At 35.5% G+C, this 288,358-nt stretch overlaps 2 protein-coding genes across 3 annotated transcripts; both read right to left on the bottom strand.

The window, feature by feature from the left end:
* Positions 1-10,625: 10,625 nt before the first annotated feature.
* Positions 10,626-120,982, bottom strand: LOC148950894 (uncharacterized). Its single transcript, XM_089090502.1, has 6 exons — positions 120,965-120,982; positions 112,743-112,886; positions 71,943-72,485; positions 50,421-50,612; positions 38,084-38,374; positions 10,626-13,561 (listed from the first exon to the last, which is right to left on the bottom strand). The coding sequence occupies exons 2-6, from the start codon at positions 112,831-112,833 to the stop codon at positions 12,027-12,029; spliced, it is 2,652 nt and encodes an 883-aa protein (XP_088946628.1). The 5' UTR covers positions 112,834-112,886; positions 120,965-120,982; the 3' UTR covers positions 10,626-12,026.
* Positions 120,983-133,993: 13,011 nt separating this feature from the next.
* Positions 133,994-284,611, bottom strand: LOC148950893 (uncharacterized). Of its 2 annotated transcripts, none has more exons than XM_089090499.1 (12): positions 284,478-284,611; positions 259,650-259,891; positions 247,380-247,512; positions 234,930-235,055; positions 231,257-231,823; positions 229,459-230,001; positions 223,546-223,737; positions 210,913-211,203; positions 197,871-197,972; positions 196,909-197,331; positions 180,663-180,953; positions 133,994-136,409 (listed from the first exon to the last, which is right to left on the bottom strand). In XM_089090499.1, the coding sequence occupies exons 1-12, from the start codon at positions 284,518-284,520 to the stop codon at positions 135,328-135,330; spliced, it is 4,035 nt and encodes a 1,344-aa protein (XP_088946625.1). In that variant the 5' UTR covers positions 284,521-284,611; the 3' UTR covers positions 133,994-135,327. The 2 variants fall into 2 exon arrangements, with proteins under 2 accessions (XP_088946625.1, XP_088946626.1); XM_089090500.1 differs by lacking the exon at positions 133,994-136,409 and adding an exon at positions 164,381-166,751.
* Between the last annotated feature and the right edge of the window lie 3,747 nt (positions 284,612-288,358).

The following is a 288,358-nucleotide window of genomic DNA, read 5'->3' as shown; positions in this document are numbered from 1 at the left end:
AAATACCTGCTGAAGAGGAAAGACGTTAAATAAAGACAGACATTGCAGTATGACAAACATGCCTAGTCTCGGCCCATACTCCACTTGGGCAACACTATGACTTTCCAGGAACAAACATATGGTCAGTGGAACACTGCCCCCATCATAACGCCAACAGCTCACCCCATATCCTTTCGTATTGCAACCGAAGCTGAAACCACCCTACAGAGGAATTGGAAGAACATATCAAATGCCTTGCCATCACCACGATTACAAAGCAGGCAGTACAGTGGGTAGGATACTCTCATTCCGCGGGCGAGTAATCCGACATCTGATTTATATCGTGCAGATGAGACACAAAGTACATTATCATCCGACATCACTTCATCCAACAGAACAACCCTGCCCCGTACCATCATTAGCCCAAGCTCCATCAAAGATAGCGAACCAGCAGAGGAATCTGTGACTAGAACTAGATACGGAAGGCAAATTAAGCCACCAATCAAACTAAGCTTTTGACCTTACCAAACTTTCAAAAGAAGAGAAGTGGAAATATGAAATTCTTCTGGGCTTGGTATGTTTTGATGGGCGTCTTTGGGCTGAAAAACCTCTTACTAGCTGAGTTATCTACTATGGGTTGCCTCCCCGTAGTAGCATAATATTTGTAGGCATGAATATATAATGGGCCGGAGGTAATAGGATTGAGACTGTCTGTGAAGGATTTTGACTCTTGTTTATAGAAGAGCATCGCCAAGTGCTGAAAACCATGTTGTGACCAAGATGGGACCAGGATTGCACAAAGCCTCCATTCATGGAGGTCCCAGGGACTTCCTGCTGTCCGGCTCTAAGCCGGCTTAAGCACTTCGGTGTAGACTTGAGAAGATATGTGATCCCCGTCCTGCACTGGTATCCGGGATCATTGCTTTTCCTGAGGCGAAAATAATTTCTACGATTTAAAGAACATGAAAATTGGAACTTGGAATGTTACGACGTTAAAAGATAACTATTGTATCAACATTTTGACTGACAAATTCAGGCGATTTGAACTGGATTTATTATGAGTTACAGAATGTCATATCCCAGGGATAGGAAGTATGAGATTAGGTGATAGAATTTGTTCACTTATGCAGGTAGGATGGGGTACATAGACAGGGAGTAGGGCTCATGATGAATAAGGAAGCTGCTAAGTCTTGTTTAGGCTGGGAAGGTATTAATAATAGAATACTAATTGCTCAATTTATGACTAGAAAGTTCAGGGTATCAGTTATAGTAGTATACGCCACCGTAGAACCGACTGAGGGAGATACTAGTGACTCAGATGAATTTTACTTACAGTTACAGGAGCAAATAGACAAGGTCCCAGGTAGAAATATGATATTACTGGGAAAATTTTAACTCCCAGGTTGGTAGAAATAGGGATAGATGGTATTTCAGCCTAGGTAAATTTGGTGTAGGAAAAGAAAACAGTAATGGATACAGACTTTTGCAAATTTGTAGGTATAACAATCTAGTTATAACCAATACAGTGTTTGGTTATAAAATGGATCATAAGTTAACATGGTATTCACGTGATGGTAAGACAGCAAACCTTATTGATTATGTTATAGTAAACCGAAGACTGGCAGGATCAATACAAGATACTAGGGTATATAGGAATGCTGTTATTGATGTTAAAAGTAAAGATCACCATCTAGTAGTGTCTAGGGTTAATTTAAAGCTGAAATATCGGAAGGATAACTTCCTCCCGTGAAGTGATGATGTTGGAAGACTTCAGGATAAGAATTTGAGAGAAAACTTCCAGGAGAACCTTAATGCTAATATTGAGTGTCTAAAATTTGCTAATGTGAAAGATGGTTGAAATGTTTTTAGAAAAATAATTTGCAACTTTGGTGAGGTATCTAAGAGAAGAAACGTAGAGATGCAGTTGTAAATATTGGCGGAGAGGCTTTATATTTCTTTGAAAGGAGAAAGGACTTCTACAAGAATTATGTTAGTGATAGATTGTATGGAAATAGAAGGAATTTAAATAAAGTGGAGAAAACATTAAAATTTGAACTAAGGAGGTGTGAAGTTGAGGTCATGGAAAAATTGCCGAGGATCTGGAAGATGCAGCTAGATGGCATAATAGTAAAATATTGTACTGGCACGTTAACAAATTGAGAGGGAGTAGTCAATCCGGACTTGTCCCAGTTAAAGATAGGAATGGGGTCGCAACTAGCGATAAGAAAAAAACTAAAGAGAGATGGGCCGAACATTTTGAGAACTTGCTTAATCGAGATAGAGTTGCAGGAAAAAATATAGAGGAAAATGAAAAAGTTTGTGATACCTTGGATGTGAAGGAAGATTTGTTTTGTGAGGAGGAATTAGTAACAGTACTAAAAGGATTAAAGAATAATAAGGGTCCAGGTGCTGATAGGGTGGTAAATGAGTTTCTTAAATATGGTGGCTCTGAGGTTAGAAATAAGTTATTGAAGATTATGAATATGATTTTTGAAAAAGGGGAAGTACCTAACGACTTCAGGAAAACCTTAATTAAGCCACTTTATAAGAAAGGTGATAAGAGTGAGTGTGGTAATTATCGAGGCATTAGTCTGGTCTCTGTAGGTGGCAAATTACATAGTAATATGATAATTTAAAGACTAAGGGATGTCACAGATACCCTTTTATGAGAGCAACAGTATGGCCTTAGAAAAGGTAGAGCAAATGGCAACCTCATTTTCATTTTTAAACTTATAACTAGCTAGTATCTGAGTTGTTAAACGCTTTCAGCTTTCAATTTTATAGATTGAGCGCAAGCGTTTGGTCCTGCCGATAGGGGAGCTCTAGCAGAGGTTGTACCCTTGCGTGGTGTATCAGAAATTCGAGTCAAAGAGATAATCGATCTGTGCGAGAATAATACTGCTGTGGTTAAGGTAGGAAATGAGGTTAGCAGCTGGTTTGGTATTAAATCAGGAGTTAAGCAGGGTTGTGTTCTATCCCCCTTAATATGGATTATTTTGATGGACTTTGTCTTAAGGAGCACAGGAAAGGCAATGGGAGACCACGGAATCAAATGGGGAGGAAAAAGTCTCCTGGATTTGGATTATGCTGATGATTTAAGCATCCTAGATGAAAGTGTGAGCAAAATGAATGAAGTGTTAGAGGTTTTGCGAGTTCAGGGTGCTAGAATTGGTTTGAAAATTAATGTTAGGAAGACTAAGTCACTAAGGCTAGGAATAAGTGAAGATGAAAAGGTGACGTTGGGTAATGAAAAGATTGATCAGGTGATCAGGTATTATTAGTAAAGAAGGTGGGAGCAGTGAAGATGTTAAATATAGAATAACCAAGGCTGAGGGTGTTTTTTGACAGTTAAAAAAAGTCTGGAAGAATAGGAAGATAAGTCTGCAAACCAAATTAGAATATTAGAGGCTACAGTGATGACAGTGGTCAAATATGGCTCTGAATCAAAGGCGCTTCGAAAAGCGGATGAAGATTTACAAGACGTTTTCCAGAGAAATTGCTTAAGGATTGTTCTGGGTACCCGGCTGACTGACCGTATTTTAATCAATAGGCTATACAAGAAATGTGCTACAATACCACTCTCTAGGGCTATAATGAAAGAAAGGTTGAGGCGGTTAGGGCACGTTGTGCGGATGAAGGATGACATATTGCCGAAGATTGTTCTTTTCGGCCAACCATCTAGGGCTAAACGGAAAGCAGGTCGTCCCCGTATGGAGGGGGAGGACGTCATAAAGAAAGATTTAAAGGAAACGGGAACTTCGTGGGCGGGTGTAAAAAGAGAGGCTTTGAATAGATTGGGGTGGAGGAGGAGCGTGCGTAGCTGTGTTGGCCTCAGGCGGCTTGGTGCTGCGGTGAGTTGTTAGTAGTAGTAGTAGTATAGTGTATATATTGCCCGGTGAAAAGTGAGATAAGCGCCTTCTCCCGGATCATTGTGTTGGCAGCCCCATGTGCTTAGCCCTTTAGTGTTCTTGTCTATATTGTACACATCAAAAAGAAGCGAGCCTAGCGCCTTCTCTAGTGGACGTAACAGTGCCAACAGTTCATCCTCCACTGGTGGTAACTGACGTTAATGTTCTATTAAAGAAGAAGGAGGATGTAATATCATAAATGATTTCTTCTGTGCTTATGCTTCTAGCGCTTGTATATGCCTGTAGTTCCTTATGCTTTTTGTTCAAGATGCCTGGGTTTAAATAAACTAATAATCTGGTAGAATGCTACAAAATGCAAATTATGCTCTGATCTTGAGAAGGCATGGAGTTGTCAGCCCCACTCATGTTAATTTGACGACTCGGTTATTTATTGTAATTTCTGTTTGTTTATTTCTTAATGGTGTTTTGTGGTAGTTTTACGCTTGAAAGATTATTTGAATTATTTCTGCTCATTTTGGCTTAATGGAGCTCTTTAATTTTTTTTTGAAAAACTTTTTAAATCAATTTTTGTTCATTTTTTAATGACAAAGTATTTTTCATGGAAAAAATGTATACCTTTTCGGTTTTTTTTTTTTATAAGAATCCATAGTTTGGCTTGCTATTTGTATGTTGGAGAAACTTTTTCAATAATTTTGAATCTGGACACGAATAGTATTTTTAAATCTTATTTTATACTCTCTCAAGTTGACCTGAAAATAAAACTTAATATCATCCCCAAAACTTTTTATCTATGCTTGTTGACAAACTGGACATGCTCACAGTCTTTTGATTTATTTGAATTATAAGAAAAAGAAGTAGTAATAGTAGTAGCCCCTAAAGTTTCAATTTAATACCCCTAGTCGTTCTAAAGATACTGCCTGATTGGCAAGCTTACACACAGTGCCTTTTGATTTAGTTTTAAAGCAACATTTAGTTTTAAAGCATAATAAGTCAATTACATAATTGTGGGGGATTGACATACCCAATAACCCTTGACATTGCTGCTGGAAAATTTTTGACTGGATGTGTTTGGAAAATGAATGGGCTTGGGAGAAGGGTTGCTGGCCCTCCAATCTCTTTTTACTCTTAAAAAGGGCACTAGAACTTTAAATTTTGAATCAAATTAGCACCTTTCAAAGTTTCAATGATATTTCTAGCTATTATAGGGCGGAACTATCTATGATATTAGGAGACCTTTAGAAAACCTGCATGCATGCAGTTTTTTCGTTTAATTGAAACCCCCCTAAACGTTTCACCTTAATACCCTCAGCGTCGTTAGTTACAATAACTGTAGTGATAACATTAATTGTGTAAACACCGTGCCTTTTGGCTAGTTCAAAGTCCTCCACAACTTACCCATAAAAGTCCAATAATTTAAGCTGTTTTTGAGATATTACTTTGTCACCTTTTTGAAAATCTACAAGCTCCATATTATGTTTGGATTTAGTTCAACATCCATCTAAATATTCCTTGAAAGCTTCACTTTAATAACTTAGCTTGTGTAGTAGCAATAGTGGTAATAGCATTAGTCGCAGTTTGTGCATAGCACCTTTGGTTTCTTCAAGGTCCCCTTCGACACATGCTTAAAGTTTCCACTGAATACCATCAACCGTTACTGAAGAATTTCTAATAACTCCCCTTGACAACCTCTGTGGGCATATTATGTTTCGATTTAGTTCCATACAGTTTCAATATTTCCCAAATTAGTAGCCTTAATACCCATAGTTTTAGTAGCAGCAGCAGTAGTAGTAGCATTAGAATTAATACTAGCAGTCTTAGCTTTAGCGGCAGTAGTAGTTATAATAGTAGCAGCAGTAGTAGTATTAGTAAAAACAGAAGCATTACGATGCAAATATTCTCTTTTGGTTAGTTCAGCATTCCCCACAACAAGCGCTGTTAGTTTAAACTTCACACACCAAACTGTTCCTAAGATATAGTTATTATGCCCTATTGACAACCAGCATACAGACGGCATGTTATGATTCACTTCTACTTCCCTCCTCAAAATTCCTTGAAAATTTCACCTTCATGTAGTATTAACGCAACAACAATATTAACGTATTGCCTTTTGGTCAGTTGATCCTTCCCCTCATTAAGTCCTGGAAGTTTCAGCTAAATACAATTGGCGATTGCTATGACTTTGGTGATATGTCCTTGCAATGACCTGTATGTTCATATACTTCTTGAATTTTCATCTCAGTGCTCTTAGCCTTACGAGCAGTTACAATAGAAGTTGTAGTAGTAAATGCAGAAGTTAAAGTAGTATTAGTAGTAGCGTCGACACATTGCCCTTTGGTCAGATGATCTTCCCCTTTAAGAAAGTTCTAACTTAATTCTGATATCAATTCTTGAGATGGGCTCTTTTTAAAATGTACATGCACATGATGCTTTTGATTTTGTTCAAATTTCCCCTCAATATTGTAAATGGAGTAGTGTGGTAGCAGTAGTAGTTGTTTTGTAGTTAAAGTAGTAGTGGTAGCATTCACATATTGCCTTTTTGATCATCTCCCTTATCGTTTCTTGAAAGTTCTAAATTAATATACCCAGTCATTCCTGAGATACGTCCTTTTGAAAATCCGTATACACATGCTGTGTTTTGATTAGTTCAGTACTCACTCAACATTCTCTGAGAGGCTCACCTGAATGCCCTTTGTATTTTCGGAAATTAAAGTTCAGACATGGATACCATTCTTAATAACGTACACTATACGTAAGCAATGAGCGAATCGCCTAACTTACAGCCCTCGCCCTGAGGACTGTGGGGAGGTTGACATCCCCAAAAACATTATTACTGGACCTTTCAATAATGCTGAACACAATAGCTCTCTTAAAATTTTGATCGTATGTTTTTGGAAGAATGATATGTTAGGGAAGCGGGTAGGGCCCTCCATTTGCTTTTGACTCCTAAAAAGGACACTAGAACTTCCGACTTCGAATCAAACGAGCACCATCCGAAGTTTATACGACCATCCGTTCCATAAGAACTTTATATGCCTCGAGACATAACTTACAACCCCTGCTCCTGGGCTCTAGGGGGTTGTTTCCACCCAGAAGGCATTGTTATTTGCTCTTTGGACTATTATGAATAAAATGAGTATCTCACAATTTCAATCAAATGTGTTTAGGGAAAAGAGGGTATTAGGGGGGGGGGGGGCTCTTGCTGCCCTCCATTACTTTTGACCTTTAAAAGGGAACTTAAACTTTATATTTCCAACCAAATGAGCCTCCTCTAAAGTTCACACGACCACCCCTCCGTTAAAACTTTATACCCCCGGGACATAACTTACAACCCCTATCCCCAGACTCTGGGGAGTTGTGTCAACCCCGAAGGCCATCTTATTTGATCTTTGGACATTTTGTATAAATGGCCGTCTCAGTTTCTATCGGATGCATTTTTGGGGGAAAAGACCATCAGGAAGGGGGTGACTAGTTGCCCTATGATTGCTTTGACTCTTAAAAAGGGCACTCGAACTTCCAATTTTCAATACAATGAGCCCCCTAAGAAGTTTTTAAGACAAACTTTTCCATAAAAACCTTATGTACCCCGGGTCATAACTTGCAACCCTTGCCCTGAGAGTTGCGGGGGGGGGGGGGTGTCATCTTCAAAGACAGGATTACTGGACCTTTTAACTACAATGAACAAAATGTCTATCTCGAAATTTTGATTGGATGAATTTGGGGAAATGATGGGCGTAGGAGGCTGATTGCCCTCCTATAACTTTCAACTATTTAAAAGAGCACTAGAACTTGCAATTTTCACACGAATGAGCCCCTTTCGAAGTTTCAACGAAAACTCCTTCTATACGAAGTGCCCTGGTCTAAGAAGAAAAAAATTATACATTGTGCCCACATCGCTCTTTACTTAGGCAGCGCTATAGCGCTGCCTATGCTATAACATACTGAATCATCTCTGACGGGAACTGCCAAAATAAAAATCCATTGGTTTTTGGTCTTCATATTCACTATCTTTACAGTGGTGACGTGAAAACTTCACTCTTTTGTCGCAAAAACACCTAAAACGTTAACCATGCTTCTCTTCCTACAACGACTTAAATCCCCATTCGAAAGGAGTGAGGTATTGACAAAAAAATATTCCGCACGACCAGCCCAGCACGGGTATTTTGCTATTGTTGACACTTATCCTGTTGGCCATTGGAGAATATCCTAGTGGCAATTGGAGAACTTGAGTCTTCGGCATGAGAATCACAAAATACTCCAAAATAGAAATAACTTTACTTCAACTAAGTTAGACATCCTCTATCTGGCTTAATCAGGTTGCAAAATTGATGCTTACCACCAAATCTCTTGGGTTATCACATGATTTTTAAGACTGACTTCCCAGTGCCCATAAACAAAGAGACCAACCGTGGATCATTGTCACTAGTTAGTTTCCGATAGATTCCAAAAAAAAAAATCCAGAATAAAGATAGATTCCAGAAAAAAAGTATTTTGTGTCACGTACTCGATATCCATTCAAACCAAATATGTATTCAAAAAACAATAACAAATGCTTTTTGAAGTGTCAAATTCTTCAAAGTATTCAATTTTTTCCGTAGTAGCATAATATTTGTAGGCATCAAACTATTAAATGAGTCAGTGGCAATAGACTTCAGATTGCTTGTGCAGGATTTCGACTCTTTTGACAGAAGAGCATAGCCAAGTCTAGAAAACCATGTTGTGACCAAGATGAGCACAGGATGGCAAAAAAATACCTTCCATACTAGAGGTCCTAGGGACTTCTTGCTCTCCAGTTCTAGGCTGGCTTAAATCGCTTGTGTAGACTTGAAAAGATACGTTAGTCCCCGTCCTGCTGAGACCATTGCTTTTCCTGGCCCATAATAATTTCACTGATTTAAAGAATATGAAAATTACAACTTGATATGTTAAAATGTTAAAAAACAACTATCGTAACTAAATTTTGAATAATGAATTCAGACACTTCTAACTAGATTTATTAGGAGTTCCTGAAATTCATATCCCAGGGTTAAAAAACATGAAATTAGGTTATATACGATCATGGGCGCCCATATGGGGGGGGGCTCTTGCCCCCCCCCCCCTCCTGGCTGAATGATGCTGCCTTATTTTTATATTTTTGTTCTGAGATTTCTATTATATAGCATTAAAAGTAGCAATTAGACGAAGTTTGCCCCCCCCTGGAATTCAGCTTATGGGCGCCCATGTATACGATTAGTTAGGTTTTCGTTGGAAGCAAATTACTTAGTATGACGATACTTCTTCGACTTAGCTATAATTTATATATAGATTTTAAGAGAAAAATAGTGCGGTTTTAGGAAGGGGAGAGCGGAGAGGATTCGCGAACCAGGTTTTCACTCTTAAATTCATATTTGAGAAGTGCCTAAGTCATCAAACCCCTTCAGTCCTTAATTTTATAGACTAAGAGCAAGCGTTTGATTCAGCTGATAGAAGAGCTTTAGCAAAGATCCTGTTCTTGTATGTTATGCCAGATAAATATATAAAACTGATTAGTTAAATATTCGACAACAACATTGCTGCGGTTAAGGTAGGAAATGACGTTAGTAGCTGGTTTCGTATTAAATCAGGAGTTAAGCAGGGCGGCGTTCGATCTTCATTCATATGGATCATTTTGATCGACTTTATCCTGAGGAGCACAGCAAAGGTAATGGAGAACAGAGAATCAACTGGGGAAGTGAAACTCTTCTAGACTTAGATTATTCGGACGATTTTAGCATCCTAGATGAAAATATTTGTAAAATGAATAAATTTTTGGAGGTTTTGAGAGTCCAGGGTTCAGGAATAGGTTTCAAAACTGATATTAAAATGACACTAAGCCTGGGAATACTTGAAGGTGAATAAGTGTTGTTGGGTAGCAAGAAGATCGATCAAGTGTACAGTTTCATTTAATTAGGAAGCATCATTAGTAAGGACAGTGGGTTCAGTGAATATGCTAAAGTAGAATACCCTAGGTTACCAGGTTTTTTGTTCTTTTTTTCAAAGTTAAAATAAGTTATAAGTCTGAAGTGAAATTATTAAGATTAGAATACTGGAAGCTATAGTGGTCAAGTATGGTTCTAAAGCGTGGGCTCTCCGAAAAATAAAAGGGGATTTGCTAGATGTTTTTCAGAGAAATTGCCAAACGAGGTCGAGGCCGAAGGCCTCGACCGAGTCTGTTGATTTTGAATTGAAGTTATCAAGTTTGGTTAGGTTAGGTTTGCCTCTTTTTGAATTCTTGATCAGCATGCCTAAGACTCTAGGCAGGTATGCCTTTCCAAAAACTTACCTGACAAGTATGTGTCCAATAAGAGAGTCATGCATGCTCCTGCCATTTACCCGTGTCCCAGCCATTTAAACATTTGCCTTTCTAGGGTTTTAATCCCCCTTTCTAGGGTTTTAATGAGAATAAGGTTGAGATGGGTAAAACACGTCGTTCGGAAGAGGATTACAGGTTGCCAAAGATCGTCCTTTTTGGACAAACATCTAGGAAAAAACGAAAAGCAGGTCGTCCTGGAATGGGAGGATGTTGTAGGGAAAGATTTAAGGGAAATGTAAACTTTTTTGGAGGGTGTAAAGAGGGAGGCTTTGAATAGATTGGAATGGGGATGAGCGTGCGTAGCTGTGATGGCCTTAGGAGGCTTAGAGCGGAGCCAAATAGTTAAGAGCAAACCATGAGTAAATGGAATTCTTTGAATACCTGAAAGGGAAGACCTTCTTTTATTATGCCGTACATGTACATTTGTATCAATACTTTATATACACTGCGCATTAAACTAACCCATAACATTTTGCTCTTCGTTGGTACAGTTGTAATTTTATTGTAGCTATGTCGTAATATGGTTCATGTTCCCTCTGCCAATTTTCAGTATGTTATTCTTTTGCACTTTGCACTCCATTTGATTTTTCAGCGTAAAGCGATGATGTTGTTATCTTTCGATAAATGAGATTCAGCTAAACCATCATCTGAGTTACATTTAAAAACAAATTCTTTGAAAATGATAAACATTGACAATGACAAAAAAAAAAGAAAAAAAGGAAAAAAATTGTGTTGCTTGCGACGCAAACTGCAGCAATAAGCTCATAACAGAGTCACATATTTCCGAAGGATGTAAGTCTTTGAAGTTGGTCATGCCTTTTTTAGATTGGAAAATCCTGTAAATGATAGGAAAATCTGTGAAAATTGAAAAAAAATACTATTTTTTTAAGCAAATTTAGAACCTTTTCTAAGACAAAGTCACCGCAACTTCATAATTCTGGCTCAATAAATGGATAGTTCTGAAATTAATGAATTAAATTACGCAAATATGTTGTTCTTTCGGAGCAAGTGACATTTCTAATCTTGTCGCAAAATCACATGCTTCAGAGAGAACATAAACATCGTATAATGATTTATCTGTACCTATATGTTACAAAATATATAGGAACATATACCTATATAATATATAGGTATATGTACCTATATACTTCACCGATGTTGCAAAAATGCTGCAAATTCTAAATTTAAAGGAACGTAGCCAGAACAAACCAAAACATTTTTGTTGAAACTTAAGATGCCAACAGTGTCTGAACTCTCTGTATTTCTAAATTAAGTTTTAATATTAAAAACATGGTTCCATAGTTAAATTTCTGTAATAAATTTCTTCCCTAACCCAAAGTCGAGCACTAATTTGTTTTAAGTAAAGACACAAAAACAGAGGAAAAATGCAGCAGGACACCAAAAATACAGCTTACAAGGGCTTGCTGCCAAAACAATAACACCAAAAAAGCAGAAAAATGAAAAAAGATTTGAATAAAAATAATTGAATACTATAGAACATTCGACGACAAGCTTGATTTTATAGCAATATAATTGTTAATCTTTATTTTCTGTCAGTTTGTTGAATGTCAAAAAGGAGTTATAAATACTTGACAAAAATAAAAATAAACCAATTCCTAGTTACAACCCATTTGTGTTAAAACAAATTGGCTATGCATTATGAAAAAAAAAAAAAAAAATAGTCGACATGCTTGATTTTATCATGAGGAAAATATTCTTAATTGGTTCTTCATTAGCTTTAGGCTAATGAATTTCAATTTAACATCACAATTTTTTTTTCTAAACAAGAAGAACACACAAAAAAACTATTTTTTCGTTCACTTTTTTCAAATCAACACAAAAATCAATTCCTACTTAGAATACTCGTGAGAAGAGTTAAAATGGCCCTGAACATCCTCAGCAGACAGAAACTCCTCATCACATATATTACATATAAACAGTTTCAGACTTTTATCAACTTTTTTGTTTCCGTCAGCCTCAATAGAATTGCTTTGATTTTGAGATTTTTTGCGAGATTTGCCTTTTTTGTCACAGGTACGAGAGCTAATATGAATATCAACTTTTCTAATGCAGTCATAAGTCTTACCACACAGCTTACATCTAAATGGATTGTGACTGGGATGCACCCGCTGCACATGTTCGACTAAGTTTTTCTTATAGTTGAAGCTCTTGGTACAGAACTCGCAGCTGAAAGAGTTCGGATTTGTGTGTAAAGTCATATGTAGGTCACGATAAGCTGCTGTAGTGAATACTTCACTACATATTTTACAACTGTGCTTCTTCTCCCTGACTCTTTTAGCTCCTTGTTTTCTTGCATGGACCCTCTTATGTTTTCTGAAATAATTTACTGAGCTAAAACGCATGTCACATTGTTCACACTTATATGGTTTGGCACCAGTGTGAGTATTTAAATGCTCTTTCAGCAACATTTTAATTTTAAAGCTTTTGTAACATAATTCACATCTATAAGGCTTTTCCTTAGTATGAGATTTCATGTGTTTTTTTAAATTCCACGTCTGTGCAAAAGTTTTGTAGCAAATCTTGCACTTAAACGGTTTTTCTCCGGTATGGATCCTAATATGCTCAGTCAACCTGTGATTTTTATAGAACTTTCTTTGACAGAATCCACATTCATATGTTGCTCCAAAATGCTTTTTTACATGGTCGGAATATCCTGCCCTACTTTCATATTTTTTATTACAGATCTCACACTCAAACAATTTTTCTGGGATCTCCCCACTCTCTTTTCTAAGGTGCATTTTTAAATGATCATAAAGGCCATTTCTATTTCGAAATTGCAGTCCACATCGGTCACACAATAAACTCTTTCCTTCAGTATGTGTTTGAACATGACGATCAAAACTCCTTCCTTCATAACTTAAACCACATATGTGGCACAAGCGTCGTTTACCTATAGCGTGTCTGCGCCTATGTTTTACAAATGATCTACGATGAGTAAAAGTCTTTTTGCAGGTAGCACATTCAAAACAATCTTTTGTCTCATCGTTAGGGCATGAATGACAACCAACATGAGGCTTGTTCTTCAACTTTGAACAGTAGAACTGACATTGTTGAAACTCTATTCTATCATGAACTTTGATATGTTTTAGAAGTAAACGGCGAAGAGAAAATGATTCATTGCAAATTCTACAAATGTAAAGGGTTTCCAAAGACTTCATATTTAGTATTTTGTCAAACAATTTATTTTCGGGTGAGGATTCTAAATTGACCTCTACAGATTTAATTGGTCCTTTGTCACCACAAAACATTTTCCTAATATCCTGACAAATAAGACCCTTAGAAGTTTCTATTCCTAATGGTGTTTTGCTGTCAGATTCTTCAGAGGACATTACTTCATAATCTTCTCCGCTGTATTTTCCTGTTTCTAAAAAAAAGAAAAAAAACAAACAAAAAACTAATCAATGATCAACGCAAATTATAATGACACATCAAATATTAGAATAATTATTGAAGTCTCTTTAAAAAATGTGCACGTCTGATTTAGCGATTAAATGATTGGTGTAATTAATGGACTACATCAATTGAGTTTTGTTTAAGATTAAGGTTTAATGAACATTTTTTAAAGCAATTTTTCACCAAGAATTTGGGGCTTCGAATCTTTTTGTACAAGCATAGCTGGCAAGTTAATTAACTTTTAAGGGCATATTTTTGCGCCAAGTTCAATCATAAAAAGAAAAATCCGAAAGACCCCCTTTTTACCTAAATTCTAACACAGTTTTTACCTAAATGCCTGGATTTATCGCTTTACCTAAATGCTTTATCGTTGTGACTAGAACATCTAAAAAATGAATTCATAAGCTCTATCAAATCTTTCCAAAAATTCAAAAGTAAAATAATATCTTTTCAACTCATTGCGTAAACCATAAGAATTATTACTCCATTCACTCAATAGTTTTTCTTACAATGACACCAAAAATGGTTGAATTTTTCTTTAAGGAAAAGAAGAGAGTTAAAAAAAAAAGTTTGAACCAAAATAGGCAGAAGTAGTCATGCGAGCAGCATAATCTATATTTTAACAAGGAGAATAGATATCGCAAGGAGAACCTTCAACGTCTTACAATGCTTTGGAAAGCACAAAATAAATGCAGTTGTTTGTCTTGTACATTCATTCTTCCATTCAATCGATACGCGTATCACAGTTCCTGATAACGAAATATTAAGCAAGGAGAAACTCGGCTTAATAGTAACCAAAACTCTAAAAAAGGAAACTTTGGAAACTTAAGGTTGGATGAATGCAGGCTTGACTGCTCGTAGGCCTTTTCTGCCATAAAAGAATATGTTTCGTCGAAAACTTCCCTATTGCCTTGAATAAGCACAAATCGGAGACTTGTGCCAAGTGAGCAGCTTCTTAACAGCAAAACGAACGATACAGGTACAAGTATAATTTTCAAGGCTATCAGATACTTCATTGAAGTTTACTTCACGAGCAAAAATTAACATGAGCAGGGCTCAAAACCTCTATGCCTTCCCAAGGCCCGAACATAATTTGCAATTTACTGAAAAAAATATAAATGTTTTTACTTTTATAACTTTAATAAATCAAATAATATTAACATTTTTATTAATAAATATCAGTATATATATATAAAACTGACAATGCACATTCATTTGTATTTTTTACAGTAAAGTGCAAATTATGGTCTGGCCTTGGGAAAGCATAGGAGTTTTGAGCCCTACTCATGTTAATTTCTGCTCATTTTGAATTTGACTGGGTTATTTATTGTAATTTCTGCTCGCTATGGGTTTCATTTATTTACCGATGCTGATTTGTGGTAGTTTCACGCTTGGTAGATTATTTGTTTTTACTTTCGCTAATTTGTGGTTTAACAGAGTTCTTTACTTTTCTTTGAAAAGCTTATTTTGTGGAAAAAGTTTTTTAACTAATTTCTCTTCGTTTTATATGTACATAGTATTTTCAGGGAAAAAGAAAAAAAATACTTTAAATCTTTTTGTTTTTCAAGCCTTTATAATTTGGCCTGCTATTTGTATGCTGGAGAAAAATTTTCAGCAATTTTTAACAACATACACCCTATTAAAAATCTGGACACAAATAGTAGCGTTTAATTTAGTTTCATAAATCTTCTAGCTGTCCTGAAATGGAAAACCTGATGACATTCGCAAAAAAAAAAATCTGTTTACTTTCTTTGATAGCTTGGACACACTTATGCTATTTTGATTTGGTTAAATTTTAAGAGCAGAAGTAGCCCCAAAAGTTTGACTATAATACCCTCAGTCGTTCTTGGGATACTGCTGAGATGCTTTATTGGGAATTAGCATTAACACAGTACATTTTGATTTAGTCTTAAGACAACATTTAATTATTAAACATAATGGGCAAATGGGAGGGTGGGGATGAGAGGGGGATTAGTTGCCCTCCAATCACTTTCGACTATTAAAAGGGGCATCAGCCCTTTCTATTTTCGCTCGAATGAGCCCTTTTCGAAGTTCATAAGACAACCCCTTCGATACGAAGTGCCCTGGTCTAAAAAAAAAACTGTACCCACATCGATATTTACTATAAGAATTTCAAGCCTTCCAATCATTTTCGACTATTAAAAAGGGCACTAGGTCTTTCAATTTCAAATCGAATAAGCCCTTTTTGAGTTTCTACGACAACAATGTATATAAAAACCTTATATGCCCCCTGGGCATAACTTAAAACACTTGCCCTGAGGGCTCGAGAGCGTTATCATTCTCGAATACCTAATTTCCAAAACTTTCAACTACGTTGAACAAAATGGCTATCTCAAAATTTTGATTGGACGTGTTTGGGGAAAAGGGGGAATGAGAGGGGGTTAGTAGCCGTCCAATTACTTTGGACTATTAAAAAGGGCACTAGCCCTTTGAATTCTAATCAAATGAGCCTTTTCTGAAGTTTCTACAACACTTTCTATAGAGACCTTATATGCCCCCAGGGCGTAACTTTCAACCCTTGCCCTGAGGGCTTTGGGGGAGTGTTCTCCTCAAAACATAATTTCTATCTGGAAATCAACTACACTGAACAAAATGACTATCTCAAAATTTTGATTGGATATGTTTCGGGATATGGTGGGCGTGGAAAGGGTGTTATTTGCCTCCCATTCACTTTAGACTATTAAAAAGGGCGCAAGCCACTCCAATTTCCAATTGAATGAATCCTTTTCAAAGTTTCTATGACAACGTCTTCGATACGAAGTGCCCTGGTCTAAAGGAAAAAATAATAAACAATTCATTATGCCATCATCGTTCTATGCCCCCAGGGCATAACTTAAAACCCTTGCCCTGAGGGATATGGAGGAGTGTCCTCCTCAAAAACATATTTTCTATCTGGAAACCAACTACGGTGAACAAAATGGCTATCTCAAAATTTTGATTGGATGTGTTTGGGGAAATTGGGCTGTCATGGAAAGGGTGTTCTTTGCCTTCCAATCGCTTTCGACTATTAAAAAGGGCACAAGCCACTCCACTGTCGAATGAGCTCTTTTCGAAGTTTCTACGGCAACTCCTTCGATACGAAGTGCCCTGGTATAAGAAGAAAAAAAAATAATACATTGTGCCAACATCGTTCTTTACTTGCGCTGCCTATGATTCAGCATGAAAATCCGATTCTTTTGATGAATCTATTGGTATCAAAATGCCATTTTTTAAAGTTTCGGTTATTATTGAGACGAGTCGCTCTTACTATACAGTTTGTTACCACGACCTTTTTGATTGTTTCAAAAATGAAATATATTTGAAAAGACTTTAGTATGAAAAGACATCAAAAGTTCAGTTTTTTTTTTGTAAAAAGTGATTCTATTTTTTTTTATTAAAAAAGGCACTAGAACTTTTAATTTCCGTTCCTCTCTCGCAACGTTCTAGGACGACTGAGTCTATACGATCACCCCTGGAAAAAAAAAATGCAAATAAACACGCATCCGTGATCTTTCATCTGGCAAAAAAATACAAAATTCCTCATTTTTGCAGATAGGAGCTTGAAACCTCTACAGTAAGGTTCTCTGATACGCTGAATCTGATGGAGTGATTTTCATTATGATTCTATAGCTTATAGGGGGTGTTTTTCTCTTGTTTTTAAAATAATGCAAATTTTCTCAGGCTTGTAACTTTTGATAGATATGAGTACACTTGATGAAAAACTTGAATTGAAGTTATAAAGTATTTTGCAGTAGGTTGCATCAAGACATGGATAATTGTAGAAAGAGACAAGCCGAGACAGATAGTCCAAGTAATTGAGAGGCAAATGTTTAAATGGCTGGGGCACGGGTAAATGGCGGGAGAAAGTATGACTCTCTTATTGGACAAATACTTGTCAGGAATTTAAGTTATCAAGTATGTGGAAGTAGGTTGCATCGAGACATGGCTAATTGTAGAAAGAAACAAGCCAAGACAGATAGACCAAGTAATTGAAAGGCAAATGTTTAAATGGCTGGGGCATGGGTAAATGGCGGGAGTAAGTGTGACTCTCTTATTGGACACATACTTGTAATTTGCTTGAAAAAACAGGCAAACAATTGATGATTAAATTTTGTGAGATAAGACTAAACTTGATGAAACTTAAAAATTTGAAATCAGTAAAAAAATCCAATTTTTTGGTGCATCTATTGGTATCAAAATACCGTTTTTTTAGAGTTTCAGTTACTATTGAGACGAGTCGCTCTCTATACAGTTTGTTAAACTTCTTGAAACTTATTTGTTACTTGTTTGACTTGTTAATCATCATAAAAACCCGATTCATTTGATGTTATCTATTAGTATCAAAATTCTGTTTTTTTAGAGTTTCGGTAACTCTTGAGACGAGCCGCTGTTGCTATAAATTTCATTACCACGAACTGTTTGATTGCTTCAAAAATCAAATATCTTTGAAACCACTAAACATGAAATGAAAAGACATAAAAAATGCAGTTTTTTTGTAAACAATGATATTTCAGAAAATGTTTGTATTTGATTAAAAACGGCACTAAAAATATTAATTTCCGTTTAAATGAGCCCTCTTGCGACATTCTAGGACCACTGGGTCGATAAAATCGCCCCTGGTGAAAAAAAAATAAACACGGATCTGTGATCTTTCTTCTGGCAAAAAATCCATATTTTTGCAGATAGGAGCTTGAATTCTATAAACTTAGGTTATCTGATACGCTGAATCTGATGGTGTGATTTTCATTAAGATTCTATTACTTTAATGGGGTTCTTTCCTTTTTTTTTCCAAAAATATGGCAAATCTTATCAGGCTCATAACTTTTTATAGGTGAGACTAAACTTGATGAAACTTACATATTTAAATCAGCACAAAAATTCCATTTTTTAAATGTATCTATTGGTATCAATTCCCTTTTTAGAGTTTCGGTTACTATTTTGACAAGTTGCTCTTACAGCACGTTACCACGAACTGTTTGATTATAGATAGTTCCTTAATATAAAACAAATGAATGTTTTGTTAAAACCACCCAAAATTACTCCATTTTAAATAATAATGGATAATTATATACAAAAAACCGTATTGACAAACACCATTTATGATAAACTATATCGGTCCTTTACGTAATATCTATTGAAAGTTACATAGTCCCTATTTATAATGAAGTATATCGACCTAATATGTATGATTATATTATCTTGTCGAAATATAAGCGCGTATAAATATTGCAATCACTAGTTACTTCATATATGGTTCCTACCTGCGATTATGATGTGATTCATCAAGATTGGCCATAAAAAATTCAGTTTTTTGAGGAAAAATAGTTTTTATAAAAAAAAAAAAAAAAAAAAAAAAATACAAATGGCACTAGATCTAGTAATTTCCATTAAAATGAGCTAATGAATAACTCTACGATGTTCCAGTGCCAAGCTATCTGTGGGAAAGTAAAACAAGAGAAAAACAAATTCCGTTTAGGCAGAATGTTGTAGTGGCTGCCACTTTTCTTGATTTTCAAGCCAATATATTTCCCTAGCTTTTAAAGCCAAATGACAAAAAGTTTCTTATATAGGAGTTTTGGACAAGGCGGTTCTAAAGGTATACTTTTTGTTTTGATCTGACTATTTTTAGTAGTTATGGGTTATTATATTTCTTAACATTGAATGTGATCGTCTCTTACTAGGTTGCTAGCTACCGCTGCAACCGGATTACAAATCGTAAAAAGCCTATGGCTTTTTCTTAATGGGAATACTAAGAGACGACCTGGCTACAACCTACGATTATGACATCATAGATCAATCTTTAACACTGTTGGGGCTCTACCCCTTGTTTCTTTTCTTTTCAGATGAATGACCGATTTTCTTTTCTGTAATTATATTTGCCTATAAGATAATTTTAATTATAAGTTGAATTCTTTTTGCTAAGCTAGATTCTTTCATAATAAGTAGGTTTGAGAGAAAATTCATTTTTATTAAATATCAGTATTCACAAAAAAACATATCAAACAGACCTATCACGTGAAAATCTATACAGGTTTTGAACTTAAATTCTATATTGGTCTTCCGGGTCTAAGCCATTGAAAGATAAAATTACGAAAAAGGAGATAGCTAGAGATTTTAGCTATCTCCAAGTAGATAGCTAGAGATTTTAGTGGTGACCCGAGTTGGGTTCACCCTTGGCCTTAAAATTTGGCCATTTGACCGCTCGATCACGTTATCATACCGGGCAGGGTATATTGTAAATTGGGTATTAACAAACCCTATATTTACAGAACCGTTGTGGTAAAAGCGGGCATCCCATTACAAAATTTTGCGCCACCGGGGGCTTTCCCCTCCAGTAAGTGGTGTAGCACCATTTTTGCACACAAAGTGGTGACACCCGTACTTTACTACATCAATACTGGTGGCAGTCGTCGCTTACCAGTATAATATTGGTGGCAACAAAAAGGAGCTATTAGCGGCACTGGTAGCAAAAGAACGACTGTTTCCACAAAGACTGGTGAAAACTAGCCTACAATTTAGACTATAGGCTCTAAAAATCGACACAGAAAGACAGAGTTGAAAGATTGCGAATTTAAAATTTGATGAACCAGGCTCCTACCTAGGAACGACGCAGCGTATGAGAAAGGGTAAAGCTTTCATTACCGCCTTCCATCAAGGTTGGGCTGAGCATAAACGGAAATTAGAGAAAAAGAAAAAAAAAAAAAATCCAGAAGATTTTTTTGGGGGCTGGGCTGTGCCTAGCTATACAATAATTAAAAAGAATAACGTAAAATTAATCGAGTTTGAGTTTACAGTAGGGGAATCTCCATATTAGAAAGTATTACAGGGTTTAAAACAAATAAGAGACAGCGAAAGTCGGGTTGTTATTTAAGTGAATTGGTGGATTTGAATATAATCTTCATTGGCGAAGGTTATAAGATTATTGAAGACGGCAAATTAGGAAAATTTGTCAGTTTTGTGCGAGCATTGGATGAGGAAGTTGGGAGGCAACTGTCCTATTGCGTAATTGGCCTAAGAGGAGACTACTCTGAAAGTACGAGTATCCAGGGAGGATACGTGATTTGTTTTACAGGGTAGTTCCCCTGTTTGAGATTTAGCCCATCTAATTCACTAGTGGAATACTTGCGCGGTTTTTCAGTTTACTTTCTCGTTCAACCCCTGTTAATTCGTTTTTCGGAAATATATTTAACTCACGTAAAATTGCTTGCTGTGGAAGAAGTCGTTATTCTCTAATGAAGTCTAGATATTCCAGTTATTTGAAAAATTGTTGAATCTCATTACGCGGCGCTAATAATTCACAATAGTAATTGTATACCATAATTTTTGCGTGTGGCAATTGTCGAACTTGCCAAGATTGACTAATTAATTAAGAGATAATATAATCGGGAAGGAGTATACGCAGTAAAATGAGGGGGTACGAAATAAACAAGAAAAAAATAATGTGGGAAAAAAACAAGAAGAACTCACCCCTCAGAGGCTGAGCCAAATGAAGGGGAGTTGCGGGTTAGAGATAATACAGATATGGGAATTCGGAAAATGAATTAAGAAGATATAATGACAGAAGGAACCAAAGTAATCCGAATCGCAGGAGTAGCAGAAGCTCAAATTCCATCAGGGGCTCACGAAAAAGTAGTCATGTAGATATGAAACAATATTTATTAAATTACATGAAAGAGAAAGGAAGAAAGAATAGCCAGAGAGCAAAAAGAGGAGAATGATAGAAAAGAAAGAGAGCAAGAAAGAAAACAAAGAAAAATTAGTGAAACAAAGCACCTAGAGCATATAAAAAAAATAAAGGATGAGATACCTCAAATTGAAAAATATAGTCAAATCCAAACAATACTTCCTCAGGCTCGGATAGATAAAATTGAAAAAGATAGTCAAGCCCATGAAGTACTTCATCAGGCCCGTATGGAAAAATTAAGAAAAAATAGACAAGCCAATGGAATATATCATCAGGCTCGTAGGGAAACCCTTACTTAAGTTTGTGAAGCCCGTAAGGGAAGGTCAATGAGTGAGAGATTATCGGAGAATTATCAGACAGTGATTGCTGTAACGAGACAATACGCAACTTCGTTGACTACGGGGGGAGGTGGACTGACCCATAAAATAAATTGGGAGGCTGCGTCACCCTGTCGGAAAAATGAAATACTGGATAATCATGTTCGAAATGTTTATAATCCACAAAAATGGGATGCGGAAGTAAAAAGACCACTTAATACTGAAAATAAGACGCGTGAGAATGATTTTTCGGGAAAATTTCCAGAAAATGGAAAACTTGAGAACACTTTTAACGAGTGTGAGACGCCAAAAAATGTTACCCAAAACGAAGCGCTGATTGTACCAAAGAAAAAGGAGACGAAATTTATTGTACGCGCTTTTCCTCGCAAAGTTCGAGAAATTTTAGTACAATATGAAAAACCAAATGTCAGAGTTCAGTTCCCATTTGATGACCAAGTATTTGTTTCTACGGTAAAAGTAAAGAAGACTAAAAGAGAGAAAAAAGATGCAAAACGGAACTACAATAAAGAAATGCAGTCAAAGATAGGGGACGCTGTAATCCAATTCAGATTGAATGGTTATTTATTGTGCGCGATTGGAAAGTTTGAGAAAAGTAGAGGTGAAAAGAAAAGTGCAAAAAAGAGACACAATTTGGAGATTCAGCCTGCAGTGGTGAGAAATAAAAATTTGGATGTGCTGTGCCTAGACACAAATAAAATGGATAATAGGATGAAAAATAAAAAGTTGGATGGGCTGTGCCTAGCTAACATAAATAAAATGAATAACAGGGGGGGGGGGGAAATAAAAAGTTGGATGGGCTGTGCCTAGCTAACATAAATGGTGGGGCGACAAAGAGGTCCAAGACTCATGGGGAATAAAACAAGATGATTACAAAATAGAGTTGAACGACCTACAATGGGTTGGGGAAATGTTGGGAGATGTTGAATGTCGGGTTGGATTGGACAAAACTTGGGAAGGAATCCCTTGGGGAAAATTCCCTGCGGGAAGATGTGAAAGATAATCCTTTTCCTCAATACACAACTGGCGGACAAGTTGTGATCCATTTACCGAGATTTTGCCTCTCTGATCTGGAGTCCTTAGGCGATACTCGCTCTCAGTTACTTCATACTTCACCCAAACCTTTGTCCATTAGCCCTATTCATAGTTGTTATTCTTCATGGGAATCGACAATTATTTCCGGCAAACTGTATTCAGTGGGAGATGTATCCAAATTTCATCTTCAATTAGCATCAACAACAATTTTTATTTGATTATCCCAGGGAAGGGAACCCAGAAAAAAGGCGATTCATGGTTTGCTCAAAATTTTATTTCATTCCCTGTACCCTTATCGCTTTCACAGGCCTTTGCATTTTCAGCCTTATTTTATTTGAAATTATGCCAAGGGACAATTTACATTTTAATTGAGATGTGAGGTTGTTTCCACAGATGGAAATTAAAAGGCTAGTGCAGCCAATTTTTCATGATGGTTGGCATCATCGAATGTACCAGAAACCGATTCTGTGCTCCTCTCAAATGTAAATTCGTGAGAGCGAGAAAATTTATATTTTCGATTGTGCTGAGTAGGATCATGTCCTGCGAATCTTTGGAACTTCTACTTTCAAAACATAATGCGGATGCCACACGATAGACACCATGGTGGTTCTACGGTAGAGACGTGCGGATGACGACGGATCCTGAGCCAAGCGGTAGAAGTACAGGCACTGGTGGAAGTAAGAAGAGAAGATAGACAAGTTTGGTGATTTTGAAGTTAAGTGTTACATTTGTAAGGGTGGACCAGCGAAGCGCATGGGCGGTCATTTATCTTACGGGGGGAAATGTTGGGGTTCCACCCCTTGTTTCTTTTATTTTCAGATAAATGACCGATTTTCGTATCTGTAATTATATTTGCCTATAAGATAATTTTAATAATAAGTTGAACTCTTAATGCTAAGCTAGATTCTTTCGTAATAAGTAACCTTTGAACTTAAATTCTATTTCGGTCTTCCGGGTCTGAGCCATTGAAAGGTAAAATTACGAAAAAGTAGAATGGATTTTGGATGGTGATTGAGAGGATTGGCTAGGGCCAGGCGAAATCCAACCCTATGCAAAGTTTGCTGCACAGAATGAATATTATTTTTGGGTTAGTCTACATTGAGAACCCGTTTGGGGAAGTCTATTCTTTTTCAAGTGAATATATGTATGTGAATTTTTGGAAGATTCAATTCAATTCAATTTATTAAAATAAAAAAAAAGATAACATAACACCAATACTAATAAGGATCCTGGATGCGAACTTGCTGAGGACTATGACAACAAAAAATAGAAAATGAACAAGACAGAAAAAAAAGAAAAAACAGAAAAAAGAGAAAACACGAGTAAATTATAGCAAATTGATTAAAAATTTAGAGATTTATAATATCAAAGATTAGTAACATTGTTATACAGTGTGCGAAAACTTGTGGATAGCTCGATACTGGAGGGTATTATATTCCATTGAAGTATAGTTTTATAAATGGGGGATCGCTGGGCGGAGCTAGAGACACACTTGGGGACAATAAAGGAACGGTTGTACAAACGGAGACATAGGCCTTCAGAATTATTGCAATTAAAATAAGATAATAATTGGGGAGGAAGGTTTTTATGGTAAGCGGAGTATGCAAGGGATAAATTTAATTTTTTAATGATTTGTTCAAAAGGGATAATGCCAAAATCGGAGTACAAGTCCTGGGTGGGATATAGTCGGGGCAGCCGAAAAACTGCTTTGATGGGACGGTTTTGGGCAGATTTTAATTTATTGGTAACTGAAGGATAAGTGTTGCCCCAAACAGATCCGCAGTATGAGATATATGGGTAAATAAAAGAGTAATAAAGGGTGACAAGGATATCAGGGGGTAGAAAATTATTCACACGATTAATCATATTTACCTGTCGCAAGATTATGGCTCTGTTGTAGGAAACATGAGTTGCAAATGATAGGAAGAAGTCTATGTGGACACCAAGAAACTTGGCAACTTCGACCTGCGGGAGGAGATTGGTCGAATATTTTAGGCCAAGTGCTTGCTGAGCTTAATTTTTTTGTAAGGGGTTCGAAATAATACAACCTGACTTTTCTTGCTGTTAATGGGCATGCTTACAAGTTAATAGTCAGATTACAAGTAAGCTATTTTCTATAACTGTGTAGACTATTTTTTCCAGGAACCCAGACAGGGTAGGAAAAGAATTACGAGATACCGTCATTATTATATCGACAGGGGGGTTCGTTTACCTTCCAAGGAGATATCTAGAGATTTTAATGGTGACCCGAGTTGGGTGCACCCTTGGCCTTAGAATTTGGCCATTTGACCTTCCGATCCCATTATCATCCCGGGAAGGGTATATTGTAAATTGGGTATTGACAAACCCTATATTTACAGAACCGTTGTGGTAAGCACTGGCATCCGATTATAACATTTGGCACCACCGGGGGCTTTCCCCTCCAGTAAATAGTGTAGCACCATTTTTGCACGAATAAGTGGTGACACCCGTACTTTACCACGCGAACAAACATGATCAGCACAAATACCCAATGCTTTTGATGTATCTATTGGTATCACAATTAGATTTTTTAAAGTTTCGTTTACTATTGAGACGAGTCGCTCTTACTATACAGTTCTTTACCACGAACTTTTTGATTGTTTCAAAAGTCAAATCAGAGGCAACGCTATAGTGTTGCCTATAGTAAAGGTCATACGGCTCCAATATTTTATTGGAGCCAAGCTCTGGAGCAAAAAATTATTAATTTTTTTTCACCAGAGGCACTTCATATGGAAGGGATCGTCGTATAAACTTCTAATGGAGCTCATTCGATTGGAAAATCGAGAGTTATAGTGCCCTTTTTAGGGGTCAAAAGTGATTGGAAGGCGACTCACTCTCCTCCCACGCCCACCATTTCCCCAAATATATCCAATCAAAATTTTGAGATAGCCATTTTGTTCTACGTAGTTGATATCCAGATAGAAATTATGTTTTTGAGGAGAACACTCCCCCACAGTCCACAGGGCAGGGATTGTAAATTATGCCCTGGAGCATATAAGCTTTTTATAGAAAGCATTATCGTAGAAACTTCAAAATGGACTCATTCGATTGGAAATTCAAAGGGCTAGTGCCTTTTTTAATAGTCGAAATTGACTGGAAGGCAACTAACCCCCCTTTCACGCCTACCTTTTCCCCATACACATACAATCAAAATTTTGATACAGCCACTTTTTCAACGTAGTTGAAAATTCTGGAAATCGGGTCTTTGAGGATGACAACCCGCCCACAGGCCTCAGGGCAAGGGTTGTAAATTATACCCAGGGAGCGTATAAGGTTTTTATAGAAAGCGTTGTCGTAGAAACTTCAAAAAGTGCTCATTCGACTGGAAATTTAAATGGCTAGTGTCCTTTTTAATAGTCGAAAGGGATTGGAAGGCAACTAAAACCCCTTCCACGCCCACCATTTCCCCAAACACATCCAATCACAATTTAGAGATAGCCATTTTGTTCAACGCAGTTGAAAGTTCTGGAAATTAGGTCTTTGAGGATGACAACCCCCCAAACCCCTCAGGGCAAGGGTTGAGACTTCAGAGAGGGCTCATTTGATTGGATATTGAAAGTTCTAGTTCACTTTTTAAGCGTCAAAAGATATCAGAGGGTAGCCAGCCCCTCCACCCCAAGCCCTTTTTTCCAAATGCATGCGACAAACATTTTGAGATGGCTATTTTGTTAAAAATAGTTCAAAGATCATATGACAAAAACTCCAGTGTCAATACAACCCTCCAGGGCCCGGGGACAAGCGTCACAACTTATGCCCTGGGGTTATATATGGTTCTTATAGAAGGGATGCTCGTATTAACTTCAAAGATGGCCCATTTTATTGGAAAGTTCTAGTTCACTTTTTAAGAGTCAAAAGAGATTGGAGGGCACCTAACCCCCTTCCCCTCCACGCCTTTTTTTCTCAAACCCATCTGATACAAACTTTATGATAGCCATATTTTTTAAAATAATTCAAAGACCATAGAACGAAAACTTTGGGGTCGACACAGCCCCCCAGGACCCGAGGGAAGGCGTTGTAAGTTATGCCTTGGGGGAATATATAGTTCTTATAGAAGGGATGCTCGCAAAAACTTCAGAGAGGGCTCATTTGATTGGAAATTGGAAGTTCTAGTTCATTTTTAGAAAGTCAAAACAAAATGGAGGGCAACTACCCCCCCCCCCCCCCACGCCTCGTTTTAACCCAAATGCATCCGATAAAATTTTGAGATAGCCCTTAAGTTTAAAATTGTTTAAAAGTCAGATAACAAAAACTCAGGTGTCGAAACAACCCCCCAAGACCCGGGGACTGGTGTTGTAAGTTATGGCCTATGGCATATATGATTCTTATGTAAGGGACGCTCGTATAAACTTCAGAGAGGGCTCATTTGATTGAAAATTGAAATTTCGAGTTCACTTTTTATTAGTCAAAAGAGAGTAAAGTCCATACAGCTCCAATGTTTTATTATTTATTTTTTTCCCAGAGGCACTTCATATGGAAGGGTTTGTCGTATAAACTTCGAAGTGAAATTTCTGGAAATTAGGTCTTTGAGGACAACCCCCCCCCTCCACCCGACAGCCGTCAGATCAGTGGTTGTAAGTTATGTCCTGATGGCATATAAGGTTTTCAATAGAAAGTGTTGTCGTAAAAACTTCAAAAAGGATTCATTCGATTGGAAATTTAAATGGCTAGTGCCCTTTTAAATAGTCGAAAGCGATTGGAAGGCAAAGAACACCCATTCCACTCCCATCATTTCCCCAAACACATCCAATCAAAATTTTGAGATATTAATTTTGTTCAACATAGTTGAAAGTTCTGAAAATTGTATCTTTGAGCAGGACACTTCTCCCACAGTCTTCAGGGCAAGGGTTATAAGTTATGCCCTGGGGGCATATATGGTTCTTATGGAAAAAATGTTCGTAAAAGTTTCAGAGAGGACTCATTTGATTGGAGATTGAAAATTCTAGTTGGCTTTTTAAGCGTCAAAAGATACCGGAGGGTAAACATCCCCCCACACCCTTTTTACCCAGATGCCTCCAATACAATTTTTGAGATAGCTGTTTTGTTAAAAATAGTTCAAAGATTATATAATAAAAACTCCAGTGTCGACACAACCCCCCAGGGCCAACCCTGTACGTTGTGCCCTGGGGTATATATGGTTCTTATGGAAGCGATGATCGTATAAACTTCAAAGAGGGCTCATTTGATTGGAAATGGAAGTTCTAGGTCACTTTTTAAGAGTCAAAAGAGATCGGAGGGCACCTAGCCTCCCTCTTCCACACCGTTTTTTCCTCAAACCTATCCGATAAGAACTTTGAGATAACCATTAAAATACAAATTGTCATTAAAAATAGTTCAAAGACCATATAACAAAACACCGGGACGGACAGAGCCCCCCAGGGCCCGAGGGAATTGTTTGTAATTTATGCCCTGGGGGAATATATGGTTCTTATAGAAGGGATTCTCGTGAATCCCTTCTATAAGAGAGGGCTCATTTGATTGGACATTGATAGTTCTAGTTCGGTTTCAGACAGTCAAAAGAGATTGGAGGGCAATTAGCCCCCCCCCCGCCCTCTGCCTCACGCCCTTTTTTCCCTAAATGCACCCGATAAAAATTTTGAGACAGCCATTAAGTTAAAAATTGTTCAAAAATCAGATAACAAAAACTCAGGTGTCGACATAACCCCGAGGGCCCGGGGGTAGGCGTTGTAAGTTATGCCCTGGGGCATATATGGTCCTTATGAAAGAGATGCTTGTATAAACTTTAGAGAGGGCTCATTTGATTGGAAACTGAAATTTCGAGCTCACTTTTTAATAGTCAAAGGAGATCCGAGGGCAACTAGCCCCCCTTCCCACTCCTTCTTTTTCCAAACCCATCTGATAAAAATTTTGAGATAAAGTTTTTTTAAAAAGTAGTTCAAAGGTCAGATAAGAAAAACTCTGCTGTCAATACAACCCCCAGGACCTGGGGGAAGGTGTTCTAAGTTATGCCTTAAGGGCAGGTAGACCATGTTTCTTATGAAAGGAATGCTCCTATAAACTTCATGGAGGGCTCATTTGATTGAAAATTGAAAGTTTTAGTTCAGTTTTTTAGAGTCAAGAAATTTAAGGGCAACTAGCCAATCCCCTAACGCCCTTTTCTCCTCAAACCCATCCGCTACAAAGTTTGAGATAGCCAGTTTTTTGAAAATTGTTGAAAAATTAGATAACAAAAACTCCGGTGTCAACACAACTCCCTAGGACCAGGAGGTATGCGATGCAAGTGTTGTCCTGGGGGCGTATATGGTTCTTATGAAAGGGATGCTCGTATAGACTTCAGAGAGGGCTCATTTGATTGAAAATTGAAAGTTCTAGCTCACCTTTAAAGAGTCGGAAGATATCCGAGGGCAACTAGCCCACCCCCACACACCCTTTTCCCCCAAACCCATCCTATAAAAATTTTGAGATACCCATGTTTTTTAAAAAAATTCAAAGGTCAGATAACAAAAACTCCGGTATCGACAAACCCCCCCCCCCCAGGGGCCGGGGGGTAGGCATTGTAAGTTATGTCCTAGGACCGTATGTGGTTCTTATGAAGGGATCCTCTTATAAACTTCAGAGAGGGCTCATTTTAACGTAAATCATAGTTTTAGTTCATTTTCTCAGAGTAAAAAAAAGATCGGAGGTCAACAAGCCCCTCCTGCCCTCCATACCTTTGGGTTTATCGGATTGATAAATCCATCCGATGAAAATTTGAGGTGACCATTTTTTTGAAAATAGTTCAAACATCAGATAATAAAACCCCCAGAGCCTGGGCACAGGCGTTGTAATTTTTACTCTGGGGTATATATATTTCTTATAGAAAGAGATGTTCGTGCAGTATTCGTATAGGGTTCATTTGATTGAAAATATAAAGTGCTAGTTCACTTTTGAAGAGTCAAAAGAGACTGAAGGGCAATTAGCCCTTCACCCCCCCCCACACACACCCTCTTTTCCCAAACCCATCCGATAAAAATTTTGAGAAAGTTATTTTCTTAAAAATAATTCAAACATCAGATAATAAAAACACTGAGGTTGATACAAACCCATTTTTTCACTTTGATATTGTTACTTTGATACCAGTTTTGAAACTTTGATGAACAATTGATTTTTTTAAAAAGGTTTGATTTTGAAATAAGGAACTTTTAAAATCTTGAAACTTTTTGCAGAATCAAAACGAACAAAAATTATTTAAAAAAAACTTTCCGAAAAATAAGTTTTTCAAAGAAAAGTAAAGGCCGTTTTAAACTTAAGCTCAGCAGATACAAATACCTGTTGAAATTCAAACTCCAAACGACCAGAAATTACTATTAAAGAATAAATGATACCCAAAACGAACAGAAATTAAATAAACAATCATAGCAAAAAACATACAACAAGTAATAATATAAATGAAAAAAAAATCTTAAAGCTAGTAATGCTTAGATTGAATATGAAAATCAAGCTTAAAACGACCAGAAATTAAATAAATAATCAATGCAAACAAACGTACAATAGATATTAATGTAAACGAATGAATAAATCTTAAAACGAGTGAAGCTTAAATTGAATATGCAAATCAACCTTGAATCGAACAAAAATCACTACAAACAAGAGTTTGGGTATCGCCTCTCTCACTGTAAAAGTCTAAAACCTACTGCATTATTGGCGCTTTACTGAAAGCTATATGCGTCTTGAACAGTCTTGGAAAGTATAAACAACATCAAAATTAATATTTGATATATCGTATAATGATATTGATTATCGAAAGGTCCATCAGTTCAAGAATTTATTTCACTGTAATTTTATTTTTATTTTCAATACTGTAAGAACTGGAAAAGAAAATATTTGAAATATAATTCGTTTTCAGTTAAGTGCCAATGATGCAGTAGGCTTTTGGTTTATATTTACATTACGGAAGGAGGCAGTATCCAAACTCTTGTTTGTAGTGAAACTATATTCGTCTTGAACGACTTTATAAAGAACTAATAAATTAAACTGAATATGTGATGTATAATGATATCAATTGCTGAAAGTTCACCAGTTCAAAATTTATTATGATTTTAATGTTTATTTTCAATATTAAGTACAGAAAAAAAAATTTGCAATAAAATTGGTTTTCAGTAAAGCGGCAATGACGCAGTAGGTTTTAGACCTTTACAGTGAGAGAAGGAGGCGATACCCCAACTCTTATTTGTAGTGATTTTTGTCCAATTCAAGCTTGATTTGCATATTCAATTCAAGTTTCATTCATTTTTAAATTTACTAATTCATTTACATTAATATTACCAGGAACAGTTGAATACTAAACTTCAGAGTTTAAAATTTGATAATGTGGAAGATGGTTGGAATAATTTTAGAAATATAATTTGTTAAGTTGCTGAAGCTGTCTTAGGTAAAAAAGCTAGAACTGCAGCTAAGAATATTAGTGAAAAAGCTTTATGTTTAATAGAAAGGAGAAAGGACTTGTACAAAAATTATCTGAGCGATAGATCATATGAAAACGAAAGGAATGTAAAGAAAGTGGAGAAAGCATTAAAATATGAACTAAGGAGGTGTAAAGTCGAGGTCATGGATAAAAGTGTCGAGGATCTGGAAGATGCAGCTAGACGGCATAATAGTAAAATATTGTACTGACATGATAACAAATTGAGAGGGAATAGTCAATCCGGACTTGGTCCAGTTAAAGATAAAAATGAGGCCGCAATTAGCGATAAGGAAAAAACTAAAGAGAGACGGGCCGAACATTTTGAGAATTTGCTTAACCAAGATAGAGTTGCAGGAAAAGATATAGAGGAAAATGAAAAAGTTTGCGATACCTTGGATGTGAAGGAAGATTTGTTTTGTGAGGAGGAACTAGCAACAGTACTAAAAGGATTAAAAAATAATAAGGCTCCAGGTGCTAATAGGGAGGTAAATGAGTTCCTTAAATATGGTGGCTCTGAGGTTGGAAATAATTTGCAGAAGATTATGAATATGATTTTTGAAAAAGGGGAAATACCTAATGATTTTAGGAAAACCTTAATTAAGTCACTTTATAAGAAAGGGGATAAAAGTGAGCGTAGTAATTATCGAGGCATTAGTCTGGTCTCTGTAGGTAGTAAATTAATTAGTAATATGATACTTTTTAGACTGAGAGATGCCGTAGACAAAGTCTTAAGGGAAGAACAGTGCGGTTTTAGAAAAGGAAGAGGATGTGTCGAACAAATTTTCACTCTTAGGCGAATAATTAAGAAGTGCCTGAGTTTTCAAACACCTTTGGTCCTCAGTTTTATAGATTAGCATTCATTCTGCAAGCGTTGATTCTGTTGATAGAAGAGCTTTAGTAAAGGTTTTATCCTTGTATGGTATACCAGACAAATATATTAAAGTGATTAGTGCTATGTCCAAGAATAACACTGCTGCGGTTAAGGTAGGAAATGAGGTTAGCAGCTGGTTTTGTATTAAATAAGGAGTTAAGCAGGGTTGTCTTCTATCCCCCTTTACATGGATTATTTTGATGGACTTGTCTTAAGGAGCACAGGAAAGGCAATGTGAGATCACGGAATCAACGGGGAGGAAAAAGTCTCCTGGACTAAGATTATGCTGATGATTTAAGCATCCTAGATGAAAATATGAGCAAAATGAATGAAGTCTTAGAAGTTTTGCGAGTTCAGGGTGCTAGAATAGGGTTGTAAATTAATGTTAAGAAGACTAAGTCACTAAGGCTGGGAATAAGTGAAGATTAAAAGGTGAAGTTGGGTAATGAAAAGATTGATCAGGTGGACAGCTTCACTTACCTTGGTAGCATTATTAGTAAAGATAGCGGGACCGTCTAGGGCTAAACGGAAAGCAGTTCGTCCGTGTCTGGGATGGGAGAACGTCATAAAGAAAGATTTAAAGGAAATGGAAACTTCGTGGGCGGGTGTAAAAAGGGAAGCTTTGAATAGATTGGGACGGAGGAGGAGCGTGCGTAGCTGTGTTGATCTCAGGCGGCTTGGTGCTGCAATGAGTTGTTAGTAGTTAGTAGGAGTACATTAATATCTATTGTATGTTTGTTTGCATTAAATGTTTATTTAATTTCTGTTCGTTTTAAGTTTTATTTATACTTCAATAGCAAAATATTTTTTTTCGTTTTAAGATTGATTTTAATATTCAATCTAAGCATTACTCCCTTTAAGATAGATTTATTCATTTATATTATTACTTGTTGTATGTTTTTTGCTATGATTGTTTATTTAATTTCTGTTCGTTTTGGGTTTGATTTATTCTTTAATAGAAATTTCTGGCAGTTTTGACTTTGAATTTTAACAGATATTTGTATCTGCTGAGCTCAAGTTTAAAATTGCCTTTACTGTTTCTTTAAAAAACTTGTTTTTCGGAAAGTCTTTCTTAATTAATATCTTTGAAAAGACTGCAGTATGAAAAGACATCAAAAATGCAGTAAAAAATTAATTTTATGCTTAAATTTTTTGGTTTTTGATTAAAAGATTCACTAGAACTTCAAATTTCCGTTTGAATAAGCCCTCTAATGATATTTTAGGACCACTGGGCCGAAACGATGACCCCTGGAAAAAAAAGAATAAATACGCATCCGTGATCTTTCTTCTGGCAAAAAATATCGAATTCCACATTTTTGCGGATAGAAGCATGAAACATCTACAGTAAGGTTCTCTGATACGCTGGAACTGATGGTATGATTTTTATTAAGATTCTATGACTTTTAGGGGGCGTTTTCCCCTTTTTTCAAAAATAGGGCAAATTTTCCCTGGCTCGTAACTTTTGATGAGGATGAAACTTACATATTTAAAATCAGGATAAAAATCCTATTCTTTTGATTATCTATTGATATTAAAATTCCATTTTTTAGAGTTTTGGTTAGTATTGAAACGAGTCGCTCTTACTACACAGTTCGTTACCACGAACTCTTTGATTCAGCCATCTCTAGAGCCATGATGCCGATGAAACATAGATAGTCCCAATATATGGTTAATAATTACTACGGGCTATAATACATAACTTTTCCTATAATACATCATATGACATTTTAATCAAATTTACTAAAGCGAGCAGCTTAGCGTAGTGGAAGTGGCGTTGGGTGTGTGCCTCAGAGATGGATGGATTGAAGCGTCATCAAACCTCGCTGGGCCTAAGACTTGGTATTCTTGGGTTAGGTTTCGATTCACCGACTTTTGAAGCTGCTCTTGATAATACTATTCAAAGATTTATTATTGCAGCAAGTCCGGTTTCTTACAACGATTTCTACTAAGCTTCAAAATTTTTATTTTTCTAATAAAGGTTTTGAAATTGTTGCAATCAGATTTTCAGTAATATCAAGTATCAAAAACCTAACAAAAACTAAAATAAATTTTTAATTTTTAGGCATTTTCCCAGTTTAAATTACAAGATTAAAATTATTGCTCAGATACAATACATGTTTTTGCAGTTTATAACTTTATCGATTCTCAACTAAAACTAAATTTTTACGTTTTTCAATTTTTACGTAACGTCACTCATTACGTCATATATGGTTATTAGTACACAATCGATGTTAGATATCACGTCACGTCACTTATTACTTCATATATGGTTATGATAGATTAAAAAATCAAATATCTTTGAAAATATGAAGACATCTAAAAGTAGTTATTTTTTGTAAAAAGTGATTTTATTTTTAATTTTGTTTTTGACTAAAAAAAGTACTAGAACTTAATTTCCGTTTGAATAAGCCCTCTCGCGACCTTCTAGGAACACTAGGTCGATACAATCATCCCTGGGGAAAAGAAAAAACAAACAAATAAACAGGCATCCGTGATCTTTCTTCTGGCAAAAAATACCAAATTCCACATTTTTGCAGATAGGAGCATCAAACCTCTACAGTAAGGTTCTCTGATACGCTGAAACTGATGGTGTGATTTTCATTAAGATTCTATAAGTTTTAAGGGGAGTTTTCCCCTTTTTTTAAAAAATAGGGCAAATTTTCCAAGGCTCCTAACAATTGATGAGGATGAAACTTAAATATTTAAAATCAGCATAAAAATCCGATTCTTTTGATTATCTATTGATATTAAAATTACATTTTTTAGAGTTTTGGTTACTATAGACACGAGTCGCTGTTACTATACAGTTTGTTACCACGATCTGTTTGATTCAGACATCTCTAGAGCCATGATGCCGATGAAACATACATAGTCCCAATATATGATTAATAATTACTATGAGCTATAATACATCACTTTTCCTATAATACATCATACATTTAATCACACTCAATAAAGTGAGCAGCTTAGCACAGTGGTAGTGGCGTTGGGTGTGTGCTTCATAGATAGATAGATTGAAGCCACATCAAACCTCGCTGGGCCTAAGGCTTAGTGTTCTTGGGTTAGGTTTTGATACACCTACCTCTGATGCTGCTCTTGGTAATACTATTCAAAAATATTTGACTATTACAGCAAGTCAATTTTCTTACAACGATTTCTACAAAGCTTCAAAATTTTCGGTTTTCTATTTTAAGGTTTTGAAATTATTGTAATATGATTCTGAACTAAAACTAAAATAAAATTAATTTTTTCGATTTGTCTGTAATATCAATCCTTACACCATATATTGTTATTAGTAAACAATCAGTGTTAGATATTATGTTACGTCACGTGTTAATTAATATATGGTTGTGATTGCCTAAAAAATGAAATATCTTTGAAAATATGAAAAGACTTCTACAATGCAGTTTTTGTAAAAAGTGATTCTATTTTTATTTTGTTTTGTTTTGATTAAACAAGGCACCAGAACTTTTAATTTCCGTTCAAATGAGCCCTCTCACGACATTCTAGGACGACTGGGTCGATACGATCACCCCTGGGGAAAAATGAAAACCAAACAAATAAACACACATCGGTGATCTTTCTTCTGGCAAAAAATACCAAATTCCACATTTTTGCAGATAGAAGCATGAAACCTCTGCAATAAGGTTCTCTGATACCCTGAAACTGATGGTGTGATTTTCATTGATATTCTATAGCTTTTAGGGGATGTTTTTCCTTTTTTTCAAAAATAGGGCAAAATTTCCAAGGCTCGTAACTTTTGATGAGTAAGACTAATCTTGATGAAACTTAAATATTTAAAATCAGCATAAAAACCGATTCTTTTGATTATCTTTTGGTATTAAAATTCCGTTTTTTAGAGTTTTGGTTACTATTGAGACGAGTCGCTCTTACTATACAGTTTGTTACCACGAACTGTTAGATTCAGCCATCTCTAGAGCCATGATACTGATGAAACTTACATAATCCGAATATATGATTAATAATTACTATGGGCTATAATACATCACTTTCCCTATAATACATCATACAACATTTCAATCACATTTAATGATGTGAGTAGCTTAGCGTAGTGGACGTGGCGTTGGGTGTGTGCCCCAGATATAGATGGACTGAAGTCTTATCAAACCTCCCTGGGCCTAATGCTTAGTGTTCTTTGATTAGGTTTTGATCAACTGACCTCTGAAGCTGTTCTTGTTAATACTATTCAAAAATATTTGATTATTACAACAAGTCCGATTTCTTACAACGATTTGTACTAACCTTCTAACTTTTGGTTTTCTATTTTAAGGTTTTGAAATTGTTGTAATAATATTTTCAGTATTAAAAAGTATCAAAAACCAAACAAAAACTAAAATTAATTTAAAAATTTTCAGGTATTTTTCCAGTTTAAATTACAAGATTAAAATTATTGCTCATATACCATAAATGTTTTTGCAGCTTATAACTTTATCGATTCTGAACTAAAACTAAAATAAAATAAAAATTGATTTTTCAATTTTTACGTAACGTCACTCATAACTTCATATATGGTTTTTAGTGCACAATCGGTGTTATATCTTACGTCACTGTCAATTATTACTTCATATATGGTTATAATTGCTAAGAAATCAAATATCTTTGAAAATATGAAAAGACATCTAAAATGCAGTTTTCTCGTAAAAAGGGATTCTATTCTTAATTTTTTGTTTGTTTTTTTTTTATTATAAAAAAAAAGCACTAGAACTTTTAATTTTTGTTCGAATGAGCCCTCTTGCGAAATTCTTGGACCACTGGGTCGATACGATCATCCCTGGGGAAAAGATAAAAAAGACAAATAAACACGCATCCCTGATCTTTCTTCTGACAAAAAATACAAAATTCTGACAAAAAATACAAAATTCCACATTTTTGCAGATGGGAGCTTGAAACCTCTACAACAAGGTTCTCTAATACGCTGAATCTGATGGTGTGATTTCCATTAAGAACGACTTTTAGGGGGTGTTTTTCCCTTTTTTTGAAAATAATGCAAATTTTCTCAGGCTCGTAACTTTTGATGGATCAATCAGCTTAAAAGTCCGATTCTTTTGATGTCTCTATTGATATTAAAATTCCGTTTTTTAGAGTTTCGGTAACTATTGCGACGTTTGATACAAGATAAATACATTACAGTGATTAGTGCTATGCACGAGAATAACATTGCTGTGGTTAAGGTAGGAAATGAGGTTGGTGATTGGTTGTATCCCCATTTATACGGATCATCTTGATTGACTTCGTCCTAAGGATCATAACAAAGGTCACGGGAGAACACGGAATCCATTCAAGAAGTAAAACTCTGCTAGACTTAGATGTTTTTCAGAGAAACAGCCAACGGATTGTTTTGAGTACCAAACTGACTGACTATACCTGAAACAGTAAACTATACGAAAAATCTGGTCCAATTCCACTTTCAAGAGCTACAATCAGAGAAAGGTTGAGATGGCTGGGACACATTCTGCAGATTAAGAATGGCATCATTCTTGTCGACCAACTATCTAGGTCCAAAGAAAAAGCAAGTCGTCTCAGAATGAGGTGGGAAGATGTCGTAAGAAAAAATTTAAAGAGAATAGGAACTTCTTGGGAGGGCTTAAAGAGGGAGGCTTTGTATAGATTGGAATAGGAGTGTGCGTAGCTCTGTCAGCCTCAGGCGGTTTGGTGCTCCATTGAGTTCTTAGTAGCAGTAGCATATAAGGGAGGCTTTCTTATTTTTGTTAATTTATGTTTATTTTACGTTTGTGCTCATCATAATAATTTTCGTTCGTTTTATGTTTAGTTTCTTCATAAATAATAATTTAAGCCTTTGTTTTAGCTTTACATCTTATTACACTAGATTGGGCTTCTTTTTAAAGTTTTGAATTTTCTTTTTAAATCGTAATGAAATACTATTTTGTAAGAACAGAAACTGCCATTACAGGCACTCTTAGTATATGTAAAGCAGTTTAAGCAGTATTACTTCACTTATACTATTTTCAAAGACAACTCAATTCGATGTTTTTGATGCAAGCTATTTTCTATTAATAGAACTTTTTTTTCTCAACAGATGAAAAAAAGAGTTAAACTATGGTTTTGAGGTGTCCGAATCTACCTGCTCAAATATGTCAACCAAGATATTTAAAGCAACTTCATACCTTCATCACTGATATCATCCATATCAGAATCGAAAAAGTCAACGTAGCTGACATTTTTCTTCCTTTGTCTGAGATGCAGCTTTTTTTCAATAGTTTTTGTTGTTGATATTACAGCCAAAGATTCCTGTTTAGTATGTCCTTGAGTTCTTTGCAAAACGTTCACTGGCGGTTGGCTGTCCCAGTTTGGAGGATTCGAGACAGGACAAAGCATTTCAGAATCCAAAGCTAAGGATACCGGAGATAAGTTCACATTAAGTGTTTTGACAGATGTGCATATATCAGCTTGTAATTCTGAAATTGTAAAGCATGATAATTAATTAGAATATGATGTATCACTTCCTGGGACATTTTTTTTTTTTTTTAGCAACAGAAACAGCCTTTAAAACATTCAATCAGAGGCAGCGCTCCAGTGTTGTCTATAGTCAGTTGCCTGATTAAATTTATTGAAGCACTGAAATTATACTTCAACGCAATATATTTTTTCCTGGACCCACTTCATACGGAAGGGGTGGCAGTAGAGACTTTGGAGGGGGCTCATTCGACTGGAAATTAAAAGTTCCAGTATCCCTTTTAAGAGTCAAATGTGATCGCAAAGCAAACACCGCTATCTCTTGCCCTTTCTTTCTAAACGACACCCGTACCCACCATGTATATTCGACCAAGATTTTGAGCAAGCCATTTTGTTTAAAGTGGTCGGAAGATCCAACAAATATGCTTCCGGTGACAAAATTGCTACACAACGGGAGATTAGCGCTGTAATTAATGCAAAAATAATCTGTAGTTTGAATAATAACGTTGAGAAACTAATCGTAGGTCAAAAGTGACTGTAAGACAAGAGCCCCCCCATCTCTTTGTTCCTTGTCACCCCACCCTTCCATACTTCCAAAAGACGTCAGGTCAAAATTTTGAGATAGCCAGTTTGTTCAAAATAGTCGAAAAGTCCCGTAAAATGCCTCCAGGGATGAAGTTACCCACACTTTTTGTCTAGCGTAGAGGACCACAAATAATACAAATTGGCAATTTCGAAACTTATGTTTTCTAATAGAAAGGAAGGATTTGTACAATATTTCAGAACACCCAAGCGTATAACGTAGAAACTTTCAGAGAATATTGAGGCGGATGTTGGACTAAATCAGGACACCATGTGTATCCAGGTTACCATAAGGGCGTATCTGCGCCATTTTGGTAACTTTTGTGCATCTACAATATCTTGGGAGCAGCAAAGGGTATTAAACTGAAACTTTCAGGGAATGTCAAACTAAATCAAAAGAAACCATGCACATCTAGGTTGGCAATGTGACGCATCTGCAATATCTCAGCAACGGCTATTATTATTAAGCTGAATCTTTAGCAAAATGTTGACGGGGATAATCATCTAAATTCAAAGACACTATGTGCATCCCGTTTGTCATAAGAAAGTATCTGCAATGTCCCACAGACGGCCAAGGATACTAAATTAAATTTTTTGAGGAATGTTGGGTAGAATTAATTAAATCAAGAGACAGTGTGCATCCAGGTTGACAAATTATTTATCTGCAACATTCCAGGAACGATTAACAGTATTAAGTCAAGACCTCCAGGGAATGCTGAATTAAATCAAAAGGAAGTATCTGCATCCAAACTGTAAAACAGGCGATCAAACTGTACTTGGAAGTAAAATTTTTGAAATGGACAGAGAACAAAAAAATCAATGCATGCAGGATAAATAAAATTTGATCAATTGTTTAGATACAATGATATATGAAAAATTCCTCGAAGTAGCTTCGAATTTTCAATGCTTTAATGAAAAAAGACCAAGTTAAGATCGCAGTTTATGTCCTCTACAAAGCTAAACAACTGAATGAAAAAAACTGGTTTCAACACATTTAGAAAATTGTCGTTTATTTATTTTTTAGAGTTACTTTGAATTTAACTGTTCCAGTCTCCTCCCCCCATGCCTGAATATAGCCAAATGCTGTGTAGCAATTTATTGGATTTTTGGTTTACAATACTCTTTTCTTTTCTTACTGATTTCTCATTAACAGTCTATTCATCCTGCCAAGTTAAAAAGTCAACAAAAAATAAACTCACTGTTGTGTCTAGCCTAGTGCTATAGAGAGGAAGGAGACTGGGTTACAATTAATTTGAAAGCGACTCTGATCATTCAATCAGTAAATTTACGAATAAAATCACTGCACTAATTTTTCCATTGCAGTTTTAGGTTAACGGTCAGGCAATAAGCTATGGTCATTGAATCAGTAAATTTACGAATAAAATCATTGCACTAATTTTTCCATTGCAGTTTTAGGTTAACGGTTTTAAGTAGATAAGCTACTTAAAATGTATAAGCTAGCTCAAAGATCGTTTCAGGGAGTGGTGGGACTATTTTTGTTTTTGGTAGACGTGGTGAATATTTGCGGCAGTTGCTGTGTGTATCTACATGAAAACATTATCCAAGAAAAGTTCTCAGGGTTTTTCTGAATATGTAAGTTTGAAAATGACGCAATAGCCTCAAGGGTAGGAGGGAGGGGCTTACTCCTGTTTGTAGCAATTTTAGTTGGTTTTGAGTTTGACATAATAATTCATTTTGATTTTTACATGTTTCAGGATTTATTCAGTGAACTGTTTCAGCACTTGTTATCTATACATTTGATATGGTTAGTTATTTTAATTTCCGTTCGTTTTGGATTTCATTTAGTCATTTCTGGTCGTTTCAAGTTACAATTATAGCATAACTTTATTTCTCCATGTCCTAAGTTTTAATATGGCTCCTTAATTTTCTTTAAGTACAAATAACAGTTTAATCAAGGTTCAAGGTTTAATTTTAAAATATCTGTACAAAATAGACATAAATACAGGGTAAACGCCGGAGACACAAGGTCGAATGACAAAAACCCGGTACATTAATCGGAATAAACCTGTTTAACAACAAAATAATAAATAAGATTTATTCCATGACTCACCAATAGACGGACACCCACCCCACAAACCCACCGACACCGGGAAAATATAAACCGAAAATAACAATAAAAAAAAAAAAAAAAACCAACGGGCGAAAAAGGGTAACCGATAACCGGCATCTCACAGGGCAAAACACCCAACATAACAATAATATCAAATGTACCCAGATTTTCAATATATTATAAATTCTTAAAATTATTTTTAAGGATAGAATGAAGTTGTTTTTTTATATTTGGAAGAGATTTACTGCAATCAATAAATGGTAGATGAAGACACCATGAACCCGTGATTGAAAATAATGGTAAGAACCGTGATCTCTCTGTGCTTAATTTTAGGTGCTGAATATTCCATTTATGTCGGGTTTCATAAGAATGGGCATGTTGCACAGGGAAAAAATTATTCGAACAAAAGTATGTAGGTAGTTCCGACCGGTCATATTTTACCTTAAATAAAAAAGAATTGAGGGTGAATATCTGTGAAACAGGCAAAATATTAGTTAGAAGATATAGAGTTTCAGTTTTACTCTTATTAGGATACGAAGACGGTGATGGTAAATATTTCTTTAAAATTAGAAGAGCCCGGTTTTGAAGAATTTGTATCGGTTTCACATGACATCTGAATGCTGCCAAATATATCAGAGGACAATACGTAAGATGGGAATGAACCAACGCAAAATAAATTAGACGTAGGATTTCATATGAAAAAAAATGCTGAAACCTTCGCATCATACCAACCCCCTGAGCAACATTAACCAGTAATATATTACAATGTTCTTTATATGACAGATTTTCATCAATAATAATACCCAGATACCGGAACGACGTTACCCTTTGAATTTGAATATTTGTAGCATGATCAAATATAGTAGAAATTCCTTGAGCATTCTGCCCAATTCTACTATAAATGATAAATTTGGTTTTTGATGCATTAAGTGACAAACGATTAGCTTTTAGCCATACAAGAAGTGGTGAAAATACGATTTGCAGCTTCTCATTGAAATCTTCTTCCGAATATCCAGTAAGTGATGATCCAGCATCATCTGCAAAAAGAACATTCAGACCAAGGTTTTCTGTCGCTGATGGAAGGTCATTTATATATATTATAAAAAGCAGTGGTCCCAGGATTGAGCCTTGCGGGACACCAATATTTGACAACAGACATGGATCCGAAACTGTGTCGTTGATCATAGTCACTTGGGAGCGACGACTTAGGTAAGATGCGATAAAATCGTGCGCTGGTCCTCGTATCCCACCGTGGTTTAATTTATACAAAAATATTTCATGGCTTAACGAATCGAAGGCCTTCTCAAGGTCCAAAAATATACTTGCCGGGATCCATTTTTTGTCCAGACACTCGTGAATAAATTGTACCATAGTTAATATAGCATCCTGCATACTATGTTCTTTTCTAAATCCATATTGAGTTTTTGAAAAATAATCTTTTGAACAGAGAAAATTATACATTCGATTATAAAAACATCGCTCCATTACTTTAGAAAAACCCGAAAGAATAGAAATGGGTCTATAATTTGAGCAATTAGTCCAGTCACCACTTTTATATAGTGGTAACACTTTCGCTTTTTTAAAAGAATCCGGAAAAGTTCCAGATCTAAATGACAGATTTATTAAATGACACATAACTTTATTAATACTAGGAAAAATGGCTTTAACAATATTGGTCGACGACTCATCAATCCCCAGGGAATTTCCATTATTTAAAAGCTTAACAACCTTAGCAAGCTCTTCTTGTGTTACCGGAGTTAAAAACATAGAATTCTCAGAAGGACTTCCTAGGTACGTAGGATAATTACATTGCCCATGGGACATATTATGTTGGAGCTTATTAACTATTGACTGCCCGATTGACACGAAATGAAAATTTATGTAATTTGCCATTTCTAGTTCCCTTTCAATTGTATTACCATGGGTATCCCGTATGTTTGATGGTGAAGAAGACGTCCGCGATCGATTTAAACACGAGTTGATTAGTTCCCAAGTTTTATTTGGGGACTTACTTCATTAAAAGAATCGAAATAAAATTTAATTTTAGCATTACGTATTATTTTTGAAAGTAGGTTTTTATAATTTTTGAAGGTTCTTCTATTTTCTTCACTTTCGAAAGATATTAAAGTTTTATAGAGATTGTTTTTATGTTTTATTGACGTCAAAAGGGCTGGCGATATCCATGGTTGGATGGGTTGATTATATTTCCGTTTTCTTGTTTTTACTCTTGGGCACGACTCATCAAGTGCAGCATGAAATCCCTCTAAAAAATAATACATCGCAGAGTTTATTTCATCATCATCAAATACAGGATACCAATCAGTTAAATTCAGTTTATCCTTTAAAAATACTAGACTTTTTTTATTAATAATCAGGGTTGCTGTTTCTGGTGATTTTATCTTATGAATTTGGTATCTCACATCAGAAATTAAAAAAAAAAATGATCAGAGAAATCCGTCAGAACAACCTTTGAAGACGTGGCTGGTGTTGTTAAAACTATGTTGTCAATGAGAGTTGCACTAATCGATGCAACACGCGTTGGAATTGTGCACGAAGGAATTAGGGAATTCGATGACATTAATGTAATAAATTCTGTTGTGTGGGTATTTTCATTAAATTCTAGTAGATTTATATTAAAATCCCCCATAACCACAACATCCTTATCATCCAAAGATGCTAGTAAAGACTCCAGAAATTGCAAAAAAAGCGGTATTGGGGCCGACGGGGGCTTATACACAACACAAACTTGAATTTTTTTAGTCCCAAGCCGACATTCAACCGCCAGTATTTCACACACTTTTTCAACATTATATTTTTCCAGTTCTGGCAGTCGCTCAAACTGCACTCCATCATTCAAAAATAACCCAAGACCACCTTTTTCATGAACTAGACGATTCTTATCAACGAATTTATATCCCGGGATTTTCACATTATAATATGTCTTATCATTAATAAATGTTTCACAAATCCCCAAAATGTCAATTTGATTTGCTGGCAATAAATTTGTTAGTTCATCAATAGAACTCATGAGTCCTTGTACATTCACAAACCCCATTCGCAATGAATTATCTTCAAGTCTGTTTATTTCATCAGGAGAAACGTACGATGACGGTTTTATTTTAGAAAAAGTGTTTTCTCTTTGACCGAATACATTAAAAGTTTCAGAAAGTAAAGATAGGTTAAGGGGTTTTCCCTCCAAAGCCACCAGTCTATTGGTCCCCCCCGCACCCGCAAACCTTAAAGTCAACTAAGTAATATTCGAAAGATCCCACCCCGCGCCAGTAAGCCCGCGTGATAAGGAGCCCGTACCACTGCCGAGTCATGAAAACCTACTATGCTTATCATCCTTCGAGAAGACCCAAGTTGAGAAGGTATAAGTAGAACAGAAATAACTGGGGAAGAAATAATCAAAATAAACTTGAACCGAGCTAGCCTAAATAACACATCAACATAAAAAATCAACATATCTCAAACACAAAATCGAAACAATTATCAATCTAGAGTGGGATTGATCTAACATCATACACTAGTCGCCTTTAATATTTCTTATGCTTTTGCCCACTGCGAATCAGAATCCGATTTATACTCTAGCCAGAGTTTAGCCCCTTTTTGTTTCACTCGTGTGAGTTGAGCGGATCCATTCTCACGCATTTCCTTACCCTTAGTCAGTAACTCGTTTCTAATAAGAGTTTAATTTGGGTGGCAAGTCCGTGCAAATCCGGACCCCAGTTCCTTTCAGCTTTGATATTGAACTGAAGATTGATAGAATATCTTTTTCTGTCGACACTGTTACAAAAACTGAAGGGGTGTACGGCTTACGGCTAGACACATTTGATTTCTGAGGCACTCGGTAGCACTGTGATAATCGGATTTTATACGTGATTTCCATTTTTGATGTCAGTAACGTAGACACATTTGTGAGAACTGACTGTTGGTTTTTCTCTTTCGGTAATCCGAAGATGATTAAGTTGAGTTTTCGGTCTTTAACTTCGATTTCCAGCAGTTTCGTTTCGATTGTATCAAACTTTGACTTTTGCTCCTCAATCTGGCTTTCTAGACTAGCAATCTTCACATCACGAGACTTCAATTCATTTTTCAAAGTCTGAACCTCATCCGAAATCGAGGACAGTGTAACAGCAAACTCTTTTTGTTGGTTAATTATGAGATCCAGTTTCTTTCCCAGTGCCTTCATTGCATCATCAAAAGTTTTCTGGCTGACTGACGACATATTTCTTTAGCTATAAAATCCGCTCTCAGGTGGGATTTATGTTTTCATTTAGAATTTCATTAAATACAGACATACTGGCAAGTATCCAAGCAGTATCCAAATGACAGAGTCTAAGACCGGTATCTCTGGACATTTCGGTCACAAATATAGTGACTGTGATCAGCCGATATTATGCTGATTAATCTGCTGATGACGGCCACTGTATACATGAAATTTGAAATGTGAAATTATAGTTCATAGAATACGTGAACTATATTAATAAATATTCGCATTGAAATCCGTGGTTTCCGACGAGAAATTTGAAATTTTAAAAGACGTGGGTAATTTTTTTTGGATATATTTGAGGTTTTCTGGCATAACCAACAACACTTTAAGCTGCCTGGAGTGCTGGTTCTGCCTTCTAACCAGTGGGCAAAGGCAGGCAAGCTTAGCAGCCCCAAACCTGGTGTGTAAGAGGGGACTCATCAGGTGAGACCTTATATCAATTTTAACTTGTAAGTCTCCTATAATAATCATCTTTGGGTTAATGCCAATGCTGCTGCTTGATGTTTAGTATAGACTTCTTTACATTCCCTCAAATTGCAAAACCCCTGCTTTGCTGTATGTTTGCGATTTGCTGCTAGCTTGCAAATTTGCTATCCTGTCTTATACCACTGCTTACCCTGTACTGGTTTTTGTTTTTGTTTTTTACATCGGGTGAGAAATGAAAAGTAAACTCAACTAAGGTCGGACAGCTCACTCCAATTCTCTGGATCAGAATCTGTTCCAGAGCAACTAATCATACTCACAAATCACAATAAATGTTATCAAGCATAGAAATGCTAGCAGATTCACTACAAACTGGCAACCTTAAATCTTAAGTAAAAAAGGTTACTTGATGACCTCATATTGGCCATAGTCTCTACCCAGGTAGAAGAGGCAGTGATTAAAATGACAGATGAATATGCATTTATGCAACATGATGCCACTGTCTCCTTCAGAAAAGCTGGATGCAATCAATTGGATGCTGGCCTCAATCTAGATCTTAGTAATGTAGTGAATAAAACCCTTGAAAGTTATAAAAAAACACCCATTTTCTATTGAATCTTCATTGGCTACTCAGAGTCATACATGAAAGACCTTGAAAGCTCTTTCAGGCCTATCCAGTCTAACCTGGCAAGATTAAATGATCGTTATGAACAGCAGGCTTTAAGCAACCAAATTATTGTCTTTGGGGTCAAAGAAGATGCCAAAATTGAGAATACTGAAAGTCAATTCCAGTCACTATATGCTGTGAAATTTCCTGGCATACCAGTCTGAAATTACCCAGTCTGATCTTGCATCAACCACAAGGATTGGCAAAAAATCTGCCAAACCCAGACAAATAGTTGTAGAATTTTGCAATTTACGAGTTCGTCGACTGCTTCTCAGACAAAAGAAGAATTTGAAAGGATCTGGGATATTATTTTCTGAGACGCTTATAAAAACCACACCTACAGCTTCATTCACATGCCAAGTCAAGGCTTGGCTTGCGTAAAGTTTGGTCAAGTAAAGGTGATTTTGAGGACCCTTCTCCAGAAAATGAAAGGTCTGATGAAGTTTTGAAAAACCTTCCACTGTCTTCCTGTACTTATTATGAAGTTGATGAATATGTTACAAAGATTGCACCATAACTGTCTACAAAGGACTCCCTCAATGTGTTTCTCTGAACATTCAGGAATTGAAGTCTAAATGGGATAGTCTATCTGTTTAATTAGGGGATTCCCAGCAGTGTCCTTGCTATGTAATTGGACTGTCTGAGACATGGTTGAGTGATGTGGAGAAAACTTCTAATTTCTACCTATAGGGATACGAAGCAATACACGTACCTAGAAAGGTTACAAAATGTTCTGGTGTCAAAATGTTTAACTATTATTTTCTATCATTTCAGTCATCTGGAATACGTGAAAAGACCGTTTCGTTTTTCGCAATTTGTATATAGTCGTACCATTTACTCTGTTGTTATTGAATTATTAGATGTTGTTATAGAATTCAAGTTTGTTGGTTTGTTTTATAAAACCCCTTCTTACCCTTCAGATCTTTTTTCTTCATCCCTTGCCCATTTTCTCGTTCAGCTTGATATAGCTTCTGATAAAAAAAAAACATGCCTTTTGAGTGAATTTAATTTTAACTTGCTACAGCTTGGAGGAAATAAAGGAATAGATTTGTCTTTTGACTCTAACATCTAATCGTCTACTTCCTTCTACATTATTCCCAACTCAGTGAGATAAAACGAGAAACAATCTCTCTGCCACTGTCGCATATTTTCAACTTAATCAAAAGATACTATGTACATGCACATTGTTAAAATCTTCTGGTTGTGTTCCAGAAGCTTATAAAATAGTGAGAGTAGTGCCTCTCCACAAGAAGGATGACCCAATTCAGATGTGAAATTATAGGCCTACTTCTCTACTGACTGTGTTCTCAAAAATTCTTGAAAAGTTGATGTATGACAGACTTGTAAGTTTTTTTTCAGGCAGTTATGTGTGAGGATGTTAGCCTCGTATTGACAGAATCTTAGTTCAGATCTAGAGCTGGATTCTCTACGGAGTACGCACTAATTGATGCAACTAAATTCATAAGACGGAATCTTGAATTTGGACTAAAGGTAATCAGTTTCTTCTTTTTACTTCTCCAAAACTTTCGACATGGTCAATCATCCGTTGCTTTTGCAGAAATTAGAAAGTTATGGAATAAACCCTCCAGTGGTTGAATCCTATTTTTTAAATTGTTTTCAGAGATCGATGGCATTAAATCGCACAGTCTGCCTATAAACAGTGGAGTTCCCAAGGGTTCGATTCTGGGTCAGCTATTGTTTCTTATCTTCATCAACGGCCTCGTAGAAACTGGTATGTCGGAGAAAGAGCGATTCACGGTCTTTGCCAATGACAGAAACATTTTTATTTGTGCTGAAAATGAGGTAAGCGTAACATCATTAGCAGAGCGTTATCCATAAAGTTAGCTCGTGGTGACTCGCAAACAAAATGGTTGTTAATGCGTCTAAAAGTAGTACATAAATGTTTATCGCGGGTGATCGCTCCCTGGTTGATTTTCCTTGTTTTGATAATTTCTGTTTTAATAATGTCCTTATTCCACAGCCTCAGGTAATTAAAATTTTTGGTGTGCTATTGGATACTAATCTTTCTTATAAGCATCATCTCTCCTATATCCAGGGTATTCTTTTTAGCCAGGTTGGTGTCCTCCACAGTGTTCAATCCTTTCTTTCAACTGGGGTAATGGTCTCACTGTATTATACGTTTTTAAATTCACGACTTTCTTATTGTTGTTCCGTTTGGGGTGTGGCATGTTCTTCTCTACTAACTCCTATAAGACGCCTTCAGAATACAGCTGTGAAAGCTGTGTTTGGCCTTCCAAACCCCTCTTTTGATTTGTATAACGATACTGGTATTAAAAAATTTTGATTCCCTGGTAAAAAAATAAATGTCTCCTCCTAGCTTATAAATTTTTACATTGTTCCCTTCCTACAAGCCTGTGTAATTTTTTCAAAAAAGCTCCTTCTTTGAAAGTTTCACTTTCCATTCGTATGTCCCATCTATCCATTGAACTTCCACCGTTTCGAATTGATTTTTCCCAGCGTTCCCTAGTTTATCTAGCTACTAAGTTATGGAATTTTATTCCCTCTAACATTTCATGTGAGAAGTCTTTTCCCATGTTATTTAAATCTGCTTGTAGGTTTTTTAAACTGAAATAAAATTTCCCCATTTTGATCTTTGCCCGTATTTTTTTTGTCAGTAAGTTTTTGCCACTTTTTTATTATGTATTGATGTATAGATCTATTTTATACTAGGTGTTTTTTTCGTATTTGTAATGTTGCTGTGTTGATTAAGCCCCCTATATGCTCAGTTTTTGGGGCTGCAATTCCCACTAGATTTGTTTTTCTTTTTGGTTTAACTCTTTCGTTTTTTTTTGTATATTGTTACATTATAGTTAGATTTTATAGTATTAAATAAACAAATAAAATAAATAAATAAATAAAACCAAAATAATCAGAAATCTTTTTTTTATTTTACTGTCAAATAAAAGGATTTTCCACACTGAACTGCTATTTGTACGCCATGGAAAGGCAGTTTGGTCTTCGAAAATACATACTTATTATCTCACTCTTTAATGCGTTGAAAAAATGGTCTTATTTTTACATATTTGCAACGAAGCACAGGAAATTTTCCTCAATTGATGAACGTTGGACTAACACTTCCAAACATATCCACTTAGTACATAACACAAAAAGTTCCATTTCTGGTTTCATTTGCAACTTTATGAAGAGCTGTAAAGACGAATTTATGCGAAGCCCGTAGATGTAAGCCATAGCTTTCAAATAAGCTCTTAGATAGCTCCTTATGACGTTTTAATGCACTATAAGTTCTGGAGATTTTGGAATGTATTGATAATACAAAAAACCCCTCGAGCACCGTCACTTTTTTGAGTTGTCAAAAATCAACAAAAAAGTTTCTATATCCTCTGTTTACGGCTTCTCTCTATTCTAAATCGAATGCAAAACCCTTTCCACCTTTTGCAGATTACAGAAAACTTTTCTAAAGATGAATCTGAACCATATCTTAGTCTAAATTTTTATTCAGCTGAGACCTGCCAAGGCCTCCGTTTCGCCAAGAGCCAAACTGTTCTTCCCGTGTCACCAAAACTAGCAACATAATGGTTCCAGTTCTGGGAAGATTGTGATTAACCGCAGTTGGGTATAACAAACAAAAAGAAATTCCCTGAAAGCCGTTGCCCTACACCAAAAGATGATTGTCTATAGCTATTCTGAGATGGCAAAGCCCTACCCACCAGGTCAAAATTGTCTCTCTAAACCTTAATGAGACCCGTTTGTTATATTAGATGCCATTAAAAGACTTGTATTAGATGAAACTGAAAACCATCTTAGCTTCATCACTGAAAATGCATTTAACCGTTTAAACTCGATCAATCACAAAAACAGTCTAAAAAGTAGGATTAATCTTGAAGTGTCAGTAGTCCCATAGGAACCTGCATCCAAAGAAGGGTTGTCCTCATTTAATTCAAAACCTTGCGCTTATGCGGATGGTAACCTGAATCTTAGTCGTACGATGCAACCGATTAGTAAAATGTATTATCAATATTACACTTATAATTAGAATAAGGCCTATCTTACCGCCAACACTTGGTCTAGTCATTACAGATTTCTCAGAAAAAGCATCCGGCTGTTGCAGTGCATTATCAAGTTCAGTTTTGAAACCTGTCATGCGATCTATGACTGAAGAGTGGGGTCCGTATGTCAAAATAGAATCTGTAACATTTTGGCACGAAGCATCTTCGTTTGGTATTGGAAATTTCTTTCCTAGGTCTAAAAGAATATCGTTTGTACATATAAATGAAGAATATTATTACGATGCATACAATAATCATAGGATAAGATTTCTTAAAATTACTAGTTTTTTTCCTAAAAAATAAACTGTTAATTGAAACTACCATATTGGTAAAATGAAAGGAAATAAAAACAAAGAAAGAGAAAGATTTCAATGCTCTAGCGGAGCATAACTCTCTTTTATATACAAGAAGTAAATTTCTACAATAACTCTTATCAGTGCTATATAAATGGTTTTCAATATACTAGGTAAAAAATATTCTATATCCGGGGATCCTCGTTTGTGGATGTTTAACAGTGAACATTAAGCATTATTTTTATGTAAATATATGCATTTTTTCAAACAAATCTTTTTTAATATGTTTAAGCAATAAATGTCTTGAAGCTTATCCCGTCTTTATTCTTTAGAATAGTTCTAGTTCATAAGTGAAATCTTACTCTAGGAATACCTGAATACTTAGGTAGAACTGATATACCTATGTAGAACTGCATTTTTTTTCAAAACGTCAAAGACATTTAAAATTCGAATGTTCAGAGTTTTATCCATATGTCAGGAGAACCCAACGTCCTTACATTAAAGTATTTCAGTGAGTCTGTTACCAGAAGCAATCGCTCTAAAAGTTTCAAACTAAGCAATAATGAATGAAAATAATGAAATAAAAATATATTTTTTCTGCGATTGTAGCATCTGTAAAGGCCGTTATCATGATGTCACCAATTCTAATGAGTCTAATGCATCCAATTTAGAATATGTGGACTATGAAAATCATGAAGAGAATCTGGAAGGATGAGGACAAAAATATTTAATGAAATGAAAACAAGACACAAAATCCAGACTTTTCATTCAAGAGATTATGAAAAAATTGAAAGTAAGAAACAAACTCTTTCTTGAATTCACTTCTTGGATAAACAATACAGAAATTTCATTCAAGAAATTATGAAAAAAATGTAAGTAACAAACGCTTTCTTGAATTTGCCTCTTGAATACACAATACAGAAATTTCATTCAAGAAATTATGAAAAAATTTTATAAGTAAGAAACAAACTCTTTCTTGAATTAACTTCTTGGATACACAATACAGAAGTTTCATTCAAGAAATTATGAAAAAATTGTAAGTAAGTAACAAACTCTTTCTTGAATTGACTTCTTGGATACACAATACAGAAATTTTATTCAAGAAATTATTAAAGAATTATAGTAAGTAACAAACTCTTTCTTTAATTCGCCTCTTGGATACAAAATACAGAAATTTCATTCAAGAAATTATGAAAAAATTGTAAGTAAGCAACAAACTCTCTCTTGAATTCACATCTTGGATACACAATACAGAAATTTAATTTAAGAAATTATGAAAAAATTGTTAGTAAGTAATAAACTCTTTCTTAAATTCACCTTTTGGATACAGAATTCAAACATTTCATTGAAGAAATTATGAAAAAATTGTAAGTAAGTAACAAACTCTTTCTTGAATTCGACTCTTGAAAACACAATACAGAAATATAATTCAAGAAATTATGAAAAAATTGTAAGCAACAAACTCTTTCTTGAATTCACCTCTTGAATAGGCTACACAAGACAGAAATTTTATTCAAGAAATTATGAAAAAATTGTTAGTACGTAACGAATTCTTTCTTAAATTCATCTCTTGGATACACAATTCAGACATTTCGTTGAAGAAATTATGAAAAAATTATAAGTAAGTAACAAACTATTTCTTGAATTTACCTCTTGGATACACAATACAAATATTTTATTCAAGAAATTATGAAAAAATTGTCAGTAAGTAACAAATTCTTTCTTTAATTCGCCTCATGGATATAAAATACAGAAATTTATTCAAGAAAATATGAAAAGATTGTACGTAATAAACTCTTTCTTGAATTCACCCCTTGAATACATAACACAGAAATTTTATTGAAGAAATTACGATAAAATTGTAAGTAAGTAACAAACTTTTCCTTGAATTCTTCTCTTGGATACACAATACAGACATTTCATTCAGGAAATTATGAAAAAATTGTAAGTAAGCAACAAACTCTCTCTTGAATTTACATCTTGGATAAACAATACAGAAATTTAATTCAAGAAATTATGAACAAATTGTTAGTAAGTAACAAACTCTTTCTTAAATTCACCTCTTGGATACACAATTCAAACATTCCATTGAAGAAATTATTAAAAATTGTAAGTAAATAACAAACTCTTTCTTGAATCCGCCTCTTGAAAACACAATACAGAAATTTCATTCAAGAAATTATGAAAAATTTAAAGTAAGTAACAAACTCTTTCTTGAATTCACTTCTTGGATAAACAATACAGAAATTTCATTCAAGAAATTATGAAAAAAATGTAAGTAACAAACGCTTTCTCGAATTCGCCTCTTGAATACACAATAGAGAAATTTCATTCAAGAAATTATGAAAAAATTTTGTAAGTAAGTAACAAACTCTTTCTTGAATTCACTTCTTGGATAAACAATACAGAAATTTCATTCAAGAAATTATGAAAAAATGCAAGTAACAAACGCTTTCTTGAATTCGCCTCTTGAATACACAATACAGAAATTTCATTCAAGAAATTATGAAAATATTTTGTAAGTAACAAACTCTTTCTTGAATTCACTTCTTGGATAAACAATACAGAAATTTCATTCAAGAAATTATTAAAAAATGTAAGTAACAAACGCTTTCTTGAATTCGCCTCTTGAATACACAATACAGAAATTTCATTCAAGAAAGTATGAAAAAATTTTGTAAGTAAGTGACAAACTCTTTCTTGAATTGACTTCTTGGATACACAATACAGAAGTTTCATTCAAGAAATTATGAATAAATTGTAAGTAAGTAACAAACTCTTTCTTAAATTCACTTCTTGGATAAACAATACAGAAATTTCATTCAAGAAATTATGAAAAAAATGTAAGTAACAAACGCTTTCTTGAATTCACCTCTTGAATACACAATACAGAAATTTCATTCAAGAATTATGAAAAAATTTTATAAGTAAGAAACAAACTCTTTCTTGAATTAACTTCTTGGATACACAATACAGAAGTTTCATTCAAGAAATTATGAAAAAATTTTAAGTAAGAAACAAACTCTTTTTGAATTTACCTCTTGGATACACAATACAGAAATTTCGTTCAAGAAATTATGAAAAAATTTTGTAAGTAAGTAACAAACTTTTTCTTGAATTGACTTCTTGGATACACAATACAGAAGTTTCATTCAAGAAATTATGAAAAAATTGCAAGTAAGTAACAAACTCTTTCTTGAATTCACATCTTGGATACACAATACAGAAATTTAATTCAAGAAATTATGAAAAAATTGTTAGCACGTAACGAATTCTTTCTTAAATTCACCTCTTGGATACACAATTCAGACATTTCGTTGAAGAAATTATGAAAAAATTATAAGTAAGTAACAAACTATTTCTTGAATTTACTTCAAGAAATTTTATTCAAGAAATTATTAAAGAATTGTAAGTAAGTAACAAACTCTTTCTTTAATTCGCCTCTTGGATACAAAATATAGAAATTTCATTCAAGAAATTATGAAAAAATTGTAAGTAAGCAACAAACTCTCTCTTGAATTCACATCTTGGATACACAATACAGAAATTTAATTCAAGAAATTATGAAAAAATTATTAGTAAGTAAGAAACTTTCTTAAATTCACCTTTTGGATACACAATTCAAACATTTCATTGAAGAAATTATGAAAAAATTGTAAGTAAGTAACAAACTCTTTCTTGAATTTGACTCTTGAAAACACAATACAGAAATTTCATTCAAGAAATTATTAAAAAATTGTAAGCAACAAACTCTTTCTTGAATTCACCTCTTGAATAGGCTACACAAGACAGAAATTTTATTCAAGAAATTATGAAAAAATTGTTAGCACGTAACGAATTCTTTCTTACATTCACCTCTTGGATACACAATTCAGAAATTTCGTTGAAGAAATTATGAAAAAATTATAAGTAAGTAACAAACTATTTCTTGAATTTACCTCTTGGATACAAAATACAAATATTTTATTCAAGAAATTATGAAAAAATTGTCAGTAAGTAACAAATTCTTTCTTTAATTCACCTCATGGATACAAAACACAGAAATTTCATTCAAGAAAATATGAAAAGATTGTACGTAACAAACTCTTTCTTGAATTCAGCCCTTGAATACATAACACAGAAATTTTATTCAAGAAATTACGATAAAAATGTAAGTAAGTAACAAACTTTTCCTTGAATTCTTCTCTTGGATACACAATACAGACATTTCATTCAGGAAATTATGAAAAAATTGTAAGTAAGCAACAAACTCTCTCTTGAATTTACATCTTGGATAAACAATACAGAAATTTCATTCAAGAAATTATGAAAAAATTGTTAGTAAGTAACAAACTCTTTCTTGAATTCACCTCTTGGATACACAATTCAAACATTCCATTGAAGAAATTATGAAAAAATTGTAAGTAAGTAACAAAATCTTTCTTGAGTCCGCCTTTTGAAAACACAATACAGAAATTTTATTCAAGAAATTATGAAAAATTGTAAGTAAGTAACAAACTCTTTCTTGAATTCACCTTTTGAATACACAATACAGAAATTTCATTAAAATAATTATGAAAAAATTGTAAGTAAGAAATAAACTCTTTCTTGAATTAAGGAAATTTCATTCAAGAAATTACGAAAAAAATTGTAAGTAAGTAACAAACTCTTTCTTGAATTCACGTCTTGGATACACAATACAGATATTTCATTCAAGAAACTATGAAAAAATTGTAAGTAAATAATAAATTCTTTCTTGAATTCACCTATTGGATACACAATACAGAAATTTCATTCAAGAAATAATGAAAAAATTGTAAGTAAGTAACAAACTCTATCTTTGATTCGCCACTTGGATACACAATACAGAAATTTCATTCAAGAAACTATGAAAAATTGTAAGGAAGTAAAAAACTCTTTCTTGAATTCACCTCTTGGATACACAATACAAACATTTTATTCAAGAAATTATGAAAAAATTGTAAGTAAGCAACAAACTCTTTCTTTAATTCGCCTCTTGGATACAAAATACAGAAATTTCATTCAAGAAAATATGAAAAAAATTGTACGTAACAAACTCTTTCTTGAATTCACCCCTTGAATACACAACACAGATATTTTATTCAAGAGATTATGATAAAATTGTAAGTAAGTAACAAACTTTTTCTTGAATTCGCCTCTTGGATAAATAATACAGACATTTCATTCAGGAAATTATGAAAAAATTGTAAGTAAGCAACAAACTCTCTCTTGAATTTACATTTTGGATACACAAACCAGAAATTTCATTCAAGAAATTATGAAAAAAATGTTAGTAAGTAACAAACTCTTTCTTAAATTCACCTCTTGGATACACAATTCAAACATTTCATTGAAGAGATTATGAAAAAATCGTAAGTAAGTAACAAACTCTCTTGAATTCACCTCTTGAAAACACAATACAGAAATTTCATTTAAGAAATTATGAAAAAATTGTAAGTAACAAACTCTTTCTTGAATTCACCTCTTGAATACACAATACAGAAATTTTATTCAAGAAATTATGATAAAATTGTAAGTAAGTAACAAACTTTTTCTTGAATTCCCCTCTTGGATACACAAAACAAACATTTCATTCAAGACATTATCAAAAAATTATAAGTATGTAACAAACTCTCCCTTGAATTCGCCTATTGGATACACAATACAGAAAAAATCAAGAAATTATGAAAAAATTGTAAGTAAGTAACAAACTCTTTGACTCCATGGCTAATGACTCAATTAGTATTATTGTTAAGTAAAATATAGCAAAGGAGCTCGGTAAGGTCAAACTCTCACAAGATGACCTTGAGAAAATAACACAAACTGTTTATTCATCCGTTATGTTGGAACTTAAAAGTAGCCACGAAAAATTAGTGGACCGAATCGGAGCGCTGGAGTCTCAAGTCGATTTCTTAGCACAAGCATTGTCAAACATGCAGTATGACTTCGATGAAATGCAAGAAGCTAGTAAGTCTTCCTACGTAGTTATTTACCACCTACCTGGTCTGAATGAAACAACAAGGCATCCCATAAATAATGTGCTAGACTTAATAACAAGCAAACTAGGTCTTCGATCGGTATCCGAGTCTGGCATTGTGGATGTTAATATTTTGGGAATTCCCAGTAGTAGCAGACCCCCCCCCCAGTTGAAGTCAAATTTAAAAGCCCAACAGTTGCAAGAGAAGTATTGAAAATCGGAGCAAGCTGAAGGGATCGAAATGTTTTGTAAGTGTAAGCCTTACTCGTCGTTGACAAGAAGTTGTAAATGTTGCTAGGGATGCAGTGGGTATGAGAAATGCTTGGTCAGTGCAGGGCCGTATCCTAGCAAAGTCTGGCGATCAAGTAGTTAGAATTAAGGACCTATCAGAAGTTGTATCGCTGAGCCGTCTTCAAGAAGCCAGGGTTCTGGCTAACAGTAAAGAGAGTGACTAAACTGCTTTGGTGAAAGCAAGGTGAACTTTTTATTTCAAGATGTCTCTGCTGACTAGTAGACTATCTGATCTTGCAGGAAATTACTTTAATTTAGATAATGTACGTGAACGAGGCATTTGTGAACGTGATGGTGGGAATGAAAAAGTGAGTTCAGACCTGAATATTCCGGTTTCTAAGTATATTGATTCCTGTGATCTGAGGCAAATTAACTCATCGAGTGATTTTATCATAGCCACATATAATTATCAGGGGCTTGAAATTGTGTTTGATACACTACTTACGACAGTCAATGAAAGTAATCTTTGTTTTGATGTAATATCACTAACTGAGACTTTCTTTAGTGAAATTTCGCCTTTAAGTATGTATTCACTAGAAGGTTGTTCTTTTTATTATAAAAATAGAACGTAGATGAGGAAAGGTGGATTAGGAATTTAGGTTCAGGATGATATTCCTGTAACTATAGAATATACTTAAGGTGTCTCGGTTGAAGGTCGGTTTGAGTCTTTTGTTGTTAATGTAAAAAAGTATGATGTTGAAATTTTGATTGCTATTATTTACAGGACACCTAGTTCTAACCCCACGGAAACGTCTCAGCATTTTGAGAATCTTTCTCAGAATTTAGGGTTGTGTAAAAAGCCGTGTATGCTAATGGGAGATTTCAACCATAATTTATTGGAGCTAGGAAATAAAATGAATACGGAATCTTTAATAGCTATGCTATCATTTAGTTTTTTCCCGTCGATTAACATCCCCACAAGAATTATATAACACACAACCAAGCTTATTGATAACATATTAATTAGTGAAGATATTTGTGACCGGCTGAAATCATCAAATGTGCTAATTGCGCTAGGTTCGAATCATCTTGCATTTGTAACAGTGTCGTTTAGCGATTTATCATCATATCCAAATGACCAGAATAAAATGGAAGAGAAAATATTTGTTTTCAATGAACCGAATTTAAATAAATTAAAAGATCATTTAAGAAAACTAGAATGGAGCGATGTGAAGTCAGCGATGGAGGAGTTAGAATGACCCTGAAGTAGGTTATGTTTTGTTTTCTGATAAGATTCGTGAAGCAATGTACAAGTGTTGTAAGATTGAAGGACCACATGAAAATAGATCGAGAAAGAAAAACACTTTTAAACCTCCGTGGTTAACAAAGGAATTACAAAACATGATAAAATTAAAAAACAAACTTTATAGTAGAATGTTGAAGAAACTGTCGAATGAAAATCCAGATATTTATGTTAGTTATCGAAATGTTGTCAATAACAAAAAACGAGATGCTGAGAAGAATTATTTTTTTAATGCCTTTGAACTTGCGAAGAATGATGCATCTTCAACATGGAAAATTATTAATCGAATTTTGAGGCCAAATAAACATAAGGATAATGAGATCCTCAAGGAGATAGTTAACCCGAATTGGGAAAGAATAGAAAATTATCAATCTATAGCTGATAATGTTTGTAAATATGTTACTGATATTAGTCAAAATATTTCATAAATATTTGATAATGATATTAACACAAAAGGCGGAAGTCAAATTTCTTCAAATTTTGATGATGATGGAAGCATTTTTGTTTTTGAACCCGTTTCCAGAAATGATTTGGAGAAGATAGTGAACTTTTTGGGACCATCAGAGGCTCCTGGAATTGATCACATGCCGAAACGGGTTCTAAAACATGTTTTGCCGGTGATATCTCATATTTTGATTTTTTAAATCACTTTGTCTCTTCAAAAGGGAATTGTTCCAAAAGGTCTAAAAAAAGCCGTATTATACCTTTATATAAGTATGGAAATAAGGAAGAGATAAATAATTACCGCCCTATTTCAGTTTTACCAGTTATTTCGAAGATTTTTGAAAAAATAATGCATGATAAAATAAGTAAATTTGCGGAAGAAAATGAAATAATACCACCAAGCCAATATGGATTTCTGAAAGGGTATTCGACGGATCACGCGATTACCCATTTTATTTGTAAAGTAAAATATTTTCTAGATACGGTTTTTTATGCCTCAGCTTTATTTATTGACCTGTCGAAAGCATTTGATACAGTAAACCATAATCTTTTAATTAGAAAGTTAAAGAATTATAAATTTCCACCGTGGATTGAGTCATATCTATCAGATAGGTCACAGGTCGTTATAGTTGGACCAAAAAGATCACGGGAGCACCTAATTACTTGCGGAATTTCACAGGGGTCGATTTTAAGGCCACTCCTTTACCTCATTTATACTTCGGATATAGGAAATTTGATGAAAGATTGTTTGACAATATCATTCGCAGATAATACAGTTTTATTATTCCGAGCTTTAAGTGTTGAAACCCTTTTTAAGACCATGGAGAGCGAGTTGAATGATCTAATAAAATACACGAGGAATAACCGTTTATTGATTAATATTAAAAAAAAAAATACATGAGTTTATTTACTATTAAAAAGGTAAACACTGAACTATCTTTAACAGCTGATGGATATTTAATATATAGGGCTTCAAAATTTAAATATTTAGGTGTAATCATTGATGAATTATTGTCATGGAAAGAACAATTAAATTGCAAGAGGAGCTGGGATTTTGTATAGACTTAAAAATTTCCTTCCGCAAAAGGTTTTGCGAACCCTTTATTTTACTCTTGTTTATCCTTATATGCATTATAGTTGTTACGTTTGGGCTAATTCTTTTTGTTATAATTTAAAGAGAATTCAAATCTTACAAAATAGAGCTGTAAAGTCAATTTATTTTAATAAACTTAAAACTAAAGCAGTTTTTCTTAAATCTCAGTTGCTAACAGTGAGACAAATTTGTCAGCTCCAAACTGCTGTTTTCAAGTATAAATACTTGAATAGTCTAACACCCCCAAGACTAACAAACCTTGTACTTTTTCATTTATCATCATGTTATCATGCATATCCAACTTCGTCATCTACACATTTTTCTCTTATCTTGGACATGTGTCACACGCAAAGAGCAGCTTTTTCTATCAAATGATTTGGAGTGAAATTATGGAACAGTATTCCGCTGGAAATAAAGGATTCTGTTTCAGTTCCATCATTTAAATATAATTATAATAAACATCTTATTTATACTAGTACAAATAAATATTTTTTAGGAGGATTCTCTCTTTTTCATGTAGTGTACAGTGCCTTTTTCGTTTTTTTTTCAAAGTTGGTTTGTTTGTCAATTTGTTGCTTGTCAATAATAATTGATAGTATCTGTACGAATATTCGAGTTCTCTAGGGACTACATTTAGGCCCTAGGGATCATTGATCAGTCCTTTTTTCTTTTTCTTTTTCAAAGTTTGTTTGTTTGTCAATTTGTTGTTTGTTAATAATTAATTAAAAAAAAACTTTCCTAAAAAATAAGTTTTTCAAAGGAAAGTAAAGGCCATTTTAAACTTAAGCTCAGCAGATACAAATACCTTTTAAAATTCAAACTCAAAACGACCAGAAATTACTATTAAAGAAACCCTTTGATGCCTGAATATTGAAAAAAGAGAGGAAAAAATTCCGCGCCTGTTTCTGTGCTTTATTTAAGGTCATTCCGCGACGAAAATGTCAAGAAAAATTTTTTATTGATGAAAGTGAAGAAAATATGGAATGGTTCCCACAGGCAACATCCGGCAGTAACAGCACATAGGCACACATCGCCTAGCTAGTGTGGTAAGATAGGAAACAGTTTCTGTTTGGCGTGAAACACAAAGCCACTTCGCACTTCATACACTTCACCTTGGAGTGGGCTTGAACACAAGCTTGGCACCTCTGTTTGCTGTCTATCCTAGCTGAAAAGTGCTCCTGGCCGTCTCGTCGAGTCTGGTGGGCGGCAACTATACTTTCTTTTCTTTTGGTTTAGAGCTTCGTTGAATGGTCTATCTCTCTTAGGTGTCGCTGAGGATGCGCCAGACAGTAAGGAGCGTGCAACGTCCGTTTTGAACTGCAGCATGTTCATGGGTTTTTGTCCAGTAGGAGGACACCTGCGATATAGGATCCACCCATTTATAATGGAAAGGTCAAACAAGAAAAGGAAAATTCGCATGTAGGCTACCACTTGTTTCGAGACGAAGTCAATTCTGTACAGCTTGACAACAGCATATCGGCAAGATCAACGCCACCCATAAAGCGATTGTATTCCTTCACGCAGTGTCGTCTCTTCACTTCTATATGCTTTTTTCGCTTGCCATCCCACCTCTCACAGGTATCTTCAGGATCCACAGCTGCACAGGTTGATATCAAGGGAACCGGCTTATTATCATACCACTTCACCACTACAACATTCGACTGCGTTTCTACACGCCAGTCATACAAGCCTCTTCCTTGCGCTTTCATTTTGCTATCCAGTTCAAAGTACAATCTTTTCACTGTTTTCCCTAACTTTAACCGATGTAAGTAAACCCTGGTCATTTAGGGTCTGGGCCAGGTCTAGTGACGAAAACCCATTGTCGTAAAAGAGCTTGTAGTTCATGTGGTTTAGGATTCCCCTTGCCAGTCGGAGGACAAAATCAGCACTAAGCCCCAAATCGCCTGTATCAACTGATCCCTTGCCTGTGTACATTACTAAATCATACACAAATCCACTTATTCCTGCTCTAGAGATGAACTTGTATCCCCACTTATGTGGTTTTTGCGGGTTGTACTGCTTCAGCGATATTTGCTACTTCGTCGGAACTATTTGCTCATCAACGACCTGGTGTTCTTCCGGGTGTATCTTCATGAAGTTGGCTCGAACCTTCTCTATCAAAGGACGAGCTTAATGAATCCTGTCGTAAAAGAGTCTCCCTGAGGCTTGTGCGATACATTGTCATTGAAATGCAAATACTTCTTTATCAGTTCAAATCTCTCACGTGACATAGCATCGGCTGTCACTGAGTAGAGAGTTTCGTTTGACCAGTAGCTGCGATAGGAGGGCATTTCCAATATTCCTGCAAACGCAAGGACTCCCAGGAAACGCTCAATGTCAGCCGATGAAATGCCTAGCTGCTTGCCACCTTTCTGAATTACATATATATTCGTCTGATCGCGTATGTAGCTTACTACTTCTTAATCGAAAAACAACCTGACATATTCCAATGGGGTCTTGCCGCTCAGTTCTTGGTCGACACGAAGCTGATCTTTCCACAGAGTTTCTGGTGGGATAAAATCTACTTTCCTCTAAGCAATGTCTCGTCGTCTCATTGGTTTGGAAGTAGTTCGAATACTTGAGGCTTGTTGTGGTCGGGTTTCTTTACCTCCATTAGCTTGAGACTCATCCTGACTGTCACAGTCGTTGGCCTCAATTCGGCCGGTTTCTACTTCAGCTTCGAGCCGTTCTTCTAAAACTTCACCAGGAGGAACATACTGCGGATCAGATGGGTCTTCATCTTCACTTGGCAGGTCTTCCAGGTCAGAAGTATCATCTGGACAAAGAACAAAATTCAAAGTTTGTGCCAATGAAATTGGGCGTGAACGTAGTTTCTTCATAATTGTAGAGTACTCATCTCCCGCTGTTTTTGGTGCAGTGGATATAGATTCGTTCATTCCAACCCTAGAAAAGACATATTGGTTGAGAAACTTAGTCAATCTTACTAATTGTATCTATAGGAAATTTCGCAACTTAGCTACAGAAAGTTTATTATTTTACTATTGACAATGGCAACCCCAAGCTCAAGCTGTTCCGGATGGTTCCTCAGAGCTACAGATCCTATTTAGCATGGTCGAACCATCAGAAATTATAAGAAAGTGGCGTAAAAACAGTGGTTACGAGATACCTTAGCATATCACACTCTATGTAAGTTCAGTCGCCAGAAAAGTTCCCATTTCTGACGGATGGTTCCTCAAGGAACCACAATTCTTAGGGCCCCTCCCTTCCCTTAATTATCACACTATCGATGCAAACGACACTTCATTTGAACTGTTAGACCTTCCTCTCTGCCAGGTCAGGAAAATAAAAACTGTAGAATAAATCACTACGTTGTCTATTACAAAAATACATGCCCACCTTTCTGAAAAATCCAAGGAGGCAAAAAGTACTTACTTTGACCGTGATTATCTCACTCAAAGGTGGACGATCATAAACTGAGAAAAATACCGGGAATAGAGCTCGTTGACTATCACACAATGATAGTAATCCGAGGGGCTAGCTTGTGTAGTTTTGATAATAAAAAATTCTGAAATTTGTGGTTCCTGAGGGAACCTTCAGGCATCAAAGGGTTAAAGAATAAAAGAAAAACTAAATGCGTCTTGAACAGTCTTGGAAAGTATTAACAACATCAAATTGAATATTGAATGCATCATGATATTAATTGTTGAAAGATCCATCAACTCAAGAATTTATTTCGCTGTAATTGTATTTTTATTTTCAATGCTGTAAGAACTGAAAAAGAAAGTATTTGTAATATAATCCGTTTGCAGTTAAGCGCCAATGACGCAGTAGTCTTTTGGTTTTTATTTACAGTTAGGAAAGGAGGCAGTATCAGAACACTTGTTTGTAGAACTATATTCGTCTATAATAACTTTAAGAAGAGCTAATAAAATAAACTGAATATTTTATGTATAATGATATTAATTGCTGAAAGCTCAACAGTTCAAAATGTTACTATAATTTTAATGTTTATTTTCAGAGATAAGTACACAAGAAAATATTTGTCACAAAATTGGTTTTCAGTAAAGCGCCAATGACGCAGTAGGTTTTAGACTTTTACAGCGAGAGAAGGAGGTCATACCCAAACTCTTGTTTGGGGTGATTTTTGTTTCTTTCAAGATTAATTTGCATATTCAATTTAAGTTTCACTCGTTTTAAGATTTATTTATTAATTTACATTAATATCTATTGTATGTTTGTTTGCATTGATTGTTTATTTAATTTCTATTCGTTTTAAGTTTCATTTGTACTTCAGTAGGAAAATATTTTTTTCGTCTTAAGCTTAATTTTCATATTCAATCTAAGCATTACTTGCTTTAAGATCTATTTATTCATTTATGGTAATATTTATTGTAAGTTTTTGCTTATATTTTTTAGCAACTATTTGTTCTTGTCGGGTTTTTCATTTCTCCATCAATTCCGCTTTATAGTCATTTTGAGATTTAGTTTTAAAAAGTGCCGGTAGCTGATTACCTCAAGGCTATAGTAACCTTTTCTATTCTTAGAAAAACTGATTTTTTCGCGCAGTTTTTTTAAATTAATTTTTGTTAGCTTTCTACTGAAAAAAAAGTTAGGTTTTGACAAATTCCTTATTTAAAAGCCAAATTTAAAAAGAAAAATCAAATATTCATCAAAGTATCAAAACTGAAGTAACAATGTCAAAGTGAAAAAATGGGTTTGTGTCAACCTTGGAGTTTTTATTATCTGATGTTTGAACTATTTTTAACAAAATTGGTATCTTAAAAAATTTTACCAGATGGGTTTGGAGAAAAAAGGGCATGGGGGGACTAGATTAAGCTTAGGTATCTTTTGACTCTTTAAAAGGGAACAAGAACTTTCTATTTTGAATCAAATGAGCCTTCTCTGAAGTTTATACAAGTATCCCTTCTATAAAAAAACATATAAATCCCCAGAGTATGTCCCTCGGCCCTGAGAGGTTGTGTCGACCCTGGAGTTTCAATATCTGATGGTTGAACTATTTTAAAAAAAATGTTCACCTGAAATTTTTATCGGATGGGCTTATCCATCCGATACGCCCAAAGGCGTGGAGGGCGGGAGGGGCTAGTTGCCCTCCGATCTTTTTCACTCTGAGGAAATGAACTAAAACTTGTAATTTCCATTCAAATGAACCCTCTCTGATTACGAGTATACCTTCCATAAGAACCATATATTCCCCCAGAGCAATACTTACAACACCTGCCCCGGCCGTTGGGGGGGGGGGGTGTCGACACAGGAGTTTTTCTTATCTCACCTTTGAACAATTTTTAACGAAATGAACAAACGTAAAGCAGTTTTGTTATAAGATCTCTGAACTATTTTTAAAAAAATGGCTACCTCAAATTTTTTAACGGATGTATTTGGGGGAAAAAGGCTTGGGGGGCCAGTTGCCCTCTGTTCACTGTTGACTCTTAAAAAGAGCTGGATTTCAATATCCAATCAAATGTGCCCTCTCTGAAGTTTATACGAGCATCCCTTTCATGAGAACAATATATGCCCCAGCGCATAACTTAAAACGCCTGCCCCGGGCCCTGGGGGGTTTGTGACGACACCTGAGTTTTTGTTATCTGACTTTTGAGAAATTTTTAACTTAATGCCTATCTCAAAATTTTTATTGGATGCATTTGCGGAAAAGGGGCGTGGGGGGCTAGTTGCCCTCCAATATCTTTTGACTCGAAAAAACGTAACTAAAACTTTCAATTTCCAATCAAATGAGCCATCTCTGGATTTTTTACGAGCATCCCTTCAATAAAAACCATATATTCCCCAAGGGCATAACTTACAACACCTGCCCTCGGGCCCTAGGTGGCTGTGTTGACCCCTGAGTTTTCGTTATACGGTCTTTGAACTATTTAAAAAAAAAGCTATCTCAAAGTTCTTATCAGATGGGTTTGAAAAAAAGGGCGTGGAGGGGGGGGGGCTAGGTGCCGTCCAATCTTTTTCGACTCTTAAAAAGTTAATAGAACTTTCAATTTCCAATCAAATGACACCTCTTTGAAGTTAATACGAGCATCCCTTCCATAAGACCTATATATGCCCCCAGGGAATAACTTATAACCCCTGCTATCGGGCCCTGGTGGGTTGTGTCAACACCGGAATTTTTATTATATAATCTTTGAACTATTTTTAACAAAATCGCTATCTTAAAATTTTTATTGGATGCATTTGGAAAAATAGGGTTTAGGGGGAGGGGAAGCTGGTTACCCTCCAATATCTTTTGACTCTTAAAAAGTGAACTAGAACTTTCAATTTCCAATCAAATGAGCCCTCTCTGAAGTTTATACGATAAGGTTGTCTATACAAAACCCTATACGCCCCCAGGGCATAAATTACAACCCTTGCCTTGAGGGGTGTGGGGGAGTTGTCATCCTCAAAGACCGAATTTCCAGAACTATTAACTACGTTTAATAAAATGGCTGTCTCAAAATTTTGATTGGGTGCGTTTGGGGGAAAGGTGCGCGTGATAGGGGGGTTAGTTGCCCTCAAAGCACTTTCGACTATTAAAAAAGGCACTAGCCCTTTGAATTTCCAATCGAATGCGCCTTTTTTGAAGTTTCTACGACAACGTCTTCTACAAAAACCTTATATAGCCCCAGGACAGAACTTAAAACACTTGCCCCGAGGGCTGTGGGGGAGTGTCCTCCTCAAAAAACATATTTTCTATCTGGAAATCAACAGCGCTGAACAAAATGGCTATTTCACAATTTTAATGCGATGTGTGTGGAGGACTGATGGGCGTGGAGGGGGAGGGGGGGGCTAGGTCCCCTCCAATCACTTTCGACTATTAAAAAGGGCATTAGCCCTTTATACTCCTATTTGAATGAGCCTGTTTTTAAGTTTCTACGCCAACGTTTTCTGTGAAAACCTTATATTCCCCCAGGGTACAACTTAAAACCCTTGTCATGAGGATTTTGGTAGAATGTCCTCTACAAAAACATATTTTCTATCTGGAAATCAACTACGCTGAACAAAGTAGCTATCTCAAAATTTTGATTGGATGTGTTTGGGAAAATGATGGGCGTGGCTCTTTAAAATGGCTTTTGACTCTTTAAAAGGGAACAAGAACTTTCTATTTTGAATCAAATGAGCCTTCTCTGAAGTTTATACAAGTATCCCTTCTATAAAAAACCATATAAATCCCCAGAGTATGTCCCTAGGCCCTGAGAGGTTGTGTCGACCCTGGAGTTTCAATATCTGATGGTTGAATTATTTTTAAAAAAATTTTCACCTGAAATTTTTATCGGATGGGCTTATCCATCCGATAAACCAAAGGCGTGGAGGGCGGGAGTGGCTAGTTGCCCTCCGATCTTTTTCACTCTGAGAAAATGAACTAAACCTTGTAATTTCCATTCAAATGAACCCTCTCTGATTACGAGTATACCTTCCATAAGAACCATATATTCCCCCAGAGCAATACTTACAACACCTGCCCCGGCCCTGGGGGGGGGGGGGTGTCGACACAGGAGTTTTTCTTATCTCACCTTTGAACAATTTTTAACGAAATGACCATACGTAAAGAAGTTTTGTTATAAGATCTCTGAACTATTTTTAACAAAAAGGCTACCTCAAATTTTTTATCAGATGTTTTTGTGGGAAACGGGCATGGGCGGCCAGTAACCCACTGATCACTTTTGGCCCTAAAAAAGAGATGAAGCTCAATATCAATCGACTGACCCCTCTCTAAAATTTATACCAGTATACCTTTCATGTAAACAATATTTGCCCCAGGGCCTGAATAACAACAATAGCCCCTGGATCCCGGGGAGTTGTGACGACACCTGAGTTTTTGTTATCTGACTTTTGAGAAATTTTTAACTTAAAGCCAATCTCAAAATTTTTATTGGATGCTTTTGCGGAAAAGGGGCGTGGGGGGCTAGTTGCCCTCCAATATCTTTTGACTCGAAAAACCGTAACTAAAACTTTCAATGCACAATCAAATGAGCCATCTCTGAATTTTTTTACGAGCATCCCTTCAATAAGAACCATATATTCCCCAAGGGCATAACTTACAACACCTACCCTCGGGCCCTGGGGGGGGGGGGCTCTGTTGACCCCTGAGTATTTGTTATACGGTCTTTGAACTATTTAAAAAAAAAGCTATCTCAAAGTTCTTATCAGATGGGTTTGAAAAAAAGGGCGTGGAGGGGGGGGGGCTAGCTGCCCTCCAATCTCTTTTTACTCTTAAAAAGTGAACTAGAACTTTTAATTTCCAATCAAATGACACCTCTTTGAAGTTAATACGAGCATCCCTTCCATAAGACCTATATATGCCCCCAGGGAATAACTTATAACCCCTGCTATCGGGCCCTGGTGGGTTGTGTCAACACCGGAATTTTTATTAAATAATCTTTGAACTATTTTTAACAAAATAGCTATCTCAAAGTTTTTATTGGATGCATTTGGAAAAATAGGGTTTAGGGGGAGGGGAATCTGGTTAGCCTCCAGATCTTTTGACGCTTAAAAAGTGAACTAGAACTTTAAATTTCCAATCAAATGAGCCCCCTCTGAAGTTTATACGACAAGATTGTCTATGAAAAATCTTACATGCCTCCGAGGCGAAACTTATCGCACTCACCGCAGGAGCTGTGGGAGAGTTGTCATCCTCAAAGACCTAATTTCCAGAACTTGAAACCACATTTCATAAAATGGCTGTCTCAAAATTTTTACTGGATGTGTTTGGGGAAAAGGTGCGCGTGAAAGGGGGGTTAGTTGCCCTCCAATCACTTTCGAATATTACAAAGGATACTATCCTCATGAAGTTCTAACTCAGAGCGCCTTATTTGATGTTTCTACAACAACGTCTTCTACAAAAACCTTATTTGCTCCCAGGGCATAACATAGAACCCTTGCCCCGAGCGTTGCGGGGGAATTTCCTTAGCAAAAATATACTTTGTATCTGGAAATCAACAACGCTGAACAAAAAGGCTATCTCAAAATTTTGATTGGATGTGTTTGGGGGAATGATAGGCGGGGGGGGGGGGGGCTAGTTGCCCTACAATAATTTTATACTATTAAAAAGGGCACTATCTCTTTAAATTTTCAGTTGAATGAGCCTGTTTTGAAGTTTCTACGCCAACGCTTTCTATGAAAACCTTATATGCCCCCAAGGCAGAGCTTAAAACCCAGGCCCAAAGGGTTGTGGGGGAGTATCTTCCTCAAGACTACATTTTCGATCTGGAAATCAACTACGCTGAACAAAATGGCCATGTCAAAATTTTGACTGGAGGTGTTTAGGGAGATGATGGGCGTGGGGGGGGGGGGCTAATTGCCCTACGATAACTGTCGACTATTAAAATAAGCTCGAGCTCTTTGAATTTCCAATCTAATCAACCTTTTTTGAAGTTTCTACGACAATGCCTTCAATAAAAACCTTATATGCCCCCAGGGCATAACTCACCTCTTGCCCTGAGGGTTGTGGGGGAGTGTCCTCCTCAAAAATGTATTTTCTATCTGGAGATCAACTACGTTGAACAAAACGGCTATCTCAAAATTTTGGTTGGATATGTTTGCGAAAATTATGGGCGTGTGGGGGCTAGTTGCCCTCCAATCATTTTCGACTATTAAAAAGGGCACTAGAACTCTCAATTTCCATATTCAATGAGCCCCCTTTGAAGTTTCCACGACGACCCCTTCCGTATGAAGTGCCTCTGGGAAAAAATAATAAATAAGAAATAATAGTAAAACATTGGAGCCGTATGGCTTTTCCTATAGGCAACGCTACAGAGTTGCCTCTGATTAATGATAGTATTTGAATGAATATTCGAGTTTTCCAGGAGCTATATTTAGGCCCTAGGGACCATTGATCAGTCCCTGGAGTTGTGTTTTATTTGTGTGTTTATATTGAATAAAGTCAAAGTTCAAAGTTCAAAGCACAAAAAACAGATCTAAATAAATGACAAATTTGTTAACAAATAAAAATTGTGGTAAAATTTTGTCTGAATATTTTTCATAGAAAAAAAATGGGGAGGGCGACAAGCAAGCTTTTGCCCCGGGCGCCAGAGGCCAGAATCACCACTGAAAAAACCCAACAGCAGTAGGTAGCCATATCCATGTTTTGAATATTTTATACATCGACGATACTTCGCCTCCTCTACCCCTGGTAAATTTCGTTTTCATCTCATAATCCATTTGGAATCAGCTAGAAATGGCGACTTTTTCTCATTCGCCAATTTTTTAAGCACGTTTTTTTTTTTTTTTTTTTGGTTACCATATGCCGTGATTAGTCTTTTACTAGGTTGCAGCTGCCACTGCAGCCACGATGAGAATCAGATGACTACATAGCAAGATCGGGGCCCAAATAAATTCAGAAATGAAAAGGAACTTCAAGCTTTAGAAATGTAATGGCCTTTTAAATATAAACCGTTCAAATATGCAGCAATTCCTCTCTAGTGTTCAATTCCTCTCTAGTCTTGTCTTGAAATAATTAAGCATTCAAAAAAATGAGTCATTGCTATTTTTTTACGAAATTGATATAACAATATAACTGATGACCATCTTGTAGCTATTTCATTTGATCTCTAAGGAGTATTTGATGTAAATTTTATGCAAAGCCAAATCTTAGAATGAAAATAGAACTATTTCACCTCCAAATATTAGTAATGGGGCAATGAAAAACTTTTACCCTCTTTAGATACTAATTCGGATTCAAGCTTGATATCTCAATTTCGCTGCAATTCTGGATTCTGGTTTGAAGAATACTAAGAATTTCTAAATTTTTTTTCTCCTTTTTTATAGCAGCAAAAGCCATTAAATCAACAAACAAAGTTTGGTATACGGTATGATCTGATGCAATATTTAAGTCTATTTTGATGTCTCTTTTAAATATCAGGGTTATAAATTGTTAATTAAAACCATGCTCTAAAGTTATTAACATATCAGGAAGTTCAAATGTCTGACCATCTATGATATATCTACCAAACCCACAAAAAAAAACGAATTAGCTCTTTAAGACTTTTCTTTTTAAATCAAAATTCAAATCCAAATTGAAATTGCCAGATAGGTAAAATGGCAGGAAATAAAAGCGAAGAAAAGGGAAGACTCCAATGTTATATCAAAGCATTTTTTTTTCATGTAAAAATTAATTCATGTAAAACTCTTGACTCTCTCTTCTATATAGCTGGTTTGTCATCATACTAGGATTTACAATTTGGTATTTAATAGTTTATCGGAGATTTTCAAAAGAGAGATTCAGGCCGATAGTCAACAAAGTATAGATGTTTCTGTGAATTCTCCGTATAGTAAATTAGCCATGGACCATAAAGGCTTTTAGAGTTAATAGATGCAGCGATTTTTGTTTTAATGAGAACTGAATCTCACATACCTAAGATATGAATGAGATCTACTGCATTGTAAAGGCTAGCAAGCAAATGACTGTTAAACTGAATTTACATGTGACAAAAGAGAAATAAGATGTTAAAATTTGACTGTTAAGATGGTCAATGAGAAACGAGTTTGTATGTTTTAGAGAAGGCCCAAATAGGCCTCCCTTAAGGAGGCCCGTGTGATCAATAGGTTGAATTACTAAGCTTCCGAGTCCTACAAACGGTACAGGCAAGTACTTCAAAAAAAAAAAAAAAAAAAAAAAAAAAAAAATCGGACTTCGAGCAGAAGCCAAACTTTTTTTTATCCTAAAGGATATAAAAATATCCAGATATAGCAAATTTGACGCAGCAATCATACTTATATTGGAGCTTCAAAGATGGAAATGGCATACTGAAGTATTATAGCATTCATTAGCAGAGTGTGGCTCAAGTTAGAGTTGCAAGCAGGGCTGCCACCCAGAAAAATGCCACCGAGAAAAGAAATTGTAGTTTTTAGCGATTTTCTTCAATTATCTAGGGATTAATGTGCCCATTTGGAGATCTTTTATTTAGGCAATATAAAACATCTCTTGGAATAGTTGTAAATCACTAGAGGCGGCAACCTTGTTTGCAAGATTGGCAGTGCAAAGTTCCAGTGTATATTTGTAAGCATTCTCTAACTAAAAATTACCTGCTCATAAATCTTACTTCAATTTCTTCTTTGCGGATGTAAAATGAAATCTCTATGAGCTATTTAACCGCGGCATTATTGCATCATATCTGGTAGCCTATAAAATTACGACTCAATACAGAAGTTAAATTAAGCTATTCAACAATCCAAATTAATTTGGAGTCATAGCGACCATTACAAAAGCAACAAGCAAATACCTTGACAGCATCCATCCATGGCAGAACTAGACAAAACTGCCAGTTTTGGCTTTTGACAGTTCTTCTTAGATAAACTATCAGGAAATTCAAATCCCGCAGTATCCTTCGAAACATGACCCTTCGCAATTAGATGTTCCTTTATATCATTAACATTCGGACATAAACAAATGGGACACTTCTTTTTTTCAATAAATCCATGTTCCATATAATGGACGACAAAGTTTGAGTAATTCTTTATTTCTATATCACAGATTTCACAGTTAAATGACAGTCCTGTTTCACAATTTGTGGACTTATGCAGTTCTAATAAATAAAAAGACTTTTCAATCTTTCCACAAGCATTGCAACGCCATTTGCCAAAACTCGTCTCTTCAATAGTGAGTTTCGTTAGCCTTTTTATTTGAACAGTTGTTCTTAAGTGGATTTTTTCGAGTTGCTTTGCTTGTTTAGATGGACTAGCCAACAAAATAGTTTCTGGTGCACTTAACAAATCCATATGAAAACCACTACGTTTCTCTTGAGAACAACCATTGCCGGCACGGCCTATAAAAGAGATGAAAATGTCAGCCAGTTGAATTATCAGCCAGTATAATTTGAAGCTGTCTCATCCATGAAACACTTCCCCTCCCACTCATCGTCCTGTCGAAAAACAATATCTATTCTTACCAAAATCAAAGTTCACTGACATTTCTAACAAATTTCAGAATTTACATTAAATACAAATTTGTAGACAAATAGAAGATACGTTTGGTGGGAAGGGAATATCTTTCCTGGGAATAAGGGGAGAGGGAGGGTTAATCAAAAGATTCATTCTAAAGCTTTAATAAATTACAGGAGCCAAATTTACACAACTCAAAAGTGAGAAAAAAATTCCCCTCTCGTTTCCTTCCTGGTATTATGCGTGATAAGGGAATAAAACCTTTTTGGGATTTTAGCTGCAACGTAAAATTATAGAAATCATCGAACAATTCGTGGTAATAAACTGTATATTAAAGGCAACTCGTCTCAATAGTAACCCAAGTAGTATATCATCAATTAGTTTCACGACTAGTTGCATAATGCGGCCAAACATGCTATATTTTGGAACTAAATATTCAGGAAAGAGATCCTATAAAGCGACCAGACAGGTTTCTGCAGCTACACCCATTTTTGAACAAATTAGAGACAATGGATACAGAGAGTATTCCATTTATAGTGAGTCGATTATCATATCTATGATGCTATAGCAAGCAATCTATAGCAACCAAAATCAATATAAAGAGTGATTTTAATTGTAGTTCATATTAGAAAGAGAATTGAATTCAGAGAGAGAACAGTTTTTTTTTAACTTAGCTATACTTCTTGGCTGTGTTCTGTATAATACACAAATTGACCAATTTACCTAGCTTTCACTTCTCAGACATGGTCAATATAATACACAAGTACAAAATGAGGGATGGGGGTACTGTAAAGTATGCTTTAGGAATGTAGGATATTAAAAAGTTGAAACCCATAGAGATCTAGACGCAAAGAAAAGAATTTTAATGCTAAAATTCAGAACAATCCTTAGAAATCCTTAGAAATCAACTAGTGAAATGGTTATTGATCTGAACCATCAAGAACCGCAACCACCAATGACCCTAACCACCCAGAAACCCAACCTCCAAAGGCTACCTCTCCCCAACCTCCAATTAGCCCCCTCCCTCCAACTTTTTCTCAAAATAACATGAAATATGCTTGCAGATTGCCAATATAAATATGCTTTAGCATTGGAGTATGCTAAAAGTTGAATCTAATAGAGTCGTTGGCGCCAAGATGACCTTATGACTTGACCAAGCTTTACTTCTCGGATGTGTTCTGTATAATACACAAGTACAATTTGAGCAGTGATGTCAATATAAAATATGCTTTAGCATTGGAGTATGCTAAAAAGTTGAAACTAATAGCGCAGTAGGCGCCAAGAAAAGATCAAGTGACTTGACTTAGTTCTCACTTCTTGGCTGTGGTCGCTATAATAGACAAGTACATAATGTGGAATATGGGCGACATAAAATATTCTTTAGCATTGGAGTATGCTAAAAAGCTGAAACTAATAAGGTTGTAGATGCTAAGAAAAGAATTTTAATAAAGAAATTCAGAACAATCCTTAGAAATCCTTAGAAATCAACTAGTGAGATGATTATGGATTTGAACCATCAAGGAGCGCAAACAAAAATGACCATAACCACCAAGGGCCTCAACCTCCAAGCGCCCCCTCCCTCCAGATTTTTGGGGCCCATCTTCCCATTTTTTATACTATTTTTTGAAGTTTTTTTACTCTTTTTTTAACTTGGTAATTTTTTTATACTTTTTTTTACGTGTCTTAGAATGACATAAATCATACTTAACACATAAAAAAATCACATTTAATATTTTCTGAGTTCAAATGAGAATGATATAGATATTTTAGTGGTGGCTTTTATATGAGAAAAATAATGTTTATAGTAGCACTTCTTTGGGCTGAATTTTTTTGTACTTTGAGAATTATTCAACTTTTTTTTCCAAATCTTAAAATGACATGAAATACGCTTGCAGCTGTACGAATTGTTCTCTAAGCTTGCTCTTAGACACGATACGGCTGTTCCAGTGGTATTCTATGGCTGGTTACGATACTACCTAGTTTATTGTATGTATTAAATCAGTATTTTTCGTACATTGGAAGGATAAACACTTGCATCACATTTAAAAAAAAGTGAAGATGAATTATTCAAACACAGTGCGTGAACATAATAGAGTTGTCGTAGCAATGCATGCTGACAAGGACATACATTTGAACTACGAAACAATCCCTAGTGGTAACACTATTGGGAATGTATGTGTGTATTGTAATGACAGTGAGAGATTAGATGTCTTTCGAGTACCCAAAACATTCAACTATGCTGGTGGTGGATATGCGAGAGTGAGATCTCCAGAGATGTTAGTGCTCAAAGAGAATGCAAGCCTGAAACTAATAGTTGATGAAGGTAGACAACTCCTTGCTCATTGTGTGGGTAACACGTTACCTGTTGATAAACCCTATCACCATCGTTCTGGTATCAGCATTCAAATGAAAGCAACGAGAAAAAAGGCACTACTCCTGCACCAATATCATAAATCATATCTTATCTATATGACAAAATTATCAGCTATGTAAAAATAATGCGGTAATAGACAATGAAATCGAAAGCAAAATAAAAATGTCATTGGTAGATATTATCACCAATGGATATAAAGATGAATTGATGGAAAATAAAGCCCAAGTGAAAATTATTACTACTATTGATCCTATAGTTAATGAACCCAATAATATCCAAGATGAAACGCATATTGAACCTGTAGATGACACCCCAGTAAAAATTGTGCATTACTCAAAGTAGATTAATGATTATTCTACTGATTACGAACTATGAGAAGAGAGTAACTACAGTATCAAGAGAGAACATGATGAATTATTTTATGGAACAGGTTCAAAATGTCCAAAGTTGTTCAATGATGTTAATAATGAATAATAATATATGAAACATATTTTTATATTAATATTCTACATGTCAAAAATACATTAAAAATACATTATTCATTATTTTGTTACGCGATCATTATTTTTAGGGTATGCTAGAACATCAAACGTTTAGAATATTTATCAAAAAGTTGGAGATAAAAAAAGAAATTTTCAGAAATATAGATACTACTACTAGCAGGCTCATAGTGCATATATTAGAAAATAAGATAGGTTAAAAGAACTTTTACCAAAGCCTGAGAGAGAGGAGCTGAATTTTTAAATCTATAATCTAAACAGACAAGCAAACACCCGTCCAGACAAACATGCAGTGAGTTTTCAGTTTTCAGAAAAACGAACATCCATGTTTAAAATACATCCGTTTTTTTTATAATATTTGATTTTTAATAAAGCCGTAAGAAACTCTTTCTTGAATTCACCTCTTGGATACACAATACAGACATTTCATTTAAATCATGACTCCTCCCCACAATTAATTCAGATGGTTTTACGACTCCTCCCCCAAGACATAAGTCTTTTTAACCTTGAGCAAAAGTGTAAAAGTTTAATGAAGTACTTCTCTGCGTAAATACTATATTAATATCTTCCAGGATGATAAGACTATATGACACAGAATTTATTGGTTTGAAAAAGTCATCTTGTGGTGTTATATTTGAATGCGCATTTTTGTTATTGTTTACGGAACTCGAAGAAATTAACTGTTATCATTGATTAGCGAACTATAATATATTTTAGTATGATAAAAGCTTGTGGATTACTACATTACGCCGTATAAACAGACTGGGATTCTACGATAGAGTGGTTACACCACATAATAAAAGTGGTCAAGAACTGAGAGATGTTCAGGAAGAAGTCAGTGAAATTGGCATTGTTTTTTCGGAGTTGAAGCACTGTACGTAAAGGGTAACGTACCTACAGATAAAGTTTTAATTCGAAACTGTGACCCTAGGATTCCGTTTTTCAATTTAGAAGAATTTAAGTGTCCTTAATTTAAAGGGACTTATCACCGTCCTGAGGACGAGGTCAGGTTCTTCGCGCCGTGGATACCTAGGGACATACCTGATCGCGATAAGTGCAAAAGACACGATAAAACTATTCTATATCATGGGATCCTCGTTTGTGGATGTTTAGCAGTGAACTTTAAGCATTATTTTTATGTAAATATATATTTTTTCAAAAAAATCTTTTTTAATATGTTTAAGCAACAAATATCTTTAAACTTAACCCATCTTTATTCTTTAGAATAGTTCTAGTTCATAAGTGAAATCTTACTCTAGGTAGACCTGAATACTTAGGTAGAACTGATATACCTAGGTAGAACTGCATTATTTTTTCAAAAAGTCAAAGACCTTTAAAATTCGAATTTTCAGAGTTTTATCCATATATCAGGAGAACCCACCGTCATTACATTAAAGTATTTCAGTGAGTCTGTCACCAGAAGCAATCGCTCTGAAAGTTTCATACTAAGCTATGATGAATGAAAATATTGAAATAAAAATTTCTTTTTTCTGCGATTGTAGCATCTGTAAAGGTTCACTAATTCTAATGAGTCCAATGAAGTCAATTTAGAACACGTGGACAGTGGAAATCATGAGGAGAATCTGAAATAGATGAGGACAAAAATATTTAATGAAATGAAAACAAAATCCAAAATACAGACTTTTCATTCAAGAGATTATGAAAAAATTGCAAATAAGTAACAAAATCTTTCTTGAATTCACCTCTTGAATACACAATGCAGAAATTCCATTCAAGAAATTATGAACAAATTGTAAGTAAGAAACAAACTCTTTCTTGAATTGACTTCTTGGGTACACAATACAGAAATTTCATTCAAGAAATTATGAAAATTTGTTAGTAAGTAACAAATTCTTTCTTAAATTCACCTCTTGGATACACAATTCAATCATTTCGTTGAAGAAATTATGAAAAATTATAAGTAAGTAACAAACTCTTTCTTGAATTCACCTCTTGGATACACAATACAGAAATTTTATTCAAGAAATTATGAAAAAAATGTAAGTAAGTAAGAAACTCTTTCTTTAATTTGCCTCTTGGATACAAAAGACAGAAGTTTCATTCAAGAAAATATGAAAAAATTATACGTAACAAACTCTTTCTTGAATTCACCCCTTGAATACACAACACACAAATTTTATCAAGAAATTATGGTTAAATTGTAAGTAAGTAACAAACTTTTTCTTGAATTCGCCTCTTGGATAGACAATACAGACATTTCATTCAGGAAATTATGAAAAGATTGTAAGTAAGCAACAAACTCTCTCTTGAATTCACATCTTGGATACACAATACAGAAATTTCATTCAAGAAATTATGAAAAAATTGTTAGTAAGTAACAAACTTTTTCTTAAATTCACCTCTTGGATACACAATTCAAACATTCCATTGAACAAATTATGAAAAAATTGTAAGTAAGTAACAAACTCTTTCTTGAATCCGCCTCTTGAAACCACAATACAGAAATTTCATTCAAGAAATTAAGAAAAAATTGTAAGTAACAAACCCTTTCTTGAATTCACCTCTTAAATACACAATACAGAAATTTTATTCAAGAAATTATGATAAAATTGTAAGTAAGTAACAAACATTTTCTTCAATTCGCCTCTTAGATACTTAATACAAACATTTAATTCAAGAAATTAACAAAAAATAGTAAGTAAGAAACAAACTCTCGCTTGAATTTGTCTCTTGGATACACAATACAGAAAAATTAAAAAAATTATAAAAAAATTGTAAGTAAGTAACTAATTCCTTCTTCAATTCGTGTCTTGGATACACAATAGATATTTCATTCGAGAAATTATGAAAAGATTGTAATTAAGTAACCAACTCTTTCATGAATTCACCTCTTCGATACACAATACAGAAATTTCATTCAAATAATTAAGAAAAAAATTGTAAGTAAGAAACAAACTCTTTCTTGAATTATGGAAATTTAAATTCAAGAAATTACGAAAAAAAATGTAAGTAAATAACAAACTCTTTCTTGAATCCACGCCTTGGAAACACAATACAGATATTTCATTCAAGAAACTATGAAAAAATTGTAAGTAAGTATTAAACTCTTTCTTGAATTCACCTATTGGAAATACAATACAGAAATTTCATTCGAGAAACTATGAAAAATTGTAAGTAAGTAAGAAAATCTCTTTCTTGAATTCACCTCTTGGATACACAATACAAAAACTTTATTCACGAATTATGAAAAAATTGTAAGTAAGAAACAAACTCTTTCTTTAATTCGTCATTTGGATACAAAATACAGATATTTCATTCAAGAAAATATGAAAAAATTGTACGTAACAAACTCTTGAATTCACCCCTTGAATACACAACACAGAAATTTTATTTAAGAAATTATGATAAAATTGTAAGTAAGTAAAAAACTTTTTCTTGAATTCGCCTCTTGGATACACAATACAGACATTTCATTCAGGAAATTATGAAAAAATTTTAAGTAAGCAACAAACTCTCTTCTTAAATTCACCTGACAGACAAACAAACAGAGACACACAGAGGCACACGGAGGAACAGAGAGACACACAGAGACACAGATAGACACAAAGAGACACACTGAGAAACAACACACCAAGAAACAATGGAAACACATAGAGACAAACAGAGACATATATAGACAAACAGAGACAAACAAAGACACACAGAGATATAGAGACAAACAGAGACACATAGACAAAAAAGAGACATACAGAGGCATACGGAGACACACAGATAAACAAAGAGATACACAGATTCAAACCGAGACACACAGAGATACACAAAGAGACACGCAAAGACACACAGAGACACAAAGAGACAAAAATAGACACACGGAGACACACAGAGACAAAAAAAAACAAAGAGACCGAGAGAGACACTGATACTCACAGAGACACACAAAGACACACACAGATACACAGAGACACATAGAGAGACACAGAGACAGAAAGAGACATAGAAAGACGCACAGAGATACAGAGACACACAGAGACAGAAAGAGACATAGACAGGCACAAAGAGACACAAAGAGATACATAGAGACACACGGAGACACTGAGAGACACAAAGAGACACACCGAGGCAAAAATAGACATATATGCACAAACAGAGACATTCATAGAGACACACAAAGACACACAGAGACATAGAGACAAACAGAGACAGACAGAGACACACAAACACACACAGAGACCAACATAGACACACAGATACTCACAGAGACACACAATGACGCATATTTCTATTCTCTTGAAAAATTCAGAATCAGACCTTAGCATTTTTTCACTTCCATGGTAAAAATCGGAAGAGAAGATTTTTTCTTCTCTTTTTTAAAATTGAGAACAGGAATAGAAACTTTATGCTCGTTGGTGAATCACAGAACCGGAGTATATCTTTTTCTCTTCTTTGAGTTAATTCAGGATCGCAGCGTAACATTTTTCTCTTCTCAGGAAAAATTCAGAACAGAAATTGAACTTTTCTTCTCTTCTTTGAGAAAATTCAGAACTAAAGTGTAAATTTTTCTTCGTTGAGGGAGGTTGGAAATGATGTGTAACTTTTTTTTCTTCTCTGGAATAATCAGAATTGAAGTTTAGGATTTTTTCTCTTCACTGGAAAAAATTAAGAATCAATCCTTAGCATTTTCTTACTTCCGTGGAAATATCCAGAAGAGAAGTTCAACTTTTGTCTTCCTTTGAAATTCAGAACAGAAGCGGAACTTGAAAAAAGATGAAAAAGAAAATCATCTTTTGGAGGGGTTTGGGGGGACTTGGGTCCTCGAGTGGGGACATGGAACCCAATCATCAGAAGAAATTGTGTGTCCAATATGCATCTGAAATCATCTTGGTATGCATATTCTCAAAAGGGTGACATAATTGATGGCCTGATACAGATAACTGTTAACACCTACCAAAAATACCCTTGATAAGTCGAATGTGCAAGTAACTTCTTACGATATTATGACAATTAACATCAATTGGCCAATGTCTCGGAAACAATACATTGAATGTATTTCTATAATCATAATATGTTCAATGGCTTGTTGGCTCAGTCAAATAACGTGTGGTTCTATTACCATAGGAGATAACGGGTCTCACGTTCGGATCCTACATAAAACACGGATTTCCATATAATTAAACATCAAATTATACACAAACCATTTAACAAGACATTAAACCATCCCTACAATAACATCCGTACGTCAACGCCTATAATCATGCTACAATGAAGAATCATGCCTAACATTAAAACATCCATATCAGCCTAAAACACTATTAAAATAAAAATCCATGTATCCATACAAAAAAAACATTAAATAAAACACCAACCATATAACAATACGAATAATCAGTCATAAAGTAACACACATAATCAACCATATATCAAAAAACAAAACCATACCTACAATAACAACCAGACATCCATACAAAAAACATCAAATAAAACACAACCCATTTACCAAGACATTAAACCATCCCTACATCCAAACAATAAAGCATCAAATAATACACCAATATAATGAACAATAAAAAAACACATCCATAATCATAAAGCGCCCATACAAAAAAAACATTAAATAAAACATCAGTCATACAAAAAGACATACAATCAACCATATGTCTATGAATGATATCCCGCTTGTATGTATTAACAATAAAACATCAAATAAAACATCAATATAATGAACAATAAAATCATTACATCCATAAACACAAAACATCCATGCAAAACAACACCATCAGATAAAACACCAGTCATACAAAAAGACATATAATCTACCATATGTCTTGGAATGATACCCCACTTGTATCGATTACCTATGGGCCCGCTTCCTTTAATTGATATAACACTACTGCTATCTCCCAAAGTTTCAACATACTTCTCGTAAATTTACTGTATTTCGTAAATTTACTGATTCAATGACCATAGCTTATTGCCTGACCGTTAAACTAAAACTGCAATGGAAAAAATAGTGCAGTGATTTCATTCTTAAATTTACTGATTGTATGATCAGAGTCGCTTTGAATTTAATTGTAACCCAGTCTCCTTCCTCTCTATAGCACTAGGCTAGACACAAAAGTTTGTTGATTTTTTGTTGATTTTTTAACTTGGCAGGATGAACAGACTGTTAATGAGAAAACAGTAAGAAAAGAGTTTTGTAAACCAAAAATCCAATAAATTGCTACATAGCATTTGGCTATATTAAGGCATGGGGGGAGGAGACTGGAACAGTATAAATTCCAAGTAACTCTAAAAATTAAATAAATGACCATTTTCTAAACGTGTTGAAACCAGTTTTTTTCGTTCAGCTGTTAAGTTTTGTAGAGGACATAAACTGCGATCTTAACTTCGTCTTTTTTCATTAAAACATTGAAAATTCGAAGCTACTTCGAGGATTTTTTTCATACACCATTGTATTTAAACAATTGATCAAGTTTTATTTATCCTGCATGCATTGATTTTTTGTTCTCTGTCCATTTCAAAAATTTTACTTTCAAGTATAGTTTGATCGCCCGTTTTATAATACAGACTTTTCATTCAAGAGATTATGAAAAAATTGTAAGTAAGTAACAAACTCTTTCTTGAATTCAAAAATTTTACTTTCAGGTATAGTTTGATCGCCCGTTTTATAATACAGACTTCTCATTCTAGAGATTATGAAAAAATTGTAAGTAAGTAACACACTCTCTCATGAATTCACCTCTTGGATAAACAATACAGAAATTTCATTCAAGAAATTATGAAAAAAATTGTAAGTAACAAACTCTTTCTTGAATTTGCCTCTTCAATACACAATACAGACATTTCATTAAAGAAATTATGAAAAAATTGTAAGTAAGTAACAAACTCTTTCTTAAATTCGCCTCTTGGATACACAATACAGAAATTTCATTCAATAAATTATGAAAAAATTGTAAGTAACAAACTCTTTCTTGAATTACTTTAAAAAAAAATTTCCACAGAATAAGTTTTTCAAAGAAAAGTAAGGAAATCCATTAAATTTCATTCAAGAAATTATGAAAAAATTGTAAGTAACAAACTCTTTCTTGAATTCGCCTCTTGGATACACAATACAGAAATTTCATTCAAGAAATTATGAAAAAATTGTAAGTAAGTAACAAACTCTTTCTTGAATTCACTTCTTGGATACATAATACAGAAATTTCATTCAAGAAATTATGAAAAAATTGTTAGTAAGTAACAAACTCCTTCTTGAATTCGCCTCTTGAATACAAAATACAGAGATTTTATTGAAGAAATTATGAAAAAATTGTATGTAAGTAACAAACTCTTTCTTGAATTCACCTCTTGGATGCACAATACAGAATTTTTATTAAAGAAATTAGGAAAAATTGTAAGTAAGTAACAAACTCTAGCTTGAAGTCGTCTCTTGGATGCACAATGCAGAAATTTCATTCAAGAAATTATGAAAAAATTCTAAGTAAGTAACAATCTCTTTCCTGAATTAATTTAAAACAAAATTTCCACAAAATAAGTTTTTCAAAGAAAAGTAAAGAAATCCATTAAATAAAAAATTAGAAAAAATAAAATCAAATAATCTACCAAGCGTCAAACTACCACAAATCAGCATTGATAAATAAATGAAACCCAAAACGAACAGAAATTACAATAAATAACCGAGTCAAACTCAAAAGGAGCAGAAACTAACATAAGTTGGGCTCAAAACCCCTATGCCTTCCCAAGGCCAGAACAAAATTTGCACCTTACTGAAAATATAAATGTTTTACTTTAATAACTTTAATAAATCAAATAATATTAACATTTTGATTACTAAATATCATTATATGTATATTAAACTGACAATACACATTCGTTTGTATTTTTTTTCAGTAAAGTGCAAATGATATTCTGCCTTGGGAAGCCATAGGGGTTTTGAGTCCAACTTATGTTAATTTCTGTTCGTTTTGAGTTTGACTCGGTTATTTATTATAATATCTGTTCGTTTTGGGTTTCATTTATTTATCAATGCTGATTTGTGGTGGTTTCACGCTTGGTAGATTATTTGATTTTATTTTTGCTCATTTTTTGTTTAATGGAATTCTTTACTTTTCTTTACCGTTCCAATGAGCCCTCCCACGATTCTAGGACCAATGGGTCGATAAGATCACCCCTGGGAAAAAAAACAACAAAAAACAAAAAAACAAATAAACACGCATCCGTGATCTTTCTTCTGGCAAAAAATGCAAAATTCCACATTTTTGTAGATAGGAGCTTGAACTTTTAGGGGGTCTTTCCCCCTTTTTTCGAAAATCAGCCAAATTTTCTCAGGCGCGTAACTTTTGTTGGGTAAGATTAAACTTGATGAAACTTATATATTTGAAATGAGCATTAAAATCTGATTCTATTGTTTTATATATTGGTATCAAAATTTCGTTTTTTAGAGTTTCGGTTACCATTGAGCCGGGTCGCTCCTTACTTACAGTTCGTTACCACGAACTGTTTGGAAATGTCAAGCCTTCCAATCGCTTTCGACTATTAAAAAGGGCTCTAGGCCTTTCGATTTCCAATTGAATGAGCCCATTTTGAGTTTCTACGACAAAACTTCCTATAAACACCTTATATTCCCCAGGGCATAAATTACAACCCTTACAATAAGGGCTGTGAGGGTGGTTGTCATCCTCTAAGACTTAATTTCCAGACCTTTCAACTACATTGAAAAAAATGGCCATCTCAAAATTTTGATTGGATGTGTTTGGGGAAATGGTGGGTGTTGGAGGGGTGTTAGTTACCTACCAATCACTTTTGACTATTAAAAAGGGCACAAGCCATTTCAATTTCTAATCGAATGAGCCCTTTTTGAAGTTTCTACAACAATGCGTTCTATAAAAACTTTGTATGCCCCCAGGGCATAACATACAACCCTTGTCCTATGGGCTCTGTGGGGGTTGTCATCATCACAGACCTAATTTCCAGAATTTTCTAGCATCTTGAACAAAATGGTTATCTGAAAATTTGATTGGATGTGTTTTGGGGAATGGTGGGCGTGAGAGGGGGGTTAGTTATCCTCCAATCACTTTCAGCTATGAAAAAGGACACTAGCCCTCTCACTTTCTAATTGAATGAGCCCCTTTTAAAGTTTTTATAACAACTCTATCATTAAAAATCTTATATGCCCCCAGGACATAACTTACAACCTTTGCCCTGGGGACTCTGGGGGGTTTGTTATCCTTAAATATATAATTTCCAGAACCTTCAACTACGTTGAACAAAATGGCTATCTTTAAACTTTGATTGAATGTGTTTGGGGAAATGCTTGGCGTGAGAGGGGGGTTAATTACTCTCCACTAACTTTCGACTATTAAAAAGGGCAATTTCAATTTTCAATCAAATGAGCCTCTTTTGAAATTTCTACATAAACTTTCTATATAAACCTTATATGCCCCCAGGGCATAACTAACAACCCTTGCACTGAGGGCTCTGATGGGCTTATCATCCTATAAGACCTAATTTCCAGAACTTTCGACTAAGTTGGACAAAATGGATATCTCAAAATTTTGATTGGATGTGTTTGGGGAAATGGTGTGCGTGAGAGGGGGGTCAGTTGCCCTTCAATCACTTTCGACTATTAAAAGGGCACTAGGCCTTTAAATTTTCAATTGAATGAGCCCTTTTGATGTTTTTCCAACACCAATTTCTATAAAAACCTTACATGCTCCCAGGGCATAACTTACCACCCTTGCCCTGAGGGTTGTGGGAGGGATGGGTTTTCAGCCTTAAAGACCTAATTTCCAAAACTTTCACCAACGTTGAATAAAATGGCTACCTAAAAATTTTGATTGGATGTGTTTGGGGAAAAGGTGGGCGTGAGAGGGGGGTTAGTTGCCCTCAAATCCCTTTCAACTATTAAAAACGGCACTATCCCTTTGAATTTCCAATCGAATGAGCCCTTTTTCAAGTTTCTATGACAAAGATTTCAATAAAAACCTTATATGCTCCCAGGGCATAACTTATAAACCTTGCCCTGAAGACTGTGGGGGGAGTGTCCTTCTCAAAGGTATAATTTCCTAAACTTTAAACTGCGTGGAACAAAATAGCTATCTCAAAATTTCGATTAGATGTGTTTGGGGAAATGGTGGCCACGGAATGGGTGTTAGTGGCCTTTCAATCACTTTCGACTATTAAAAAGGGCACTAGCCATTTCAATTTCCGATCGAATGAGTTTCTACGACGACGTGTTCTATAAAAACCTTGTATGCCCCCAGGGCATAACTTACAACCCTTGCCCTGATGGCTGTGGGAAAGTGTCCTCCTCAAAAATATAATTTCTATCTGGCAATCCACAACATGGAACAAAATGGCTATCTAAAAATTTTGATTGGATGTGTTTTTGGAAAAGGTGAACGAGAGATGGGGGCTAGTTGCACTCTAATCACTTTCGACTATTAAAAAGGACACTAGACCTTTGATTTTCCAATCGAATGAGCCCTTTTTCAACTTTCTACGATAAATATTTCAATAAAAACTTATATGCCCTGGGGCATAACTTATAACCCTTGCCCTGAAGACTGTGGAGGGAGTGTACTGCTCAAAGGTACAATTTCCTGAACTTTAACTGCGTGGGACAAAATGGATATCTCAAAATTTTGATTGGACATGTTTGGGGAAATGGTGGGTGTGGAAGGGGTGTTAGTTGCCTTCCAATTACTTTCGACTATTAAAAAGGGCACTAGCCATTTCAATTTCCGATCGAATGAGCCTTTTTTGAAGCTTCTACGACAACGCGTTCAATAAAAACCTTATATGCCCCCAGGGCATAACTTACAACTCTTGTCCTGAGGGCTGTGAGGGGATTGTCATCCTTAAAGACCTTAAAGAATGATATGGGCACAATATTTTTTTTTCTCCACCCGGGCACTTCGTATCGAAGGAGTTGTCGTAGAAACTTCGAAAAGGGATCATTCGATTTGAAATAGGAGTGACTAGTGCCCTTTTTAATATTCGAAAGTGAGTGGAGGGCAACTAGCCCCCCCCCACACCCATCATTCCCTCAAACACATCCAATCTAAAATTTTGAGATAGCCATTTTGTTTAGCGTAGTTGATTTGAAGATGGAAAAGATGCTTTTGAGGAGGTCTCTCCCCCACAACCCTCGGGGCAAGGGTTTTAAGTTATGCCCTGAGGGCATATAAGAACGATGTTGGCACAATGTACTATTTATTATTTTTTTCCTTTGGAGCAGGGCACTTCATATGGAAGGGACCGTCGAAGAAACTGTAAAGGGCGCTCATTCGATTGGAAATTGAGAGTTCTAGTGCCCTTTTTATTAGTCGAAAGTGATTGGAGGGCAACTAGCCACCCCCACGCCTATCATTCCCCAAAACACATACAATCAAAATTTTGAGATAGCCATTTTGTTCAGCGAAGTTGATTTCCAGATAGAAAATATATTTTTTTGAGGATAACACTCCCCCACAACCCTCAGGGCAAGGGTTTTAAGTTATGCCTGTAGAAACTTCAAAACAGGCTCATTCGAATGGAAATTCAAAGGGCTAGTGGTCTTTTTAATAGTCGAAAGTGAGTGGAGGGCAACTAGCCCCCCTCCCCCGACGCCCACCATTCCCCCAAACACATCCAATCAAAATTTTGAGATAGCCATTTTGTTCAGCGTAGTTGATTTCCAGATAGAAAATATGTTTTTGACGAGGACACTCCCCCAAAACCCTCAGGGCAAGGGTTTTAAGTTATGCCCTAGGGACATATAAGGTTTTTATTGAAATCTTTGTCGAAGAAACTTGAAAAAGGACTCATTCGATTTGAAATTCAAAGGGCTGCTACCCATTTTAATAGTCGAAAGTGATTAGTGATATTTTTTGTTGTTGTTGTTGTTTAGACCAGCATCGATAAATAAATGAAACCCAAAACAAACAGAAATTACAATAAATAACCGAGTCAAACTCAAAACGAGCATAAATTAACATAAGTTGGGCTCAAAACCCCTATGCCTTCCCAAGGCCAGAACATAATTTGCAGTTATTTGTCCTTATGTGTTCTTTGCAGCTTGTGTAAACTGCAAAAATATCCATGGTATCCGAGCAATAGTTGGCACTAGGACTTTGAATTTGAGGGAAAGTGAAAGTGATTTGAGGGAAACTAACCCCTCTCACGCCCACCTTTTCCCCAACACATCCAATAATTTTTTTTAGATAGCCATTTTATTCAACGTAGTTGAAAGTTTTGGAAATTAGGTCTTTAAGAATGACAATCCCTCCCCCCACAGCCCTCAGGGCAAGGGTTGTAAGTTATGTCCTGATGGCATATAAAGTTTTTATTGAAAGCGTTGTCGTAGAAACTTCAAAAGGGTTGGAAGTTGACTAACACCCCTTCCACGCCCACCATTTCCCGAAACATATCCAATCAAAATTTTGAGATAGCCATTTTGTTCAGCGTAGTTGATTTCCAGATAGAACTTATGTTTTCTAGGACAGTCCCCCTTAGGGCAAGCCCTTAGGGCAAGGGTTGTAAGTTATGCCCTAGGGGCATATAAGGTTTTTTATAGAAGACGTTGTCGTAGAAACTTTAAAAAAAGCTCATTCGATTGGAAATTCAAAGGGCTAGTGCCCTTTTAAATAGTCGAAAGTGATTAGAGGGCAACTAATCCGCCTCTCACGCCCACCTTTACCCCAAACACATCTAATCAAAACTTTGAGATAGCCATTTGTTTCAACGTAGTTTTAAGTTCTGGAAATTAGGTCTTTGAGGATGACAACCCCCCCCCTCCATAGTCCTCAGGGCAAGGGTTGTAAATTATGTCCAGGGGGCATATAAGGTTTTTATACAACGCGTCGTCGTAGAAAATTCAAAAAGGGTTCATCCGATTGGAAATTGAAATCGCTAGTGCCCTTTTTAATAGTCGAAAGTTATTGGAAGGCAACTAACAGCCCTTCCACGCCGACCATTTCCCGAAACAAATCCAATAAAAATTTTGAGATAGCCATTTTGTTCCACGCAGTTCCAAGTTCAGAAAATTATACCTTTTAGCAGGACACTCCCCCCACAGTCTTCAGGGCAAGGTTTATAAGTTATGCCCTGGGGTTATATAAGGTTTTATTGCAATCTTTATCGTAGAAACTTGAAAAGGGGCTCATTCGATTGGAATTTCAAAGGGATAGTGCCCTTTTTAATAGTCAAAAGTGATTTGAAGGCAACTAACCACCCTCTCACGCCCATCTTTTCTACAAACACATCCAATCAATATTTAAGATAGCAATTTTATTCAACGTAGTTGGAAGTTTTGGAAATTAGGTCTTTAAGGATGACAACCCCTCCCCTCCTCCCAGAGCCCTCAGGGCAAGGGTTGTAAGTTATGCCCTGGGGCGTATAAGGTTTTCATTGAAAGCGTAGAAACTTCAAAAGGGCTCATTCAATTAGAAATTGAAAGGGCTAGTGCCTTTTTTTTATTAATAGTTGAAAGTGATTGGAGAGCGACTAACGCCCCTCTCAAACCCACCATTTTCCCAAACACATCCAATCAAAATTTTGAGATATCCATTTTGTTCAACGTAGTTGAAAGTTCTTGAAATTAGGTCTTTTAGGATGTTAACCCCCTCAGAGCCCTCATTGCAATGGTTGTAAGTTATGCCTTGGGGGCATATAAGGTTTTTTATAGAAGGCGTTGTCGTAGAAACTTTAAAAAAGGCTCATTCGATTGGAAATTCAAAGGGCTAGTGCCCTTTTAAATAGTCGAAAGTGATTTGAAGGCAACTAACCCGCCTCTCACGCCCACCTTTTCCCCAAACACATCCAATCAAAATTTTAAGATAGCCATTTGTTTCAACTTAGTGTTAAGTTCTGGAAATTAGGTCTTTGAGGATGACAACCCCCCCCCCCAAACTCTTCAGGGCAAGGGTTACAAGTTATGCCCTGGGGTTATATAAGGTTTTTATTGAAATCTTTGTCGTAGAAACTTAAAAAAGGGCTCATTCGATTGAAATTTCAAAGGAATAGTGCCCTTTTTAATAGTCGAAAGTGATTTGAAGGCAACTAACCCCCCTCTTACGCCCATCTTTTCTCCAAACACATCCAATCAATATTTTAGATAGCCATTTTACTCAACGTAGTTGAAAGTTTTGAAAATTAGGTATTTCAGGATGACAACACCTCCCCTCCCCCCCCGGCTCTCAGGGCAAGGGTTGTAAGTTATATTCTGGGGGAATATAAGGTTTTTACTGAAAGCGTAGAAACTTCAAAATGGCTCAGTCTATTGGAAATTTAAAGGGCTAGTGACTTTTTTATTAATAATTGAAAGTGATTGGAGAGCGACTAACGGCCCTCTCACGTCCATCATTTTCACAAACACATCCAATCAAAATTTTGAGATATCCATTTTGTTCAACGTAGTTGAAAGTTCTTGAAATTAGGTCTTTAAGGATGATAACCCCCTCAGAGTCCTCAGTGCAATGGTTGTAAGTTATGCCAGGGGGCATATAAAGTTAGTTTATATAGAAAGTTGTTATAGAAATTTCAAAAAGGGCTCATTTGATTGGAAATTGCCCTTTTTAATAGTCGAAAGTGAGTGGAGAGTAATTGACCTCTCTCTTACGCCCACCATTTCCCCCAAAAAATTCAATCAGAGTTTAGAGATTCAATCAGAGTTTAGCCATTTTGTTCAACGTAGTTGAAAGTTCTAGAAATTATGTATTTAAGGATGACAAACCCCCCAGAGCCCCAAGGACAAAGGTTGTAAGTTCTGTCCTGGGGGTATATAAGGTTTTTATAGATAGAGTTGTCGTAAAACTTCAAAAGAGGCTCATTCAATTCGAAATTGAGAGGGCTAGTGCCCTTTGTAATAGTCGAAAGTGATTGGAGGGTAACAAACCCCCCTCTCACGCCCACCATTCGTCCAAACACATCCAATCAAAATTTTCAGATAGCCATTTTTTTTTCAACGTCGTAGAAAGTCCAGGAAATTAGGTCTTTGAGAATGACACCCCCCTCCCAGAACTCAAGGCAGGGGTTGTAATATATGCCCGGGGACATATAAGATTTTTATTGAAAGTTTTGTCGTAGAAACTTCAAAAGGGCTCATTTGATTGGAAATTGAAAGGGCTAGGGCCATTTTTAATAGTTGAAAGTGATTGGAAAGCGACTACCACCTTTCTCACATCCACGATTTCCCAAACACATCCGATCAAAATTTATAGCCATGTTGTTTAACGTAGTTGAAAGTTCTGGAAATTCGGTTTTAGAGGATAACAACCACCCTAACAGACTTTAGGGTAAGGGTTGTAATTTATGCCCTGGGGGCATATAAGGTGTTTATAGAAAGCGTTTTCGTTTCAAAAAGGGCTCATTCGATTGGAAATCGAAAGGCCTAGTGCCCTTTTTATTAGTCAAAAGTGATTGAAAGGCTTGACATTTTTATAGTAAAGATCAAAGTGGGTATAATTTATTATTTGTTGTTGTTGTTGTTGTTTAGACCAGAGCACTTCGTATCGAAGGAGTTGTCGTGGGAACTTCGAAAAGACCTCATTCGATTGAAAATAGAGAGGGCTGAACGGGGGCACTCGAGAACAAGACAAGAAACGGGGACTAAGTAAAGAGGAGGACACTCCCCCACAATCCTCCGGGCAAGGGTTTCAAGTTATGCCCTGGGGGCATATAAGAACGATGTTGGCACAATGTATTATTTATTATTTTTTTTCCTTTAGAAAATGGCATTTCGAATCGAAGAAGTTGTCGTAGAAACTTCGAAAAGCGCTCATTGAATTGGAAATAGGAGTGGCTTGTGCACTTTAATAGTCGAAAGTGATTGGAAGTTGACTAACACCCCTTCCACGCCCACCATTTCCGAAGCAACGCTGTAGCGTTGCCTATAGTAAAGGCTCCAATGTTTTATTATTATTAATTTTTTTTCCCAGAGGCACTTCATATGACAGGGGTCGTCGTAGAAGCTTCAAAAGGGGGCTCATTCGATTGGAAATCGAGAGTTCTAGTGCCCTTTTTAATAGTCGAAAATGATTGGAGGGCAACTAGCCCCCCTCCACGCCCATCATTCCCCTAAAAACACATCCAATCAAAATTTCGAGATAGCCATTTTGTTCAGCGTAGTTGATTTCCAGATATAAAATATATTTTTGAGGAGGATACTCCCCCAAAACTCTAAGGGCAAGGGTTTTAAGTTATGCCCTGGGGGCATATAAGGTTTTTAAAGAAGGCGTTGTCGTAGAAACTTGAAAACGGGCTCATTCGATTGGAAATTAAAGAGCTAGTGCCCCTTTTAATAGTCGAAAGTGATTGGAGTGTAACTAGCCCCCCTTCCTCTCACGCCCGTCATTTCCCCAAACACATCCAATCAAAATTTTCAGATAGCCATTTTGTTCAGCGTAGTTGATTTCCAGATAGAAAATATATTTTTGAGGGGGGGGGCACTCCCCCACAACCCTCAGGGCAAGGGTTTTAAGTTATGTCATGGGGGCATATAAGGTTTTTATAGAAGGCGTTGTCGTAGAAATTTCAAAAGAGGCTCATTCGATTGGAAATTAAAGGGCTAGTGTCCTTTTTAATAGTCGAAAATGATTGAAGGGCAACTGGCTCCCGCCCCCCCCCCAAGCCCATCATTCCCCCAAACACATCCAATCAAAATTTTGAGATAGCCATTTTGTTCAGCGTAGTTGATTTCCACATAGAAAATATATTTTTGAGCAGGATACTCCCCCAGAACCCTCAGGGCAAGGGTTTTAAGATATGTCCTGGGGGACTATAAGGTTTTTATAGAAGGCGTCGTAGAAACTTCAAAACAGGCTCATTCGATTGGAAATTCAAGAGCTAGTGCCCTTTTTAATAGTTGAAAGTGATTGGAGTGTAACTAGCCCCCTCCCCCCCCCCGCCCATCATTTCCCCAAACACATCCAATCAAAATTTTCAGATAGCCATTTTGTTCAGCGTAGTTGATTTCCAGATAGAAAATATATTTTTGAGGAGGACACTCCCCACAACCCTCAGGGCAAGGGTTTTAAGTTATGCCCTGGGTGCATATAAGGTTTTTATAGAAGGCGTTGTCGTAGGAACTTCAAAACAGGCTCATTCGATTGGAAATGAAAGGGCTAGTGCCCTTTTTAATAGTCGAAAACGATTGGAGGGCAACTAGCCCCCCCCACGCCCATCATTCCCCCAAAGACATCCAATCAAAATTTTGAGATAGCCATTTTGTTCAGCGTAGTTGATTTCCAGATATAGAATATATTTTTGATGAGGACTCTCAACCAAAGCCTTTAGGACAAAGTTTTTGACTTATGACCTTGGTGAATATAAAGTTTTTATAGAAAGCGGTGGCGTAGAAACTTCAAATCAGGCACATTTCAGTGGAAATCAAAGGGCTCGTGCCCTTTTTAAAAGTCAAAAGTGAGTGAAGTGCACCTAGCCCCCCCCCCCCCGACGCCCATCATTTCCTCAAACACATCCAATCAAAATTTTGAGATAGCCATTTTGTTCAGCTTAGTTGATTTCCAGATAGAAAATATGTTTTTGAGGAGGACACTCCCCCACAACCTTCAGGGCAAGGGTTTTAAGATATGACCTGGGGGCATATAAGGTTTTTAAAGAATACTTTGTCGTAGAAACTTCAAAAAAGGCTCATTCGATTGGAAATTCATAGGGATAGTGCCCTTTCTAATAGTCAAAAGTGTTTGGAGGGCAACTAGCCCCCCCCCCCCCCCCTCACACGCCCATCATTCCCCCAAACACATCCAATCAAAATTTTGAGATAGCCATTTCGTTCAGCATAGTTGATTTCCAGATAGAAAATATATTTTTGAGGAGGACATACCCCCACAACCCTCAGGGCAAGGGTTGTAAGTTATGCCCTGGGGGCATATCAGGTTTTTTATAGAAGGTGTTGTAGTAAAAACTTCAAAAAAAGGCTCATTCGATTTGAAATTCAAAGGGCTAGTGCTCTTTTTAATAGTCATAAGTGATTTGAGGGCAACTAACCCTCCTCTCACGCCAACCTTTTCCCCAAACACATCCAATTAAGATTTTGTGACAACCATTTTATTAAACATAGTTTTAAGTTCCGAAAATTAAGTCTTTGAGGATGACAACTCCTCCACAGCCCTCAGGGCAAGAGTTGTAATTTAAGGATGCTCCGAATCCTTCCCATTATTTCTTATGGATGCGTGTATAAACTTTGGAGAGGTCTCATTTGACTGAAAATTGAAAGTTCTTGTTAACTTTTTAAGAGTCAAAAGAGATTGGAGGGTGACTAGCTCCCCCCTCCTCCACGCCCTAAATGCATTATATAAAAATTTTGAGATAGACATTTTGTTAAAATAGTTTAAAGTTCTAATAACAAAAAACTCCGGTGTCGAAACAGCCCACCAGGGCCCGGGGGTAGGCGTTGTAAGTTATGCTCTGGGGCATAACTTATTAAAGGGGGTTTTAACTTATGGGACGGGGTTTTGTTTGGGAAGAATACTTAGGAAATCTATTATAATTATCCAATTATAAGGTTAAAATACATACTCTGAGATAGATGTATAATTGCTTTGGCACACAAAATCCTATTAAGGTAAATTCGAAACAGTCGTGATCCCTTTGTGTCAGCAAGTGAAATGGTCTAAACCCCCTTATTGGAGCTATTTTTTCAATCCAATCATTGTTGTCAATCGCTGTCCACAAGTTATGCAAGCTGTATATTGTTCATATATAAGGTTTTTATCAAAGAGGTAATCGTATAGACTTTGAAAAACCTCATTCGATTTAGATTGAAAGTTCTAGATCCGTTTTTTAAAGTCAAGAATAATCGGACAGTAAGCACCCCCCCCCCCCGCCATGCCAAAAAAAACTTGAAACTTTTTGAAATAAAAAACGAACACAAATTAATTTAAAAAAAAAACTTTCCGAAAAATAAGTTTTTCAAAGAAAAGTAAAGGCCATTTTAAACTTAAGCTCAGCAGATACAAATGCCTTTTAAAATTCAAACTCAAAACGTCCAGAAATTACTATTAAAGAATAAATGAAACCCAAAACGAACAGAAATTAAATAAACAATCATAGCAAAAACATACAAAAAGAAATAATATAAATGAATGAACAGATCTTAAAGCGAGTAATGCTTAGATTGAATATGAATATCAAGCTTAAAACGAAAACAAATATTTTGCTATTAAAGTATAAATGAAACTTAAAACGAACAGAAATTAAATAACAACCAATGCGAACAAACATACAATATATATTATTGTAAATGAATAAATAAATCTTAAGACGAGTGGAACTTAAATTGAATATGTAAATCAAGTTTGAATCGAATAAAAATAACTACAAACAAGAGTTTGGGTATCGTCTCACTGCAGAAGCCTAAAACCTACTGCGTCATTGGTGCCTTATTGAAAACGAATTATATTACAAACGTTTTCTTTTGCACTTAGCCTAATATTGAAGATAAATATTAAAATTACAGTAAAATTATGAGCTTCTATCAGATGATAGCACTATGTATAAAGTGTTCATGTCAATTCATTAGTTTTTTTCATGATTAGTCAAGAAAAATATAGTTTTACTAAAAACAAATTTGAACATCGCCCTCTTCTCCCGTTGCAAAAACCCAGAGCCTTTCGCGTCATTGGAGCTTCACTGAAAATGAATTACTCGTATATTACAAATTTATTATTTTCCAGTTCTTACAGCATTGAAAATGAAAATAAAATTACACTGAAAAAAAAAATCTTGAACTGATGGATCTTTCAACGATTAATATCATTATATATCTAATATTCAATTTGATTTTGTTTATACTTTCCAAGACTGTTCAAAACTCATATAGTTTCTCCATTTTTTTAACTGTGCCATTTTTTCTAACTAATCGTATTGGTTTGTTATAAAAACATTCTATGGCTTCTAGGCACTTCTATTTGAGCGGAAAACTGCAGCTCAAACTTTGTGGAACATGCATTTTCTTGCAGGAAACACCAAAATATAATAAAATGTCAAGTTTCGGAGTGTTCCACCACTCGCAAGTAAGTGCCATTGGTATTTTTGAATCCGCATGGTCAATTTAGGGGGTGGAGGGTAGGCTACTTCTCGTAGCAGCTCCATTCCGTCGTGGTATGATTCACAATTTCAACACCTGGCGTCCGGACTATCATATAATCTACCAAGCATACAACTACCCCAAATCAGTATCAATAAATAAATAAAACCCAAAACGAACAAATACTAAAATAAATATTAGAGTCAAACTCAAAACGAACATAAATTAATATGAGTAGGGTTCAAAACCCCTATGCTTTCTAAAAGCCAGAATATAATTTGTACTTTACTGAAAAAAAAATTCAAATGAGTTTACTGAAAAAAAATGTGCATTGTCAATTTAATATACATATGCTGATATTTATTCCCCAAAATCATAAATAATAAAATAATTGTTTTCAGTAAAGCGCCAATGACGCAGTAGATTTTAGGCTTCTGCAGTGAGGTGATACCCAAACTCTTGTTTGTAGTTACTTTTATTCAATTCAAACTTGATTTGCATATTTAATTTAAGTTTCACTCGTTTTAAGATTTATTTATTCATTTACATTAATATATATTGTATGTTTGTTCGCATTGATTGTTTATTTAATTTCTGTTCGTTTTAAGTTTCATTTATACTTTAATAGCAAACTATTTTTTTTCGTTTTAAGCTTGATTTTCATATTCAATCTAATCATTACTCACTTTAAGATCTATTTATTCATTTATATTATTACTTGTTGTATGTTTTTTGCTATGATTGTTTATATATTTTCTATTCGTCTTGAGTTTCATTTATTCTTTAATAGTAATTTCTGGACGTTTTGAGTTTGAATTTTAACAGGTATTTGTATCTCCTGAGCTTAAGTTTAAAATGGCCTTTACTTTACTTTGAAAAACTTATTTTTCGGAAAGTTTTTTTTAATTAATCACGAAACACATCCAATCAAAATTTTGAGATAGCCATTTTGTTCAGCGGAGTTGATTTCCAGATAGAAATTATGTTTTTGAGGACAGTCCCCCTTAGGGCAAGCCCTTAGGGCAAGGGTCTTAACTTATGCCCTGGGGGTATATAAGGTTTTTTATAGAAGGCGTTGTCGCAAAAACTTTAAAAAAGGCTCAATCGATTGGAAATTCAAAGGGCTAGTACTTTTAAATAGTCGAAAGTTATTAGAGGACAACTAACCCGCCTCTCACGCCCACCTTTTCCCCAAACACATCTAATCAAAACTTTGAGATAGCCATTTTATTCAACTTAGTTTTAAGTGCTGGAAATTAGGATGACAACCCCCCACAGCTCTAAGGGCAAGGGTTGTAAATTATGCCCAGGGGGCATATAAGGTTTTTATATAACAGGTTGTCGTCGAAACTTTGAAAAGAACTCATTCGATTGGAAATTGAAATGGCTAGTGCCCTTTTTAGTAGTCGAAAGTGACTTGAAGGCAACTAACACCCCTTCTAAGCCCACCATATCTCCAAACACATCCAATCAAGATTTTAAGATAGCCATTTTGTTTCACGCAGTTTATAGTTTAGGAAATTATACCTTTTAGCAGGACAGTCCCCCCACAGTCTTCAAGGCAAAGATTATAAGTTATGCCCTGGGGTTATATAAGGTTTTTATTGAAATCTTTGTCGTAGAAACTTGAAAAAGGGTTCATTCGAATTGGAAATTCAAAGGGCTAGTGCCCTTTTTAATAGTCGAAAGTGATTTGAAGGCAACTAACCCCCCTCTCACGCCCATCTTTTTTCCCAACACATCCAATCAATATCTTAGATAGCCATTTTATTCAACGTAGTTGAAAGTTTTATTGGATGTGTTTGGGGGAACGATGGGCACGGGGGTGGGGGCAAAATCAAAATAGCGTAAGTTTATCCAAGCTATCAAAGAAAGTAAACAGATTTTTGGCGAATGGTATGAGGTTTTCCATTTTAGGTACACTAGAGGAGGTATGAAACTAAATTAACAGTACTATTTGTGTCCAGATTTTTAAAAGGGTGTATGTTGTTAAAAATCGCTGAAAATTTTTCTCCAGCATACAAATAGAACGCCAAACTATAAAGTCTTAAAAAACGAAAAGATTTAAAGTGTTATTTTCTTTTTCCCTGAAAAAACTATGCCAATATAAAACAAACAGAAATTAATTAAAAAAAACTTTTTCCACAAAATAAGTTTGTCAAAGAAAAGTAGAGCTTCATTAAATAAAAAATGAGCAAAAATAAAATCAAATAATCTACCAAGCTTGAAACTACCGCAAATCAGCATCGATAAATAAATGAAACCCAAAACGAATAGAAATTACAATAAATAACCGAATCAAACTCAAAACGAGCAGAAATTAACATAAGTTGGGCGCAACATCCCTATGCCTTCCCAAGGCCAGAACAAAATTTGCACTTTACTGAAAATATACAAATGAATGTGCATTGTCAGTTTAATATACATATACTGATATTTAGTAATCAAAATGTTAATATTATTTGATTTATTAAAGTTATAAAAGAAAACTTCTTTGAGTTTTCTCAAAGAAGTGAAGAGAGGTTCAAGTTCTCTTTTGAATTTTTCCATAAAAGAAAAAAAGTTGCATTTCGATTCTGATTTTTTTTTTTCAAAGATGTATTCCAGTGTTTAGATTCACTAAAAAAGAAAACAAAGCTAGCCTTCAATTCTGAGTTTCCTCTGGAGCTGATATCATACCTAAAAATTTCGGAAACAAAGACGAAATAATGCAATAAATTATTTTTATTGAAATAATTACATGATAAATAACATCATAAAAAAATGAACACCTTAAATCTACTTATAAAATGCTTCTTGTTTTATCTCCAGATGTGATGTATTTCCATTTTGGGAGCATAAAAAACTTTTAACAACCTCGTCATACATTTCACTGTCAATAAAACCAATTTCATGGACTTCATCTGTTGGTAAACCCATGACGGTAGCAGCAGTAACGTTTGCTGATGTTTTTTTTTCATCGATTCATCTATATGTTCCTTGGTGATATTGTCTTTCAAAGCTCTTTTTATTTTACTTGCGGTTTTTTTATATTTTCTCGTAACAGGGCACATATTTCATTTCGGTGTCATATATGACTTTTAACCTGGTTTCAGCCACAATCGCATCATACATCTAATTATTGGTATTATTATCATCATTGACAGTATCTGGTGGTAAACTGTCGATGATATCATCAATATTCATCAATGCTTTTCTTTTCTTAGAATTGCCATTAATTTCCATGTTATTATTATTTACCAATGCCCTTTTTATTTTAGCGGCCATTTCACTGTCTATTGCAACATTATTTTTACACAAGTAACAATTCTAACACAGACACATGATATGTTTTATGACATTGGTGCAGCAGTATACCTGTCTTTCTTTTACCTTCCGCTGAATGCTAATACCGTCATGCACAATTTTTACTGGGATGTTACCACCAAGTTCAATATACGTTTCGTTTTTGGTATTATTTAGTTTATTTACTATTTGATCAATGGTAGTAATAATGTTCACTTGTGTTTCATTTTCCATCAATTTATCTTTATATTCATTAGTGATATTGTCTCCCAATGCCTTTTTTATTTTACCAGCAATTTCATTGTCTATTATCACATTACTTTTACACAAGTAACAGTTCTGGGACGTAGACAAGATATGGTTTATGATATTAGTGCAGGAGTATGCATGTCTTGTATTTCCCTTTACTTTCATTTGAATGCTAATGCCGGAAAGATGACGATAAGATCTATCAACGGGAAACATGTTACCAGAACCATTAGCTAGAAGTTGCCCCTCTTCATCAACTATTATTTTTATATTGGCATTCTCTTTGAGCACAAACTTCTCTGGAAATGATAATTTGGTATATCCACTATTTGCTTGATAGAAATTTTTGGGTACTCCAAAGGAATTTAGCTCCTCGCTGTCGTGACAATGTACACATACATTCCCAATAAGATCTCCACTACTAATTGTTTAATAGTTCAAATATATGTCTGTGTTAGCATTCAACCCAACGATGATGTGTAAAAACTTTATCATGTGTACAAACTTTCCTCGAATAATTCATTTCCCCTTTTTTTAAAAATGATGCACGTTTTCGTTCTTCCAATGTGTGAAAATTACTGATTTAATACATACAATAAATTTGATAGTGTCGATAACCTGCCGTAGAGTACCAGTGGGATAGCCGCGTAGAGTCTATGAGCCACCATAGAGTACCATTGATACAGCCGCATTAATAAAAAAAAATAATAAAAAAAAAGTTGAATAGTTTTCCAAATAAAAAAAATCAAATATTATTAATAAAACAGGATGTATTTTAAATGTAGATGTTCTTATTTCTGAAAACTAAAACCCAACTTTATTAAAAAATCAAATATTATTAATAAAATTAGACGTAATCCGTATTATCATAAGAGTAAGGAATCTTGAACAAATAATACTCAAACATAAATGACACAAAATTTGGATAACAGTGAAAAAACAAACATAAAAAAATATGACAGCTCGACTAATAGAAACGTAAACATATTATCATAGAGTAAAAAATCTTGAATAAATAAATTATTTAAATAAAAATGACACAAAATTTGGATAACAGTGAAAAAACATACAAGGAAATATTATAGTTCGACTAATAGAAATGTAATCCGCATTATCATAGAGTGTGAAATCTTGAATAAATATATTATTTAAATAAAAATGACACAACGTTTGGATAACAGTGAAAAAAAGACGATGTCTGAGTAAACACAGAGACATATTGAGACAAATAGACACACACAGAGCCACACAAAGAAACATAGAGAAAGACAAAGACACACAGAGACAAACGGAAACACCCAGAGACACAGTGAGACAAACAGAGACAGACAGAGACTGGCCAAAACACACAGAGAAACAAAGAGACACATAGAGAGACAGAGACACACAGAGAATCAAAAATACACACAGAGACAAACCGAGACACACACCGTCTCACGAAGACAAACGGTGACACAGAGAGACACACAAAGACACACAGAGACACACGGAGACACACAGAGACAGAAAGAGACACGGAGAGACAAGCAGAGACACAAAGAGATACACAAAGACACACAGAGGCACAGCCGAGACACCATACAGACAGACAAAGACATACATAGACACAGAGACATAGAGACAAACAGAGACACATAGACAAAAAAGAGACATACAGAGACACACAGATAAACAAAGAGCTACACAGATTCACACCGAGACACACAGAGATACACAGACACGCATAGAGACACACAAACAGACACAACGACAGGCAAAGACACACAGAGACCGACAGAGACACACGGAGACACACAGAGACACAAAGAAAAACGCAGAGACCGAGAGAGACACACAGATGCTCACAGAGACCCACAAAAACACACAGAGACATAGAAAGACGCACAGAGGCACACAGAGATACATAGAGACACACAGAGACAGAAAGAGACAGAGAGACGCACAGAGACACAAAGAGATACATAAAGACAGACAGAGACAAACAGAGACACACACTGACCCACAATAGAGACACATATGCACAGACAGAGACATACATAGACACACGGAGACATAAAGACAAACTTCGACACACAGAGACATACAGAGACACACGGAGACACACAAAGACACAGAGAGACACACAGATACTGACAGAGAAACACAATGACACATATTTCCATTCTCTTGAAAAATTCAGAATCATACCTTAGCATTTTTTCACTTCCATAGAAAAATTCAGAAGAAAAGGTTTTTTTCCTCTTTTTTAAAATTCAGAACAGAAATGGAAATTTTATGCTGGTTGGTGAATCACGAACCCAAATATATCTTTTTCTCTTCTTTGAATAAATTCAGGATCGAAGTGTAACATTTTTCTCTTCTCAGCAGAAATTCAGAAGAGAACTTCAACTCTTCTTCTCTTCTTTGAGAAAATTCAGAACTTAGGTGGAACTTATCCATCTTTGAGGGAGCTCGGAACTGATGTGTAACTTTTTTTCTTCTCCGGAATATTCAGAATTGAATATTAACATTTTTTCTCTTCACTGGAAAAAATTCAGAATCAAACCTTAGCATTTTTTCACTTCTGTGGAAATACCCAGAAGAGAAGTTGAACATTTTTCTTCTTTTAAAATTCAGATCAGAGGTGGAACTTAAAAACGACAAAAAAAAATCATCTTTTGCAGGGGGTTTGGGGGGGGGGGAGAGTTGGGGGGACTTGGGTCCTCGAGTGGGGACATGGAACTGAATCATCAGAAGAAATTGTTTGTCCAGTATGCATTTCAAATCATAATGGTATGTATATTCTCAGGATGATACCGTAATTAATGGCCCGAAACAGGTCACTGTTAACACCTACCAAAAATCCAATTGATAAATCGAATGTGCAAATAACTTGTTACGATATTGTGACGATTAACATCCATTGGCCCATGTCCCGGAAACAATACGTTGAATGTATTTCTAAAATCATAATATGTTCAATGGCTTGTTGGCTCAGTCAAGTAACGTGTGGTTCTTTTACCATGGGAAATAACGGGTCTCACGTTCGATTCCTACATCAAACACAAATTTCCAAATAATTAAACATCAAATAAAACACAAACCATTTAAAAAGACATTAAACCATTCCTACAATAACATCCGTACTTCAACGCCCATGATCATGCTAAAATGAAGAATCATGCCTAACATTATCCATATCAACCTAAAAAACTATTAAAATAAAAATCCATGTATCCATACAATAAAACATCCATACAAAAAAAAAACATAAAATAAAACACCAACCATATAACAATAAGTATGATTAGTCATCAAGTAACACACTTAATCAACCATATACCAAAAAACAAAACCATACCTACAATAACAACCAGACATCCATACAAAAATACATAAAATAAAACACAAACCATTTAACAAGACATTAAACCATCCCTACATTCAAACAATAAAGCATCAAATAAAACTCCACATATAACAAATCAAATAAAACTCCACAATAAAGCATTATATAAAACTCCAATATAATGAATAATAAAAAAAACTTATATCCATATACATAAAACATCCCTACAAACAAAAAACATTAAATAAAACATCAGTCATACAAAAAGACATACAATCAACCATGTGTCTAGGAATGATATCCCGCTTGTATGGATTAACAATAAAACATCAAATAAAACATCAATATAATGAACAATAAAATCCTTACATCCATAAACATAAAACATCCATACAAAACAAAAACATTAAATAAAACACCAGTCATACAAAAAGACATATAATCAACCATATTTCTTGGAATGATAGCCCGCTTGTATCGATTACCTATGGGCCCTCTTCCTTACATTGACACAGTAATGTCCTTTGGGCCCGCTTCCTTTAATCGACACAGTAATGTCCTATGGGCCCGCTTCCTTTCATTGATATAAAACTAATGCTGTCTCCCAAAGTTTCAAGATACTTCTCTTCTATATATTGGGACTGGTAAAAACATTCTAGGGGAAACATATTCGATCTAAAGTTAGTCTTTGCTAACGTATAGACTATGATAGGCAGTGGTTACAGAAAAGACATTTAAATGTAGCAATAGGTAGTTATATCTGCTTAAGAACACAAATGATTTTGATTTGTCCAGACCAGAGGGCAAAGTCCTTAAACAGATAAAGGAGGGCCTATGCATAGGGGCCAGGATTAAAAAGGAAAATAAATATACAAATGACAGTTACGAACATGAAAGCTACGAACATTTCGTCTGGCAGGAAGTATTTTCTTATCGATGTCCACAAAATTCTGGCAATAGTTTTAACTGTCTTTTTCCTCTCTAAGTGACACATTCTGAAAATTTGAGCTTCAAAATAAACATTTCCTCTCGACAGCTTTGGATTGAACTTCACTTTGTATGCCTTATTTGGGCTTATATCACCATGTTCTAATTTTTTAATCATATAATAATACTGAAATAAATTCTATGGATTTTGCTGATAAATCTAAGCAAAATGAAGACTACATGGATAAGAACGGTTATTTTCACTTAATCTAGAATAAACGCTAGTAAACAATTTACATACAATCAGTCAGTCAGTCTTGATCTAGAGCTTTTGGTATAAAGAACTCTTTTTTGGATAGAACCCTGTTTTACATTGTGAGTGATTTCCCAGTGGACTCTTATTTGGAGTTTTATTTATAATCGGCTTATCTTTTGTTTGGTTATTTTGAGCTCTGTGATTTCCCCTGGGAACAATTATTTTAACTCATTGTTGCCGATTGGAGGTTGCCAATAGACGATTTTTTTTTCGCCGAATCTTGTATATAAAAGAAAAATTAGCCAAATTACTAGAATTCAGTCAACTTAAACCAAATTTCAACCCGTTCTTAAGGTGCTTTCTTAAGGACTTTTTTAGCACTGATTCGTTAATGGAAGCAAAGAAAATGTTGTGGAATTTTGCAAACTGCACGAATCGCCCAAGTGACCGACAGAAAGCTGCAGATAACTGTCTGGACATGCTAAAAATTTTTGAAAAGTGATGAAAAGCAGATACCCCTACCCCGTTTCGTGCTGTACGAGCCTGACGAAGTACCAGTTATCGCAGGGGAATCAAGTGCTACACTTACTCGTAAAGTTAACGAACTATGTGTCAAATTCGATAATTACGTTCTGCCGAAGCGCAACCCGCTGCCTTCTTTGTCTCAAGCCCCCACACAATCATCCAAAACCTCTTTTGCCGTTATATTAAAGAATCCACCTAAATCGCTGAATGACCCCAAGGACCGCAAAATTTTTATTGATAACTTGCATGGTGACTCGAAGTCGGCGATAACTGAGCTTATACCGGGAAAAGATACTTGGCACCTCGTCGTAAGTGATGAAAATGAAGCTACTGCTGTAGCTGATGCTATTAAATCTAAGGACCAATTACTAAGCCTACAGCAAGAAGTTCTAGCATATTATGTAATTTCCCATTTTGTTCTTGAAAGTGTTTCTGACAGCCAGTTGCAAAGTTTGATAACTAACTGTACCGAAGTCTCCCGTATCGGCAAAACTAGGTCCTACAACCTTCGGTTCTCTCGCCAAGAAGACTCATTAGCAGCCATTTCCTCGTCGGTGATAATCGAGTACGAGCGAATCCGCATTGATAAGTTTCTCCCTCTCCCTCCTCGCTGCTACAACTGCCAAGCTTACGGACATATTGCCCAGCACTGTAAAGCTCTAACTCGCTGTTCGCGTTGTGCGCAAACAGGACATTCAAACAAGCTGGAAACCCCCTGTCAAAATAAAATGAAGTGTGCTGTGCAACCAGGCTGGACATCCTTGTTTCAGCTACAAATGTCCTGTCGCACAGAAACTTATGAATCCCCTAAAATGAGCACTGATCTACGTGTTACATCATGGAATATTAATGGAGGCGTTTCAGTGAAATTACCCATAGTCCAAACTCTATGTGACACAAATTAGGTTCTCTACCTGCAAGAGCGCCTTCTCACTGCCAACAGTCTATGTTTATTGAGTAGGACTGCTTCTGCTGTCGCAATAATTCGTGTCGCTAGACACTCCGGGGCTGGTCGGCCGAGTGGAGGTTCTGCTATTCTTGCTAGAAACGTCCTCATTCCCGAACACTTTGGCGACAGTGACTATTTTACAGCAGTCAAAATTCAGAATTATGTGGTGATCTCAGTGTATTTACCCACCGATTACCGTCATGCTACGTCAGACAGACAATCTGATCAAGCATGCCGCCAAGTCAGTTCCCTGTGTCTGATTGTGAAGTGCAAAACCTAGCAGTAATCCTTGCAGGTGATATGAACTGTAACCTTTTTGACGACAGCAGCAGTCGTGCAAATATTCTGAATAGTATGTGCCCTCAGCTCTTGATGGTCAAGAATACTCAATGTTTCACATATATCCATAACTCTGGCAGGACCTCTTCTCTGAACTTCTTCATGTGTTCCCCGAACTGAAAACCAGACTCAGGATCCTCACTTATCTCCATTTTCCATGTCTCCGACCATATGCCTATCAGTAATATATTCCCTGTTCAACTTATTGCACCAAGTGGTCCAAGTCCAGACAATGATAGTAAATAGCATGAAACCACTGACTGGGCTTGTGCAGATATGTTTATGTTCCGGGCTGTTAGTGATTCTATTTTGAAAAAGATCAAAGCGCTATTTCATCCACTTTCCCAAAAAAAAACTATTAACCGTTGCAGAGAAGCAAAATATTGGTGAATATATACTGTGTAGAGATCGTTCACGCTCTACGCTCTGCCAAGTGTGCTAGTGTACCCATAAAAAGAGTACGTCTTTGGACTGAGAAGCATGGTTGGTCAGGTAACTCTGACCTCATTGATTCTGTGCTAAATCGAAATTCTGGTTTCATGTCTGGAGGGAGTGTGGTATGCCACGGCAAGGTTTGATAAATGAAATTCGTCTGAAAACAAAGCGACATTTTACGAAAGTACTTAGGCAACGCCAGGCTAAATAAGTAGCTGAAGTATCAAATAAAGCCACAGATGAACCTAATTTCGTAGGGAAACTGTTCAAAAGAGATAGTTTCAAAGCCTATTATGCTTTCAAGATTGCCAGTGACCAGAAATGTGGCTTATGTAAAAGTTAATTTTCTGAACCTGATCTCTAATCGTCAAACAAGTACGAAAGGGGGCTTGATGGCTGCTTACGCCAACCAATTGATGCGATCAGTTTTATTGTTACTCGATCTGCGGTTACTGAGTGCATTTCTAAGCTACAAAAGAAAACTTCTCGTGGTGTTGATGGTCTCTGTGCACAGCATCTAAGATGTGGGTAACCTCTCCTGATTGAGCATCTGACCTTACTCTTTCAGATGATATTCTGTTGTGGTATAGTTCCTGATTTGTTTAGTACTGGATTGTTAACCCCGGTATAAAAAGGGGAAGCCCAAGGACCAATGTTCCTCTTTTAGACCAATTACGGTGTCACCGGTTTTATGCAAAGTTTTTGAGTTACTAATTATTGACGAAATATCTGTTAAGTGTTATACACCGGATAACCGATGCAGCTTCAAGAAAGGTGTAGCCCGTGACCATGCTTACCATTTGATTGCTAATTTACTTCTACATGCTCATGAAAATAATGAGGTAGTATATTTTGCCGGGTTAGACGTATCTAGAGCTTTCGACACCGGTATACATCCACATATCTTCTTGACTGCTTATAAGCGTGGAGTCAATATTTCTGTCATCAAATCGATACGTGATATGCATAAAAAGCTAAATGCCAAAGTTAAGGTTACCATCTCACCTGTTACGGAGGAACTCACTCCTTCAATTCCAGTAAAAAAGGGCATTAGACAGGGCGCGGTTACTTCTCCCCCCCCCCTGTTTAATAATACTATCATTGTGCCACAACAGAAAGTTCTAACCACATGTATATTTAATGGTATTGATGTTTCGCTAGTTAACTATGCTGATGACATCCTTGATATTAGTAGAACAGTCTTTGGAATTGAGGAAAATTTTGGAATTCTCGATAGGGAGTATAAACGTATAGGTCTTCGATCTAATGAGAGTAAGACTGAGTTCCTGGTGTTCAATCACCGTTCAGATTGCCCGACAAAGGTTCAGTTAGGTGAACATGTTATTAATGCACAAGATACACTGACGTATCTTGGTGTACCGATTGGGTCAAATCTTCACGCCACGTGTCAACTTTTGAAAGATTTTTTTGCATGAAAAGCTAGGAATGCGTATGGTTTACTAGTTGCGTTAAAGCTTAAATTTAACCACCGTATCTTAGCTAGCGTTTATAATGGATTTGCTGTTCTGCGTCTACTTGCCCTGGCACAATTTTGGTTTCTCTTTACTGCTTCATATATTAAGGATATACGGAAGTGTTTCTACATGTATGTGAAATATTTGCTAAGGCTGCCTCCCTAGACTAATAACAGCTCATTATCATGGCGGTATGGAGTTGCAAGTCCAGTGTCTGCGGTACAGAAAAGAAATGAGAGATATGGGAGGCAGATTATTGGTGAAAGCACCTCTGAAAATGTCCGTCTTTGATAATAGGTTTGTTCTTACATATAATTGCCCCTATTTGTAATTTTTTTTTTCTTGTCTGTTTTTCTCTGTTTTGATTCTGTTTGTATTTGTCAGAAATAATTTGTTTTTTTTTTCATTTTCTTTCTTTATACTCCATCAGTGTTGTATTTTACATTTATGATGGGCAATAAATTTATACATACATACATACAATATTTTCTTTAACAGCTAGTTTTTCAATAATTGCTTAAACATATTTATCAGGAAATGCAATAATAAATTAAGATAATTTTTTTAGCCTTCTGGAAGAATCTAGAGCTCAGGTCATTTTCTATAATATTTTTCATTACTACTACTACTACTACTAACAACTCACCGCAGCACCAAGCCGCCTGAGGCCAACACAGCTACGCACGCTCCTCCTCCATCCCAATCTATTTAAAGCCTCCCTTTTTACACCCTCCCACGAAGTTTCCATTTCCTCTAAATCGTTCTTTATAACGTCCTCCCACCCCAGACGAGGACGACCTGCTTTCTGTTTAGCCCTAGATGTTTGGCCGAAAAGAAAAATCTTGGGCAATCTGTCATCCTTCCTCCGCACAACGTGCCCTAGCCACCTCAACCTTTCTTTCATTATAGCCCTAGAGAGTGGTATTGAACCACATTTTTCGTTTGAAATACGGTCAGTCAGACGGGTACCCAGAACAATCCTTAAGTAATTTATCTGGAAAAGATCTAGCAAATCTTCATCCGCTTTTCGGAGCGCCCATGCTTCAGAGCCATATTTAACCACTGTCATCACTGTAGCTTTTAATATTCTAATCTTGGTTTGCAGACTTATTTAAATTTTTATTCAGCATAATCTGCGAATAAAAAAGATATACATTGTTTTTAACGAACAAATAAATATTCAAATGGGGATAAGTACATTTATTAGATAGTGAAAACAGATACAAAAGTCTGGATTTTTCTACCACACATACAGCAGTTGTCATCAGCAGAAACAATAAAGTATTAAAATTAAAACTAACATATTTTAGAGAAAAAAGTAATACCTTCCGGTTCATTCAATCTAATAACTTCCGGAAGTTATTATTTTGCTCTGTATAAATATGTAAGTTTTAAGTTTAGTACTTTAGAGTTTCTGCTGTTGACGACTACTTTATACGTGGTCGAAATATGCAAAACTTTACGTCTGTTTTCAACTTATAATAAATGTGATGATCCAAAAGTGTAATTTTATTTGCTCATAAGATTTCGGATGTGTTGTCTTTGAAAAAAAAATACCTAATTGAAGGTATTACGTCAAAAATACGTTACTTTTTAAATGAAAAAGATATTCAATGATAGCTCATACCAATGAAAGGAATAATACTACCACCTTTCATTAGGTCTGAGACAAAGCGCGTCAAGATACCACTGTTAACATCATTTTACCTGAATAACAAAAGTTAAAAATATACAAAAATGCCTTATCTAATAGAATAAAAACTAGCTGGTGTTGAGGAGAGCTTATACACAAGAGACTTTCTATTATAATATTAATTAAAAAACTTTTTCACAAAATTAGTTTTTCAAAGAAAAGTAAAGAACTTCATTAAACAAAAAATGAGCAAAAATAAAATCAAATAATCTACCAAGCATGAAACTGCCACAAATCAGCATCAATAAATAAATGAAACCCAAAACGAACAGGAATTACAATAAATAACCTAGTCAAGCCCAAAACAAACAGAAATTAACATAAGTTGGGCTCAAAACCCATATGCCTTCCCAAGGCAATAACATAATTTGCACTTTACTGAAAAAAACATAAATGTTTTTACTTTTATAACTTTAATGAATCAAATAATATTAACATTTTGATTACTAAATATCAGTATATGTATATTAAATTGACAATGCACATTCATTTGTATTTTTTTCAAAAAGGTGGGCGAGAGAGCGGGGTTAGTTGCCCTCAAATCCCTTTCAAGACTATTATAAAGGGCACTAGGCATTTTAATTTCCAATCAAATGAGCCCTTCTTCAAGTTTCTACGAAAAAGATTTCGTTAAAAACTTATATGCCCCCAGGGCATAACTTATAACCCTTGCCCTGAACACTGTGGGAAAGTGTTCTAATCAAAGGTATAGTTTCCTGAACTTTAAACTACGTGGAAAAAATAGGTACATCAAAATTTTGATTGGATGTTTTTGGGGAAATGGTGGGCGTGGAAAGGGTTTTAGTTGCCTTCCAATCACTTTCGACTATTAAAAAGGGCAATAGCCATTTCAATTTCCAATCGAACGATCCCTTTTTGAAGTTTATATGACAATGCGTTCTATAGAAACCTTATATGCTCCTAGGGCATAACTTGCAACCCTTACTTTGAGGGCTGTGGGGGGTTGTCATCCTCGAAGAACTAATTTCCAGAACTTTCAACTACGTTGAAGAAAATGGCTATCTTAAAATTTTGATTGGATGTGTTTGGGGCAAAGGTGGGCGTGAGAGGGGGATTTGTTGCCCTCCAATCGCTTTCGACTATTAAAAAGGACACTAGCCCTTTGAATTTCCAGTCGAATGAGCCTTTTTTGAAGTTTCTACAACAACGCTTTCTATAAATACCTTATATGCCCCCAGGGCATAACTTACAACCCTTGCCCTAGGGGCTGTGGGGGATTGTCCTTTGCAAAATATAATTTCAATCTGGTAATCAACAATGCTGAACAAAATGGCTAACTAAAAATTTTGATTAGATGTTTTTGGGGAAAATGTGGGCGTCTGAGGGGGGTTACTTGCCTCAAATCACTTTTGACTATTAAAAAGGGCACTAGACTTTTGAATTTCCAATGGAATGAGCCCTTTTTCAAGTTTCTAGGACAAAGATTTCAATAAAAACTTATATGCCCCATGGACATAAATTATAACCCTTGCCCTGAAGACTGTGGGGGGACTGTCCTGCTCAAAGGTATAATTTCCTCAACTTTCAACTGCAAGGAAGAAAAAGGCTATCTCAAAATTTTGATTGGATGAGTTTGGGGAAATGGTGGGCATGGAAAGGGTGTTAATTGTCTTCCAATCACTTTCAACTATTAAAAAGGGCACTAGCCATTTCAATTTCCAATCGAATGAGCCCTTTTTTGAAGTTTCTACGACAATGCGTTCTATGAAAACCTTATATGCCCCAAGGGCATAACTTACAACCCTTGCCCTGAGGGCTGTGGAGGAGTGTCCCTCCTCAAAAACATAATTTCTATCTGGAAATCAACTATGCTGAACAAAATGCCTATCTAGAAATTTTGATTGGATGTGTTTCGGGAAATGGTGGACGTGGAAGAGGTGTTAATTACCTTCCAATCACTTTCGACTATTAAAGAGGGCAAAAGCCACTCCAATTGAATGAGTCTTTTTCAAAGTTTCTACGAGAACTTCTTCAATACGAAGTGCCCTGGTGTAAAGGAAAGAAAATAATAAACAATACTAAAGTGCCAACATAGTTCTTGTTTACCCCCAGGGCATAACTTAAAACCCTTGCCCTGAGGGTTGTGGGGGAGTGATCTACTCAAAAACATATTTTCTATCTGGAAATCAACTAGGCTACGCTGAACAAAATGGCTATCTCAAAATTTTTATTGGAGGTGTATGGGGGAATGATGGGCGTAGGGGGGGGGGGCTAGTTGCCCTTCAATCACTTTCGACTATTAAAAAGGGCCCTAGCCAGTCCAATTTCCAATCGAATGAGCCCTTTTCGAAGTTTCTACAACAAATCTTTCAATATGAAGTGCCCTGGTCTAAGACCAAGAAAAAAATTAAATGAATAATACATTGTCCCAACATTGTTTGTTACTTAGGCAAAGCTATTGTGCTGACTATGATTTCTGTTAAAAATCATGCCTCCTTCCTTTATAGTAAATTAAATAAAAAAAACATGTTTTTCAACTGAAGGTTAGCAACATTAAAACTTAAAATGAACAGAAATTATTCTGTATATGAAAGTGGCTGTCCCCTCCTCAACGCCTCACTCTTTACACTAAAGTTAGACTCTTTCTCACGTCTCTATTTTTTAAAACAATAAAAAACTTTACTGTAAAGAGCGAGGCATTGAGGAGGTGACAGCCCCTTTCATATACAGAATAATTTCTGTTCATTTTCAGTTTTAATGGTGCTCCTTACTTTAAATTAAAAAAGCTTGTTTTTTTTATTTAATTTCTGATTGTTTTTTAAATAATGTTGAACAAGTTGAAAAACTTGTTTTTTTTTTATTTGATTTCTGATCTTTTCTTTTAAATAATGCTGGGAAATCCAGCGCCCCATTCATAGCAATGTCACTTCCCTCATGAAACTTACTCCATGGAAAGATCCTCCCACATAACCCCAAAAAGTCCACCCTGAAAACGTCTGTATACTTTCCAATAACCAATACTATATGTAAACATTGTGTAAAGTTGATAACTTTCAGCTTCCCCCCCCCCAGGGACTTTGGGAGATTAAGTCATCCTAAAAGACATATTTATTATATTTTCGACCATGCTGAACAAAATGGCTATCTCAAAATTTTGATCAGGTGACTTTGGGAAAAAAATGAGTGTGGAAGGGGGCCTAGTTTCCCTCCATTTTTATGGTCACTTAAAAAGGGCACTAGAACTTTTAATTTCCGTTTGAATGAGCCCTCTCCCGATATTCTAGGACCACTGGGTCGAACCAATCACCCCTGGGAAAAAAAAGAATAAACACGCATCCGTAATCTTTCCTATTTCCAAAAGTGCAAAATTCTACGTTGATGCAGATATGATCTTCAAACGACTACATCGGGTTTCTCTTGTACGCTGTATCTAGCGATATGATTTTTATTTAGATTGCATAACTTTTATAGGTTATTTCTCCTTTTTTCAAAAATGAGGTATATTTTCTTAGGCGCGTAAATTTTGAGGGGTAAGACTGAACTTGATGAAATTAATATATTTGAAATCAGCATTTAAATCTGATTCTTTTGATGTATCTATTGGTATCAAAATTTTGTTATTTAGAGTTTTGATTACTATTGAGCTGGGTTGCTTCTTACTTACAGTTTGTTACCACAAACTGTTTGAGGAGCCAACGTTTACCAGAGTTGAGGTGCAAGATATACTGACATTACAAGCTGAGGTCCCCTTAACAATATCCATATCAGTGTGTAAAGTAATGTTCAATGGCTCATCAGCTTGGATGGAAATGGATTCTGAAAGAGATTTCTTTTATAATATTTCTCTTAAAAAGCATACCTTCTTCCTTACTAAATGATCCAACTTGTACCAGAGTTGAGGTGCAAGATATACTGACATTACAAGCTGAGGCCCCCTTAACAATATCCATATCAATATGTAAAGTCACATTCAATGGCTTATCAGCTCGAATGGCAATGGATTCTGAAAGAGAAAGGGAGTGAATGGACAACAAAAATAATCCAGAATTTCTGGATGTTCTTTACTGGGATCCCAAAACGGGTGGAAAATAGGAAAACAAAACAGAGGAAACTGCTCCTCATCAAATTATTAATAGAAATGAAATTATTAGAGAACTTGCAAAAATACTTAGTATTTCACAGGGTATAGCTATTTCACACTAATATTGATCAGTTGAAGAACTTGTAAATTCTTAATGCTTGCAAGTGCAAATTAAAGCAAGGTAAATTTGAAAAGTAGAGCAGAAATATAATACTCCTTTTACTCTTGAAATCCCTCATTAGCGGAATTGGATCTGAAATTACATTCATGGAGAGATGTTCTACCAGACAAAATGCTCAAAATAACTCCCCAGAATACAAATATACCCAATCTTTATTTTTTTCCTTTTTCTGCAGACACGCCCTTTTTTGCCATTGGCGCAAGGAATTTTGAATGCGCCACCAGATATTTTTTTTCACCACTCGTTTCTGCCCTAGATTCCATATTCAAATCTTCTTCAGCTTGTTGAAGCCTGGTAACTATTTTCTAGCAATATTTCTTTATTGTGGGTCCTTAACTATATTCTGATGGCAGTAAATAGTAAATAGAAGTTTTCTAAAATTTCATCCCTGAATTTTCTACAAGAATACAAGTAAACAAATGCTATTTACTTAAAATGGGTATCTCAAAACAAATCTTTTACACTTAACACAACAGATTTGGAAAGTCCACTTATATAATATATTTTACTTTCATTGCTCAATTTTATCTCACATGTCCTCAGATTTAAAAATACATATGCTGCTGCAGCTTCTTTTTTTTTACATTTACACAGTCTACTGTTAACAAAATCAAACTTGTTAATATTGAGTTCAAACGGGATTCATTTATGAAATGATAATGATTGATTAATGTGCTCATTTGTTCACACACATGCATGCATTGCATGTCATGATGAGTGACATGGTGTTTTAGCCAACATTATGCCAACAGTAAGTGGAACAAAGCAAGGATAGAGAAAAAAGCTACTCCTTTGCTCAGCATATCTGTGAATAAATAGGGGATAGGGGGAATATACTCTATCCTCCTTTAATCTGAAAACTTTGTTGATAAGAAAGATAATCTAACTGTGTTATTCAAATCTTTGTACTAAATGATTTGATCCTTTATTTAAATTCTTATTAATGTTTGGTAGTGGATATATCCTTCTGTGTCAACAAATCCATATAAATATATTTAGACACCACAGAAAAAATTGCTATAGCCTACTGTGAATATGCTGTCTGTTGTGAATTCCCTTAAAAAAGTTAAGTCACTTCTAAAATAAAAAATTATTTGTAAATATAAGTTTCACATGTTGGAAATGTAAATAAAGTGTTAATTTAAAATATATAGCCTATTGCCTATGCTATAAACAAAACTATGCAGATTGTTGTTGATTGTAATATTTTTGTACTTATTTACAATGACAACTTAGGTCATATTGTACAATTTCATCAATTTAAGAAAAAACAAATAGCCTTAAATAGCCCATACTAAACCCAATCATGAGAAATGGGAGTACAATGCAAGTAAGCATAATATATCAGCAGCTTCATAGGAGAAAATGAGTTAATAAACTTAAAAAAATTACCATTAGATTCCTTATTTCATGTTCTTTTCATGCATCACTTTAGTGTTTCTGATAGTGCACCTCATCTTCCCTTAATGGTCCTGGATATATCCCTAAGATAGCCTATATAATACACTGCCAAAGAAATTAACATAGTCTTTATTTTCTCAATGATCCTAAATCTTTCTCATTGGAAAGGATGCTCTGAAACAGATATCCACTCTTTGACTATTGGAAAAAATTAGTTTATAAGCTTATATCTAATGGTACTATCCAATCTCCTTATAATTAAAAACATTTTAGTCATCTAGCTGTAAAGTGTGGCCTGTCTTTATAGGAAAAATCTAAATTTGCCAACTAGTTGACAATAAATGTTGCCCAGCAAAACTTTCATTTTCCAACTAGTTGACTCATAACTTATCCCCAGCAAAACTTAATTTTTCCAACTAGTTGACTAATAACTTCTCCCCAGCAAAACTTAATTTTGCCAACTAGCTGAAACAAACATTGCCCCAGAAAACAATTTATTTTCCAACTAGTTGACTAATAATAGTTAGAATTTATTCCGAATAGCATAAAATATGTTAATACTATAGGGTTTTTCAAATTTAATTATCACTATTGTTACTATTGTGTTACAACTTCCATCTCTCTCCCTCTTAATGGGAGATATATTTTGAGTTATATATTGGTCTTTGAAGCCAGGGATTTTTTGTTTTATTTCCCAGGATAATTAGTCTTATACCTGGTCCTAAAAGTGAGATTGAATTTTGCAAAGCTTGGAGGGTTATTCCTCCTGCCTGTTTAAGGAAAATGGATACATATTTGAAGTTTTTTTCATTTCTATCTTACATTTAATGGACATAAATTGTGTATGTTCCTTCATTTATCTGTCTTTGTTTCTTTTCTGGATGAATATTTTTGTCTAATTTTTAGAATTTGCAATTAATTTTTCCAACTAGTTGACTAATAACTTCTCCCCAGCAAAACTTAATTTTTCCAACTAGTTGACTAATAACTTCTCTGCAGCAACACTTAAATTTGCCAACTAGTTGACAATAAATGTTGCCCAGCAAAACTTTTCTTTTCCAACTAGTTGACTAATAACTTCTCCCCAGAATTACTTAATTTTTCCAACTAGCTAGAAAGAAAAATTGTTCATAAAAACAATCCATTTTCAAACTTGGTGGCTATTAGCCTCACCTTTGAAGAAATTTATTTTTCCCAACTAGTTTAATAGTAAATTCATTCCAGCAAAACTTAATTTTGCCAACTAGCTGGAAACAAATATTGCCCCAGAATACAATTTATTTTCCACTAGTTGACCAGAAACTTTTCCCCAACAATACTTTCTTTATTCAACTAGCTAGAAACAAACTTACCCTATAAACACTTTAGTTAGCCATCTATTTGGCAAGTAACTTTTCCTTGGAATAATTTCTTAGCTAACAACATGACATAAAGAGAAAACAAAAAACATACTATTCCTGGTCCAACAAAAATTGGCAGTATGTGCTTCTAACAAATGCGCTACAGTTAAGGTAGATAAAACAAACTGAATTCAGGAGTAAATAGTCTTGAAGCCACAGAACTAAAAGTCTGCTTCTTCTATAAGTGTGCTTTCCAATCTTAGGCAAAACTCTGCAAGATAGTCTTACCCCAGGTTCACAGAGATGCAATTTCATGTAAAAATGCACATTTTTGTGCAACCTGCCAAGTTCCATTCATTGTCTGATGCATATATATATATATATATATATATATATATACAAATGTAAAATAAAATAGGATGAATGTATAATAATTTAGAAACAAACTTGGGCTATATATTTGCACATTCGGGGGGGGGGGGGAATCATACCATATATTAAATATGTAACTAAACCAAACCTAGGTACCTTTTCCCCCCTTAAACCCCAAAAATCAATCATGTAAATATTGACACTCATTGAGAAACCACGGCTTTGCAGTCATTTATCTATAGCAATCTCTTGCAAATAGCCTATTTGACAGGTTTTGTGACTGGTTTCCTTATACAATAGCAAATTTGTTCCCTTGGCCAAGGCAGTACCCAGGGGGGGGGGGGTCGGGGTTTGACCCCCCCATCAAAAAAAACATATTTGTCTGAATTGTAATTTAGGTGGTGCCCTAATAATACGTAAGTCCCCATTTTTTTTTTTTTAGTTTTTTTTTTGTTTAACGCACCTCCCCCCAGAAAATATCAGTCATCCCAGCCGTTATGGACGTTTCCCCACAAATAATCCGCCCCCGAGTACAAATTTGTTCCCGCAGAAAATTTTCCATTACTTGGTCATTAAAATCAAGTTCCCTGCCATTAAAATGATATTTTTTGTCATTAAAATGACAACAACAATTCTGTTGAGCCGAAATATATAGCCCAAATTTGTTTAAATTATTGCATATTCATCCTATTTTATTTTATTTCATTAGCATGAACCAAACTTGATTTCTTTAGCAGTGCCCACATAATGCACCATTACCAATGTTTCTACAAGTTGACCAGACTATGCCCCTCTCCATAGAATCCTCAAAATATTTAGTAATACTTTCAAAGATGGCCATTTGTTGTTGTAGAAAATTTGGAAAGTGGGTTATGCAAATCCTTTGAAACAAGAAGGGATTTCTTAATTGCTTTTGACAGCTGTTTTCATTTGAGAAGTCGCATATTGATTCCTTTTTTTTCTTTATTTTTGCCGTTTAGTAAATTGATGTGAGACTTGTCATGCATTGAAGTGACATGTTTGACCAATATTGATGGTGTATGTGCACTTAATTTTGATTGAATTCTGATAATAAAAATGAATTTAAGCTAAATTAAGACATCAGGACAAAGGATTACGGAGTATTCTTTTCTATAAGGGGCTATACTTCAGTCATGTATATACAAGATTGAAAGCAAAGAAATAATAAAAGGCGCCTTTTCTTGGTAGAAAGCTCAATATTTGTCTTGAAGAATGCCAAAGCAAAAAACACAGCAAAACAAGCATATTTGGGTGTAGCTGCTGACAAGGAGGGGGATTAACAAATTTTTTATTGTTTAATGAAAATAAGAGTTGTGAGAAAGTCAAACTTTAGCGTAAAGAACGAGGCGTTGAGGAGGGGACAGCCCCTTTCATATACAGAATAATTTCTGTTTAAGTTTTAACATTGTTCCTTACTTTCAGTTAAAAAAAACTTGTTTTTTTTTAATTTTTGAATTGATGCAGGTTTTGATTTTGGGTCACTGTACATGAATAATTAAAACAAAATTTGCATATTGATTTTACTTTTATTTGGTTAAATGGCTTTCTTGAAACTTATTTAATTTTATTTATGAACATTTTTATTAGTAATAAAGATACATAACTTACAAATTAACTTACTTAACGAACTTCTACATTCATATATTTTTAATATGTATATCAGGGGACTCGCCTACTAGTCAATACCTTGCTCTTTAAACTAAAGTTTGAATTTTGTTCCAGTTCTTTAAAAATGAACCCCTTAATCACAAAGGCCATTATTTAGAATAAATAGCTCTTATGAAAGTACTAAAAAAATCTTTGGCTGAATGAGTGAGGTACTCACTAGGGGTGAACCCCCCCCCACTCTGGATCCACCACTGTCATGGTTGCAGAGGTAGGTGTAACCTAGTAAAGAACAAACAACAGCCCACAGTAACCAAAACTTAAAAAAAATTTAAAAAAAATTACTATTGAGAAAAAGTTGCCACCATGGGACATTGATTGAGGAATGGTAACTATTATTTTGGTTTGTTTTAAAAGTAAAATTTTAAAGAAGTTTATTGTGATTTCTAAAACAAAGCCTAAAACATCAAAAATAGTGTCAGATCAATATGAAAAGTGTACCATTGGAATCTCGCATAGTTGAAAACATTGTACAGGGGAATACCAGTTCCCCTCATTCAGTGGTAGATCCAGCGGGGAGGGGGCGAAGGGGCACATGCCCCCCTAGTGTAGCCTAAAGTAGTGTAATTTACTTAATTAACTCAAGTTTGCATTAATTAAACTTACTCCTGATGCAAGTTTATTGGATCTACCTATTGTGCACCCCCTAAATTTTTTTATTGGATCCACCTATTTTGCCCCCCCCCCCAAAACAAAATCCTTGATCCGCACCTGTCCTCATTGAATAACAAGGAAAATCACTTTTCTCAATAATTCCAATCTGAATATTTATCTTAAACTTACATTTAAACTTACCTCCGATTTACATCAGAAACAAAATTTGCCCCCCCCCCCCTTATGTAGAAATATATACCCTGAATTGGTATATATAGGGGGGGGGAGCTGAAATTCATTTCAGATAGAAATGATTATTATATTTGTAATCAGCATAAAAAAGGCATCAAATGGTGTATTCACTTTATTCCTAACTCAATAATATGATTTGGTAAATATTTACCCATTTTTGTTGGAAATGAATTTTAGCCCCCATCTCTATATATACCAATTCATGGTATTTATTTGCACATTAGGGGGTGGGGGGAGGTAAAGTTGAAACTTATCTCTTACTTTTATCAGAAACAAAATTATCTCCACCCCCTAATGCTCAAATATATAACCTTATTTGGCATGTATAGGGTGGGGGCTAAAATTCATTTCCAAGAAAAATGATTATTATATTCTTAAAAACCATAAAAAAAGAGCATAATTTGCTTAATTAACCCAAGTTTGTGTTAATTAAACTTACTCCTGATGCAAATTTATCAGATCAACCTATTTTGTGCCCCATAATTTTTTTTATTGGATCCACCTATTTTGCCCCCCCCCCACTCCCCCCAAAAAAATCCTTGATCTGCACATGCCCACATTGAATAACAAGGATATTCACTTTTCTCAATAATTCCAATCTGAATTATTATCTTCTCTGAAAATCAAATTTAAATAACAAATTTGTTATATTAATAAACCTTTTAAAATATAATGTTTTGTTTGCCAAATGATGAATTAGCAAGTTCTGCCTATAGGCCTAGCAACAGTTGGACGAAAACCCGTTTCATGACGGTTGACAAAAGCTGATAACAGGAAATCAATGAACAGAACAAAGCAATATTGCGTAACAACTAAATACATGAGCGATTCCTATATGTCCGACTATAAAAAGATTTAACACTTCTTAGTAAATTTAAAAATAGGAAGCGCTGTACAAGCAAAACTATTTGAATTAATAACCTACTTGTTCACAAATCCACAAGCAATAGCTGCGTTTTTTTTCAAAGTTCCGTGTTTCATGGTTCATGTTCAAAGTTTCATGTTCTAGCCCAAAAACGCAGTTTTTGTCGCTTTCGTGTTCTCTGTCCATGTTCCTGGTTGAACGTCTAAAAACGCATTTTAGGAAAAGTGGCAAAATATTCAAAACTGTGGAAACATGCGCAAAAATTCTGAGCTTTTTACTTGCCGGTTTTCTTGTACACATATGTTTCACATTGGCCTCTATTCAAAAACGCATATTCAGCAGGATCTATGTCCATTTTCTTCCCTTCCATCTTATCCTTTCTTTTGTCATCTACAGATAACTTTTTTCTATCTGGATAGGGACCAATCGACCACGCAACATGCACAAAGAGCAAGTTCCAAGTTTGAGGAAACAGACAGTTGAACAGGCAACATGATGTTTTGTGTTTTGCAAAAAAACGAAGTTTTGTTAAAACATGCTGTTACGTGTTTTGTCGAAAACGCAAAAATGGCAAAATACGATTAAACCACGGAACCAACCACGCAAAAAAACACCACTAATTTAATGGTACAAAAACTAAGTTTCTAGGCGGTATAATACAGTAAATAGAGTAGTTTAAATATTAAAAAGTTTTTAAAGTGATTAATGCATTGCAGGTGGCTGGAATTAGAGACTTTTGGCTGGGAATAGGATGATGATTCATTTCTATCAAAGATTCTCTCTGTGAATAGGCAGGTGGCCAACTACTGGGTGTCTTACCCTATTATTAGTCAACTAGTTGGAAAATGGATTGTTTTCTGGGGCAATGTTTCTTTCCAGCTAGTTGGCAAAATTAATTTTTGCTGGGGAGAAGTTAATAGTCAACTAGTTGGAAAAGGAATGTTTTGCTGGGTCAACATTTATTGTCAACTAATTGGCAAATTTAAGTGTTGCTGGGGAGAAGTCATTAGTCAACTAGTTGGAAAAATTAATTTTTGCTGGGGAGAAGTTATTAGTCAACTAGCCTAGTTGGCAAATTTAGATTTTTCCTATACAGATATGCCAAATTTTCGAACTAGATGACTAAAATGTTTTTAATTATAAGGTGATTGGGTAGTACCATTCTATATAAGCTTATAAACTAATTTTTTCCAATAGCCTAGTCAAAGGGTGGGTCCCCTCTGAAACTAGATCAAACTGATTATTTAAATGTACCAAAGTAGATGAGACCCTTATATAAATTTATTCTTGCTTGAACCTCATAAAAAACCTTTTAAATCTTGAGTTAAGTTGCAAAACTAATCTCCTAAATACCATTTTAAAATTGTTAACCCTGCCAAAGCAGTCTCTTCTTCTTCTATTTTACAGCAGGGTTGCCAGCAGACCACAAAAAATTTCGTAACGTCCAACTCTTAAAAATGTAACTTTTTCGTAACTTTCATAGGATAGTCTCTTTTCAAGGCAAGGTTGCCTGTATAATTTGAAAAATATATTTTGTACGTAATCTCATTAAAAATCCTCCCTCCAACTTTTAAAAGGTGTCTAAAAAGTGTACAATAATAACAATTCATGCTTCTTTACCTTCAGGAAATTCCTACTTATTCAACTGTAAGTGCTGCTTCTAGTTTACCTGTACAACAGAAATACCCCCCCCCCCAATGCGTGTATAAAACCCCAGGCTAATATTTTGCTTATTTTTTTGTTGTTGTTTTTAATTGCCATTATTGGTGTTTTAAACCAAAAGTGGATGAGTAATACGTACAAAATAAAAGGCAAATCAAGAAACACAGGACACTCTAGAGTTTTGAAGAAAAGAAGAAAACCAACTGGATTTTTTTTTTTATTGTTAAATTTCAATAAAAACGATCTTAATCAATCCAGTTTCTTAAAAAGACCCAAAAAATCATTTTAATCGCTCCCTTCCCGTCTAAGATTTTAGATTGGCTCAGTCTCAGTCTCATCTCCTGTACCTTCAAATTTGCATCGTTCCAACATGAAGATTTAAGCAATTCCGAGTGACAGAATTTTTGTTTTGTTTTTATTTTGTCGAACAAAAAATATTTCAATCGTTGTCTTCAGTTCCTGTACGAAACAACAGTTATTTTGCATAATATACATTTTTCCGTATGTACTTTGCATCGTAACTCCCAACCAAAAGACAGTCAGATATAAAAGAAGAGTTCATACAATTCAACCCACAGAATGTTACCCTAAAGCTGTTTTGATGGGTCTCACAAGTCCAGGTACGTGCAAAGAATTTTTAGGGGGGGAGGTCAAACAATAAAAAAAAATTAAACTCATTTTCAAAAAAAAATGAACTAAAAAATAGGGAATTATTTTTTTTTTCTCAAGAGTATATGAATATAAGCGAACATGAGGGGCACAAAAAGCATTGGCTTTTATATAACATAAACACAAATTTTATCTAGGTTTTAAATGCATAAACAGAAAAAGTCGATGAGTTGAGGTAAACAAATAAAAAAGATCAAATTATGCAAAAACGAATCGATTTTTTGCCCCGAATTTTCACTTAAATTTAATATTTTCAAATATTTAATTTTCCAATTTAAAAAAAAAATATGTCTCATACAAGATTATAACCTAAGTTAACACAGCCTTTGGAAGTGTTCTTACCGTTTTGCTATAATGATAAAATGGGGAAGTAACTGAACATTTGGAAGTGGTTGAAAAATAGTTCAAAAATTAAAAAAAAATGTGTGATAAAGAAATAAAAGGAAGATGGAACAAAAAGATCAGTAAATTAATAAAACTGAACGGGAAATTATTTAACTAAAAAAAATTAAGGGGGATAATATAAAACCTATAATTTAATAAAGAAATGCCGAGAAATTTACGTTTTCAGGGGGTTGGGGCCCCAATCTAGCCTGCATGGTCCTTATAAATCAGTCTTATCTAGATCACATCGCGATATCTTGCAACTTCGAGACGGAACAAGTTTCTGTTTTGAGTAAATACCATCTATCGGACCATTTTCCCATTTCATCTTCCATTATAATTCACAAACCACCCCAGCATACACACCAAACTAATCCTCGAACACCTCCACTTTTGCTTGATTGGTCGAAAATTAACAGTGAACTTTTCAAGTCTTTTTCGGATTTTATTCTAAATCAAATTCGAGTACCATTTCATCTTCTACATATTTCAGATAATTTACCGAAAAAAGAAACACGCCTTAGCCTGGACATGTATTCTGCCGAGATTTTCCATGCCCTTCGTTTTTCCGAGAGCCAAGCAGTTCCTTTCCAAAGAAATCGCAAAAGTATTATCACGGGTTGGTCATCAAATCCTGATCTAGTTAGATCATGGAGAAAAGCAAAATTTTGGTTCAATCTGTGGAAAGATTGCGATAAACCGCGATCTGGTATCGTGAATGATCTACGCCTCAGTACCCAAAGACTATTTTCGAAGGCTCTTGCTTTTCATCGGAAGATGCTTGTCAATCAGTACTCTGCTAGAGCCAGAAATGACCGTATACTACTCTTCAAGTTGGTTTCCCAGTCGCGTAACAACGCCCCCTCTGTGCATCCCTCCAATATTCCTGACGATGAATGGTATGCTCACTTTGAATCGGCGTTTTCGTTTCCTGATCCCCATCTTCAGGATCAGCACGATAGGGATTTAGATGCCTTCTTAGCTTCTTCGCCGAAAACACATTAGACCGTGACAACTCAAGCAATAGAAAAAGCAACCCAAAAATTAAAGTAGAAATCTTCCAGCGGCTTTGATTGTGTGGGAGCTATGCATCTAAAGAAAAGAAGCCCTCTTTCAACCCAACACCTAACATTGCTAATGCAGATGATATTCACTCAATGAGGTGTGCCTTCAACATTCTGTATCGGTGACCTTACTCCGATCCCTAGGAAGGGAAAACCAGTACCCCAGTGTACCTCGTTTCAGCCCATCACCGTCGCAACCTCTCTTTGTAAGCTCTTCGAGCTTCTCTTTAGGGACGAACTCAAAGTAACTTGTTATACATTCCCACACCAATGTGGTTTCAAATGAGGAACTGGCTGTGCTGACGCTCTCACTGTAGCAACAAACACTCCTATTGATGTCGATTCTGCGGGAGAAACTCTAGTTCTTGCTGGCCACGACGTAAGACGCTCATTTGACTCACTCATTGACTCTGCAATCTTTCTTAAAGCTGGTAGGCGTGGACTGAACCCAGATATAATTCGTACACTGAGGGATGTGTATACATGGCTATCCTTTCGATTGGAACTTCCGCCAGATAAAAAACTACCTCCGATTCCTAGGTAAAGGCTCATATCAATCTTAAAGGGCGTTCGACAAAGTGCTGTTTCTTCCCCCAATTTCTTCAATAATTATGTCCTTGAGGCTCAAGACCAATGCTCCTGCCCTTTCATTTTGGCATCTACTAATCTGTCATTTGTGTGCTACACGGGTGATATTCTGAATCTCAGTCGTGCGTTACCGCGAATCAGTTGCCCTCCGATCTCTTTTGACTTTTAAAAAGTGAACGAGAACTTTCAATTTCAATCAAATGAGCCCTCTCTGAGGTTTATACGAGCTTCCCTTCCATGAAAAACATATGCGCCTCCAGGACAACACATAACCCTATACGGCCCCAGGACATAATTTAAAACGCCGTTTTAAATTAGTTTTGTTATATGCTCTTTGAACTATTTTTTAACAGAATGGTTATCTCAAAATTTTTATCGGTTTCATTGGGAAAAAGGCGGGGGGGGGGGGAGGCGGGGTGCCCTACGATATCTTTTGACTCTTAAAAAGTGAAGTAGAACTTTCAATTTCCAGTCAAATGAGCCCTCTTAAGTTTTTACGAGCATTCCTTCCATTAGAACCATATATGCCCCCAGGGCATAACTTACAACACCTGCCGCAGGGCCCTGGGGAATTGTATTGACACCTGAGTTTTTGTTATCTGACTTTTCAACTATTTTTAACGAAATAGCTCTCAAAATTTTTACCGGATGCAATTGGGGAAAAAGGGCGTGGGGAGGGGGATAGTTACTCTCCAATCTCTTTTTATTCTCAAAAACTGAACTAGAACTTTCAATTCCCAATCAAATGAGCCCTCTCTGAAGTTTTTACGAGCATCCCTTCTTAAAGAACCCTATATGGCCCCAGGGCGTTAGTTACAACGCCTACCCTCGTGACCTAGGGGGTTGTGTCGACCCTGGAGTTTGTTATATATTTTTGAGCTGTTTTTTAACAAAATGGCTATCTAAAAATTTTAATCGGATGCATTTGGGAAAAAAGGGCGTGGGGGGGGGGTACCCTCCGATCTCTTTTAACTCTTAAAAAGTGAACTAGAAGTTTCAGTTTCCAATCGAATGAGTCCTCTCTGAAACTTATACAAGCACTCCTTGGGGTTGACCTAGGGGGTTGTGTCGACCCTGGAGTTTGTTATGTGATTTTTGAGCTATTTTTTTTTTATGAAATGGCTATCTAAAAATTTTAATCGGATGTATTTTGGAAAAAAGGGCGTGGGGGGGGATTCCCACCGATCTCTTTTAACTCTTCAAAAGTAAACTAGAAGTTTCTAATCGAATGAGTCCGCTCTGAAGTTTATACAAGCACTCCTTCCATAAGAACCAAATATGCCCCCAAAGCATAAATTACAGCGCCTCTCCCCGGGCCATGGAGGTCGTGTCCACACCTGAGTTTTTGTTATATGATTCTTTGAACTATTCATACAAAACGGCTATCTAAAAATTTTTATCAGATGTATTTGAGAAAAAAAGGCTTAGGGGGGGGGGGGGTGTTGCCCTCTGATCTCTTTTGACTCTTAAAAAGTGAACTAGAACTTTCAATTTCCAGTCAAATGAGCCCTCTTAAGTTTTTACGAGCATTCCTTCCATTAGAACCATATATACCCCAGGGCATAACTTACAACGCCTGCCCCTGGGTCCTGGGGGATTGTGTTGACACCTGAGTTTTTGTTATCTGACTTTCCAACTATTTTTAACAAAATAGCTCTCAAAATTTTTACCGATTGCAATTGGGAAAAAAGGGCGTGGGGGGGAGCTAGTTACCCTCCAATCTCTTTTGACTCTCAAAAACTGAACTAGAACTTTCAGTTTCCAATCAAATGAACCCTCTCTGAAGTTTTTACGAGCATCCCTTCTAAAAGAACCATATATGGCCCCGGGTTGTAACTTACAACGCCTACCCTCGTGACCTAGGGGGTTGTGTCGACCCTGGAGTTCGTTATATGATTTTTGAGCTTTTTTTTTTTTTTAACAAAATGGTTATCTAAAAATTTTAATCGGATGTATTTTGGAAAAAAGGGCGTGGGGGGGTACCCTCCGATCTCTTTTAACTCTTAAAAAGTGAACTAGAAGTTTCAGTTTCCAATCGAATGTGTCCTCTCTGAAGTTTATACAAGCACTCCTTCCATAAGAACCAAATATGCCCCCAAGGCATAAATTACAACGCCTGTCCCCGGGCCATGGAGGTCTTGTCGACACCTGAGTTTTTGTGATATGATTCTTTGAACTATTTATACAAAATGGCTATCTAAAAATTTTTTATCAGATGCATTTGAGAAAAAAAGGGCGTAGAGGGGGGGGGTATTGCCCTCTGATCTCTTTTGACTCTTAAAAAGTTAACTGGAACTTTCAATTTCCAATCAAATGAACCTTCTCTAATGTTTATACGAGCATTCCGTCATAAGAACCAAATATACCCCCAGGGTATAACTTACAACGCCTGCCCCCGGGTCCCTGAGGGTTGTGTCAAATCCGGAATTTGTGTTATATGATCTTTGAACTATTTGTAACAAAATGATTATCTCAAAATTTTTATCGGATGTATTTGGGGAAAAAGGGCTTGGGGAGGGGGAGGCTATTTGCTCTTAGATCGTTTTTGACTATTCAAAAGGGCACTAGAACTCTCGATTTCCAATTGAATGCCCCCCCCCCCCCCCGAAGTTTATGCGACGACCCCTTCCGTATGAAGTGCCTGGAAAAAATAAAATAAATATAAAACATTGGAGCTGTATGGCTTTTACTATAGGCAACGCTATAGCGTGGCCTCTGAAAAAGTGTAGGATATCAGTCATAGTGGTATACACCCCTGCAGAACCGACTAATGGACAATGTATTGACTCAGACTAATTTTACCTACCGCTACAGGAGTAAATATACAGGATCATTCGAAGGAACGTAGAATTTTGTTTAACTGACTTCAAAGCCCAGATAGATAGACATGGGGACAGATTTTATCCTAGCCAATGTTTATTTGGTATAGGAAAAGAAACAACTTGGCAACAGACACACACTGATGTCGTTTTGTAGGTATAACAATCTAGTTAATATTCATACTGTATTCGGTGATGAAATGACCGACACGTTCAACATGGCATTCAAATGATAGTTAGATGGCTAACATTATTGGTTATATCATAATAACCAAAGACTGGCAAGATCGATACAAGATATTAGGGTATATAGGAGTATAGTAATTCAAGTTTAAACTGAAGATCATCATCTTGTAGCGAGTTCAAGGAACCATTGAATACTAAACTGGAGTGTCTAAATTTGACAATGTACAAAATGGAAGGAATAATTTTAGGAAAATAGTTTGAGATGTCGCTGATGGTGTTTTAGGTAAGAAAGTTAGAAATGCAGCAAGGAATATTAGTGAACGTTTTCTTATGTTTAATGAAAAGGGGGGTTTGTACAAGAATCATTTGAGTGATAGATCGTATAAAAGTAATATGAATACGAAAAAATTGGAGAAAGCATTGAAATATGATTTAAGTAGGTATGAAGTAGCGGCCAGAGATAAAATTGATAAATATCTGAAAGATGCAGGTGCAGCATAATGGCAAAATATTGTACTGGGTGTTAAAAAATTGAGATGGAATATTCAATCCGGACTTATCCCTGTTAAAAATAAGAACAGAACCACAGTTATTGATTAGGAGGAAGTTAAATAGAGATGGGCAGAACTTTTTGACAATAAGCTACAGGAAAAGATGTAGCAGTTACAGGAAAAGATGTAGAAAATTACTGAATACATATTATGGAGATTATGAACGTAATTTTTGAAAAAAGCGAACTACCTAGCAATTCTAAGAAAACTTTAAGTAAACCTCTCTATAAGAAAAGTGTTAAGATTGAGTGAGACATTTACTAGGCTGTTGTTGGAAGCAAATTACTTAGCATGACGATATTTCTTAGACTTAAAGATAATTTATATAGAAATTTTAAGAGAAAAACAATGCGGTTTCGGGAAGGGAAGAGTGGATAGGATGCGTGAACCAGATTATCAACCACATTCCCTTATCTTAATAATTGAAAAGTTTCAAAGTCATAAACTCCTTCAGTCCTGAATTTTATAGATTATGAGCCAGCGTTTGATTCAGCAAATAGAAGAACTTTAGCAAAGATCTTGTTCTTGTGTGGTATGCCAGATGAATACATAAAAGTAGTTAGTTCCATATGCAAGAGCAACATTGCTGCTGTTAAGGTGGGAAGTGACGTTAGGAGCTGGTTTCGTATTAAACCAGGAGTTAGGCAGGGCTGCGTTCTATCCCCATTCATATTGATCATTTTGATGGACTTTAAGGAGCACATCAAAAGTTTTGAAGAACAGAGAATCAACTGGGGAAGTAAAAATCCCCTAGACTTAGATTATGCGGACGATTTTAGCATTGTAGATGAAAGTATTTGCAAAATGAATAAATTTTTGGAAGTTTTGAGAATTCAGAGTTCAAAAATAGGCTTCAAAATTGACATTATGATGACACAAAGACTGGGAATACTTGAAGATGAATAAGGTCGTCCTGGAATGGAGTGGGATGATGTCGTATACAATATAGGATGGTGGACGAGCGTACATAGCTGTATTGGCCTCAGGCGGCTAAGTCTATTGCTCAAGGCGGCTATTGATCATTTTGATGGACTTTAAGGAGCACATCAAAAGTTTTGAAGAACAGAGAATCAACTGGGGAAGTAAAAATCCCCTAGACTTAGATTATGCGGACGACTTTAGCATTGTAGATGAAAGTATTTGCAAAATGAATAAATTTTTGGAAGTTTTGAGAATTCAGAGTTCAAGAATAGGCTTCAAAATTGACATTATGATGACACAAAGACTGGGAATACTTGAAGATGAATAAGGTCGTCCCGGAATGGAGTGGGATGATGTCGTATACAATATAGGATGGTGGACGAGCGTACATAGCTGTATTGGCCTCAGGCGGCTAAGTCTATTGCTCAAGGCGGCTATTAATCATTTTGATGGACTTTAAGGAGCACATCAAAAGTTTTGAAGAACAGAGAATCAACTGGGGAAGTAAAAATCCCCTAGACTTAGATTATGCGGACGACTTTAGCATTGTAGATGAAAGTATTTGCAAAATGAATAAATTTTTGGAAGTTTTGAGAATTCAGAGTTCAAGAATAGGCTTCAAAATTGACATTATGATGACACAAAGACTGGGAATACTTGAAGATGAATAAGGTCGTCCTGGAATGGAGTGGGATGATGTCGTATACAATATAGGATGGTGGACGAGCGTACATAGCTGTATTGGCCTCAGGCGGCTAAGTCTATTGCTCAAGGCGGCTATTGATCATTTTGATGGACTTTAAGGAGCACATCAAAAGTTTTGAAGAACAGAGAATCAACTGGGGAGGTAAAAATCCCCTAGACTTAGATTATGCGGACGATTTTAGCATTGTAGATGAAAGTATTTGCAAAATGAATAAATTTTTGGAAGTTTTGAGAATTCAGAGTTCAAGAATAAGCTTCAAAATTGACATTATGATGACACAAAGACTGGGAATACTTGAAGATGAATAAGGTCGTCCCGGAATGGAGTGGGATGATGTCGTATACAATATAGGATGGTGGACGAGCGTACATAGCTGTATTGGCCTCAGGCGGCTAAGTCTATTGCTCAAGGCGGCTATTAATCATTTTGATGGACTTTAAGGAGCACATCAAAAGTTTTGAAGAACAGAGAATCAACTGGGGAAGTAAAATCCCCTAGACTTAGATTATGCGGACGACTTTAGCATTGTAGATGAAAGTATTTGCAAAATGAATAAATTTTTGGAAGTTTTGAGAATTCAGAGTTCAAGAATAGGCTTCAAAATTGACATTATGATGACACAAAGACTGGGAATACTTGAAGATGAATAAGGTCGTCCTGGAATGGAGTGGGATGATGTCGTATACAATATAGGATGGTGGACGAGCGTACATAGCTGTATTGGCCTCAGGCGGCTAAGTCTATTGCTCAAGGCGGCTATTGATCATTTTGATGGACTTTAAGGAGCACATCAAAAGTTTTGAAGAACAGAGAATCAACTGGGGAAGTAAAAATCCCCTAGACTTAGATTATGCGGACGATTTTAGCATTGTAGATGAAAGTATTTGCAAAATGAATAAATTTTTGGAAGTTTTGAGAATTCAGAGTTCAAGAATAAGCTTCAAAATTGACATTATGATGACACAAAGACTGGGAATACTTGAAGATGAATAAGGTCGTCCCGGAATGGAGTGGGATGATGTCGTATACAATATAGGATGGTGGACGAGCATACATAGCTGTATTGGCCTCAGGCGGCTAAGTCTATTGCTCCAGGCGGCTATTGATCATTTTGATGGACTTTAAGGAGCACATCAAAAGTTTTGAAGAACAGAAAATCAACTGGGGAAGTAAAAATCCCCTAGACTTAGATTATGCGGACGATTTTAGCATTGTAGATGAAAGTATTTGCAAAATGAATAAATTTTTGGAAGTTTTGAGAATTCAGAGTTCAAGAATAGGCTTCAAAATTGACATTATGATGACACAAAGACTGGGAATACTTGAAGATGAATAAGGTCGTCCCGGAATGGAGTGGGATGATGTCGTATACAATATAGGATGGTGGACGAGCGTACATAGCTGTATTGGCCTCAGGCGGCTAAGTCTATTGCTCAAGGCGGCTATTGATCATTTTGATGGACTTTAAGGAGCACATCAAAAGTTTTGAAGAACAGAGAATCAACTGGGGAAGTAAAAATCCCCTAGACTTAGATTATGCGGACGACTTTAGCATTGTAGATGAAAGTATTTGCAAAATGAATAAATTTTTGGAAGTTTTGAGAATTCAGAGTTCAAGAATAGGCTTCAAAATTGACATTATGATGACACAAAGACTGGGAATACTTGAAGATGAATAAGGTCGTCCCGGAATGGAGTGGGATGATGTCGTATACAATATAGGATGGTGGACGAGCGTACATAGCGGTATTGGCCTCAGGCGGCTAAGTGCTGCAGTGAGTTGTAGCGTAGCATTCTGAGCCTCACAGTTAAGAGCAACCCAAAAGTAAGTGGAATTCTTTGGATGCTTAAAATGGAAGCCTTTTTTATTATGCCGTACACGTACAGTTATATTAATACTTAATATACATTGCATATTAAACTAATCCAGAACACTTTGCTCTCCGTTGGCTATAGTTGCAATTTTATTGTAGACATGTCGTACTGGTTCATATTCCCTCAGCCAATTTTCAGTATGTTATGCTTTTGCAGTCTGCACTCCATTTAATTTTTTAACGTAAGGCGAGATGTCGCTATCTTTGATGAGAGCTTAACTTTCATCTGAGTTATATTTTAAAACAAAATTCTTTGAAAATGATAATCCTTGACAATAATAGAAAAATAGGAGATAAAATGAAATTTTTATTTGTCCTTCGACGCAAATTACAGCAATAGGCTCATAACAGAGCCACATATGTCCCTTCAAAGTTGGCATTGCCTTTTTTAGACTGGAAATACTCTTAAAAATATAAAAATCTGTGAAAATTGAAATTTTTTTCAATTTTTAACCAAATTTAGAACCTTTTTTTAAGACAAAGTAACATTGTAACAATAAACATTGACAATAACAGAAAAATAGGAGATAAAAGGAAATTTTTATTTGTACTTGCGACGCAAACTACAGCAATAGGCTCATAACAGAGCCACATATTTCCCAATGAAGTAATTCTTTGAAGTTGCCATTGCCTTTTTTAGATTTGAAAATTTTCTAAATGATAGGAAAATCTGTGGAAATTGAAAAAATTTAAATATTTTTCTAGCAAATTTAGAACCTTTTTAAAGACAAAGTCAAAGTAACTTCATAATTGTGGCTCAATAAACGGATAGCTCTGAAATTAATGAATAAAATTACGCAAATATATTGTCCTTTCGAAGTAAGCAATATTTCTAATCTTGTCGCAAAATCGTATTCTTTAGGGACAACATAAACATCGTATAATGATTTATGTTTACCTAAACACTGACCTTTATTACCCCAATGATGAAAAAAATATAAAGTTAAAGGAACATAGCGTGAATAAATCAAATAATTTTTGTTGAAACTTAGGATACCAACAGTGCCTTAACTCTCTGTATTTCCAAATTAAATTTTAATGTTAAAAACACGGTTCCATAGTTAAATTTCTGTTCTAAATTTCGACCATACATTCTTTAAAGTAGAGCACTAATTTTTTACATGCCAAAACACAAAAAAATAGGAAAAAAGCAACAGGACACTAAAGATACAGCTTGCAAGGGCTTGCTGCCAAACATTGAGAGCAAAAAAGCGGAAACATGAAAATAAAAGATTTGAATAAATGCAACGAAGTCTACTTTGAAATTATTTTATCCTATCAGTTAAGAGTTAACAAATAGGAGGGAAAGATGGATGTGAAACCAAGTATAAATCAAACGCAATCAATCGAACTACACAGATATTACATTCTTCATTTGGAATAATACAACGACACAGGTAGGAAACAAGACGGATGTTAACCTATTATATCGATCTTGAAACCACGTATCGAATCAAACCCAATCAATCGAACTATACAGATATTACACTCTCCATTTGGAATAATACAACAACACAGGTAGGAAACAAGACGAATGTAAACCTGTTATATCGATCTTAAAACCTCGTATCGAATCAAACACAATCAATCGAACTATACAGATATTACACTCTTCATTTGGAGTAATATAACGATACAGGTAGGAAACCAGACGAATGTAAACCTGTTATATCGATCTTGAAACCCCGTATCGAATCAAACGCAACCAATCAAACTATACAGATATTACACTCTTCATTTGGAATAATACAACGACACAGGTAGGAAACAAGAAGAATGTTAACCTATTATATCGATATTGAAACCACGTATCGAATCAAACAAAATCAATCGAACTACATAGATATTACACTCTTCATTTGGAATAATACAACGACACAGGTAGGGAACTAGACGAATGTAAATCTGTTTTATCAAACAGTTCGTGGTAACGAACTGTAAGTAAGGAGCGACCCGGCTCAATGGTAACCGAAACTCTAAAAAACGGAATTTTGATACCAATAGATACATCAAAAGAATCAGATTTTAATGCTGATTTCAAAAATATAAGTTTCATCAAGTTTAATCTTACCCATCAAAAGTTACGCGCCTGAGAAAATTAGGCAGATTTTCAAAAAAAGGGGGAAAGACCCCCTAAATGTTATAGAACCTCAATGAAAATCACACCATCATATTCAGCGTATCAGAGAACCCTACTGTAGAGGTTTCAAGCTCCTATCTACAAAAATATGGAATTTTGCATTTTTTGCCAGAAAAAAGATCACGGGTGCGTGTTTATTTGTTTTTTTTTCTTTTCCCCAGGGGTAATCGTATTGACCCAGTGGTCCTAGAATATCGTAGGAAGGCTCATTTGAACGAAAATTCAAAGTTCTAGAGCCCTTTTTAAGTGACCAAAAAAATGGAGGGCAACTAGGCCCCCTCCCACGCTCATTTTTTTCTCAAAGTCCTCCAATTAAAATTTTGAGATAGCCATTTTGTTCAGCATAGTCGAAAATCTAATAAATATGTCTTTTAGGATGACTTAGTCCCCCAGAGTTCCCAGGGGAAGGGCTGCAAGTTATGAAGTTTGCCCATTGCTTACATATTGTATTGGTGATTGGGAAGTCTACAGACATTTTCAGGAAGAATTTTTTTTTGGTGGGGGGGGGGGGCTGGAGGAGGGTGTTACTCGGGAAAATCTTTCCGTGGAGGATGTTTTTTTGGGGTAAGGGACATTTATATGAAGGAGGCGCCGAATTTCTAAGCGTTATTTGAAAAATGATTAGAAATTAAATTTAAAGAAAAACAAGTTTTTTTAACTGAAAGTAAGAAGCAACATAAGAACTTCAAACGAACAAAAATTATTATGTATATGAAGGGAGTTCTCCCCTAGGTCAATACCTCGCTCTTTACGCTACAGTTTTTTTTAGTGCTTTCAAAAGAGCTATCTATTCTAATTAAGCGGCCTTTGTGATTCAGGGGTTTGTGAATTAAAAAATGTTTTAACTTTTAACGAAGAGCGTGGTATTGACTAAGGGGAGATCTTTATGCTAAAGTTTGACTCTGTCTCACAACTTTATTTTTTAAAACAATAAAAAACTTTAGCGTAAAGAGCGAGTCATTGAGGAGAGGACAGCCCCTTTCATATACAGAATAATTTCTGTTCGTTTTAAGTTTTAATGTCGCTCCTTACTTTCAGTTTAAAAAACTTGTTTTTTTTTTATTTAATCGATCTTGAAACGATACAGTTTCATTTTAGGTGGATATCTTAGATCATTATTTTTCTATTAACTTAATTTTACTGAATGTCAAAATGGGTTGTCAATATTTATGCAAATTAAAGAGAAAACAAACAAAAAAGCTTTTTTTCAAATACAATTAATTGCTACTATGATATGTTAAGACTTAAAATAATTGAATACAAGAACAGTCAACGAAAAGTTTGATTTTATAGCAAGGTAATTGTTATTCTTTATTTTCTGTCAGTTTGTTGAATGTCAAAAAGGAGTTATGAATATTTGGAAAAAATACAAAACTAAAATGTCTTTTTAATTTTTTTTTCAAACTAATATCACAACCAATTCCTAGCTATAGCCAATTTGCGTTAAAACATATTGGCTATGCAATTTGAAAAAAAAAATCTACAAGCTTAATTTTATCATGGGGAAAATATTCTTTAGGGCTTGTTCATTAGCTTCAGGCTAATAAATTTCATTATAACATTCCAATATTTTTTTTTCTGAGTAAAAAGAACACACACACACAAAAAATATCTTTTTAGTTCACTTAGTTCAAACTAACACAACAATCAATTCCTACTTAGAAAACTCAAGAGAAGAGTTAAAATGGCCTTGAACATCCTCAGCTAACAGAAACTCCTCACCACACATATCACATATAAACAGTTTCAGGCTTTTGTCAACTTTCATATTTCCATCAGCTTCAATAGAGTTGCTCTGATTTTCAGATTTTTTTGCAAGATCTGTTTTTTTTCGTCATAAGCACGACAACTAATATGAACATTAATTTTTAAATGCAGTCATAAGTCTTATCACACAGCTTACATTTAAATGAATTGCGACTGGGATGCACCCTCTGTATATGTTCTACCAAGTTCTTTTTATAGTTGAAGCTCTTGCTGCACAACTCGCAACAGGAAGAGTTAGGATTTGTGTGCAAAGTCAAATGTAGGTCACGATAAGCTGCAGCAGTGAATACTTCACTACATTTATTACAGGTATGCTTCTTTTATCTGAGCCTTTTAGCTCCTCATTGTCTTACATGAACCTTCTTATGGTTTCGTAAATATGTTCTTGAGCCGAAACACATGTCGCAATGTACACACTTGTATGGTTTGGCACCAGTGTGAGTATTTACATGATCGTTCAGCCCCCTTTTAATCTTAAAGCTTTTATAACATAATTCACATCTATAAGGCCTTTCCTTAGCATGCGATTTCATGTGATCCTTTAAATTCAACGTCCGTGCAAAAGTTTTATTGCAAATCTTGCACACAAACGGCTTTTCTCCGGTATGACTTCTAGTATGCTCTGTCAACCTTTGGCTTGTATAGAACTTTGTTTGACAGAATCCACATTCATATGTTGCTCCAAAATGCTTTTTTACATGCTTGGAATATCCTGGCCTACTTTCAAATTTTTTATAACAGATCTCGCACTCAAACGGTTTTTCTGGGATCTCCCCGCTCTCTTTTCTAAGGTGCATTTTTAAATGATAGTAAAGACCACTTATATCTCGAAATCGCAGTCCACATCGGTCACACAATAAACTCTTTCCTTCAGTATGTGTTTCCATATGACGATAGAGACTCACTCTGTCATAACTTAATCCACATATGTGGCACAAGCGTCGTTTACGTTTAGCGTGTCTGCGCCTATGTTTTACAAATGATCTACGATGAGTAAAAGTCTTTTTGCAGGTAGAGCATTCAAAGCAATCTTTTGTCTTATCGTTAGGGCAGGAATGACAATCAACGTGAGGCTTGTTCTTCAACTTTGAACAGTAGAACTGACATTGTTGAAACTCTATTCTATCATGAACTTTGATATGTTTTAGAAGTAAACGGCGAAGAGAAAATGATTCATTGCAAATTCTGCAAATGTAAGGGTTTTCTAAAGACTGCATATTTAGTATTTTGTCAAACAATTTATTTTCGGCTGAGGATTCCAAATTGACCTCTTCATATTTAATTGGTCCTTTATCCTCACCATGATTTTTACTCATATCCTGACAAATAAGACCCTTAGAAGTTTCTATTCCTGATGGTGTTTTGCTGTCAGATTCTTCAGAGGACATTACTTCATAATCTTCTCCGCTGTATTTTCCTGTTTCTAAAAAAAGAAAAATAACAACAAAAAACTAATCAATAGTCAACGCGAATTACAATGACAAATCAAATATTAGAATAATTATTGAAGTCTCTTTAAAAAAAAATATGCACGTATGAATTAGTGATTGAATGATTGGTATAATTGATGAATTACATCTACTGAGTTTTATTTGAGATTCTGGTTTAAGGAATGCCTATTAAAGCAAATTGTCACCAAGAATTTTGGGCTTCGAATACTTTTGTACAAGCATAGCTGGCCAGTTAATTGAATTTTATGGGCAAAAAAAAACGTCTGAAAACCCTCAGTTTTCACCTAAATTCGAACTCAATTTTCACCTAAATTCCTGGATCTGTGCTTTATCATTGTGACTAGGACCTCTAAAAATTGAACTCATCAGCTTTATTAAATCTTGTCAAAAATTCAAAAGTAGATTCATTTCTTTTAATTCATTACGAAACGATAGAATAATTACTCCTTTCGCTCCATAGTTTTTCATACAATGACACCGAAAATGGTTGAATTTTTCTTAAGGAAAGGAAGAGAGTTAAAAAAAAAAAAAAGTTTGAACCCAAAATAAGCAGAAGCAGTCACGCGAGTAGTATAATTCAAATTTTAACAAGGAGATCGTCTCGCAAGGAGAACCTTGAACGTATCGCATTGCTATGGAAAAACACAAAATAAATGCAGTAGTTTGTTTTGTATAGTCATTCTTCCATTTACTCAATACGTGTATCAAACAGTTAGTGATAACGAAATATTAAGCAAGGTGAAACTCGGCCCAATAGTAACCGAAACTCTAAAAAAGGAAGCTTTGAAAAAAAAAGATAGATCAAAATTATAAAATTCATTAAGTTGAATGTTACCCATCAAAAGCTACAAGCCTGGGAAAATTTGTCTGATTGTGGAAAAAGGGGGGAAACACCCCCGATAGGTCAAGGAATCTTAAAGAAAATCAAATTATCGGTGTGACGAAAATCACAATCTTAAAGAAAATCACAATCACACATCGAAACTTTGAGACAGTTATTTTGCTCCATGTAGTTGAAAAATCCAATAGTTATGCCTCGGGGAATAGGGCTGTAAGTGATAAAATTCGCTGAATGTTTACTTATAGTATTTTTTATTGTGAAGTATACATATTTTTTCTTTTTTGGGGGGGGGGGGGGTCACAGGGACTTTCACAAATTTTACACGGGGAGGGAAAGTACTGGGGGTGAACTTTCCAGTGGTATTGTCAGAGGAAAATTTCAAACCTGGATAGAATGTCTGGGGGATTTTTCCTTGAGAGGTGGTGAATTTTCTGCAGAATAACTTCTCCGTGGAGTTTTCCACGGGAGAAATTCTACATGGGAAACTTTTCCATTGGGGGAGGGGGAAATATCCGAGAAAATATTCCACAGAACAAAGGATTTTCTACCATGATTCGAAAGACGACCGGAAATTAAATAAAAAACAAGTTTTTTTTTTTTTTTTAATGAGAGTAGAATAAGGAGAATTTTCTAGGTAGAATTTCTCACTGGAAATTTTTTGGGAATAATTTTTACCGAGGATAAAATTTTCCGTGGGGGGGGGGGGTGTTACATGGGAGGAAGTTTTTACAAAGGAATTTTTCTCGGTGTGAATTTTATATGGAGGGGGAGATTGATTTCCCAGAATTACCTGAAAACAATCCGAAAAAAAAAATACACTGAAAGGGAAGAGCGACATGAAACCTTAAAAGGAGCAGAAATTATTCGTGAAACGCCAGGAGCTGCCCCCTCCTCAATAACTCCCACTTTACAGTAAAGTTTGACTTTTTGTCCCAATTCTATCAGAACGACGGCTGAAATACAAAGGCTGTTTGGCTAGAAATATGAAGCTTTTTTAAGTACTAAAAAACTTTAGCTTGAAGAGCAAAGTATTGAGAAGACTAAAGGATTTTAGCGTGAAAAGCTTCTCTGACATACAGAATAAATTAATTTCGTTTTATGCTTTAATGTTGCTCCTTACTTTTAGTTTTAAGATAGTACAAGGAAGAAACTTGTTGAACCAAGAAGATTGACGATAGAAATCCAAAAAAATATTAAAGCTCTTACCTCAGGGTCATAAGCCCTAGAAAATGTTAAAAATATGGAATAAATGTAAAAAATATCGACAATAGTTGTTGAAAATCCTCAAGTGTTAGTATATCCTTACTCAAAATGGTCCTCAGATGTGTGTAAATACGATATCGCAGTGCAGTTCCATTCTCGTGTTTGAATCTTGTTCGCCCAAGATCTATTAAACCCGGGAGAAAATAATGAAGAAACATGTAAAAATATTAACATATGGAAAATAATATCTTGAGATTCTCAGACCTCGGGGGCATAAGCCCTAGAAAATATCTAAAATATGAAACAAATTTAAAAATATGGTAAACAAATATTTAAAGCTCTCATAAGAGAGTATTTCCTTAGTCAAAATTGTCCTCCTAGGTGTTGGCGAAAAAAAAATTGGATTGGAGAAAAAAGGATGAAATACCCTTATGCGTTATATGCCCCTTGTTGGGGGGAGGGGGCGGGGGCATTTGGTAGCCGTAGATCACCGTAGAGGCAATCACTTACAAAATATTGGAATTGGTGGGACTTGGAGGCTGATATGAAAGTCCAGACTCGGGTAAAACCCAAATAAATGGATTGAAAATACATTTTTAACAAGAAAACCCCTGAAAAATTGTCTAGGGAATACTGAGGTGGGGCAGAGGGTATTAGGTGCCATCCATAGTTTCCCACGATGGTGTGAATTGTCATGGGTACATCATGTTGAGGGTGGATTGCAAAAACATAAATCAATGGATTTAAAATCATTGGAATAATGAGGGTCAGAGGGCGCCACTTGCCATCCTTAGTTTGACAGGATGGCTTTCATTGCTTTGAACTAGCGCACTCTACGGCTTAAAGATAAGGTCGGAGATGTTAAAAGCATTTTTTTTGGGGGGGGGGGGGGACAGGAATCTAAAATTTTAGTCAAAGAAAAGATGCATTTTCGTTAAAAGCTTTTAATATGGTTTAAATTTATCTCTGATATCAACTCCGCCCTCTGGAAGTTATTGCTAGGGAGAGGGTGGGCGTATTGTCACGATGGTGTGAAATATACAGTCTTGGTTCAAACAAACGAGGGCATTGGTAGCAATGTATCTATTGAAATGAAACTTACATGAAAACTTACACCTGAGACAGTACAGTTTCACGGGTGATTGCGTAATTTGTCTTATCTCTAGCATGTACAAGAATATACACTGCAGTTTCACGTGCACATTGTAAAAAGTGAGCAATCCTTTATCTATAAAGTGGTCAAACACGTTTTCAACCAGATGGGTTTTTGAAGCACATTCGGCATGGCGTGTTTTATTTTTTTTTTTTTTTTTTGGCAATTGAAATTTTTTCTGATAACAAGTACCATTCGTTGCGATCATAGCTCTGAAAAAGGGTTTAGCATTTGCGAATTGGATCGTATGAAGGTGGAGAAAAAAAGGGTTTAGCATTTGCGAATTGGACTATAAGAACGATATTGATTGAATAATAGGGAAAAACAGAGCTAGATAGCATTTGCGATTTGGATCATATGAAGGTTAAGAAAAAAAGGTATCGAATTTACGGATTGGTGATTATCAGTTAAGCTTGCCCTTTATGGTTGTTAACTCATACCTTATTTATTATAAATTTGGAACAATATCAATCTATGGGAATGGTTAACGATGATAAAATGGTCTTATGAGTTCACCTAGCTTTACTTCTTCGATGTGTTCTGTATAATACACAAGTGGCGTTTAAGCAGTTCTTTCAAATTAAAAAAGAGTTCAACGCTAGAGAATACTCAAAAGTTGATACTAAGAGATATTTAGATGAGGAGAAAATAATTGTAATAACTGATAGCTTTACTTCTTCAATGTATTCTGTATAATACATAAGTGGTGGGATGATGGCAGCGGGATGTCTCAGAGTACTTTTAGTAGTATACTCTGGGCCAAATCTCTAGTGAAAAAAACCAAATGAAGAAGTTGAAATAAATTTTTTAACTGGAAAGGTCTGAAAAGTATTTTGGGGGAAATGGGTTAATGGCCGAGCAGCATCTCAGCGGAGACATAGTGCGAAACTGAGGGGCGAATTGCTAGCGCAAAACCCAAATGAATGAGTTGAAATAAAATTTTTAACTAGAAATCTCTGAAAAAATATTTTTGGAGGGGGATAGTGCGAAGACAGCCGGCTGTCATAGAGCAGTTATAGTGTGATAGTTTGGGGGCGTATTGCTTACAAAACCCGAGTGGATGACTTGAAAATAAAATTTTTAACGAGAAACGGCTGAAAAGTGTTTTGGGGAGATAGCTTGATGGCAGCGGGGTGTCTTAGAGTACTTATAGTGCTGTACTATGGGCCGAATTGCGTGCGAAAAAACCCAAATGAATGAGTTGAAATAAAATTTTTAACGAGAAATGGCTGAAAAGTGTTTTGGGGGAGATGGGTTGATGGCAGAAGGATGTCTTAGCGTATTTATAGTGTGAAAGTGGGGGGGCGTATTGCTAGCAAAAAACCCAAATGAATGAGTTGAAATAAAATTTTTAACGAGAAAGGGCTGAAAAGTGTTCCTGGGGAGATGGGTTGATGGCAGCCGGGTGTCATACAGTAGTTGTGATAGTTTGGGGGCGTATTGCTTACAAAAAACCCCGAGTGGATGATTTGAAAATAAAATTTTTAACGAGAAATAGCTGAAAAGTGTTTTGGGGGAGATGGGTCGATGGCAGAAAGATGTCTTAGCGTAGTTATAGTGGGGGGCGAATTGCTATCGAAAAACCTAAATTAATGAGTTTAAATAGCATTTTTAATTAGAAATCTCTGAAAAAATATTTTTGGGGGGAGATAGTGCGATGACAGCCGGCTGTCATAGAGTAGTTACAGTGTGATAGTTTGGGGGCATATTACTTACAAAAAACCCGAGTGGATGACTTGAAAATAAAATTTTTAACGAGAAATGACTGAAAAGTGTTTTTGGGGAGATGGCTTGATGGCGGAAGGATGTCTTAGAGTTGTTATAGTGTGATGGTGGGGGGCGAATTGCTAGACTAAAATCTGAGCTAATACCGGTTTATGACCGTAAACTCTAGGTTTGTGTAAGAAAATTATGGAAAATACAATTCTCTGGTTCAAATGTGAAACTTAAGTCCATTTTTTGATCGAAAAATAAAACTATTTCAGTAAAATCTGAGCTAATAAGGGTTTTTGACCGTAAACTCTAGTTTTTTTTAAGAAAATTATGGAAAATACAATTCTCTGGTTCAAATGTGATTACTTAAGTCCATTTTGGATCAAAAAATAAACTATTTGCGTAAAATTGGAGCTAATAAGGGTTTTTGATCGAAAACTCTAGTTTTTTGTAAGAAAATTATGGAAAATACAATTCATTGGCTCATAGGTTAAACTTAAGTCAAGTTTTGGATCGAGAAATAAACTATTGGTGTAAAATCTGAGCTAGTAAGGGTTTTTGACCGTAAACTCTAGTTTTTTGAAAGAAAATTATGGAAAATACTATTCTCTGGTTCAAATGTGAAACTTAGGTCCATTTTGGATGGAAAAATAAAACTCTTTCCGTAAAATATGAGCTAATAAAGGTTTTTGACCGTAAACTCTAGTCTTTTGTAAGAAAATGATGGAAAATACAATTCGTTGGCTCATAGGTGAAACTTAAGTCCAGTTTTGGATCGAAAAATAAACTATTTCTGTAAAATCTTAGCTAATATGGGTTTTTGACCGTAAACTCTAGTCTTTTGTAAGAAAATTATGGAAAATACAATCCTCTGGATCAAATGTGAAACTTAAGTCCATTTTTGGATCGAAAAATAAAACTATTTCCCTAAAATCTGAGCTAAAAAGGGTTTTTGACCGTAAACTCTAGTTTTTTGTCAGAAAATTATGGAAAATACAATTCGTTGGCTCATAGGTGAAACTTAAGTCCAGTTTAGGATCGAAAAATAAACTATTTTTGTAAAATCTGAGCTAATAAGGGTTTTTGACCGTAAACCCTAGTTTTTTGTAAGGAAATTATGGAAAATACAATTTCCTGGTTCAAATGTGAAACTTAAGTCCATTTTTGGATCGAAAAATAAAACTATTTCCGTAAAATCTGATTTAACAATGTTTTTTTGACCGTAAACTCTAGTCTTTTGTAAGAACATTATGGAAAATACAATTCGTTGGGTCATAGGTGAAGCTTAAGTCCAGTTTTGGATCGAAAAATAAACTATTTCTGTAAAATCTGAGCTCATAAGGGTTTTTGACCGTAAATTCTAGTTTTTTTTATAAGAAAATTATTGAAAATACAATCCTCTGGTTCAAATGTGAAACTTAAGTCCATTTTTGGATCGAAAAATAAAACTATTTCCGTAAAATCTGGGCTAATAAGGGTTTTTGACCGTAAACTCTAGTTTTTTTTTAAAGAAAATTATGGTAAATATGGACAATTCTCTAGTTCAAATGTGAAACTTAAGTCCAGTTTTGGATACACATAATGATGAGGACTGATGGTTCTAATTCAATATTATTTTCATAAGAAAAAACTATTTGTAGCATTTAATGCCGACAAGGAGAAGTATTTAAACTATGAAAAAAGTACAAGTGGTAGCACTATTGGAAATGTATGCATGCATTGTCATGACAGTAAGGAATTAAATTTCTTTGGAATACCGAAAAAATTCAATGCTTATGTTGGTGGTTATGCGACATTGAGATCTCCAGAGATGATTGCACTCAAAGAGAATGCCAACATAAAAATAATCGTTGATGATAGAGGACAACTCATTGCTAATGTTGCAGGTAACACATTACCTATTGATAAATCCAATCGTCAGCTATCGGGTATTAGCATTCAACGGAAGGTCAAAAAAAGAAAGGCCTACTCTTCTACTAATATCATAAACCATATCTTGTCTACGTGCCGAAACTCTTACCTGTGTAAAAATAATGTGATAATAGACAGTGAAATTGCCAGAAAAATAAAAAGGGCATTGGCAGAAAATATCACTATGGAATATAAAGATGAATCGATGATAAACAAAGCACCAGCAAACGCTACTGCCATTGATCAAACAGTCAATGAACCAAATAATACAAAAGACGAAACGCATATTGAACCTGTCGGTGACATACCAGTAATAATTGTGTATGACTCAAAATGGAATTATTCTACTGATTACGAACTAAGAGAAGACAATAGATACAGTATCAAGAGAGAACATGGTCAACTGTTTTATTGAACAGATTCAAATGTCTAAAGTTAATCATTGATATTAATAATTTATCATAATATATTTTTTTTATTAATATTCTACATATCATTATTTCATTAAAAATATATTATGCATTACATTGTTATTTGTTCATTATTTTTAGAGTAAGCTAGCTTATCAAACGTTTAGAATGTCTATTAAAACATCGGAGATGTAAGAAAAGGAATTTGCATACATCTATTATCAGACACATGGGAAAACATTGACAAAATCTAGGTATTAGAATGAATAAATTCTTTATCAACATCCGTTGTTGGATTATGAGAAAATTGTAAGTAAGTAAGTAAGTAAGTAAGTAACAAACTCTTTCTTGAATTAACCTCTTGGATACACAATACAGAAATTTAATTCAGGAAATTATGAAAAAAAATTGAACAAATTCTTTATTAACATTCGTTATCGATTGAATTCGCTTCCTAGACAGACAATGCAGCAATTTCACAAAATCTAAGTATAAGAGTGATTAAATTCTATATCAACATCCATTTCTCGGATACATAGGAAAAAGATGGCAAAATCTAAGTTTTAGAGTGAATAAATTTTATTTATCAACATCCTTTGTCAGATACCTTACTGTCATGACAATGCATGCATACATTTTCAATAGTGCTACCACTTGTACTTGTTTCATAGTTTAAATACTTCTCCTTGTCGGAATTCAATGCTACAAGAACATTGTCATGTGAACACACTTTATTAAAATGCTCCATCTTCACATTTTTTTAAAGATATGACTTGTGTGTTTATCGTTCCACTGCGTAAAAAATACTGATTTAATACATGCAATAGACTAGGTAGTTTCGATAACCGGACTTAGAATACCAGTGGGAAAGCCACATCGTGTCTCTGAGCAATCATAGAGTACAATTGTTAGAGCCGTAAGCATATTTTGTCATTTTAAGAGACGTAAAAAAAAAATAATAAATAATAAATAAAGTTGAATAATTTCAAAGTTTAAAAAAAATAGTTTGTTTTTATGAAAAAAAAATTGAATTAGAACCATCAGTCCTCATCATTAGGAGAATTCAAAACTGGACTTAAGTTTCAAATTTGAACCAGAGAATGGTATTTTCAATAATTTTCTTAAAAAAAAAACTAGAGTTTACGGTCAAAAAAACCTTATTAGCTCAGATTTTACGGAAATAGTTTTATTTTTTGACCCAAAAATGGACTTAAGTTTCACATTTGAACCAGAATTTGTATTTTCCATAATTTTCTTACAAAAAACTAGAGTTTACGGTCAAAAACAATTATTAGCTCAGATTTTACGGAAATAGTTTTATTTTTCTATCCAAAAATGGACTTAAGTTTCACATTGGAACCCGAGAATTGTAATTTCCATAAATTTCTTACAAAAAACTAGAGTTTACGGTCAAAAACCCTTATAAGCCCAGATTTTACAGAAAAAGTTAATTTTTCGATCCAAAACTGGACTTAAGTTTCACCTATGAGCCAACGAATTGTATTTGCCATAATTTTCTTACAAAAAAACTAGTTTACGGTCAAAAACCTTATTAGCTCAGATTTTACAAAAATAGTTTTATTTTTCGACCCAAAAATGGACTTAAGTTTCACATTTGAACCAGAGGATTGTAATTTCCATAATTTTCTTACAAAACACTAGAGTTTACGGTCAAAAACCCTTATTAGCTCAGATTTTACAGAAATAGTTTATTTTTCGATCCAAAAATGGACTCAAGTTTCACCTATGAGCCAACGAATTGTATTTTCTATAATTTTCTTATAAGAAACTAGAGTTTACGGTCAAAAACCCTTATTAGCTCAGATTGTACAGTAATAATTTATTTTTCGATCCAAAACTGGACTTAAGTTTCACATTTGAACCAGAGGATTGTATTTTCCATAATTTTCTTACAAAAGACTAGAGTTTACGGTCAAAAACCCTTATTAGCTCAGATTTTATGGAAATAGTTTTATTCTTCGATCCAAAACAGGATTTCAGTTTCACATTTGAACCAGAGAATTGTATTTTCCACAATTTTCTGACAAAAAACTAGAGTTTACGGTCAAATACCCTTATTAGCTCAGATTTTAAAGATATAGTTTATTTTTCGATCCAAAACTGGACTTAAGTTTCACCTATGAGCCAACGAAGTGTATTTTCCATAATTTTCTTAAAAAAAAATAGAGTTTACGGTCAAAGACCCTTATTAGCTCAGATTCTAAGGAAAAAGTTTTATCTTTCGATCCAAAAAGGACTTAAGTATCACATTTGAATCAGCGAATTGTGTTTTCCATAATTTTCTTACAAAAAACTAGAGTTTACGGTCAAAAACCCTTATTACCTCAGATTTTACGGAAATAGTTTATTTTTTCGAACCAAAAATGGACTTAAGTTTCACATTTGAACCAGTGAATTGTATTTTCCATAATTTTCTTACAAAAAACTAGAGTTTACGGTCAAAAACCGGTTTTAGCTCAGATTTTAGGCCAGCAGTTTGCCCCCCACAATAAGACTATAACAAGGTTAAGACATCCCTCTGACATCCACCCATCTCGCTAAACCCACTTGTCACACCTTTCTCTTTAAAAATTTGATTTTCACTACAGCCCATCGTTTTTTTTGCAAGCAATACGTCCCCAAACTATCAAATTATAACTGCTCTATGACACCCGACTGTCATCGCACTATCTCCCCCCAAAAATATTTTTTCAGAGATTTCTAGTTAAAAATGTTATTTCAACTCATTCATTTGGATTTTTCTCTCGCAATTCACCCCCCACTATCACACTATAATTACACTAACACATACTTCTGCCATCAACCCATCTCCCTCAAATCACTTTTCAGTCTTTTCTCTTTACAAATTTAATTTTAAACTCATCAAATCGTTTTTTTTGTAAGCAATACGCCCCCACACTATCACACTATAACTACTCTATGACACCCGGCTGCCATCAACCCATCTCCCCTGGAACACTTTTCAGCCATTTCTCGTTAAAAATTTTATTTCAACTCATTCATTTGGGTTTTTCGCTAGCAATTCGCCCACCACTATCACACTATAACTACACTAAGACATCCTTCTGTCACCTACCCATCTCCCCCAAAACACTTTTCAGCCATTTCTCGTAAAATTTTTTATTTCAACTCATTCATTTGGTTTTTTCGCTAGCAATTCGCCCCCACTATCATACTATAACTACGCTAAGACATCCTTCTGCCATCTGCCCATCTCCCCCAAAACACTTTTCAGCAATTTCTCGTTAAAAATATAATTTCCATGTCATCCACTCTGGTTTTTTGCAATCAATATGCCCCAAAACTTTCACATTATAACTACTCTATGACACCCGGCTGCCATCGCACTATCTCCCCCCCAAAAAGTATTTTTTCAGAGATCTCTAACTAAAAATGTTCTTTCATCCCATTCTTTTGGGTTTTTCGTTAGTGATTTACCTCCCCTTGTCACACGATAACTACACTGAAACATACTTCTGCCATCAACCCATCTCCCTTACATCCCTGGACAGGCATTATTAGTTAAAAATTTTATTTTCAAGTCATCCACTCGGGTTTTTTGTAAGCAATACGCCCCCAAACTATCACACTATAACTACTCTATGACACCCGGCTGCCATCAACCCATCTCCCCAAGAACACTTTTCAGACATTTCTCGTTAAAATTTTTATTTCATCTCATTCATTTGGGTTTTTCGCTAGCAATTCGCCCCCCACTATCACACTATAACTACGCTAAGACATCCTTCTGCCATCAACCCATCTCCCCCAAAACATTTTCCAGCCATTTCTCGTTAAAAATTTTATTTTCAAGTCATCCACTCGGGTGTTTTGTAAGCAATATGCCCCCAAACTATCACACTATAACTACTCTATGACACCCGGCTGCCATCGCACTATCTCCCCCAAAATATATTTTTTCAGAGATTTCTAGTTAAAAATGTTATTTCAACTCATTCATTTGGGTTTTTCGCTAGCAATTCGCCCCCAAACTATCACACTATAACAACTCTATGACAGCCGGCTGCCATCGCACTATCTCCCCCCGAAAATATTTTTTCAGAGATTTCAAGTTAAAAATGTTATTTCAACTCATTCTTTTGGGTTTTTCGCTAGCAATTCGCCCCCCACTACCACACTATAACTACGCTAAGACATCCCTATAACTACGGCAAGACATCCTTCTTCCATAGCCCATCTCCCCCAAAACACAATTCGGCCCACAGTACAGCACTATAAGTACTCTAAGACACCCCGCTGCCATCAAGCCATCTCCCCCAAAACACTTTTCAGCCGTTTCTCGTTAGAAATTTTATTTTCAAGTCATCCAATCGGGTTTTTGTAATCAATACGCCCCCAAACTATCACACTATAACTACTCTATGACAGCCGGCTGCCATCGCACTATCTCCCCCCAAAAATATTTTTTCGGAGATTTCTAGTTAAAAATGTTATTTCAACTCATTCATTTGGGTTTTTCGCTAGCAATTCACCCCCACTATCCCACTATAACTACGCTACGACATCCCTTTGTCATCGACCAATCCCCCCAAAACAATTTTAAGTGCGATATATAAAAATATTATTCAATCTCATTCATTCGGGTTCCTTCGGAAGCAATTCAGCCCAGAGTACAGCGATATAGGTAATCTAATACCCCACTCCTTTCCTCCATCCGATTGTGTATTATTAAGAAAACATTAGATAAGCAAATCTATCTGCCCTTAAAATTCTGCTTCTGCCTTATATATTTTTCTTAGTACCATACATTGAGTGCTCTCTGAATTCGCATTCTTTTTTAATTTGACAAAAATGTTTAAACGCCACTTGTGTATTAAACAGAACACATCGAAGAAGTAAAGCTAGGTCAACTCAGAAGACCATTTTATCATCGTTAACCATTTTCATAGATTGATATTGTTCCAAATTTATAATAAATAAACTATGAGTTAACAACCCTGAGGGGTTACCTTAACTGATAATCACCAATTCGCAAATGCTATACCCTTTTCATACCATCCAATTCGCAAATGCTATCTAGTTCGGTTTTTTTCGCTATTATTCAATTAATATCGTTCGTATAGTCCAATTCGCAAATTCTAAACCCTTTTTTTCTCCACCTTCATACGATCCAATTCGCAAATGCTAAACTCTTTTTTTAGAGCTACGATCGCAATGAATGGTACTTGTTATCAGAAAAAAATGTCAATTGCCAAAAAAAAGAAAATAAAATAAACACGCTATGCAGAATGTGCTTAAAAAACCCATCTGGTTGAAAACGTTTTTGACCACTTTATAGGTAAAGGTTTATTCGCTTTTTGCAATGTGCACGTGAAACTGTACTGTATATTCTTGTACATGCTAGAGATAAGACAAATTACGCAATCACCCGTGAAACTGTACCGTCTCAGGTGTAAGTTTTCATGTAAGTTTCATTTCAATTGATACATGACTACTGGCATTTTCGTTAAAAACTCTTAATATGGCTTAAATTTAGCGTTAATATCAACTCCCTCCGCTGGAAATGATTGGTAGGGGAGGGGGGGGTGTATTGTCACGATGGTGAGAAATGTTTTATAGTTGTGGCTAAGAGAAACAGGGCATTTACTCTAAAAGCTCTTAATATGGCTTAAATTTAACTCTATTATCAATTCCACCCATCTGGAAAGGATTGCTAGGATCCTCCGCCTTTCTATAATACACGGTTCTTTTTGTTCATATGACGATCCTTTGTAAGCCTTTTGTTTTTATACTGTTGATAATTTATTTTTATTAAAAAATTTGTATGTACAATAACCTTAATCCTTTAGATTTATTGTCTAGGACGAATCTTAAATTAGTTAGGTGTTTACATAATGGTAGCATGCCTTTCCCCTTTTTTACTAAAAATACCTTGAGAGCAATTGTTTCTGGAGATATATATTCTCCGAGTGCCTGCCAAATATTTGGTAGTAAACACACTGTTCTAGCATGTTCGAAAAATGGGATATCTCTGGTGTCACGCAATAGGTTATTTTAGAATGTAGTTCTCGATACAGAATTTGTGAAATAGCAGTGTAGTCCTGTTGTTTGGGGCGTTGTTCCAATGGAAGGATATGGACCTTTCGAGTCCTAGTGAGGTCAAAGAAAGACAAAAACGTGTTGTACGTTTCGGCTAAAAATGAAATACCAAAGAAGTATTATGTGACAGTGATGAGTGGCCTGTCATTACGTAAGATGTGCGCCGTTCTCACATAAAATATATGAACGGTCATTGCGTAAGGTGTGTGCTGTCGTTAACTTACAAGCGGGGGTTCACAATGTTTCCTGTCACATGGCTACATAAAATTGGGTCATCCATATTACACCTGACCATTTAAAACAGGGTAAGTTGTGTGACGTCTTTGGAGTCCAGATGGATGTATCGTGGGAATCTCGCCTACTGTGTTCCTTGAATATAACACCTGGAAACAGGGACATGTTGCGGAAATCTTGCCAGCGGAGTGGTAGAAACCGGGACCGCATTGCACAGGTGCGAGGGACTACGAGCTTTTACCTATTATTGCTACTTGTTAAATATCCTGATCATACTCGAGGAGTTAAATTTAGCATATGGATATACTGAAACAAAATTGCGTCACCTGGTCACGAAAACATGACATGCGCTCGGAAACTTGCCAATACTGAAACAAAATTAGGTCACTCGGAAACAGGGGCTCTCATGGGAATCTTGCCAGGGCATGATGTAGGAACCTTGCCAGAGAATGTAGTAGGAATCTTGCCAGGGCGTGCGCTCAGAATCTCACCATAGCATGTCGTGACGTCAGAGCGCTGTCATGGGAATCTGGGCATGATGTAGAAATCCCAAGATCAACTTCCTAGTGCATATAAACACAGTTCAAACTGTGAATCATTGTCACTAGTTAATTTCCGGTTCATTTTCACTGATAGATTCCAGACAAAAATGTCTTTTGTGTCACGTTCTCGATATCCGTTCAAACCATACATGTATTCGAAATAATAACAAGTACTTTTTGAAGTGTCACATTCTTCAAAGTATTCAATTTTTTTCGTAGTAGCATTATATTTCTAGGCATCAAAATATTAAATGAGTGAGTGACAATAGGCTTCAGATTACTTTTGCAGGTTTTCGACTCTTGTTGATGGAAGAGCATCGCCAAGTCTAGAAAACCATATTGTCACCAAAATAGAACCAGGATGGCACAAAACCGCTTTTCATTCTAGAGATCGAAGGGATTTCTTTCGCTTCGGTTCTAGGGCGGCTTAAATGCTTTGTGTAGACTTGAGAAGATGCATTAGTCCTCGTCCTGCATTAGTTCTGAAACCATTGCTTTTCCACAACCATAATAATTTCACTGATTTAAAGAATGGGAAAATTGCAACTTTATATATTACAGCGTTAAATAACAACTTATCTTACCTTAGTTCCTCCGGAGGCACACAGGGCGTCGGTGAGTAACCTCCAATCTTCTCTCATGTGAGCCGCTGCATATACGACTTCCCACTCTGGGATGCGACTCGTCTGGAGGGCTCTTCTTTCACGTTCATACGTCCTACGGAGTGTGTTCTTTGGTCGACGGGTGCCTTCCAGTTGCCATTGGAGGAGCATTTCTGGAAGTCTGTGATCTGGCATGCGGAGGATGTTTCCAAAGTATCGCCTTCTACGTTGCCGTACAACGGTTACGATATCTGGCTAGCTTGTGCGGGTACATATCTCGTCGTTGCTGACACAGTCTCTCCAACTGATTCTAAGAATTTGGCGAAGACAGTTATTCTAGAAGGCGGTGAGGCGTTTCTCCTGTTCCGCAGTTAGCTTAAGGCATTCCATAACGTAACTCAGGACAGACAGTACATTACAAACAACAAAAGTACGAAGAACAAAAGGGAAATCTTTTTGTAAGAAAGTGGAGATAATTTGAATGAATATTTCGGCCCTATGTCCAAGGGCCGTCCTCAGCAAGACAAAAATATATAAAAGAAAAAAGACTCACAACAACATGCGACCAATAAAACCAAAAAAGTGGAAATTCTTTCAAAACAATCCTAGCATCATTACTTCAGCGAAGTTCAACCAGGACTCACTGGTTGAACCAGTTCAACCAGTCCTGGTTGAACTTCGCTGAAGTAATGATGCTAGGATTGTTTTGAAAGAATTTCCACTTTTTGGTTTTATTGGTCGCATGTTGTTGTGAGTCTTTTTTCTTTTATATATTTTTGTCTTGCTGAGGACGGCCCTTGGACATAGGGCCGAAATATACATTCAAATTATCTCCACAGTCTTACAAAAAGATTTCCCTTTTGTTCTTCGTACTTTTGTTGTTTGTGATGGAAAGGCAGTGTGGTCTTCGTCGCTATTTTAGACAGTACATTGCTCTGAAACAGCCTGAGTTTCAACTTCAGCGAGTATACGGTGGGTTTCCAGACTGGTAGCAGTCTCTGAAATGTTGCGTTGGCCAAAGCTATCCTGGTACACAATTCTTTTTTAGAGTCACCACTGGAAGTGACTGTACTCCCTAAGTACTTGAAGTCTGTCCCCTATTTGATATCTCTCCTCCTAGTTAGATTCCTATGGGTGAACTATTGATTGACATAGCTTTTATTTTTGGGTCTTTAATGAAGACTTCTTTCAGCTTTCTCTGCGAGAATTGTTTAGCTTTCTCTGCGAGTTTGTTTAGGAATTCCTGAAGCTTCTGCTTATCGACTTGCATGACCCCAGCATCGTCAGCGAAGTCGACGTCCTGAAGAAGTTTTCCTACAATCCAAATTCCATGCCCAATTATCTGTCTAAATATGTAGTCTACAACTAGGACGAAGAGGAGAGGTGACAGAACACAGCTTCTTGACGCTAGTCATCACCTTGAAGTAGCGTTTGTTGCCGTCCGATGTTTTAAAACAACTTTCCGTTTCTTCGTACATGGCAACTATTAGACGGATTAGCTTCTCGAGAATGCCGCAAAACCGCAATACTCTCGACTGCGTTTGACGACCTACTGAATCAAATCTACTGAAGAGTATATACAAGCGCTGTCTCCATTCGTTAGACTCCTCCGGCATAGTTCGTAGAATAAAAATAAGGTCGGCACAAGATCATTTTGGCCAAAATCCACGCTGTTCTCCACCAAGTGAGGATCAAGGGCTGCTTGATCCAGCAAATAACAACCATCGTAACTAAACTTTGAATGATGAATCCAGACACTTCGAACTAGAATTATTAGGAGTTTCATAAACTCATATCCCAGGGGTGAAAAAAAAATGAAATTAGGTAATATAGAATTTATTTACTCCGGCAGGGCGCTAGAGTTCATGATAAAAAGAAACCTACTAAGGTCTTGTTAAGGTTGGGAGGATATTAATAAAGAGAATGCTAGTTGCTCATTTCATAACTAAGAAGTACAGCATATTAGTCACAGTGGTATACACCCCTGTTGAACCGACTGATGGACATAGCAGTGACTTAGATGAATTTTACTTACCGCTATAGAAGCAAAGAGTGTACCAAGAGTAAAACGCGATGTATTTGAAATACCAAAATAGAGTTCCTTCTTTCTAAAGATAATTCCGACTCTTATAATTAAGCTAAATCTAGTTGCAAAAATAAAAAAGTCCTTAATCAGGAAAGAAAAGAAACTGCAGTCTTTGGATTTCGCTAAGACAATAAGCAATAAGAAAAGTGCTACGCACAATATTTCTAAGGAAGTTTAAACGATAAGAACCGTGTGAACGCCTGAATCATCGAAAATATTTAAGACGTATTATTGGACGAGGGTTCGCGTCCTTGGGCCACGTGAGCCAATGGCAAGCCAGTCCTTACAGCGCAGGACGAAAGAACTGCGTTTGGTAGTGGGGTAGAATTGCTTTTTAAAATGATTCGTAATGTAGATTCAGGACCATTCAGATACAATTCTTATATTCTTCCATCGTTGTCACCGTTATTGTCATTTGAAGTGACCCATTGCTGTGCACCTAAGTATGTAAGTTCAATAAATCTATTGCCTTTTTATCTGTGTTTATTTCACTTATATATGTCTGCATCTAATCTAATAATAGGTAATTAGTTCGCATGTCTCCAAGGTAAACGCTCCCAGGGAATCGGATCCCCAGATAGCTCGAGAAAAAAGAGGCCACATTTATATGTCTACATATTCAATTTTCTCCCATTAATTGAGGGCGGCGCTAGCCTAGTTGACACAATCTTTAGCACTATAAGCGGTGCTGTCGGAGTACCTATAAAGTGTAAGTTCACAGTTTAAGGTATAATTTTAGACTTGACGCGATCAATCTTCATTAACGCTATCAGGACGGCCAGAAAGCTTTTTATGGCCACAAAGAAAATTTCTATTGCTACAAATCAAAATTTTTATTGCTACAAATGACACAGTCGGAAATTGGAGGAAAACTGCGAACTAATTAGGCTATAATAACTTTAAAATTTAAATTTAATTATTAGAGAGATACAGACATATAAGTAAAGTAATTAGGCCTATTGCCGCTAAGCTACTACAGGGAAACCCTTTAAGATATCTCATAGGAGATAATAGCCTACCCTAAAATAGGTTAAGTAAAAAAAAAAAAAATTATTATGAGTCGATTCAATGCTTATATACATATGTACTATATTTTTATTTTCTTTAAGTTTTAACTGGCGGAAGTTGGAAAAACAGGGTCGAGTTGAATAAGTAAAAATTGTACATTGAAAGATAAATAGCCCTGTCAAAGGTGAACAGAAAATGTACTTTGTTTATAGTAGAGATTGATTCAGAAAAGATTAGAGCAGCTCTGATTAAAGTTTAACAACTAGAAATAGAATTTCATCTTCTGAAATAGTTAGGTAAAATAGAAAAATGGAGAAAAGGCTCAATAAATAATTGTAAAAAAAAAAAAAAAAAAAAAAAAATAGTATTCAGTTTTTAACAAGTAGAAGCAAGTGTATAATTAGTATTTTTTTTAGTGTTATTAATAAATGCAATGTAGTAGTGCCGTATATTACTGAATAATAAAGTATCTGTACAATGAATTGAAAGAATAAAATAAAAGATAATACGTAAAGAATAACAAAATCTAGCTGGACCGACGAAACATTGGTAGAAACAGAAGAATTTTAGGCATAATAGTAGCAAATGTGGTCCTAACTCAGCCTTACTAAAGGGTACAGGCTATAAACTTATTGTTCAAGGATAACACTGCTACTGTTGGGGTTCCACCCCTGTTTCTTTTCCATTCAGATAAATGACCTATTTTCGTTTCTTTAATTACATTTGTGACCCTTTTGGAAGAGTACAAGTAAGGTATTTTCTACAAGCTGTGTAGTATTTTCCGTAACCCAGGCAAGGTAGGAATAAAGCTACAAGGCACCGTCATTATATTGACAGGGAGGGTTGTTACCTCCAAGGAGAGAGTAGAGATTTTCTAGCCGTAACCCAAGGCGGGTACATTTGGCTTTAGGGAGTGGCCATTTGACCACTCGATCGCGTTATCATACCCTGGGATAGGGTATCCTGTAAATAGGGTAGTACCAAACCCGATGTTTGCAGAACCGTTGGGGTAAGAGCGGGAATCTCACTAACATTTGGGCCGACAAGGGGTTCTCCCCTTCGAGTAAGTGGCATAGCAATCTTTTTGCGTCATTCGAGTAAGTGGCAAAGCAATATATTTGCGTCATTCGAGTCAGTGGAATAGTAATCTTTTTGCGTTATTCGAGTAAGTGGCATAGCAATCTTTTTGCGTCATTCGAGTAAGTGGCATAGCAATCTTATTGCGTCATTCGAGTAAGTGGCATAGCAATCTTTTTGCGTCATTCGAGTAAGTGGCATAGCAATCTTTTTGCTTCATTCGAGTAATTGGCATAGCAATCTTTTTGCGTCATTCGAGTAAGTGGCATAGCTAGCTTTTTGCGTCATTCGAGTTAGTGGCATAGCAATCTTTTTGCGTCATTCGAGTAAGTGGCATAGCAATCTTTTTGCGTCATTTTTGCCTTTAAAAGTGGTGACCCCGCACATACACCCCAATAAGTGGTGCCAGTAGCTAGCACTACGAACATTGGCGGCAGCGGCATAAGCACACATCCAATAGGAAGCTTAGCAAAAGTCGCCGAAGGAAGCAAAAAAAAAGAGTTGTTACCCAGCTGTGACTGGAACCCTGCATTAGGCGAGAAATTCGGCGAAAAAAACCATTAATCACAGAAAATGGAGGCATGGGGATAGGTCTTAAAAGGGTCTCCTTTACCTACACAGATGACCTTCATCTGAATAATGGTGTTAAAAAAAGAAAAAATTCATATTCTGAATTAGCTCCGCAAGATGAGTCACAAGAAATTCAAATTTGAATTTTGAACCATGGCTGCTTTAGAGCCATGTAGATGTAAAACAAGCCAGTGTTCATGCTTGTTTACAAAGAATAATTAAAAATACATGAATGTATTTTTTTTGGTCAAGTGTCATTTGTATTGCTGGGGTCGACTCTCCTCGCACACGTTAGGTCCCCTAGTGGATAAATATCCGCGTTATTCGCGCTTCTTAATTTTATGGGTTATATGTAATGATGGCAAATGTCAGACTTAACTTATTGCTTTTTTTATAAACAGATACCCTTCAACACAATTAAGAAAGGTCGTCAAAAGTCTGTCTATTGTTCTTAAAAAACTACATATTTGAAAATGTCAATTTTCTTTTTATGTTGTTCTATTTATTTAAGAGCGAGAGAGGATGAGCATATGTAGGTTTTATTTTTGTAGCTAGACATAAGACATACCTTAGTACTTCAGTTTAATTAAATCTACGTTCAATGTTTTGTTACAACAAGCATCCTGATTGCTATACTTTGCGCACCTTAGACTAAATTAGTCTATGTTACTAAGGATTTGATTAAGTTTTAGATGTCTTATTTTTGTTAGTGTTATTTCTATGCCCTTTCAAAGGATAATAGAAAGGTTGGAACAGAAAATAACCAAAGGTAGGAAGCTCGTGGTCGACTGAGAACGACAACTGGCGTTGGACCACGTCTTGTGGGAAGCCTGGGGTGTAACTCAAGGCCCATCATTTTTTTTTTTTTTTTTTTTTGTGTGTAAACGACCGTAGGAAGGGATATTTCTCAGTCCTTCAAGTGTAAGAAATTAGTATTTTTATGCCAATCAGGGCCAGTCAAAGTAATACTTAAAGGTTGAATAGAAACTTCAGTGAGCTAAGTTTTCGTTTTTTGGATCAGAATGCTTTGAAAGAGAAACAGAGAGTTTACTCTCTTATAGCTCCGAGGCGAAAAAAAAAATAACAAAAACACAAAACTTTTAATTTCATTATATAATATCTATGACGTATGCTGTCCTACAGCTCTGTGTTAAACATTACTTTCAAAGAGAAACAAAGGCATTAATGTCTTTAGCTCCTTGGCGAAAAATTTAATTTCATTAGTTTATATCTATGACGTATACAATAACAGAGAGATCACCGCTCTATAGTTCTGTGACAAAAATGTCCTTTAATTATATTGTTTTATCTATGACATATACTGTGCTATAATTTTTGTGATATATTTTCGCAAGTCAGTCACGTTATCTTACATATACTAACTCAGGTTCCCCTCGGAATTTCCATGAAAAACCGACCCATGTTCTAACCAAGATGGATATTATCCAAAACAAGAAATTATCAGTACAGAAGTGTCTAATTATACGGAATACTTTTTGTTAGTGCAGACAATAATTATTTTAGGCCGTCAAATAAAATAGGGTATCATTGTAGTTATACTCTGCATGGTTACTTATTCATGTGTTTCTTACTCGAGAAATACAGTATTTGGTACTTGAGAAATGTATGTACATGTAGTTGGCTATTGGTATGTTTACATGTAGAATTTCACGGCGGATGTGAAATTATATCTCAATAATAATATGTAAAATTTTAAAACCATTTAATCAATTAAGATATATGGATTGAAACCCTATGTATGTCCAATGGCGACTAAGTAAAACCCACAAGGAACTCCCTATTAATGTGAAGGTGTTTTTCGCTTAATGGATTCTAATAAGACTTTAATATCACATTTATTTATTTAGTGCTGAAGGGTTTGCTCAAACAATAGCCTTCTAAAAAGATATTGATGTCAGTTCTTCATTACGCTTATATTCTTTGCCAAGCATCAACTGGAATCTACGCGGGCAAGCTTGGAAATCCTACATCTAATTACCTTATTCGAAAGGCGAATGAGGCACCAATGTTGACTTTTAATTACGGAAAAATCCTAAGACTAAGTAGACGAAAAAAAACAAGAGAAGAACACGGGGAAACAACTGAAATGCGGAGGTTAAACCCGGAGCCCCCTGAGAACGTCTAAGCCAAGAAATAGGGAAGATATTAGAAAACGAGTGGGTATAGAGGTCTCCACTCGTCCTTGTTATGTCTTGTTCCCTCATTGTAATATCGTTTACGTAAAACCGTGTGGTTACGACGCTGCAACATGCGTTTCTTACACAGCACGGACGTGCGTGAACAATGCAGGCATGAAATAAGTTGTAAAATTAGACCTCAAAAAATTAACCATGTAGCATAAACTCTGTTTAAATGATTATTTTAAATCTATTGTAAAATTAACTAAGTGTGAAAGAAGTTAAAATAAAGTGTATGTAGTAGTGTATATTAGAAAGTATAAGAAGAGACCATACTTAAAGTTGAAGAATTAATATTTTATAAGAAACTTCTATGTATTGAATTTCCCAATGGGAACAATGTTGTTTTATTATAACCCAATTAATGCGTGAATTATTGTATGAGTATTTACTTCAAAGAACGTGTGATTCTGCCTCGTTATTTTTCTTACAGGAAGTAAATGGACACATTGGTTATTGAGCATTACAATGAGTCACCCAGTACAGATACGACCCAGTAGCATCTATTTTCATCATATCTCAACCAACGAAGAGTACTCACCATAGACTCCAGGCAATTTTCATCCCAGCTTCGTCTACGAAAACAACACTTACCTTCGATCGTCGTTTCTTCGACCATGAACCATATTACGTATCAGGTAACACTATGTTTGAAGTTTAATTCTGAGAACTCCATCGATCAATACAGGATAAACGATATTTAACGATATTTGAAGTTAAATGATATTTAAAGACATTTGAAGATATTTGAAGCTGAAGTTAGAGACAATTTGAAGTTTAATTCTGAGAACCCCATCGATCAATACAAGATAAACGATATTTAACGATATTTGAAGATAAATGATATTTAAAGACATTTGAAGATATTTGAAGCTGAAGTTAAAGACAATTTGAAGTTTAATTCTGAGAACCCCATCGATCAATACAAGATAAACGATATTTAACGATATTTGAAGTTAAACGATATTTGAAGATGTTTGAAGTTCAAGTTAAAGACAATATGTTAAAAGAGTCACTATAGTATGATGACAACCCATTCTAAATCCAAACTTTAATTACCCCGTGATTAACCTAGGAATCACCGCAAAGCCTAATCGATGCAAGCCATGAGCTAACAATTTTATAAAAGGCACAAATGAACAATTGTACGCGAGAATACATTCTCTATGTGCCTCAAAAAATCCTAAGAAAATGATATGCTGAGAAGAAAAACACCAACACCTGTAGTGGGAAGCATCATTTCCCAGTTGACTATTAGAGGAAACTTGTCGTGCGAAGACAGTCAGGCTCAAACTGCTCCATGAAAAAACCGTTTCCATAACGTAAATGCTTCAAAATTTTTGCAAAGACAAAAAGAGTGAAGGACAATAATTTACAACAGCAGGGTGTAGTACACTAATGACTCGAAAGTGATTAATAGATATGAATATGCATATTTTATTTTCTAATAACTTGGATAATTCAAAAATCCCAATAGTGAAAGTGTTTTAATGTTACCAGTGAATTTGGTAAACCCAATAATGCTTGTTGTAAATCATTCATGTATGTACCGCTAGACGTTAAAGTAGAATTAGGTGTAGTATTATCATGTCATTCATTTAATGTAGCGTAGATAGAATGTAGTATGCCATATAGACAGCAAAATCAAAAAAAAAAGCCTTGTAAAAATTGAATTAAAAAAAATCTTTAGTATAGTAGAACCATGAGCCTAGAACCATGAATAATCTTAGTCCGGTAGATGAATTTTAGATAGGGATGTAGAATGAAATAAGAAAAGTAATAGAGAATATTTTTAGCACTCCTGATTAAGCCATAACATATATATAAAATAATTATGTAGAAGAAATAGTTAATAAATGGCGAACATTTTAAAAGCCCAAAGGCGAGCAGTTACTAATGACGGGGCGTCATTAATTGATGGGAAGGGTAATATGTACCATGAGTAAAACACGATGTATTTAAAATACCAAAATAAAGTTCCTTCTTTCTAAAGATAATTCTGACTCCTATAATTAAGCTAAATCTAGTTTCAAAAATAAAAAGTCCTTAATCAGCAATGAAAAGAAACTGCCGTCTTTGGATTTCGCTAAGACAGTGAGCAATAAGAAAGGTGCTACGCACAATATTTCTAAGGAAGTTTAAACGATAAGAACCGTGTGAACACCTAAATCATCAAAAATATTTAAGACGTATTATTGGACGAGGGTTCGCGTCCTTGGGCCACGTGAGCCAATGGCAAGCCAGTCCTTACAGCGCAGGACGAAAGAACTGCGTTTGGTAGTGGGGTAGAAGTGCTTTTTAAAATGATTCGTAATGTAGATTCAGGACCATTCAGACAGAATTCTTATATTCTTTCATCGTTGTCACTGTTATTGTCATTTGAAGTGACCCATTGCTGTGCACCTAAGTATGTAAGTTCAATAAATCTATTGCCTTTTTATCTGTGTTTATTTCATTTATATATGTCTGCATCTAATCTAATAATAGGTAATTAGTTCGCATGTCTCCAAAGTAAACGCTCCCAGGGAATCGGATCCCCAGATAGCTCGAGAAAAAAGAAGCCACATTTATATGTCTACCTATTCAATTTTCTCCCATTAATTGAGGACGGCGCTAGCCTAGTTGACACAATCTCTCGCGCTATAAGCGGTGCTATCGGAGTACCTATAAAGTGTAAGTTCACAGTTTAAGGTATAATTTTAGACTTGACGCGATCAATCTTCATTACCGCTATCAGGACGGCCAGAAAGCTTTTTATGGCCACAAAGAAAATTTTTATTGCTACAAGAGATGGGATCATTCGAAGGAATTTAGAATTTTGTTTAACTGATTTCAGGTAGAGACATGGACACAGATTGTATCCTAGCCAAGGTATATTTGGTGTAGGAAAAGCAAGGAGTAAGTTAAACATTGATGTAGTTTTGTAAGTATAACAATCTACTTAATATTCACACAGTATTTGGTAATAAAATGGCCCACAAGTTCAACATTTCATTCACATGATAGTTAGACAGCTAACATTATTGGTTATATCATAAGAAACCAAAGACTGGCAGGATCGATACAAGATATTAGGGTATATAGGAGTGTTTTAATTGATATTTAAAGTAAATACCATCAATCTTCTAGCAAGTGACTAAGTAGCGAGTTCAAGGAACAGCTGAATACTAAACCGGAGTGTCTAAATTTGACAATGTACAAAATGGATCGAACAATTTTAGGAAAATAGTTTGTGATGTCGTTGATGGTGTTTTAGGTACAAATTTTGGAAATACAAAAAGGAATATTAGTGAATGTTTTCTTGTGTTTAACAAAGCGGAAGAGGGGTTTGTACAAGAGTCATTTGAGTGGTAGATCACACGAAAGCAATATTAATATAAAAAAAGTGAAGAAAGCATTAAAATATGATTTAAGCAGGGGTGAAGTAGCGGTCATAGATAAAACTGCTGAAGATCTGGAAGATGCAGGTAGCCAGTATAATGGCAGAATATTGTACTGGCATGTTAAAAAGTTGAGAGGGAATAGTCAACCTGGACATGTCCCAGTTAAAAATAAGAACAGAACCACAATTAATGATTAGGAGGGCTTTAAATAGAGATGGGCAGAACTTTTTGACAATGTGCTAAACTGTGATAGAGTTATAGTAAAAGATGTAGAAAAATTACGGAATACATATTATGAATGTAATTTTTGAAAAAAGCTAACTACCTAGCAACTTTAGGAAAACTTTAAGGAAACCTCTCTGTAAGAAAAGTGTTAAGAGTGAGTGAGGCATTTGCTAGGTTTTTGTTGGAATCAAATTACTTAGCATGATGATATTTCCTAGACTAAAAATAATTTATATAGAGATTTTAAGAGAAAAGCAATGCGGTTTCAGGAAGGGGAGTGCGGAGAGGATGCGTGAACCAGATTATCAACCCCATTCCCTTATATTAATAATTGAGAAGTTTCTAAGTCATCAAACTCCTTCAGTCCTCAGTTTTATAGATTATGAGGAAGTGTATGATTCAGCTCCGCTTTAAGTGCCTCCGCCGCATCGGCGGGATCACTTACCTTGATAGAATCTCAAATGTCGAACTTCTCGAGCGCCTTAAAGTACAACAAACAATTCTCATGAAGATCCAGCTCCAGCAACGCTGGCTCGGTCACGTAGAACGGATGAGTCGGTCCCGTCTCCCAAAAATCACCTTCGAAGGCCAAATTCACGGTTCTCGTCCTCGTGGTCGTCCCCCAAAGAGGTGGAAGGAAAACTTTGCGCCTCATCGCCTTTCAGACCTTCTTCGCCCAGCAGAAGGCCGTGAAGCATACAAAAGGCACATCCACGCCGTTACGAAGAAAGAGGCCCCAAGACGACCTCCAAGGACGGATGGGACTTAAGTCAAGTCAAGTATGATTCAGCTAATAAAGGAGCTTTAGCAATGATCCTGTTCTTGTGTGGCATACCAGATAAATACATAAAAGTGATTGGTTCCATTTGCGACAGCAACATTGCTGCAGTTAAGGTGGGAAGTGACACTAGCAGCTGATTTCGTATTAAATCAGAAGTTAAGCAGAGCTGCGTTCTATCCCAATTCATATTGATCATTTTGATAGACTTTATCCTAAGGAGCACATCAAAGGTAATGAGTAAAAGAAGATTCAACTGGGGAAGTAAAACTCCCCTAGACTTAGATTATGCGGACGATTTTAACATCGTAGAAGAAAATATTTGCAAAATGAATAAATTTTTGGAGGTCTTGAGAATTCAGGAATCAAGCATATGTTTCAATATTGAGATTAAGATGACACTAAGACTGGGAATACTTGAAGGTGAAGAAGTGTTGTTGGGTAACAAGAAGATCGATCAAGCATACAGCTTCACTTACTTAGGAAGTATCATTTGTAAAAATGCTGGGTTCAGTGAAGATGCTAAAAGTAGAATGGATTAGGCTCAAAGTGTTTTTTCACAGTTAAAAGAAGTTACAAGACTGAAGTAGGATAACCATCATTAGAATACTGGAAGCTACAGAGGCGACAGTGACCAAGTATGGTTCTAAAGCGTGGGCCCTCAAAAAGGCGGAAGAGGATTTGATAGGTATTTTCCAGAGAAATTGTTTACGGATTGTTTTGGGGACCCGACCGAGTGACTGTATCTCAAACAGTAAGGTGTAAAAAAATTTTTGTTCAAACCCGCTTTCTAGGGCTTTAATGAGAGAAAGGTTGAGATGAGTAGGACATATTGTCCGGAAGAGGATGACAGATTGCCAAAGGTCGTCCTTTTTGGACAACCGTCTAGGGGCAAAAAAAAGTAGGTCGTCCCGGAATGGAGTGGGGTGATGTCGTAGAGAAATATTTAAGGGAAATGGAAATTTCTTTGGAGGGTGTAAAGAGGCATTTAATTACTTTGGATGGAGGACGAGCGTACGTAGCTGCGTTGGCCTCAGGCGGCTTAGTGCTGCAGTGAGTTGTAGCAGTAGCATTCTGAGCCTAACAGTTAAGAGCAACCCAAAAGTATATGGAATTCTTTGGATGCTTAAAATGAAAGCCTTTTTTTTCAAAGGCCGTACATGTACAGTTGTATTAATCCTTAATATAAATTGCATATTAAACGAACCCCAAGCACTTTGCTCTCCTTTGGCTACAGTTGTAATTTGATTGTAGCAATGTCGAACTGGTTCATATTCCCTCTGCCCATTTTCAGTATGTTATTCTTTTGCAGTCTGCACTCTATTTAATTTTTCAACGTAAGGCGAGATGGTGCTATCGTCGATGAGATTCAGCTTAACTATCATCTGAGTAATATTTAAAAAAATTCTTTGAAAATTATAAACATTGACAATAATAGAAAAATAGGAGATAAAAGGAAATTTTTATTTGTGCTTGCGACGCAAACTACAGCAATATGCTCACAACAGACTCACTATTTCCCAAGGAAGTAAGTCTTTGAAGTTGGCATTGCCTTTTTTAGATTGGAAAATTCTCTAAATGATGGGAAAATCTGTGAAAATTGAAAAAAAATTCTATTTCTTAAGCAAATTTAAAACCTTCTGTAAGACAAAGTCAAAATGACTTCATAATTGTGGCTCAATAAATGGATAGTTCTTAAATTAATGAATTAAATTACGCAAACGTATTGTAATTTCGAAGCAAGTGACATTTCTAATCTCGTCGTAAAATCGCACTTTTCAAGGACAACACAAACATGGTATAATGATTTATCTTTACCTAAATGTTGACCTGTATTACCCGAATGTTGAAAAAAACAACAAATCTAAAGTTAAGGGAACATAGTGTGAATTAATCAAATAAATTTTGCTGAAACTTAAGATGCCAACAGTGTCTTAATTCTCTGTATTTCTAAATTAAAGTTTAATGCTAAAAACATGGTTTAAAGTCGACCATAAAATCTTTAAAGTAGAGCACTAATATTTTACATGTCAAAACACAAAACAGAGGGAAAAAGAAGCAGACCACTAAAAATACAGCTTGTAAGGGCTTGCTACCAAAACCATGAGACCAAAAAAGCATAAACATGAAAACAATAGATTTGAATAAATGTAACAAAGTCTACTTTGAAATTATCTTATCCCATCAGTTAAGAGCAAACAAATAGGAGGGAAAGAGGGATATGAAACCACGTACAGAATAATCGATCGAACTATACGGATATTACACTCTTCATTTGGAATAATACAACTACACAGGTAGGAAACAAGACGAATGTTAACCTGTTATATCGATCTAGAAACGATACGTTTCATTTTAGGTAGTTATCTGTTAACTTAATTTTACTGAATGTCAAATTAGGTTGTCAATATTTATGTACATTAAAGAAAAACAAACAAAAAATATTTTTTTTCAAACACAATTAATTGTTACTTTCCAAATATGAATATTTGGAAAAAATAAAAAACTAAGATGTATTTTATTAATTTTTTTTTAAACTAATATCACAAACAATTCCTAGCTATAGCCCATTTGCGTTAAAACAAATTTACGATGCAATAGGAAAAAAATAGTCGATAAGCTCAATTTTATCACGAGGAAAATATTCTTTATGGCTTCTTCATTAGCTTCAGGCTAATAATTTTATTATAACATTCCAATATTTTTTTCAAAGTAAAAAGAACATACACAAAAAATATATTTTTCGTTCACTTTTTTCAAACTAACACAACAATCAATTTCTACCTAGAAAACACACGAGAAGAGTTAAAGTGACCTTGATCATCCTCAGCTGACAGAAACTCCTCATGACACATATCACATATAAACAGTTTCAGGCTTTTGTCAACTTTCATATTTCCGTCAGCTTCAATAGAGTTTTTTTTTTTAGAGATAGAGATCTGGTTTTTTTTTTTCACAAGCACGAGAGCTAATATGAACATTAATTTTTCAAACAAAGTCACAAGTCTTATCACACAGCTTACATTTAACTGAATTGCGATTGGGATGCACCATCTGTGTATGTTCTACCAAGTTCTTTTTATAGTTGAAGCTCTTGCTGCACAACTCGCAACAGGAAGAGTTAGAATTTGTGTGTAAAGTCAAATGTAGGTCACGATAAGCTGCAGTAGTGAATACTTCACTTACAGGTATGCTTCTTTTCTCTGAGTATTTTAGCTCTTTATTTTCTTACAAGAGCCCTCTTGTGGTTTCGTAAATATGTTCTTGAGCCGAAACATATATCAGATTTTACACACTTATATGGTTTGGCACCAGTGTGAGTATTTACATGATCGTCCAGCCTCTTTGTCATGTGATTCTTTAATACTCAGCAGTGAGTATTTACATGATCGCCCAGCCTCTTTTTCATGTGATTCTTTAAACTCAACATCTTCGAAAAAGTTTTGTTGCAAATGTTGCAAACAAACGGTTTTTCTCCGGTATGGCTCCTAGTATGCTCAGTCAGCCTTTCGCTTGTGAAGAACTTCCTTTGACATAATTTGCATTCATATGTGGCTCCGAAATGCTTTTTTACATGGCTGGCATATCCTTGCCTTGATTCAAATTTTTTATAACAGATTTCACACTCAAACGGTGTTTCTGGGATCTCCCCACTCTCTTTTCTAAGGTGCATATTTAAATGATAGTAAAGACCACTTATATCTCGAAATTGCAGTCCACATCGGTCACACAATAAACTCTTTCCTTCAGTATGTGTTTGTACATGACGATCAAGACTCCTTCTTTCAAAACTTAACCCGCATATGTGGCACAAGCGTCGTTTACGTTTAGCGTGTCTGCGCCTATGTTTTACAAATGATCTACGATGAGTAAAAGTCTTTTTGCAGGTGGCACATTCAAAACAATCTTTTGTCTTATCTTTAGGGTCGGAATGACAATCAAGATGAGGCTTGTTCTTCAACTTTGAACAGTAAAACTGACATTGTTGAAACTCTATTCTATCATGAACTTTGATATGTTTTAGCAATAAACGGCGAAGAGAAAAATACTCATTGCAAATTCTGCAAATGTAAGGGTTTTCCAAAGACTGCATATTTAGTATTTTGTCAAACAATTTATTTTCAGTTGAGGATTCTAAATTGACCTCTACAGATTTAATTGGTGCATTACCACCACCAAACTTTTTCCTAATATCCTGACAAATAAGACCCTTAGAAATTTCTATCCCTGACGGTGTTTTGCTGTCAGATTCTTCAGAGGACATTACTTCATATTCTTCTCCACTGTATTTTTCTGTTTCTAAAAAAAAAAAAAAAAAAAAAAAAAAAAAAAAAAAAAAAATCTGTGATCAATCCGAATTACAATGACAAATCAAATATTAGAATAATTATTGAAGTCTTTTTAAAAAAATATGCACACCTGATTTAGTGATGAAATGATTGGTGTAATTAATGAATTACATCTACTGAGTTTTGTTTAAGATTCTGAATTAATAAATGTTTTTTTAAGCAAACTGTCATCAAGAATTTGGGGCTTCGAATATTTTTGTACAAGCATAGCTGGAAAGTTAACTGACTTTTAAGGGCAAATATCAAAAGAGTGTATTTATGGTGATTCCAAATATATAAAATTCATTAAGTATAATGTTACCCATCAAAAGCTACACGCCAGGGAAAATTTGTCCTATTTTCTAAAAAGGGGAAAACACCCCCGAAGGGTCCAGGAATCTTAAAGAAAATCACACCATTAGTTTCATCGTATGAGATAATTCTGCTCTGGAGGTTTCAATCTCGGCTCCTATCTCGAAAGTTCTAGCGGCCTTTTTAATTGAGCAAAAAATTGGAGGGCAACTAGCCCACCTTCCACCCCCCGTTTTTTCCCAAGTCATCCAATCAAAACTTTGAGACAGTTATTTTACTCCGTGTAGTTGAAAAATCCAATTGTTATGCCTCTGGGGACAGGGCTGTAAGTGAAAAAATTCGCTGATTGTTTACCATAAGTATTTTTTATCATTTAGTATATATATATATATATATATATATATATATATATATATATATATATATATATATATATATATATATATATAAATGTTGAACTTATACATATATATATACATATATATATATATATATATATATATATATATGTATATATATACATACATATACATATACATATATATATATATATATATATATATATATATATATATATATATATATATATATATATATATATATACATATACATATATATATATATATATATATATATATATATATATATATATATATATATATATATATATATATATATATATATATATATATACATATTAAACGAAAAAAAATACTTATGGTAAACAATCAGCGAATTTTTTCACTTACAGCCCTGTCCCCAGAGGCATTACAATGCCTCTTATATATATATATATAATATGTATGTATATATCGTGGGAAGAAGTTTTCCACAGGAGAAATTCTACATGGGAGAATTTCCCATTGGGGGGGGGGGGATTTCCAGGAACTTCTGGGGAAAATATTCCACAGAAGAAGGAATTTCCTGCCATAATTCGAAAAACGACCGGAAATTAACTAAAAAACAAGTGTTTTTTCAAATAAAAGTAGAATAAGGAGAATTTTCAAGGTAGAATTCCTTACTGGAAATTTTTGGGGGTAATTTTACCGAGGATAAAATTATACAGGGGGAGGGGTTGTGTTACATGGAAGGAGATTTGATTTCTACAAAGGAATTTTTCTTGTTGTGAATTTTACATAGAGGGTGAAATTGATTTCCCAGCATTACCTGAAAACAATCCGAAATAAAAAAAAAGTTAACTGAAAGTTAGGAATGACATGAAACCTGAAAAGGAGCAAAAATTATTCGTGAAACACCAGGAGCTGCCCCCTCCTCAATAACTTGCACTTTACACTAAATTCTGATTTTTCGTCCCAATTCTATCAGAACCACTGGTGAAATACAAAGGCTGTTTGGCTAGAAATATGAAGCTTTTTTAAAGTACTAATACTTTAGCTTGAAGAGCAAAGTATTCGGAAGGGAGAAGGGTTTTAGCGTGAATGGCTCCTCTGACATACAGAATAACTTCTTTTCGTTTTAGGCTTTAATGTTACTCCTTACTTTCAGTTTGAAACAACTTCTTTTTACATGTTTATCACAGTACAAAGAAGAAACGTGTCAAATCAAGAAGATTGACGGTAAAAATAAAAAAAAATATTAAAGATCTTTCCAAATAATTTTAGATTTGGTAATAAACAAAACAACCAAGTTTTTTTCAACTGACAGTGAAGAACGACATTAAAACGAACTTTGATTATTCTACATAAGAGGGGGCTGCCCTTTCCTCAGCCCTCACTCGCAAACTGAAGTTTTCTAGTGCTTTAAGTGGTAAAACGTGCTAGTGCTAAAAGACTTTTCATTCTAATTAAGCGTGCCTTGTGTTTCAGGAGTCGTTCCTGAAGGGTTTGAACAAAAATCAAACTTTGGCACAAAAAGTGACGGTTGAGGAAGGGGCAACCCTCATTGGGATAATTTCTGTTTGTTTTACGTGTTGATGTCCTAACTTTTAGTTGAAAAAATGCAAAAACTCATCCCTTCTCAATCCCCCATCCCTTAGATTTATGGTTAGGTAATGACCAATCCCATCTTATCTAACAATGACATTGATGAATAACTAAGAGTATTTAGTCAGAACTTTAAATGAAAGATGAGGGATTAAATCATAAAGGGCATGTGATGGATGATGTTCAGCTCATTAAAAGACGCTTTGTGCATCTTACCACTATTGCTACTATTACAACTGTTACACCTACTACTTCTACTGAGGTTAAGGGTATTAGGGTAAAACTTTAAAGGAACATTTAGGGGGTGTTGAAGTATGTCACGGATATAGTATATAAGAAGATAATATATAGCAGAGTGTGTGTCTGTAGCTTGCCAAAGGGACGTATGAGCAATTTCCCAGGAACAGTGTAGAGTATTAAGTTGAAACTTTCAGGGCGTGTTGAGAGGGATGTCAAACTACCCAAAAGATGCTCTATGCATGCTGCTGCTAATTCTACTACTACTGCTACTTCTGCTACTATGACTATTACGACTACTACAACTGAGGTTAACGGTAGGAAGTTGAAATTTCCAGGGAATGTTTACGGGGATGTTGAACTTAATAAGAACACTGTACGAACAGATTATCAAAAGGACGTATCAGCAGTATCCCAGGAAAAGTATAGGGTATTAAGTTGAAACTTTCGGAAAATGTTAAGAAGGATGTTGAACTACACAAAATACAAAATGTGTATACTGCTACAACTACTAGCATTAATATTACTAGTGCTACTGCAACTGCCACAGCTACTATGACTGCTACTGTGAAACTACTACTGAGACGGCTACTTCTAGTACTACTGAAGCTAAAGGTATTAGAGTGAAACGTTTAGGGAATGTCGAAGAGGATAGTGAAATAAACTGAAACACGCTATTTCGAGGCAGGTTATTAAAAGGTCGTAACAGTTATATCCCAGGAACAGCTTAGAGTGTCAAGTTGAAACCTTCAGTGCTTGTGAAGAAGGTGTTGAGCCAACCAAAAATTATTATGTCTATACTATTACTACGACTTCTACTCCTTATACTAATACTACCATTAAGGCTAAGGATATTAAGTACACATTTTTAGAAAATATTGGGGGGTATTTTAAGTTATACTGAAACACTGTTGTATGTAAGCACGTTGTTAAATGGTCATATAAGCAGTACATCAAGAATAGCTTAGAGTATCAGGTTGAAGCTTTTAGAGCATAATGAGGGTTATGTTGAGCTAATAAAAATGCACTATATGTATGCTACTACGACTAGTAGTTGCAGTACAACTACTGTAGGGATGTTCGGTTAAATCAAAATACATTATTGTGTTTTGTAAATTATAATTCTACAACGCCATCCATATTCCAAACTTCTAAAGATGCCTTGGCAGTGAGAGAGCAATTAAGGTGCATCTGCACTGCTCTATAGGTGTCCTAGGGAACAAGCAGAAGAGGGGAGAAACTCACCTTAAGGGTCGTATGTACCAACAGGTATTTAATTACCCTCAAACTACAGGGAATAGGTGAGTGAGTCCCTACATTTCCCTAGGTTTCTGGACAAACTTGATCCACCGCTTACCTGTGTGCTTACTGACGAATTGGCGTGCTATATGGACTATGATTATTGATTTCGCATGGCATTAACTTTTCGGAGAAGATGTTATAGTATATACATGGATAGTTCTATTCATGTCTATCCAGTGCTTAACTTTTTGCACCAGTCAATTGCCAAGAATAAAGACACTGTGATAAAGGTTTTTGCTTAATATTTTGCAAATGATGCAATTAAGCAGGCAATTGATATCTGTAAAGTTGCACTAAAGGTTGACATACAAAGACAAGAGAAAAGGATCATATCTAGCGTCATCGTTTTGTTGGACATTTTCAGCTGCTATGCGGCCTCAAAGAAAAGGAAGATTTACCACAGTTTGCAATGTTTGAAGCATCGGAAGTTCTACAGTAGTGGCCTAGCGCCTCAACGAATGCGTCCGGATGCCTAATTTCTAAGTCCAAAAACAGAAAACATGTTTGCAGAGTTCAAGCCCAGCTATCTGGCCGTTGACGCCATCTCGCCAATCCCCCTCTGGCCCTGTGGTGCTTTCAAATATTTCTGACGATGTTAATATGCAAAACCTACAAATTAGCGTGATTTTGTGAAGAAGGCTGTGCTGACAAGATTACACTGGGCTGTAATGACCAGGTAGTCAATATGGTTGATGAAGATTCTGCAGTGGCAGCAGTGGCTGCATTACCTAATGGCATGACAATTCGGGCTAAGATTATAAGAATCGAGTATGCAGGTATTATTAAAACGGAGACTGATTTTGATGCTTCCCAAATCTCAGTGCTCGTCGAAAATGTATTTTCTGAGACACTCTTCAGAGATTCGAGAGTTGTACAGCTGAAATTTAAAACAAATGGTGACCTTGATCATGTATTGAAGTTTGGAGTGAAGATAGAATATTGTTTATGTCATGTCACTCGACCGATCGAAAAACCGAAGCACTATCTCAACTTCCAAGGATTCGGACATTTCACTCGGGAGTGTTCAAACCCGACCAAGTGTGGTAGATGTGTGGGTGATCATAGTAATAAGGATCATGCGTTCCAAGCAGACATAAAATGTGCAAACTGTGGAAAAGCCTACAGAAGTAACAGTTTGATTTTTGTAGAAATGAAAAAGCACTTTCCCACTCAAGCCCAGAGAATCAATGCTACAGCCCTTGGGCGTTAAAACATATGTCAGTATTTTATCAGAAAATAAATGGTGCCCGTGAAGAACTAAAAATTATTGAAATATTGCGTGTCTTTTTTAACACTTTTTAAGTAAAAGTAATGTGTCACTGTTAGAGCGTTTGCCTGATTCTCAGTTTTTTCTCAGACAAGCAAGACTAGTAGACTTGCAGACCTTCGGGTGGTTTATTTATTGCTATAAATAAAAAGTTTGCCGCTTCTTTGTTAGATTCGAGTGACATTTATATTCCTGCTGAGCTAGGATGTTTTGTATTGTTGTGTATTTATATGCTGAGTAATTACTATACAAAGCTTCTACGGCAAAACTTTCTATAAAAACGTTATATGCCCCAAGGGCATAACACGACCCTTGTCCTAAGGTATATGGGGGGAGGGTTGTCATCTTCAAAGAAGTAACTACCAGACCTTTCAACTACGTCGAACACAATGGCCATATCAAAATGCTGATTGGACCTGTTTGGGGAAATGTGGGGGGGGGGCCGATTCTCTCTCTGATTACTTTCGATTATTAAAAAGGGCAACAACCCTCTCGATTTCCAGTCGAAAGAACCCTTTTTAAAGTTTTTAAGACAACATTTTCTATGTGACATTATATGCCCCCAGGGCATAACTTACAACCTTAGCCCTGAGGGCTTGGGTGGTTGTTATACTCAAAAACATTATTTCCGGACGCTTCAACTACGTTCAACAAAATTGCCATATCAAAATGCTGATCGGAAGTGTTTGGGGAAATGATGGGTATAGGAGGTGGGATTCGCCCTCCGATCGCTTTTGACTATTAATAAGGGCACTAGCCCTCTCAATTCCCAATTGAATGAGTCCTTTTTGAAGCATCTACGACAACACTGGCAAAGACCTAATTTCCGGAACTTTCAACTATATTGAACAAAATGTCTATCTCAAAATTTTGATTGAATGTGTTTGGGAGCATGGTGGATGTGAGAGGGGTGATAGGTTCCCCTCCAATCACTTTCAACTATTAAAAAGGCCACTAGCCCTATGAATTTCCAATCGAATGAGCCCTTTTTGAAGTTTATACGAAAAAACTTTTTACAAGAACCTTATATGCTCCCAGAGCATAACTTACAACCCTTAACCTGAGGGCTGTGGGAGGGGGGGGTGTCATCCTCAAAGACCTAATTTCCAGAAATTGCAACTACGTTGAACAAAATAGCAATCTGAAAATTTTGATTGTATGTGTTTGGGATAATAATGGGCGTAAGGGGCGGGGGGTTAGTTGCCCTCCAATCACTATCGATTATTAAAAAGAGCACTAGCTCTTTAAATTTTCAATCGAATGAGCCCTTTTTCAAGTTCCTACACACAGCTTTCAATAAAAACCTTATATGCCCCCAGGGCATAACTTATAACACTTGCCCTAAAGATTGTGTGAGGAGTGTCCTGCTCTAAGATATAATTCACAGAACTTTCAACTGCGCTGAACAAAATTACTATATTAAAACCTTTCGACGATGTTGAAAAACGTCTATCTCAAAATTTTGAATGGATGTGTTTGGGGAAAAGGTCGGCGCGAGAGGGGAGTTAGTTGCCCTCCAATAACTTGCGACTGCTAAAAAACGCGCTAGCCCTTTGAATTTCCCACCGGATGAGCCTTTTTTGAAGTTTCTACGATAGAGCTTTCTATATGACATCCTATCAAGTGACCATCTACACCTCCAGTTAAACATTTACATGCCTCTTTCACAAAATAAAACACGACCCTGTTGGTTTACAAAACTATCATGGGATCACATAGATATATCGTCCTTTCAGTACACGCTTGATTCTTTGCTGATGAAAATCAAAATCCCTTTCCACCTTCGGTCTACTTCACTGAAAGAGAACCCGCTAGACCTTGATTGCTTTCTAGCTCAGTTGACACATGCTCTTAAGGTCGTTTCTTCTGTATCTGCACCTTCGACAAGGGTCAAAACAGGGAGACAGAAACAGGGTTGGAAAGAAGATGATGAATTTCAATATACCTAGCACCGTCATATATTTTGGTTTTGGCCGACTGTGATCGTCCTCGCTAGGGCGTTATTATTTTCAATTGTTAAGTCAACCAAACGTGAGTTCTAATAAGCTCTCCACCGTTGGAAATATAAACAAATTTCAAACGGCAACACGTAAGTTAAAAAAATAATCCCCAGCAGCTTTGGAGGAGAGTTTCAAAGCTGACATCAAGTTCCTCCTCGCAATCTGACCCTATCGATGTCGCTTTGTGGGAAAGACATTTTTCTTTGCTTTTCTCCGATGATCCTCCTCCGTTTGAAGCTACCTATAAAATGCTCTCCTCCATCATATGTCAAAACTGGACCCCCGGAAGAACTTTGTCATTGTTATACCTTCAGCTGTTCAGATCTAAATTCGTCGAATGAACCTTGTAGATTCCTTAGGATACGGTGGGGTGCCCATTGAGCACCTCCTATATGCTAACCTACTTTTTCCACAGAATGTGTCACTATTATTTCAGGCTTGTATTTCTCAGCAATATATTCCAGCTACAGTTTCGGAAAGTCTTGTTACCTGTGTTTTAGAGATGGACAAAAACCCAAAGGTTGCTGAATAGTCACATTTTTTTTGGCCTCCACAATCGGCAAGCTTTTTGAAAAGCTGATCTTTCAAGAAATACGCACAAAGTGCGACAATGGGGACAACTAGTTTAGATTTCACGAAGCCTTTTTTGAAGTTTCTACGACAACGCCTTCTACAAAAACCTTATATGCCCCCAGGGCATAACTTAAAACCCTTGCCTTGAGGGTTGTGGGGGAGTCTCAACTTCAAAAACATCTTTTCTATCTGGAAATCAACTACGCTGAACAAAATGGCTATCTAAAAATTTTGATTGGATGTTTGGGGGAATGATGGGCGTGAGGGGGGCTAGTTGCCCTCGAATCACTTTCAACCATTAAAAAGGGCACTAGCCCTTTGAAATTCTAATCGAATGAGTTTTTTTTCGAAGTTTCTACGACAACGCCTTCTTTAAAAACATATATGCTCCCAGGGCATAACTTAAAACCCTTGCCCTGAGTGTTTTGGGGGAGTCTCCTCCTCAAAAACATATTTTTTTATCTGGAAATCAACTACGCTGAACAAAATGGCTATCTCAAAATTTTGATTGGATGCTTTTGGGGAAATGATGGGCGTGGGGGGGGGGGGGGGCTAGTTGCCCTCCAATCACTTTCGACTATTAAAAAGGGCACTAGCCCTTTGAATTTCCAATCGAATGGGCCTGTTTTGAAGTTTCTACGACAACGCCTTCTACAAAAACCTTATATGCCCCCAGGGCACAACTTAAAACCCTTGCCCTGAGGGTTGTGGGGGAGTGTCCTCCTCAGAAATATATTCTCTATCTGGAAATCAACTACGCTGAACAAAATGGCTATCTAAAAATTTTGATTGGATGTGTTTAGGGGAATGATGGGCGTGGGGGGGGGGCTAGTTGCCCTCCAATCATTTTCGACTATTAAAAAGGCACTAGAACTCTCGATTTCCAATCGAATGAGCCCCCTTTGAAGTTTCTACGACGACCGCTTCCGTATGAAGTGCCTCTGGGAAAAAACAAATAAATAATAATAATAAAACATTGGAGGCGTATGGCTAGGGGATAGACAGGGTTGGCTGTGTAAAACCTTTACATTGGAGCACCGTTTTCACAAATCTCACTACATTTATACACAAATAGCAGCGCAACCAGAAGATCCAGGATCAAATATGCCCTATTTTCTTCATAAGAAAACCTTATATGGCACTGTAATTTTTTTGCCTTAGGAATATTTTTAACTAAAATCGCTACTCCAAATTTGATCTGGTCCATTTTAGGAAAAAAGGTGAAGGGGGGGGGGGTGCCCTCTCAAAACTTTTGACTCTTAAAAGGGTACGTGATAGCTAGTCGAATGAGCTGTTTTTAGAAAATGAGGAATTCTTAGAAGAAGGCCCAATAAAACATTAAAGCCTAAGGGTCTTTATGACCATTGGTTTTCTATGGTCTAAAACTTAGTAACAGAAAAAAATAAATTAAAAAAAAATAAAATAGCTTTACACAAGAGATAACCATTAACAAGCAGTATATAGAGCTATCCTCTCATTTGCGCTACAAATGTGAGGATATTAGGGGGTCGGGTTTAATGTTAAGGTGTGGGCGGACGGGGTTGGCTGTGCAAAACCTTCCAGTTGGTGGCCCTGTTTTTACTGATCTTAATACAAAACTAAAAACAATGCAACATCGAAACCTTTTTGCCTTTATGGCGATAAGGACATCCTTTTATATGGTGGCGAAATCTACAAACGGAAAAAATTCTTTTAGTATCTAGCAAGAATTATATAATCGTTGCAATATATAAACCTATCCTCCTATTTGCGCTGCAAATGGGAGGATATTAGGGGGTGAGGTTTAATGCTAAGGGGTGGGCGAGCGGGGATGGCTGTGCACAACAAAATGAGTTTTTAGAAAAAGACCCAATAAAACATTAAAGCCTTATGGTATTTATGACCTTTGGTTTAAATACCATAAGCGTATCAAAATAGCGTAAGTGTATCCTAGCTATCAAAGAAAGTAAAAAGATTTTTTTTTTGCGAATAGCATCAGGTTTTCTATTTGAGGTCGATTAGATGAGGCATGAAAGTAAATAAAATACTATTATTTGTGACCAGCTTTTTAAAAGGGTCTATGTTGCTAAAAATTGCTGAAAAATTTTCTCCAGCACATAAATAGCAGGCCAAACTGTAAAGTTTTTAAAAAATGAAAAGATTTAACTATTATTTTCTTTTTCCCTGAAAAGGCTATGCCAATATCAAACGAACAGAAATTAATTAAAAAAGATTTTCCACAAAATAAGTTTTTCAAAGAAAAGTAAAGAACTGAATTAAACAAAAAATGAGCAAAAATAAAATCAAATAATCTACCAAGCGTGAAACTACCACAAATCAGCATCTATAAATAAATGAAACCCAAAAAGAGCAGAAATTACAATAAATAACCGAATCAAACTCAAAAGCAGAAATTAACATGAGTAAGGCTCAAAACCCCTATGCCTTCCCAAGGCCAGGATATAATTTGCACTTTACTGAGAAAAATACAAATGAATGTGCATTGTCAGTTTAACATGCACATACTGATGTTTATTAATCAAAATGTTAATATTATTTGATTTATTAAAGTTATAAAAGTGAACAAATTTAAATTTTTTTCAGTAAAGTGCAAATTATGTTGCCTTGGGATTGAGTGTGACTCGGTTATTTATTGTAATTTCTGTTCGTTTTGGGTTTCATTTATTAATCCATGCTGATTTGTGGTAGTTTCACTCTTGGTAGATTATTTGATTTTATTTTTGCTCATTTTTGGCTAAATAGAGTTCTTTACTTTTCTTTGGAAAACTTATTTTGTGGAAAAAGTTTGTTTTAATTAATATTATTAAAAATCGTTGATAAATGATCTCTTAACATATTAATAGTAAGCCAAACTGTAAATTCTTATAACAGAAAAAAAAAACACCAAACAGATTTAATATATTCTTTTCTTTTCGAATGAAAAAGGCTGCATCAATCAAAATGAATTTTAAAAATAATTTTATATCAAATAATTTTACAAGCGTAAAAGTACCACAAATCACCTTCAATAAATAAATGAATCCCCCTCCCCTTTTTAGGTACATCCTCTGCTCAGCACTGATCGAAATTTTGAAACTGTCATTTTGTTCAAAAAAGTCAAAGGTCTAGTATCTATGTCTCCGAGGGTGCAATACCCCCACAGCCCCAAGGACAAGGAACTTAAATTATGCAATTAGTCCTTTTTACACCAATGATTTATCATTAGCATAGGGAGGGGGTGTTTGATACTGGGTGTGTTCTCTAAGGTTAAAGGTATTAAGGTGAAACTTCGGGAATGTTGAGAGGTATGATAAGTTAAACCAAAATATACAACGTGCATCCAGTTTATCAAATAGGTATAGCCACAGTATTTCAAGAGCGGCTGAGACTAAGTTTAAATTTTCGGGGTATATTGGGGAAGATATTGAAAAGTAATCAGAGGGCAACCAGTTCGCTCCTTTTTAGCTACTCTCTTTGAGAAGATTTTGGAATGGCCATCTTGTTCAAAATAGTCAAAAAGTCAAATAACTATGCCTCCGTGGATGAATTAGGTGGTAAATTATATAAGTTGCCCATTGTTTACACATATGGTTGGGTATTGGTAAAAGGGGGCATGTTTGATCCTGAGTCTCCAACAAGCCCAAGGGTCTTAAGGTAAAACTTCTACTAAAACTTTGAGGAGATTGTCAAACGAAATCAGAACACACTATATGCAGACGTGTTGTTATACAGACACAATAGCAATATCTAAGGAACGGGCAAGGATGTTGAAATTTAAAAGCATGTTGAGAAGGATGTTGATAAAGGAACGGAGGAGGGCCAGCCTTCCCTCTCTTGCCCTTTTAGAGGCCCCCTTAACACTGATAGAAATCTTAAAGATATATTCTATTCAAAATAGTCAAAATGTTTAAAAGACATGGCTCTGGGTATGCAATGCTCTCACAGCCCCCACGGCAAGGAATATAAATTATGGCAATTATAAATTTGTTTACATGCAGAATTTATTATTTGGAAAGGGGGGAGGGATGTTTTATCCTGTGTGTCGGAATAGGTTAAGGGTATTGAGACAAATTTTCGAGCAATGTTGAGTGGTATGCTGAGCTATTAGGAACGGGTAAGGGTTTTAACTCAAAACTTTTAGAGCCACTACTGCTACTACTATTGCGGCAGAAAATCCGAATGGTTGGGACTATGATGTGACTTATTCCGACTGCAACACTTTGCAACTATGACTAAATTACTACTACATCTACTGGTGACTATTTTCAGGGACTGTTGAGGGGGCTGTTGAACAAAATCAAAACACAACGTGTTCATGCTGATTTTCAAAAAGGCGTACCAGTGACATCTCAGGAACGGCTGAAGGCAATGAATTTGAAATTTTCGGTGCATGTTGAACAGTGTATGGATAGAAAATGGTCTTAGTTGTCCTTTCTAGACCCCCTTCAATACTGGAAAAAATTATGAAGTAGCCCCTGGTTCAAGTCAGTCAATACGTATTGACCTTGAGAAAAGGTTGTAAATTATGGAACATGCTTGTTGTTTACATACAAGATTTATCATTGGGAAAGAGGGAGAATGTTTGACCCTCAATGTATTGGACAAAAATAATTGTGTTAAGATGAAATTTCAGGAAATACTGCGGGAGGTGTTACATTAATCCAACGGATACTATGTGAATCGCGATTATGAAAAGAGCATATCTTAAATCTTAGGAATGGGTAAGGATATTAACTTTATACTTTCGTGACCACAATTGCAACTACTACTGTGGTTGCAACTGCCACTATTTGCGATTGCGAATATGACTACGTGGAACTACTTCCGATTTCAACCATCCCTGCTGAGTCCAATATTGGATCTAGGCTATCAAAGGGTATATTTCCAATATCTCAGGAGCTGTAACGGTAATGACTTTACACTTTACGGACCACTAATATTAATACTACTGTGGTTGCAACTGTGACTATGACTACTTGGGACCACTTGTAAGTGCAACTACTTATGACTGCGGCTGTGACTATTTGTATCTGTCAATCATATTACTTGAAAATTTGACTATTTGTGACAAAAATACTTGTGATTACGAATACTAAACAATGCAATTACTTATGTTGTGACTACTACTACTCACAATTGCAACTCTGACTACGACTTCTTGCGACTGAGACAATTTGCATCTGCGAGTACTTTAGCCAACGAATACTTTTGAGACTATTCACGATCCCAACAACTTTCAACTGCGACTACTTGCGAATGCAATTTAACTAATACTAGGATAGTATCTATAGCGAAATAGGGCTAGATTGTATCCCAGCCTAAGTAAATTAGGTGTAGGATAAGAAAACAGAGGTAGTTACACTGTTGCAACTCTAAAGGTATAACACATTGTTATGTCAAAATTCAATATTCGGTCATAAAATGGCCAATATGTTAGCAAGGTTTTTGTATGAAGCAAAGACAGCTAACCTTATTGATTACGTTATTATAAACCAATGACTGGCAGGATCGATATAAGATACTAGGGTACATAGAAGTGCTGTTATTCAAGTTAAAAGTAAAGATAACCACCTAGTAGTGTCTAGAAGTAATCTAAAGCTAAAATTAAGGAAAGGTAACAACCTTTCAGAAAGATATGACAGTGATAGACTCCCGGATAAAAATTTGAAAGAGACTTTCCAGGAACAGTTGGATACTAGACTAGAGATCACAAAATTCGACGATAGAGATGAAATAGGAGGTTTTGAATATATTGGGATGGAGAGGAGCATGCCTAGCTCTGTTGGGCTCAGGCAGCTTGGTGTTGCAGTGAGTTCTTAGTAGTAGTAGCATATCAAGGTAGATTTCTTATTTTACTGATTTATGTTCATTTTAATTTCGTGCTCGTGACTATAATTTTCGTCTGTTTTTATTTTTAGTTTCTTTATAAATAATAATGAATTTTTTTTTAGTTTTACATTTTATTACACAAGTTTTGGCTCCTCTAAAGTTTTGAATTTGCTCTTTAAATCTTAATGAAGTACTATTTTGCAACAACAGAAACTGCCATTTCAGGCATTCTTAGTATATTCCAAGCAATTTAGTGCCCGCATACTTCTCTTATACTATTTTCGAAGACAACTTAACTTGATATTTTTGATGCAAGCTATTTTCTATTAATAAGACGTCTTTCTTCTCAAAAAACAGAAAAGAGTAAAATTACGGTTTTGAGGTGTCCGAATCTACCTGCCTAAATATATCAACCAAAATATCTAAAGCAACTTCATACCTTCATCACTGATATCATCCATATCAGAGTCGAAAAAGTCAACATAGCTGACATTTTTCTTCCTTGGTCTGAGACGCAGCTTTTCTTGAATGGTTTTTGTTGTCGATGTTATAACCAGAGATTCCTTTTTAATATGTCCTTGAGATCTTTGCAACACCTTCGCTGCCTGTTGGTTGTCCCAGTTTGGATGATTCGAGACAGAACAAAGCATTTCAGAATCCGAAACTAAGGATACCGGAGATATGTTCACATTCAATGTTTTGACAGATGTAAATATATCAGCTTGCAACTCTGGAATTGTAAAGCATGATAATTATTTAATATTATTTAACCTTTCTTACGACAAAAGGACCGAAATTATATTTTGTATTCAGAAGAGTATGCTGTACCATTTCCTGGGACATTTTTTTTAGCAACAGAAACAACCTTTCACACATTCAATCAGAGGCAGCGCTTCAGTGTTGTTCACTGGAGTTCACAAAGATTAAATCCAATCAATTGCCTGTTTCAATTTATTGAAGCATTGAAACTGTAATTTAATACAATTTTTTTCCTGGACCCACTTCATATGGAAGAGATGGTCGAAGAGATTTTGGAGGGATCATTCAAATGGAAATTAAAAGTTCCTGTGCCCCTTTTAAGAGTCAAATGTGATCGCAGAGCAAACACTTTTCTCTCTTGCTCTTTCTTTCTAAGCGACACCCAAATCTCCACATAGATTGACCAAGGTTTTGAGCATGCCATTTTGTTTAAAGTAGTCAGAAGGTCCAATAAGGTATGCTTCCGGGCACAAGATTCGTACACAAAGGGACACGAATGCCGTAAATAATGAAAAACTAATATACAAATTGAAGAATAATGTTGACAAACTAATCGTAGGTCAAAAGTGATTGGAAGACAAGAACCCTGCCCTTCTCCCCCCCCCTCCACGAATAACTCCCAAATACATCAGGTCACAATTTTGAGACAGCCAGTTTGTTCAAAATAATCAAAAGGTCCCATAAAATGCCTCCTTTATGCCTCCAGGGATGAAGTTACTCACATTTGTAGTCTAGGGTAGAGTGCAACAAATAATACAAAATGGCAATTTTGAAAAATTATTATTTCTAATAGAATGGAAGGGCCTGTATAATATTTCAGAAATAGCCAAGCGTATGGAGCAGAAACTATCAGAGAATATTCAGGTGGATTTTGAACTAAGTCAAGACACTATATGTATCCGAGTTGCCACAAGGGCAAATCTGCCCCCTTCTGGCAACTTTTTGTGTATCTGCAATATCTCGGGAGCAGCAAAGGGTATTAAACTAAAACTTTCAGGGAATATTCCACTAAATCAAAAGAAACCGTGCATATTTAGTTGGCAATATGACGTATCTGCAATATATCAGCAACTGCTAATATTATCAAGCTGAATCTTCAACAAAATATTGACGGAGATAATCAGCAAAATTCAAAGACAATATGCGTATCCAGTTTGTCATAAGGAAGTATAGGTCCCACAGACGGCTAAGGCTAATAAATTAATTTTTTGAGGAATGTCGAGTAGATATTAAATTAAATCAAGAGACAATGTGCATCCAGTTTCGTCCTCTGACGCCCTTTTCTCCCAAATGCATCAGATAAAAATTTTGAGATTGCCATTTTGTTAAAATTAGTTCAAAGACCAGATAACAAAATCTGAAGTGTCGACAAAATTGAACGTTTGATGAACGTTTGATACTGAAAAAAAAAATGATTTTGAAATAAGAATTTTTTTTCAACTTGAAACTTTTTGCAATCAGAGACGAACAAAATTAATTAAAAAAAAAAAAACTTTTCGGAAAAGAAGTTCTTCAAAGAAAAGTAAAGGCTTTATTAAATTTAAGGTCAGCAGACGCAAATACCTATTAAAATTCAAACTAAAAAAGAATAGAAATTATTATTAAAGAATAAATGAAACCAAAAACGAACATAAATCATGTAAACATTCATAGCAAAAAAAAAAAAAAAATACACAACAGGTACTAATCTAACTGAATAAATATAACTTAAAGCGAGTAAGGCGCTAAATTGAATGTACAAATAAAGCTTAAAACGAAAAAAATATTTCGCTATTGAAGTATAAATGAAAACCAAAATGAACAGAAATTAAATAAACAATCAATGTAAATCAAAATACGAAGATACCAATTTAAAAGAATAAATAAGTATTAAAACGAGTGAAACTTAAATTGAATATGCAGATCAAGCTTGAAACGAACAAAAATCCCTACAAACAAGAGTTCGGGTATCGTCTCCTCTCACCGCAAAAGTCTAAAATCTACTGCGTCATTGAAGCTTTACTGAAAACAAATTATATGACAAATATTTTCTTTTGTGCTTAATATTGAAAATAAAAATTTAATTTAAAGTAAAATTTTGAACCGATGAGTTTTCAGCAATTAATATAATTATACAACAAATATTCAGTTTAACTTATTAGTTCTTTCTAAGATTGTTCAAGACGAATACAGTTTCACTACGGACAAGAGACTTTTCCAGTTATTACAGCATTGAAAATGAAAATAAAAATTGTAGTTGAATAAAATCTTGAACTGATGATCTTTCAACAATTAATATTATAATATATAAACATTCAATTTGATTTTACTTGTACTTTCCAAGACAATTCAAAACATATATTTTTCAGTAAAGCGCTAATGACGCAGTAGGTTTTAGACTTTTACAGTGAGAGGAAGCGATTCAAATCAAGCTTGAAGCGAACAAAATTACACCAAACAAGAGTTTTGGTATCGCCCCCTTCTCTCACTGTAAAAGTCTAAAACCTACAGCGTCATTGACGCTTTACTGAAAACAAATTATATTACACATTTTTTCTTTTCCAGTTATTACAGCATTGAAAATGAAAATAATAATCACAGTGAAATAAAATCTTTAACTGATGATCTTTTAACAATTAACATCGTTATATATCAAATATTCAATTTGACTTCATCTGTACTTTCCAAGAATGTTCAAGGCATGTAGTTCTCAGTAAAATGCCAATGGCGCAGACGGTTTTAGACTTTCAAAGAGAGAGAAGGAGGCGATACCCAAACTCTTGTTTGTAGTGATTTTTGTTCGTTTCAAGCTTGATTTACATATTTGATTTAAGTTTCACTCGTTTTATGATTTATTTATTCATTTATATTAGTATCTACTATAGGCCTATATTTATTTGCATTGCTTGTTTATTTAATTTCTGTTGGTTTTGGGTTTCATTTATACCTCAATAACAATCTTTTTGAAGCTTGATTTGCATATTCAATTTAAGCATTACTCGCCTTAATATTTATTCATTTATATTAGTATTGGTTGCATGTTTTTTGCTATGATTATTTATTTAATTTCTTTTCGTTCTTGGTTTTAGTTATTCTTTAATAGTAATTTCCGGTGGTTTTAAGTTTGAATTTCAGCAGGTATTTGTATCTGCTGATCTTAAGTTTAATATGACCTTTACTTCTCTTTGAAAAACTTCTTTTTTGGAAAGTTTTATTTTTAACTAATCCAATAAAAGTTGTCAGGGTTCTACTGAATATGTAAGTCTGAAAATGACGCAGTAGCCTTAATGGTTATGGAGGGGACGTACTCTTTTTTGTACTAATTTTAGTTAGTTTTTAGTTTGACATTATAATTCATTTTGATTTTTACTTGTTTCAGGAATTGTTCACTGAACTATTTCAGTAAATGCTGTCTTTAAAGTTGATATGGTTGGTTATTTTGATTTCTGTTCGTTTTGGGTTTCATTTATTCATACATTCATTTTTGGTCGTTTCAAGTTTAAATTATAGTAGGACTTTGTTTCTCCATGTCCTAAGTTTCCATATGGCTCTTTCCTTTTCTGTACATACAAATAACAGTTTAGTTGTGAAATATCCTTTTATTTATCAGTGACACAACAAAAAATATCTGGATATTTCGGTCATATATACGGAAATTTTGTATATATGACCAAAATATCCAGAAATTTTGTTATTGTTTCACTGTCAAATAAAAGGATTATCTCAACTAAACTGTTATTTGTACGTCACAGAAAGGCCAAGTGGTCTTCGAAAATACTTACTTTTTTAAGAGATTTTTTAATACAATTTTTAAAGTCATCTCAATCTTTGATGCGTTGAAAGAAAGGTCTTATTCTCACATATTTGCAACGATGCACAGGAAATTTTCTTCAATTGATGAACGTTGGATTAACGCTTCAAACCCTATCCGCTCAGTACATGACACAAAAGGTTCCATTTCTGGTTTCATATGCAACTTTACGATACGCTGTAAAGACGAATTTATGCAAAGCCCGTAGATGTAAGCATTAGCTTCCAAGTGAGCTCTTAGACAGAAATTTTTTGACGTTTCAATGCCCGTTTATGAAGTTTCGTCAGTTTTAGGGATTTCGGAACGAATTAAATCAGGACAGTCCCTCGAACACTGTCACTTTTTGGGGTTATGAAAACAAGCAAAATCTTGGTTCCAGTTCTGGTTAGTATTAAAGTAGCAGTAATCCCATAGGAACCTGTATCTAAAGAAGGGTTGTCCTCTTTTAATTCAACACCTTAGACTTATGCAGATGGTAACCTGAATCTCAGTCGTACGATCCAGCCGATTAGTAAAATGTTGGGTATCTCTCAGGACAAATACCTCAAGGTTGGGCTAGAGTTTATTTTTGTTTAATAGTAGGATTGTATTTTTCATCATAGAAGGATTTTATCATAGTATCTATAATAACAGGATTTTATAAGACGTTAATTAAAAAATTAAAAAAAAAATTTTTTAAAAGTAAAGTAAACAACTCCATTAAACTAAAAACAAGCAAAAATATAATAAAATATTCCACCAACCGTAAAATTACCAAAAGTCAGCATCGATAAATAAAAGAAACTCAAAACGAGCATAAATTAACACAAGTAGAGCTTAAAACCCCTATGCCTTCCCAAGGCAAAAACATAATTTGCACTTTACGGAAAAAATACAAATAAATGTGCATTGTTAGTTTAACATATATATACAGATATTTATTAATCAAAATTTGATATATTTAATAAAATTTGACTTATTTAAGTTAAAACAGTAAAAACATTTAAATTTTTTCAGTGAAGTGCAAATTATGTTCTGATCTTGGGAAGGAATGGGGATTTTGAGCAGAAATATTGTTGATTTGCTCTTTTTTTAGCATGTATAGTCGTATACTTCTTGAAATTTTCATCTTAGTGCCCTAAACCTTACAAGTAGTTGCGAAAGAAGTAGTAATTGGAGCAATAGTAATAGTAGTAGTAGAACTAGTAAATGTTGCATTAGCAGTAGCATTAGTGGCAGTGTGCACAGATTGCCCTTTGGTCAACTGATTATCCCCTTTAAGTATTCTCTGAGTTCCAACTTAATGCACAAAACAATTCTTAAGATACACTATTTTGGCAATCTAAATGGACATAGTCTCTTCTGTTAGTTCAAGTTTGCCATCAATATTCTCTCAAATTTTACCTTGTTAGACTTAAGTAGTGCGTTATATAAAGGCACAGAAAGTGAATAATTTATTGTGCAATATAGAGGTAAGACCCGTAAGGCCATTTTAATGACTGTGCAATATAGACGCAAGACCATACTTAGATTGGGGTCATTGATCTACGCACAAAGTAACAACCAGCATCTCATTTGCATAATTCTTGCTGAGCATGAATATAAAGGTAAATCTAAATGACAATTATGTGAATAAAAGCACTGTCCAGTTATTATAAAACTTAATATTCAAGTCAAGACGATTATATGAATCAATGTTTTGTCTTGTTTAAATATTGTTTAGTATTGAAGTATACATTAAGTTGAAGCTAATATAGTCATATATATTTTAAGTAATGATACGACAGCCTTGGTCATTCATGTCCCAACCTCCAAGGGCCCCAATACCCCTCCAACTTTTCTCTCCCCTCCCTTTTTTTACTTATTTTTAAGTATAATATTTTTTAACATTGATTATTTTTTTTACTTGGAAAATTTTCAACTTTTTTTTCATGTCTTAAAAGAACATAAAATATACTTAAAACAAAAAATTCACGTGTGATATTTTTGAAATACGAAATGAATATAATATAGATATGTTAATCGTGATTTTTATTATTGTAAAAATGAAGTTTGCAGTAACACTTTTCTTTTTTTATTGACTTAGAATTTTTTTATTTTGAAATTTTTTCAACTTTTTTTAATGTCTTAAAATGAATTAAAATATACTTAAAACAAAATACTTTGCTGCTTGAAATAAAAAAATACTATATTCAAAATATCAGAAAAATTTCTTAAAAAAGTATTGGGTCTTGAAATAAGAAATAATAATGATCTATTTTCTTCAAAATGTATTGGTTCTTGAAATAAGATTAAATAAAAAAACAAGTTTTTTAAACTGAAAGTAAGGAGCGACATTAAAACTTAAAACGAACAGAAATTATTCCGTATATGAAAGGGGCTGTTCCCTCCTCAACACCTTGCTCTTTACGCTAAAGTTTTTCATTGTTTAAACAAATAGAGGTGGGAGAAAGTCAAAATTTAGTGTAAAGAGGGAGGCGTTGAGGAGGAGACAGCCCCTTTCATATACAGAATAATTTCTGTTCGTTTTAAGTTTTAACGTCGCTCTTTACTTTCAGTTAAAAAAACTTTTTTTTTTATTTAATTTTTGAACGTTTTTGAATAAATGCAGGTTTTGATTTTGGCTCACCGTACATGAAAAATTAAAACAAAATTTTTATATTAATTTACTTTTATTTGGTTAAATGGCTTTCTAGAAACTTGTTCAATTTTATTTACGAACGTTTTTATTAGTAATAAATATACATAACTTACGAATTAACTTACGTAACGAACTTCTATATTCATATACTTTTAATACGTATATTAGGGGGTTCACCCCCTAGTCAATACATTAGATCAATTTTAATGATGGTTTCGCTCTTTAAGCGAAAGTTCGAAATTTGTTCCAATTCTTTAAAAATGACTGCTTAATCACAAATGCCGTTAATTAGAATAAATAGCTCTTATGAAAGTACTAAAAAATCTTAGGCTTAAAGAGCGATGTATTGACTAGGGGGTGAGCCCAATCATATATGTAATATTTTCTGTTAGTTTAAAGTTTTGATGTTGCTGATGTTGCAGTGAAAAACTTGTTTTTTTATATTTAATTTCTGATCTTTTTTTAAATAATGCTGGGAAGTCCGGCGTCCTCTTCATAACAATATCCCTTCCCCCATGAAAACTTCCTTCATGGAAAGATCCTCCCACATAACCCCCGACCCATCCCACCCCCACTACCAGATAAAATCTCCCCTGAAAACGTCTGTATACTTCCCAATAACCAATATTATATGTTAACATTGGGTAAAGTTCATAACTTTCAGCCCTCCCCCCGGGAACTTCGGAGGATTAAGTCATCCTAAAAGACATACTTATAATATTTTAGAACATTAGAACATATTTAGAACATTTTGAGATAGCCATTTTGTTCAGCAAAAATAAAATCAAATAATCTAGGAAGCGTGAAAATACCGCAAATCAGTAATGATAAATGAAACCCAAAACGAACAGAAATTACAATAAATAACCGAGTCAAACTCAAAACGAGCAGAAATTAACATAAGTTGGGCTCAAAACCCCTATGCCTTCCCAAGCCCAGAACATAATGCACTTTATTGAAAAAAATATAAATTATCTTACTTTTATAACTTTAATAAATCAAATAATATTAACATTTTGGTTACTAAATATCAGTATATGTATATTAAACTGACTTTTTTTGTCCAGGTCTGGTCGTACTGACACAATTGACCTGGAATATTGCGAGAAAACTCATTGGAACAGACGTCGAAAGTTATTGTGCTAAATTTAAGTTAACAAAAAAATGGAGGGCATCTAAGTTCCCTGCTACGCTTATTTTTTTCCAAAGTCACCTGATCAATGAAAGATCTTAAGCCGAACTGGCCAGACATGACAAAAACCAACAAAGAGAAAAATCTCAAAAAAAAAAAAAACACGAGACTGTGGCCAGTAGAGAGAAAATTAAACAATAAAAAAAAAACAACACCGATATTTCGCCAGTATACAAACAAGTAGTCTTCAGCACGAAAGACACACAAGAATAACAAAAAAAAACAAGATAAAACTAAAAACCAATAAAACCGCCACCAAAAAAAAAAACAAACAAAAATGTACAATTGGCGGAAACTGATCCACGTAGGGACAAGATGTTAATATATAGCTACTGCAGTGAGGACACCAGAGTAACTGGCGTCCTCACTGGCGTTACTCTGGTGTCCTCACTGAAGTAACTCTATATTAGCATCTTTTCCCTACGTGGATCAGTTTGCGCGAATTGTACATTTTTGTTTGTTTTTTTTTGGTGGTGGTTTTATTGGTTTTTAGTTTATCTTGTTTTTTCTTTTATCCTGTTCTTCTTGTGTGTTTTTCGTGCTGAAGACGCCTTGTTTGTATGCAGGCGAAATATCCGCGTTGTTTTGTTTTTGTTGTTTTCTTTTCTCTCCACTGGCCACAGTCTCGTTTGTTTTTTGTTTTTTTAGATTTTTCTCTTTGTTGTTTTTTTAAGTCACCTGATCAAAATTTTGAGATAGCCATTTTGTTCAGCAAAAATAAAATCAAATAATCTAGGAAGCGTGAAAATACCGCAAATCAGTAATGATAAATGAAACCCAAAACGAACAGAAATTACAATAAATAACCGAGTCAAACTCAAAACGAGCAGAAATTAACATAAGTTGGGCTCAAAACCCCTATGCCTTCCCACGCCCAGAACATAATGCACTTTATTGAAAAAAATATAAATTTTCTTACTTTTATAACTTTAATAAATCAAATAATATTAACATTTTGGTTACTAAATATCAGTATATGTATATTAAACTGACAATGCACATTCATGTAGTTTCCCGCTTCGTAGATTATTTGATTTTATTTATGCTCATTTTTTGTTCAATGGAGTTCTTTACTTTTCTTTGAAAAACTTATTTTGTGGATAAAGTTTTTTTAATTAATTTCTGTTCTTTTTGTATTGACATAGTCTTTTCAGGGAAGAAGAAAATAATACTTCAAATCTTTTCGTTTTTTTAAGACTTTACAGTTTGGTCTGCTATTTGTATGCTGGAGAAAAATTTTCAGCAATTTTTAACAACATACACCCTTTTAAAAATCTGGACACAAATAGTGGTGTTTAATTTCGTTTCATACCTCCTCTAGTTGACCTGAAATGGAAAACTTGATACCATTCGCAAAAAAATCTGCTTACTTTCTTTGATGGGTTGCATACATTTACGCTATTTTGACTTGGTTAAATTTTAAGACCAGAAGTAGCCCCGAAAGTTTGAACATAATACCCTCAGTCGTTCTTGTGATATTGCTGAGATGCCTTATTGGGAATTAGCATTAACACAGTGCATTTTAATTTACTCTTAAGGCAACATTTAGTTTTTAAACATAAAGACAAATGGGAGGGTGGGCGTGGGAGGGGGATTAATTACCCTCCAATCACTTTCGACTATTAAAAAGTGCATCATCCCTTTCTATTTTCAATCAAATGAGCCCTTTTCAAAGTTTTTACGACAACTCCTTCGATACGAAGTGGTCTAAACAACAACAACAACAAAGAAAAAATTATACATTATACCCACATCGATCTTTACTATAAAAATTATCACTTTCGACAAATAAAAAGGGCACTAGGCCTTTCGATTTCCAATCGAAAGAGCCCTTTTTTAGTTTCTACGACAACGCTTTCTATAAACACCTTATATGCGCCCAGGGCATAAATTACAACCCTTATCCTAAGGACTGTGAGGGTGGTTTTCATCCTCTAAGACTTAATTTCCAGAACTTTCAACTACGTTAAACAAAATGATTATCTAAAATTTTGATTGGATGTGTTTGGGAAAATGGTGGGCGTGAGAGAGGCGTTAGTCGCTCTCCCATCACTTTCAACTATTAAAATAGACACAAGCCCTTTCAATTTCCAATCAAATGAGACCTTTTGAAGTCTGTACGACAATACTTTCAATAAAAACCTTATATACCCCCAGAGCATAACTTACAACCATTGCCCTTAGGGCTGTGTGGTGGGGGGGGGTTGTTACCCTCAAAGACCTAATTTCCAGAAATTTATACTACGTTGAACACAATAGATATCTGAAAATTTTCATTGGATGTGTTTAGGGGAATGGTGCACGCAAGAGGATGGTTAGTTACGCTCCAATCACTTTCGACTATTAAAAAGGGCACTAACCCTCTCAATTTCTAATTGAATGAGCCGCTTTTGAAGTTTTTACGAAAACTCTAACTATAAAACCTTATATGCCCCCCATGAATCTCTTACAGCCTGTGTCGTGGGGACTTGGATGGGTATTTCACCTTTAGGTACATTATTTTCAAGTAAGTCGGTCCCCGCGCACAATTTAGCTATTCTAATACTTCGACAGAATGTGTTTGGGGAAATATTGGAAGTGATAGGGGGGTCAATTTTCTTCTACCCATTTTCGGTTCCTAGTAAGGTTACTTTCCATTTACAAACAAATGAGCCCTTTTTTTTAAATTTCTACAACAAATTTCTATATAAGCCTTATATGCTCCCAGGGCATAACTTACAACCCTTGCATTGAGGGCTCTGATGGGGTTATCATCCTAAGAGACCTAATTTCCAGAACTTTCGATTACGTTGAACAAAATGGATATCTCACAATTTTGATTGGACATGTTTGGGGAAATGATGGGCGTGAGAGGGGGGTTAATTGCCCTTCAATCACTTTCGACTATTAAAAGGGCACTAGCCCCTTCATTTTCCAATTGAATGAGCCGTTTTTGATGTTTTTACAGCATCGCTTTCTATAAAAACCTTATATGCTCCCAGGGCAAAACTTACAACCCCTGCCCTGAGGGCTGTGGGGGGAGGGTTTGTCATCCTTAAAGACCTAATTTCTAAAACTTTAAACTTTGGGGAAAAGGTGGGGGTGAAAGGGGGGTTAGTTGCCTTCAAATCACTTTCGACTATTAAAAAGGACACTAGCCCTTTGAATTTCCAATCGAAAGATCTCTTTTTCAAGTTTCTACGATAAAGATTAAAAACAAACTGCCCCCAGGGCATAACTTATAACCCTTGCCCTGAAGACTGTGGGGGGAATGTCCTGCTCAAAGGTATAATTTCCTGAACTTTGAACTGCGTGAAACAAAATGGCTATCTGAAAATTTTGATTGGATGTGTTTGAGGAAAAAGGTGGGCGTGAGAGGGGTTTAGTTGCCCTCAAATCACTTTCGACTATTCAAAGGGCACTAGCCCTTTGAATTTCCAATTGAATAAGCCCTTTTTCAAGTTTCTACGACGAAGATTTCAATAAAAACCTTATATCCTCCCAGGGCATAACTTATAACCCTTGCCCTGAAGATTGTGGGGGAGTGTCTTGCTCAAAGGTATAATTTCCTGAACTTTAAACTGCGTGGAACAAAATGGCTATCTCAAAATTTTGATTGGATATGTTTGGGGAAATGGTGGGCGTGGAAGGGGTGTAAGTTGCCTTCCAATCACTTTCGACTATTAAAAAGGGCACTAGCCATTTCAATTTCCAATCGAATGAGCCCTTTTTGAAGTTTCTGCGACAACGCGTTCTATAAAAACCTTATATGCCCCCAGGGCATAACTAACAACCCTTGCCCTGAGGGTTGTGGGGGAGTTCCCTCCTCAAAAACATAATTGCTATCTGAAAATCAGCTACGTTGAACAAAATGGTTATCTCAAAATGTTGATTGGATGTGTTTGGGGAAAAGGTGGGCGTGAGAGGGGGATTAGTTGCCCTCAAATCACATTTGACTATTAAAAAGGGCACTAGACCTTTATATAACTTATAACTCTTGCCCTGAAGACTGTGGGGGAGTGTCCTGCTAAATATATAATTTCCTGAACTTTAAACTGCGTGGAACAAAATGGCTATCTCAAGATTTTGATTGGATGTGTTTGGGGGGGGGGGCTGGTTGCTCTCAAATCACTTTGACTCTTAATAAGGGGACTATAACTTCCAATTTCAAATCAAATGAGCCCAATCTGAAGTTTATACAACCGCCCATTCCATTAAAACTTTATATGCCCTCATGGTATAACTTACAACCCTATCTCCAGGGCGTTGGCACTATTATATGTTCTTTGGACTATTTTGAACAAAATCATTAGCTCATAATTTTAATCAGATGTGTTTAGTAAATAGACGGATTGATGGGAAGGGGGGGGGGGCTAAAGTCCGTCCATCACTTTTGACGCTTAAAAAGGAACTAGAAGTTCCAATTTTCAACCAAATAAGCTTCTTCTAAAGATGAAAAACCATCCCTTCCACTTGATCCCATCCCTTCCCTTAACTAGTCCACCATCCCATCTCTTGAGTAAACGACAACCCTCCCCCAGGCTCTGGTGACTTCTACTGTGATTTGAAAAAAGGAAATTACGCCTTAAGAGCGTTAGTGACTTTGCGGCGCCTAGGTTTTTCTACAATACAACTCAGACTGGCTTATTTGTGTTATGTGCGGCCATTACTCGAGTACGCATGCCCAGTCTGGGACCCACAAGTGCACAATACTGAATACCTAAGTAGTGACATCGAAACTGTGCAGAAACGTGCTACAAAAATCATACTCGGTCCAAGTCACGTGTCTTATGAGTCCGCTCTCGAGTCGCTGAAAGTTTCGTCTCTTAGTGAGCGCCGATATGAACGAATGCTCAAGTTTGGACATTCGTTACTCGCATGTGAGAAGTACCTTTCGTTACTACCACCTCCTTGTACAAAACGTGTGAATACCCGAAGCAAAATTAAGCTTTCGTCCCTTTTTTTGTTAGTGCATTTAATCGTTCGTAATTTTTGTTCACTTTAGTGACCAATGTTGTAAAAAATAGCGTTATTTAGTTCTGGACTAGAACAAAACTATGAAAGCCCTTTTTATTAAATAAATCTGTCTATCTATCTAACTATCTATCTATCTATCTAACTAACGCCATAAGCCTTGTTACATGAATTTGGATTTTTTTGAATAAAATGGTTATCTCAAAATTTTTTATTCGATGTATTTCGGGGGAAAAACGTGTTGAGGGAGGGGGGCCCTCAGACCACTTTGACTCTTAAAAAGGGTAATAGAAATTCATCTTACCGATCCAATAACTCCCCTCCGAAGTATATACGACCGGCCGTACTCGACAAGAACCTTATATGCCCCAGGGGCATAACTTTAAACCCTTACCCTGAGAGCTGTGGGGGCGGGATTGTCTTCCTCAAAGACATAATTTCCGGGCTCTTCGACTACAATGAAGAAATTTGCTTTCTTCAAATTTTAATCAATTTTAATAAAGAAATTTTAATTCAAATTTTAATAAAGAGTGTGGGATGGGGTTGGTTGCTCTCAAATCAATTTTGACTTTTAAAAAGGGTGCTATAACTTCCAATTTCAAATCAACTGAGCCCCGTCTGAAGTTTATACGACCATCCACAACATAAAAACCTTATATGCCCAAAGGACGTGACTTGCAACCTTATCCCAAGGGCACTAGGGGGTTGTGTCAACCATATAGGCATTGTTATATGTTCTTCGGACTATTTTGAGCAAAATCGCTATCTCACAATTTTAATCAGACTCGTTCGGTGAAGGGGGTGAGTTGGGGGGAGGAGGGACGCTTGTTGCATTCCATCACTTTTGACTCTTAAAAGGGAACTAGAACTTAACCATTTTCAACCAAATGAGCCAACTCTAAAGTTTATACAACCATCCCTTCCGTAAAGAGATTAAATGTCCCCGGGGCATAAATTACAACTCTTGCTCCACGGCTCTGGGAGTTCGTTTCAACGCCAAAAGCCTTGTTATATGATATTTAGACTGTTTTTAATAGAAACCTATCTCAAAATTTCTATTACATCCATTTCGAGACAATACTCGAAGCCCTCCCATCATTTTGACTCTTAAAAATTGCACTAAAGTTTCTGATTACCAATCCAATGAGCCCCCTCCGAAATTTATATGACCACGCTTTTTATAAAAAACCTTATATGCACCCAGGGCATAACTTAAAACACTTGCCCTGGGGGCTTGGGGGGGGGGATTCATCCTGAAAGACATAATTTCCAGAATTTTCAACTACGTTGAACAAAATGGCTATCTCAAAATTTTGATTGGAAGTGTTTCAGGAAATGATGGGCGTGGTGGTGGTGGGGGCACATTTGCCCTCCGATCCCTTTCGACTCATAGCGAGGGCACTAGTTCTCTCAATTCCCAATCGAACGAGCCCTTTTTGAATTTTCTACGACAATACTTTTTATAGAAACCTTATATACCCCAAGGGCAAAACTTATAACCCTTGTCCTGAGAGCTGTGGGGGTTGTCATACTCAAAGACATAATTCTCAGACTTTTCCACAAAGTTGAACAAAATGGCTATATAAAATTTTGATCAGAAGTGTTTGGAGAAATGAAGGGCGTGAGGGGGGGGGGGGCATTCGCCCTCTGATTACTTTCAACTTTCAAAAGGGGCACTAGCCCTCTCAATTTCTAGTCGAATGAACCCTTTTTGAAGTTTCTACGACAACAGTTTCTATAAAAATCTTATAACCCCCAGGCATAACTTACAACCTTCGCCCTGAGAGCTATGGAGGGGAGGGGGTTGTCATCCTCAAAGACATAATTTCCGGATCTTTCAACTATGTTGAACACAATGGCTATCTCAAAATTTTTATTGAATGTATGTGAGTAAAGGATGGGCATGGGATTTCCAATTGAATGAGCCATTTTTGAAGTTTCTACGACAACGCTGTCTATGAAAACCTTATATGCCCCCAGGACATAACTTACAACCATTGCCCTGAGTGCTGGAGGGATTTGTCATCCTCAAAGACACAATTTCCAGACCTATCAACTACGTTGATCAAAATGGCTATCTCAGAATTTTGATTGGATGTGTTTGGAAAATGGTGGTTGTGGAAGGGGTTCTAGTTGCCCTCCAATCACTTTGGACTATTAAAAACTCTTTCGATACGAAGTGGCCTGGTCTAAGAAAAAAACAAAAACAAATAAATAATACATTGTGCCAACACCTTACTTTAGTTAGGCAGCGCTATTGCACTGCCTATGATTACCTTTGTTGTATAATGACAAAGGCTTTAAAACGATCAAGAGTGCAAGGAGTACACGGAGGAGAGATAGAAAGGGGAGGGGTGACCTTACGATGTTATCCCACTGTTAATAAACTATATATTAGACACAAAAATTCAAAGGTCACTAGGTATTTGAATTAAAAATCGAAACACATGTAAAGCTTTGCGGATCTAACGAATGATTCATTTGATTTCTATGGCAACTTAAACATATTTTCGATATACTTTAGCTTGAGAGTGGTTATTATTTAAAAAGATAAAATTATTTTAGGAGCTTAATATGAATCTATATTAAAACATAAAAAACATAAATAACTCATATCCAAATGCCATTGGGGTATGTGGATGTGTTTTCTTTAACTTTAGACAAACGACAGTTATTTTTATCTTCTTAATGGCGCAATAAATTTTGAACAACAGATACAGAACCTCGAGTGAAAAATCAACTCCAATAATCAAAAGAGAGTGTGTTTCATAACCTACAACAGACCCGAAATGTTGTCTTATAAAATTCAGTTTCTTTTTATTGTTAAAGAGCCAATTATTTCTAAAAAGTTTTTTTAGACATCCAATAAATAGAATAGAAAACTTGATGTTAATAACTAAAATTACAAATGATCCAAAAATTTTAGGAAGAGAGGAAAAAGAAATCCAAAAATTATCCGAAAGCAAAAAGGAAAAAGAGGAAAAAATTATACAAAAAGAGAGAAAAAGAATGAACCATAAATTTTAGAAAAACAAAAACTCTAAATAAGGTATAAGAAAAAGGTCTGAACAAATCAACAGAATTTGAGTAGTCTAAATATATTTTACAATAGGTCACACATATCAAATGAACTACAGCAGCCAAAATAAAACGCCCAGTCATATTTTATTATATAACATTCATCTTATTTTTTGTCTCCAAGGTAATTTTTAAAAAAACTCCCATGCTAATAGCAACGCTAAGGTAAATCTGTATACAATTGACCAACCCTATTAAAACATTTTGCCAATAGCTTAAACCTGATATATATGAGCACTAGCTAAAATGATTTCTAAAAGTTATTATTTTTTTTCAGAAGCAGGATCAAGTACCTGTTAACATCGGACATTCACTTCTTGCTGGATCTGAGGCCTGATTCTCTTTCCGAATCCGTTCAATTTCAGCTTTTAATGACGCATTCTGTTTTTCAAGGATTTTCACTCGGATAACATATTGTTTTTCTTTCATGCGTCTTGCGTCACGGCATTGTTTGGCGGCCATATTGTTCTTAAGACGACGAGCCAAATATTTTTCATCTTTTATCTCATTTGATACATAGTCTTTGGGAGCAAGTACCTGCTTCTTAGACTTCTTGGTTAGAGGTTGAGGTTTCAAATCATCATCAGAGAATTTTGCGTACCGTGGTTCAAAGCTACTGCTACAGTATGATGATGTAGATAATGTTCTGTGATTCAATGCAATGTTCTCAAGGACTTCGCTACGACAAGATGGCAAAACTGGACGAAGTTGGATAACTATAAGAAAACCAAGTTCAATGACCATAACAACATACATTGGATATTAGAATTATCTCTTTCGGTAAAATAAAAACTATAACAAACAATTTTCATCACCTATCTTGACCTGGGGTAGCGAGATTTGGTTGAGTATTTGGAAGAAAAACTGCATGTACATATTTTCTTTAACAGGGATTCATTAAATTAACCATAATCAGGAAAATATGTTAGTTATAACTAGAAAGTGAAACTCCAATCTCCAGATGAACTACAACCTTCAAAAATATGTCTTCTTAGACGGTTTTTTTAAGATAAATACAACATATGTAATATTTAATTTTATAGATTTTCACTGAATCAGTTACAATCAGAAGTATATATGGTTTTCCAAATAGAAAGTCTAAGCTTTAGACAGAAATCCTGTCGGGAATAATTAGCTTACAAGATGTATGCACGAGCAATTAGGTTTAATACATTAAAAAATAGGTGTCAACAACAAGTTAGCAAGAAAAATAACTATGTCCCGTGGGATTGTTTAACTTATCAAACAAACAAACCTTTATTTCTGTCCTTTGAAGTCACCGGTGGATTAGGCTCTCTTTCAAAAATTTCTTCACGGTTATATGACAAAATACGGCTAGGTTGTTCTTGTTCGACCTCTGGAAAAAGAAAAATTTACATCAGTAAAAATGACAAAACCTATTGAACTTGCTCACATAATAAAAACACAAATTGTATTATTTGGAAGCCATCTTACTTTTAAATTGAAGAATATAAAGAATTAAATTTTACTGTGCTTAATTTTATGGATTGATTTTTGTTTCTAGTAAATGTTAACTAAAATTCCTACAAAATAAGTTTTTCAAAAAAAGTAAAGAACTCCATTAGACCAAAAATGAACAAAAATAGAATCAAATAATCTACCAAGCATAAAACTACCACTAATGAGTATCAATAAATAAATGAAACCCAAATAGAATGAAATTAAAATAAATAACTGAGTCAAACTCAGAACGAGTAGAAATTAATATGAGTAGGGTTCAAAACCCCCTATGCTTTGTAAAAGCCAGAATATAATTTGTACTTTACTGAAAAAATTCAAATGAATGTGCATTGTCAGTTTAATATACAAATGTTGATATTTATTGCTGAAAATCTTAACTGATTTTTTTATTTCTAAAGTTATTAAAGTGAAAATATTTAAAATATTTTTTCAGTCAAGTACAAATAACATTCTGGCTTTTAGAAAGCATAGGAGTTTTGAACCCTACGCATATCAATTTCTGCTCGTTTTGAGTTTGACTCTGTTATTATTTTAATTTATGTTTCCACTTTAATTCATTTTAACTTCTAATTCGATAACGCTTTCTATAAAAAAAACTTTATATGCCAGGGCATATATACCCAGGGCATAACTTATATACCCAGGGCATAACTTACAACCCTTTCCCTGAGGGCTCTGAGGAGGTTATCATCCTCAAAGACATAATTCTCAGAACTTTCAACTACGTTGAACAATATGACTATCTCAAAATACTGATTGGATGTGTTTGAGGAAATGGTGGGCTTGATATGGGGATTAGTTGCCCTCCATTCATTTTCAATTATTAAAAAGGCCACTAGCCCTTTCAATTTCCAATTGAATGAGCCTTTTTTGAAGTTTGTACGACAACACTTTCAAAAAAACCTTATATGTCCCCAAGGAATAACTTACAACCCTTGCCCTGAGGGTTCTCCTCAAAGACATATTTTCCTGATCTTTCAACTACATTGAACAAAATAGCTATCTCAAAATTTTCATTGTATGTGTTTGGAAAAATGGTGGGCATGAGAGGTGGGTTAGTTGCCCTCCAATCACTTTTAACTATTAAAAAGGCCACTAGCCCTTTAAATACCAATCAATGAGCCCTTTTTGAAGTTTTTACGACAACACTTTATATAAAAAAAAAAAACTTTATATGCCCCCAGGGCATAACTTACAACCATTATCCTGAGGGCTCTGAGGGGTTTATCATCCTCCAAGACCTAATTTCCAGAACTTACAACTACGTTGAGCAAAATAGCTATCTCAAAATAATGATTGGCTGTGTTTGGGGAAATGGTGGGCGCGAGAGAGGGGTTAGTTGCCTTCCAATCACTTTCAACTATTAAAAAGGGCACTAGCCCTTTCAATTTACAATCGGATGAGCCCTTTTTGAAGTTTCTATGACAACGTTTTCTATAAAAACCTTATATGCCCCCCAGGGCATAACTTACAACCCTTGCCCTGAGGGCTGTGGATGGAGGGGGGTGTCATCGTCAATGACCTAATTTCCAGAACTTTTAACTACGTTGAACGAAACGGTTATTTCAAAATTTTGATTGAATGTGTTCGGGGAAATGGTGGGCGTGGGAAGGGAGTTAGTTGTCCTCCAATCACTTTAGACTGTTAAAACGGGCACTAGTCCTTTGATTTTCCAATCAAATGAGCCACTATTGAAGTTTTGCTTTCTATAAAAAAAAAATTTATATTCCCCCAGGGCATAACTTGAAACCCTTGCCCTAAGGACTGTGGGGGGAGCGTCCTCCTTAAAGACATATATTCCAGATCTTTAAACTACGTTGAACAAAACGGATATCAAAAAATCTGATTGGATGTGTTTGGGGAAATGGTGGGAGTGGAAGGGGTGTTAGTAGCCTTCCAGTCACTGTCGGCTATTGAAAAAGGCACAAGCCCTTCCAATTTCTAATCGAATGAGCCCTTTTCAAAGTTTCTACGACAGCTCCTTTGATACGAAGTGCCCTGGTCTAAAACAAAGAAATATACAATATATTGTGCCAACATCGTTCTTTACTTAGGCAGCGCTATTGCGCTGCCTACGGTGAATGTCATTTTATATCATATTCCTTGAATAAAAAATAAAATGCAGAGATTTAGAGATTTTTTATGAGAACTGAATCACATATACCTAAGATATGAGGGAGCACTACTGCATTGTAAAGGCTAACAAGTAAATGACGCAACTGAATTTTCATTTGACAAAAGAGATAGAAGATCAGGGGCATAATTTGCTATAGGAAAGGGGGAGGGGCAATTAACCCCTCCACGCCTTCGTTTGCCCCCCCCCCCAGCTCAAATTTAATTTCTTCAAAAAATCTTGTCAAAACTAAGATAACCCTGCATAATTCAAGTATCCAGAGAAATAGGTCAGTTTTATTTAGTATGTCTTTGCCTTTGTGGTAATATATGGATTATTTTTAAGTTTTTACTGTTATTAATTAAAAAAAACATTTATAAAAAAATTTTTTAAATATAAATTTAATGGCATTTTTGACAAATTCAGATATATATAAAATTACATTTAATATTACAAAATCAACACGAACAGAAATTACTGTTAAAGAATAAATGAAACCCAAAACGACGAGAAATTAAATAAAAATCATAGCAAAAAACATACAACAAGTAATAATACAAATGAATTAATAAATGTTAAAGCCAGTAATGCATAGATTGAATATTTGAATCAATCTTAAAACGCAAACATATATTTTGATATTAAAGTATCAAGGAAACTTAAAACGAACATAAGTTAAATAACAATCAATGCGAACAAATATACAATATATATTATTGAAAATGAATAAATGAATCTTAAAACAAGTGAAACTTAAATTGAATATGCAAATCAAGTTTGAATCGAATAAGAATAACTACAAACAAGAGCTTGGGTATCGTCTCACTGCAGAAGCCTAAAGCCTACTGCGTCATTGGCGCTTAACTGAAAACAATTCTTTGAACTGTTTTCACTTCTATAACCCTAGGATGTTACAAATTAATTATGACTTTAGGGAATAACTATCACTATATATGCATTATATTAACCCACTGCACATTTTTTTTTTTCAGTAAACTCATTTGAATTTTTTTTCAGTAAACCACAAATTATATTCTGGCTTTTAGAAAGCATAGGGGTTTTGAATGCTACTCACATTAATTTATGCTCGTTTTGAGTTTGACTCTAATATTTATTTTAATTTTTGTTCGTTTTGGGTTTCATTTATTTATTGATAGTGATTTGGGGTAGTTGTATGCTTCGTAGATTATATGATAGTCCAGACGCCAGGTGTTGAAAATATGAACCATACCACGACGGAATGTGGCTGCTACGAGAATTAGCCTACCCTCCACCCCCTAAATTGACCATGCGGATTCAAAAATACCAATGGCACTTGCTTGCGAGTGGTGGAACACTCTGAAACTTGACATTTTATTATATTTTGGTGTTTCATGCAAGAAAATGCATGTTCCACAAAGTTTAAGGTGCAGTTTTCCGCTGCAGAAGCCATAGAATGTTTTAATAACAAACTAACCCGCTTAGTTACAAAAAATGGCAGAGTTAAAAAAAAAAGGCAAACCTATATGAGTCTTGAACAGTCATGGAAAGTATAAACAAAATCAAATTGAATATCAGATATATAATGATATTAATTGTTGACAGATCCATCAGTTTCAGATTTTTTTTCACTGTAATTTTTATTTTCATTTTCAATGCTGTAAGAACTGGAAAATAATAAATTTGTAATATACGAGTAATTCGTTTTCAGTGAAGCACCAATCACGCAGAAGGGTTTAGGTTTTTACAGTTAAAGAAGGGGACAGTATCCATATTGTGCTAGTTGTGAAACTATATTGGTCTTGACCAATCTTGAAAAGAACTAATAAATTAAACAGAAAATTTGATGCATAATGATATTAATTTCTAAAGGTTCACCAGTCAAAATTTTACTGTAATCTTAATATTTATTTCAACATTAAGTAGAAAAGAAAATATTTGTAATATAATTCGTTTTCAGTAAAGTGCCAATGACGCAGTAGGTTTCTGCAGTGAGACGATACCCAAACTCTTGTTTGTAGTTATTTTTATTCGATTCAAACTTGATTTGCATATTCAATTTAAGTTTCACTCGTTTTAAGATTTATTTATTCATTTACATTAGTATATATTGTATGTTTGTTCGCATTGATTGTTATTTAATTTCTGTTCGTTTTAAGTTTCATATATACTTTAATAGCAAACTATTCGTTTTCGCCTTAAGTTTGACTTTCATATTCAATCTATGCATAACTTGCTTTAATATGTATTTATTCATTTATATTGTTACTTGTGGAATGTTTTTTGCTCTAATTGTTTATTTAATTTCTGGTCGTGTTGGGTTTCATTTATTCTTTGATAGTAATTTCTGGTCGTTTTGAGTTTGAATTTTAACAGGAATTAGTATCTGCTGATCTTAAGTTTAAAATGGCCGTTACTTTTCTTTGAAAAACTTATTTTTCGGAAAGTTTTTTTTTAAATTAATTTTTGTTCGTTTTTGATAGCAAAACGTATCAAGTTTTTATGGCATGGGGGGGGGGTGCTTACTGTCCGATTATTCTTGACTTTAAAAAAAGGATCTAGAACTTTCAATTTAAATCGAATGAGGCTTTTTTCAAAGTCTATATACGATTACCTCTTTGATAAAAACCTTATATATGAACAATAGACAGCTTGCATAACTTGTGGACAGCGATTGGCAACAATGAATAGATTGAAAAAATAGCTGCAATAAGGGGGTTTAGACCATTTCACTTGCTGACACAAAGGGATCACGACTGTTTGGAATTGACCTCAATAGGAATTTGTGTGCCAAAGCAATTTTGGATGTATCACAGAGTATGTATTTTAACCTTATAATTGGATAATTCCCTATGTGTTCTTCCCATACAAAACCCCTTCCCATAAGTTATAAACCCCCCTTAATAAGTTATGCCCCAGGGCATTACTTACAACGCCTACCCCTGGGTCCTGGTGGGCTGTATCGACACCGGAGTTTTTTGTTATCAGAAATTTGAACTATTTTAACGAAAAGTCTATCTCAAAATTTTTATCTGATGCATTTAGGGCATGGAGGAGGGAGAGGGGCTAGTTGCAATTCAATCTCTTTTGACTATCAAAAAGTGAAGAAAAACTTTCAATTTTCAATCAAATGAGCCCTCTCTAAAGTCTATACGAGCATCCCGTCCTTAAGCAATAATACAAAGGATAGGAAGAATCCTACAACTACAACCCTTGCCCTGAGAGCTTTGGGGAAGTTGTAATCCTCAAAGACCTAATTTAAAGAACTTAAAACTACGTTTAATAAAATGGCTGTCTTAAAATTTTGATTGGATGTGTTTGGGGAAATGGTGGGCGTGAGAGGGGGGTTAGTTGCCCTCAAATCACTTTCGACTATTACAAAGGAATTTCCAATCGAATTGAAATTTCAAATCAAATGAGTCTTTCTTGAAGTTTCTTCGACAACGCCTTCTAAAAAACCTTATATGCCCCAAGGGCATAACTTTAAAGCCTTGCCCTGAGGGTTGGGGGGGAGTGTCCTCCTCAAAAACGTATTTTCTATCTGGAAATCAACTACGCCGAACAAAATGGCTATCTCAAAATTTTGATTGGATGTGTTTGGGGTAATGATGGGCGTGGGAGGGGGCTTGTTGCCCTCCAATCACTTTTGACTATTAAAAAGGGCACTAGCCCTTTCAGTTTCCAATCGAATGATCCTGTTTTGAAGTTTCTACGACAACGCCTTCTATAACAGCCTTATATTCCCCCAGGGGATAACTTAAAACTCTTGCCCTGAGGGTTGTGGGGGAGTTTACTCCTCAAAAACATATTTTCTATTTGGAAATCAGCTACACTAAACAAAATGGCTATCTCAAAATTTTGATTGGATGTGTTTGGGGAAATAATGGGCGTAGGAGGGGGGGGGGGCTAGATGCCTTACAAACACTTTTGACTATTAAAAAGGGCACTATCCCTTTGAATTTCTAATCGAATGAGCCTTTTTTGAAGTTTCTATGACAACACCTTCAACAAAAACCTTATATGCCCCCAGGGCATAACTTAAAACCCTTGCCCCGAGAGTTTTGGGGGATTGTCCTCCTCAAATACATATTTTCTATCAGGAAATCAACTACACTGAACAAATTAGCTATCTCAGAATTTTGATTGGATGTGTGTTGGGAAATGATGGGCGTGGGGGGGGGGGGGGCTAGTTGCCCTCCAATCACTTTTGACGATGAAAAATGGCCCAAGCCCTTTGAATTTCCAATCTAATGAGCCGGTTTGGAAGTTTCTACGAAAACGCCTTATATAAAAACCTTATATGCCCCCAGGGCATAACATAAAACCCTTGCCCTGAGTGTTGTGGGGGAGTGTTCTCCTCAAAAATGTATTTTCTATCTGGAAATCAACTACGCCGAACAAAATGGCTATCTGAAAATGTTGATTGGATGTGTTTGGGGAAATGATGGGCGTGGGGGGGGCTAGTTACACTCCAATCACTTTCGACTATTAAAAAGGGCATTAGCTCTTTAATTTCCAATCGAATAAGCCTGTTTTGAAGTTTCTACGACAACGTCTTCTATAAAAACCTTATATGCCCCCAGGGCATAAATTAAAACCCTTGCCCTGAAAGTTGTGGGGAAGTATCCTCCTCAAAAATATATTTTCTATCTGGAAATCAACAACCCTGAACAAAACGGCTATCTCAAAATTTTGATTGGATGTGTTTGGGGAAATGATGGGCGGGGGGGGGGCTAGTTGCACTCCAATCACTTTCGACAATTAAAAAGGTTACTAGCTCTTTAATTTCCAATTGATTGAGCCTTTTTTGAAGTTCATACGACAAGGCCTTCTATAAAACCTTATATGCCCCCAGGGCATAACTTAAAACTCGTGCCCTGAGGGTTGTTGGGGAGTGTCCTCCTCAAAATATATTTTATATATGGAAATCAACTACGCTGAACCAAATAACTATCTCAAAATTTTGATTGGATGTGATGGGGGAAATAAGGGGCGTGAAGGGGGGGGGCTAGGTTCCCTAAAGATACTTTTGACTATTAAAAGGGACACTAAGTTTGTGAATTTCCAATCTAATGAGTCTTTTTTTGAAGTTTTTGTTACAGCGTCTCCTATAAAAACATTATATGCCCCCAGGGCATAACTTAAAACCCTTGCCCTGAGGGTTGTGGGGGAGTGTCCTCCTCAAAAACATATTTTCTATCTGGAAATCAGCTACGCTAAACAAAATGGCTATCTCAAAATTTTGATTGGATGTGTTTCGGGGAATGATAGCCGTAGGAGGGGGGGGGGCTAGTTACCTTCCAATCACTTTTGACTATTAAAAAGGGCACTATCCCTTTGAATTTCTTATCGAATGAGCCTTTTTTGAAGTTTCTATGACAACACCTTCAACAAAAACTTTATATGCCCCCAGGGCATAACTTAAAACCCTTGCCCTGAGAGTTTTGGGGGATTGTCCTCCTCAAAAACATATTTTCTATCTGGAAATCAACTACGCTGAACAAAATGGCTATCTCAAAATTTTGATTGGATGTGTTTGGGGAAATGATGGACGTGGCGGGGGGGGGGGCCCGCTAGTTGCACCCCAATAACTTTCGACTATTAAAAAGGGCACTAGCCATTTAATTTCCAATCGAATGAGCCTGTTTTGAAGTTTCTACGACAACGCCTTATATAAAAACCTTATATGCCCCCAGGGCATAAATTAAAACCCTTGCCCTGAAAGTTGTGGGGGAGTGTCCTCCTCAAAAATATATTTTCTATCTGGAAATCAACTACGCTGAACAAAATGGCTATCTCAAAATTTTGATTGGATGTGTTTGGGGAAATGATCAGCGTGGGGGGAAGGGGGCTAGTTACACACCAATCACTTTCGACTATTAAAAAGGTTACTAGCCCATTAATTTCCAATCGAATGAGCCTATTTTGAAGTTTCTACGACAACGACTTCTATAAAAACCTTATATGCCCCCAGGGCATAACTTAAAACCCTTGCCCTGATGTTTGTGGTGGATTATCCTCCTCAAAAATATATTTTCTATCTGGAAATCAACTACGCTGAACCAAATAACTATCTCAAAATTTTGATTGGACGTGGTTGGAGGAATAATAGGCGTGAGGGGGGGGGTTAGTTGCCCTCCAATCCCTTTCGACTATCAGAAAGGGCACTGGCTTTTTCAATTTCCAGTCGAATGAGCCTTTTTTGAAGTTTCTACGACAACGCCTTCTATAAAAACCTTATATGTTCCCAGGGCATAACTTAAAACCCTTGCCCTGAGGGTTGTGGGGGAGTGTCCTCCTCAAAAATATATTTTCTATCAGGAAATCAACTACGCTGAACAAAAGGGCTATCAGAAAATTTTGATTGGATTTGTTTGGGTAATTGTGGGGCGTGGGGGGGGGAGGGGAGCTAGTTACGCTCCAATCACTTTCGACTATTAAAAAGGGCTCTAGCTCTTTAATTTCCAATCGATTGAGCCTGTTTTGAAGTTTCTACGACAACGTCTTCTATAAAAACCTTTTATGCTTCAGGGCATAACTTAAAACCCTTGCCCTGAGTTTTGTGGGGGAGTGTCCTCCTCACAAATATATTTTCTATCTGGAAATCAACTACGCTGAACAAAATGGCAAGCTGAAAATTTTGATTGGATGTGTTTGGGGAAATGATGGGCGGGGGGGGGGGGCTAGGTACACTCCAATCACTTTCGACTATTAAAAAGGGCACTAGCTCTTTAATTTCCAATCGAATAAGCCTGTTTTGAAGTTTCTACGACAACGCCTTCTATAAAAAATTTATTTGACCCCAGGGCGTAAATTAAAACCCTTGCCCTGAGAGTTGTAGGGGATTATCCTCCTCAAAAACATATTTTTTATCTGGAAATCAACTACACTGAACAAAATGGGTATCTCAAAATTTTGATTTGATGTGTTTGGAGAAATGATGGGCGGGGGGGGGGGGGGCTAGTTGCACTCCAACCACTTTCGACTATTAAAAAGGTTACTAGCCCTTTAATTTCCAATCGAATGAGCCTTTTTTGAAGTTTCTACGACAACGCCTTCTATAAAAACCTTATATGCCCCCAGGGCATAAATTAAAACCCTTGCCCTGAGGGTTGTGGGGGATTTTCATCCTTAAAAATATATTTTATATCTGGAAATCAACTACGCTGAACCAAATAACTATCTCAAAATTTTGATTGGATGTGTTTGGGGGAATGATGGGAGTGAGGGGGGCGGCCGCTATGGATACTTCAAACATTTTTAACTATTAAAATGGGCACTAGCTTTGTGAATGTCGAATCAAATAAATCTGTTTTGTAGCTCTTGCGGCAATGTTATCTATAAAAACCTTTTATGCTCCCAGGGCATAACTTAAAACCCTTGCCCTGAGGGTAGTGGGGGAGTGTCCTCCTCAAAAATATATTGTCTATCTGGAAATCAACTACGCTGAACAAAATGGCTATCTGAAAATTTTGATTGGATGTGTTTGGAGAAATGATGGGCGTGGGGGAGAGGGGAGCTAGTTACACTCCAATCACTTTCGACTATTAAAAAGGGCACTAGCTCTTTAATTTCCAATCGAATGAGCCTGTTTGGAAGTTTCTACGACAACGTCTTCTATAAAAACCTTTTATGCTTCAGGGCATAACTTAAAACCCTTGCCCTGAGGTTTGTGGGAGAGTATCCTCCTCAAAAATATATTTTCTATCTGGAAATCAACTACGCTGAACAAAATGGCTATCTCAAAATTTTGATTGGATGTGTTTGGGGGAATGATGGGCGTGGGGGGGGAAGGGGCGCTAGTTAAACTCCAATCCCTTTTGATTATTAAAAAGGGCACTGGTCCTTTAATTTCCAATCGAATGAGCCTGTTTTGAAGTTACTACGACAACGCTTTCTATAAAAACCTTATATACCCCCAGGGCATAACTTAAAACCCTTGCCCCGAGGGTTGTGGGGGAGTGTCCTCAAAAATATATTTTCTATCTGGAAATCAACTACGTTGAACAGAATGGCTGTCTCACAATTATGATCGAAAGTGTTTGGGGATATGATGGGCGTGTGGGGGCTAGTTGCACTCCAATCACTTTCGACTATTAAAAAGGGCACTAGCTTTTTGAATTTCCGATCGAATGAGTCTTTTTTGAAGTTTCTACGACAGCGCCTTTTATATAAATCTTACTTGTTCCCAGGGTATAACTTAGAACCCTTACCCTGAGGGTTGTGGGGGAGTTTCCTCCCCAAAAATATATTTTCCATCTGGAAATCAACTACGGTGAACAAAATGGCTATCTGAAAATTTCGATTGGATGTTTTTGGGGAAATGATGGGCGTGGGGGGGGGAGGGGGCTAGTTACACTACAATCACTTTTGATTATTTAAAAGGGCACTAGCCCTTTAATTTCCAATCAATTGAGCCTGTTTTGGAGTTTCTACGACAACGACTTCTATAAAAACCTTATATGCCCCAGGGCATAAATTAAAACCCTTGCCCCGAGGGTTGTGGGGGAGTGTCCTCCTCAAAAATGTATTTTCTATCTGGAAATCAACACGCTGAACAAAATGGCTATCTCAAAATTTTGATTGGATGTGTTTGGGGGAATGGTGGGCGTGGGGGGGGCTAGTTGCCCTCCAATCATTTTCGACTATTAAAAAGGGCACTAGAACTCTCGATTTCCAATCGAATAATCCCCCATTGAAGTTTCTACGACGACCCCTTCCATATGAAGTGCCTCTGGGAAAAAAATAATAAATAAATAATAAAATATTGGAGCCGTATGGCCTTTACTATAGACAACGCTACAGCGTTGCCTCTGATTTTCACTTGATTTGGAAAAACTAGCTCCAACTTCACCCCCCCCCCCTTCTCCCAGGCTATTGACGAAATTACGCCACTGGATAAGATGTTGAAATTTGACAGGAAAGATGGTCGATGAGAAACAAGTTTGTGTGTTTTCGGGAGGACCCAATCGGGAAGCCCAAATACGCCAAATTATAGGTATGTTGAATTACTAAGCTTCCGAGTTCTATTAACGGTACAGGTAAGTACTTCTTATTTCAAAAAAAAAATTCGAACTTCTAGTAAGGCAGAAGCCAAACCTTATTTATCTCGAAGGATATCAAATATCCAAATACAGCACGCATAGGGGTCGTCCCAGTATAAAAACGATGTACCACTGAATGGACAACCCCATTAAAAAAAAAAGGAAAAAAGTATGTAACAAAAAAAACTTGTTTTAGATGGCAGTCCAGCCCACATTCTCCAACCAGTTCATTAAAAATTCCATTGAGTTTTGACCACCACTAGCAAATTTGACACAGCAAACATACTTATATTGTAACTTCAAAGATGGAAATGGCATACTAAAGTATTGTAAAATTCATTAGCTCAGTGCGGCTAAAGTTGTACTTGCAACCACGGTTGCCACCCATTGAGAAAAAATCAACCGAGTCCGTTTGACTGAGTGATTTGAATTGAAAATCAAGGTTAGGTTAAATTACAAAAAAAAAACACAAAAATTGCCCTCTTCTTTTACCTGATTGGATTCAGCCATAGCAGTAGCCTACATTAAAATGCCTTTATTTCATAAAATTTTTTATTAGACCCGTATTTATTTATTCAGTTTTTACGGCTATACCAAACAATAGAAATAAATAATTGAATTAATAGTTGATAACACTGAAAAGCAATTTTAGATTAATGGTTTCAGTAAAGCATAAGTTTCCTGTAAGGTATGCAAAAACTCCAAGAGATTAAGAAAAGATTTAAATTAGTCCAATCACAATAGGGTTTTAGGTGAGAATAATAGCATAAAATAAGAAACTTTGGATATACATAGTACTAGCACCATTCACAATCTAGTGAATGGGAGAATTTGTTAAGGTTTTTTCATGAGGGATATTTCTATTGAAAGGATTTCTGTATACTCATAGGTTTTATTTCATTTTGTTGCTATTTTTTTTACAATTTTCTTCATAAGTAATATTCTGTTGTTTGACTGGATTTCTGTTTCCTAGTAGGTTGTTATTGAGTTTCGTTGCTATACTAATAAGTATTCCTTCATAAGCATAAAAGACCAATATTTCTTATATTAAACCTATCAGTGGAGTCAGAGTAGAACATAAACCTAATACACTGTTGCATGGTTCAAAATTTATCAAGGAAAATAAGAACATAATGAAATAAGATAAATGAAAATAAGAAAATTTTTAGGCCAAAATATCCATGCTTCCCAGCGCATTTTTTTTAATCTGGCAGTGTGGTGAGAAGACCCTTGGATAGTTCTTTGGGGACGGGAGGGAGGATAGAACTCACACTCCTCATTGTATCCAAATATATGTTACCGTGAATGTCTGGTTATCTGGTTATCCAAAATCTGATTAATGTTACCATGTGCAACATTAACCACCGAATGTCCAAAATTCCTTTTTTCTTCTTCGATGTGGGAGAAAAACTAATTATAAATTATATAAGGATTGGCTCGCACGTTCCTAAAAAAAAAAAAAAAAAAAAAAAAAAAAAAAAAAAAAAAAAAAAAAATCCTATGATAATGTTCCTATGTCAGAAAATACGACCCAGGATTTCATTTTGTTTCTTTTAAAGTTCCAAGGACAGTGAAAATGAAAATTTATTTGGAGTCTGCTTTCAACCGCTTCCTGAACATCCCGTTTTATGCCTAAGTCTCAAATTATGTCAATCAAGAAATTTAAAGCAACTTAATACCTTCACCACTGATATCATCCATATCAGAATCGAAAAAGTCAACGTAGCTGACATTTTTCTTCCTTTGTCTGAGATGCAGCTTTCCTTGAATAGATTTTGTTGTCGAAGTTATAGCTAGAGATTCCTGTTTAATATGTCCTTGAGATCTTTGCAACATGTTCGCTGGCTGTTGGCTGCCCCAGTTTGGATGATTCGAGACAGGACAAATCATTTCAGAATCCAAAGCTAAGGATTCTTGAGATATGTTCACATTCAATGTTTTGGCAGATGTACATATACCAGCTTGTAATTCTGGAATTGTAGAACATGATAATTATTTAGAGCATGAAAGTCACCTCATGTTTTTTTTTTTTTTTTTTTTTTTCAAAAGAAAAAGCCTTCAAAACATTCAATAAGAGGCAGCGTTCCAGTGTTGTCTATAGTCAATGCCTGTTTCAATTTATTGAAGCATTGAAATTATACTTCAACGCATTATATTTTTCCCTGGAACCACTTCATACGGAAGGGGTGGTAATAGAAACTTTGAATGGGGCTCATTCGAACGGATATAAGAACTTCTATGGTCCCTTTTAAGAGTCAAATGTGATCGCAAAGCAAATATCTTAATCTCTTGTCCTTTCTTTGTAAATGACACCCGTACCCTCCACATATATACGACCAAGATGTTGAGAAAGCTATTTTGTTTAAAGTAGTCGGAAGTTCCAACAAATATGCTTCCGGTGACAAAATTCCTACACAAGGGGAGATTAGCACCACAATTAAAGAAAAACTAATCTGTAGTTTGAATAATAACGTTGAGAAACTAATCGTAGGTCAAAAGTGCTTGGAAGACAAGAGCCCCTCCCGACCTCTGTCTTTGTCCCCCCCCCCCCAAAAAAAAACCTTAAGACGTCAGGTCAAAATTTTGAGACAGCCAGTTTGTTCAAAATAATCGAAAAGTCCCGTAAAACGCATCCAGGGATGAAGTTACCCACACCTTTCGTCTGGGTTAGAGGGCCACAAATAATACAAATTGGCAATTTTTAAAATTATGCTTACTAATAGAGAGGAAGGATTTGTACAATATTTCAGAAACAGCCAAGCGTATGACGTAGAAACTTTCAGAGAATATTGAGGTACATGTTGGACTAAATCAAGACACCATGTATATCCAGGTTACAATAAAGGCGCATCTGCGCCCTTTTGTACATCTGCAATATCTCGGGAGCAGTAAAGGGTATTAAACTGAAACTTTCAGGGAATGTCCAACTAAATCAGAAGAAACCATGCACTTCTAGGTTGGCAATGTGACGTATTTGCAATATCTCAACAATGCCTAATGTTATTAAGCTGAATCTTTAGCAAAATGTTGACTGGGATAATCAGCTAAATTCAAAGACACTATGTGCATTCAGTTTGTCATAAGAAAGTATCTGCAATGTCCCACAGACTGCCAAGGATAATAAATTAATTTTTTGAGGAATCTTGAGTAGATATTAAGTTAAATCATGAGACAATGTGCATCCAGGTTCTAAAATTATGTATCTGCAACCTGCAACATTCCAGGAACGATTAAGAGTATTAACTCAAGACTTCCAGGAAACGTTGAACTAAATAAAAGGGAAGTATCTGCATCCAAATTATAAAACGGGTGATCAAACTATATTTGAAAGCAAAATATTTAAAATGGACAGAGAACAAAAAATCAATGCATGCAGGATAAATAAAACTTGATCAATTGTTTAAATAAACTGATATATGAAAAAATTCCTCGAAGTAGCTTTGAATTCTCAACGCTTTAATGATAAAAGACAAAGATATGTCCTTTACAAAACTAAACAGCTGAATGAAAAAAAACTGGCTTCAACACAGTCAGAAAATTGTCGTTTATTCATTTTTTTTAGGGTGATTTTGAATTTAACTGTTTCCAGTTTCCTCTCCCCATGCCTGAATATACCCAAATGCTATAAAGCTATTAGTAAATTATTTGGAAAAAACTACGTTTTCTAAAGAGTTAAAGAAGCTGAGTTACAAGGTCGAACCTTAAAACATACAGGGAATAGGAGGCACAGTTGGGGGGCTGCCGCCCCCCAAACCCCCTGCTATTGCAGCCTTTAAATAAAAAAAAAAAAGTTTTTTAAACTGAAAGTAAGGAGCGACATTAAATCATAAAACGAACAGAAATTATTGCGTATATGAAAGGGGCTGTCCCCTCCTCAACGCCTCGCTCTTTACGCTAAAGTTTGACTTTCTTACAACTCTTTTTTTTAAACAATAAAACTTTAGCGTAAAGAGCGAGGCGTTTAGGAGGCGTTCAGGTTTTTTTCAAATAATTTCTGCACGTTTTTGTACAGTTTATTACTTATTATTGCTTGACTAACTGTTAGCTGATTTGACAGCTTGCGGGCTAGCCCGAACGGGAAACGATAAGAGCCCGCTTATAGCGGGTTCTTATAGGAAAACGAGATTTTTCGTAAATGTAAATTCGGAGGATAATTTTTTCGGTCTGAAAATATCAAAAGGCCCTAACAGGTCGAATTCTGCTTCGAATGAGTCCTCATTCACCCGGATCAGTTGCCAACTGTGGCCTGTAGGCGTGGATAAAAAAAAAAAAAAAAAAAGAAAGAGAAATGAAGTTTAAGTGGCTATATTTGGTTTTTTGAAACTATATTTGTTTTTTTGATGCTATGAAGCAATTTACTGGATTTTTGGTTTGCAATACTCTTTTCTTTTCTTACTGATTTCTCATTAACAGTCTGTTCATCCAGCCAGGTTAAAAAATCAACAAAAACAACCAAACGTTTGTGTCTAGCCTAGTGCTAGACATAAAGGAGTGATCGGATTGAGCTGAAATTCCGAGGATAAGCTCCCGGGTCCTAGGAAAGCTTAACCTCTAAATTTCAGCCCAATCGGACAACGTTAAAAGGGGGCTGTGGTGGGAGGGTCGAAACTTCCGGCCCAGTTTACCCCATGAAGATAAAGTCGGAGGAGGATGAAATTTTGCAGGTTTCTTAGTTTGAGTTTGGGCTACAAAATGCGATCACCGCCGTCTCTCTGCGACCTCTAGGACCTGAAATCGCTTAACATTGTGGTGGGTCGCCTCTTTATAGAGGCATAAGTGTGCCTCCTTGATTAAAAAATCCCTGTACGTTTTAAGGTTCGACCTTGTAACTCAGCCTCTTTAACTCTTTAGAAAACGTAGTTTTTTTCAAATAATTTCTGCACGTTTTTGTACAGTTTATTACTTATTATTGCTTGACTAACTGTTAGCTGATTTGACAGCTTGCGGGCTAGCCCGAACGGGAAACGATAAGAGCCCGCTTATAGCGGGTTCTTATAGGAAAACGAGATTTTTCGTAAATGTAAATTCGGGGGATATTTTTTTGGTCTTAAAATATCCAAAGGCCCTAAAAGGTTAAATTCTGCCTCGAATGAGTCCTCATTCACCCGGATCAGTTGCCAACTGTGGCCTGTAGGCGTGGATAACAAGAAAAAAAAGAGAAATGAAGTTTAAGTGGCTATATTTGGTTTTTTGAAACTATATTTGTTTTTTTGATGCTATGAAGCAATTTACTGGATTTTTGGTTTGCAATACTCTTTTCTTTTCTTACTGATTTCTCATTAACAGTCTGTTCATCCAGCCAGGTTAAAAAATCAACAAAAACAACCAAACGTTTGTGTCTAGCCTAGTGCTATAGACAGGAAGGAAACTGAGTTACAATTAAAGTGACTCTGATCATTCAATCAGTGAATTTACGAATAAAATCACAGCACCAATTTTTCCATTGCAGTTTTAAGTTAACGGTCAGGCAATAAGCTACACTGTTATCAAGATAAGCTACTTAAAATGTATTAGCTAGCTCAAAGAGCGTTTCAGGGGGTGGTGGTACTATTTTTGTTTTGGTAGACGTGGTAAATATTTGTGGCTTTTGCTGTGTGTATCTCCATGAATACATTATCCAAGAAAAGTTCTCAGGGTTCTTCTGAACAAGTAAGTTTAAAAATGACGCAATAACCTCAAGGATAGGAGGGAGGGCCTTACTCCTGTTTGCAGCAATTTTAGTTGGTTTTGAGTTTGACATAATGATTCATTTTGATTTTTACTTGTTTCAGGATTTATTCAGTGAACTGTTTCAGTAGTTGTTACCTTTACATTTGATATTGTTAGTTATTTTAATTTCCGTTCGTTTGGGATTTCATTTAGTCAAAAATAGTCATTTCTGGTCGGTTCAAGTTACAATTATAGTATGATTGTCTTTCTCCATGTCATATGGCTCCTTATTTTTCTTTACGTATAAATAAAAGTTCAATATGGACAGTCCTTTTATTTGACAGTGACACAACGAAAAATCTCTGGACATTTCGGTCACAAGTATAGTGACCGTTATCAGCCGATATTATGCTGATTTATCTGCTTATGACGGCCACTGAATAAGTGAAATTTAAATGTAAAATTATAGTTCAAAGTATACGTGAACTATATTAACAAATATTCGTAGTGAAATCCGTGGTCTCCGGCGTGAAATTTGAAATAATAAAAGACGTGGCTAAAAATTTTGGATAAATTTGAGGTTTTCTGGCATAACCAGCAACACTTTAAGCATCCTGGAGTACTGATTCTGCCTTCCTACCAGTGGGTAAAAGCAGGCAAGCTTAGCACCCCCCCCAAACCTGGTGTGTAAGAGGGGACCCATCAGATGACCAATCTTAACTTGTAAGTTGCCTACAATAATCCAGCCATCTTTGGGTTAACGCCAACACTGCTCCTTGATGTTTTGTAAAGACTGCTTTACTTTCCCTCAAATTGCAAAATCCCTGATTTGCTCTATGTTTGTAATTTGCTGCTAGATTGCGGACCCTATCCTGTCTTATAACACTGCTTACCCTGTACTGGTTTTTGTTGTTTATATCGGGTGAGAAATGAAAAGCAAACTCAAGCCACCCCGTGATCTAAGGTGAAACAGCTCACTCCAATTCTCTCGATCAGAATCTGTTTCGGAGTAACTAATCATTCTCACTAATCCCAATAAATTGTATAAAGATCAAGCATAAAAATGCTAGCAGATTCACTACAAACTGACAACCTTAGATCTTTAGTAAAAGGTTACTTGATGACCTCATATTGACCATGGTCTCTACCCAGGTAGAAGAGGCAGTGATTAAAATGACACATGAATAGGCATTTATGCAACATGATGTCACTGTCTCTTCAGATGAGCTGGATGCAATCAAGCAGGAAGTGTATGCTTGCCGACCTCATATTGACCATGGTCTCTACCCAGGTAGAAGAGGCTGTGATTAAAATGACACATGAATAGGCATTTATGCAACATGATGTCACTGTCTCTTCAGATGAGCTGGATGCAATCAAGCAGGAAGTGTATGCTTGCCTCAATCTACATCTTAGTAATCTAGTGGATAAAACCCTTGAAAGTTATGAATAACGCCCATTTTCCATTGAGTCTTCATTGACTACTTTAGAGTCATCCATGAAAGACCTCGAAAGCTCTTTCAGGCCTATCCAGTCTAACCTGGCAAGATTAAACGACCGTTTTGAACAGTCGGCTTTAAGCAACCATATTATTGTCTTTGGGGTCAAAGAAGATGCCACCATGGAGAATATTGAAAGTCCATTCCTGTCACTATGTGTTGTGAAATTTCCTGGCATACCAATTACCCAGTCTGACCTTGTATAATCCAAAAGGATTGGCAAAACATATGCCAAAGCCAGACACATAGTTGTAGAATTTTGTAAGTTATGAGTTCGCTAACTGCTTCTCAGACAAAAGAAGAATTTGAAAGGATCTGGGATACTATTTTCTGAGACGCTTACAAAACCACACCTACAGCTTCTTTCACATGCCAAGTCAAGGCTTGGCTTGCGTAATGTTTGGTCTAGTAAAGGTGATATCCTGTATAAAACCCAATCTGGAAGAGTGGTTAAGTTCAATGATCCGAATGAAATTGATTTATGTGCAGTAAATACAGAAAACTAAAGTGGTGGATTTGAATTTACTTTGTTATAACACACTGAATTTTTTTTCTAGGAATTTACCTTATCATCTTGCAATATTCCTCTATTATTCTTTACTGTCTTCAAATATTTTTGACTGGTTTCACATTATACTTCGGGCCAGTACTTCGAATAATATGTGCCTTCCCACTGATATTTCTTTATGTTTGTTTGTGATCCTATAACTTTCATATAGCCTGATTTCTATCATATTTTTTTCGTGTCAGCACACTTGCAGCTCCCATAATTTTGACTCGTGCACCATTATACTTTGGGCCAAAACTTTGAATAATACGTGCCATCCCACTAATATTTCTTTATGTTTGCTTGTGATCCTATCACCTTCACGTAGCCTGATTTCTATGTTTTGTCATATCTGCAAACTTGCAACTCACATAATTTTGACTGGTTCCATACTATACTTTGAGCGAATACTTTGAATAATATGAGCCATCCAACTAATATTTCTTTATGTTTGTTTGTGACCCTATCTCCTTCATGTAGCCTGATTTCTATATTTTGTCATGTCAGCACACTTGTAGCCCACTTAATTTTGACTGGTGCCATATTACATTTTGGGCTATTACTTTGAATAGTATGTGGCTTCCCTCTGATCTTTCTTTAAGTTTGTTTGTGATCCTATCACCTTCATGTAGCCTGATTTCTATCATATTTTTGTCATGTAAATTTATTTTGTTATAATATACTGAAATGTTTCTGTAGGATTTTACTTTATGATTTATTATCACCAAAAGAAAAGAAAATTGTTAAAGGAAAGCGAAATGTTGTTGGTGACCTAAATGAGCACTTCGCAAATATTGGTCACGTAACATCGCTTGAGGCACCAACTCGAATTTTACCCGATTCAGCATATTCTACTTACATGCCGCCTCCATCGGATTGCTCTCTGTTCCTAACGCCGGTGTCAGCGGACGAATTACTGCGAGTTATATACCAACTGAAGAATGGGTCATCGGAAGGTATGGATGGCTCGTCGACAAGCCTATTAAAACGAATAATGTCTGATGTAACAGAATTTTTGGTTCATGTTATCAACTTATGTTTTTCAAGTGGACGTTTCCCAGCTTGTTTAAAGTCTGCACGTGTTTTAGCCCTGCATAAGTATGATGACGTGAAAGATCCAACAAACTACAGGCCAATCTCGATCCTATCTTCATTCGCAAAAGTAATTGAACGATGTCTTTACAACCACAGAGTGAAGTTTTTTGATAAGAGGGGATGTTTTAATGACCTTCAGTTTGGGATTAGGAAGGGTCATAGCTCTGAACATGCGATTCTGACACTCACACAGTTTATACACGACACATTGGATAAAAAAGAAATTCCGGCTACTATATTTATAGATATAAAAAAAAGCGTTCGATACTATTTGTCATACAATTTTGCTTCATAAACTGGAAAATTATGGTATACGTAGACCTACAAATTCTCTGATTGACTCATATTTAACTGGGCGCAGTCAGTTTCTGGATGGTGGAAATGCTACCTCTTCACTACTTGGTATCACTGGTCAAGTCGGCGTTCCTCAAGGGTCCATACTTGGACCTATACTCTTTCTTATTTATATTAACGATATCAACAGGGCGCTGGAAGATCTCGGGATAAATATAATGTTCGCTGACGATACGGCCTGTACAGTGTGCGGTGCCGATGAAATGTCGCTTAAAGAAGAATATATTGGCAGCTTTCGAGAGGATAGAAACTTGGTTTAGTGCCAATAAATTATCTGTTAATATGTCAAAAACCAAGTTCATGATTTTCTCTCGTACTGACCAGTCTTTACCTGAACTTAGTAGACTACCCATTGATGAATATACTTATTTAGAGCGTATATCTACTATGAGAAATTTAGGTGTGCTAGTTGATCAGAATATGAGTTGGAAGGAACACATTGCTAAATTGCGGATGAAGTTGGGAAGGAATGTTAGAATATTGCGGCATTTGAAATTTATTCTACCTTTTCATGCAATGAGATCGGTATATTTTGCCCTAGTCCATTCTTATCTGAGTTATTGTCTCCTAGTTTTTCTGAGTACATTTAAAACTCATATAAAACCACTTCAAAGGCAGCAAAATAAAGCACTGCGTATCCTGAAAACTTTCATCCCCTCCCCAATATCCCTACCATCAAAATCGCCAAATAAATGTAAATATTCTTTCCTTAATATATTTACCAGTGGAATTATTATTATCTTGTCATGGACTGATGTTTTGTGTTAAGTATTTTGCTAAAATTCTACCGAAAATTTTCTATACTCTTAAACCAATTCTATTTAACAAATTCTATTTAACAATATCTATTTAACCAATGTGAGCACGATTATGGAACGAGGAGATCTTCTAAGTATGTTGAACCCCGAGCGTGCACTGAGAGATCGAGGTTCTCACTCAGGCACTACATAACCAAACTTTGGAATGCGCATGGGTCGGGTCTTAATATTGGTCTTTCTGTTGGTACACTGCGGGATCATTTAAAAACTCTTTTACTAACCCTTTGATCATTTTAATTTTTTTTTTTTTTTTTTAATTCAGTTATGGTCTTCCCGCTGGCAGATTCTATTGGTAGTGTTTCCCCACGGCTTCACTTCACTATTTTTGGTGTTTCGTTTTAGTTTGTTCTCCATTTGGCTGCTGGCTTGGGGTGATGCTTGGTAAGTCATGCATTTTTCTTTCTTTTTTATCTATTTACAAAAGAGTGTGACGATGTACAAATGCAGTTATATATTATGTTTTTGTTTTCTTCATTTGTTATCAGTTGCCTGGTAATACGAGCTAGACTCTCAGCCGGGAATACCCATATTGTAGTTGTATTTAGTTTATAAATAAAAGAACCTGAACCTGATGTTACAATGTTCCTCTATTATTCTATACTGCCTTTACATAATTTGGACTGGTGCCATATTATACATTGGGCCAATACTTTGAATGATATGTGCCTTTCCACTGATCCTTCTATAAGTTTGTTTGGTATCATATCAACTTCATGTAGCTTGATTTCTATCATTTTTTTGTCATGTGAAATCGTTTTGATAATGTGAGTTCATCTCCCTTGTTGAATAATTATCTGTTAAAAGATCTATATTTTAAGAACCCTTCCTCAGAAAGTGAAAGGTCTGATGAAATCTTGATTAACATTTCACTGTCTTCCTGTTCTTATCATGATGTTGATGAATATGTTACAAAATTGCACCATCACTGTCCACTAAGGAATCCTTCAATGTGTTTGTCTGAACATTCAGGGACTGAAATCTAAATGGGATGGTCTATCTATTTAATCAGGTGATACCCAGCAGTGCCCTTGCCATGTAATTGGACTGTCTGAGACATGGTTGAGTAATGTGGAGGAAACTTCTAACTTTTACCTATAGGGATACGAAGCAATTCATGTACCTAGAAAGATTACACAATGTTCTGGTGGTACTACCATTTTTGTGCAAAGTCATCGTGAGAAGACCAGACCAGAATACGTGAGAAGACCAGACCTTGAGTGTCTTTTTTCGCAATTTGTATATAGTCGTACCATTTACTCTGTTGTCATTGAATTGTTAGCTGCTGTTATAAAATGCAAGTTTGTTGGTTTGTTTTATAAAACCCCTTATTACCTTTCACATCTTTTTTCTTCATCCCTTGCCCATTTTCTCGTTCAGCTTGATATAGCTTCTGATAAAAAATATACCTTTTGAGTGATTTTAATATTAACTTGCTCCAGCTTGGAGGAGATAAAGGAGTAGATTTGTCTTTTCACTCTAAGATCTAATGTTCTACTTCCCTCAACATTATTCCCAACTGGGTGAGATAAAACTAGAAACAATATCTCTGCCACTGTCGCACATTTTCAACTTACCATTCTCTTCTGGTTGTCTTCCAGAAGCTCATAAAATTGTAAGGGTCGTGCCTCTCCACAATAAGGATGACACATTTCGGATGTGAAATTATAGGCCTATTTCTCTACTGACTGTGTTCTCAAAAATTCTTGAAAAGTTGACGTATAACAGACTTGAACTTTTTTTTTCAGGCAGTTAAGTGTGAGGATGTTAGCCTCGTATTAACCGACTCTTAGTTCAGATTTAGAGCTGAATTCTCTACAGAGTATGCGCTAATTGATGCAACTGAGTTCATAAGACGGAAGCTTCATATTGGACTTACGGTAATCGGTATTTTTTTTTTTACTTCTCCAAAACTTTCGACATGGTCGATCATCCGTTGTTTTTGCAGAAATTAGAAAGTTTTGGAACAGTAGCCCTGTCCCTCCAGTGGTGTAATAATATTTTTTAGATTGTTTTCAGAGATCGATGGCATTAAATCGACAAGTCTGCCTGTAAAAAGTGGAGTTCCCCAGGGGTCGATTCTGGGTCAGCTACTGTTTCTTATCTTCATCAACGACCTCGTACAAACTGGTATGTCGGAGATAGTGCGATTCGTGATCTTTGTTGATGACACAAACATTTATGTTTGTGCTGAAATTGAGGTAAGCGTAACATCATTAGCAGAGCGATATCCATAAAGTTAGCTCATGGTGCCTCGCAAACAAAAGGGTTTTTAATGCGTCTAAAAGTAGTACATAAATGTTTATCGCGTGTCATCGCTCCCTGGTTGATTGTCCTTGTATTGATAATTCATGTTTTGATAATGTCCTTATTCCACAAACTCAGGTAATTAAAATTGTGGGTGTGCTATTGGATACTAATCTTTCTTATTAGCCTCATCTTTCCTATCTCCTGGGTATTCTTTCTCGCCAGTTTGATGTCCTCCACAGTGTTCAATCCTTTCTTCCCACAGAGGTAAAGGTTTCGCTGTATTATGCGTTTTTTAATTCACGAACTTTCTATTGCTTTTATGATTGGGGTGTGGTATGTTCTTCTCTACTAACTCCTATAAGACGCCTTCAGAATACAGCTGTGAAAGCTGCGTTTGACCTTCCCCCAAGGTACTCCTCTTTTGATTTGTATAACGATACTGGTATTAAAAAGTTTAATTCCCTGGTAAAAAGAAATATCTTCTCCATGCTTATAAATTTTTACATTGTTTCCTTCTTTACAAGCCTGTGTAGTTTTTAAAAAGCTCCTTCTTCGAATCTTTCTCTTTCCATTCATAAGTCCCATCTATCCATTGAACTTCCACCATTTCGAATTGTTTATTCCCAGCGTTCCCTAGTTTATCTAGCTACTAAGCTATGGAATTCTCTTCCCTCTAATATTTCATGTGAGAAGTCTTTTCCCATTTTATTTAAATCTGCTTGTAGGCTTATTAAAGTAGAGTAAAATGTCCACATTTTTATCTTTTTTATTATTATTTTTTTTGTGTCTGTAAGTTTTTGCCACTTTTTTGTTATGTATTGACGCATAGATCTATTTTATACTAGGTGTTTTTTTCGCATTTGTAATGTTGCTGTGTTGATTAAGCCCCCTACATACTCAGCTTTTGGGGATGCAATAAACACCGGATTCGTTTTCTTTTTGGTTTAACTCTTTCGTTTTTTTGTATATTGCTACATTAGAGTTAGATTTTACAGTATTAAATAAACAAATAAAATAAATAAATGAATAAAACCGAAATATCCAGAATTTTTCAATCTAAACTGCTATTTGTAGTCATGGAAAGGCAGTTTGGTCTTCGAAAATACTTACTTATCATCTCACTCTTTAAGGCGTTGAAAGAATGGTTTTATTTTTATATATTTGCAACGAAGCAGAGGCAATTTTCCTCAATTGACGAACGTCGGATTAACTCTTCCAAACCTATCCGCTTAGTACATAACATAATAGGTTCCATTTCTGGTTTCATATGCAACTTTACGAAGCGCTGTGAAGACAAATTTATGCAAAGCCCGTAGATGTAAGCCTTAGCTTTCTAATAAGCTCTTAGATAGCTCTTTATGACTTTTTAATGCAACGTTAGTTCTGGAGATTTTGGAATGTGTAAATAATCCAAGAAATCCCTCGTACACCTTCACTTTTTTGGGTTGTCAAACATCAACAGAAAGCTTCTATATCCTTTGTTTACGACTTCTCTTTATTCTAAATAAAATGCAAAACCCTTTCCACCTTTTCCACATTACAGAAAATTTTTCTAAAGATGAAATTGAACCATAAAGCGAAATCTTGGTCTTAACAAGATAATTTAACAAGATAAAGCGAAATCTTGGTTCCAACTTTGGGAAGATTGTGATTAACCCCAGTTGGGTATAAAGAACGAAAAGAAACTTCCTGAAAGCCGTTGCCCAACAACTAAAGATGATTGTCTATCACTATTCTGAGATGGCAAAGCACTACCCTCCAGATAAAAATTATCTCTATTACCCTTAATAAGACTCCTTTGTTATATTAGATGATATTAAAAGACTTGTATTAGATGAAATTGAAAACCTTCTTAGCTTCACCTCTGGAAATGCATTTAACCGTTTCAACTCGATCAATCACAAAAACGATCCAAAAAATAAAATTAATTTTAAAGTGCCAGAAATCCCGTAGAAACCTGCATCCAAAGAAGGGTTTTCCTCTTTTAATTCAACACCTTGCGCTTATGCGGATGGTAACCTGAACCTTAGTCGTATGATGCAGCCGATTAATAAAATGTATTATCAATACTAGGCTTATAATTAGAAAAAAGGCCTATCTTACCGCCAACACTTGGTCTAGTCATTGCAGATTTTTCAGAGAAGGCTTCCGGCTGTTGCACTGCATTATCAAGTTCAGTTTTGAAACCTGGCATGCGATCTATGACTGAAGAGTGGGGTCCGTATGTCAAAATAGAATCTGTAACATTTTGGAACAAAGCATCTTCGTTTGATAATGGATTTTTCTTTTCTAGGTCTAAAAGAATGACAGTACGTACATATAAATAAACTATATTATTACGATGGATAAAATAATCAGCAGATAAGATTTCTTAAAATTGCTAGTTTTTTTTCTAAAAAATAAATTGTTAACTGAAACTACCATATGGGTAAAGTAAAAGGAAATAAAAACAAAGCAAAGGGAAGATTTCAATGCTCTATCGTAGCACAACTTTCTTTTATTTACAAGAAGTAAATTTCTACAATAACCCTTACCCGTGTTATATAGATAGTTGTCAATATACTAGGATTTACAATTTGGCTATTAATAGTTCATCAGGGATGTACAAAGGGAAAGAGAGATTCAGACCGGTTGTCCCAAGAATACTGAGATTCTCGTGAATTTTTCGCAGAGTATCTAATAATTTACGCCCCCATAATTTTCAGAAGTTTTAGCTCTCCAAAACGTCTGTCATTTTTATAGGTAGCGCAATAGCGCTGCCTGAGTAAAGAGCGATGTAGACACAATGATATATGATAGACACAATGTATTACATTACAATACATTGTGTAGACACAATATATTATCTATTTCAATTTTATATTTTTTTCACCAAGGAATTTCGTATAGAAGGAGTTGTCATAGAAACTACGAAAGGAGCTCATTTGATTGAAATCTGAAAATTCTAGTGCCCTTTTTAAGAGTCAAAAGTGATTGGAGGGCAACCAGCCTCCAATTCCAAGCCCCAAAAAACATCCAATAAAAATTTTGAGATAGCCGTTTTATTCAGCATAGTTGAAAGGTCCAGTATATACATCGCTGGCGATGTTGGGGATGTCAACCCCCCCCCCCCCCACAGTCCTTACAACAAGGGCTGCAAGTTTTGTATTATGTCCATTGTTTATATATAGTATTTGTTTTGGAAAAGAGGGCATGTTTGACCTTTATTGTTCAAAAAGACCAAGTGCATTCAAGAGAAGAATTAAGGGAATGTTGAGGAAAGTGTTGAACTAAATCAAGACATGTTATGTACATACAGGTTACCAAAAGGGGGACTCAGGAATGACTTTGGATATTAAATTGGAACTTGACGAAATTTTTAAGGGGGATGATCAATTGATCAAGGGTATATTGTGCAAAAGGCACCATGTACATGTTAGCACTATTGCTAATATTACAACTGCTACGAATACTACTTCTACTGGAGTTAAGGATATTACGGTGAAACTTTCAGGGAACATTTAGGGGGATGTTGAACTAAAACAAAACACACTGTGTGCATTCGTGTTGCCAAAACGATGTATTAGCTATCTCTCAGAAATAGCTAAGAGCATTAAGCTGAAACTTTTACCGCGTTTAAAGGGATGTTGAACTAACAAAAAGGCAGTCTGTGCCTACTGATACTACTGCTGCAACTACTATTATTATTATTGCTGCGACTACTACCACTGAGGCTAAGGGCAGGAAGTTGAAACTTTCAGGGAAAGTTTAGCGGGATGATGAACTAAATAAAAACATACTTTTAATAAGCAGGTTGTCAAGAGGGCATATCAGTGGTATCCCAGGAATCGTATACCGTATGAAGTTGAAACTTTCAGGAAATGTTAAGGGGATGTTGAACTACTACTACAACTGCTATTGCTGCAACTGCTACTACGATAACCGCTACTAGTACTACTGAAGCTAAGAGTATTAAAGTGAAATTTTCAAGGAATGTTGAAAAGGATAGTTTTAAAATTATGAAATTTTAAGTTTTTGAAAGCAATTCCAAAGTGAAATCAAGATGCATCAGGCAAAAATAATTCAGCAAAAAAATATTACTGCAAAATAATAATTAACCTAATTTCTTTGATGACTGGAAAAAGATTCTTCAAAGCAAAATAAAGGAATTAGCATACTCACCAAGAATAAAATCCGTAAGAATCTGTACAATAGGACTTTTTTCGGGGGGGGGGGTACAAAAAAACTTTAAAAAACGCGTAAAAAAATTTATATTCATTTTTGTTATGTTTTTACAGGTCAAAAAACATTTCGGGGGAGGGGGCAAATAATTCATCCCCATTTGTATGAACTTTGTTCTCAGAAGCACGACAAAGGCTATGGGATAGAATGGAATGAAATAGGAAAGTAAAACTCTCCTATCCTCAGATTATGCTGATGATTAGAGCGTCCTAGAAGAAAACATCAGCAAAACAAATGATTTTTTTTTTGAGTATTTGAGATTTCCGGGCCAAGAATAGCTTTGAAATACTAAGTCGTTTAGACTGGGAATAAGTAAAGGCGAAGAGGTGATGTTGAGCAACGACAAGACCGATCAAGTCGATAGCTTAACTTACATAGGTAGTATTGTTAGTATGTAGAGCGCAGTGAAGAAATTAAAAGCAGAATAAGCAAGGTCCAGTTTTTTTTTTACAGTTGAAAAAAGTTTGGAAGAATAGGAAGATAAGTCTACACACCAAGATTATAATATTATAAGCAACAGTGATGGCAGTTGTCGAATATGGTTTTGAAACATGGGCGCTCCAAAAAAAACGGAGGAAGATTTGTTAGATGTTTTCCAGGGGAATTGTCTATGAATTCTTTTGCTTTTCTGAGACGGCAAAGCACTATCACACTGTTGGAAATGTTTCTCTAACCCGTAATACGACCCCCTTATGTTACCCAACTTACATTTCTGATAAGAAACGGTAGGCTCATTTTATATTCACGTTTTCGTATCCAGATACCCAGTTTTAAGACCCGTATTAGATGAATTTGGAAAACTTATTAGCTTCTTCTCCTACAACAAATTTCACTGCATCAAATCGATCAATAAAAAAAAACATATCCAAAAAATAAAATTAAAGTCTACCAGCGGCGTTGATTCCGTAAGAATCTGCATCCGAAGAATGTTATTCCAATTTTAATTTAACACCTGATACTTTTTATGAAGGTGACAATCTTGCAGTCAAGTGTTCCATCAGCAATTTGTTTCGGAGACCTTACTTCGGTTACTTGGCAGGGATAGCTGAAGCTCAGTAATACTCCTTGTGACCCATTACTGTTGCAACCTCTATCTGCAAACTTTTCAAGATTATTTTTTGAATGAGCTGAAACCAATTTGCAATACACCTCCTGACTGAAGTGACATCAAACATAGAACTAGCTGTATCAAGGCACTTACTGTGGTAGCAAATGTTCTTATCGACGCTGAGTCAACGGGTAAAAGTTTAGTTCTTGCTGGCCATGGTGCTATGACCTTGATTCACTTATACACTCAGCAATACTTCTTAAAATTGGCAATAAAAAAAAAACCAACATTAGTAGGCAGTCATATCCATGTTTTGAATATTTTACATATCGACGAGACTTAGCCTCCTCTACTCCTGGTAAATTTCGTTTTCAGCTCATAATCCATCTGGAATCAGCTAAAAATGGCGATTTTTCCTCATTCGCCATATTTTTAAACACGTTTTTTAATTTTTGGTTACCATGAGCCGTGATTCGTCTTTTACTAGGTTGCAGCTGCCACTGCAACCATGATGACAGTCAGATGACTAAATAACAAATCCCCGCCCAAATAAATTCAAGAATGAAAAGGAACTTCTAGCTTTAGAAATGTAATGACCTTTTCAATATAAATCCTTCAAATATGCAGCAGTCAACCCCTTAAACAGCAAGTGTTCACAGCCTCTCTGGTCTTGGAATAATTAAAGATAAAAAAAAAAAAATGAGAGTCATTGCGATTTTTTCAACCAAAATGATACAATAATATAACTGATGCCTAACTTGTAGCTATTTCATTTGATTTCTAAGAAGTGTTTGATGTAAATTTAATGGAAAGCCAAATCTTAGAATAAAAGAAGAACTATTTCACCTCCAAATATTAGTAATGGGCACGGCAGTACCAAGAGGAGGGGGAGGGGGGGGGGAAGTAGGCTGGTTTGAACCCCCCCCCCCCCCTAAATGTTTATCAGACTCGTTAAAACGTAACAAAAATGGATATAAACAAATATTGTATGCGGTTTGTGTGTTTTTTTGTCTAACACCGCCCCCCCCCCAGAAATTTATGAGTAAAACCCCCTCCGAAAAAAATCCTGGGTACGGCCTTGGTAATGAGGCAATGAGAAACTTTTACCCTATTTAGATACTAATTCAGATTCAAGCTTGATATCTCAATGTCGATGCAATTCTGGATTCTGATTTGAAGAATACTAAGAATTTCTATTTTTTCTCCTCTTCTTATAGCATCAAAAACAATTAAATCAACAAACAAAGTTCGGTATAAGACATGTTCTGATGAAATATTTAACTCTATTAATAAGTTGCTGTCTCTGAAATTCAGGGTTAAAAATTGTTAATGAAAATCATATTCTAAAGTTAATAACGTGCCAGGAAGTTCAAATGTCTGATAATCTGTGATAATCTACCAAGCCCACAAAAAACGAATTAGCTCTTAAAGACTTTTTTTTTATCGAAATCAAAATTCAAATCAAAGTTGAAATTGCCAGATTGGTAAAATGACAGGAAATAAAAGCAAAGCATAGGGAAGAGTCCAATGTTCTATCAAAGCATTTTTTTTTTCTTCTATACGCAAAAAGTTAATTCATGTAACGAATTAACTTTAATTAAAAGTTAATTCATGAGTCTCTATTATACAGCTAGTTTATCAATATACTAGGATTTACAATTTGGTAATTAATAGTTTATCGGAGATGTACAAAGGGAAAGAGAGATTCAGAAAAATAGTCTAAAGAGTATTGAGGTTTCTGCGAATTCTCCGTATAGTAAATTAGCCATGGCCTATAAAGGCTTTAGTGTTAATAAATATCATTTTATATCATATTCCTTGAATAAAAACTAAGATGCAGCGATTTTTTTTAATGAGAAATGAATCTCACTTACCTAAGATATGAGTGAGATCTATTGAATTGTAAAGGCTAGCAAGCAAATGACGGTTAAACTGAATTTGCATGTGACAAAAGAGAAATAAGATGTTAAAATTTGACTGTTAAGATGGTCGATGAGAAGCGAGTTTGTGTGTTTTAGGGGAGGCCCAAATGCGCCATGAGATCAGTAGGTTGAATTACTAAGCTTATGAATTCTATAAACGGTACAGGTAATGTACGAATGAATCGGCAACCACTAAAAAAAAAAAAAAAAAATGTTGTACATTTCTGTATAACTTGTTTTGGAGTTATACAGAAGACCATCACTAGCAAATTTGACACACCAATCATACTTATATTGGAACTACAAGGACGGAAATAGCATACTGAAGCATTATAAAATTCATTAGCAGAGTGTGGCTCAAGTTATATTTGCAAGCAAGGTTGCCACCCATTGAGAAAAAATCACTATGTTTTTGTGATTTTTTGGTTTATTTAGTGATTTTCCTCAATTATCTAGTGATTAATGTGCTGATTTAGTGATTTTTCGTTTAGGCAATATACAAAATCCCTAGAAATAGTTATAAATCACTAGATGCGGCAACTTTGTTTGCAAGATTGGCCGTGCGAAGTTCCAGTGTATATTTGCAAGTATTCTCTAACTAAAAATTACCTGCTCATAAATCATACTTCAATTTATTCTTTGCGGATTTAAAATGAAATCTCTATGAGTTATTTACCGCGGCATTATTGCATCATATGTGGTAGTCTATAATATTAGGACTCAATATGGAAGTTGCATTAAAGAAAATAAAGTAAGTGCAAGCTATTCAAGAATACAAATTCATTTGAAGTCAGAGCGACCATTACAAAAGCAAAAAACAAATACCTTGACAGCATCCATCCATGGCAGAACTAGACAGAACTGCCAGTTTTGGCTTTTGACAGTTCATCTTAGATACACTATCATGAAATTCAAATCCAGAAGCATTCTTCGAAACATGACCCTGTGCAATTAAATGTTCCTTTATATTATTAACATTTGGACATAAACAAATGGGACACTTCTTTTTTTTAACAGCTTCGTGTTCTATATAATGGATGACAAAGTTTGAATAGTTATATATTTCTATAACGCATATTTCACAGTTAAATGACAGTCCTGTTTCACAATTTGTGGACTTATGCAGTTCTAATAAATAAAAAGACTTTTCAATCTTTCCACAAGCATTGCAACGCCATTTGCCAAAACTCGTCTCTTCAATAGTAAGTTTCGTTAGCCTTTTTATTTGAACAGTTGCTCTTAAATGGATTTTTTCGAGTTGCTTTGCTTGTTTAGATGGACCAGCCAACCAAATAGTTTCTGGTGCACTTGACAAATCCATATGAAACCCACTACGTTTCTCTTGAGAACGACCATTGCCGACACGACCTACAAGAAAAGATGTCAATGCCAGCCAGTTGAATTATCAGCCAGTATAGTGTTTGACCAATACAAGTCAAATTAGCTTCGAGTTGAAAATGGAACGCAGTATAAAAAAACTTTTATGAACAATGTTATGAAAAAAAAAACACACAATATATGATCAATTTCATAATTTAGCGCCCTCACGTACATGAAACACACCCCCCCCCCCCAACCACCCTGTCGAAAAACAATATCTATTCTTACCAAAATCAGGATTTATATCAGGATTTACACTTACATTTCTTGTAAAATTTCAGGATTTACATACCCATTTGAATATAAATTGATAGACAAATAGACAAAATAATAAAAATCGTAAAGAAAAGGGAGACGAGGACAATTTGTTGATTGATATCAATTCTTATCGTTTTAATATCAATGAACAAAATCATATTTTGCAACCTAATATCCCTAATAACATCTTACCTGGGAAGCGATTGGCTTTTAAAAATGCAAACACAAATAGGAAGATTGAATTGTCATTCAGAGTACTGTATTCTTAATCAGTTCCACTCTCACCGTTGCTTTGAGAGGGTCTTCCTATTTTATTTTTTGTGTTTGTTTTATAGTTTGATCTTAATTACCCTTTGAATTTTTATACGTTTTATTTTATTAACCTACACTGAGGACGGTCAAGCGGAGGTCCTGACCAAAATATTAGCATTGTAATCTGCGTTTTTATTTCACTGGCTGTTATCATCCTCATTTCGCTCTTCCTAACGGCTTTTATGGTTTTGTCCGTATTAGCCAGTGTAGTCTTAGAAATTATTTAGACAAATAGGAGATCGTTTTGGTGGGAAGAGAAAATCTTTCCTTAGAATAAGAGAGGAAAAGGTGAGTCAATCAAGAGGTTCTTTCTTAAGCTGTAAATTATAGGAGCCATTTGGCATAACTCAAAAGTGAGAAAAAAATACCTTCTCGTTTCCTTCGTGGTATGTGTGATAAGGGAATAAAATGTTTGCTGGACAGCTGTAACATCAAATTATAGAAATCATATTTTAAAAAAGGTACAGCTCACTTTGACGAGCATGCATGTAGTCTGTGTCTCTTGTCTCAACTAGACACGTTTTTCTTCCTCCTATACTTACCTTTTTATATTTTTGTTTTTAAATTTTTTCTGAAATCCTTCGTCATTGTTATTTAATCAAAGAAACTTGATAAAAAGAACTTAAACCTCCTTTTTTCTATAATTCCCAAAACAAGGATATACCTAATATACCTTTCTTTCCTTCTGCTTTCACCTTACGTTGGAGATTGCCAGTGTGGCCAGTCAAAATTGGCTTAGATTGCAGCTGATGCTTCCCTGGTGAATTGTTAGCCTTTTCGTTTGCTTTTGAATCAGTCAAGGATGAGGACACTAACATGTGACCAGCAGAAAGTACATGCTCCTTCATATTGTCAATGTTCTTGCACAAGCAAATTAGGCACTTCCGTTCTGTTCCTGCTTTATGCTCCAGAATATGTATAAAAAGATCAGGAAAGTCTTTGATCTTAACGCAGCACTCTTCACAGTGGGATGGTAAATGTTTCTCACACAGTGTACTTTTATGAAGCTGAAGTAAAAGCACAGAATGTTGCACCTCTTTACATATGTCACATTCTAGTGGGGTAACTTCAATGTCCGTGAGATTTTCCTTATGTATCCCATTCGTCGGTACATTAGGCTTAGGAGACTCTACCTCTAAAGGATCAAGTTCAACAGGAGAAGACACTGCAATTTCTGGTAATGACATAGTAGTTTCAATTGGAAACGAATGTCTATTGTAGCTTGATGATGCTTCTTTCTCTGAAATAGGTAAATAAATGGAAATAATAAAAACAACAACTAACGCACGATTTCCGCCCTTTATTTCACTAGTTTATGCGCTGATAAAGACCTCTATATGTTTATAGTTATATTAAAAAACCTATTTTACCTCCCAATTTACCCCCTCCTGCCCTGAGACCATCGAGATGGTGGTGATAGAAAACTTTTTAGACGCGACGGTGCAGATAAGAGACGTTGACGGTATTTTTTTTTTGGGGGGGGGGAGAGGTATCAGTCGTTTATTACGCCTGCGTTTGAGATAAATTTTATGGTCATTATGATGGTGGTTGTGGAGGGAATATTCAAAAATATGCTGGGGAGATTTGCAAAGTTGGAGACATCAAGAATTAATATTGAAACAGAGAAACCACTACAACTACTATTGTGAGCCAAACCCGACTACCAAAGGCTCAACAAGCCATCTCTTTGGAGGAGTAGAATAAGAGGGGAATATACATTTCTGACAGTTTGGCTATTTTCACTAAATGTGATCGGTATTTTGTATACTATTGCTTAAATTTGTATAAATAATGGGGCGTGTTCAATGAAAGATTAGAGAGCAATTCATCAGCATTGACTTGACTAAGTAAAATTATGAGGCTCATAACAAAAACTCTCACTCAAAAGAGGACAGTCCAAACATAATCACCATTAAGAAAATATAATAAACATAATAAAAAAAAATTCTGTAAACTACATTAACAATGTTCTTTCATATAAAGAATCGTATAAAAACAATTTCCTAGAACTCGAAGGCTAAAATATCTTCGAATAAAATTTTTGCAAAAACATGCTTCTTCAAATGTAATCATAACTGCAAAAAGGACAAAAGCAAGACAATCATTAATTTTAGCTGTCTTCATGGTTCATATAGTTTCACACCATTGCATCCCTTTGTTTTAAACAAGGTCCAATATGCTTCCATCTCAAAGAAAAGTTTCTGATAAAAAAAAAACGGGTCGTCAGAGGGACCAAGGACCCATTCTTTGCCTCCGATAATATAGGTTCATCAATCTTCTACAAAAGATTTTACATGCCTACCTTTCTACTGGGCATCTGCCAGTGAGCGGGAAGGGGGGGCAATAAGCCTTACATACTCTTAAAAGGTTGGGAGTGGATGCTGAGGACCGTTGGAGGGCCAATCCTTAATAATCCCACCATACGAATTCAAAATCTTTGTCTATTTCCAGTTTAAACAAAGTGTGACGTACTAACTCTCTGATGAGAAGTTCAATTCAAAGAGGAGGTGAAGGGAGTCGGAGTCAGAATTTATACCTAAAAAGGACTAGAAAAGTAAATCATTTAAAAACACTAAGAAAAGTAAGAGTCATCTTTGTTGAACAGTTAACTACAGCCCAAAAGATTTTCCCATGAACAAGGATCTTTATGATCTAGGCGCAAGCAGGGTTAAAGTTCCTCTAGTTCAAGAATTTGCTGACGTGGGAAACATTGCAGCATACTTGTCCCCTCGACCATATATTGCACCATTTAAAGAATAAAGAGCTGGCACAAGGTAAGCAGGGTTTGGTAGTGGTAAAACTTCTGAAAATATGTCTCTTGGTTAATTGCTTTCAAGCAGATCTGGCAGATATGTGTCAACCAGATCTGGGCACTTCCATGTAAAAGTTGAAAAAAAAAACCACTGAAAACCTTGGTCTCATCAACCACAAGCCTAAGATATTTGCCCCAGAGTTTTTAAACCAATCAGAGGAAAAAGACTTACATTCCTTCCTGTTGAAAAATCAACAGGGGGGGGGGGGGTAATGTTATATTGGATGGTTCTATATTAAAAAGAATGCTGCTTGCTAGCATTTCTATTAATAAGTTGGAAGAGAAAAACAACTAAATGGAACTAGTCAGGAATACATCAAGTCAGCACTTGGCTTTTATTTAGAAAAAAATCAGTCTGCACTAAGTCTACATTTCTACATCTAGTCAGTCTGCACTAGGGACTGATTCAGACCTGATTCAGGATTTAGCTTTCAGTTTACAATCAAGAAAGGCATCTCCCAAGTTTCAACATATTTCTTTTCTATATACTAAGGCTGGGGAAAAACACGCTGGGGGAGACACATTGATCAAAAGTTAGTATTTGCTAACGTCTAGCCTATCAGAGGCAATGGTTATAGGAAAGACATTTAAAGGCAGAAATAAGTGGTTTTGTCTGTTCAAGAACACGCATGATTTAGATTTAACCAGAACAGGGGAAAAAAGTCCTTAAACAGATAAAGGAGGGCCTTTGCACAGGGGCCAGGATCTCAAAGGAAAATACATACGCAAATGACAGTTACAGAAGCTGCGAACATTTTGTTTGGCATAAGGTATTTAACTCCTGATGTCCAAGTTTCTGACAACATTTTAATTATTTTTTTCCCTCTTTCCGTGATGCATTTTGAAAATTTGAGCTTCAAAACAAGCGTTTCCTGTCAGCAGCGTTGGCCTGAAAGCCACTTTGTATGCCTCATCTGGGTTTTTATCACAATGTTCTAAATTTTGAATCATATAACAGTACTGAAAGATGATCAAAATAACAAAAATAAATCCTGTGGATACTGCTGATAAATCTATGCCAAATGAAAAGACTACATGGATATGTAAGCTTATTTTCACTTAATCTAGAATAGACTCTAGTAAGCAATTTATATCCTTTCTTGTTTTTCTTTTAACATAAAGTTGTTCCATAATTGCTTCAACAAGATATGCTTTTATTAATTAACATATTATTTAGCCTTCTGGAAGCATCTAGAGCTCACGCCATTTACTATAGCCTATATTCTTAGTTGATTACAATGAAACAATTTGAATTTTTATTCAGCATAACCTGCAAATAAAAAAAAATATATATTATTTTTTAAATGCAAAAGATATTCGATGATTGTTCATACAAATGAAAGGAATGGTGCTACCAGGATTCATTAGGTCAGAGACCAATCGCGTCAAAACATTACTGTTATCCTCATTTTACCTGAATAACCGAATTTTAAAATATACAAAAAGTCTATCCTATAGTTTGAAAACTAGCATGTATTGAAGAGTGTTTACACACAAGAAACTATCTTTTATACTCTTTCTCTTAAAAACATACCTTCTTCCTTTATAATAAATGAGCCAACGTGTACTAGAGCTGAGGAGCAAGAACTACTCTTAACAATATCCATATCAGTGCGCAAAGTAATGTTCAATGGCTCAGCAGCTTGGATGGCAACGGATTCTGAAAGAGAAAGGGAGTAAATGGCTCATAAAACAATCCAGAATTTCTGGATGTTCTTCTCTGTGATCCTAAAATGGGTGGAAAGTTGGAACACAAAACATAAGAGACTGCTTCTCATGAAATTTCCGAAAGGAACCGGAATTCCTGCACAACCAGGAAAGATAAATGAAAAGAAAAATGATCAAAAAGTTTTAAGTAGATGCCGAGATCCCAAACCATTTTTCTAAATATAAGAAGAAATGGCAACATATACTTAATAAGATGCTATACTGTATAAAGTATTTACCCAAACAAAATTTAGTACTTAGATGGGACAGGTAATGTTGCATTGTAAATAGGAAACGGAAGGGTCTTCAAATGAGGGTAATTTTTAAAATGTTTAGTACTTAATTAGTACAAAATTTAGTATAAAATTTGTACAAAATTTAGTACTTAACTAGTACAAAAAATAGTACTTAGATGGGACAGGTAATGTTACATTGTAAATAGGAAACGGAAGGGTCTTCAAATAAGGGTAATTTTAAAATGTTTAGTACTTAATTAGTACAAAATTTAGTACAAAATTCGTACAAAATTTAGTACTTAACTAGTACTAAATTAGTACAAAATTTAGTAGTTAGATGGGACAGGTAATGTTGCATTGTAAATAGGAAACGGAAGGGTCTTCAAATGAGGGTAATTTTTAAAATGTTTAGTACTTAATTAGTACAAAATTTAGTACTAAATTAGTACAAAATTTAGTAGTTAGATGGGACAGGTAATGTTGCATTGTAAATAGGAAACGGAAGGGTCTTCAAATGCAGTAGCGGATCCAGGGGGGGCGAGGGGGGCGATCGCCCCCCCCCTTGATTGGGCAAAAATTTCTATCATTAGATTTTCTGTGACTTGATTGTGATATCAACGCTTGGATCAGCGCATCTTTGAAAATGATCGGACAAAACTTGGTCTGTCTGGCTTAAGTCTTTGGGAAATTGTTTAAAGTGTTTGGTGTCACCCTAACTTACAAAGCGTCTTGAAGCTTGTCATCTCGTAAATTGTTGAAGCTTCAAAAAGTGTACTCGTCAAAGCCGGTTTCTTATTCAATAACTAAGCAAAAATTTTGAAATGTCTCCGATAACACATACGTCTTAGGGTTCGTCGCGATTCTAGAAAGGTTGGAAAAGTATAAAATTTTTGGATAATATTAACCAGTTATGATGTCGAAGCGAAAGCAGATAACTCTCGACAACTTTTTGGTTCGGAAGCTAAAGCTAGGCAAGTGGACGCCGTAACTAAAGATAGAAATAATGAGAGTTACAGTGTTAGTAGTGATTCCAGCGCTTTGACTAATAGTGAGATAGTGCATGATTCGTTAGCATCAATCAAGAGTGTGGCCCCAAGCCTAACACAAACATCGAAAATATAAGCACTTTCTACGGAAATGATATTGGAAACTATATCGATAGAATTGAAAAACTGGAGAACCGTAAACGATATGAATGACATCATAGTATTGGGATTCCACTGTCTAAATAAAGCTTCCCCTGTTCAGTTCACTGGAAGTAAGACAGAGATGATTAGATACTTTTAATTTTTGTTTGCTTAAAAAAATTCCATGGGCAAGTACTTTCGAACAAAATGAAGTGCTTACTCTGTAAATAGTGTGCTTTGTTTAACATTCGGGGGGTTGGAGGTTCCAATCAATTGCAAAAGTTGGTAAAGAAGCCCCTCGTGACTTTTGCTAAGCTAACTGGAAAAGACGGTAACTTGGTGTCTTATGAAAATAATCAGTATCACCACGATTCAGTTGACGCAGTCAAACATTTGTTTCCTAAATATGACAACCCTGAAACCAATATTTTAAGCCTTGTAAACCAGCTACGTAGCCGACAAGTGCAGAAAAACACAGCGAGATTGAAGCCACTTGTAGAATCAATTGTTTTCTTGGGTTGACAGAACATTGCTCTTTGTGGCCATAGAGATGATGGAGAATTATTGGCAGAAAAGGACCCATTGACAAACGAAGGGAACTTTCAAGAACTTTTAAGGTACCGTGTAAATAGTGGCGATATCACTTTAAGAGAACATTTGGAAAGATCAGGTGCAAATGCTATTTATATAAGCAAAACAACACAGAATGAATTAATTGAATGTTGTGCCAAAGAGAGTCTTAAAGAAATTCTTGCACGAGTTCATTCTGCCAAGTTCTACAGTCTGGCTTTTGATGAAACAACGGACGTGTCGAAAAAATCACTAATGATTATTGCCCTTTGCTAAAAGTACAAGTGCAAAAGATGCGATGATTTCGTTGGTTTTTTATACCGACAGGAAAAATGTTGCTCGGACAGCATTGGAAACTTCGAACCGACCATTAAAGGGAAAACACTTGGACATGTTGTCCAATTTTCTTCGATTACTTCGGCCAGACTCGGAAAATGGTTTTGGCATAGGCACTGGTGGATATGCTATGATGGTCTCAGAACATTGTGGTGCTGTAAATGAAGTTCAAAAGGTAGTAAAAAATGCCTTGCGTTGCCCATGTTTCAACCATGCTCTAAGTCATGTCAAAAACTTCTTCTATCCAGAGTGTTAGAAACTCCATCGGAGTAATAAAAAAAGTAGTTGCTTTTTTTTGGTGCTTTTGCAAAGTGCAATTACGTTTTAAGCAGAATAATGAAAGCACAGCTATCTGGCATGCGTGAAACGTGCTGGATAGAAAGGCATGATTCCATGATGCAGTTTGTGTTAGAGCTCCCTAAGATAGTGGAAGCTCTTGAGATCTTCAGTGGCTGGGCATAATGCACAACTGGAGCCAAAGCAAAATCAGTATTGATTGCTGTCACGTCCTACGACCTGATTGTAATTATTTACTCTTTTAATACCACATCTGGAATGATTTTATCGCTCATTTGGCTATTTAGGAAGCAGAGCTTATACCTTGCGTCTACAGCACTCTATGTTAACGAATTTCTCGCTCAGCTCCAAGTGAAGAGACAGGAGAGTGAAAGCGAGTTTAAAAACACATTTGACGAGGTAACTAAAGTGGCAACCCAGCTAGGTTTAGAAATAACAGTCCCAAGGATAGCGAAAAGCAAATAAATCGGATTCATGTACCATTCAATTCACACGAAGACTAGTATATACGGTCAGTTTTTATTCCCCCATTGGACACGCTCATTTTAGACTTAAAAATCCGTTTTGTTGTAGAAATACTGACCACTATCAACCTCAGTATTTTCTTGCCAATAAATTATACGGAAACGAAGAAACAAAAAATGGCTAATATGATTCATGACTTGTCGTAGCGATACTGGTCAGTAATGGGTTTCCCCTCCCAATCGGTTTGTGAATCTACCCTGGCCAGAGAAGCGACAATATCGAAAACTCGGTGGCTTCGTCTGAGAGAAAGCAATGCAGGCACAGGTAGAATTCCTGAAAAACTAGGGGAAACTTTACAGAAACAGAACTGTGATGCTGATATTTTCCCCAATATTTCAGCGCTCTTGCAGATTCTCATAACCCTCCCTGTCAGTGTGGCATATGTTGAACGAGGTTTTTCTACCTTGAGAAGATTGAAAACGTGGCTAAGAAATAAAATGACGGAGAAAAGACTCACCGGACTTGCAATTCTTCATGTTCACCGTGATATTGACATAAGTTTAGAAAGTGCTATTGATAAATTTGCTAATAGTGGAAATAGGAGGCAATAATTTGTTATATAATATTGATAGTGTTTCTATGAATGTATTTTTGTGGATAGCTCTATACAACCGACAGCTAAATGACGAATAAAAGCAGAGACATGAAACTTTCAATATTAGTAAGGGACTTTAGGCTTAATTTAGAATGGTAATTTTTTGCAAGGAGTAGCCCCCCCCCTTCCTAAAATCCTGGATCCACTACTGTTCAAATGAGGGTAATTTTTAAAATGTTTAGCACTTAATTAGTACAAAATTTGTACACAATTTAGTACTTAACTAGTACTAAATTAGCACAAAATCTAGTACTTAGATGGGACAGGTAATGTTGCATTGTAAATAGGAAACAGAAGGGTCTTAAAATAAGGGTAATTTATAGAACTTCTTATTTTATAGTTCCTGACTTTGATCCCGTTAAGAAGAGTCATCTATTGTATGCAAAACAGAACCCAGGACCAACCAAGTGTCTATCACAGTAAACATAATTTTTGCTTTTAAGGTTGGAGAGAAACTTTCGCAAGACATCCAGATAGCCAGAAAACTTGGACTAACATATGATTCAATTCCTGATGCAACCCATCAGGAAAAAGTTTCACAAATCACTAGAAATGTAGAAATAATTTTTTAAAGAAAAACTACAGTTGTGAAGGAGTCATTTTTAGGATTCATTCAGTTCGTGAAAAAGATGCAGTTGGTATTGCGGATATATTACTGCAATAATTTGAGAAGGAAAGATCATTGTTTGAAGGTTGCTTATGTCAATGCTATTCCCTAAAGTCAAATCTTTTTGCTTTTTTTCTTTTTTTACCTAAGTTAGACAACGAGGTTTTTCAAGGATTATTCTGCATAAAAAAAAAGATGAAGAAGATATTATGATGGAAGTGAATAGAAATAAGTTTTCTAAAATTCATCCCTGAATTTTCTACAAAAATACAAGTAAACAAATGCTATTTACTTGAAATTAATTAAAAAACTTTTTTACAAAATAAGTTTTTCAAAGAAAAGTAAAGAACTCCATTAAAAAAAAAATGAGCAAAAATAAAATCAAATGTTTTACCAATCTTGAAACTGCCTCAAATCAGCAACGATGAAAAAATTAAACCCCAACCGAACAGAAATTGCAGCAAATAACAGACTCAAACTCAGAAGGAGCAGAAATTGACGAGCTTAGGGCGCACAACCCCTATGCCTTCCCAAGGTTAGAACATAATTTGCACTTTATTGAAAAATTTTTAATGTTTTTACTTTTATAACTTTAATAAATCAAATAATATTAACATTTTGATTACTAAATATCAGTATATGTATATTAAACTGACAATCCACATTTATTTGTATTTTTTTTTCAGTAAAGTACAAATTATGTTCTAAAAAATTTTGATTGGATGTGTTTGGGGAAAAGGTGGGCGAAAGAGGAGGGTTAGTTGCCCTCAAATCACTTTCGAGACTATTAAAAAGGGCACTAGCCCTTTGAATTCCCAATCGAATGATCCATTCTTCAAGTTTTCATTCTTCAAGCATTCTTCACGACAAAGATTTCAATAAAAACTTATATGCCCCCAGGGCATAATTTATAACCCTTGCCCTGAAGACTGTGGGGGCAGTGTTCTAATCAAAGGTATAATTTTCTTAAATTTAAACTGCGTGGGAAAATATGGCTATCCCAAAATTTCGATTGGATGTTTTTGGGGAAATGATGGGCGTGGAATGGGTGTTAGTTGCCTTCCAATCACTTTTGACTATTAAAAAGGGCACTAGCTATTTCAATTTCCAGTCGATTGTGCCCTTTTTGAAGTTTCTACAACAACACGTTTTATAGAAACCTTATATGACTCAAGGGCATAACTTATAACGCTTGCTTTGAGGGCTGTGGGGGGGGGGGGGGGTGTCATCCTCAAAGCCTCAATTTCCAGACCTTTTAAATACGTTGAACAAAATAGCTATATCAAAATTTTTATTGGATGTGTTTGGCGAAAAGGTGGGCGTTAGAGGGGGGTTAGTTGCCCTCCAATCACTTTCGACTATTAAAAAGGGCACCAGCCCTTTGAATTTCCAGTCGAATGAGCCTTTTTTGAAGTTTCTACGACACTTCCTATAAAAACCTTATGTGCCCCCAGGGCATAACTCACAAACCTTGCCCTGAGGGCTGTGGGGGAGTGTCCTCCAAACATAATCTCTATCAGGAAATCAATGACGCTGTACAAAACGGCTATCTAAAAATTTTGATTGGATGTGTTTGGGGAAAAGGTGGGCGTGAGAGGGGGGTTAGTTGCCCTCAAATCACTTTCGACTATTGAAAAGGGCACTATACATTTGAATTTCCAATCGAATGAGCCCTTTCTCAAGTTTCTAGGACAAAGATTTCAATAAAAACTTATATAACCCCAGGGCATAACTTATAACCCTCGCCTTGAAGACTGTGGGGGCAGTTCCCTGCTCGAATGTATAATTCCCAGAATTCTAAACTGCGTGGAACAAAATGATTACCTCAAAATTTTGATTGGATTTGTTTTGGGAAATGGTGGGCCTGGAATCGGTGTTAGTAGCCTTCTAATCATTTTCGACTATTAAAAAAGCCACGAGCTATTTCAAATTATAATTGAATGAGCCCTTTTTGAAGGTTCTTCGAAATCAATGCCTATAAGAACCTTATATGCCACCAGGGCATAACTTACAACCCTCGTCATTAGGGCTATGAGAAGGGTTGTCATATTCAAAGACCTAATTCACAGAACTTTTAACTACGTTGAACAAAATGGCTATCTTAAAATTTTGATTGGATTTTGATTTGAGATGTGCGGCGCTATTGCGCTGCCTATGATGGGTGTCTTGAAACATATCTTTTATACTCAACACGACAGATTTGGAAATTTTACTTATATAGTATATTTTGCTTCCTTTGCTCGATTTCATCTCGCATGTGCACAGATTTAAAATACGGAAATGTATATGTTACTGCAGCTTTCTTGACATTTATACAGTCTACTGTTAACAAAATCAAAGTTGTTAATATTGACTTCAAATGGGGTTCATTTGTGAAATAATATTGATTAATTAATGTGGTTATTTGCTTCATAAACACATATAAATTCATTGCCTATCACGATGAGTGACATGGTGTTTAGCTGCAGGGGATTAGCAATGTTTCCAGGGATCTTGTTATTAATTCCGTTTGAAGCAATGCTTTTTGCAAAAAATTATAATATTAAAAAATAAAATGACACTACAATGTGACATCCTTCAGCAACGATGTTTCATCAGCTCGAAGCAAAGCTTTTTTATCAAAACTGATTAAATCCCTAATTAATTAAAAGTCACTACAAACAAGAGCTGGGCTACAGCCTCCTTCCCTAACTGTAAATGTCTAAACTAAACCATCGATTTTTAAATTTTCGTAGGGGGAAGGAATTTTGGTACTTGTGTATTACGCGCCACTCACTCAAATTTACGCTGTGTAAAATTCAGGAACACGCCAGTTTTGTTTTAGTTTCTTCGTTACTTTAGAAATAAATTTGGAATAAAGATTTGCATATTAGGGGGGGGGGAATGTAGCGAGCCTGCATGCAAAATGTGTTTGGTACAATTATTCTGCATATTAGATAGATATATAAATAAGTGTATCATCATAAAACACTTAAATAAAACACTACATTAGCTAATAGTAGTACTTAATACTTGGAAAAACGGTCATTTAAAATACGGAAATGTATATGTTACTGCAGCTTTCTTGACATTTATACAGTCTACTGTTAACAAAATCAAAGTTGTTAATATTGACTGCAAATAGGGTTCATTTGTGAAATAATAATGATTAATTAATGTGGTTATTTGCTTCATAAACACACATAAATTCATTGCCTATCACGATGAGTGACATGGTGTTTAGCTGCAGGGGATTAGCAATGTTTCCAGAAATCTTGTTATTAATTCCGTTTGAAGCAATGCTTTTTGCAAAAAATTATAATATTAAAAAATAAAATGACACTACAATGTGATATCCTTCAGCAACGATGTTTCATCAGCTCGAAGCAAAGCTTTTTTATCAAAACTAATTAAATCCCTAATTAATTAAAAGTCACTACAAACAAGAGCTGGGCTACAGCCTCCTTCCCTAACTGTAAATGTCTAAACTAAACCATCGATTTTTAAATTTTCGTAGGGGGAAGGAATTTTGGTACTTGTGTATTACGCGCCACTCACTCAAATTTACGCTGTGTAAAATTCAGGAACACGCCAGTTTTGTTTCAGTTTCTTCGTTACTTTAGAAATAAATTTGGGATAAAGATTTGCATACTAGGGGGGGGGGGGATGTAGCGAGCCTGCATGCAAAATGCGTTTGGTACAATTATTCTGCATATTAGATAGATATATAAATAAGTGTATCATCATAAAACACTTAAATAAAACACTACATTAGCTAATAGTAGTACTTAATACTTGGAAAAACGGTCATTGAAAAAAAAAACTTAACACTTGGAAAAAAACACTTAAATGAAACATTACATTTACTTTATACTGGAATTTTTCTTTCTTTTCTGTTAAAAAAATTTTCATCTACCTCGCTATTCTTCTGTAATTTTTTTGTGGTCATATACCTAGAAAGAATTGTTTTATGACTTAAAACTGTCAAAATACTTTAGGGCCCCCCCCCCCCTTATGTGCAAATATATAGCCTGAATTATATATTTTTCATATATTCTGTCTTGTCTCACGCTAAGCTGAAAAAAACTAACTAAGAAACCGGTTTGTTCTTGAGTTTTACACAGAGTAAGCTTGAGTGAGTGACGCATAATACACAAATATCAAAATTCCTTCTCCCTGCGGATATTAAAAAAAATAAAACTCAAATAAAATTCTCAAATTTGGAAAGCCTTATTTTCGACGGGAAGGGGGGGGGGGGTATTCTCCACAGGGGGGGTATTCTCTAGGGGTGTATTTTCCTCAGGGGGGGGGGGGTATTTTCCGCTGGGTGGGGTATTTTCCGCAGAGGAATTTTCCGTGGGAGTAATCACCGTGGAGGGGGAGGTAAACGCCTAGAACCATATGTCTTGAATAGTCCATGGAAAGAACTAATAGAATTAAACTGGATGTTTGATACATAATGATATTAATTGCTGAAAGCTCAGAAGTTCAAGATTTTATTTCACTCTAATTTTTATTTAGTTTTCCATGTTTTAAGTACAAAAGAAAATATTTGAAATATAGTTCCTTTTCAGTGAAGCGCCAATGACGCAGTAGGCTTTAGAGTTTTACAGTTAGGGATGAAGGCAGCAGTCAAAGTCTTGTTTGTAGTAATGTTTGTTCGTTTTAAATTTGATTTTTTGTTCGTTTTAAATTTGTTCGTTATATATTCATTTATATTAGTACTTGTTGTATGTTTGTTTGCTTTGATTTTGTATCTAATGTCGGTGGGTTTCGGGTTTCATTTATTCTTTAATGGTAGTTTCTTGGCCTTTATGGGAATTTATTTTTTTTAATCCTAGAAATAACTATAGGAATTTATTTCTGCTGGTCTTAAGTTTAATATGGCTCCTTATTATTATTTGAAAAAGATCTTTTTCAGCAAGTTTTTTTTTTAATTAGGTTCTGTTCGTTTTTGATTGTCAAAGTTTTAAGTTTTTAACATTCTCCATTTCAACATTAAATTGTTTGTCAACATTAAAGTTCCATTGAAGTATCAAAACATCAAAGTGGTGTTTTTTTTTCAACATCACAGTTCCAAAGTCCAACATCCCCCTCAACATTCCCTGTTGAAGGACCCTGTTGGAGAGGGGGGGGGGGGGGGCTGGTTGCCCTTTGATCACTTTTGACTCTTAACAAGGGCACTAAAATTTTCAATTTCTAATCAAAGTTTATACAACCACCTTTCCATAAAAACCTTATAGGTCAACAATAAGCAACTTGCATAGCTTACAGCCCTTGCCCTGGGGGAGCTGAGGAGGATTCAATCCCGGAGGCAAAGTTTTTTGGTCCTTGGACTATTGTGAACAAATTAGCTATTTCCAAATTTCTATCGGATGTATTTGAGAAAAAAAGGTGTGTGTGTGGGGGGGGGGGTTACCCTCCAGTCACTTTCGACTTAAAAATGACACTAAGACTTTTGATTTCCAATTAAATAAGCCCCCTCCCAGGTTTATATGGCCATCCCTTCCATAAACACCTTATCAAGAAAGAAAACAAGCGAAAATGGGGTTTTTAAAGACCATATGAAAATACTGACAAAACACAACCCAGCGAATATTTCGAGGGGAAAAACACCTCTCTTCTTCAGCGCGAAACAAAATAAATATATTCGATGAGAGTGCTGAAAAAAAAAATAAAAGGCGGAAAGTCAATAGGAATGAGAAAAAAACGAAAAATTTAAAACATGAATAAAATTCAATAAAAGCCAAAAATTACAGGAATTAAAAACAAATACCTAACAACCATAAAAGTGAGTCATTCACCAATATCCGCGATTTGCAAAAAAAAAAATCCAAAAATTTTGAACCGCCATAGACGGATACTAACAAATAACTGAGAAATAAAAGAAAAATATTCATTTACTCAAAACAAAACAAACCAGCATTTGAATGAGCTGGAGAACTATGTCATCTGATTTCTGATTTTAATAATTGAATTCCTTGCATACACTCTTTGAGACTTAAGGGGTTGTTAACCTGCCTGATTAAGTGATTGGGAAAGTGGTGCAAGGTTTATATCTGGGACTACTAAAGTATCGGCTTCTCTTTTGAGAAAACCGAAATATGACTCATTTACTCTTAAATCACCTGAATCCCTTTTCGTAGCTAGACCTAAATGTTGGTATTTATAAATCTCAACAACTTCTCAGTAGTGCTGAACAACACCTTTGTCATGCCAAATTAGGCTAGCTTGATTAAATAAAATAGTATGGTCTGGGTTTTCAAAAATGTGCTCTGCAAGGGCAGAGTCAAAATTTTCTACGTTTTTCCGTTTTTAAGTGTGTTATTAATTGAGATAGAGTGCTAAGTTAATTCACCTATCACCCGATAGGTGAAAACTCCGGTGTTTACAGAATTCCCTGCTCGTGTGGTCTTTGGTAAATCGGAAGAACTGATCAGCGACTTACGGATAGATTAACTACGGATGACTGGTTGCTTTTTGGTTAATTTGGACTCTTAAAAAAGAACTAAAACTTTCTCTCTTCAATTTCCAATCAAAAGAGCCAGCTCTAAAATTTATGCGACCATTCCTTCCACAAAAATTTACATGTTAACAATTATCAACTTGCATAAGTTATAGCCGTTTCTCCAGGGGTTGTGGGGCATTAGTCAACCCATCAGTTACAGCTTGACTTTTGGACTGTTTTGAACAAAATGGCTATCTCAATATTTTGATCATACACATTGGGAGGGGGGCGTGAGAGGGAAGGAAGGGAACTGGTTACCCTCAAATCACTTCTGACTCAAATAGCTAAAGTTCTTATGACCTTTGCTATAGACAATGCTATAGAGTTGGCTCTGAAATATCATGTTCACAAATGAAAAACAAAACAAAAATCAATTCAACTCAAGAAAAGAGATGTAAACAGTGCACTGCCAGCCTATTAGATGCAAGATTACGATCTTCAAACTTAGTCCATCAATAAGCTATGTCAATGTCATGTCAATGTCAATGTCATGTATGGCTATGTCAAGAAAAGAGATGTAAACAGTGCACTGCCAGCCTATTAGATGCAAGATTACGATCTTCAAACTTAGTCCATCAATAAGCTATGTCAATGTCATGTCAATGTCATGTATGGCTATGTCAAGAAAAGAGATGTAAACAGTGCACTGCCAGCCTATTAGATGCAAGATTACGATCTTCAAACTTAGTCCATCAATAAGCTATGTCAATGTCATGTCAATGTCATGTATGGCTATGTCAAGAAAAGAGATGTAAACAGTGCACTGCCAGCCTATTAGATGCAAGATTACGATCTTCAAACTTAGTCCATCAATAAGCTATGTCAATGTCATGTCAATGTCATGTATGGCTATGTCAAGAAAAGAGATGTAAACAGTGCACTGCCAGCCTATTAGATGCAAGATTACGATCTTCAAACTTAGTCCATCAATAAGCTATGTCAATGTCATGTCAATGTCAATGTGATGTATGGCTATGTCAAGTAAAGAGATGTAAACAGTGCACTGCCAGCCTATTAGATGCAAGATTACCATCTTCAAACTTAGTCCATCAATAAGCTATGTCAATTGCAAAGGGCCGGTGAAAATATTCCTCTACCTTCATGCATGAAATACCTTGGCTACAAGTGAGCTGAAACACCTTTGTTACTAAAACTAAATAACTAGCATTTCTTGTTTTGTAGCCCGTTGTGGCAGAAGTGTTTCTCCTGTCCGGAAACTGCCCCCCTGATAAGTTGGTATGGTGATGATTCATGTCATGCGGGCAATCCATGGCCATGGCCATGGTTAGGCCTCTTGATCTGACTCCCACCCTCCTACCCCACCTGGATTCTTGTGAATTTTCAAATTAATCCGTTTATTGTTTATTTTTTAACTGTTCTACCTAAAATATCGTGAACACTACCCAATTTCCTGCTATACTTAACATTCTTCATATATTTTGTATGTTGCTTGTTTAAAATCAAATATGTGTCCCCCCACAGGAAATTATCACTCACCTCTCTTGGTGACCATTATTTTCTTTGGAGGCTCTTGATACGTGCCATGTGTGACATCTTGGGGGTGACGATCAGATGATAGAAGGTCAGCAAGGGAATTTATGTAGTCAATAGCTAGTCGAAGAGTTTCCAACTAAAATTTGAATGGTACAAGATGATTAGCCTGGTGTCAATGATACGATCTCCATTTAGAGTGGAAAATTATGTAGATGGCAAACCTTCAATTCTTGCGAAAGTTTTCTAGGGAAATGAACCATTTTTTAGGTAGCATCAGTGTAAAAGATAAAACAAAAAGAAATAAGACGAAAAGAAATTTTTTATGTCCTAAGCCATTGGTACCATTATAAGAAGCTGATTTTGCGAAGTCTGGCATCCCTAAATTTAATGACTGTGATAACAAGAATGACTTCAATTACTTTGCATCCATTATTTGGTCTTCAACCATTTTATCCCAGTTTCTTGTTGCTCGAAAATCCTCTGCCCGAAATTACTTTGCCACACTACATTTCTATTTACAATTGTCAGCAAATGTGTCAAAAACGGGTATTTTTTTTAAGATTGACGCAAATCTAACCAAAAATTAACAATAACAGTTATTCTATATCGGATCTTGCTTAAATTTGAATTTTCTATCGTTTTTCTTTTTTTATAGCGTTTTGTTGTGTTTTTATGTGTATCTTTTGTTTGTTTTTTCTTTTTTTTCCGTTGATTAAGGCTTCCAGATGTAAAGCCGAAACATTTAGACCATTATTTAGAGTATTATATTATTCTTTTTTTTTTTTTTTTTTTTTTTCAGTGTTTCATTAATAATTATTACCTGTTTCTTATAAATTATCATCACAGCAATTTCGGGCAAAGGATTCTCGGATCTGAATTTCCTCCATTTGACGATCAGGTCACCTGATTGGCGTGAAGTAGTTTTTCTACCTTTTTTTTCCGTGCATACACTTTCATATTGGCAAAACTAAACCGACCATTGTCTCAACTACAGAACTAAGAAGTTTTAAATTCCGACCAGAAACCCCTCAAATATGATTTACAGCATTACAGCATACATTACAGCCTTACAGCATATAGTTACATCATTGAAACCTCCAACATTTTTTGTGTCACTATCTTGATCGATTGAAAAAAAGTCGTAGATTATCGAACAGGTTGTGGTGACAAAATTATAAATAAAGAGTAACTCGGCCTCTAACAAACTTGTTAATCTTTCATTTGAATGTGCTGTTTTTCTGGATGCTCTCAAGCGTGCTCGGATTATTGTTTTGTATAAAGGTGAACCAAGAAATGATCCGGCAAATTATTGACCAATTTTAATTTTATCAGTATTTTGTAAAATATTTGAAAAGGCTAAGCTTTCTCGTGTCCTTACCTTCTTAAAATCTAAAAATTTTCTTCATGATTTTCAATTTGGTTTCCGAATGAAGCACTCCACTGAACATGCCTGTATGACCCTTTTGAATTTTATTCATTCTGTGTTAGGTTCGGGATTGATTCCGACTGGTATATTCCTGGATATTAGTAAGGCTTTCGATTCCTTAACCAATGGAATTCTTCTATCAAATAAGTCTCATTTTGACATAAGGGGAAATGTTTTTTTTTTTGCTGGAGTCTTGTTTGAAGGATATGTTAATTTCTCTTGGTCCTCTTGTCCGTTAACCCTTACAAGTCAACCTTCGTATTCCCCAGGGATCAGTTTTAGGGCATGTGTTATTTTTGATGTATGTATATGTCATTTATTAGGTTATAAGAACACAGAAAATTTTTAATTGATGTGTACTTTGTCGTCCTGAGCCTTCCCTTGCCCATAGTGACAATTATAGTTTGCCCTCTTCTAATGTCTTTTTTTGTTTTGCTAGTGACAGCACACTTGGAACTTTGGGAAACTACGAATCCGAGCTTCGATTGAATTTGGAAAATTTGTTTGAGAGGGTGATTTTGTGGCTTGGTGCTAATTACCTTACCCTAAATTTTTCTAAGCCCAGTTTTTTTATTTTTTCGCGTGTTTCTCAGGTTTATCCCGTTATCAGAAATTCACCAGCCAAATGGAATAATTCATAGATCTAAAGACCGATATGTTCGTTATTTGGGAATTCTTGTTGATGAAAACCTATCTTTCAAACGTCACATTGATTTTATTAAAATGAAGATATGCAGGAGTCATGGTATTTTACGGAAACTTAGTCATACTTTTCCTGGATCAATTTTGAAAATCACTTTTCACTGCTTAATCCAATGTTACGTTTCTTACTGTCCAATTGTGTAGATGTCAACTTTTCCTTCACCATTAAAACCACTTTCTCAGGTTTACAATAATGCTAGAAACCTCATTCAGGAAACTAATCGTTCATTAGTTATACCATTACTTGATCTTGAGTCACTATACATTCTTTCATGTGGATGTTTTACTTTAGCTCAACTTCATGGTGACCTCCCCCGGCCCCTAAGTGTTCCGCTATCTTTTACCTCTGATCAAAATAGTTATAATCTTCGTAATATGACAAATAATGTTCAAGTTCCATTTACTCCTTGCATAAGGTCAGATTTTAATCCTCTAATGGCGTGTTATATTGTTTGGAATAAGTTGCCTGAATCAGCTCGAGGGTGCCACTCATTCGGTTTGTTTAAAAAAAAATTTAAAAATTCTTTGGCTTCGTAGAAGTTATTTTTATTTTATGTTTTTATTTTATTTTATTATTATTTTTTTGAGTCTATTTAATCTAATTAATTAATTTAGTTTATTTATTTTATTTTTTCTATATTTCCTTTTCTTCTCCTTCGTATGTGAGTAAGTGATCATTTTAAATTTTCTTTTGTTTTTTATTTCTGAGTAAGCAACTCATTTGTCTTCCCCCTTTGTACAGGCCAATGAGCCTTTGGGGGAATAATAACATGTAATATTGTATGTGTATCTAATGAAGAATAAATCTTATCTTATCTTATGATTACATTTAATGATAATTTGCGCATCAGCTATTATGAAGAGGGGCGATGGTTTGTTGTGCACACAGAGGGGAAGATACCTAGAACAGTGCATTTAAACACCTTAATTACCTAAGTTTCCATGAGGCTTCAGTTTAATGTAGCATGGGTAATGAAGGGGGAAATGGAAATTGATATCTAATCCCTCTTGATTCACGGGAATATTTTTGGCTTAGGCCTTCATTACTGGTGCTAGAGAGTGAAAGGCAACAGCTCCTCTCCCATTGCGCTAGTCTTTCTATTTAGCATAAACATCACATTGACAAGCCAAACAGCACCATAGTGGAACAGGATGGGGGGATCATGAGCCTCGCCACTACATTTCTCGGGGTTGCAAGTTTGAAGATTAGAAGTCACTTAGAATTTCCATCCATATGAAAAACAATATCCTCTCCATCCACCCAAAATTCTTTCGTAAGAGCATTATTAAGAGCTTATTCAACGAGTAAACTATTTATCGAAAATTACGCCTAAATATTAAGCTTTTGTCCAAAACTTAAATGCAACCCAACATTTTAATTCTTAAATACGGAACAAATTAAAGACCGATCGCTACCAATTAATTTATAATTATTAATACATATATAGATTCTCACTGTCGCTTGTCTTCTAAACGTAGACAATTTCAGCCCTTTCTTGATGTCATGACGTCCAAATGGACCTTAAATTAGAACTGGTGCCTTTGTAAAATATAATTTCTTTTTTTATTCGACCTTTAACTTTTGCCTCGGCTTGTCTTTTGTCATTATGAAAGACGTATCGCCGAACCTTTTGTTTTTTTTAGTTGTACAGGTGGTGAGAAAAAAACTACTTTTTCTTCCTACGATGTATCCAATCTATATTTTTAATTTTCAAAAGTATAGTAGGTATTGATGGCCTTATCCACATCAAAATACAAAATCCCATTTTCATGACTATCATTTTCAATTTGTTTGGTTCGTTACACCTCGGCTTATCTTTCGTCATTATGAAATGCATATCACCGAGCCTTTGTTTTTTTAACAAAAGTATGGGGCACGCGGCAAGCTTCTATATATATAGATTCTGACTGTCGCTTGTCTTCTAAATGCAGACAATTTGAGCCTTTTCTTGATGTCACAACGTCCAAATGAACCTTAAATTAGAAGTGGTGCGTTTGTAAAATTACATTTTTTTTTCGGACCTTTAACTTTTGCCTCGGCTTATCTTTTGTCATTATAAAAGACATATCACCAAACCTTTGCTTCTTTTAATTGTTCAGGTGGTGGATCTAAAACTTCTTTTTCTTCCAACGATTTTTCTAGTCCGGGTTTTTGATTTTACAAGGCATTGTAGGCATTGACGACCACCTTTGTTTCTTTTAATTGTTCAGGTGGCGGGACAAAAACTTTTTCTTTTACCTTGGCTTGTCTTCTGTCATTATCAAAGACATATCGCCGAACCTTTTTTTTTTTTTTTTAATTACTTAAAAAAACTTTTTCCACAAAATAAGTTTTTCAAAGAAAAGTAAAGAACTCCATTAAACCAAAAATAAGCAAAAATAAAATCAAATAATCTACCAAGCGTGAAACTACCACAAATCAGCATCGATGAATAAACGAGACCCAAAACGAACAGAAATTACAATAAATAACTGAGTCAAACTCAAAACGAGCAGAAATTAACATGAGCAGGGTTCAAAACCCCTATTCCTTCCCAAGGCCAGAACACAAATTGCACTTTACTGAAAAAAAAATTAGTGTTTTTACTTTTATAACTTTAATAAATCAAATAATATAAACATTTTGATAAATAAATATCAGTATATGCATATTAAACTGACAATGCACATTCATTTGTATTTTTTTCAGTAAAGTGCAGATTATGTTCTGACCTTGGGAAGACATAGGGGTTTTGACCCCTATTCATGCTAATTTCTGCTCGTTGAGTTTGACTCGGTTATTTATTGTAATTTCTGTTCGTTTTGGGTTTCGTGTATTTATCGATGCTGATTTGTGGTAGTTTCACACTTGGAAGATTATTTGGTTTTATTTTTGCTCATTTTTGGTTTAATTGAGTTCTTTACTTTTCTTTGAAAAACTTATTTTGTGGAAAATCTTTTTTAATTAATATCTGTTCGTTTGATATTGACATAGTCTTTTCAGGGAAAAAGAAAATAATAGTTAAATCTTTTCATTTTTTTAAGACTTTACAGTTTGGCCTGCTATTTGTATGCTGGAGAAAATTTTTCAGCAATTTTTAACAACAGACGCCCTTTTAAAAATCTGGACACAAATAGTAGTGTTTAATTTAGTTTCATACCTCCTCTTCTTGACCTGAAATCAAAAACTTGATACCATTAGCAAAAAAAAATCTGTTTATTTCTGTGATAGCTTGGATACACTTACGCTATTTTGATTTAGTTTAATTTCAAAAGCAGAAGTAGTCCCTACAGATTGAAAATAATACCCTCAGTCGTTCTTAGTATACTGCTGAGATGCCTTTTTGGGAATTAGCATTAACGCTGTGCATTTTGATTTTATCTTAAGAAAACGTTTTGTTTTTATACATAATGGTATATTGGGAGGGGGGGGGTGGGTGAGGGATTAGCTGCCCTCCAATCACTTTCAACTATTAAAAAGGGTACTAGCCCTTTCTATTTTCAATCGAATGAGTCCTTTTCGAAGTTTCTACAACTCCTTCCATATGAAGTCTCCTGGTCTAAACAAACAATAAAAAAAACATACTACCCACATCGCTCTTTACTATAAAAATGTCAAGCCTTCCAACCACTTTCGACTATTTAAAAAGAGCACTAGCCCTTTCAATTTCCAATCGAATGAGCCCTTTTTGAGTTTCTAAGTCAACAAACAACAAAAGTACGAAGAACAATAGGGAAATCTTTTTGCAAGACAGTGGAGATAATTTGAATGAATATTTCGGCCCTATGTCCAAGGGCCGTCCTCAGCAAGACAAAAATATATGAAAGAAAAAAGACTCACAACAACATGCGACCAATAAAACCAAAAAGTAAAAATTTTTCAAAGCAGTCCTAGCATCCTTACTTCAGCGAAGTTCAACCAGGACTGATAAAAAGTAAGGTAAAACAAGGCGATTCAATAAGATGAAAGAAAAATAAATTAAAAACACGTTCTTATTGCTAATCCAGCCTTTTTGTCAGCTAACCTCAAAGGTCTTTTTGTGACCGGTTCTGACCGGGGGGGGGGGGGGTGTCATCCTCAAAGATATAATTTCCGGGCCTTTGAACTACTTTGAACAAAATGGCCATCTCAAAATTTTGATTAGATGTGTCTGGATAAATGGTGGGTGTGGAAGGGGTGTTAGTTGCTTTCCACTCACTTTTGACTATTAAAAAGGGCAGTAGGCATTTCAATTTCCAATCAAATGAGCCCTTTTTGAAGTTTCAACCATTTATGCCCCCAGGGCATAACTTAAAACCTTTGCCCTGAGTGCTATGGGGGGGGGGTTGTCATTCTCCCAAAAATATAATAAAAACTATAATTTCCAGAACTTTCAACTACGTTGAACAAAATGGTAATCTCAAAAGATTGGATGTGTTTGGGGAAATGGTGGGCGTGGAAGATGGTGTCAGTTGCCTTCCAATCACTTTCGACTATTAAAAGAGCACTAGCCGTCCCAATTTCCAATCGAATGAGCCCTTTTCAAAGTTTCTACGACAACTCCTTTGATACGAAGTGTCCTGGTATGGGAAAAAAATAATTCGATACAAAGTTCCCAAAAATGTTTGGGGAATGGTGGGCGTGAGAGGGGGTTAGCTGCCTTCCAATTACTTTCAACTATTAAAAAGAACACTAGCCCTTTGAATTTCCAGTCAAATGAGCCTTTTTTCAAGTTTTTATGACAACGCTTTCTATATACAACTTTATATGCCCCCAGGGCATAACTTACAACACTTGCCCTGAAGACTGTGGGGGGAGTGTCCAGCTCAAAGACGTAGTTTCCAGACCTTTCAACTGCGTTGAACATGAGGTCTATCTCAAAATTTTCATTGAATGTGTTTGGGGAAATGGTGGGCGTGGAAGGGGCATTATTTGCCCTCCAATCACTTTTGACTTTTTAAAAGTGCAGTAGCCCTTCCAATTTCCAATCGGATAAGCCCTTTTCGAAGCTTTTATAACAATGCTTTCTATAAAAACCTTATATGCCCCAACGGCATAACTTACAACCCTTGCCCTGAGGGGTGGGGTGGGGGGGGTGTCATCCTCAAAGACCTAATTTCCAGAACTTTCAACTACGTGAACAAAATGCAAATACATTCTCAGACCACACTGGCTATACATGACAAATGAAACTCAGAGAGGATAGAAACTAACAAAATGAAAAATAAAATCAAAAAGGGTGAAAAAACGAGGATTTTGTCAGCCAGTGGCGAACTATGAAGAAGACAAAATAAGCAAATATTTCGACAAGGACCTCCACCAAGTCGTCCTCAGTGCTAAACAAAAAAGAAGACAAAGAAAGAAAAAAAAACGAAAATCTAACCTTTCGAAGTTTACCCTACAAAGACAGAACAGACACTGAATAAAAACCAGGCAGGAATCAATGAAAAGAATTTACCAAGATGATTGGGCAAAAATGTTTTGCCGTGCAATAGTTTTATCTGGTCTACAGTTTCTTTTTTCATTAGATGTGCAAAAAGGTTCTTTTAAGTTATACCGGCTGAAAATATTGATTGGGTCCTTCAAAATTAAACTGTCCTAAATTGAGTTTGATGAAATATCTCCATTATCTCTATTTATTGCTAAATTTTTGTTGATGTATTTTTTATCTCAATTACCTCTTTAAAAGTTTTGGAACGCCATTTACAGTTGATATTAAGGTTGTTTCGTCAAAAAGAACTAGATGGGTCCGCTTTACGAAAATATGCGAAGCCAACGTCAAATCAAATTTGTCATTGTTATTTTTTAATCTCAGGGACTTATCTATTGAAGTTTTGTGCTCATTCAAACGTTCACCTAGTTGTTGATGGGTCCAACCAATGTAAAATTTTCCACAAGAATACGGAATTCTGTACACACCACGACCTAATACAGGATCATTTTTATTCTTTACTGATTTGAAAAAATGGTTGGCGTTTTCTTCTGTTTTGAAAGAGACAGAGAGATTATGTTTTGTGTAAATTTCTCCACGTTTATCGCCAAGTTTCGGGATGCACGGTAAAGCGATGAAAGTTTTTTTCTCAGTTTCCGGTTTAACTCAATCAAGGAGGACGACCTACCTATTTTGTTCTTCATCTGTTTGAATATTCTATCTATGATACTTTGAATAAGCTTGATTGGGTAACCAATGCAGAAAAGAATATCCTTGACATAATTTAATTTAGAATTTTTATAATTACTGAAACAAATTTCTTAAGCTCTATCAACTAAAAAGACTATTACCTATCTTTTCGCAGAAGTGTGGTGACGAGAAGGGAGATGTAGATATTGATCATTATGAGTTGAGTTCTTGTGTTTAGAAATTTAGAGACTAGGAATAGTTTTGATAATCAAAACATTCAAGAAAGGCAGCTTACCTGAATCTTCGAGTTCCATTGTGAAATGGAGATTCGAATCAAAAGAGTTCAAATGTGCCAAAAAATCTCTTAAAGAGTCTTGTCCACGTTCCCAAACAGAAAGGATATCATCAACGAAACGAAACCAGATAGAGTGTTTTAAGTGGAAACTATTCAAAGCAGACTATTCTATGAAATCCATGTAAAAATTTGCCAAATAAGGAGACAAGACAGTGCCCATAGATAAGCCCATTATTTGAAGGAAAAATTTGTTTCGGAATTTAAAATACGAGGAGAACTTGTTGCAAAGACGGACAAGGGTCATTATTGTATCAATTTCCAAAGTTTTGTAATCCGACCAAGCTGAATTTTCCTCTAAATTTCTTTGTAAGGCCTGCTCACATTTATGGACATCGCTTCATGCGATGTACACTTCATGCGATGTCCATAAATGTGAGCAGGCCTTACAAAGAAAATTAGAGGAAAATTCAGCTTGGTCGGATTACAAAACTTTGGAAATTGATACAATAATGACCCTTGTCCGTCTAGTGTCCTCCATGTGGAAATCGCTTGTACAGATGGTGGACAAATTCTTAGGGAACATGAAGGCAGTAATCCACGCCATATTCGTGAGCAGCAAGATAGAAGCCTTCACGAAACTCGGGTAGTTGATGAGAAGAAAGATTCATTTACTGTTCTCATGCATGGAGAATTTTCCTGAAAACCTTGGGCGGTGAGCGACGAGCAGGGAGAAAGATTCCATCAGAGCATACACCGAATGAAGGAGAGGTACCAGGGAAGGTTGAAATTTCATCATCGCTATCATTTTCGATTTTTACACGTTTTGATTCTCGCTGTCCAGGTTGATTTCACTGGGTAACAGCCAAAAAATCGCCAGGGGTTTCTCAACTGATTCAGACTAATTTTGTTGTTCTGAGTCAGAATATCGCATTTCATGTTGCTCATTCAGGTCAATTTTTTTTAGATACAGCCATAAACCTACTTGAGGAGTTATATGTATGCTAATATCAGGGGTATTGAGTTCAGTCATATTTTTCATGAAAATATATCGAATTACAACGTTATTTTATTTTTCTAAACTAGTGTATGCGTGTATCAAGTGTATCACGTACAGTGTATCACGTGTATGCGTGAACCTGCATTTTTCTATTTCTTTCACTTGATTGATATGCCTTTAGCACGACGGTCATGTAGGAATGATCCTGACGTTTTCTGCTACATATGTGGAGATTACACGCTGTCAGTGGACAGGAGGAACGTCACAGGATTTGCAAAGCAAACCTACGAGGCTTACTTCAAAGTCAAACTGGGTGAGACCAAGATAAGTCTTGGACACCGCATATGGTACAAACGTTGAATACCTCCGGTGGTGGACGAAGGGCGCGAAAAAAACACTGAAGGTTGGGATTCCAATGATTTGGACGGAGGCAGTACAAGAAGAAGACCTCGTGTACTGCCGAGATGTCGCCGGTCTTCTTGGTAAACTCGACGCTCCTCAATACGATCCGAGAGATAGGCGACTCTTCATTGACAGCAGCAAGCGCTTTTTGAAGTGTGTGCTCCTTCCTGACGGGAACCAGCTCGCCTCAATTCATCCTGTGCACTCCAAAACTCTCAAAGAAAAACGTAAAGTAGCGAAGAATGTACTCGACAGAATCCAATATGAACAGCAAAACTGGATCCTTTGCATCGATGATCGGTGAAATCGGTGCATCGATGAGACGGTGAACATCTGCATTGATGAGACGGTGAAATTTCTGCTTGATCAGTTGTCCGGGTCCACTAAGTACCTTTGCTTTAAATCTATGTTGGGCAGTCGAGACAGATCCCAGTACTATGTAAGGAAAGAATGACCGGCACCAGAGCAATTAGTACCTGGAGTGAGATACATCATAAACGAAACTCTTGTTGACTGGGAGAAGATATTGATCCCACCGCTACGCATGAAGCTTGAATTAATGAAGCATCTCGAGTACCCTCTGGACAAGGATGGGAGGTGCTTCAACTACCTGTACAGAGCATTTCCTCAATTGACCATTGAGAAGCTGAAGGCCAGAACTTTCGAAGGCCAGCGTTTTCGATGGCCCCAGAGATACGGCTTATAAAGGACACAGAGTTCGAAAACTCGATCAACACGCTAGTGTCCTCCACGTGGAGATCGCTTGTGCAGATGGTGAACAAATTCCTGGGGAACAACAAGGCAGTAAACCACGCCATATTCGTCAGCAGCATGATAGAGGCCTTCAAAAAACTCGGGTGTTTGATAAGTATAAAGATGCACTTCCTGTTCTCATGCATGGAGAATTTTCCTGAAAACCTTGGGCGATGAGCGACGAGCAGGGAGAAAGATTCCATCAGAGCATACACCGAATGAAGGAGAGGTACCAGGGAAGGTGGGACGCAGTCATGAGGGTTTACTACTGCTTATTGCTAAGGAAACAACCCAGCAGCTGTTCAAGCACGGTAATCAAAGAAACACCGATTTATGCCATGAACTCTAAAATTTTGAGTTTGGATACGTTGACTGTTATTTCTTGAGGAGAAGGGAAAAAATCTCCAGTGGTTTCTCAGCTGATGATCCGCAGAATTTTTTTTTACAAAAAATAGATTTTTTAAAAATTTCTGTAGCATTGTGTGCCTTTCATTTTCATTTTTAACACGCTCTAATTGTCGTTTCTGCATATCTTCTAACCGCCCGTCTCTTTGCTCATTTTCATTTTTGATACGTTTTTGGATTTTGATTACTTCAGACAATTTAGCAATAGACTTTGCTTTAGTTGTCCGTATTGGTGTTGTCGCAATTCATGGTCCAGGTTGCAAAATTTAACATCGTATCACGTTTGATAGTTCAGATGTTGGTTCCAAAGAATCATCATTTATAGTAACTGCAAAATTTCGTTTTTTGTGCCTTTCAACAGACTCTACGTTATATAAATAATTGCTTCGTTGGACACACAACAATATTATTTATGCTATACATGACATCGTATAAGAAATACTTATATGATGTCATATACGATGTCATGAGAAATACTTACATGATGTAATAACATAGTATATGACGTCATTTGAAAAAACCAAAATTTAGGCTTTTAATGATTTTTCTCAGACTTCTGACCTATCTAGATCGTTTTTTTTATGCGAGAATATCCCAAGATACCAATTTTCCCAAAAAATTATGTAGCTTTTTTCGAGAACATGCACACATACATAAATAAATACACAATTATTACACACATATAAAGATAGTTCATTATATATATATATATATATATATATATATATATATATATATATATATATATATATATATATATATATATATATATATATATATATATATATATATATATATATATATATATATATATATATATATATATATATATATATATATATATATATATATATATATATATATATATATATATATATATATATATATATATATATATATATATATATATATATATATATATATATATATATATATATATATATATATATATATATATATATATATATATATATATATATATATATATATATATATATATATATATATATATATATATATATATATATATATATATATATATATATATATATATATATATATATATATATATATATATATATATATATATATATATATATATATATATATATATATATATATATATATATATATATATATATATATATATATATATGTCTCCCGAGTAATAACTACGTTATAACTACCCATTGTAAACTTATTAATTAACAACCTTAGACAGCCTTTTTTCATCAGGCAACGTGGGAATATGGCGTCTTAGCCCCTCAAAAGCGTGGTTAATGCCCTGAGTTCGTTGCCTTTCTCTTAAATTTGCCACATGACGTAACTGATCAGCTGTTCTTTTTCTTCTTCTCGATGACCCCTCGTGGCTATCATCTGAATAGTTGTCAGTTAAATCTTCGTTCTTTTTACTATCAAATGAGCAAATACTTTCATCTTCCAAATATTCACATTCTAGAAAGTTGAGAAGATTTTATCAGATTCAAAATGTTCATACAACTGAACATTAACAAAATACCCATTAGGCTACATGGCTTGTATTAGAGGAAAACGAAACTTTGGTAATTAAAGTACTAAAGAACAAGAAAATGGCAAAGCAATAAAAATTAAGAAAATGAAAAAAAAACTGAACTCAGACGATGGAATGTCCCCTAAAAAAGGGAGAATAAATTTATAATATAGCAGACAATCACCTCTCAGGATTTTTTGTTAAAATATTGTACAACCAAAGCAAGCTAGAAAAAACAAAGGAGGACAGATTCGCAAACCATCAGTGGGCTATTATACCCTTTAATATTTACTAAAACGGTACAATTTTTACCTCTGTCATTTTGAAAACATAAATACATTATGTAATTTAACGATAATTGTAAAATAACGAGCACCCGGTTTGGAGCAAAGAAGCGTAAATCGTACCATTATCGATAGCCCGTGTTAAAATCTTTATAAGAAACTTCTCCAAAATCAATTTTAGCCGCTGTTCGAAATGGTCGCGATTGGGGTGAATAATATTGTAAAGTCCTGTTATATTTATGGTATACATTACCGTAATAGCCTATCCTTTAGACCCTTAAAATATTAATAAAATACCCATTTTTTAGGTGGTTTTATCATTCTTGAGGAAAGCGAGGTGATAATTAGGGTCACTAGGAAGAGATTCTCTTACATAAGAAAAACACACCTCAATAAACCGGCTAATTTCTTTTGTTCTTTTTAAGTTTTTATAGTATGGTAGACCATTCGAGACCATGAGATTCTGGCCAATAAAGTCAAGTGCAATTCTATAGCGAATATTTACAGTATAATAGAGTGATTATTAATGTTATTCAAAGTAAAAACAAAACACGGACTCCTTAGTTGTGTGGAGATGAGATAGAAAGAACTTACTGGAATTATAAAAAAAATGCATCTTTTGATTTTAATGTTTTTATTTAAAATTTTTGGAAAATGAGAGAAGAAAAGAGGTTAAGTCTTCTGATTTGGTCAAAAGGAAAAGGAGAAATCATAGTTTTTATATTTCTGTGTTAAAAAGTGAAGCGTATTTCCATGGTCTATTAATTTAATTTCTTAAGCTATTTACATTTTTACTTTTTCTGGATAGAAACATAGCCCGTCTTTTAAAAAGGCGGATCAACTATTGCTTCGGACTAACTAACGCCGAGCGACAAATCTAAAAAGACAAGGAACACGATTTCCTGAGCATCTTTTTAAACCTTATTGGTCTTTTTGTGAGTAATACTAAGCCCATAAAAAGAACGAGAAGTAATGAGTCGTAACATCTTTTAGAAATAAACTCAAATTTTACCATTTTGAAAATATTACAAATAAAATATTACAATATTACAAATCAAATTTTACAAATAAAATACTTTGCATTGATACGGAATATATTTGACCCTCCAGAGAAACGAATATTTTTGTAGTTAGCACTGTCTTGCTGAACCTTATATGAACTCTTCCATATTTTTATGGAGACGACGGCTAGATTATATTCCTTCCTTGTCAGTAGTTCCTGAACCCATTTACTCCAGTATACTCTAATCCTTTTCATAAAATTTGGCTATCCTGAAATTCTACCCCTTCCCTCTATACAAAAACTTATATACTAACCTTAATATATCCCTAAGGACATTAACTAGCCAAAGAGCTTGTTCAATGGTATTCACAGAAAAAAAAAAATATAGCATATATTCTTTAGCGGTAAAGGTGAAAGGCATTGAGGCATTAGCCTTTACAGTCCTTATCTGCGGTGCCAATCACCGTTTCATGGCCTTTGAGCCACAAAATGCTGAAGGGCCTGCCATCCTGTGGTTTCACACACACTTCCTGCTTGCCTTCCTTAGATTTATCCAGGTGTCCATTTATAGCAAAGTTGAATCTGGCTGATTTTGGAGGACCATTGAAAATAGTGTACCTCCTTTCCACCAGCATTATATCTTCGTTTTCCACACATATGTCATTTTCAGTAAAGCCCAAGTAACAATCCAGCCTTTAGGGGTTTGAGGAGGTGCTAGCACCACTGGAAAATTCTAGTTCTAGCTTTCCCTCTATTTCTTTGACATAACACCCATGGAACTACTGCAGCAGAGGATGGCAACCAAGATATCATCCACCAGCTTTGATTTTAAATTCTTTTTAACTGATTATTCACACCCTTTTGCACCTGTATCAGAGGAAGTTAATCTATCTAATTATGCTGTTTTGACCAGGTTTCAGTTACTAACTAAAAACTAGTTACTAAAAAACCTAAGCAGAACAGCAAAATCTCAAGGGTGATTAAGATTGAACAGACGAAACAGTCAGAATTGCCACTAAAAGATATAGATTTTTTTGTCCAGCGATGGGACTGTGGGGAGAAGGGGGAATATAAGACAGCACTCTGCAGTTGAAGACCCGGGATGTAATGAAAGTGCGAAATTCGGCAATATTCGAGGGGGTGTATGACACTTTACAGCCAAAACAAATATTATAAAACTTTTGTCTTCTGCCCCTCAAAAACTCAGCCTGAAAAACTACCTCTGTCAAAATGCTGAATTAATACACTGTAATATTTCTGTCCTTGTCTTTGGTCAACTGTTCAATTACCATTTCTTCCATATATTTAGCTAGTGTCAATGCGTATTCGGACAGCTAATCACCGCTTGAACTGTTAAGTCATTACAAAATCTCTATTATACCACCAGCAACTGTTGCTTTGGTGTTCTCATGGAGGTAACTCTAGCTTCTTTTCCCTACATGGATCAGTTGCAACAATTGTATTTTATTAATATTGGTGGTTGTTTCATTTGTTTTTAGTTTAGTTTGATTTTTTATCTTTGTTTCTTTTGTGCTGAGGACACCTAGTTTGCATACAGGCGTCTTTTCACTGAGTTTTACCTCTCTTTGTTGGTTTTTGTACCTACAAAATAGCAGCAGTCTATAACAGTTACTGTTTTCCTTTACTAAACCAAATTTACCTGGGCTAGGATACCATCCATCCCTATTTCTACTAGTCTGAGCATTAAAATGCCCTAATAAAATATTATATTTCTACCAGAGATAATGTCTATTGGTTCCTGCAGCTCTAAATAAAATTCGTCTTGGTCAACACAATCTCCACCAATCATTTCTACAGGGGCATGTACTACCATTACTAGTACCTTGCACTTTTAAGAAGCAAAATCAGAAACTAGCACTCATTTCTGTAAATACCTTCCTATCCTAAGCAAGACTCAGCAGCTTGCTTATTCATCATGGGCCCTAGTTCCTGGCAATACACCCCTTCCTTCCTGTATCAGAAAATATATTCTATATCACATTATTTCGTGTTTCCTACACCTGGGATTTGAGTTTTTGAAAGTCATAAAAGTCCAATTCAAAATGTCTGAATTTTGAAGTCAAAATGTCAATAGGATTTGTTTTTTTAACATTATAACATTCCAAATTGCAATTTCCATAGAATCATTACAAACTTTATGGCCTCGGGAAAAGCAATGGGTCCTAACCAGTACAGGACAGGTAATAATATAGTCAGCAAATTTTTATAAAGTAAAGAAAAAAAAATATTAATGTGTATTTTTAAAGAAATTAATTTTTGAAAACAAACCCAGAGCAAAGGTTTGTCAAAGAAAATTAAAGGCATGCAGGGGTTGTGGAGACAAATTTCCTTATCCTTTTACTAGCCATCCTGGCTAGATACTAGCCATCCTGGGCTGTGTCTGAGTTTCTTTTTTTTTGTAATATACTACCGAGATTGGATGGACTGAAACCAATATTGACTGCCAAAATCATGCCTGGGGGTCAATCGCCACTGGACATGTGAAGCACCGACCATGGCAATTCAATCATTTTCGGCCCTCTTTTTAAATTTCCCCCACCCCTGAAAGCCACTCCTCAGGACTACCCCCCCCCCCCTCAAAACAAAATCTTGAACGAAATTTTAAGATTTTGGGATTTCCCCCGAATTTCTCATGAATAAAGGCCTAAAAATATGCACAGCTTTCGTATTTTGTAAACCCAGAAATAATATTGTTGTATATTATCCTGGTATAAGAGGCAATGCAAAGTGAGGGAAAGAAGTTGTCTTGCAATTACTGGATCCCAAGATCTGAAGCTGGTGGGCGAGGTTTTCGCAATGAGGTAAATAATGGTGAATATCCTGAAACTATCAAGGAAGGGGAAAAGTTGCACACAACCACTAGTTGTATGCAAGAGTTTAACTACTCACCCATGAAGATGATCATGCTCTAAAAAGCCCTTGATGAAACACTCTAGTTTTGTTTCTCTGCTAACATTTACCTACCAACAGGATATCTAAGGTATCAGCATATACAGCCCATCAGCTTTCACTAGACTGCATGGTATTACCCACGCAAACTTCCTCAAATGGGACCAAATCTGATCAAGAAACCAGAAAAAAGGTAAATTAATTTAGAAAACTCTCTAACACCTCATCTTTGAAGCTACTCCTCAAACAGCCTTATACTTACTTTCTACTCTTATTCTTCAATGTTTCTCTTCATAGCGGACATGGTAGGACAATTTTTTCTGTAGCCTACTCAGATGCATCAGAAGCCAATCTGAGGTAAAACCAATGGCACCCATGAAATGGCAACATCTCATCACCAAATATGATTATGACACTTGGGGGGATAAAAAAAACCACTACCTAGGTGAACCTTATCCTTTTTAATTGTTGGCGTCATTATAGACTAAAACTTAAAACAAATTACAATATATAATTTGTATTATGTACCTATTCCTATCTTTACAGAATCATGTTTCTGCAGTTAATCTTAGTAGAAGTGACCCTAAAGCTCGTGTCACGCACCCCTGCTGCCATCTACAATTTAGTTTAATGCTGACGGGACATAATTTATTCAAGGATTATCGATCGAGTCTAATGTGGGTGTGTCAAGGTCAATCGATCTGTTGTTGTTGTTTGGCCACGTGCGAATGACACGAGGGTGATTTACATAATCGATGGGTGAATTATTGATTCACGAGCGTGGGAAGTTATGAAACAATATGGTCATAGGAGTCCCTAGGGAGAAAGATTACGTAATCGCTCAATGACCTCTTTGTTCCAAGATCGAATGTTATTTGTGTGTTTCATATCGTGGGTAATAACTCTAAGGGGCGAAGGTTGAACAAACATGGCTGCATTGTTAATTGGCTAACGAACTGTGAACTTAATGTATATAATCGCGGATCTATGGACTCACGAAGGGGGAAGTAAGAACATTTTCTTTACTGTGGATTTACATAATCGCTAGGGAAATTATTGATTCACGATGGGGGAATTAAGAAACAAACATGGCTTCATTGTTGTTTGGCTATCCTAACCTGAGAAATTGATTTACATAATCGTCGTGTAAATTTTTGATTAACGAAGAGGGAATTATGAAACAATAAGACTTCTTTAATCTGTGATTTACATAATCGCTAGGGGAAATTATTGATTCACGATGGGGGAATTATGAAACAAACATGGCTTCATTGTTGTTTGGCTAACATAACCTGTGAACTTGATTTACATAATCGGCGGGGAAATTATTGATTCACGAAGAGGGAATTAAGAAACAAACATGGCTTCATTGTTGTTTGGCTAACCTAACCTGTGAGCATGATTTACATAATCGCTAGGGGAAATTATTGATTCACGAAGGGAAGAATTAAGAAACGTTAAGGCTTCTTTAATCTTAGGTCTGAGGGATAAACATTCTTTAGGACAGAGAGAAAAATTAATATTCTATTTTTAAATAGGGCTTCATTGATCTTTAGTGTCAGGAATCATAATTAACATCACTTGTTATCTTGGAATTATGTGGGAGTCTAAAGAGATAGAAATTCTATTTTTAAATACGGCTTCACGGAGTTTTAAGTCGGAGAGATAAATTGATATTCTAACGAAACCCTAATAGTTTAGCTAGGAAAATTTATGAGATGAAGAGATTAACGTAGGAAAGGGTTTCCTAGAAATTTGAAATGCGTTAGCGCACAGATGACATACAAAAGGAACACGCTGAAATTACGTTTAGGGATTATTTGGGCGAAACGGTTTTAGACAGGTTATGGAACTATTTCGGCGAAACAGTTAGAGACATTTTGAAAGAAGATTTTAGGAAAGGTTTTAGAAGAGAATTTGAGGGTGAAACTCTGTGGTCATTATAATACACAAGTTCCATTTGAACAGTGTTGTGAGGTCCTCTAACCCTACCCCAAAGGGTTCCAATCCTCCTACCCCAACCCCAAAGGAAGCCCCCGGTCCTCAAAGGCTCACCACGTCCCCACTGTCCCCCCAGACCCCCAAAGACCATCCCTGTGCTCCAAAGGCCCTCCCTGTGTCCCCAAAGGCCCTCCTCCGGTCCCCAAAGGCCCATCGAGCTCCCAAAGGACCAACGGGGTCCCAAAGGCCCTCCACCGGCCCCCAACTGCCCCACCGGACCCCCCACGGCCCTCCCTGTGCCCCAAAAGCCCCCCCTGTGCCCCAAAGGTCCTCCTCCGGTCCCCAAAGGCCCATCGAGTTCCCAAAGGACCAACGGGGTCCCAAGGCCTCCACCGGTCCCCAACTGCCTCTCCGACCCCAAAGGCCCTCCACCGGCCCCCAAATGTCCCCCAGGCACCCAAAGGTCCTCCCTGTGCCCCAAACGCCCCCCCCCTGTGCCCCAAAGGTCCTCCTCCGGTCCCCAAAGGCCCATCGAGTTCCCAAAGGACCAACGGGGTCTCAAGGCCCTCCACCGGTCCCCAACTGCCTTCCGACCCCAAAGGCCCTCCACCGGCCCCCAAATGTCTCCCAGGCACCCAAAGGTCCCCCCCGGCGCCCCAAAGGCCCACCCAGACCCTCAAATGCCATCCCCGGACCCCCAAAGCCCATCCCCCGGTCCCCAACGGTCCCCCCCGAGATCCCAAAGGACCACCGACCCTCAAGGGACCCACAGACCCTCAAAGGCTCTCCCGGAGCACCCGTCTTTCGGTGATGTGTGTTGTCTGAAACCTATGATTTGGGATGTTTAGTTTGATACTTCAGGCTTTTCTGAGCTCAGGTTTCTTAGTCTTTCGTTGGTGTGTGGTGTCTGAAACCAATAGTTTGGGATTTGTAATTTGCTATTTCCGACTTTTCATAAACGGATTTCTTAGTCTTTCGTAGGTGTGTGGTGTCTGAAACCTATGATTTGGGATGTGTGGGTTGCTATTTCAGGCTTTTCTGAGCTGGATTTCTTAGTCTTTCATATGTGTGTAGTGTCTGAAACCTATGATTTGGGTTGGGTGGATTGCTACTTTTGACTTGTCTGAGTTGGATTTCTTAGCCTTTCATAGGTGTTTGTTGTCTGAAACCTATGATTTGGGATCTGTAATTTGCTATTTCCGACTTTTCATATCCAGATTTCTTAGTCATTCGCAGGTGTGTGGTGTCTGAAACCTCTGATTTGGGATGTGTGGGTTGCTATTTTTGACTTTTCTGAGTTGGATTTCTTTGTCTTTCATAGGTGTGTGTTGACTGAAACCTATGATTTGGGATGGTTAATTTGCTATTTTTGACTTTTCTGAGCTAGATTTCTTAGCCTATCATATGTGTTTCCTTTCAGAAAATTATGAATTGGGAGGTGTAGTTTGCTTTTTGGACTTTTCAGAGCTAGGATTCTTAGTCACTCATAGGTGTTTGTTGTCTGAAACTTCGAGTTTGGGATGAGTAGTTGGCTATTTCAGACTTTTCTGAGCTAAGGTTTCTTAGTATTTCGTAGGTGAATGCTGTCTGAAACTTATGATTTGGGATATGTAAATTACTATTTCGGGCTTTTCTGAGTTGGATTTCTTAGTCTTTCATAGGTGTGTAGTGTCTGAAACCTATGATTTGGGATGTGTAGTTGGCTATTTTCGACTTTTCTTAGCTAGGTTTCTTAGCCTTTCATAGGTATGTGTTTTCAGAACAATATGATTTGGGATGTGTAGTTTGCTATTTCAGGCTTTTCTGAGCTAAGGTTTTCTAGTATTTCGTAGGTGAATGATGTCTGAAACCAATAGTTTGGGATGTGTAATTTGCTATTTCCGACTTTTCATAAGCGGATTTCTTAGCCTTCCGTAGGTGTTTGGTGTCTGAAACCTATGATTTGGGATGTGTGGGTTGCAATTTCAGGCTTTTCTGAGTTGGATTCTAAAACTTCTTAAATTTAATTCCGACTTTTCTCACAGAGATGAAAAAAATTAAAGTTCTGTTCCAAATATTGTCCCGGAAGAAGAAAAATTCAACTTCAATTCTGAATTTTCTCAATGAAAATGAAAAAGTTATTGATCAAATCTTTTTCCCAAAAAATAATATAAAAATTTCCACTTCAGTTCAGATTTTTTTTCTCAAAGAGATGAAAAAATTTAAAATATTGTTCCAAATTTTTCATAGAAGATTGGAAAAGTTATACTTTGATCGTGAATATTTGAGTTCTAATCTGAATTTTACCAAAGAACACAATTCAATTCTAATTTCCCCAATAAAAAATTTAAAGTTCAATTCTAAATTTTTCGGTGGAAGATAGAAAAAGTAATATCATACTTGTGAATATTTTCATGGAAGATAAAAATTTCTAGTTCAATTTAAAATTTTCTCAAGGAAGTGAAGAAGAATTCAAGTTCTCTTCTGAATTTTACCAAAGAACACAATTCATTTCTTATTTCACCAGAGAAAATAAAAATCTTCCACTTCAGTTCTTTATTTCACAAAGACATAAAGAAATTTAAAGTTCAATTCTAAATTCTTCTGTGGAAGATAAAAAAAGTTATACAATACTTGTGAATATTTTCCTGGAAGATAAAAAGTTCTAGTTCAATTTAAAATTTTCTCAACGAAGTGAAGGAAAGTTCAAGTTCTCTTCTGAATTTTCTCAATGAAAAAGAAATTAGTCATTGATCATTTCTATTTTTCCAAATAATATAAAAATTTTTCACTTTAGTTCAGATCTGACTTGAAGAGATGAAAAATTTAAAATACTGTTCCAAATTTTTCACTGAAGATAAAAAAGTTCAATCTGGCTCGAAGAGATGAAAAATTTAAAATACTGTTCCAAATTTTCTCAACGAAGTGAAGAAAAGTTCAAGTTCTCTTCTGAACTTTACCAAAGAACACACTTCAATTCTAATTTCTCCAGAGAAAACAAAAATCTTCCACTTCAGTTCTTTATTTCCCAAAGACATAGAGAAATTTAAAGTTCAATTCTAAATTTTTCGGTGGAAGATAGAAAAAGTTAGACCACACTAGTGAATATTTTCACGGAAGATAAAAAGTTCTAGTTCAATTCAAAATTGTCTCAACTATGATAAAAAAATGTCAATTACAAGACTGATCTGTAAAACCGCAGCGAATAATATAAGACGTTCTAAATATAACACAAACCAAGTAATATTCTTTTCTCAATGTATAACAGAAAGAGAAATATTAATTTAACTAATCAAATAGTAGATTTACGAGCTACCATTACCTACACCACTCTTGACCCTTTTATAGGACTATAAAAATTTATCGTTCTATTTAAAATTTTCTCAACGATGTCAAGGAAAGTTCAAGTTCTCTTCTGAACTTTACCAAAGAACACACTTCAATTCTAATTTCTCCAGAGAAAACAAAAAGCTGCCACTTCAGTTCTTTATTTCACAAAGACATAAAGAAATTTAAAGTTCAATTCTAAATTTTTCGGTGGGAGATAGAAAAAATTAATACCATACTTGTGAGACTAAAAATGAAGAGTTTCAACTAGCTATGGCAAAGTTTGCTAAAGACAAGCTATTTTCTTGCGAAAACACACAAACTCAGAAAAAATGTTCAATGTTGATCTAGTACCTACGCACTTAGACTAAAAATGAAGATATTTATGCAGAGTTTCAACTAGCTATGGCTAAGTTTGCTAAAGACAAGCTATTTTTGTGAGAAAACACCCAAACTCAGAAGTAAAATGTTCAATGTTCCTTTAGTACATACGCACTTATTATTAAAAGAAGATATTTATGCAGAGTTTCAACTACCTATGTCTAAGATTGCTAAAGACAAGCTATTTTCTTGCTAAAACACAAAATCAGAAAAAATGTTAAAAGTTCCTTTAGTACATAATCCATTTGGATAAAATTTAAGATATTCATGTAGAGTGTCAACTAGCTATGGCTAAGTTTGCTAAAGACAAGCTATTTTCGTGCGAAAATACACAAAATCAGAAGTAAAATGTTCAATGTTCATCTAGTACCTACGCAATTAGGATTAAATGAAGATATTTATGCAGAGTTTCAACTATCTATGGCTAAGTCTGCTAAAGACAAGCTATTTTCTTGCAAAAACACACAAAATAAGAAGTAAACTGTTCAATGTTCCTTTAGTACCTACGCAATTAGGCTTAAATGAAGATATTTATGCAGAGTTTCAACTAGCTATGGCTTAGTTTGCTAAAGACAAGCTTTTTTCTAGCTAAAACACACAAAATCAGAAAAAATGTTCAATGTTCCTTTATTACCTACACACTTGGGCTTAAATGAAGATATTTATGCAGAGTTTCAACTAGCGATGGCTAAGTTTGCTAAAGACAAGCTATTTTCTTGCGAAAACACAAACAAAATCAGAAAAAATGTTCAGTGTTCCTTTAGTACATACACAATTAGGCTAAAAATGAAGATATTTATGCAGAGTTTCAACTAGCTATGGCTAAGTTTGCTAAAGACAAGCTTTTTTCTTGCGAAAACATACAAAATCAGAAAAAATGTTCAGTGTTCCTTTAGTATATACTCAATTAGGCTAAAAATGAAGATATTTATTCAGGGTTTCAACTAGCTATGGCTAATTTTTCTAAAGACAAGCTATTTTATTGCGAAAACACACAAAATCAGAAAAAATTTTCAATGTTCCTTTAGTAACTACGAAAGTATGCTTAAATGAAGATATTTATGCAGAGTTTCAACTATCTATGGCTAAGTTTGCTAAAGACAAGCTATTTTGTTGCGAAAACACACAAAATCAGAAAAAATGTTCAATTTTCCTTTAGTACCTACGCAATTGGGCTAAAATGAAGATATTTATGCAGAGTTTCAACTAGCTATGGTTAAGTTTGATAACGACAAGATATTTTCTTGCGAAAACACAAACCAAATCAGAAAAAATTTTAAGTGTTCCTCGAGTACATACGTATTTAGACTAAAATGAAGATATTTATGCTGAGTTTCATCTAGCTATGGCTAAGTTTGCTAAAGACAAGCTATTTTTCTTGCGAAAACATACAAAATCAGAAAAAATTTTCAGTGTTCCTTTAGTACATACACACTTAGGCTAAAAATGAAGATATTTATGCACAGTTTCAACTATCTATGGCTAAGTTTGCTAAAGACAAGCTATTTTCGTGCGAAAACACAAACAAAATCAGAAAAAATGTTCAATGTTCCTTTAGTACCTACGCAATTAGGCTGAAATGAAGATATTTATGCAGAGTTTCAACTATCTATGGCTAAGTTTGCTAAAGACAAGCTATTTTCTTAGCAAAAACATACACCCTCATAAGTAAAATGGTATCTTTAAAATGAGGTAATTCTAACTAAGAATATATCTTAATTTAGAAGTGCAGAGTTTCAAATAACTATGTCTAGGAATGATAAAGACAATACCAATTACTTCTAAAACACAAACAAACTCAGAAGTAAAATGAAAAATTTAAATTTATTACATACGAAATTATGATAAAAATTAATATATTTATGAACAGATACAACTAGCTATGGCTAAGTTTGCGAAATACAAGCTATTTTCTTGAGAAAAGAAACAAAATCAGAAAAAATTTTCAATGTTCCTTTAGTACCTACGCAATTAGACTAAAAATGAAGATATTTATGCACTGTTTCAACTAGCTACGGCTAAGTTTGCTAAAGACAAGCTATTTTCATACGAAAACACACAAAATCAGAAAAAATATTGTTAGGTTAGGTTAAGTTAGATTAGGTTAGGTTAGCCTACGTACGCGCGCATATAGGTTAGGTTAGGTTGGATTAAGCTAGGTTAGGTTAAGTTAGGTTAGGTTAGATTAAGTTAGGTTAGGTTAAGTTAGGTTAGGCTAGGTTAGCCTACGTACGCGCGCGTACGTAGGCTAACCTAGCCTAACCTAACTTAACCTAACCTAACTTAATCTAACCTAACCTAACCTAACTTAACCTAACCTAGCTTAATCCAACCTAACCTAACCTATATGCGCGCGTACGTAGGCTAACCTAACCTAATCTAACTTAACCTAACCTAACAATATTTTTTCTGATTTTGTGTGTTTTCGCATGAAAATAGCTTGTCTTTAGCAAACTTAGCCATAGCTAGTTGAAACAGTGCATAAATATCTTAATTTTTAGACTAAATGCGTAGGTACTAAAGGAACATTGAACATTTTTTCTGATTTTGTGTGTTTTCTCAAGAAAATAGCTTGTCTTTAGCAAACTTAGCCATAGCTAGTTGAAACTCTGCATAGATATCTTCATTTTTAGACTAATTGCGTAGGTACTAAAGGAACATAGTAAATATTTTCTGTTTTTGTTTGTGTTTTAGCAAGAAAATAGCTTATCTTTAGCAAACTTAGCCATAGTTAGTATAAACTCTGCATATATATCTTCATTTTTAGTCTAATTGCGTAGGTACTAAAGGAACATTGAACATTTTTTCTGTTTGTGTGTGTTTTCGCTAGAAAATAGCTTGTCTTTAGCAAAATTAGAAATAGCTAGTTTAAACTCTGCATAAATATCTTCATTTTAGCCTAATTGCTTATGTACTAAATGAACATTGAACATTTTTTCTGATTTTGTGTGTTTTCGCAAGAAAATAGCTTGTCTTTAGCAAACTTAGCCATAGCTAGTTGAAACTGTGCATAAATATCTTCATTTTTAGCCTAATTGTGTATGTACTAAAGGAACACTGAACATTTTTTCTGATTTTGTATGTTTTCGCAAGAAAATAGATTGTCTTTAGCAAACTTAGCCATATCTAGTTGAAACTCTGCATAAATATATAAAATTTTAGCCTAATTGAGTATGTACTAAAGGAAAATTGAAAATTTTTTCTGATTTTGTTTGTGTTTTCGCAAGAAAATATCGTGTCTTTAGCAAACTTAACCATAGTTAGTTGAAACTCTGCATAAATATCTGCATTTAAGACTAAAAGAGTAGGTAATAAAGGAACATAGAACATTTTTTCTTATTTTGTGTGTTTTCGCAAGAAAATAGCTTGTCTTTAGCAAACTTAGCCATAGATAGTTGAAACTCTGCATAAATATCATCATTTCAGCCTAATTGCGTAGGTACTAAAGGAACATTGAACATTTTTTCTGATTTTGTGTGTTTTCACAAGAAAATAGCTTGTCTTTAGCAAACTTAGCCATAGATAGTTGAAACTGTGCATAAATATCTTAATTTTTAGCCTAATTGCATAGGTACTAAAGGAACATTGAACATTTTTTCAGATTTTGTGTGTTTTCGCAAGAAAATAGCTTGTCTTTAGCAAACTTAGCCATAGCTAGTTGAAACTATGCATAAATATCTTCATTTTTAGCCTAATTGTGTATGTACTAAAGGAACACTGAACATTTTATCTGATTTTGTGTGTGTTTTCGCAAGAAAATAGCTTGTCTTTAGCAAACTTAGCCATAGCTAGTTGAAACTCTGCATAAATATCTACATTTAAGCCCAAGTGCGTAGGTACTAAAGGAACATTGAACATTTTTTCTGATTTTGTGTGTTTTCGCACGAAAATAGCTTGTCTTTAGCAAACTTAGCCATAGCTAGTTGAAACTCTGCATAAATATCTTCATTTAAGCCTAATTGCGTAGGTACTAAAGGAACATTGAACATTTTACTTCTTGATTTTGTGTGTTTTTGCAAGAAAATAGCTTGTCTTTAGCAAACTTAGCCATAGATAGTTGAAACTCTGCATAAATATCTTCATTTAAGACTAATTGCGTAGGTACTATAGGAACATTGAACATTTTACTTCTGAGTTTGTGTATTTTCGCAAGAAAATAGCTTGTCTTTAGAAAACTTAGACATAGCTAGTTGAAAATATTAATTAATACATTCATTTTTAGTCTAATTGCTTAGTTAATAAAGTAACATTGTACATTTTAATTCTGATTTTGTGTGTTTTTGCTAGAAAATGACTTGTCTTTAGCAAACAGATACAGATGTATTTTAAAATATTAAAACATATAGACATTTAAGCCTAAGAGCGTATGTACTATATTATAAGTTTTCATATTTATTATGATGGTGGTTGTTTTTGGAAAAAAAAAGCTTGTCTTTAGCAAACTTATACATCGATTGTTGAAACTCTGCATGAATATCTTCATTTTTAGTCTAATTGCTTAGGTAATAAAGCAAACATTGAACATTTTTTCTGAGTTTGTGTGTTTTCGCAAGAAAATAGTTTGTCTTTAGCAAACTTAGCCATAGCTAGTTGAAACTCTGCATAAATATCTTCATTTTTAGTCTCACAAGTATGGTATTAATTTTTTTATCTCCCACCGAAAAATGTAGAATTGAACTTTAAATTTCTTTATGTCTTTGTGAAATAAAGAACTGAAGTGGCAGCTTTTTGTTTTCTCTGGAGAAATTAGAATTGAAGTGTGTTCTTTGGCAAAGTTCAGAAGAGAACTTGAACTTTTCTTGACATCGTTGAGAAAATTTTAAATTGAACTAGAACTTTTAATCTTCCGTGAAAATATTCACTAGTGTGATCTTACTTTTTCTATCTTCCACCGAAAAATTTAGAATTGAACTTTATATTTCTTTGTCTTTGTGAAATAAAGAACTGACGTGGAAGATTTTTGTTTTATCTGGAGAAATTAGAATTGAAGTGTGTTCTTTGGTAAAGTTCAGAAGAGAACTTGAACTTTCCTTCACTTCGTTGAGAAAATTTTAAATTGAACTAGAACTTTTTATCTTCCGTGAAAATATTCACAAGTATGGTATTACTTTTTCTATCTTCCACCGAAAAATTTTAATTGAACTTTAAATTTCTCTATGTCTTTGTGAAATAAAGAACTGAAGTGGAAAGATTTTTATTTTCTCTGGAGAAATTAGAATTGAAGTGTGTTCTTTGGTAAAGTTCAGAAGAGAACTTGAACTTTTCTTCACTTCGTTGAGAAAATTTGGAACAGTATTTTAAATTTTTCATCTCTTCGAGCCAGATTGAACTTTTTTATCTTCAGTGAAAAATTTGGAACAGTATTTTAAATTTTTCATCTCTTCAAGTCAGATCTGAACTAAAGTGAAAAATTTTTATATTATTTGGAAAAATAGAAATGATCAATGACTAATTTCTTTTTCATTGAGAAAATTCAGAAGAGAACTTGAACTTTCCTTCACTTCGTTGAGAAAATTTTAAATTGAACTAGAAATTTTTATCTTCCATGAAAATATTCACAAGTATGGTATTACTTTTTCTATCTTCCACCGAAAAATTTAGAATTGAACTTTAAATTTCTATATGTCTTTGTGAAATAAATAACTGTAGATTAAGATTTTTATTTTCTATGGTGAAATTAGAAATGAATTGTGTTCTTTGGTAAAGTTTAGAAGAGAACTTGAATTATTCTTCACTTCATTGAGAAAATTTTAAATTGAACTAGAACTTTTTATCTTCCATGAAAATATTCACAAGTATGATATTACTTTTTCTATCTTCCACCAAAAAATTTAGAATTGAACTTTAAATTTTTTATTGGGGAAATTAGAATTGAATTGTGTTCTTTGGTAAAATTCAGATTAGAACTCGAATATTCACCATCAAAGTATAACTTTTCCAATCTTCTATGAAAAATTTGGAACAATATTTTAAATTTTTTCATCTCTTTGAGAAAAAAATCTGAACAGAAGTGTAAATTTTTATATTATTTTTGGGAAAAAAGATTTGATCAATAACTTTTTCATTTTCATTGAGAAAATTCAGAATTGAAGTTGAACTTTTCTTCTTCCGGGAAAATATTTGGAACAGAACTTTAATTTTTTTCATCTCTTTGAGAAAGCTCGGAATTGAATTTAAGAAGATTTAGAATCCAACTCAGAAAAGCCTGAAATAGCAACCCACACATCCCAAATCATAGGTTTCAGACACCACACACCTACGAAAGACTAAGAAATCCGGTTATGAAAAGTCGGAAATAGCAAATTACACATCCCAAACTATTGGTTTCAGACAACATTCACCTACGAAATACTATAAAACCTTAGCTCAGAAAAGACTGAAATATAAAACTACACATCACAAATCATACTGTTCTGAAATCACATACCTATTAAAGGATAAGAAACCGATCTCATAAAAGTATAAAATAGCAAACGACACATCCCAAATCATAGGTTTCAGACACTACACACCTATGAAAGACTAAGAAATCCAACTCAGAAAAGCCCGAAATAGTAATTTACAGATCCCAAATCATAAGTTTCAGACAGCATTCACCTACGAAATACTACGAAACCTTAGCTCAGAAAAGTCTGAAATAGCCAACTACTCACCCCAAACTCGAAGTTTCAGACAACAAACACCTATGAGTGACTAAGAATCCTAGCTCTGAAAAGTCCAAAAAGCAAACTACACCTCCCAATTCATAATTTTCTGAAAGTACACACATATGATAGGCTAAGAAATCTAGCTCAGAAAAGTTAAAAATAGCAAATTAACCATCCCAAATCATAGTTTTCAGACACCACACACCTATGAAAGACTAAGAAATCCATCTCAGACAAGTCAAAAATAGCAACCCACACATCCCAAATCATAGGTTTCAGACACCACACACCTACGAAAGACTAAGAAATCCGGTTATGAAAAGTCGGAAATAGCAAATTACATATCCCCAAATCATAGGTTTCAGACAACAAACACCTATGAAAGGCTAAGAAATCCAACTCAGAAAAGTCAAAAGTAGCAATCCACCCACCCCAAATCATAGGTTTCAGACACTAAACACATATGAAAGGCTAAGAAATCCAGCTCAGAAAAGTCTTAAATAGCAACCCACACATCCCAAATCATAGGTTTCAGACACCACACACCTACGAAAGACTAAGAAATCCGGTTATGAAAAGTCGGAAATAGCAAATTACACATCCCAAACTATTGGTTTCAGACAACACACACCAACGAAAGACTAAGAAACCTTAGCTCAGAAAAGCCTGAAGTAGCAAACTACACATTCCCAAATCATAGGTTTCAGACAACACACCTCACCGAAAGACGGGTGCACGGGGAGAGCCTTTGAGGGTCTGTGGGTCCCTTGAGGGTCGGTGGTCCTTTGGGAGCTCGGGGGGGGACCTGTAGGGACCAGGGGATGGGCTTGGGGGGGCGGGGGTTGGCATTTGTGGGTCTGGGTGGGCCTGTGGGGCGCCGGGGGGGACCGGGGGGGGCCGGGGAGACATGGGGGGGCCGGTGGAGGGCCTTTGGGGGTCCGGAGAGGCAGTTGGGGACCGGTGGAGGGCCTTTGAGACCCCGTTGGTCCTTTGGGAACTCGATGGGCCTTTGGGGACCGGAGGAGGACCTTTGGGGCACAGGGGGGGGCTTTTGGGGCACTGGGAGGGCCTTTGGGGGCCTCGGTGACAGTTGGGGACCCGGGGCGGGCCGGTGGGGGTCCGGAGAGGCAGTTGGGGACCGGTGGAGGGCCTTTGGGACCCCGTTGGTCCTTTGGTAACTCGATGGGCCTTTGGGGACCGGAGGAGGACCTTTGGGGCACAGGGGGGGCTTTTGGGGCACAGGGAGGGCCTTTGGGGGGTCCGGAGGGGCAGTTGGGGACCGGTGGAGGGCCTTTGGGACCCCGTTGGTCCTTTGGAAGCTCGATGGGCCTTTGGGGCCCGGAGGTGGGCCTTTGGGGACACAGGGAGGGCCTTTGGAGCACAGGGATGGTCTTTGGGGGTCGGGGGGGACAGATGGGGCCTGGTGAGCCTTTGAGGACCGGGGGCTTCCTTTGGGGTTGGGGTAGGAGGATTGGAACCCTTTGGGGTTGGGTTAGAGGACCTCACAACACTGTTCAAATGGAACTTGTGTATTATAATGACCACAGAGTTTCACCCTCAAATTCTCTTCTAAAACCTTTCCTAAAATCTTCTTTCAAAATGTCTCTAACTGTTTCGCCGAAATAGTTCCATAACCTGTCTAAAACCGTTTCGCCCAAATAATCACTAAACGTAATTTCAGCGTGTTCCTTTTGTTTGGCATCTCTGCGCTAACGCATTTCAAATTTCTAGGAAACCCTTTCCTACGTTAATCTCTTCATCTCATAAATTTTCCTAGCTAAACTATTAGGGTTTCGTTAGAATATCAATTTACCTCTCCGACTTAAAGCTCCGTGAAGCCGTATTTAAAAATAAAATTTCTATCTCTTTAGACTCCCGCATAATTCCAAGATAACAAGTGATGTTAATTATGATTCCTGACACTAAAGATCAATGAAGCCCTATTTAAAAATAGAATATTAATTTTTCTCTCTGTCCTAAAGAATGTTTATCCCTCAGACCAAACATTAATGAAGCCTTAATGTTTCTTAATTCTCCCCTTCGTGAATCAATAATTTCCCCTAGCGATTATGTAAATCAAGTTCACTGGTTAAGCTAACCAAACAACAATGAAGCCATGTTTGTTTCTTAATTCCCTCTTCGTGAATCAATAATTTCCCCGCCGATTATGTAAATCAAGTTCACAGGTTAGGTTAGCCAAACAACAATGAAGCCATGTTTGTGTCATACTTCCCCCATCGTGAATCACTAATTTCCCCTAGCGAGTATGTAAATCACAGATAAAAGAAGCCTTAATGTATATTAATTCCCTCTTCGTGAATCAACAATTTCCCCACCGATTATGTAAATCAATTTCTCAGGTTAAGCTAGCCAAACAACAATGAAACCATGTTTGTTTCTTAATTCCCTCTTAGTTAATCAATAATTTCCACTAGCGATTATGTAACTCACAGATTAAAGAAGCATTAATGTTTATTAATTAACTGTTCGTGAATCAACAATTTCACAGCCGAGTATGTAAATCAATTTCACAGGTTAGGTTAGCCAAACAACAATGAAGCCATGTTTGTTTCTTAATTCCCCCCTTAATCAATAATTCCCCCATCGATTATGTAAATCACCCTCATGTCATTCGCACGTGGCCAAACAACAACAGATCGATTGACCTTGACACACCCACAGTATACTCGATCGATAATCCGTGAATAAATTATTTCCCGTCATCCCAACGCTCGTGACTCAATAATTCCCCCATCGATTATGTAAATCACCCCTCATGTCATTCGCACGTGGCCAAACAACAACAGATCGATTGACCTTGACACACCCACATTAGACTCGATCGATAATCCTTGAATAAATTATGTCCCGTCAGCATTAAACTAAATTGTAGATGGCAGCAGGGGTGCGTGACACGAGCTTTAGGGTCACTTCTACTAATCTTTACTATAATTAAATAACAAAAACAAGTTTTTTCAACTGAAAGTAATGAATAACATCAAAACTTAAAACGAAAAGATATTATTACGTATATGCGGGGGGGGGGGCTGCCCCCTCATCAATACCTTGCTCTTTATGCTACAGTTTTTTTGAACGTTTAAAAAAGCTTATTATTCTAATTAAACAGTCCTTGTATTTCAGGATTTGTTCTTATAAAATTGAGACAAAAGTAAAACTTTACTGTAAAGACCAAGGAATTGAGGAGGGGCAGCCCCCTCATATATGTAATAATTTCTTGTCGTTTTATGTTTTGTTGTTTCTCCTTACTTTCAGTTGAAAAAGCCTGTTTGTTTTTTTATTTAATTTATGATTGTTTTAAAATAATGCCGAGAAATCAGGCTCTCTCTACATGGAAAATTCCTTCTCCCTCTGGAAAATCCCTTCATGGAAATTCAATTCTCATATAAAATACTTAAGCCCCCCCCCCCGCCACCAGGAAAAGTCCTCCCAGACAATCCCATTCTAGCAGAAAATTCCTCCTAAAAAATTTCTTGCAGATGGTTCCAGGTGAAAAAATTTTCTTAGTGCACTTTTATTTGAAAACATTGTTTTTAAAATCATGCCAAAAATCTCTTCCTCTTTGGAAAAGCTTTCCTGCAAATAACCCGCCCCCTAGAAGAAAGTTGCTCCTGCAGAAAATTGCCTACTGGAGAATTTATTCCATGGAAAACTCCCCCATAGAGAATTTCTCCCATGAAAAATCACCCCAACAAAACGATACTCTAAACAGCTCCAACCTGGTAAAAATCCCCCCCCAGACAATTCCCTTTAACATCTGCACATGTGAAACTAACTAGCAAAAGATACAAGAACCTCATTGCTAAGTTGACTAAGGCATATAATTATATTGTTGCATATACTGTCCTTAAGTACTTGTCTGTTATAGTGCCTATGTTAAGTTCTTCATTCATTGATGCACTGTAGAACTGGTTTCTTTGTAAGTTTTTTCAGCTTAGCATGAAACAAGAGAAAGAGAAATGGCAGAATAGATGGAAAATATATAACTTGGGCTATATATTTGCACATTAGGGGGTGGGGTAAAGTATAGCAGGTCTTCATGCAAAATGCGCTAGGTAAAATTATTCAGCATATTATGAAGTAAGAATTGTTTTCTAACTTAAAAGGGCCAATAAAGGGGGGGGGGGTCTGTAATAAAGGGGACAAAGGTTTTTCTTTCATATCTGGAGGTAAAGCAGATAATTTTGAACAAGATAGAAATAGGTTGGAACTTTTGGGAAAAAAGATAATGTGTCTTTACATAAAGGTAGATTTTGATGCTGTGGGCCCAGTTTCTAATATCATTACTTAGAAAAGACCCAATTACTTTAGTGATTAGGCTAAGTAACTGTCACAAATCTTATGCAATTTTTAGTTCAACTTTGATTTGAAACTGATGTCTGCCTGCTAGAATTGAGCTTGATGGAAAAAAAAGCCTAGGTGCATAGCTTTAGATAGTCTTCTCTAATGCAAGACTATAAAACTTCACATCCACTTGCAGACTGTAGGTTCTGGCTCAATTACTACCATACACTATTCTTTTTGGCCCCAAGCAAGGGCTCATATCTCCCAGGAAACCCCAATAGAAAAAATAAAAAATTTTGGGATTTAAATTTCTTGAGCAGGCTACAATTTGAATTATTTTTGTTTTCTATAATTTCAACAATACTTACAATTTTTGAACAAATTTCAACAGTAATCAAAATCATAAATTTAACTAATGATAAATTATTGTGTCATGGTGATCAAACAAGACATTTTTTTTTAATGTACATATTAGTGTAATTTTATAGTCTTTTTTTCAAAATAATTTTTTCAAAATCTCTAATGCAAGACTATAAAACTTCACATCCACTTGCACACTGTAGGTTCTGACTCAATTACTATCAAACACTATTCTTTTTGGCCCCAAGCAAGGGCTCATATCTCCCAGGAAACTCCAATAGAAAAAATAACAAATTTTGGGATTTAAATTTCTTGAGCATGCTACAATTTGAAAATTTCTTTCTATAATTTCAACAATACTTACAATTTTTTGAATTAACTTCAACAGTCATCAAAATCATAAATTTAAACTAATGATAAATTATTGTTTGATGGTGATCAAACAAGACATTTTTTTAATGTACATATTAGTGTAATTTTAGTCTTTTTTCCAAAATAAATTTTTCAAAATCTCTAATGCAAGACTATAAAACTTCACATCCACTTGCACACTGTAGGTTCTGGCTCAATTACTATCAAACACTATTCTTTTTGGCCCCAAGCAAGGGCTCATATCTCCCAGGAAACTCCAATAGAAAAAATAACAAATTTCGGGATTTAAATTTCTTGAGCATGCTACAATTTGAATTTTTTTTTTTCTATAATTTCAACAATCCTTACAATTTTTTGAATGAACTTCAATAGTCATCAAAATCATAAATTTAAATTAATGATAAATTATTGTTTGATAGTGATCAAACAAGACATTTTTTTAATGTACATATTAGTGTAATTTTATAGTCTTTTTTTCAAAATAATTTTCTCAAAATGTTTAATGCAAGACTATAAAACTTCACATCCCCTTGCACACTGTAGGTTCTGGCTCAATTACTATCAAACACTATTCTTTTTGGCCCCAAGCAAGGTCTCATATCTCCCAGGAAACCCCAATAGAAAAAATAACAAATTTTGGGATTAAAATTTCTTGAGCATGCTGCAATTTGAATTTCTTTTTTCTATAATTTGACAATACTTACAATTTTTTAAACAAACTTCAACAGTCATCAAAATCATAAATTTAACTAATGATAAATTATTGTTTGATGGTGATCAAACAAGAAATTTTTTAATGCACATATTAGTGTAATTTTATAGTCCTTTTTTTCAAAATAACTTTTTTCAACATCTCTGATGCAAGACTATAAAACTTCACATCCACTTGCACACTGTAGGTTCTGGCTCAATTACTATCAAACACTATTCTTTTTGGCCCCAAGCAAGGGCTCATATCTCCCAGGAAACCCCAATAGAAAAAATTACAAATTTCTGGATTTAAATTGCACACTGTAGGTTCTGGCTCAATTACTATCAAACACTATTCTTTCTGGCCCCAAGCAAGAATTATATATGGTTCCCCATAATGGATTGTCATATTCACCAACCTTGCTGAGTCCACACTTGAGGCTAGACCCTTTGTGCTTTCTAGAAATTAACTGGAACTTGCAGACTACAACAGGAAAAAGCCAAAGTGTCACTCTTGAAACACAGCTACCTTGGATATAGATTATTTTATATAACTGAGACTGGATTAGACAAGATTGACTGACTATAATCTCGGCAAACTTTTTTTTACATTTAAACTTAAACATAAGTTACCCTTACATAATGGCCTACTTTAAGACAATTATTCTACTTTGCAACACTTAGGCCTATATTAAATTTTATATCTTTAAACAAGCACTAATTTTCCAGCCTGAGAAAAACAATCTAGATATGCTAAGAATCTGGGAAAATTGTCTTTTCTCTTAGCACCCTAAATACATTTTTCTAGAATCCTTTGCAAAGTGAAATTAAGAGACCAAAATAGAAAAAAAATAAAATGTCAAAATGAAGCTTCAGCCAGACCAAGGCAACTGAATATCAATCACATTATTACTATTCATAGAGCTTTTTATAACTTAACTTTACATTGTACTTTTTTGATTAACTAGCTAACTGAAAGGTTAATTGAACCTTATAGGTTAAACTTTAAAAGTGGTTTTTGCAAGATATTTATCTAAAAATGTTATGACTGGATTTTTAGTGCAGTAAGTTAGTTTTTCCTTTGCATAATTTGGGGAGGGGGGAATTCACAAATTGACTACGCAAAAAAATGAATATCAATACAACTAAATGCAGAAAATTGCATAAAATAATTTTTCTTGTGGAATTATGGTATGGGGGATTGTATTCCAATAGGGGGGTGAGGGTATTCATTGCTAGAGAGAGCACACCAGACAATTTTTTGAGTAAAATTTACTTTACTGAGCAAATTTTGGTCCCTTGGTATTAAAAATTAAGCTGAGCAGAAATAATTGATGATTATTAAGTAAATATTTTTTTAATTGACAAACCAGTCAAAAATAAGAAATTATTACCAAAATTAGGATTTTCGTATAACAAAGTAAACTGTTCCATAATGATCTTATGTGCTTTGATCCCCCCCCCCCCCCTATATATTCCAATTCAGGGTTAGGTTAGGTGGTCAATATCTACCAAATCATATTATTGAGTTAGGACAAAACTGAATAAACCATTTGATGCCTTTTTTTTATGCTGATTTCGAATATAATAATCATTTCTCTCCGAAATGAATTTCAGCCCCCCCTATATATGCCAATTCAGGGTTAGGTTAGGTATAGCCTATATAGGGGGGGGGGGCTGAAATTCATTTCTGAGAAACGCTTATTATATTCGTAATCAGCATAAAAAAGGCATCGAATGGTGTATTCACTTTATTCCTAACTCAATAATATGATTTGGTAGATATTGACCATTAAAATATTGAAGTTAATCTTATAAACAACACAGCCTAGTAAGAAAATTTTAACAATTTAAACAATTAGACTATCTGCTTTCTGGGTGGTTTAGGCCAAATAATTTTGGTTAAAATTTATATTAACAGATTATTCAGATGGCTAAGAAACTAACTTATCTCTATAGTCTAAACAGGCATCCTGAATCCAAATTTAACATTAATTTGCATTGAAATAGAGCTTTATCCCCACCCTTATAGCCTATATACCAATTCAGGATATCCTATATGTTTGCACATTACAGGGGGGGGGGGTAAAGTTCAAACTTACCTCTAGCCTAGGCTATAGTCATAGATACTTCTTGAAACCAAATTTAGCATTTGTTTGCATCAGAAATGAAGTTTAATAACTCCCCCCCCCCCTAATGTGCAAATATATACCCTGAATTGACATATGCCCATGACTTATGATTTGGCTCTAGAATCTATCTTTAATCCTAGGTTATAGAATTTACTACTTTGCAACTAAAGAGGAAAAGGCCTAGTCTACACAAATTAACTTGCCCTCCTTTATGCTAGAAACTTCACCAATGGTTTTTCTTTCCATGTCTTCTGAAAGAACGTTATATTTCGGTAGCTAGAAAGCGAAATCGACTTCCCATTGTTTAGTTCCATTAGCCTTGGAAATCCAATCGGTTCCTGGAAATTCTATTGGCTTGTGGTATTTAGCGCCAGATTCAAAGTAATTACAAACCAAAGCCTTCTTTTCAGGCCACCTATATCCAACAAGGGAGTTTGACACGGGTTTTGCAGACTATCGTTTTGAGTGCCGTATTCAACACTTGCGAACGTCTTCTCATAATCCATGTTCAACGGTGCTATTCTGGAGGATTACAATTTTGAGAAACCCGTGTCCAACACGCTTGGAACCCGTAATTCTTGGTCAACCTTCTTAAGACCATAGGCGGGCGTGCCTTGTTTGCCTCTCATTACAGGCAATCTAACGGCCTTATGTCAATTTTAAATTCCTGGTCAACATGAGGCCTGAGACACTAGGCAGGCGTTCCTTTCCAAAAAATAACCTGACAAGTATGTGTCCAATAAAAGAGTCATGCATACTCCCGCTATTTACCCGTGCCCCAGCCATTTAAACATTTGCCTCTCAAATACATGTACTATCTGTCTTGGCTTTTCTCTATCTACAATTAGCCATGTCTTGATGCAACCTATGCAACCTACTGCAAAATACTTGATAACTTTCAATTCAATTCAAAAACGTAACAAAAATGGATATAAAAATAATTTATATGTGTTTTTTTAGTTTTTTTTGTGTACCCCCCCCCCCCAAAAAAAAAACTTTAAGTAAGATATTTTCAATATCAATATCTTTTCAATATCTTCAGCGTTTTCATTTAAGATGAAAACACTTTACAGTTTTAATGTGTTGAACACGGAGGACCAGTAAACGATTTTTATTGAACCTGCTCAAAACACGTTTCAAACCTGGTGCCTGAAAACACAACTCAGACTTGCCGGATTGTTTAATCTGCTGAGAAGCAAATGTGACATATTGGTCAATGATGTTAACTCCATTTAAATAGCCCACTATCACAGGCAGCACAATAGCATTACCTAAGTAAAGAGCGATGCGGGAACAGGGGAAATTTGAACTAAATCAAAACACACAATTGCAAGCCACTACTACTACTACTAATAACAACTCACCGCAGCACCAAGGCACCTGAAGCCAACACAGATGCGCACACTCCTCCTCTATGCCAGTTTATTCAAAGCCTCCCTTTTTACACCCTCCCAGGAAGTTCCAACTTCCTAAATTCTTTTTTTATGACATCTTCCCACGCCAACCACAGACAACCGGCTTTCGCTTAGCCCTAAATGGTGGGCCAAAAAGGACAATCTGTTATACCTCTTCCGCAGAAAACTGCACTAACAATCTCAACCTTTTTCTGGCTATACCCATGTGAAGCTGAATCGAACCATACTTTTTGTACAGCCTACTGTTTGAGATACGGTCAGTCAGTCTGGTGCCCAAAACAATGCGAAGGCAATTTCATTGGCAGCGCAGTAGCGCTGCCTAAGTAAATAACGATGTTGGCACAATGTATTTTTTTTTTCTTTAGACCAGGGCACTTCGTATCGAAGGATTTGTCGTAGAAACTTCGAAAAGGGCTCGTTCGATTGGAAATTGGAATGAATAGTGCCCTTTTTAATAGTCGAAAGTGATTGGAAGGATACTAACATCCCTTACACGCCCACGATTTCCCCAAACACATCCAATCAAAATTTTGTCATAGCCATTTTGTTAAGCATAGTTGATTTCCACATAGAAATTATGTTTTTGAGAAGGACAGTCCCCCACAGCCCTTGGGGCATGGGTGTTAAGTTACACCCTGGGGGCATATAATATTTTTATAGAAAGCGTTGTCATGGAAACTTCTAAAAAGGCACATTTGATTAGAAATTCAAAGGGCTAGTGGCCTTTTTAATAATCGAAAGTGATTGGAGGGTAAAAAACCACTCTTTCACGCTCACCTTTTCCCCAACCACATCCAATCAAAATTTTAAGATAGCCATTTTGTTCACGTAGTTGAAAGTTCTGTAAATTAGGTTTTTGAGAATGACAACCATCCCCCTACAGCCCTCAGGGCAATGGTTGTAAGTTATGCCGTGGGGCATATAAAGTTTTTATAGATAGCATTGTCGTTGAAACTTCAAAAAGGGCTCATTCGATTGGAAATCGAAATGGCTAGTGCCCTGTTTAATAATCGAAAGTGATTGGAGGGCAACTAACACCCTTTCAACGCCCACCATTTCCCCAAACACATCTAGTCAAAACTTTGAGATAGCTATTTTTTCAAAGTAGTTGAAAGGTCCGGAAATTATATCTTTGAGCTGGATACTCCCCCCAAAGTCTTCAGGGCATGGGTTTTAAGTTATGCCCTGGGGGCATATAAGGTTTTTATTGAAAGCGTTATCGTAAAAACTTGAAAAAGACCTCATTCGATTGGAAATTCAAAAGGCTAGTGCCCTTTTTAATAGTTGAAAGTAATTGGGAAGCAACTAAACCCCTCTCACACACACCATTCCCCCAGGCATTTTTTGGGGACTTCGTATCGAATTTTTTTTTTTTCCATACCAGGGCACTTCGTATTGAAAGGGTTGTCGTATAAACTTTGGAAAGGGCTCATTCGATTGGAAATTGGAATGACTAGTGCCCTTTTTAATAGTCCAAAGTGATGGGAAGGCAACTAACACCCCTTCCAAACCTACCATTTCCCGAAACACGTCCAATCAAAATTTTGAAATAGCCATTTTGTTCATCGTAGTTGATTTCCAGATAGAAATTATGTTTTTGAGGATGACATTCCCCCCCACAGCCCTAAGGGCAAGGGTTGTAAGTTACGCCCTTGGGGCATATAAGGTTTTAATAGAAGGCTTTCTCGTAAAAACTTCAAAAAAGGGCTTTTTCGATTGAAATGGGCTAGTGCCCTTTCAAAGGGCTAGCGCCCTTTTTAATAGTCAAAAGGGATTAGAGGGCAGATAACCCCCCTCTCACGCCCACCTTTTACCCAAACACATCCAATCATTATTTTGAGATAACCTTTTTGTTCAACGTAGTTGAGATTTCTGGAAATTAGGTCCTTGCGGATTACGCCCCCCCCCCCCCCCCCCTCACAGCCCTCAGGGTAAGGGCTGTAATTTTTGGCCTGGGGGCATATAAGGTTTTTGTAGAAGGCGTTGTCGTGTTAATTTCAAAAAGGGCTCATTTGATTGGAAATTGAAATGGCTAGTTCCCTTCTTAATAGTCGAAAGTGATTGGAAGGCAACTAACACCCCTTCCATGCCCACTATTTATCTCAACAAATCCAATCAAGATTTATCTTTGAGGATGATTTTCCCTCCACAGCCCTCAGGGTAAGAATTGTAAGTTATGCCCTGTGGGTATATAAGGTTTTTATTGAAAGTTTTGTCGTAGAAACTCAAAAAAGGGCTCATACGATTGGAAATTCAAAGGGCTAGTGCCCTTTGAATTTTTAATAGTCGAGAGTGATTGGAGGGCAACTAACCCCCCTCTCACATCGACCTTTTCCCCAAACACATCCAATCAAAATGTTTAGATAGCCGCTTTGTTCAACGTAGTTAAAAGTTTTAGGAATTATAACTTTGAAGATAATAACCCCCTCAGAGCCCTCAGGTCAATGGTTGTAAGTTATGCCCTGGGGGCATATAAGGTTTTAATAGATAGCGATGTTGTAGAAACTTCAAAATCGGCTCATGCAATTGGAAATTAGAAGGGCCTGTGCCCTTTTTAATAGTCAAAAGTGATTGGAGGATAACTAACACCCCTCTCACACCCACCATTTCCCCAAACACATCCAATCAAAATTTTAAGATAGCCATTTTGTCCGAAGTAGTTTAAAAGT

This window comes from Artemia sp. Qi Xiang Cuo, chromosome 6 (genome assembly GCF_049724085.1).
Source record: "Artemia sp. Qi Xiang Cuo chromosome 6, ASM4972408v1, whole genome shotgun sequence".
NCBI lineage: Eukaryota > Metazoa > Arthropoda > Branchiopoda > Anostraca > Artemiidae > Artemia > Artemia sp. Qi Xiang Cuo.
The sequence above is the reverse complement of the archived record's forward strand: the minus strand, read 5'-3'. Positions and strand labels throughout refer to the sequence as shown.

What these genes read in the sequence shown, in the direction of transcription:
- LOC148950894 (XM_089090502.1), bottom strand. Translation starts at nt 112,833, where the DNA reads ATGGATATTGTTAAGGGGGCCTCAGCTTGTAATGTCAGTATATCTTGC. An exon ending in GACTAGACCAAGTGTTGGCG is followed by an intron (nt 38,375 to 50,420) that starts GTAAGATAGGCC and finishes TTACAATTTCAG; the next exon opens with AATTACAAGCTGATATATGC. An exon ending in GGATGATATCAGTGATGAAG is followed by an intron (nt 13,562 to 38,083) that starts GTATGAAGTTGC and finishes TCTTTTTTTTAG; the next exon opens with AAACAGGAAAATACAGCGGA.
- LOC148950893 (XM_089090499.1), bottom strand. Translation starts at nt 284,520, where the DNA reads ATGGAAAGAAAAACCATTGGTGAAGTTTCTAGCATAAAGGAGG. An exon ending in ATTTATTATAAAGGAAGAAG is followed by an intron (nt 231,824 to 234,929) that starts GTATGTTTTTAA and finishes TACCTATTTCAG; the next exon opens with AGAAAGAAGCATCATCAAGC. An exon ending in GAAAGCAGAAGGAAAGAAAG is followed by an intron (nt 230,002 to 231,256) that starts GTATATTAGGTA and finishes CTTTTCTTGTAG; the next exon opens with GTCGTGTCGGCAATGGTCGT.